The following is a 288,358-nucleotide window of genomic DNA, read 5'->3' as shown; positions in this document are numbered from 1 at the left end:
TCACATGAACTTTCCAATATCTGATAAAGAAAAGCCCTTACTTGTTTTTTTTTGATGTATATTTAGGAGCCGATGTTGAAGAACCATGGCCTGCAGGTCAAATCAAGATCATAAACTGTTTTGTGAATGAGACTTTTATTGGAACACCCTCATTTGTGTGCATATTTTCTATGCCTTCTTTCATTCTTCAAAAGCAGAATTAAATAGTTTTGCACAATTTTGCAACAGAGTTGGAATGCTTACTTGTCTGGCCTTGAATAGAGAAACAGACATGCTAAACTGTTTAAGAAACATTCTAAAAGTAGTTAAACTACAGGAGTTTTAGGAAGATACTTAAGCATACAGTAAATATTAGGGTTCCAATGGCAAGGCCATCTAAAATTTTGAGAGATATATCAGACATCAACTATGGTCTATAATCACTAAATATTCAAATAAAATATTCTTGTCCTTAGTTCATGCCTTGTCAAGTCATCTTGTGCCAGTGATTTGACCTCTGTAATGTTCCACCTTCCTTTGGACACATATACTCAAATTGCACTTTCAGGAAGACATTTGAGATATAAATGAGGCCAAAACCTTATAATTATCAGTGATTTTATGTTATATTGATTGCCTTATATACATTGAATCATTTCATTTTTTTCCATTGTCTTAAAATTAGCTTTAACCACTGTTCACTGTGTAGCTATGACTATTCCAATCTTGCACAATATTTTTTTCACAATAAAATTCTTAGTAGGCACTTTGATGATTCATTTCTTTAATTCTGAAGAAAACAAAATTCTAATATTATTATTTTGAATGGGTGATTTCCAATAATTATACACAAAATAAATTGAAATTTATTAAGGAATATAAAAGGTATGAAACAAGGCAGTTAATAGTGTTCCCAGGCAGAAAATGTGAACTGATGGGAGAAGGATGGCAGGATGAAGGAAACTCGAATACAAAGATTGTCTGCTTTGTGTCAGGTACTTTTTTTTTTTTTTTTGGTCAGGTACTTTTTAATGTGCATATAATTTATTTGTCACAGTTGCTTAGCAAGGGAAGACAAGTTTCTTTTACTGTCAATAAGAAAGCAGAGACTCATAAATGTTAAGTTACAAGTCTCAGTGGTAAGTATTAAGCCTGGCCATGTGAAAAAAATACTCTACTTTATGATTTGAGAAATACAGTATTCAATTTCCTTCACTGTTGATTTTAAGAGTCTTAGCTATATGTAAGGAAAAAAGAAAAATAAAAGCAAAGAAATTAAGAAAGAAAAAAGTACAGACTGACTTATGTGTTTCTGTTGTCATTGATCAAACATGCAACATCTCTGGAAACTGCTTTTAGATATCATTAGCAGACACATATTTCAATGACATCTAATTTTGCCAAGTAAATGATACACAAGAGTCATTGCTGTTCAAAGAATCAAAAGAAAATGACAATTGCAACAGCATTGTAACAGCTATAACTTTTTAGTAGTTAGTATATATCATTTTTTAGTAATTAAATGTTAGGTTTAGGTACTTGCCTAGTTCAATGTTCTACGAAACTTACAAATTTTTAATCCTATAAATGACAATGAAAAAATGTTCTACTAATATCCTCATTTTACAGACAAGAAAACAGAGGCCGTGACAAATTGAGTATCTTGCTTATGGTATAAAGTGGCTAGTAAGCAGCTAACAAGGGGCTAAACCAAAATATGAAGCCAGTTAGTCTGTGAGACTTTGCTCTTAATCATTGCATTATACTGCTTTATCTGTACTGGATTTTCAGTTCATATAGTCATTTGTTCAAAATATATATTGAATTTCTACCACAGGCTGTGTGGTAGAGATATCAGCAAACGTAAAATATTAAAAATGTCTGCCTTCATTAGGTTGAGTAATATATTTAGAAATTTAATGTGGCAATGTTAGATTTGGTAGTTGGAAGGGAAATTTTCATAGGAAGAATTAAATTTGCTCCTAAAAACTTATATACATATTTATTTTAAATCAATGAGAACAGAAAGGAAGAAAACCACAACTCTAGCAATTTAAATATTCAAGTAAATATTTGTTGCTGTTATAACAATATTGTAACAATATTGGTTGTTGCAATCACTCCCATTGCCTTATTTTTATCTGCTAGCATGAATTTTAAGATGATAATTTCTTTGCTTTACTTATATAGTCATTATATAGATGTGTGTGTGTTATTATTTATTTTGTAGCACATTGTCATTTTCAAAAATTACTATAGCATCATTCTTACTCCTCAGTTTCAGGCAAATTGAACAGTTAGTCAAGGTATCTTAGATTTGCTACCTGATAAGGAGAGTCAAAGAGGACACTTCCTGGTGGACTTTGGTTCTTGGTAAGGACACAAAGAAGAATCTGATGTCTTATCCATGGCAAACACAATTTTGGTGAAGAAAGAACAGGAAGAACACTTCAAGGGAAGGTGGACCAAGCCAACAGAGGCACCAGTATCATAATGATGAGGTTCCGGGATTTTAAAGACAGTACTTTCATCTAAATAGGCATGGGTGACAGTTTTAATTGACAGTTGCAAATTACATAACAGGAGGCAGTATGGCACATGTCTTTCCCATAATTCAGTCTTTTGTAATCAGATGTATTATGCATAGAATATTTATGAGCTCTTAATAGGCTGCTGCTCCCTAAGGTCACTTGAGGACACAGCTCTGCATCAAGGGCACAGGTGGCTGAGTTGAAGTCCCTGTGGTTAGCTGGTTATCCACTATGCTATGAACCTAGGATGTAAGCACCAGAGTTGGAAAAATCTCTGTGGTTATTTGCAGCATATATGTGAACTCTTCTGGGCTGCATTGGGGTGTGTCCAGGGTGGAATTTAGAAATCAGCTTGAATCTTTTTCGGTAGGCCACCACTTGTTTCTCACACCTAACTTCCTACCTAACAGACTCATCCCAACATAGACATCAAAAATGTAACTGAAAAATCCTCTGAATAATTACAGCTGCAATCATTCAAGTCACCCGCAATCTTCAAAACTTCTCAACTGAAGCCTCAGACATAGGGAAGGATAAACAGAAATTATCCTCCCATGACTATTTGAATTAATGATTCACAGAATTAATGATAATAATAAGTCTGTTGCTTTATGCCATTGAGTTGAAGTACCTTTTTATAAACTGTTATGTAAGGAAAATATTATAAACTTCTCATGAACTTTTTATAAACAACATGATTTGTACTTTTTAACTTCATTTCTTTCTAGAACAAATGATAAATTTGAAAATATACACCAGAACAATAGAAAACTTAAGCAAATATATAGCAAAAACCATTGAAACTGCAACAAGAAAAAGACAAATCCACAATTAAAGTTGGAGAATTCAAACCTCTCTTTTAGTAATGATATATCCAATGGAAAAAAAAATCAGGGTTTATAGAGTTGAATTAAACAACACCATCAATAAACTGGAAACAATTAGCATATATTGCTGTTGTTCAGTCTCTCAGTCATGTCCCACCGTTTTCGATTTTATGGACTACAGCATGCCAGGCTTCCCTGTCTTTTCACTATCTCCCGAAGTTTGCTCAAACTCATGTCCATTGAATCAGTGATATCATCCACCTATCTTGTCATCCATCATCCTCTTCTCCTCCTGCCTTCAATCTTTCCCACTATCAGAGTCTTTTCTAATGGGTCAACTCTTCACATTAGGTGGTACAAGTAGTGGAGCCTCAGCTTCAGCAGCAGTCCTTCCAATGAATATTCAGGGTTAATTTACTTTAATTGATTGGTTTGATTTCCTTGCTGTCCAAGGGACTCTCAAGAGTCTTCTCCAACACAACAGCTCAAAAACATCAATTCTTTGGCACTCAGCCTTCTTTATGGTCCATCAATACATAATTACTGGAAAAGTCATAGTTTTGACTAAAGAGACATTTGTCAGAAAAGTGGTATCTCTTCTTTTTAATATGCTATCTAGTTTTGTCAACCACTTTTTTTCTAAGGAGCAGGCATCTTTTAATTTCTTAGCTGTAGTCACCATCTGCAGTTATTTTGGATCCCAAGGAAATAAAGTCTGTCACTGTTTCCACTTTTTCACCATCTATTTGCCATGAAGTGATGAGAATGGATGTCATGATCTTAATTCTTTTAATGTTGGTCTTTAAGCCAGCTTTTTTCACTCTCCTCTTTCACTCTCCTCTTTCACACTCATTAAGAGTTTCTTTAGTTCCTCTTCATTTTCTGCCAGAAGAGTAGTGTCATCTGCATATCTGAGTTTATTGATATTTCTCTGGGCAATCTTGATCTAGCATGAGCTTCACCCAGCCCAGAATTTCACATGATGTACTCTGCATGGAAGTTAAATAAGCAGGGTGACAATATGCAGCTAAAAATACTTCTTTCCCAATTTTGAACCAGTCTGTTGTTCTATCTTCAGTTCTAACTATTGCTTCGTGACCTGCATATAGTTTCTCAGAAGGCAGACAAGGTGTCTCTTTAATTTTTTTTTTTTTTTTTTATATTTATTTTTTTTTTTATTTTTATTTTTTTTTAATTTTTAGTTTTTTATTTTTTAAATTTTAAAATCTTTAATTCTTACATGCATTCCCAAACATGAACCCCCCTCCCACCTCCCTCCCCAGAACATCTTTCTGGGTCATCCCCATGCACCAGCCCCAAGCATGCTGCATCCTGCGTCAGACATAGACTGGCGATTTAATTCACATGATAGTATACATGTTAGAATGCCATTCTCCCAAATCATCCCACCCTCTCCCTCTCCCTCTGAGTCCAAAAGTCCGTTATACACATCTGTGTCTCTTTCCCTGTCTTGCATACAGGGTCGTCATTGCCATCTTCCTAAATTCCATATATATGTGTTAGTATACTGTATTGGTGTTTTTCTTTCTGGCTTACTTCACTCTGTATAATCGGCTCCAGTTTCATCCATCTCATCAGAACTGATTCAAATGAATTCTTTTTAACGGCTGAGTAATACTCCATTGTGTATATGTACCACAGCTTTCTTATCCATTCGTCTGCTGATGGACATCTAGGTTGTTTCCATGTCCTGGCTATTATAAACAGTGCTGCAATGAACATTGGGGTACATGTGTCTCTTTCAATTCTGGTTTCCTCGGTGTGTATGCCCAGAAGTGGGATTGCAAAGCAATTTACAAATTCAATGCAATCCCTATCAAGCTACCAGCCACATTTTTCACAGAACTAGAACAAATAATTTCAAGCTTTGTATGGAAATACAAAAAACCTCGAATAGCCAAAGCAATCTTGAGAAAGAAGAATGGAACTGGAGGAATCAACTTGCCTGACTTCAGGCTCTACTACAAAGCCACAGTCATCAAGACAGTATGGTACTGGCACAAAGACAGACATATAGATCAATGGAACAAAATAGAAAGCCCAGAGATAAATCCACACACATATGGACACCTTATCTTTGACAAAGGAGGCAAGAATATACAATGGAGTAAAGACAATCTCTTTAACAAGTGGTGCTGGGAAAACTGGTCAACCACTTGTAAAAGAATGAAACTAGATCACTTTCTAACACCGCACACAAAAATAAACTCAAAATGGATTAAAGATCTAAATGTAAGATCAGAAACTATAAAACTCCTAGAGGAGAACATAGGCAAAACACTCTCAGACATAAATCACAGCAGGATCCTCTATGATCCACCTCCCAGAATGCTGGAAATAAAAGCAAAAATAAACAAATGGGATCTAATTAAAATTAAAAGCTTCTGCACAACAAAGGAAAATATAAGCAAGGTGAAAAGACAGCCATCTGAATGGGAGAAAATAATCGCAAATGAAGCAACTGACAAACAACTAATCTCAAAAATATACAAGCAACTTCTGCAGCTCAACTCCAGAAAAATAAACGACCCAATCAAAAAATGGGCCAAAGAACTAAATAGACATTTCTCCAAAGAAGACATACGGATGGCTAACAAACACATGAAAAGATGCTCAACATCACTCATTATTAGAGAAATGCAAATCAAAACCACAATGAGGTACCACTTCACACCAGTCAGAATGGCTGCGATCCAAAAATCTGCAAGCAATAAATGCTGGAGAGGGTGTGGAGAAAAGGGAACCCTCCTACACTGTTGGTGGGAATGCAAACTAGTACAGCCACTATGGAGAACAGTGTGGAGATTCCTTAAAAAATTGCAAATAGAAGGTGTCTCTTTAAGACTTTTCCACAGTCAAAGGCTTTAGAATAGTCAATGAAGCAGAAGTACATGTTTTTTCTGGATTTCCTTTGCTTTTTCTATGATCCAACACATGTTGGCAACTTGATAGCTGGTTCCTCAGTCTCTTTTAGATCCACATTGTACATCTGGAAGCTCTCTATTCACATTCTTTTGAAGCCTAGCTTGAAGGGTTTTGGGCATAATCTTGCTAGCATGTGAAATGAGAGCAATTGTGTGGCAGTTTGAACATTCTTTGGTATTGCCCTTCTTTGGGATCGGAATGAAAGCTGACCTTTTCCAGTTCTGTGGCTACTGTTGTATTTTCTAATGTGCTGGCATATTGAGTGCAGTACTTTAACAGGATCATCTTTTAAGATTTGAAATAAATCAGCTGGAATTTCATCACCTCCACTAGCTTTGCTTGTAATTCTTCCTAAGGCCCACTTGACTTCATACTCTAGGATGTCTAGCTCTAGGTGAGTGATTACATCATTGCTGTTATCCAGGTCATTAAGAACTCTTTTGTATAGCTCTGCTATGTATCCTTGTCACTCTTCTTAATATCTTCTGCTTCTGTTAGGTCTATACTAACTACCATTTATTGTGCCCATCTTTGCATGAAATCTTCCCTTGGTATATCTAATTGTCTTGAAGAGATCTCTAGTCTTTTTCATTTTTTTCTCCCCTCTATTTCTTTGCATTATTCACTTAAGAAGGCTTTCTTTTCTCTCCTTGCTATTGTTTGGAACTGTGCATTCAGATGGGCATATCTTTCCTTTTCTCCTTTCCTTTTACTTCTCAGCTATTTGTGAGGGGGGTTCTCATATAACCATTTTACCTTGCTGAGTTTCTTTTTCTTGTAGGTCTCTAGAGACCTACAAGATTGTCTAGCAGTAACACCAAAAAAGATGTCCTTTTCATCATAAGGAATGGAATGCAAAAGTATGAAGTCAAGAGATACCTGGAGTAACAGGAAAGTCTAGTTTTGGAATAGTAGCATATATAGACTACTCTACTTAATAACAGTGGGCTTGTGGTAACGAATGCGCCTGTCATTGCAGGAGACAGAAACTTATCTTCGATCCCTGGGTCAGGAAGATCCCCTGAGAGAGGGCATGGCAACCTATTCCAGTATTGTGGCCTGGAGAGTCCCTTGGACAAAAGAGTCTGGCAGGCTATGATCCATAAAGTTGCAGAGTTGGACATGACTGAAGTGACAGCACGCATTCAACAATGTAAAAGACCACACATTGTATCAAAAATCTCAAAAAAATGTAGAGGAATAGATATCATACAAAATATGTTCTTCCACATTAGAGCTAAACCAGATTAATTACAGAAAGATAACTGGAAAAACTCTCCAATATTTGGATATTAAATAACACATGGACTTAACACATAGCTTTAAATAGCACATCGATCAAAGATGATGTATCAGAAAGTTAAAATTATTTAATTAAATATAAATTTACAACAAAATAATATTTCTGAGGTGGAAGAAAAGTAGTGTTTCAATGAGAATCTATAGAATTAAATGTATCCATATAAAATACATGAGACCTAAAATGAAAATACTATTTCCAACATTGTACACTGCAGAACTAACTTGAAGCAGTCTGAAGCTAGCAGATGAGAATAAAACGTAAAGCAGAAATTTATGAACTTAAACTAATAAATCAAAGGAGAAATTGGCAAAACTGAAAGCTATTTTTTTGGAAAAGGGGAATAAAATTGACAACCTTGCACCAGGCTAAACAAGAAAAAGATAAAAATTACCAATATAGGATTTGTTTCAGTAATCATCACTGCTGATTCATTGGACACAGATTTTACTGAAGGAATACTATAAATAATTCTAAAGCCATTAATTTTATAATTTAGATGAAATGCATCAATTATTTTTGGACATGAATTTGAAAAAACTCTGTTAGATAGTAGAGGACAGAAGAGCCTGGTGTGTTACAGTCCATTGGATTGCAAAAAGTTGAACATGACTTAGTCACTGAGCAATGACAATCAATTTAATTTTCAGATACAAACTGTCAAATCTCACATGAAGAAAAGTAGATTACTAATGTACTGTGCTGTGCATAGCCACTCAGTGGTGTTCAAATCCTTGTGACCACACGGGCTGTAGCCCACCAAGCACCTCTGTCCATGGGGATTCTCCAGGCAAGAAACCTGGAATGGGTTGTCATTCCCTCCTCCAGGAGAACTTTCAGTTCAGTTCAGTTCAGTAGCTCAGTCATGTCCAACTCATTGCGACTCCATGAATCACAGTACGCCAGGCCTCCCTATTCATCACCAACTCCCGGAGTTCACTCAAGCTCATGTCTATCGAGTCGGTGATGCCATCCAGCCATCTCATCCTCTGTCATCCCCTTCTCCTCCTGCCCCCAATCCCTCCCAGAATCAAAGTCTTTTCCAATGAGTCAGCTCTTCACATGAGGTGGCCAAAGTACTGCAGTTTCAGCTTTAGCATCAGTCCTTCCAAAGAAATCCCAGGGCTGATCTCTTTCAGAATGGACTGGTTGGATCTCCTTGCAGTCCAAGTCACTCTCAGGAGTCTTCTCCAACACCACAGTTCAAAAGCATCAATTCTTCGGCACTCAGCCTTCTTCACAGTCCAACTCTCACATCCATACATGACCACAGGAAAAACCATAGCCTTGACTAGATGGACCTTAGTCGGCAAAGTAATGTCTCTGATTTTGAATATGCTATCTAAGTTGGTCATAACTTTTCTTCCAAGGAGTAAGCGTCTTTTAAGTTCATGGCTGCAGTCACCATCTGCAGTGATTTTGGAGCCCCCAAAAATAAAGTCTGACACTGTTTCCACTGTTTCCCCATGTATTTCCCATGAAGTGATGGGACCGGATGCCATGATCTTCGTTTTCTGAATGATGAGCTTTAAGCCAACTTTTTCACTCTTCACTTTCACTTTCATCAAGAGGCTTTTTAGCTTCTATTCACTTTCTGCCATAAGGGTGGTGTCATCTGAGGTTATTGATATTTCTCCCGGCAATCTTGATTCCAACTTGTGTTTCTTCCAGTCCAGCGTTTCTCATGATGTTCTCTGCATCAAAGGTAAATAAGCTGGCTGACAATGTACTTGATGTACTCCTTTTCCTATTTGGAACCAGTCTGTTGTTCCATGTCCAGTTCTAACTATTGCTCCTGGCCTGCATATAGATTTCTCAAGAGGCAAGTCAAGTGATCTGGTATTCCCATCTCTCTCAGAATTTTCCACAGTTTATTGTGATCCACACAGTCAAAGGCTTTGGCATAGTCAATAAAGCAAAAATAGATGTTTTTCTGGAACTCTCTTGCTTTTTCCATGATCCAGCGGATGTTGGCAGTTTGATCTCTGGTTCCTCTGACTCTTCTAAAACCAGCTTGAACATCTGGAAGTTCACGGTTCACATATTGCTGAAGCCTGGCTTGGAGAATTTTGAGCATTACTTTACTAGCATGTGAGATGAGTGCAATTGTACTGTAGTTTGAGCATTCTTTGGCATTGCCTTTCTTTGGGACTGGAATGAAAACTGACCTTTTCCAGTCCTATGGCCACTGCTGAGTTTTCCAAATTTGCTGGCATATTGAATGCAGCACTTTTACAGCAAACCCAGGTCTCCCACATTGCAGGTGGATTCTTTACCATCTGAGGTACCAGAGAAGCCCAAGAATATTGGAGGTATCCTATCCCTTCTCCAGGGTATCTTCCATACCAGCAATCAAATCAGGGTCTCCTGCATTGCAAGTTTTACCAGTTGCTATATATATATATTATATATATATATAATATATGTATATATATGTAAACTAAATCAATAATGAATAACCTTCCAAATGGGAGACCATCAGAGCAGATAATGTTTACCATTACACTCTGTCAATTGTTTAAGCTAGAGGTAACACCAATTTTCCACATTCTCTTCTAGAATTAGGAAACAGAGGAAAAGTTCCCAATTTGTTTAAAAAATCTTGAATTAGCCTATTTTTAAAATCAGATGAATATATTAGAAGAAAAAAAAAACAGGCCAAGATCACTCATGAATACAAATGAAAATATCCTCCCTTAAGAATTAGCAAATCAAAACCCCAAATTAAAAATAATAATGATACATAATGGAAAATGAGATTTAGTCTACTTTGCAAGGGTATTTCATCATTTAAAAATCAAGTCAAGTATATATATATATATATATATATATATATATATACTGCTATATCATTTGGGCAGAAAAAAAATATTTGACAACTTTCATTACCTATTGATAACCAAATAATCTCAGCAATCTATGAATAGAGAAAACCTTTCATAAGTATAAAAACAACTTCCATAAGATATTAATTACCAAGGTTATACATAAATTGTGATAAAATGGACATTTTACTCATAAATTGAAGAACAAGGCAAGATTGTCCTCTCTCACATTATGTTGCAATTGCTAACTGAAGCAATCACACAAGACAAAGAAAGGAAAAACATGCATGTTGGTAATAAATAAATACACTGATTTATTCACAGAAGACAATATTGCTTATATAAAAAATTGCAAGAATCAACATGAGCATCTGAAAACCTCCTAGTATAGCATTGTGACAGGATGCAAGCCTAACAGAAAAGTCAATTGCTTTCATATATACCAGTCATGAAATAATTTTATTTTATTTATTTTTATTGAGATATTTGAATTACAATATTACCTTAGTTTCAAATTTACAATACAGTAATTTTATAGAATGTATGTTACACAAAGTTATTATAAAGTTATTGTAAAGATATTGGCTATATCCCTTGTACAGTATATTACATCCTTGCACCTTATTAATTTTACACCTGGTAGTTCATGCCTCTTAATCTTCTTCATTTATTTGGGCCCTAACCCAATTAACTTCCCTCTGGAGAGTACTAGTTAGTTCTCTGTATCTATGAGTCTATTTCTGTTTCATTGTATTTGTTTCTTTGTTTTACACCTTACATTCCACATAAAGATGAAAATATATTGCATTTGTTTTTCTCTGTCTGACATTTCACTAAGCATAATACTCTCTAAGTGCACTCACATTGCTGCAAATGGTAGAATTTCATTCTCTTTTATAGCTGCAAAATATATATGTTCATATATATATATATATATATATATATACACACACACGCAATCCATTTGTCTGTTGATGGACAGTTACACTTAGATTGTTTCTATATCTTGGTACTAACAGTAATGATACTCTGAACAGTGAGACGTGGATACCTTTTTGAATTAGTATATATGTTTTCTTTGAATAAATAAACAAAAGTGGGTTTGTAGGATTATATACTAGTCCTATTTTAAGCTGTTTAATTTTTTTTAAGGAACATCCATATGTTTCACTTTAGTGGCTATACCAATCTTCATTTCCCCAACAGCACGCAAAGGTTACCTTGTGTCACCAACACTCCTTATTTCTTGTCTTTTTAAAGATTATCATTCTGTCAGGTATGGGATAACATTTCATGGTTGTTTTGATTTGCATTTTCCTGATGATTGGAGCACTTTTTCATCTGTCAGTTGCCTATCTGTATGTCTGCTTTGGAAAAATGTCTATTCAGGTCTTTTGCCCATATTTTTTTTTTTTAAATTTTAAAATCTTTAATTCTTACATGCATTCCCAAACATGAACCCCCCTCCCACCTCCCTCCCCATCACATCTTTCTGGGTCATCCCCATGCACCAGCCCCAAGCATGCTGCATTCTGCGTCAGAAATAGACTGGCGATTCAATTCACATGATAGTATACATGTTAGAATGTCATTCTCCCAAATCATCCCACCCTCTCCCTCTCCCTCTGGGTCCAAAAGTCCATTATACACATCTGTGTCTCTTTCCCTGTCTTGCATACAGGGTCGTCATTGCCATCTTCCTAAATTCCATATATATGTGTTAGTATACTGTATTGGTGTTTTTCTTTCTGGCTTACTTCACTCTGTATAATTGGCTCCAGTTTCATCCATCTCATCAGAACTGATTCAAATGAATTCTTTTTAACGGCTGAGTAATACTCCATTGTGTATATGTACCACAGCTTGCTTATCCATTCATCTGCTGATGGACATCTAGGTTGTTTCCATGTCCTGGCTATTATAAACAGTGCTGCGATGAACATTGGGGTACATGTGTCTCTTTCAATTCTGGTTTCCTCGGTGTGTATGCCCAGCAGTGGGATTGCTGGGTCATAAGGTAGTTCTATTTGCAATTTTTTAAGGAATCTCCACACTGTTCTCCATAGTGGCTGTACTAGTTTGCATTCCCACCAACAGTGTAGGAGGGTTCCCTTTTCTCCACACCCTCTCCAGCATTTATTGCTTGCAGATTTTTGGATCGCAGCCATTCTGACTGGTGTGAAGTGGTACCTCATTGTGGTTTTGATTTGCATTTCTCTAATAATGAGTGATGTTGAGCATCTTTTCATGTGTTTGTTAGCCATCCGTATGTCTTCTTTGGAGAAATGTCTATTTAGTTCTTTGGCCCATTTTTTGATTGGGTCGTTTATTTTTCTGGAGTTGAGCTGCATAAGTTGCTAGTATATTTTTGAGATTAGTTGTTTGTCAGTTGCTTCATTTGCTATTATTTTCTCCCATTCAGAAGGCTGTCTTTTCACCTTGCTTATATTTTCCTTTGTTGTGCAGAAGCTTTTAATTTTGCCCATATTTTAATCATTTTTTATAATACTGAATTGTATGAGATATTTGTATATTTTGAATATTAACCCCTTATGAGAATATAATTTGTAAACATATTGTCCCATTGAATAAGCTGTCTTTTAATTGTGTTGATTATTTCTGTGCTAAAGCATTTTATTTTGATTCAGTTCAGTTCAGTCACTCAGTCATGTGCGACTCTTTGCAACCCCATGAACCGCAGCATGCCAGGCCTCCCTGTCCATCACCAACTCCCAGAGTCCCCGCAAACCCATGTTCATTGAGTCGGTGATGCCATCCAACCATCTCATCCTCTGCCATGCCCTTCTCCTCCTGCCCTCAATCTTTCCTACCATCAGCATTTTTCCAAATGAGTCAGCTCTTTGCATCAAGTGGACAAAGTATTGGAGTTTCAGCTTCAAAATCAGTCCTTTCAATGAACACCCAGGACTGATTTCCTTTAGGATGGACTGGTTGGATCTCCTTGAAGTCCAAGGGACTCTCAAGAGTCTTCTCCAATACCACAGTTCAAAAGCATCAGTTCTTCAGCATTCAGCTTTCTTTATAGCCCAACTCTCACATCCATGCATAACCACTGGAAAAACCATAGCCTTAACTAGATGGACCTTTGTGGGCAAGGTAATGTCTCTGCTTTTAAATATGAGGTCTAAGTTGGTCATAACTTTCCTTCCAAAGAGTAAGTTTCTTTTAATTTCATGGCTGCAGTCACCATCTGCAGTGATTTTGGAGCCCAGAAAAATAAAGTCAGCCACTGTTTCCACTCATTCTCCATCTATTTCCCATGCAGTGATGGGACCGGATGCCATGATCTTCGTTTTCTGAATGTTGAGCTTTAAGCCAACTTTTTCACTCTCCTCTTTCACTTTCATCAAGAGGCTCTTTAGTTCTTCTTCACTTTCTGCCCTAAGGGTGCTGTCATCTGCATATCTGAAGTTATTGATATTTTTCCAGCAATCTTGATTCCAGCTTGTGCTTCATCCAGCCCAGCATTTCTTATGATATACTTACTCTGCATATTAGTTAAATAAGCAGGGTGGCAATATACAGCCTAGATGTACTCTTTTTCCTACTTGGAACCAGTCTGTTGATCCATGTCCAGTTCTAACTGTTGCTTCCTGACCTGCATACAGGTTTCTCAAGAGGCAGGTCAGGTGGTCTAGTATTCCCATCTCTTTCAGAATTTTCCACAGTTGATTGTGATCCACACAGTCAATGGCTTTGGCATAGTCAATAAAGCAGAAATAAATGTTTTTCTGGAACTCTCTTGCTTTGTCCGTGATCCAGTGGATGTTGGCAATTTGGTCTCTGGCTCCTCGGCCTTTTCTAAAATCACCTTCATTATCTGAAATTTCACGGTTCATGTATTGCTGAAACCTGGCTTTGATTATGTCCCATTTATTTATTTTTCCTATTAGTTCCCTTGCTTGAGGATGTAGTTACAAATAAGAATTATACAATAAGACCAATGTCAGAGACTGCACTGCTTATAGTTTCTTCTAGCAATTTTATGACTTCAGGGCATATATTCAGGATTTTAATTTCTTTGGGTGATATGAGAAGATTTTTTAATTTATTTCTTTTACATGTAGCTGTCCAGTTTTCCTAACACCACTTGTTGCAGAGACTATTATTTCTCCATTGTATATTTTTGCTGTGTCTGTCATAGATGAATTCATTGCATATGTGTGAGTTTATTTCTGGAATTCATCTCCATTTTGTGCCATTGACCTTTTCTTTTTTGTGCCAGTACCATGTTTTGACTACTGTAGCTTTGCAGTATTTCTTGAAGTCAAGGAGTTTGATACTTCCAGAATTGTTCTTTTTTTTTTTCCCAATCAAATCATTTTGGTAATTCAGGGAGTTTTGTAACTCCTTACAAATTTTAGGATTATTTATTCCAGTCCTGTGGAAAATGACATGCATATTTTCATAAGAATAACATTAAGTTTATAGATTGTTTTGAGTAGTATAGGAGTTTTAACAATATTATTTTTTTCAATCCAGGAACAGTGAATATCTTTCCATTTATTTTCACCTACTACTTCAGTTTCCTTCATCAATGTTTTACAGTTTTCTGAGGACTACCTTTTCACTACCTTGGTTAAATTTATTCCTAAGTATTTTTCCTGTTGATTTTAATTTAAATGGGGTGTTTTCTTTATTTCTTTTAATGATCTTTCACACTCATTGTATAGAAATGCAACAAATTTCGTATATTAATCTTGGCTCTTGCAATTTCACTAGTAGTTTATTTAATTTTAGTACTTTCTTTTTTGGTGAAATCTTTAGGAGTATGATATTGTCTTCAAATAGTCACAATTTACACTGTTTCTCTCCAAATTGGGATAACTTTTCTTTCTTTCTTTCTTTTTTTCTATCTTTCTTTTTTTTTTTTTTTTCTGGTCTGATTTCTGCAGCCAGAACTCCAGATACTATGTTAAATATAAATGACAAGAGTGAGTATCCTTGTCTTGTTCTTTATATTAAAGGGAAAACTTCCTGTGCTTCACTATTGAGTATGAAGTTAGTTGTGGGTTTGTCATGAATGGCCTTTATAATATTGAGGTATTTTCCACTATACCAAATTTGTTGAGAATGTTTATTATGAATAGATGATCAATTTTATCAAATGATTTTTCTGCATCTATTGAGATGATAAGGCAATTTTTATCTTTTCCTATATGTTTACATTTTGTTTTGATACTTTTCCTTAAAATATTTTCTTATTTTTTGGTATAATCATTTCTCTTTTTTTGCATGGGGAGGAAGGTGGGAGGTAGGTTCAGGACCAGGGGGCACATGTACACCAGTGGCTGATCCATGTCAATACATGGCAAAAACCACTACTATATTATAAAGTAGTTAGCTTCCAATTAAAACAAATTAATTTAAAAAATGAATAAATAGAATCATCTCAAAAAAAAGAAAGGCATTAACATTTCTTTGAAGACAGGTTTAGGGGTGATAAACTCTTTTAGCTTTTGCTTCTTTGGAAAACTTTCTCCAATAAATCAGAACCATTTGCTCTGTAGAGTGTCCTTTATTTTAAGTTTCTTCCTTTAAGTACTTTAGTGTTATTAATATATTGTGTATTAATGGGTTATTAATATTATTAATAATAAAATTAATTATAATTTAATAATATTGAATATTATTAATATTTAACTTCAATATTAAAGCTATTGATATTGAAAAATAAGCTAATGGACTTATAAGAAATCCCATGTTTGTGACTCTTTGTTTTTCTCTTATTGCCTCTAAAATTCTGTCTTTAACATTTGCTTTTTAATTATATGTCTCTGTGTGGATATTTTTTTATTGATCTTGACTGAGTCTCTGTGCTTCTTGAACCTAGATATTTTTGCCTTTTTCAGGTTAGGAATGTTTCAGCCATAATTTCATCAAATATTATTTCTTCCTCTTTCTCTCTTTCTTCACCTTTAAGGCCCTTATAATGATAAGACTGATATTCTTGATGTTGTCACAGAGATTCCTTAAACTACTTTCATTTGTAAATTTGCTTTTTCTTTTCTTATTGGATGACTTCTAATATCCTGTCTTCCATGTTGCTTATGCATTCTGCTGTGTTATCTAATCTGTTGTTAATTTCTTCTTATGCATTTTTTATTTCAGTTAGTATATTCTTTAGCTCAGATTGGTTCTTTTTATGTTTTCTGGTTCTTGGTTGAAGTTCTCTTTGACTTCTTATATTCTTTTCCCAAAGTCAGTATGATTTTTTTTAATCATTATTCCTTTGAACTCTTTTAAATAAGTTACTTATCTCTGTTTCCTTAGTTTTTATTTTCTAGGGTTTTTTCTTGTTCTTCTCTTGGAACATATTCCTGTGTATTCTCAATTTGTTTGACTCTGTTTGTTTCTCTCTATGAAATGAGATGAAAGAGCTTCTGATTCCAAGAAACTTGTGTGCAAAGTTTCTATGTGTTCAAAACATCCCTCTGCAGTTTGTTAGTGCCTAATGGTTTTGGTGAGAGAGGTATATATGAAGTGATCACTGGCAGCATTTTTTCCAGGGGTGCTCTGTCAGTCCCCATCTTCATGAGGTATAGGGCTGGAGTTAGACAAGCCAGAAGTGGAGCCATGATTTAGCCAGGGCTCTTCCCAGGTTTAGTGGCCAGTGCAACACTGATGAGGGATGGGACCAGGATCCAAGGGACTGGAGAGGAGCCCTGAGGGAGCTTATATTCTCAATAGCATGAGCAGTCTTTCCATACTTTGGGAAGATTTAGAACCCAAGTGGCTGGAGCAGCAACTCTGAGCTACTTAGTGCCATGGTGATCTCCATCTTGGTCAGGGGTAAGTCTGGGCCCCATGAAGCAAGATCCACAATTCTAAGGCAGCTCCATTTCTCTTGTTTTCCAGGCATTTTCTGTTCTGGTTGGAATAGGAAAGACTGGAACAGGAGTCTAGTGTGGGCTGGGGAGCATCCTGAGATTGTCATAGCAGGCTAACCAGAGCACCTGGAGCTTTTCAATCTTCTGTTTCTGTGTTTGAAATAGGAGCAAGCTTATTTGGGCACATTCTAGGAGAGGAGTCTTTGTTTCCTATAGCCATCCAGTAAGCCTCACTGCTTTTCAAACCAGGCAAGAGAACTCATTTTCCCAGTGCCGGACTTCACTGCTTGTTGCCCAACCTGATATCTGAACTCCTTGCTCCTTAGAGGTGATGCCCAAGATTATGATATCTTCCCCCTCTTCTAGGTCATCTGCCAGGAATGTGGTAGAGTAAATTGCTTCTCTCCTGCTACCAGACTATGTGTTTGTTCCTCTGCAACCTTGGTTGTAGAACACCAACTCTGCTAGTCTTCAGGTCATTTTCAAAGAGAATGTTGATGTTTATGTAAGAAGGTGAGAGAGCTCAGTGTTTTCCTAGTCTGTCATCTTGATCCCACTTCCATATTCCAACAATTAAAGGGTTAATTCTAAATAAGAAAAGAAACATAATACTGTTTACAATGACCGCAAAAAAGATATAATTATCTGTGAATCTATCAATATATGCAGAGAAAAAAAAACACAAAAAATTACAAAATGGTGACTCAAAAACAAAACTTAGCAAGCTTTTCTTTTTTCAGTAACAGAATTCATTTTTTAGAGCAAGTGTTAGTAAAAATACCCTCAAATTCACAGATTTTGCATTTTAACATATTTCAATAATGTAATATATTTGCTATAATTGAACCTGTATCAACATACTGTTATTAATTAATTTCCATAGCTTACATTAGGATTCATCTTTTGTGTTGTACATTTATGTATTTTGATGAATCTTAATGACATACATTCATCAGTAGAGCATTATAAAGAATAGTTTCACTGCCTTAAAAATAACCCTTTACTCTACCTATTTAATCCTTTCTACCTTCTCCAACCTTCATCATGACTGATATGTTTACTAATATGTCTCTTTTTATAGTTTTGCCTTTTCCAGAATGGCATATAGTTGGAATGATACAATATGCAACTTTTGCATAGTGGCTTCTTCCACTTAGCAATATGCATATAAGATATTATTGAATATGCAGAGTATATCATGTGAAATGCCAAGCTGGATGAAGCACAAGCTGGAATCAAGATTGCTGGGAGAAACATCAATAACCTCTAACATGCAGATGACATCACCCTTACAATAGAAATTGAAGAGGAATTGAAAAGCCTCTTGATGAAAGTGAAAGAGGAGAGTGAAAAAGCTAGCTTAAAAATCAACTTAAAAAAAAAAAAAAGAAGATGATGGAATCTGGTCCCACCACTTCATGGCAAATAGAAGGGTAAACAATGGAAATAGTGACAGAATTTATTTGGGGTGGGGGGGGCTCCAAAATCACTGCAGACGGTGACTGAAGACTTTAAATTAAAAGACACTTGCTCCTTGGAAGAAAAGCTATGACAAACCTAGACAGCAGATTAAAAAACAGAGACATTACTTTATCAATTCAGTTCCATCTAGTCAAAGCTATGTTTTTTCTAGTAGTCACGGATGGATGTGAGAGTTGGGACATAAAGAAAGCTGAGCACTGAAGAATTGATGGTTTTGAATTGTGGTGTTGGAGAAGACTCTTGAGAGTCCCTGGACTGCAAAGAGATCAAACCAGTGAATCCTAAAGGAAATCAATCTTGAATAATCATTGGAAGGACTGATGCTGAAGCTGAAATTCCAATACTTTAGCTACCTAATGTGAAGAGCTGGCTTATTAGTAAAGACCCTGATGCTGGAGAAGATTGAAGGCAGGAGGCAAAGCTGACAGCAGAGGACTAGACCATTGGATGGCATCACTGACTCAATGGACATGAGTTTGGTGAAGGACAGAGAAGCCTGGCATGCTGCAGCCCAAGGCGTCACAAAGAGTCAGACACGACTGAGCAACTGAACAACAACAACAAAGACAGCAGATATTATTTGCAAAGATTTCTCCCATTCTATGAGTTTCACATTCTTAATTGTACTCTTTGTTGCTTAAAGGTTTTAATTTTGAGGAAGTCCATTATATATGTTTTTCCCCCCTTGCTGTTTGCATTTTAGGTGCCATATCTATAAAACCACTGCTTAATTCAAGGTCATAAACATTTATATGCATGTTATAAAATCCTATAGGATTTTTATAATTTTAATGCTTATATTTGATTTATTTTGACTAATTTTTGACTATTATTTAAAGTAGGTGTTCAGCTTAACTCTTGAATGTGGATATGTATTCGGTCAAGCACCATTTGTTGAAAAGACTGTTTTTTTTTTTTTGTTTGCTTGTTTGTTTTTACATTGAATTGTCTTAGTGCTCTTAGTCAAACACCAAATGCCCAAACATGTTTAGGTTTATTTAGGTATCCTCAATTCATTAATTTATGAAATGAATCTTATCTTAATCTATATGTCAGTATTGATTATCACAGTTTAATATAGCATAGTTTAAATTTGGGAAGTGTGGGTAAGCCAGCTATTTTCTTTCTTTATTTCTTAGTGCTCTTCCTGGTCACTTGTATTTCTTATGAAGTTTAGAATCAGTTTATTTATTTCTGCCAAAAAAAAATTTAGATTAAAATAATAAATACAAAGCAATCTACAGATTTAATGCAATCCCTATCAAGCTTCCAGCGTTATTTTTCACAAAACTAGAACAAATAATTTCAAGATTTGTATGGAAATACAAAAAACCTCGAATAGCCAAAGCAGTCTTGAGAAAGAAGAATGGAACTGGAGGAATCAACTTGCCAGACTTCAGGCTCTACTACAAAGCCACAGTCATTAAGACAATATGGTACTGGCACAAAGACAGAAATATAGATCAATGGAACAAAATAGAAAGCCCAGAGATAAATCCACACACCTATGGACACCTTATCTTTGACAAAGGAGGCAAGAATATACAATGGAGTAAAGACAATCTTTAACAAGTGGTGCTGGGAAAACTGGTCGACCACTTGTAAAAGAATGAAACTAGATCACTTTCTAACACCGCACACAAAAACAAACTCAAAATGGATTAAAGATCTAAACGTAAGACCAGAAACTATAAAACTCCTAGAGGAGAACATAGGCAAAACACTCTCCGACATAAATCACAGCAGGATCCTCTATGATCCACCTCCCAGAATACTGGAAATAAAAGCAAAAATAAACAAATGGGATCTAATTAAAATTAAAAGCTTCTGCACAACAAAAGAAACTATAAGTAAGGTGAAAAGACAGCCTTCTGAATGGGAGAAAACAATAGCAAATGAAGCAACTGACAAACAACTAATCTCAAAAATATGCAAGCAACTTATGCAGCTCAACTCCAGAAAAATAAATGACCCAATCAAAAAATGGGCCAAGGAACTAAGGCATTTCTCCAAAGAAGACATACGGATGGCTAAGAAACACATGAAAAGATGCTCAACATCACTCATTATTAGAGAAATGCAAATCAAAACCACAATGAGGTACCATTTCACACCAGTAGAATGGCTGCGATCCAAAAGTCTACAAGCAATAAATACTGGAGAGAGTATGGAGAAAAGGGAACCCTCTTACACTGTTGGTGGGAATGCAAACTAGTATAGCCACTATGGAGAACAGTGTGGAGATTCCTTAAAAAATTGCAAATAGAACTGCCTTATGACCCAGCAATCCCACTGCTGGGCATACACACCAAGGAAACCAGAATTGAAAGAGACACGTGTACCCCAATGTTCATTGCAGCACTGTTTATAACAGCCAGGACATGGAAACAACCTAGATGTCCATCAGCTGATGAATGGATAAGAAAGCTGTGGTACATATACACAATGGAGTATTACTCAGCCATTAAAAAGAATACATTTGAATCAGTTCTAATGAGATGGATGAAACTGGAGCCGATTATACAGAGTGAAGTAAGCCAGAAAGAAAAACACCAATACAGTATACTGACACATATATATGGAATTTAGAAAGATTGTAATGATGACCCTGTATGCGAGACAGCAAAAGAGACACAGATGTATAGAATGGACTTTTGGACTCTGAGGGAGAGGGAGAGGGTGGGATGATTTGGGAGAATGGCATTGAAACATGTATACTATCATGTAAGAAATGAAGTGGCAGTCTATGTTCGATACAGGATACAGGATGCTTGGGGCTGGTGCATGGGGATGATCCAGAGGGATGATATGGGGTGGGAGGTGGGAGGGGGATCCATGATTGGGAGCTCCTGTATACCCATGGTGGATTCATGTCAATGTATGACAAAACCAATGCAGTATTGTAAATTAAAATAAAGTAAAAATTAAAATAAAAAAATTAACAAAAAATAAAAATTATCTGATTTTTTTTAAAAAGTTGAAATATAAGTCACTTTAGAGGGTACTGATATCTTAGTAATGACAAGCTTTCTATTTTTTTTTTAAATTTAATGTCTTCCCATTAGTTTGGACTTATAATTTTTTTTACAATATTTATGGGTTTAATGTCTAAATTGAATTATTTTTCAAATTCATCTACACGTTCTTTGCTTTTTAATCTCTTTGATTTTTTACTCTAATTTTCATACCGTTTATTGTCAGTGTGTAAAAATAAAACAGATTTTTGAAGTCATTCATTAGTTGTAATTGTTTGTTGTTATTCTTCAGGATATACTATAAACAAGATCATATCAAGTGCAAATAGTTTTAATACTTCTTTTCCAATTTGGATGCCTTCTATTTTTTCTTTTTTTTATATAGTTTTATTTATTTACTTTATAATGTTGTATTGGTTTCCTCTAGTACAATGTTGTGGAGAAGGCAATGGCACCCCACTCCGGTACTCTTGCCTGGAAAATCCCATGGACAGAAGAGCCTGGTAGGCTGCAGTCCATGGAGTTGATGAGAGTTGGACACGACTCAGTGACTTCACTTTCACTTTTCACTTTCATGCATTGGAGAAGGAAATGGCAACTCACTCCAGTGTTCTTGCCTGGAGAATCCCAGGGACAGGGAGCCTGATGGGCTGCCATCTCTGGGGTCTCACAGAGTCGGACACAACTGAAGCGACTTAGCAGCAGCAGTACAATTTTGAACAGTAATAATAAGAGCAGATATCTTTGTCTTTTTCCTGATCCTCCACTCTCTTACTATTTCTCTGTGAAGTTTAATTTTAGCTGTGAATTTTTCAGATGAGTTTTGTGAGATTGAAGTAGTTATCTTCAAAATATTTTTATTTTGCTGATTGTTTTTTTATCACAAAAAGATGTGTCAATTGCTTTTTCTGCCTGTAAAGAGATTCTCAAGCTTTACACATTCACACTCAGTCATATCCGACTCTTTGTGATCCCATGGACTGTAGCCTGCCAGGCTCCTCTTTCCATTGGATTTTTCAGGCAAGAATACTGGACTGGGTTACATTTCCTCTTCCAGGGGATCTTCCTGACTCAGGATGGAACCCAACTCTGCTGCATTTCTTTCATTGCAGGTGGATCTTTTACCAGTGAGCCATTGGGGGAGACTATCATGTGGCCTTTACCCTTTATTCCATAGATATAGTGCAGTATGTTAATTTATTTTTCACATTGATTCAGTCTGGAATTTCTGAGACAAATTCCATTTTTTCATGGAATGTAATCTTTTTACTATGTTGGTGAATTCAGTAATTACAGAAGTCTGGGTTTCTTTGGAATTTCTGTCAGTCATTTTTGTGTTTTCAATGAGTCATTCTTTCAAGTTCCTTTGAATGGTTTGTAATATTTTTGTAAAGAACTGAACATTCTGTGTTATAATGTGGTAAATTTGGAAGTATGATGTTCACAGTCCTCAGGGATTGTTCCTTTTGCCTGTGTAGGCTTCGGAATGTCCATTTGTGTTTGTTTTTCCAAAGTGTGTACTCCTTTTTTACATTGAAATTTTTGGCCCATTTTCTCTATCCCCAGTGGCTCCAGAGGTAAAGAATCCACTGCAATACAGGAGATGCAGAAGATGTAGGTTTGATCCCTGGGTCAGGAAGATCCCCTGGAGGAGGAAATGGCAACCCACTCCAGTATTCTTGCCTGGGAAATCCCATGGACAGAGGAGTCTGGTGAGCTAGAGTCCACAGGGTTGCAAAGAGTCAAACATGACTGAGCATGCACACCAAGATTTTCTCTATCTTCAGACAGTGATCTGACAAAGATATTGTTAAATGTGTGATTCCAAAAGGGGATGAAGAAGGATTATTCTTTACCTGTCCTGATAGATGCCACCAGGGGAGATCACTGTGGCCAAAAAGACTAAAACCAAAGAAGGTGTCTCTGCCAGTTCTTCAGAGTTCTGCCACACCAACCCAAATGCACATCCTCTAGTTTTTGGAGCACAAGGTCTCCTGTGCCTGCCATAGAATTAGCTATACAACCAAGAAATGAAGACCACTGTCCCCAAGGTGATAAAGGGGCTGAGGAATGGGGCATGGAAAATGGTTTGTGGATTCTACTTTCTTACCAAAAATGGCTTCATCAAGCACTCCCCTTTCTGTTATAAGTGACCAATCATATTTCTGTGTTCCAAAATAGTTGATTTAATTCTTTTCCAGTTCAATGGTTGCTTAGATGGAGGGACCAACCCTTGGATCTTCCTACTCTGGCATTTTGCATGCATGTTAGCTTTATTGGATATTCAGGGTCCTTAAAAATTTTACTGCTGTCATTTCTGTCTTGCCAAAAGTCTGATTAAAGTTTTTGTTCTTCTTTCAGAAAATCTTCCATGTTTCAAAGTACTTAAAATATGTCATAATTTTCTGAGGCATTTAAATTTTGGCTTAAACATAGATATTAAATCAACCAGTTACAAGCACCTTTTTATTAAAAAAGACAAAATTTCCCACTCTGGATTACCTTCTCATTCATATGTCAATAGTTCCTATATATACTTGTATCTGCATCTAGTTTCTTCATTCCATTGCATTGATCTATTTATACAACTTTGTTTTTACTACAGCATTTCATTTTTAAGACTTTTGAAGTCAAATTTTTGTGCAATTAGCATGATAGTGTATTGGCTTTTCTTGGCTCCAGGCATTTCCAAATCAACTTACTAAGCTGTGTAAAATATCAACATAAAGCACTTTGGATTGCAAATATAAAAATTGTATATATAAATCGATTTAATAACAATTTTGAGGACGTGCGTTAAAATGTAATTTCTAATGCATTACATGTATTCGTTTATCAAGCCTTCTTTAAAGATTATCAATAAAAGCATAAAATTTTATGCAAATAGACCTTGTATTTCTTTGTTACATATTTTCCAAAGCAATTTCTATTTTTCATTTTATTGTAAACTATTCCTGTCAGTTGATAGTATGTAGAGGTACAACTGATTTTGGTATATTGATTAGATATACAGAACCTTGCCAAATACACTAATACATTTTTAACAAGAGTTTTAAATTTTCTCTACTCACAGTGATATCAAATAAATTACATTATAAAATTAGTTTTAATACATATATAACATTGACTATTATCTCAGTTACAATGCTGAATATTAGTAGATACTCTAGTTTTCACTGTTAATTTTTCCTTTTAAATTTCAAAAGGAGAGAATTCAAATTTTTACCTTTGAGCAAAATAGTCATTGTAAGAGTTTAAGAATTACTTATATGAAATTTAAAAACACTGTTTCTCACCTAGTAAGATATTTACTCACAAATAAATGTTGAATCTTTTGAGAAATTTTCTGCAGCAGTATAAATTATCAAATATATTCTCCCTCTTTTTTATCAATGTGTTGTTATATTGATTTATTTTCTAATATTAAATGGCCTACATTGCTGGGATAAACCCAAATTTCCATTATGTATTATTTATTTTGTATAATGCTATAATGAAATTTCCTTTCACTTTTGTTCCAAGTATGCTCTTAACCTGTGATTTTCCTTTCTTTTAATTTCAGCTTCAGACTTTGGTATCAAGGCTTTGCGTTCTGTTCGAAGAAGGCAATGGCACCCCACTCCAGTACTCTTGCCTGGAAAATCCCATGGATGGAGGAGCCTGGTGGGCTACAGTCCATGGGGTCGCTGAGTTGGACAGGACTGAGCGACTTCACATTCACTTTTCATGTTCACGCATAGGAGAAAGAAATGGCAACCCACTCCAGTGTTCTTGCCTAGAGAATCCCTGGGACAGGGGAGCCTGGTGGGCTGCCATCTATGGGGTCGCACAGAGTCGGACATAACTGAAGCGACAGCAGCAGTAGCAGCAGATGCATAAACTGGGAACATTTTTGCATATTCTCAGCATAAATTGGGAAATATTGCTTCTCTTTCTGTATTCTGCTAAATTTCGTGTAAGATTGAATTTATTTCTTTATTAAAATTTTGGTATTTAAAAAAGCCTAGCATGCATTGTATATGTTATGTGTGTCTGTATGTGTTGTTTTGTTTTAAGGGAAAGATCTTTTTTTAATATAAATTTATTTATTTTAATTGGAGGTTAATTACTTTACAATATTGTATTGGTTTGGAAAGATCTTTTTAAAAGTTAATTAAACATTTAAAATTTTCTTATTGTCTTTAATGGTTGCAGAGTTATTGAGTGTAGCAAACTATTTACATTTTATCTAAATAATATTTAGATAAATATTTTTTCTAATATTTAGAAAATATTTCCATTTTATCTAAAGTCTCAATGTTGATGTAAAACTTTTCATAATGTTTCAATATAATCTTATTTAAATTTGCACACTTATTCTGAAATATTTTTTAAAAATTTTCTAATATTTATTGTCTACCTTTTCTTCTTTCTTCATTTGTTTTTTACTTTTTATAGTCAGTTATTTTTAAATAGTTTGTATTTGGTTCTGTTCAGTTTCCCTCTATTAAAGATTGTTTTCTAATTTCTTAGTTTCTGCTTTAGCCATTATTTTCCCCTTCTTTTACATTATTTAGGTTATTTTAGGCATTTTTCTAAACATTTAAAAATATAAACATGCAGACTATTTTATCATTTTCAGGAAAATAATTTTTTTTTAATCATAAGTGTATGTCAGTTGTTTACATGGTGTCCTTTATATTTGAATAATTTACTGTGTAATCCCTACAAAGATTTTATTCTATATAACATCAGTATAGATATCAAAAACAATAAAATTGCAATGACGTAATAAGTTCATGTAATGTACAGTTGTTCGAGTTTCAAAATTTGTCCCAATAATGCCCACCATCGCAAAGCCTTCCAATTTGCAGTCATTTGTAGCAACCTCTTTGCTTTCTTTTAGTCCAATGTAATTCCTCAGTCTTTCCTTTACATGATGCTGCTGAAGATTCCAATTCAATTAATACTCATTCTCAGTTTATCATCAAGATCATATTGTTATTTACGTAGGTATATCCCAAAACTGAGAGTGTATCCTTTCACTGCATTCAATCATGTGTCACAAAAGCTTTGAGTTATTCTATTATTGCTGAGAAATGGAATAAATCATTAACTTTGTTAATCTTATTTACAAGTGGTCTCCCATGAATTCCTCTCTAAAAATATTCATTTCTTTCTCTCTCTCTCTTTCTCTCCCCTTTTCCTTCATCACCTTCTTCTTGAAGAACTGAATGTTCTTTCAATCTTTTTTGTTTCTTGGTTTTTGTCTACCTTTTTGGAAGCTATACTCTCTATTTTATTCTTCTGGTATTAATCCTAAAAATTAAACATAACTTTAAATCATAAAAGTTAAAAAAGTAAATCGAAATTAACAAATAGATTTAATTTGCTTCAATATAATAAAATTAGAATACTTTAGCTCCATACTCCTAGTATACTTTTAATATTTTAATTCTAATTTCTTAATGCAATCAAATGTTAGCATTTTGCTGTATTATATATATGTCCATTCAGTTTTACCCACATAGTTACTACTTTGCTTTACATATCTTCTTATATTGCAGAACTTCAGTCTATAATCACATTCCTTCTACTTGAAGTATATAACTCAGAAATTCACTTAGTAAGAATTGGCTGTGATAAACTCAGAAGCACTGGTAAAGGACAATTCCACGTCTATCCATTAGCACCAGATCCATGTGAATACTTAGCATTGTACATTTGCCATTTGTTTTCTGCATTATAGAGCATTAAGACGTAAAGGTAATTATTTTGACTGGGGTTTAGCTAAGCTTTCAACAGTTTATTCCTATATTCCTTAAGACATTGCTTCTAGAAGATGGAATATGACACAATAGCAGTGAATCACAGTTACAAGCCTATTATGTCACTACTTTTTTTTCGGTAAAATATTTTTCTTAGTCTGTGTACATGCTCAATTGCTTCAGTCATGTCTGACTCTTTGCAACACCAGGGACTGTAGCCCACCAGGTTCTTCTGTCCATGAGAGGAATTTCCAGGCAAGAATACTGGAGTATGTTGCCATGGCCTCCTCCAGGGGATCTTCCTGACCCAGCAATGAACCTGTGTCTCCTGTTCCTGCATTGCAGGTGGATTCTTTATCCACTGAACCAGCTTAGAAGCCCTCCCACAGTCTGAGGCAATTTAAATGGAAACTCCCTGTCAATAGGCTATCGTTACCCTTGGATGATGGTATCAGTGGTATGTATCAATTGAAGTTAACACATCTCCAGAATAGACCCTACCAAGTGGGAGGAAATTTGATGTGATCAAGCTGTTTGCAAGTAGATGGTTAATTAACTAATGAAGGGGATGCATGACACTCAGCATAGGTTTTTGTGATATAGGATTAGATATTCAGTCATGCTATGTGCTCAAGTGGCATATACATTCTTCCAATCGTGTCTAGCTTGGCCATGAGGAAGATGCTAGATAAGTATTAACATGAAACACAGAGAAAAACATCTGCATATTTTTTGCACACATCATCATCCAATTCATATTTCTTCTCAAGGATAACTTGTTTCCTTATCCTAATGCCTTATTTCCAAGGCCATGACCAACTAGCCAAAATAGTTCCATTTTCCTGGGGTACACATTGTTATTGCAGACCACTTTTCCAGTTATAAAAAGGAAACAGTCAATCATATTGCTCTTTGATTAAGCCAATGGAAGAATTTTCCTTCATACCCGGCCTTTCAAGTGGGTCTATAAACAAAAAGAGTATATTTTTGCTGAGAATCAGGGTATCATGGCAATCCATCTATGAAACAGAATGGAATTCTTACTGCTGTCATCAGTTGGTCATTCTGAAGCCCATTGAGGTTAAGGTGTGAATCATTGGAGATGCTTTTGTGGGACTGCTAGCTTAGTCACTTAATTGTGTCTGACTCTCTGTGACCCTATGGTCTGTAGCCCAACCATGGTCTGTAGCCCAACCATGGTCTATAGCCCAACCATGGTCTGTAGCCCAACCATGGTCTGTCCATGGGGATTCTCCAGAAAAGAACACTGGGGTGTGTGTGTCATGCCCTTCCCAGGGGAATAGTCTCACCCCAGGGATTGAACCTAGGTTTCCCACATTGCAGGCACATTCGTTACCATCTGAGCCACCAAGGAAGCCCAAGAAAACTGGAGTGGGTTTCCTATCCCTTCTCCACGGGCTCTTCCTGACCCAGAAATCAAAGCTGAGTCTCCTGCTTTGCAGGTAGATTCTTTACCAGCCAAGATACCATGGAAGCCATGTGTAGATACTACTTCAAAATAAATCTTATGGAGTTAAAAGCTTTTTATTTGAATTAATAACCACTGTGTTGATGCATCAGCTTGTATTAATTCCTGCAGTAGCCTCATTTCATTTTTTAAATATAAATTTATTTATTTTAATTGGAGGTTAATTACTTTATAATATTGTATTGGTTTTGCCATACATCAACATGAATCTGCCATTTTTTATCTTTTTTCTTTTTTTCTCTTTTAATGCTCTGGGATTGTTTTCCCTAAAAGTAAGATCAATTTTTCCTCAGTCCACTATGAAACCTAAAAATATATGTGGAGGAAAAAGTTTAGAAAACTAGTCCAGTAGCAAATATATTTTAATATTATAACACACTATGGGAAAATATCATCATTTGTAAAATGGATAGTACGAGGAAATATTTACAATGAGGATTTGACAAAAATAGAACAAAGCAAGGTAAATATCACTGAGAAAACTCAGGAAGTAAGCAAATATCAAATGACAATTTATTTTAAGTTTTAAGAAATAAGTTACAATAACAAATTTACTTTCATTATGTTACAAATTAAAAGCAATGATATTTTTACACACTCAAGGTCTATCAATTGTCTCAGGAAGATTTTTCCACTGTGTCTGGATAATTTTTAGCTCTATGTTGTTTTACAAATTATATCATCAATTTTAAAGTAACTTCTTAGTATATATTTTTTTTCATGCTTTGTGATTACTTTCTAAGAGTGTGTGTGCACAGTATCTATCTAACTTGTACTTTAAACGACTCAGATTTTTCCTGATTTGTGAGCGCTCTTCATTGTCATCATGATCGTGTTATCTCAGTTCAGCCACTCAGTCATGTCTGACTCTTTGCGACCCCATGAATTGCAGGACGCCAGGCCTCCCTATTCATCACCAACTCCCGGGGTTCACTCAGACTCACGTCCATCGAGTCTGTGATGCCATCCAGCCATCTCATCCTCGGTCGTCCCCTTCTCCTCTTGCCCCCAATCTCTCCCAGCATCAGAGTCTTTTCCAATGAGTCAACTCTTCGCATGAGGTGGCCAAAGTACTGGAGCTTCAGCTTTAGCATCATTCCTTCCAAAGAAATCCCAGGGTTGATCTCCTTCGGAATGGACTTGTTGGATCTCCTTGAGATCTGAGGGACCTTCAAGAGTCTTCTCCAACACCACAATTCAAAAGCATCAATTCTTCAGTGCTCAGCCTTCTTCACAGTACAACTCTCACATCCATACATAACCACAGGTAAAACCATAGCCTCAACTAGACGGACCTTAGTCGGCAAGGTAATGTCTCTGATTTTGAATATACTATCTAGATTGGTCATAACTTTTCTTCCAAGGAGTAAGCGTCTTTTCATTTCATGGCTGCAGTCACCATCTGCAGTGATTTTGGAGCCCCCCCAAAAAAGTCTGACACTGTTTCCACTGTTTCCCAATCTATTTCCCATGAAGTGATGGAACCAGATGCCATGATCTTCATTTTCTGAATGTTGAGCTTTAAGCCAACTTTTTCACTCTCCTCTTTCACTTTCATCAAGGGGCTTTTTAGCTCCTCTTCACTTTCTGCCATAAGGGTGGTGTCATTTGCATATCTGAGGTTATTAATATTTCTCCCACCAGTCTTGATTCCAGCTTGTGTTTCTTCCAATCCAGCGTTTCTGAAGATTTACTCTGCATATAAGTTAAATAAGCAGGGTGACAATATACAGCCTTGATGTACTCCTTTTCCTATTTGGAACCAGTCTGTTGTTCCATGTCCAGTTCTAACTGTTGCTTCCTGGCCTACATACAGATTTCTCAAGAGGCAGGTTAGGTGGTCTGGTATTCCCATCTCTTTCAGAATTTTCCACAGTTTATTGTGATCCACACAGTCAAAGGCTTTGGCATAGTCAATAAAGTAGAAATAGATGTTTTTCTGGAACTCTCTTGCTTTTTCCAGGATCCAGCGGACGTTGGCAATTTGATCTCTGGTTCCTCTGTCTTTTCTAAAACCAGCTTGAACATCAGGGAGTTCATGGTTCATGTATTGCTGAAGCCTGGCTTGGGGAATTTTGAGCATTACTTTACTAGCATGTGAGATGAGTGCAATTGTGCGGTAGTTTGAGCATTCTTTGGCATTGCCTTTCTTTGGAACTGGAATGAAAACTGACCTTTTCCTGTCCTGTGGCCACTGCTGAGTTTTCCAAACTTGCTGGCATATTGAGTGCAGCACTTTCACAGCATCATCTTTCATGATTTGAAACAGCTCAACTGGAATTCCATCACCTCCTCTAGCTTTGTTCATAGTGATGCTTTCTAAGGCCCACTTGACTTCACATTCCAAGATGTCTGGCTCTAGATTGGTGATCACATCATCATGATTATCTGGGTCATGAAGATCTTTTTTGTACAGTTCTTCCATGTATTCTTGCCACCTCTTCTTAATATCTTCTGCTTCTGTTAGGTCCAGACCATTTCTGTCCTTTATCGAGCCCATCTTTGCATGAAATGTTCCCTTGATATCTCTAATTTTCTTGAAGAGATTTCTAGTCTTTCCCATTCTGTTTTCCTCTATTTCTTTGCATTGATCACTGAAGAAGGCTTTCTTATCTCTTCTTGCTATTCTTTGGAACTCTGCATTCAGATGCTTAAATCTTTCCTTTTCTCCTTTGCTTTTTGCCTCTCTTCTCTTCAGAGCTATTTGTAAGGCCTCCTCAGACAGCCATTTTGCTTTTTTGCATTTCTTTTCCATGGGGATGGTCTTGATCACTGTCTCCTGTACAATGTCTCGAAACTCCATAACAGGATTTTTTACACCCAAGGAAAATAATGGCTTTTGATAAAGAGAGTGGCAGAAGTCTTTGCTCCATAATCCATTTTTTTTCTGTTTTCCATCTTAATGTTTTTGTCATTGAATGTAATAGTCATAGTGGACTAGAATGTATTACCATAGCAATACCTATCTCAGAGGATTCTTGAAACAGAAGATTCCTTATCACCCTATAGTCACCCTGGCTGATGGAATCTTCTTATTGCCCTTTGTTAAAATAACTTTGCCAAGATGAAGACAAAAGAGGGAATTATGTACTGGCTCAAAATATTGTTCCTGAAAGTGAAGTGCCATCTCTACTTACATTTCACTGGCCAAAGACAGTTACACAGCCTTATCTAACTTAGAACCATGCATAAGTGTAATCTTTACAAGTACAGGTGGAAGTTACTTTAGACAACTGTGATATTTGGAAAGAATCCTAGTGATCTCTGCAGTGACAAAACTTTGTAAAGCAGTGAAAAATAAATAAATGGACATTTACAACTAAAGGTTTCAATTATTATAGATGAAATTGAACAAGATAATCTTGAAGTTGTCAACATAAAATTCCGATTATGTAGAACTTTGAGTTTTTCTTTATATGATATAAATTAATGCATTAAGCAGTTTATAAACTCATTCCCTCAAGACACTTCCACATATGTGGTTATTATTATTAAAAAAAACTAAGATCCTAGATTGAATATTAGCTGAAACCCTGAACTATCCTTTATATGAAGAACATCTGAAAATAAAAAAAAAGTATATCTTTTGACTTTATAACTTGTAGTATAATATTATTCCATGATTCTCAAACTCATGGCCATAAAAATCACATGAGATGCTATTGAGAATAGCATTTATGGTCACCAGCCACGAAGAATTTTATTTGCTAAGTTTAAAAGAAATTTTGGAATCTGAACTTGTAAAGCACCCAAATGAAATTTTGCACCAATGGCACATAAAAACTGTGCTAGTAGATAATATTATTTTTGGAGAAAGTCAACTTCCCTTCAAATTTAGCTTTACTGCTTATCAGCCTCTTGGACTTAGGGAAACTGTATATTCTCAGGACATCACTATACTCATTTCTTAAAAAAAATGAAATGGATTTATTTTATTTTGATCCATAGATGCTACCTCTTAGAGTGATATACAGTTAATGATAGAAGAGTAAATTTCATTTTATTCTCTAATAATATCTATTTCATTGGCTTATGCCTGCTTGCCTGCCTGCTAAGTCGCTTCAGTCGTGTCCGACTCTGTGTGACCCCAGAGACGGCAGCCCACCAGGCTCCCCCGTCCCTGGGATTCTCCAGGCAAGAACACTGGAGTCGGTTGCCATTTCCTTCTCCAATGCATGAAAGTGAAAAGTGAAAGTGAAAAGTGAACGTGAAATCACTCAGTCCTGTGAGACTCTTAGCGACCCCATGGACTGCAGCCCACCAGGCTCCTCCGTCAATGGGATTTTCCAGGCAAGAGTACTGGAGTGGGGTGCCATTGCCTTCTCTGTCATTGGCTTATACTGAGGATTAAATAAAATAATAAAAGTGTAGAACTCAGCACAGCATTTTTGCTATTCAAATGTTCCACTAAATAATGGCTATTGCTCTTGCAGTTATGAATAGCAATAGTATTAGCAGTAATGATACTAGTAGGAGAAACACCATCACCTAAAATGTATGATATGATAAACCAAGTGAGCCTCCTCTATAGATAAATGACTGTTCCATAGGTAAATGACTGCTCCATTGTAGGCAGTCAGGCCATGCAAGTAAGAATGCTGCACATTATTCAGCACTTAGAAAACAGTTCTTTACTTTGTTAGTGATCATTTGCTTCATCAGTTGCTTTCACTAGCCCAAGAATGCTGAAGTGGGTAACCCATCCCTTCTCTAAGGGATCTCCCAGACCCAGGAATCTAACTGGGAATCTAATTGCAAGTGTATTCTTTACCAACTGAGCTACCAGGGAAGCCCTTGGTACTTTCAACTGAACTTTAAAAAAAAAAAAAAAAAAACCAATGCCTCCTGAATATCTATGCATTGCTCTTCAGCTCTAGTTTTAGTATTTGGTAGAAATTGAGATTATGGCAAGTTAATGCTTTTCAAGAACAGAATGTCTCCATATTGAACTTATAGATATTTTGATAGTTGTAAGGTGTCTGTAAGTGGCTTCCCTGGTGGTTCAGAGTTTAAAGTGTCTGCCTGCAATGCAGGAGACCTGGGTTCAACCTCTGGATCAGGAAGATCCCCTGGAGAAGGAAATGGCAACCCACTCAAGTACTCTTGCCTGAAGAATCCCATGGATGGAGGAGCCTGGTAGGCTACAGTCCATGGGGTCGCAAAGAGTTGAACAAGACTGAGCAACTTCACTTTCACTTTCACTTTCAAGGTGTCTGTCTGTGTATTGTGCTAAGTCACTTCAATCACATCCAACTCTTTGTGACCCCGTGGATTGTAGCCCGCCAGACTCGCTGTCCATGGGATTTTCCAGGCAAGAATACTGGAATGGATAATGTTTCCTTCTCCAGAGAATCTTCCAGAACTAGGGATCAAAGCTGCATCTCCCATGTCTCCTGCATTAGCAGGCAGATTCTTTATGACTGAGCCACCAGGGAAGCCCATCTTATGTATTATGGAATACTTTTTAACATCCCTGGCATTAAATACTAGATGCCATAGAAGTTCCTGAGTGTGACAAATAGAAATATCTGCAGAGCAGACATTGACAGAAGCCTTTTGGAAGTCAAAAGTGTCCCTAGTTAAATTTATCTCCAAAGAAAAATAATTAATCCTTTTAGCAATTCTTTGGGTTTACAAGGTATCTTTTAATTACATTATATATGAAATCACAGATATGGAAATATTATTCAATATGAACTACCTAAGATATACAATAGTACAAACCTTTAATTTCATGCAAATGATGTACCTAAGTTCCAATGTTATTAAGCACGGACTCAGAACAGTTAAAGGAAAATTAGTTGGAGATAATGTGCCAGTCATAATTACAGTGATGCATTTTATTTCAATAAGGAGAAGACTGAACATTATTATATCTGAAAATTTTAAGCAGTTTTTCTATTTGATGTTTAAATTTAACATTGAAACATTCACATGTTTAAATGGGAGATATGAAACAGAAAAAAATATGTATCATCATTGCAATAATAGAGATATAACCAAAATCCTAAAACCTGAGGACTTTTTGTATCATGTGGTTCTGATAAATTTTAGTAAAGGCTGATTACACAGAACTCAGTACAGATAAAGGAAAGCTCCACAGAGGGAAGTTAAGAAGCTCATATCTGGATTCTACCATCATCATAAAATAAAGACTTTAGGATATTGTAGTTGAAAGCAAATTATGGGTCAGTTGTTTGAGTGAAATTATTTATTTCAAGAAGGATTAGTTGATAGGTAACTAACATTCCAAGGGAAATCGCTTATATATAAGCTTGGTGCTACTGCTAATCTCTGATGAAGACACAACTATTTCAACTGATGACAAGCTACAGCAGCAGAATTAATAAAATGGTTGTTTCATCCAGTGAATTATGAACATGTGACTTATTTTATCATCTAATATGTTTTGTCATCTAGCATAATACTCCATATTCACTTTAGAAGAATGAGCACTATGCTCTCTTTAGGCAAAGTGTTACATACTTGCTGGTTCTAGTTGATTTATAACAATGTTCAAGTTATCTATTCCTCTGCCCAGTTGTTCTATACATTATTGAATATAGGGTAGAGAATCATCCAATGATTATATAATTTCCTATTTATCCCTCTAAGTCTTTTAGTTTTTCATATATTTTGGAGCTTTGTTGCTAGCTATGTATATGTTTACAGTTGTTACTGTTTTGTGATGGATTAAGACTTTTAACAGTATGTAATGTGATCATGCAAAGAGTTGACTCATTGGAAATGACTCTGATGCTGGGAGGGATTGGGGGCAGAAGGAAAAGGGGACGGCAGAGGATGAGATGGCTGCATGGCATCACCGACTCTATGGACGTGAATTTGAGTGAACTCCGGGAGTTGGTGACGGACAGGGAGGCCTGGTGAGCATAGTGCTCATTCTTCTAAGAGTCGGACACGACAGAGCGACTGAACTAAACTTAACTGAATGTTGATCTTTGTTTCTTGTAACAGTTTTTGACTTGAATTCTGTTTTGTCTGATATCGTTATAGCCACTAACAATTCCCTTATGTTTAATACTTGCATGAACTATCTTTCCACCCTTTCACTTGCAACTTCTTATGTCTTTGGATCTAAATAAATCTCTTGTAGACAACATAGAGTGTGTCATTTTTTTTAAATCTATTCTTCCAAACTATGTCTTTCACTTAAAGTTTAATCAATTTGCATTTAATGCTATTACTGATAAAAAGAAAATTTACTTCTGACATTTTGGAACTTCCATCTTGTATGATTTGTGCTCCTCAATTCCTCTATTATTGTATTCTTTCATTTATAATTTATGTTTTCTAGTTTGCCATTTTGATTCTATTTCTATATAATTTACTATATATATTTTAAATTATTTTCCTAGGGGCTAACCAGGGGATTACACTTAATATCTTAATTTATATAATTAATTTAAATTAATATTAACAGTTAAAACGGTGTAAAAACTTGCTTTATAAATCACAGCTTCCTTATATTGTCATAAATTGCATCTGTATATTTGTATGTACTTTAACATAGATGCATAGGTACTGTGTTATGCATTTGTGTTTTGAATCATGTAAAAAAGGATAAAAAGCAGATAATAACACTAGATGTACATTTAGTTATGTAATCTTATAATGGGCTTCCCTGGTGGCTCAGAGGTTAAAACGTCTGCCTGAAATGCTGGAGACCTGGGTTCAATCCCTGGGTAGGGAAGATCCCCTGGAGAAGGAAATGGCAACCCACTCCAGTATTCTTGCTTGGAGAATCCCATGGAGGGAGGAGCCTGGTAGGCTTCAGTCCATGGGGTTGCAAAGAGTCGGACAAGACTGAGCGACTTCACTTTCACTTTCACGTAATCTTATAATTATTAAAATAATATTTGATTTATATTAGATACATAAATTAAGTATTATTGTCTTTGATTTTTATCTTTTTGTACATGATTCAAAAGACAGGTGCATAACCTGGTGGTTCAGATGGTAAAGAATCCACCTGCAGTGCAGGAGACCTGGGCTTGATCCCTGGATTAGGAAGATCCTTTGTAGAAAGGAATGGCAACCTACTCCAGTATCTTGCCTGGGAAATACCATGGACAGAGGAGATTGCAAAGAGCGGGACACCACTGAAAGACTAAGTCCACACAGTACAATTCTTCTAATGGTATTGTTTACCTCATTTTATGTCTTTGAATTAGACACTAGTGCCTTTTCATTTCCAGAGAAGGCAATGGCACCCCACTCCAGTACTCTTGCCTGGAAAATCCCATGGACGGAGGAGCCTGGTAGGCTGCAGTCCATGGGGTCGCTGAGGGTTGGACATGACTGAACGATTTCACTTTCACCTTTCACTTTCATGCATTGGAGAAGGAAATGGCAACTCACTCCAGTGTTCTTGCCTGGAGAATCCCAGGGATGAGGGAGCCTGGTGGGCTGCCGTCTCTGGGGTCGCACAGAGTTGGACATGACTGAAGAGACTTAGCAGCAGGAGTCCTTTCATTTCAACCTGAAGCACTCCCTTTAACATTTCTTTGTCTATGGGTCTGCTAGCAATGGGCCCCCTTCTCAGCCTCAATTAAACTCTCTTCTCAGTCTCTGGAGCCTTCTCTGGGGTGTGGAGCTGCATCACAGGGTAGGAGGGGCCCCATGTACACTCTTGCGTTGGTTGGAGCACAGTCTGCAGTGGTCCCATTGCAAACAGCAATCAGGGCTGCTTCTCATGTGCTCCTGTGTAAATGTCAGTAGTGGTTACCTTCCATGTTGTTAAAATTCCACTTCTTGTCTGAGCCCCCTTTGTCCCTCACAGATGGGCTTTCCCCTCATCCTCTGCTACCCTTGCCCTTATTGTCAGGTTGCTTCATGAAGAAAGTATGGCTGGAACTTTTGCTAAGGTCAGTCTGAGATGTATGTAGTTGTGTTTGCAGGAAACTCAGCAACCACTCACAGTTTCCCACACTCTCCATCCTGCTTTAGGTACAAGCTCCTCACAAGTGGAGTTCATGTTCCCTCTACCCTCTTTTAGTCCTGCCACCTATCCAGTTGTCTGAGAGGATTCATCTTCTCTGTTAATCTGCCTTCTCCTCTGAGTCACCTCTCAGGGACACTAGTCCTAGGGTAATCACTTTACTTCCTTGCCTACCTGGTTACCTGTGCATCTTTCTTACAAATGTGTTTGTACAGAAGTCTTTCTCCTGTTAGTTTTTCCAACAATTATTCCACATGTACTTGTATTTTTGATGTGTTCATGGGCAGAGTTGTGTTCTTGCTCTCCTAGCCTGCTATCTTGGTAAAGTACAGAACAACTCTTCTCTTATCAATAACATGTAATTTATAATGGACCTTATTTCTGTATTCCGACCTAGCAGTCACAAAAGTAACACAAATAATTAAAAATTTTGAATGATAAAAATGACAGTTTCATGTGGTCTAAACTAACAGTTTATTCCTTTGGAACTATAAAATATTTCTAATATTTCTTTGAAAAATACTTTCAAGCTGATTGTAGCAAAAGTGAAAGTCGCTCAGTCGTGTCCGACTCTTTGCAATGCCCTGGACTACACAGTCCATGGAATTCTCCAGGCCAGAATACTGGAGTGGGTAGCCTTTCCCCTCTTCAGGGGCTCTTCCCAACCCAGAGATCGAACCCAGGTCTCCCACACTGCAGGCTCATTGTTTACCAATTGAGCCACAAGGGAAACCCAAGAATACTGGAGTGGGTAGCCTATCCCTTCTCCAGCAGATCTTCCTAATCCAGGAATTGAACCAGGGTGTCCTGCATTGCAGGCAGATTCTTTATCAACTGAGCTATCAAGGAAGCTAGTTGCAGCTAAAGTCCTATCTGTTTTTACCACTTCTCTGTTATATTCTTACCAAATGGTTATTCACTCTAGGCTTGAATACAAGGAGGGTGTTATGGACTCAACTGTGCCACCCTCTCAAAATTCTTATGTTGAAACTCACATATCTGAATCCTTAAAAAATAGCTGTGATTTGAAGATGGGGCCTTTTACCAACATAATTAAGATAATATGAGGCTATTAGAATGTACACTTATCCCAGTTGCCTTTTGTCCTTATAAGAAGAGGAAATTTTAGTATATAATAATATGCCAAGGATCAGTCAGTTCAGTTCAGTCTCTCAGTCATATACGATTCTTTGTGACCCCATGAATAGCAGCATGCTAGGCCTCCCTGTCCATCACCAACTCCCGGAGTTTACCCAAACTCATGTCCATCGAGTCGGTGATGCCATCCAGCCATCTCATCCTCTGTCATCCCCTTCTCCTCCTGCCTCCAGTCCCTCCTGGCATCAGGGTCTTTTCCAATGAATCAACTCTTCACATGAGGTGGCCACAGTATTGGAGTTTCAGCTTCAGCATCAGTCCTTCCAATGAACACTCAGGACTGATCTCCTTTAGGAAGGATTGGTTGGATCTCCTTGCAGTCCAAGGGACTCTCAAGAGTCTTCTCCAACACCACAGTTCAAAGGCATCGATTCTTCAGCACTCAGCTTTCTTCACAGTCCAACTCTCACATCCATACATGACCACTGGAAAAACCATAGCCTTGACTAGACGGACCTTTGTTGGCAAAGTAATGTCTTTGGATTACTTGGATTATGCCAAGGATACCTCTTCACAAAGGAGAGACCTTGTGAAAGCAGTCATCTGTAAACCAAGGAGAGAGGCATAAGAAGAAATTAAACATGTTATCACCTTGGTGTTGAATTTCTAGGCTTCATGACTATGAGATAGTGTACTTCCGTTTTTTTAAGCCACCCTATCTTTGGTATTTTGCTATGGTTCCCTTAGCAAACTAATAGAGTGTCACAAAGTCATAGTGGAGGGAATAAAATATGTTTATTAAAAGTCTCTCTGGTTTTATGTACACAAATTCATAAATCTTAAGGCTTTATTTGCATTTTAAAACCATTTTTTAAGCTCTGGCATGTTGCTTATCCATGTTATACCAACATTTGAATAAGCTCTTCATTTACTTTGCAATTGCTATGGGTCAGAAAACCCAATCAGATTTATAAGATACATGTAAGCTTCAGCCTGATGCTGCATTGATTTTATGGAAGCAAAAGGACTGAAGAAGCAGCAGATAGATTTCAGTCTCATTTGGATGACCAATGGCTCTACAGTTCCAAACTTCTTTTGTCCCTTAGCCCTATGATTGTGTAGGACTGTCAGAGACATGGTGCCTAAGAACCAAAGTAGGTCACCTTGACACTAAGAGCCTACAGACTCAAATTATCACCAGCTATCCAGGCCCACAGTCTTGAGAAAATTCAGTTTGGTCAGTTCAAGTGAATTTTTACCAATGACAAGTTTATAAAGCGGAATAGAGACACAATTCCACATTTACTTTAAATGTAGTTTTCCAGAAAACAAACACTGAGATCATTTACCAGCAGGCCAGTATCAGCCCAGGCCAGGTGTTAATCCTCTGCTCACAGGTCTGTTAGAAAAGAGTTTGAAGATAATGCATAATGAAATGAGCCCATGTGATGATCTTGGAAAGTCTCTGAGACTCTGAAGTGTATCATTTATTCCAAACCTGAACTCATCCTTTCTTATGGTCTTATACGCTCAGAAATTCAATTTTTGCTTGTTTCCTGAATTTGGTAAGACAATGTTAAATCAGGGTAAAGAAGTATTTATGACACATGCTCCCAAAGCAGAATTCATTAGAATGTACTGACCAGTAAACTCTTAGCAGGACAAAAGCCATAGTAAATGGGCCAGTGTATTTTCTTCATGTGAAACAATCAACAACTTATAAGACAATATCCTTTAGAGAAGTTTAAAAAGTATGGAAAGAGATGAAATCTGATACAGAAATCATCCATTTATTGACATAAGTCACTGATACCTTTCTGCTTACCCCAGGGCATCTTTTTCTCTACATCTGTGAGATATGCTAAAAGTTTATGTTGTGGCTTAGCTGATAAAGAATTTGCCTGCAGTGTGGGGGACCTGGTTTCAATCCCTGAGTTGTGACGAGCCCCTGGAAAAGGGAAAGTCTACCCACTCCAGTATTCTGGCCTGGAGATCTCCGCGGGCTGTATAGTCCATGAGGTGACAAAGAGTCAGACACAACTGAGAGTTTCACTAAGTGGTCCTTATTCCAGTTCTCTGGGGGGAGAGAACTGGAGTCAAATGTATGTATGTGTGTGTGTGTGTGTGTGTGTGTGTATATATGTATATGATTTATTAAAATTGGTTGCATGCCAATCCCTACCCCTACCAGCCTAAACAATGTTCTATATACACTATGAAATATGAAGATTGTCATTATAAAACTACAAGATAAGCTGAGTTTTAACTTTTATTTCTAAAGAAATATCCTCAGATCATCTTTATGTGGGAATTTGCTTTCTCTGGGCTTCCATTCACTTCTTTTCTAGAAATCGCTCAACTCTCAGCTCTTCATTTAACTTTAATTTTGTTCATTGCCACATGCAAAAATGCAATGTCTGATTCTGTTTCAAACCATTATACCAGAGAGGAAGGCCGCTATAGACTCACATAGCAGGTAAGATCTGCTGTTAGAGATGAAGTTGTCAAGGGAAGAATACTTTGGTAAACGTGTAGTCACTCTATTGATATTCAGTAGCAGGTGCTAAAAATAAATTTATTTTTAAACTTTAGCACAACATTCTTGCCTCTCAAATTCATTTTTGGATCATAATTAAATCATTGAATTTTTTTAGCACTTGTTACAACAAAATGTCACCTATAAATTTGAAAAATCATGTATTTTTCTTTACAAACTGAAAGACTGTCAAAACTTCTTTAAGAAAAGGATTCTTCAGTTTGTCGTTAGAGATTTCTGTCTATGTAGTCATGGCTTAGCTGATTCTGTTGAAATTGTAGAATTAGGGGTTGCCATCACAAAGAAGTAGGTGCACATTTTTCTTGAGTTAGCAATATTCATTCTTGGTCTTCATGATGTCTTTTTTTAATATAAATTTATTTATTTCAATTGGAGGTTAATTACTTTACAATATTGTATTGGTTTTGCCATACATCAACATGAATCCACCACAGTCATGCATGTGTTCCCCATCCTGAACCCCCTCCCTCCTCCCTCCCCGTATGTTTTATAAATTGTCTAAATATCTCGTCTGAATTTTGTTTAAAATGATATTTGAGTTTATCTCTTGTCTCAAGGTATATGTGGTTTTCTAATAAAAAAATTAGTAGACTTGAAGCATAATATATTTAGTGTTTAAAATAGTCTAGAAATATTATGTCGATGTGTTTATTCTTGATTGTTATATAATATCAATGAATTTGCTTGCTTTTGACCACCACAAACTGGTCAAGTACTTTTCTATTTATCTATATATGATATTTATATACAAGTTTGCTTAACAAGTGGTAAATTCTTTAAAACTGAAATAGAAATCCATTTGTTTTGCAGTCTGATTTGTATTACCCAATAATTGAATTTCTTTATTCTATTGCTCTCCAGAAGAATACACACAATTCCATCACACTTTAAAAATAGCTTAAAAACAGCTTTAACTTCATTGTGTTATTAACTTAAACACATTTGATCTTATGAAAGAACTATATCCTGCTACCATGTGTGAGGATTAAAGTGTGAAATTATTTTGCAAATTGCTTACAACTGACCCTTATACATTTTGTTAAACTTGATACCAAAGATTAATATATTCATCATTTGCCTCTTAGAGACTATTGGAATACTTCACAGGCAACTCAATGTCATCGTATCCAATTGCTCTCACATCACTGCCACTAACCATCCTTGCCTCAAAATATACAAGCAAACAGAAGAACTGTAACTTTGTTGGCCATTCATTTACCAATTTAGAAGTAGTTCTTTTTAGAAGTAAATTTTAGCTGATGGCAAAGAGAACCTTAGACAGTAGGAACATTTTGCGACCCCATGGACTGTAGCCTGCCTGGCTCCTCTGTTGATGAAATTTCCCAGGCAAGAATACTGAAGTGGGGAGCTAATCCCTTCTCCAGGGGATCTTCCCTACCTAAGAATATATATAAATTTGAAGGTATTTTTCACTCTTCTCTAATTCAATTTTTACTTCTTAAATGTAAATATACAGATATAAAATAAAAGTTTACATAATTGTGGAACTATTTCTTTTAACTATACATTAAGATGTTCACTTTTTTTTTAATAACTTGCTGACATGCATAGAGATATGTGACCCCCTTTGTTAAATAGTGCAGATCATTTCTTTCTACCTTGCCAGGAACACGCAGGGAACAATGTGATGATTTATATGCAAAACACTGCGCATTCGCTTGGGGCAGTCCCACAAGTGCTAGATGTTTACTAAGAGGATACTGTGTTCCCGAATCTTGATAGAAAACAAAATCATGTAATGCGGCTATGCCTGGGACCGTTTGGCTACTGAAGCTGTTGAAGCTCCTTTGCTATTTCCTTATATGCTTATGGTATGCAAATATAGGGTCTTGAAGAATTTAATGTGTTCTGGTAACATTCCTAAATTTAGACATTTTCAGTAAACAAAATCTGTGGATTTTTCCCAACATATAGCTTTTGCAAGTCAAATGGATTACTCTTGACATGTTTGTGCATGCATGTTTGTGTATGTATAACATTCAGCCTATTTAGTGTTGCAGAAACAAGTCATTCAAAAGTAATGCAATAAATTCCAGGGAAATAATCACAGACTACTTGATGTCAACATACCAAAGAATAAAAGTGCTTTTTTATTTTATGAACACAATTAATAAAAATAATCCAAATATATGAACCTTGAAAAGTAACGATAAGGAAGAAAATAAAAGGAAAAAAAAACCCACAAACTATTGTGCTCAGTATGAAGCAGTGGGCCTTAGTTTTAAAAATCTGTGATGGGGGAAGAAGAAATCCAATCTATGTCTGATTCATATTCCGAAGCCAAAATTCACAGTAGTGTTGGGAGGAGGATGTGGCACATTTATAGTTAAGAAGACTTCCATAAAAACAAAATTTAACACCATATTAAAATCATATGTCAGTTATCAACAGAATGTTTTTTTTTCAGGATAGTAAGAATGAACCAATTCTATTAGCACAACCTGCCTGATAATATATATATTTTGCCTGTATACTGAATTGGATTTTTCTAGTGTTATTGAGGTATAATCGACAAATGAAAATTGATTAAAACATAATGTTATGATATACGTATACCTCGTTAAATGATTACCACAATCAAGCTAATTAAATGATCCATCACCTCAGATGGTATGTTTAATTTTTTTTTTTTTTTGGTAAGAATACTGAAGATGTATTCTCTTAACAAATTTCAAGTATACAATACAATATTATTAACTATAATCCCCAAGATGCACATTAAATCTCCACAACTTTTTCATTCTACATAGTTGAAATTTTCTAAACTCTGACCAGTACCTCCCTATTTTCCCTACTCTCTATTTCCTGGCATCCACCATTCTACTCTGCTTAGATTTTATCTTTCTAGATTCCACACATAAGTGATATCCTGCAGTATCTCTCTTTCTGTTCTTGGATAATGCCACTTAGCATAATGTCTAGCACATTCATCCATGTTGTTACAAATGGCAGGGTTTTCTTTTTTGAAGCTGAAAAATATCCCAGTATGTGTGCATCACATTTTATAATCTGTTTATTGATGGACACTTAGGTTATGCTCATATCCTATCTATTGTGAATAATGCTGCAATGTGGCTACAAGTCCAGAGAGCTCCTCAAGATAATAATTAAATATACTTTGTATCTAGGAGTAGGATTGTTATATCATATGATAGCTCTATTTTTAATTTTTAAAGAGATCTGCATAATGATTTCCATAGTGACTGTGGCAATTTACATTTCCTTGGACAGTGTACAAAACTTCCCTTTTCTCTACATTCTTTCCACTTGTTATCCTTTTCTTTTAATAATAACCACTCTAAAGTAAAGTGATATCTCATTGTGGTCTTGATATACATTTCTCTGATGATTAGTAATATTGAGCGTCTTTTCATGTAAATTGGACATTTGTATCACTTTTTTGAGTCTGTTAAAGTTCTTGCCCATTTTAAGATCAAGTTGCTTTTTTGATATTGAATTGTTTGAGTTTTAAATATTTTGGATACTAACTTCTTATCAGATGCATGCTTTCTACATATTTTCTCCTGTTCCATTGGCTTTCTCTCCACTCTGTTGATCATTTCATTTTCTGTACAGAAGCCTTTCAGCTTGATGCAATCTCATTTATCTATTTTTACTTTTGCAATTTGTGATTTTGTATTGCATCCAAGAAAACCATTGCCAAGAACAATGTCAAGAAGATCTTCTGCTATTCTATAATCTATTTTGAGTTGATTTTTGTTTATAGTGTGATTCTTCTACATGTGTATATTCAGTTTCCACAACACCATTTATTAAAAAGATTATCCTTTCCCCATGGTGTGTTTTTGCTACCTTTGTCAAAGATCAATTAAATACATGGATTTATATCTGAACTCTCAGTTCTGGTCCATATGCCTATTTTGATGATACTATCAGATTTTTTTGATCACTATACTATAGCCTTGCAATAATTTGAAACACAGCATTGTGTTGCCTCCAGCTTTGTTGTTTATGCTCAAATTTGCTTTGGCTATTTGAGCTCTTTTAAGGTTTTACATTAATTTTAGAATTGCTCTCCGATTTCTGTGAAAAATCCCAGTGGAATAGTAATAGACAAAGAATTGAATATGTAGGTTGTTTTGGATAATATGGATATTTCAACAGTATTAAAAATTAAAACTCATAATCATGAGATATATTTCCTATATTTGTGTACTATTCATTTTGTTTTATCAATGATTTACACTTGTCATGGTGAAAATCTTTCATTTACTTGATTAAATGTATTACTAAATATTTTATTGTTCTAGATGCTACTGTAAATGGGATTATTTTCTGTCTCTTTCTCCTCTTTGCATCCACTTTCTCTTCCTACTTCTTTCATTAATTTGTATCTACTGGAAGAATAGATTTTAATGACATGTTGAGCAAATTTCCTGGACATGTCAGGGGTATTTTCAGTTCAGTTATTGTCTTTTTCAGCTCCACTATTTTTGTTTGGCTCTTTAAAATTGTTTCTGTTTACTAATATTCTCATTTTGTTCATTTATTCTTTCCTAGATTTAGTTATCTGCCATGCTTTTCATAACTCACCAAATGATTATTTAAAAATCTTACTTAGCAGATCTTTAATTCTTTCAGGATTTTACAGATGCAGAGACTCCGCATCAGTTGTGTCCAACTTTTTGCGACCCAAAGGACTGTAGCCCGCCAAGCTCCTCTGTTCGTGGGATTCTCCAGGCAAGCGATTGAACCTGTGACTCCCGCAACTACTCCTGCCTTGCAGGGGGATTCAGGTTTTTACTGGACATTTTTTTTTTTTTCCTTTGTATAAAATTTTTTTAGATTTTCCGTGTTCCTTGTGTGTTTACTTTGTGTCCACACTTTTGAAAATGTAGATTTTTATTCTGCAACTTTTCACAATCTTGAAGATCAGTGCTAGCTCGAAGAGGATGCTGATCCATTTTCCTTTATCCCAAGCTGCCCCAAGACCCAGACTCTGCAGGTTTCTCAGTAGTCAGTATGAAGCAAGACAGAGACTGGATCCACTCTGAAATGCTGGGGGTAAGACCCTTTTCACACATCTCTTGTGGAGGCAAAAGCCTCAGTCATGTGCATCCTCTAGTCTTATAGAGCAGCACTGGTTGTAAGAGAATGTCTTACCCTTTGTTCTTTGCTGTTCCAGAGGACCGGGCTCTGCACACTGTTCAGTGTTTGGTATGAGGTGAGATAGAAACCAACTCAGTGGAATGTGTCCTGAGAGGGCAGGAGGCCAGGCAACCAGATACAGGTGCCAATCTCACTTTTCTTCCCATGAAAGAAATCACAGGTTGTCCATGAAATCAAAGTGTCCGACTCTTTGCGACCCCATGGAATGTAGCCCACAAAGCTCCTCTGTCCATGGGAGTTCCCAGGCAAGAATACTAGACTGTGTTGCCATTTTATTATCCCAGAGATTGTCCCAACCTAGGAATTGAACCTGTGTCTCCTGCCTTGCAGTGGGATTTTTCACTTCTAAGCCACCAGGAGAGCCTATGGTCTTCTTGATGCTAAGCTAAGCTGGTTTGAGGGAGGGACTGATATAGGTACTGCACTCAGTTTGTGCTCTTTTTCTTTGACTTTTTATCTGCATTCTAAAATTCTTTTTAAGGTATTTTGCTTTCAAAATTTTTATTGTATCAGTGGTTCTGTGAAGAAACAAGAGCCAGGGTTTCCTAACCCACATTCTTGATGATGTCACTGTCTCCAATCATGTATTATCTCAAATGTAAAAATTCATATTTTGGTAGGGCTGTAAAATCTAGCAGTAATTTTTGCACTGTTTTCTTCAGCTTCTGAAATTATATTAATGTAGAGGCCATCCACTATTTTATTACTTGCGTTTATTTATAGGAATGCCTTGTTTTATTACACTTTGCTTTTTTGAGCTTTGCAGATGTTGAATTTTTTACAAATTGAAGATCTATGGCAACCTGGTGTTGAACAAATGTGTTGGCAGCTTTTTTTTTTTTTTTTCCAATAGCATTTGCTTACTTCATGTTCACATATTACATTTTGGCAATTCTTACAATATTTCAACTTTTTCATTATAATTGTATTTATTATAGTGATCTACAATGCGGGGGACCTGGGTTCGATCCCTGGGTCTAGAAGATCCCCTGGAGGAGGGAATGGCAACCTGCTTCAGTATTCTTATCTGGAGAATTCCATGGATAGAAAATCTGGAGGGCTACAGTGCATGGGGGTGGCAAAGAGTTGAACAGGACTGAGAGACTAACACTTTCACTTTCATGGTGATTTGTGATCAGTGATCAGAGATCTTGATATTACAAAAAGATTTTTGCATATTCTTGTTGTAGAAAGATTATGACTAGCCAAAATGTCAGTTGATTTTTAGAATTTTCACGTTTTAGTTAAGGTATTTACATTATATTTTTAGACACAAAGCTACTGCACACTTAATAGATTACCATATAGTTTAAATATAACTTTTACATGCACTGGAAAACTAAAAAAAAAAAAAAATCTTATAACTTGCTTTATGATGCATTGACTTTATTCTAGTGGTCCTGAACTGAACCTACAATATCTTTGAGGTATGTCTATCTTTTTTTAACATTGGTTACCATCCAGGAGTTCACTGACTTTTCTCCATTTCAAGATTTTCAGGCTGGTCAAAGGTAGAATTGGTGTCACATGATTCATTATATAGGTGTTTCTTTCATCCATAGAAGCAAAGGGTGCAGGCAATCATTGAGCTCTAGGGAAATACGTATCCCTGTCCAAGACCCATACAGAGTTTTAGATTATCTCTTAGGCATCAAACACCCTTAAATGATTTTTTTTTTTAGTCCTGCTTCAGATGACTGCCTTTATAGTAATCTCATTTATAGAGATTATACAATGATAATTTATATGTGAAGCTTAACCAGGACTACATAGGAAGTCAGGACATTTTGCATACATAAAATTCATTGTCTTACAGTCAATATAAAGGAACTATTCTTAACATTCTTTTAATGTGTCACTAAAACTTCAAAACATCCATTATCAATACTGATACCAAACTTCTGTAAATATGCATTAAAAATAACACCAGTACTATCCATTCATAGATGGTAAGAATATATGCGACACTTAAGTGCAGATTCAGCCTTGATCAGTACAATAATACAAAAAATGATACAGAATATTTGAATATAAATATGCACAGAAGAATCCTATATTTTTACATGAATACCTACACATGAATCAATTTTAAATATGAAACAGTAAAAATCACTGATATAATAAAAATGAAGGAAATATGCTCATCTTTTCCATTAATATTTAGCATCATTCTAAGGATTAAAATACAACTTGACAAGAAGAGTGAGTAGTGTATTCATTAGAAAAGTGGAAATAACTTGCTTACAAGAATAAAATCACAAATATTAAAAAATTAAAGGTAAATGTTACCATAGTGTAAAAATCTTATTGCATCATTAAAATGGATGCTTATTCTTCAGAAAAAAATTCATAAAGTACAATTAAAAATATACCCCATATACAACAGTAGTAAAATTATAAACTTCTGACAAACTTCACACTATATAAAATGGCCTTAAGTCAAAAGCATTTATGCTTCTCTTGTGATATGGGCATAAATCTATTTTAAAGACATTTGAATTTTTAAGGATTTTGTTTTTTGGTTGACTAGAATTTGTATCACTTAAAGGCAAATATGTAATCTAGGTAGTAATCAGGAAATGGTGGTATGTTTTCACATTATATTCCCTTGTGGCTGGATTTTTTAAGTGTAGACAATTTAGACCTTGACTTTCTTCTGCCTTTATAATCTACATTCAATTTATTGTAATATAGATTTTTGCTATTGTTATTCAGTCGCCAAATCATGTCCAACTCTTTGTGACCCCATAGACTGTAGCACACCAGGTTTCCCTATCCATCACCAACTCCTGGAACCTACTCAAACTCATGTCCATCACATCCATAATGCCATCCAACCATCTCATTCTCTGTCGTCCCCTTCTCCTCCCACCTTCAAACTTTCCCAGTTATCAGGATCTTTTCCAATGAGTCAGTTCTTCACATCAGGTGCCCAAAGTTTCAGCTTCAGCATCGTTCCTTTCAATGAACACTCAGGACTGACTTCCTTTAGGATTGACTGGTTGGATCTCCTTGCAGTCCATGGGACTCTCAAGAATCTTCTCAAATGCCAAATTTCAAAAGCATCAATTCTTCAGCGCTCAGCTTTCTTTGTAGTCCAACTCTCACATCCATACATGACTACTGGAAAAACCATAGCTTTGACTAGATTGAACTTTGTTGGCAAAGTAATGTCTCTGCTTTTTAATATGCTGTTTAGGTGGGAAACCTGGATTAGTTCAATCCTTGGATTAGGATGATACCCTGTAGAAGGAAAAGGTTACTCATTCCAGTATTCTGGCCTGAAGAATTCCTTGGACTGTATAGTCTGGAGGGTCGCAAGGCGTCAGACATGACTGAGTGACTTTCAAAAGAAAAAAGAGGTTGATCATAGCTTTTCTACCAAGGAGCAAGTGTCTTTTAATTTCCTGGCTGCAGTCAACATCTGCAGTGATTTGGGGGCCTGAAAAAATAAAATCTCTCACCATTTCCACTGTTTCTCCACCTATGTAACATGATGTGATAGGACTAGATGCCACGATCTTAGTTTTCTGTATGCTGTGTTTTATGCAAACATTTTCACTCTCCTCTTTCACTTTATCAAGGGGCTTTTTAGTTCTTTGCTTTCTGCCATAAGGATGGTGTCATCTGCATCTCTGAGGTAATTGATATTCCTCTCGGCTACCTTGATTCCAGCTTGTGCTTATTCTAGCCTGGCATGTGCATGATGTACTCTGCATGGTAGTTAAATAAACAGGGTGACAATATACAGCCTTGAAGTACTGCTTTCTCGATTTGGAGCCAGTCTGTTCTTCCATGTCCAGTTCTAAATGTTGCTTCTTGACCTGCATACAGATTTCTCAGGAGGCAAGTCATGTGGTCTGTATACTTAAACTAGTGTAAACACTGGGAAGCCTTTTGGTTTTATGTTCAGTACAGTTTCTACATCAATACCAAATTTTGTCTGAAAGGCACAAACAAGAAGCAGTCTTAGAATTAAGGTTCCAAGACATTTGCACAGTGCTCCACTTTGTCCAGTTTCTCTATACATGTAGAATTGATCTTCCGCCAAATTTCTTCCTCAAATTTCAAACTATCCTTCTGTTGGTAAGTGTTTTTCTTTTATTTTTTTCTGCTGATAAGACTCATCACAACAACAAAAAATAATAATAAAGAAATCAAGCACATATATTGAATGCGTAAGGCAGGACAGATTTTATTCTGAATACAATAGTTTAATAACTCATTCAATTGTCCAAAAAAACACATTGAAGTCTACAAAATAATTCTTTTTTTTTTCTTTCTCCTCATGATTTCACTGAAGAGAAATACTAGATACAAAGAAGCTATGTAAGTTCTGCAATCATAGAGTTGGTTAATGATGGAGAAGGATTTTATCACAAGCACTCTAATACTAGAACTTACATTTCTACTGATGATAGTATGCTGCTTAATCAAGGATAAACTAGAAGAAATAAGTATGGGAAGATATTTCAAATTAGTATGTCAATTAAATTATGTACTATATATTAAGTGATGCAGCTTTACTGTCTTACTAAACACATATAATAACAACATGCTTTAAAACATAAGCATCAATTAATTAATGGATATAGGATTATGAATTAAAAGCATTGTTAACTATTTGTAAGCATTTATTGTGCTCTAATAATTTTTTAAATCATTAAGACCAATAAAAGCTTTGATATATTAAACTGTCTTAAGACATGCATTTTCTTATCTTTATATTTGCAAATGAGAACACTGAGGAAAATGATGATTAAATGGCATTTCTTTTTCTCCAAGAGATGCTTCTATCAATTCTTTCTTAAAGATTTAGCACCTCTTAACTAAACTCACCGCACATTTACTTTTAACCCTTTCTAACAGGAAACAAAGATTAAAATAATTTACAAATACTGCTGATGCTGCTACGTCACTTCAGTCACGTCCGACTCTGTGTGACCCGAGATGGCAACCCACCAGGCTCCCCCATCTCTGGGATTCTCCAGGCAAGAACACTGGAGTGAGTTGCCATTTCCTTCTCCAATGCATGAAAGTGAAAAGTGACAGTGAAGTCTCTCAGTCGTGTCCAACCCTTAGCGACCCCATAGACTGCGTGTGGCCTTCCAGGCTCCTCCGTCCATGGGATTTTCCAGGCAAGAGTACTGGAGTGGGATGCCATTGCCTTCTCCATTGCAAATACTAACTGTCCTCAAATAAGTCTCAGTTAGCTACTGCGTGTTTTTCTCAGTAAAAACAAGCTGAATTTCACATGAAAAAAATAACTAAAACTGTGGCAATGCTAGTTGTAAAGAACCCACTTGCCCATGCAAGAAATGTAACAGATGTGAGTTCAATTCCTGGAAAGGGAAGATCCCCTGGAGGAGTGCATGACAATTCCAGTATTCTTGCCTGGAGAATCCCATGGACAGAGGAGCCTAGCAAGCTACAGTTTACAGGGCCACAAAGAGTCAGACATGACTGAGAGACTAAAACTTTCACATATTACACTAAATACTTAAAATTGGTGTTGTAATAGCATTTTTAATTAGAAATAATTCTTAGTAAGACAATACAGTCACCCAATCCTGGAAGTCCTCTGACTTGATAAACACAGAAGGCATAGTTAATGTGTCTGAGTTATTTCTAAAACTCAGAATGACACATTACAAGTAAATATGTACTCTTAAAGTAACTCACTGCATACTGTACTATGAACAAGTTAGTTTTCTTTGGGCTTCATTTACTTGTAAAATTTAGAATATGGATTGGGTGCTATTTTAGTAGTATTAAGTGGGACTTCCCTGGTGGCTCAACTGTTAAAGAACTTGCCTTCAGTGTGGGTAACCTGGGTTTGATCCTTGGGGCTGGGATGATCCCCTGGGGAGGGGAATGGCTACCCACTTCAGTATTCTGGCCTGGATAATTCCAAGGACTCTATAGTCCATGGAGTCACAAAGAGTTGGACATGACTGAGCAACTTTCACTTAAAACTTAAATTTAAGTAGTATAACATTTCTTTAATTTTGCAGATGAAAGTCATGTGTCCTCTTCAAGAATTTAACTCCCAATTTATATTCCTGACATAGTCCATCAAAGCTGTTTATACTAAAAATCAGCATAGCAATCCCCTTATACACAAATACTGCAAAAGTATATTTTAGTCCTGTTGTCATAAGATCTGAATTAATGAATTCCAAATGCCTTGTGCTGTATAGTTTTTATTTTTGTTCAAAAGCGATTTTCTGAGTTAACTTCACACTCTGCCTGAGGTGCATGCTAAATCACTTCAGTCATGTCTGATGACCCTGTGGACTTAAGCCCACCAGGGTCCTCTGTCCATTGGGTCTCCCAGTCAGGAATACTGAAGTGGGTTGCCATGTCCTCCTCCAGTGGATCTTCCCTCCACGGATTGAACCCATGTCTCTTAAGTCTCATGCATTTGCAGGCAGGTTCTTTACCACTAGCGCCACCTGCCTGATGTAACACATCTCTGTTAAAGTAGGAGTTTTTAACTTGACTGGGTTAAAATGGGTGCATTTCTCTTGCAATTTTCTTTGTGAAAATTTAAAATGAACATTATTTAAAATGTATAGTTCTCTCATTATGTTTTAAATAACCTTGTCCATGTATTTGAAGGAACTTTGATAGTATTTGGTAAATATTTGTGACTCCAGTATCAACAGACTGACTGATGGTTGGTCAAAATATAATAATCTGGGAAATAAAAAGATGAAATTTGCTATGCTCCTTGTACACAACTCAAGAGTGACTGTTGGAAAGCCTCAGCAATCCATGTCACCCAGCTGTCCGTCTGCCTAGTCTGTCACCACTTCCTTCCACTTCTCTTTGAGTGGTGTGTGTCTGCTGGAGAAACAGACTTAGTGACTCTCTGAGAATATTTTCTGTATGTAACTGAAGCAGGATGACTCTTAACTATTGACAGTAATATATCTTTTTTCTTCCTTCATCTTTCCTTTCATGGAATGTTTGAAGGAAGTTTTATAGGTTGGAGGTAATTGATATTTACAATATTTGACAATTTGTGAAGAATGAGTACATGCAAATCAGAACTGAAGCTGCATGTATTGCTGAAGAAAAACCTGTTGGATTAGTCTTGATGGTTGGGGCATTTCTGGGAAGGGGAGAACACAGGTAGCACCAGAGTAGGTAAGAATTTGGACACAAGATAGTTACAACTTGTATGGAAGCATTTAAATACTTAAGCAACATGTAGGGTGGCATTTGTCAGCTTTGGAAATTAGAAGGTTGAAATTGTTAATAATTTGATGAAATTACAAAACGGAAAAAGACTAACAGACACAGAATGAACTTATGGTTGCCAGGGGGGAGAATGGTTGTAAAGGATGGACATGTAGACATTGTATTTAAAATGTAAACCAACAAGGACTCACTGTAAAGTACAAGGATCTCTGCTCAATATATGTGGCAGCTTGAATGGAAGGGGAGTTTGGGGGAGAATGGATACCTGTATATGTTGCCTGAATTTCTTCACTGTTTACATGAAAGTATCACAACATTGTTAATCAGTAATACCTCAATGCAAATAAAAAGTTAAAAAAATTCTTAATAATTTGTAGTTTTGTTGCCTGAGTTTTTACTCAAACTACAAAATTTAAAATCTAGTTAATTAAGCAATGGTAATTTAGAAGACCATGTAAATGACTCAGACTAAGACTGAGGAGTCTTAAAGTCACCAAAGACTCTTCAGGCAGAAGCTAGAGGAGAACACGGAAATGCTTTTTGATCAAATTTTGTTATCAAAGAGACTCTGCCTTTGATTAAAACTGAAGTTACATTTAGTAACAGCTTTCTCTTTAAAATTTAGTGAAAATATTCTCCATGAGTTGAATAATATTGAAAATATATTTTTGAATAGTTCAGCCAAGTCTATTTAATACAAATAATGGTACCTATAAGCTAAGAGAATTATGATGTAAGGACACATTTCATAGCTATAAATTTACCTTTGTATCAAAAAAAACACTATGAATCCTTGTCTGCTACAGTGTATACTAGTATGAAAGGTGCTTTTGCAAGCTATCTTAAAATACATTATTCTCAATGAAACATTTGACAAATAAATTATAATTAAATATTTTATAGTTTAAAAGCATACATCCAGAGAATTATGGGAAAAATTGAATAATAGCATCATCATCACACACAAGTAATTGTACCTCAGAGAAACAAGTCATTGTTAGCACACATGATTTCTCAGAAAGCAAGGAAAAAGTAAAAGTTGCTGATGCTCTGTCTGAAACATGCTTAGATGCTAGTTGAACAATGGTCTGATACCTGTATTGTTTTTCTTTTTCTTTTTCTGAGTCTAAATGCGTTCGATACTAGCTAATCACATAAAGGGATAAAAAGGGATGATTTTAGCAGAACTTATGATACTAATGTGTAAACCTGAATACAAATGATAATTTATCTGTTTGCCATTGCAGGATTTAACAGAGGACAAGCAGTATAACCAAACCCTTCATAAACACTGTTTTGAACCATTTGCTTAGTAGAAGCTATAAAGTGAATTTTGCATCTAGTCTGAATAATTAGTGAAACTGTATTCATTAACTGAATAAATGACATTGCCATTCCTTTACATTCTTTAAAATATTTTAATATTGTTAAATATTGATTTTTTTATCCCTTAATTTTTTTCTCCCTTATATGCTTCTAATATAAATCCTTATCTAGGATATTCAACGTAGACTTTCTTTTTTACTGTTTGAAAGCTGTCTATAAATTACAATCTTAATTTAAATCACTTTGCTTTCCTATTTTTTCTCTTTTTCAATAGTTCAGTTCAATTCAATAGTGCAGTCGTATCTGACTCTTTGTGACCCCATAAATCGCAGCTGAAATACTGCTAAAATAATTTCACCAAATTTTCTGAATGTTTCTGTTTCAAAGAGCTCTTTGTAATTCTGAAATATCCTTACACCACTTAGCATTCTTGCATATGTTTGCAAGTATAAGTGTATGTTTATATACATGCATATGGATTATTTACTGTGCAAATAATGCATGCATACATATATATCAAAATATGTATAACATATTTTATAAACACATATATAGTAAATAGACAATATGCACATGTATGAACATATACATATATTAAATATTGATATAAACATTTTAAGCTTTTTCATGTACTTCTTATAAAATATATGAGTTTAAGCATAATTTATTGAACATATAGCAGCATAGAATTTTACTAATATTTTGCTTTTATTATTAATATAAATAATGAAGTGAGGTGAAAGTCACTCAGTTGTGTCTGAATCTTTGCAAACCCACAGACTATCCAGTCCATGGAATTCTCCAGGCCACAGTATCGGAGTGGATAGCCATTCCCTTCTCCAAGGGACCTTCCCAACCCAGGGATCAAAGCCAGGTCTCCCACATTGCAGGAGGATTCTTTATCAACTGAGTGACAACAGAAGCTGATTATTTTCCTTATATATCAATACTGTCATTCTCCTCTATACAACTTTACCCCTAAGATTCTCATATAAAAAAATCAATATTCTTATCATCTCTTTTCAGTTCAGTCATGTCCAACTCTATGTGGCCCCATGGACTGCAGCGCGCCAGGCCCCCCTGTCCATCAGTAACTTCCAGAGCTTGCTCAAACTCATGTCCATCGAGTTGATGATGCCATCCAGCCATTTCATTCTCTGTCATCTCCTTATCCGCCTGCTTCAATCTTTCCCAGCATGAAGGTCTTTTCCAAGGAGTCAGGTCTTCACATCAGGTGGCCAAAGGATTGGAGTTTCAGCTTCAGCATCAGTCCTTCAAATGAATATTCAGGACTGATTTCCTTTAGCATGGACTGGTTGCATCCCCTTGCAGTCCAAGGGACTCTCAAGAGTCTTCTCCAACAACACGGTTCAAAAGCATCAATTATTCGGTGTTCAGTTTTCTTTAGTCCAACTCTCACATCCATACATGACTACTGGAGAAACCATAACTTTGACTAGATGGATCTTTGTTGGCAATTAAAAAGCAATATCTCTGATTTTTAATATGTTCTTTAAGTTGGTCATAGCTTTTCTTCTAAGGAGTAAGCGTCATTTAATTTCATGGCTGTAGTCATTATCTGCAGTGATTTTGGAGCCCAAAAAAGTAGAGTCTGTCACTGTTCCCATTGTTTCCTCATCTATTTGCCTTTAAGTGATGGGACCAGGTGCCATGATCTTCGTTTTTCAAATGTTGAGTTTTAACTCACCTTTTTTCACTCTCTTCTTTGACTTTCATCAAGAAGTGCTTTAGTTCTTTTTCACTTTCTGCCTTAAGGGTGGTGTCATCTGCAAATCTGAGGTTATTGATATTTCTCCTGGTAATCTTCATTCTAGCTTATGCTTCATTCAGTCCAGCATGTCACATGATGTACTCTGCATATAAGTTAAATAAGCTGGGTGATAATATACAGTCTTGATGTACACCATTCTTAATTTGGAACCAGCCTGTTGTTCAATGTCCAGTTGTAACTGTTGCATCTTGACCTGCATACAGATTTCTCAAGAGGCAGGTCAGGTGGTCTGGTACTCCTATCTCTTGAAGAATTTTCCACAGCTTGTGATCCACACAGTCAAAGGCTTTGGCATAGCCAATAAAGCAGATGTAGATATTTTTCTGGAACTCTCTTGCTTTTTCGGTGATCCAGTGGATGTTGGCAATTTGATCTCTGGATTCCTCTGCCTTTTTTAAATCCAGCTTGACCATCTGAAATTTCACAGTTCACTTACTGTTGAAGCCTGACTTGGAGAATTTTGAGCATTACTTTACTAGTATGCAAGCATTACTTTACTACTTTACAATTGTGTGGTAGTTTGAACATTCTTTGGCATTGCTTTACTTTGAGATTGGAATAAAAGCTGACATTTTCCAGTCCTGTGGTCACTGCTGAATTTCCCAAATTTGTTGGTATATTGAGTGCAGCACTTTAACAGCATAATCTTTTAGGATGTGAATTAACATCCCTTTTGGATGTACATATAAGAAAATATATTCACTTTGCTATAGTCAAACAGAAAGCCTAAGCTCTAAACTAGAAGAAACTCTATTGAGGTCCAACATCAATATCTACTAAAACTTCACACAAAACTCTATGAACAGAAATTTTCATAATTATGTGAACTTGCAGATCATTCCCATGACTGAATATAAGAACAGTTTTATACACCTGCCATGGGCAATTTTTAGAGCACTTGTCATGAACTGAAAATTCAGTTTTGATTTAAATGTGTTTGCTCTCATTTCATCAGTTTAAACTGGATAGTCTTAATAAGTAAGTAATTCTAGATGAATACTAGAAAACAAAATGTCTTTTATTTTTTTTTTTACTTTAGATTTTTATTTTATTTATTTATTTATTTAAGTTTTTTAATTTTTTTAATTTTAAAATCTTTAATTCTTACATGTGTTCCCAAACATGAACCCCCCTCCCACTTCCCTCCCCATAACATCTCTGTGGGTCATCCCCATGCACCAGCCCCAAGCATGCTGTATCCTGCATCAGACATAGACTGGCGATTCAATTCTTACATGATAGTATACATGTTAGAATGCCATTCTCCCAAATCATCCCACCCTCTCCCTCTCCCTCTGAGTCCAAAAGTCCGTTATACACAGCTGTGTCTTTTTTCCTGTCTTGCATACAGGGTCGTCATTGCCATCTTTCTAAATTCCATATATATGTGTCAGTATACTGTATTGGTGTTTTTCTTTCTGGCTTACTTCACTCTGTATAATCGGCTCCAGTTTCATCCATCTCATCAGAACTGATTCAAATGAATTCTTTTTAAAGCTATTTTAATAGAAAAAATGGGCCTCATGTTTAAAAACCAAAATTCACCAAACCAAGCATATTTATTATTTAAAGTACAACTAAAAACAATGAAGTATTCATGAACATACGCTCTTATGCTCACTGTTTTTGTAAGGAATTTAAATAGGAATGACTCTCTGCATCCACTGGGAGTCAGTGAAAGAATCTGACTTTATGATCTTAAAGGCATTTCTTTCAACAAAAGATAGAAGTCAAGCTTCTATATTATAGGTCAGAAAAAGTTTCAATGCCCACAACAGGGTGAGTTTAATTCACCAGACAACTAGGAGTTTATATGAAATTATTTGTTGACATTAACTTTATTGAAAATATTCTAAATTTTTTGAGCCTACTTTGTAGTTATAGGTCAATTAGCACTAACAGATGTGAAAGCTTTTGAAAATGAGTATCTTATTCCCAAATAGATACTGAGTATCTTCACTGAAGTCAGAGTCATATCTAAAGAACAAATTCACTCTGTGATCTTGAGACTAGTTACCCCTGTAGTTATGCATTTTACCAACAAATAAAAGATCAGTGAACCAGATAACTCTTAGAGTTTTTACTAGAACTAGCATATATGATAGGCACTGCCATTGTTTGGTCATTAAGTAGTGTTTGACTCTTTATGACCCCATGGAACACTCAGGTTCCATTCGGTTTTCTAGACAAGAATACTGGAGTGGTTTACCATTTCATCCTCCAGGGGATTTTCCTGGCCCAGGGGTCGAACCCATGTCTTCTGCACTGACAGGCGAATTCTTTACCACTGGAGTCACTCAGGAAGCCCCAAATACATGACTATTTGCTTCTTTATTATATGAAAAGGGAAAGTGACTTTGAGCAATTTAAGAAGGGAAAATAATATCATAGTAGATATTGTTTACTAAAAATCTCGACTGAGAAAGTCTCATATAGAAACTGACATCACTGGATTACTGTAATTCCATGGGTAATTTAATCTGCTAACTCACAAACTCAGGCCCATTGAAAATGCTGAAATGAACAAAATGAGTTTTTTACCACAATTATTAAATTATTGTGAATAACTAAAACTAGCAAGAATAATGTAAAGAAAATTTAAAGCCCTCTTCTACCCTCAGCTCTGCTACAAAAAATGAAAAAGAAATGAAATTAGAGGATCTGATATGTGATTGCTGAATGTGCAATTATTTCTCAGAATAATAGACTCATTCAGAGAAAATGACAATGGCATTGTCTGTGATGGTCTTTGGGGTTTCCCTTGTGGCTCAGCTGGTAAAGAGTCCTTCTGCAATGCAAGAGACCTGGGTTCAACCTCCAGGTTGGAAGATCCCCTGGAGGAGGAAATGACAAATCACTCCAGTATTCTGACCTAAATATAAGAAAATCATACTTTAGAATATGTGGATGCTATTCTTTAGAAAGAGAAGTATATGCCAAGAAACTCACCATTCATGTGCTTAATATTATTCTAAATATTATTAATTATTTAATTTAAATAATTTGCTTATTACTATAGTAAGATTATATCATTTGTTTGCTATTGATTTATAATGTGATAAAATATTTCTGAAACAGAATTTGTTTGGTTTACAAATCTGACAATAAAAATTTCCACACTCTTTGCCTGGCATCTAAGAACAACCAGGTGATTTTTGAGTTTAAGAAACTGACAACATTCCATTTCAGGCATCTGAAGGAAGATGATATAGAAATGGTTACTTCCTTTTTTTAATAATTACTACTAATGAAAATCTTTAAGGCAGGAATGAGATACAATTAGAATATACAATGAAGTGGGACGAGATAAATGCATATTGTTCTTGGCAAATACTAGATCATTATCTTTTAAAGAAAGGCTAAGAACACCTTGGGCTCCCCACTTGTTAGTAAACTTTATTTGCAGAGAGAAGTGATTTGTCTAAACTTCAATAGTGAGTTGATAACAGACCAGAGATTCAAATGAAAACCAACTTCCTTGGACTCCAACCTAAGTCCTCACTCTTTATATCACAAAACTTTATAACAAAATTTCAGTTGAAATTGTATACAACCATGTTTTCAAGTGGTGGTAGATTGCCTGCTCTGTGCTGAGCTGTGCTTAGTTGCTTCAGTCTTGTCCAACTCTGCAACCCCATAGACCTCAGCATGCCAGCCTCCTCCGTTCATAGAATTCTCCAGGCAAGAATACTGGAGTGGGTTGCCATGCCCTTCTCCAGGGGATCTTCCCAAACCAGAGATCGAACCTGTGTGTCCTGCATCTCCTGCCTTGTAGATGAATTCTTTAATGCTGAGTCACTCTCGAAGCTCATAGTAGATTTCCTATTAAGAGTCAATACTAGTAATATGTTCTTTCCTTAATAATGCCAAATCAATTGATTTGAGTCACTCATGTGTAGATAGTTCGATGCAGGATACAGGATGCTTGGGGCTGGTGCACGGGGATGATCCAGAGAGATGATATGGGGTGGAAGGTGGGAGGGGGGTTCATGTTTGGGAACTCATGTACACCTGTGGTGGATTCATGTCTATATATGGCAAAACCAATACAGTATTGTAAAGTAAAATAAAGTAAAAATAAAAATTTTTGAAAAAGGTTAATTAGCATAAAAAAAGAAAAAGAAAATATTGACATCTAGGTAATATGATTTTAAAAGGGTCGAATGTTTGCACTCACCAAATGCACTCACTTCATGACTTACATAAAATCTGATTTTACGAGACTTTTTACACCAGTATTTGTGTAAGAGTAATAATTTTTATGGGTACAAAATTAATTTGTAAATAATATTAACAGAAGTGTATTCAGACTGATTAGCTTTAGAGAGAGGAACCTTAGGGAATGATGCTAGATAAGATGAATAATAAGATTACCGCTAGGAACTACCTGCTATACTATACTTTTCTGCATGCATCTTTTATGAATTTATAATAGAAATAACATGAACCTAGAAATTAAACTGAGATAAAACTGAAATGTAATTTCTCATATGCTACTCACTCACACTAAATATTTACAAGTTGCCTGAATTCTTTGAAAATGTTTTCTATTGTATGTAATGAGAAAGATATAATGCCTTACTTATTTAGCTGTTAAGAGTAAATGTGATGATGCATATAAAGCACCTAATTATTAAACAATATTGCCAGATGATGTGCATGGATCTCCTCTAGTTAGTTTTAGATAAGCACAATTGTAATTTCTGTTTCACAAATCCATAAATTGAGGGTAAATAATATTTTTTACATCATACAGCTAATAAATGACAAAATGTAGAAATAGAACCAGATTCATTTGACTCCAAAGTTTTTATGCATTTAATCTTTCTGTTATATTCCTTCTCAAGCAGCATAATGGGTAACATATGTGTCAACTTTACTGGACTAGGGCATGCACGGATGGTTGGTCAAAATTTTCTAGGAACTTCTGTGAAGGTATCTCCAAAAGAGATAACCATTTTGAATCTGGAGACTTAATAAAGACAATTCTTCTCTCCAAGGAGGGTGGGCATCACCCTTACTGTTGAAGATATGAATAGAAGAAAAATGTGGCATGTTTGCATGCTCAATCTTATCTGACTCTTTTTGATCCCATGAACTGTAGCCCTCTAGTGTCCTCTGTCTATTGGATTATCCTGGTAAGAATACTTGAGTGAGTCACAATTTCCTCCTCCAGGGGATCTTTCCAATCCAGGGATAGAACCCATATCTCCTGCAGCTCCATTATTGATGGATGGATTATTTAGCACTGAGCCACCTGGAAAGACCAACAAATGTAGATGAAGGGCAAATTCACTCTCTTTTCTTCATCTGTGATATCTCTCTTTTGCCCTTTGATATTGGTGATGCTCCTGGATCTTGGGCTTTCAGATTAGACTGGGGCCCTGATTCTCAGACCTTACCTTTTGGGCTTAAGTACATTACTCATTCTCCAGCTTACTGACAACAGACCATGGAACTGCTTGTCTTCCATAACCACGGGAACCAATTCCTATAATTCCTATATAATTCCAATTCCTGAGTTATATATCTAGCCTACTAACTTGAGAAGGCAATGGCACCCCACTCCAGTACTCTTGCCTGGAAAACCCTATGGGCAGAGGGAGCCTGGTAGGCTGCAGTCCATGGGGTCGTGAAGAGTCGGACACAACTGAGCGACTTCACTTTCACTTTTCACTTTCATGTATTGGAGAAGGAAATGGCAACCCACTCCAGTGTTCTTGCCTGGAGAATCACAGGGACAGAAGAGCCTGGTGGGCTGCCGTCTATGGGGTCGCACAGAGTCGAACACGACTGAAGTGGCTTATCAGCAGCAGCATGTATATATATATATATATATATATATATATATATATATATATATATATATATGTATAATACATATGATATATTCTTTGGAGAACCCTGACCAACACACAAAGCTGACAAGCTGACAAAATTTAGGTGTTCACAAGGAGAGCAGAAGAAAGATGTGGAAATTTAAAACATCCTTTGAATTAGAAGTCTCCTTTAAGAGCAGAAAGTCTTGTAAAGAATTCCTTGCCCTGGCATGAATGACTTTCCTTTATAATTATTAAATAGAGAAAGAGGGCTAATTCTTATTGACTAGGAAGAACACTTTAGCAATGTTCAAACTTTGCAAAGTAAATTTAAGAAAGGTAATGTGCTATCACCATTCATAACATTTTTTTAAACTGGATTTAATTCAGATAACTATTTAGGCTTCAGAACAATAGACTTCCAAATATTTTAAACAGATTCGCATAGACCTTATCCTACCATAAGGGATTTAGCTCCAAGAGGATGGTAAGTGCTACAGCTGTGAAGATGACTACAGAAATGTAAATAAATGACATATGGGAAATAATGGAGAAAAACTACAAACCCAAGTGGATAGGCTAAAAATTCCTCTGCCAACTTGGTAATTAAACTGAGAAGTTTATAAGGGAAGCTGAGAATCACATATTTGTGGAGAAAGGCAAAATTGTATGAATATCTCGGGACTCTGACTGGAAAACCTAAACTGAGAATAGGATAAGGCCTGTGAAAACTGATGAAGGAAAAAAGGAAACCTTTGAAAGAAGGTAAATCAACACAAATGAGATATAGGAACACTATTTGAAGCATATAGTATGATATTATCATATGCCAAAATTTTATTTGAGTGATTTGGATACAGGAAATAAACAAATGAAAGACACATGGAAAGGGATTAATCATTAGGGATCAGATACTGTACAACAAGTATTTTATATTATGTATATTGAATACCTATAATTTAATATATATTATATGTACACATAATCTATGCTCTGTGTGTGTGTGTGTGTGTGTGTGTGTGTATTTTTTGTGTGTTTTTTTTCTCATAACAGCCTTGGAGGATATTATTATTTTCATCTAGGAGACAGGAATTCAAGTCACTTAATTTTCCAGGTCACACAGTTTGGAGAATTGACCCTGAACTCATTTTCATTTTGTTTTATTTTTTTAACAGAATAAAGGATTTAATTATTTTTTTAAGTTAATTTTTACTGAAATATAGTTGATTTACAATTCTGTGTTAGTTTATGTTGTTCATCAAGTGAATCATTTTTACTTATACATATAACCACTTTCTAGATTCTTTTTCCATATAGGTCACTATAGAGTATTGAGTAGAGTTCCCTGTGCTATATGGTAGGTCTTCATTAGTTACCTATTTTATATATAGTAGTGAGTATATGTCAATCAGAGTTTCCCAGTTTATTTCTCCTCCTTTTTTCCCCTTGGAAACCATAAGTTTGTTCTATATCTGTTATTCTATTTCTGTTTTGTAAATAAGTTCATTTGTACCTTTTTTTTTTTTAGTTTCCACATATAAATGATATCATATGATACTTGTCTTCCTTAATCTGACTAACTTCACTCAGTATGATAAATCATTTCAACTTTCAGTCTTAGACATGGAACAAATCTGTCCCACAGTGGATTGAAAGTATCTTTAAAATAAAGAAGAATTATAATAGGCTGAAACTTATAAAAATTTTTATTTCCCTTATATCATTGCATGCAGATGTGGTTTGAAGTATCAGAAAGTGGAGGAGTTAATTCTGTGCTAGGGTGAGCATAAGAGAAGCCTATACAGATAAGACAGTATCAGCCTGCAAACTCAGAATGACTGTTCTTTGTCTTATCCCATATTTTATACCTTGGGCTGTATTTGTCAAGTATTTGGTAACTGCTCAATAAATGTTTGTTGGGTAAACTAATTTGGGACCAGTTTGCAAATAATGAAGTCACTAGATTATAAATAATACATGGTTGTATTCTTTTTAAGTCTCCAACTGTATCAGACCCACTTTTATCTACTTAGTTATTACCTTCTCAGTATCCTTTTTTTTTTGCCATTTCTAAATAATAAATGTTCTCATTTTGCTTCCTGAAAGTATGTTCTGATTATATTCAGAGCTGTGATATTATACCCAATTCAAAATTATTTTTATCTGTTTCCCACAGTACAAAGTAGACTAAGGGTGTTTGGTGGGGCAAAACAAGGGAAAGGGCAAAAGAAGTAGACAGAGTTATTTTGCTTGAATGTTAGGTTACACTTCTCCCCTTGGAGGTGACTAACACACTCTATTCAATGTAACTTTGGTACTTCATGAGCATTTGACAAAGGAGTAGGGGAAATTCTTTACCATCTGAGCCACCAAGAAAAGAGTTAGACATGACTGAAGTGACATAGCACACACTAATGCAGGGGAAATTCAGAGTCCTAAAGACAAAGGGCTTACTCCTGAGCAAGATGCCATGGCTAGTCATATCCTGGTGCCCTACTTACAGCCCTAAAGACCTCTAATTGTTATTTCTCTTTGGGTTCTTTATTTCCTGTTCTAAAAAGTACGAGTACGAATCAACAGATTTTCTGGCTGAGCATAGTTCAGTTGAGTCATAAAATGATGGCCCTCTGATTTTCAAGATGCTCTTTAGTCTTTATGTGGGATTCTGTTTGGATTCCCTTAGTCTCCAGGAGGATGGGCCCCATTATCTCTGAAGAAAGGGATATGAAGAAAGAGCATAACTGACCATAATATTACTACTGTAAGATAATCCTGCAAAAGACAGATCTTCTCTCCTTAGTAAATGGATGTGGAATTGAATATAAGAGCTGGTGCCTGAATTTTCAAACTCCTATATACCTTGGAGAGAGAGACTGACTCTATCTGCTCTTGATTAGTGTGTGTTTTGCATGGTAAGTTGCTCAGTCATGTCTGACGCTTTACGACACTATGGACTGTAGCCCAACAGGCTTTTTTTGTCCACAGGATTCTCCAGGCAAGAATACAGGAGTGGGTTGCCATGCCCTCCTCCAGGGGATCTTGCCAACCCAGGGATAAAACCTGTGTTTCTTATATCTCCTTATTGGCAGTTGGATTCTTTATCACTAATGCCCTGTTTTATTTTGCTTCAAATTTAAGGCAAATAAATTACATATTGTCAGTTGCAGCACTCCATCATAATGTAATAATTCTTTTTAAAATGGCTGTTACAAATGACAAACACAATATTCAAATTAATTAGTGTAGTACTTTTAATTGTGTCAAAAAGTAAACTTGGCTTTGTAGTACTACACAGAGTGAGGAAGAATATTCCAAGCAAGGAGAAAAGCAATAATTCAATGATACTAGACTATGGGTCCTTAGAGTAAGATTCTATGAATGGACTGGGTTTTAAGAAACAACTCTAGAGAATGGACTTTATTTTGGACTTTATTCAGCAGCCCTTGAGAAGGCACTGAACCATGTGTAAGTTTTAGAGACATTTTATTGTGTTTGTAATAAAAATATAACCCTTATATAAGCATCCAAGTTAGGAAGGAAGGAGGGAGCAATTTATATAGGAAGATAGTGCAATATTTCATTAAAGAACTGAAGAGCTTGATGGGAGAATTTGATGGAACCACAAAGTAAGTGGAAATTAAAAAAATAAAAATAAAACCAAGAGAATACATTATAGAGTTATATCAGATGTGGAGAATTTATTCTTTGTTACATGTTGCTGAGCTGAAAGAAAAGTTTGTGTCCAGGATTCCTCTCAGAAAAGAACTGGAGCAGGAAATTGTAACTAAATAGGTCAGCAAAAAACAGGTTTTTTTCCAAATACATGTGAATATGGAGTTGTTTATTTTTATTACACTAATATTTATGAATATGTAATGTCTTACAGGAAGGAACCTCGCTTAGTCGTGTCCGACTCTTTGCGACCCCATGGACTGTAGCCTACCAGGCTCCTCTGTCCATGGGATTTTCCAGGTACTGGAGTGGATTGCCTTTTCCTTCTCCAGCGGATCTTCCTGACCGAGGGATCGAAACCGGGTCTTCCGCATTGTAGACAGACTCTTTACCGTCTGAGCCACCAGGGAAGTCCTATGTAATGTCTTAACTCTGGTGAAAGGTAGCTTTATGCAAGTTATCTCATGTTTATGGAAGCCTTCCTATACATATTTTGAGATACAGTTTCTATAAAACATGAAAGATGCATAGTTTGCCTCTATCTACTTTGAAAATGTAGTGGATGAATCTCATATGAGTCCTTGACAAAAATTTATTTCTTTAGCTCTGATCCAAGAAGTCAAAAGTCAAAGGAGATGAGTCACAACAATTAATGCAGGTACAAATATCTACCTTTATAAACCACCTTTGGTAAAGCTGTTTATGTAAATTGAAGTCTGAATGTTGAATTTTAAGCCAGGTTTTCACTCTCTGTTTTCACCTTTATCAACATGATCTTAGTTCTTCTTTGCTTTCTGCCGTAAGGGTGGTGTCATCTTCCTATCTGAGGTTTTTAAAATTCCCCCCGGCAATCTTGATTCCAACTTGTGCTTCATCCAGCCTGACACTCAGCATGATGTACTCTCCATAATCACGCTGACAATATGCAGCCTTGGCATACTCCTTTCTCTATCTGGAGCCAGTCTATTGTTCCATGTCTAGTTCTAACTGTTGCTTCTTGACTTGCATACATATTTATCAGGAAGCAGGTCAGGTGGTCTGGTATTCCCATATCTTTAAAATTTCAACAGTTTGCTATGATCCACACAGTCAAAGTGCTTGGCGTAGTCATAAATCAGAAGTAGATTTTTTCAGGAGACAGGTAAAGTGGTCTGGTATTCCCCATCTGTTTAAGAATTTTCCACAGTTTGTTATGATCCACACAAAGACTTTAGGAAAGTGAAGGAAGCAGAAGTAGAGAATTACTGAAGTGTGTGTTAATCGTTCAGTCATGTCTGACTCTTTGTGACCCCATGAACTGTTGCCCTCAGGCTTCTTTGTCTATGGAATTCTCTAAGCAAGAATACTGGAGTGGATTATCTTTTCCTTCTCTAGAGGATCTTCCCAAACCAAGGATCGAATCCAGGTCTTTGCAGAGAATTACTGAAACAGTTGATAATTTCTGGCTTGTTTAATGAGAAAACACTGTATAATTCTTGAAATGTTTCTGCCAATAATATATGTTGTGTCACAACCTTAATAATATATTGTTACACTTAATTCTAGTCACAAAGGCTTCTCTTGTTGCTCAGATGATAAAGATTTCTTCTGCAATTCAGTAGATCCAGGTTCAATCACACTTTTGAGAAGATCCCCTGGAGAAAGAAATGGCAACCCACTCCATCTTGCCTGGAGAATTCCATGAACAGAAGATCTTGGCAGGCTATAGTCCATGGGATCACAAAGAGTTGGGCATGACTGAACAACTAATACTTTTACTTTGTGTGTATATATATATATATATATATATATATATACACACACACTATCAGAGTTTTAATTTGCATTTCTTTGATTTCAAATAATATTAAACATCTTTCAAAAGTCATTTTACACTTTTTTGAATTATCTTAAAATATTTTATTTTTAATAAAAAATTATATTGAAACTAGTGTGAATATAAATCCTGTGTAAACTCTATCCAGTTTCATCAATTTTAAAGTTTGTGAAAACTATAGTACAATATCAAATTGAGTTTGCTATAATTGATAAAGCCCGCAAATCTTGTTTAGATTTCACCAGCTTTACTTGTACTAAACTGTGTGTGCATGCATTTAGTGTTTTTTTTAAATTCATTTTTTATTGAAAGATAATTTCTTTTACAGAAGTTTGCTGTTTTCTGTCAATCCTCCACGTGAATCAGTCATAGGTATACATATATTCCCCTCCCTTTTGAAACTCGTTTCCATCTCCCTCCCCATCCCACCCCTCTAGGTTGATCCAAAGCCTCTGTTTGAGTTTCCTGAACCATAAGGCAAATTCCCATTGGCCACCTATTGTACATATGGTAACGTAAGTTTTAAACCGTTTTACAACGGATGTAAATTTGTATATGCACCCTCACAGTCAACACACTAAACGATCCCATCAGCACTGTTGCCTTCCTGTCTCCTACACCATTTTCCAAAATCGTGGAAATCACTAATCTCTTTACTCAAGTTTTCTCATCTTAAAAACGTCTTACAAATGAAACCATACAATATGAAAATTTGAGTGGCTGTCTTTTCTTATTTAGCATAATTGTCTAGAGATCCATCTGCTTCCTCTGTATCAATATTTCACTCTTTTTTATATTGCTAAGTAGTATTCCATTGTATGTTTTGCCAGCTTATTTTATCATTCACCTGTTGAAAGACATTGCACTTTTTTTTTTTTTAACCACTTTGGGTTATAAATAAACTTGCAATGAGTGTTCATGTATAGATTGTTGTGTGAACGTTTTCATTTTCTGGGATAAATGCCCATGGACACAATTGCTTGTTAATATGGTAATTGCAAGTTTAACTTTACAAGAAACTGCCAAAGTTTTCCAGACTGTTTTCACCATTTTGCAATCCCATCAGCAGTGTACGGGTGATTCATTTTTTTTACATCCTTATAATCACTTAGTGTTGTCAATATTCACGTTTTATTTCAGCCACTCTGATGGTTACATAGTGATATTCCATTGTGGTGTATATATATATGTGTGTGTGTGTGTGTATGTATATACATGTATGTGTATATATTTTGTATACATATAGATGTATATATATATAATATATAAAACCACAGGGTTTGTATGCCTGTGTTTTCAGATTCCATAAGCAATATGCATATATAATCTGACAGGTAATGATATTGCAATCTGTCCATGTGCTTATTCATCATCCAATAAGGTGTGTCCTCTTCACTTCAATGTCTGTTTATGTTTTAGCCCAATTTCTTATTGAATTGCTTGCTTTTTTACTGTTATCTTTTGCAAAACATTTATTACATTAGAGTTCTTCAGAGAAACAGAACAAACAGCAGTATATTTATGTGTTTCTATATACATAGATAGATATGTACATATATATTATTTAAAATTTTTTAAAGGATATCAAATGTAAATTGCTCACTATTATTCAGGTCAAACCACACAGTCTATTCAAGTCACTTCAATTTATTATTTGTTCTCACCTTAACTTTTTTCTCTTTGCCCTTCAACTCTACTACATTCACTCTGCCCCACCCCAACCCTTGTCATAGGCTAGTACCCTTGTATATTTGCAACCTTGAAAAATTGAGTTGTGTTTGCGATTCCATAAACATGCTGTAATATTATATGCAAATATGTATGAATATTTATTTAAATAAATTTATGATAAAGATCAGCTCACAGAATTATGGCGGCTGAGAAATTCTGTGATCTGTAGTCTACAAGATGGAAGCCCAGGGAAGTCAGTGGTACAGTCCCAACTCAAAATTGAAGGTGTTAGAACCAGAGGAGCCACAGGTGTAAATCATCTGGGAATTAGGAGTAATTATTTCTCAGGGCATGTGAACATGGATACCCAACTCCCCAAATCTGTCTTTCACTTTTTTGTTCTATTCAGCCAGCATTGATGGGGATTATCTTCTTTACTCAGTCCCTGGATTTAAAGACTAACTGTGCTGGGAACACCCTCACAGACACACCCTGAAGTACTAGTTTACCAGCTACCAGGGCTTCCCTCAGCTCAGCCAAGTTAACACATAAAATTACCCATCATGTTTAAATACTCTAGATACTAATTCTTTGTCAGATATATGATATGAAGATATTTCCCCCCACCTATATTTTGCTCTACAGCCTCTGAAGGAGGTCTTTTTTAAGGCAAAATTTTTCTTTGTTTTGACAAATTCATTGTCAAATAGGACTATCATGATAAAGTATCACAAATGCAGTGGCTTAATCCAACAGAAATTGAGTCTGTCAGAGTTCTGGAGTCCAGAAGTTCAAAATCAAAGTGCTGGCAAAGCTATGTACCCTCTGAGGGCTGTAAGGGAGAATCCGTTCTTGTCTCTTTCTTGCCTATAGGTCTAGTAGCTCAGGCCTTCCTTTTGGGTAGCTCGCAACTTTAGTCATGGCCTCTGTCTTCATATGGGCTTTTCTCTTACTTCCAGTGTCTATCCTCTTGCCTCTTTTAAGAACCACTGTCATATTTAAGACCCATTTATATAACTGAAGATGGCCTTATCTCAGTATTCTTAACTATATCTGCAAATATGTGTATATAAATACTGGAGTGGGTAGCCATTGCCTTTTCCAGGTTTATTCCTGACCCAGGAATTAAACCTGGGTCTCCTGCATTGCAAGCAGATTCTTCACTGTGCCACCAGGAAAGCCCCCCCCCCTCCCCCAACAACAAAACAACACTTCCATTCAACCAGCTACAAATGAAGTCCAAGTTGTCATTTTTTCTCCATTTCATTGATATTCAATTTCCTTTAATTTTCTGAAACTTTCTGCTTTTATTTCAAAAGAATTTTAATTGCTTGTTAAAACATTTTTATGATGACTGCTGTAAATAACATCTGAATCATCTCTGTCTTAGTATCATTTGATTAACTTTTCTCATTCAGATTATTATTTTATTTGTTCTTAGTAGGGTGGATAATTTTTTTTAAGGACCCCAGATATTTCATTTGTTTTGTTAGTTGATACTAGGTTCAATTTAAATTACTTATTCTAACAAACACTCAACTTAGCTAGATTTAGCATGTAGGTTTGGCCTATATTTATGGGCTGTGAATCCAATGGCAGTTTAATTTTCTGAACCTTTGTGTAATGGTCTGCTTGGCTTATGTGGTGCTGCTGGGGCTCCTACTTCTGATGTTGCTGCCTGAGGATAAGAAAGAGGTCCCCAGGATGGACTCTGGGTGTTTTACAGTCAGGGAGAGATGTCTTTGATCTGAGGGGATAAAGAGCCTTCTTCAGCTAGACAGATTTTTTGTTAGTATCTCCTTGCCCATGACACTGAAATGTACCAACATCTCTGGCAAGGTAAGAAAAGTTTCAAACGCTTGGAACAAAAAGATTCACAATATCCCAAGACCAAGACCAAGCAGGTTGCTGTGGCTGAGTTCTTCCTTCAGGTTTCACTGTACCTCAGTATCTCTCTTGAAGGAATCTCAGGCATGGAGGGGAAGGAGAACACTTCCTCTGGCCACTTACTGATGGCAAGTCTACTGAGAGATCCCTTTTGCAGGTGGATGTCTGGTTCAACTGATGTTGAGAGATACTTGTTTGGCCTAAAGGAAGAGTAAAACCTATCTGTGTTGCCTTCGGTTATTAAACTATGAATCAGAAACACTAGGTCTGGATTGTCTGTTTGGTTGTTATTTTAGTTGCTCAGTCATGTCCAACTTTTCTGTGAGCCCATAAACTATAGCCCACCAGGCTTCTCTGTCCATGGGATTTCCTAGGCAAGAATACTGGAGGAGGTTGATTCTCCAAGTGGCTGCATTCTCCACGGGATCTTCACAACCCAGGGATCAAACCCGTGTCTTCTGTATTGGCAGATGGATTCATTACCACTGAGCCACCTGGGAAAACTATCTGTTTCATTGGAGGTATATATAGCATCTTGTTACTATAGTTGTCACTCCAATCCTAAGGTCTATAGCAAGTTTGTCTTTGTCTTATGCCTTTCACATTTCTTCATTTGTTGTCTCTTGTGTTTTTTCTAGGGTTTTTAGTTGTTCTTAGTGGAGATGAGTAGGGAGAAAAAGGTCTGCATTGTATTGTCTGAACGTAAAATTCCAGCTATATTTTAGAGCAATTAAAACCAAAAAATAAATTTTATTTTATACTTACTCTGCTTTCAAAGGTCTATTATTTATATCAGGCAGAACTTCTTTCTATTCAAAAAAATCTTAAATATTTCTTACAGAGTTGGCCTACTGGAAGCAAACTCTCACAGTTTTTATGTGAGAATTTTAAATTGGTCTCCTTTTTATAGAATATTTCACTGAGTATAGAATTCACAGTTGAGAGTGTTTTATTTATTTGTATTTAGTTTACTCTTATAAAGAGTATTTAGGTCACTCTTTTCTTTTTCCATTCTAAAAAAGTCACTATTTCTTTACTTATTGCATGGTTTCCCAAAATAAATTTCCAATTCTTATCATTGTACTTCTGTATATTATATGTTTGTTTTATCACATTTTTTATCACATTAAATATGACATATTTGGATGTTTTGTTTGTGTTTTAGTTTACTCTCATATGTTTTGAAAAAATAGTCATTATTTCTTCAGATATTTATTTTGTTCGTTCTTCTTTTCAGATTCTGCTTACTTATGAAAATGTAAAGTGTTAGTCATTCAGTCATGTCTGACTCTTTGTGACCCTGTGCATTGTAGCCTGCCAGGCTCCTCTGTCTATGGGATTCTCCAAGGAAGAATACTGGAGTGGATAGCCTTTTCCTTCTCCAGGGGATCTTCCCAACCCATCGAATCCAAGTCTCCTTCATTGCAGGCAGATTCTTTACTGTTCAAGCCACTAGGGAAGCCCATTTATATGTTAGCCCAATAGATATTGTTAGCCCAATAGATATTGCCCCACAGTTCTTCTCCCAAAGCTCTCTAGAGGTAACATTCTTTTAGTTTCTTTACACTTTAAATTTTTCTGTTTATATTTTGTTAATTATTATTGCTCTGTTTTCAGAGTCACATACTCTTTCATTGATTGTTGAGTCAACTGATGAGTTTATCAAAGTAGTCTTCACCTGTGTTACTTTTTAAAATATTTTATGTACCTCATTTTATGTATTGTCTACCCATTCAGTTTGGGCCCCAAACATATTTAAAATACATTTTTAAAATTTTCTGTCATGTATTTTCAGCATCTTTGTCATATAAGTAGGATCTAATAGTTGTTTTGTTTTTCTGAAGTTAATATCTTCTTGCTTTTTCTTATGTACCCTAACTTTTAGTCAGAAGATAAACATGCTGTGTAAAATGGTAGAGGCTGAGATATATGCATGGTGATTAGAGTTGCTTTATTTCTGCTATTATTTTAGTGTTAGGGTTTAAAGTGAAAATGAAAGTGAAGTCATTCAGTCCTGTCTGACTCTTTGCGACCCCATGGACTGAAGGCTACCAGGCTCCTCCCTCCATGGGATTCTCCATGGACTGAAGCCTACCAGGCTCCTACCTCCATGGGATTCTCCAGGCAAGAGTACTGGAGTGGGTTGCCATTTCCTTCTCCAGGGGATCTTCCCTACCCAGGGATTGAACCCAGGTCCCCAGCATTCCAGGCAGACCCTTTAACCTCTGAGCCACCAGGGAAGCCCAGTGTTAGGGCTTATGTAAATCTAATTCAAAATTGGGCTGGCCTGTTGTTGCAAATGTACCACAGGTTTCAAATTTTTCTTGATGTTTAAGGTGTAGATTGGCCAGAAGTTAGTTCTCAATATTTGTTCACTTTTATTTATTTTTTGTTTTTCATTTCACCTGAAAAGAATATATTTCCTGATGCTCTCTTAATTATGCTCTACAGTTTTATCAAATTCTTATTATTTTGGAAGTGGAAATCAACAAAAGAAACTCTCCTCTGATGTTCTAACAGCCTCCATCCTATGCAGGCAGAGTGTCCAAAGTTCACAGGAACATGGTGGATTAATTACTTTTCCCCTTCTCCACTTGTAATGATAGTGTTATAACTATTTCTGGCTCTCCTCTGAGACAGAAAATTTATTTTTTGCTCCTTTACTCTCTCTCTAGTATCCAGGGTTACACAGTTTCCTAAAAAGCCACTAGTTATTATCCTTTTACCTGGCGTGCAAGATATTCATTCCATAGAGGAGAAATATGAGGTAGGTCTCAGCAAAATGTCAGCACTTTAAGCTACCCCAGTCCTGTAGCCAGGATCACAAGGAAAGATTTCTCAGGATTCTCCCCAGCTTTCCTTGTAAGAACCTCATCAAACTCATGGAAAAGTCTATAACTGGTGCAAATATTTTCTAAATCTGTAATCCCAGAGGGATTTACACTTTCACATAGTCCGTCAGTTTAGTTCAGTTCAGTCGCTCAGTCGTGTCCAACTCTTTGAGACCCCATGAATCGCAACACGCCAGGCCTCCCTGTCCAACACCAACTCCTGGAGTTCACTCAGACTCGCATCCATCGAGTCAGTGATGCCATCCAGCCATCTCATTCTCGGTTGTCCCCTTCTCCTCCTGCCCCCAATCCCTCCCAGTATCAGAGTCTTTTCCAATGAGTCAACTCTTCGCATGAGGTGGCCAAAGTACTGGAGTTTCAGCTTTAGCATCATTCCTTCCAAAGAAATCCCAGGGTTGATCTCCTTCAGAATGGACTGGTTGGATCTCCTTGCAGTCCAAGGGGCTCTCAAGAGTCTTCTCCAACACCACAGTTCAAAAGCATCAATTTTTTGGTGCTCAGCCTTCTTCACAGTCCAACTCTCACATCCATACATGACTACTGGAACTTGGCCTTTAACAACAACAAAAAAGACATTTCAGCTCAATTCTTATTGAGTTCAGTTCAGTTCAGTCACTCAGTCATGTCTGATGCTTTGCAACCGCATGGACTGCAGCACTCCAGGCCTTCCTGTCCATCACCAACTCCTAGAGTTTACTCAAACTCATGTCCACTGAGTCAGTGATGCCCTCCAACCATCTCATCTTCTGTCATCCCCTTCTCTTCTTGCCCTCAATCTTTCCCAGCATCAGGGTCTTTTCCAATTAGTCAGCTCTTCGCATCAGGTGGCCAAAGTATTGGGGTTTCAGCTTCAACATCAGTCCTTCCAATGAGCACTCAAGACTGATCTCCTTTAGGATGGACTGGTTGGATCTCCTTGCAGTCCAAGGAACTCTCAAGAGTCTTCTCTAACACCACAGTTTAAAAGCATCAATTATTTGGCACTCAGCTTTCTTTATAGTCCAATTCTCACATCCATACATGACTACTGGAAATACCATAGCCTTGACTAGATGGAACTTTGTTGACAAAGTAATGTCTCTGGTTTTTAATATGCTGTCTAAGTTGGTCATAACTTTACTTCCAAGGAAAAAGCATCTTTTTATTTCATGGCTGAAATCACCATCTGCAGTGATTCTAGAGCCCAAGAAAATAAAGTCTGCCACTGTTTCCACGGTTTCCCCATCTATTTGCCATGCAGTGATGGGACCAGATACTATAATCTTTGTTTTCTGAATGTTGAGCTTTAGGTAAACTTTTTCAATCTTCCTCTTTCACTTTCATTAAGAGGCTCTTTAGTTCTTCACTTTCTGCCATAAGGATGGTGTCATCTGTAGTTATTGATATTTCTCTCAGCAATCTTGATTCCAGCTTGTGCTTCATCCAGCCCAGAATTTCTCATGATGTATTCTGCATATAAATTAAATAAGCAGGGTGACAATATTCAGCCTTGACATACTCCTTTCCTTATTTAGAACCAGTCTGTTGTTCCACATCCAGTTCTAACTGTTGCTTCCTGAACTGCCTACAGATTTCTCAAGAGACAGGTCAGGTGGTCTGGTATTCCCATCTCTTTCAGAATTTTCCATAGTTTATTGTAATTCACACAGTCAAAGGCTTTGGCATAGTCAATAAGGCAGAACAATTCCTACTAGCTTATTCCATGTCCAACAGCAACGCTTGCTCAATTCAAGGTGTTCCTATTCCAGATCTTGGTTTAGGAAAGACACGGGAGGTCAGTTCTCTAATGTATTCCAGAAAGTCATTAACTTGTATTCCAGCAAGCTTCTTCCTTGTTATAAGGGTTAGCACAAAGTTTTTACTGTTGTTGTTTTTATCTTCTTATATGAGGTAAGAATCAAAAGCTTTTCTTAATTTAATAATTTAATGAATTTTAGTGAACGAACCACTCAATTTATGAACCACTCAACCTACTAACCTAGTTCATTACAAGTAACATGTGTCTAATAATGTGCACTTCTCTATTATATTTGTCCCCTTTAAATGAAAACACTATTTAAATCATGTATTTACTATTTTGTTGCCTTTTCATTTTTAGTTTTAGTTACACAAATAGACTATTTGTATTTCAAATATATTTAGGATTTGACAAAATTTTGCTTTTCTTAATCCCATTCTTTATTCTCTTAGGCATACATTGGCTTCTTGTTTATTCATATAAGATGGCTATGTTTGGTGGCTTGAAAACCTTTATTCTCTCTTTTAGCATCAATATTGGTTTTGTGTATAAATATAAAAAAATAAAATTATTTTCAAAGTAAGTCATTCAACTAATTTCCTGGTGCAATGATGAAAAGATATGTCTTATTTCACCTTGATGTGTCTCAGATATTAAGCTTCTTAGACTAACACATTCAAAATTTCATCAAAACTAATTTTTCTTACTATATTTAATCATAATAAAATATTAATGATTAATCAAATCATACTTATAAAAAATAACTTCTAAAATGCAGACTTACATCACAGTGCCAGACTGGACTTCTGCTAAGCTAGAGGAGTGGGATGAGGGGAAGGAAGGGAGGCTCAAGAAGGAGGAGATATATATTATGGTTGTTTTATGGCAGAAAACAGTACAGCATTTTAAAGCAATTTTCCTCAAATAGAATTAAAGATCTAAATGTAAGATCAGAAACTATAAAACTCCTAGAGGAGAATATAGGCAAAACACTCTCAGACATAAATCACAGCAGGATCCTCTATGATCCACCTCCCAGAATTCTGGAAATAAAAGCAAAAATAAACAAATGGGATCTAATTAAAATTAAAAGCTTCTGCACAACAAAGGAAAATATAAGCAAGGTGAAAAGACAGCCTTCTGAATGGGAGAAAATAATAGCAAATGAAGTAACTGACAAACAACTAATCTCAAAAATATACAAGCAACTTACGCAGATCAACTCCAGAAAAATAAACGACCCAATCAAAAAATGGGCCAAAGAACTAAATAGACATTTCTCCAAAGAAGACATACAGATGGCTAACAAACACATGAAAAGATGCTCAACATCACTCATTATTAGAGAAATGCAAATCAAAACCACAATGAGGTACCACTTCACACCAGTCAGAATGGCTGCGATCCAAAAATCTGCAAGCAATAAATGCTGGAGAGGGTGTGGAGAAAAGGGAACCCTCCTACACTGTTGGTGGGAATGCAAACTAGTACAGCCACTATGGAGAACAGTGTGGAGATTCCTTAAAAAATTGCAAATAGAACTACCTTATGATCCAGCAATCCCACTTCTGGGCATACACACAGAGGAAACCAGAATTGAAAGAGACACATGTACCCCAATGTTCATCGCAGCACTGTTTATAATAGCCAGGACATGGAAACAACCTAGATGTCCATCAGCAGATGAATGGATAAGAAAGCTGTGGTACATATACACAATGGAGTATTACTCAGCCGTTAAAAAGAATTCATTTGAATCAGTTCTGATGAGATGGATGAAACTGGAGCCGATTATACAGAGTGAAGTAAGCCAGAAAGAAAAACACCAATACAGTATGCTAACACATATATATGGAATTTAGGAAGATGGCAATGACGACCCTGTATGCAAGACATGAAAAAAGACACAGATGTGTATAACGGACTTTTGGACTCAGAGGGAGAGGGAGAGGGTGGGATGATTTGGGAGAATGGCATTCTAACATGTATACTATCATGTAAGAATTGAATCGCCAGTCCATGTCTGACGTAGGGTGCAGCATGCTTGGGGCTGGTGCATGGGGATGACCCAGAGAGATGTTGTGGGGAGGGAGGTGGGAGGGGGGGGTCATGTTTGGGAACGCACGTAAAAAAAAATAAATAAATAAAGGAAGAGACTGAGCAAAAAAAATAAATAAATAAATAAAAAGAAAATAAACAAAATAAAACAAAGATGATCTCAGTGATCATAGAAACAGGAAAAAAAATGAAACTTACAGATGGTTACAATAAAATTTAAGCTATTTTCACTTGAAAATTTAATCTGCAAGAGAGTGCAGTTGTTGACATCTGCTTTATATATATATATATAAATTTATTTATTTTAATTGGAGGTTAATTACTTTACAATATTGTATTGGTATTGCCATACATCAACATGAATCCACCACGGGTATACACGTGTCCCCATCCTGAACCCCCCTCCCTCCTCCCTCCCCATACCATCCCTCTGGGTTGTCCCAGTGCACCAGCCCCAAGCATCCAGTATCATGCATTGAACCTGGACTTGTGATAAGTTTCATATATGATATTATACATGTTTCAATGCCATTCTCCCAAATCATCCCACCCTCTCCCTCTCCCTCTGAGTCCAAAAGACTGTTCTATACATCTATGTCTCTTTTGCTGTCTTGCATACGAGGTTATTGTTACCATCTTTCTAAATTCCATATATATGTGTTAGTATACTGTATTGGTGTTTTTCTTTCTGGCTTCCTTCACTCTGTATACTAGGCTCCAGTTTCATCCACCTCATTAGAACTGATTCAAATATATTATTTTTAATGGCTGAGTAATACTCCATTGTATATATGTACCACAGCTTTCTTATTATTCATCTGCTGATGGACATCTAGGTTGCTTCCATGTCCTGGCTATTATAAACAGTGCTGCAATGAACATTGGGGTACACGTGTCTTTCAATTCTGGTTTCCTCGGTGTGTATGCCCAGCAGTGACATCTGCTTTTTAAAAAAACTTGAAACAAGAATATTTTAATACATAAATTGACTGTGAAAAGATATTTCCCAATATTTACATATAAGCTAAATCAGTTTTTGAAATAATTTTGCTGTTGAGATATTTGGAAATAGATTTAAATTATAGTTGAGTACTCAAAGTTAAAACCCAAATGTCATCTGAGAATTTTAATATTCACCTTCCTCTAGCCTTGGGATCTTAGACCGCTAAGGTTGCTCATCTAAAAGTATTGCTTTATGTTTAATTAAATCAACTAAAATTAAAAATAATAAAATTAGCAAGGCATAAGGCATTCACTCTTTAGCAAACACTAAGCTATGCAATGGAGAAGGACATGGCACCTCACTCTAGTATTCTTGCCTGGGAAATACCATGGATACAGGAGTTTGGTGGGCTACAGTCCATGGAGTTTCAGTGGGCCAGCAACAACTTAGCAACTGAACCAAAACCAGGCAATGCAAACAACCTAAATCTGGGAACCACAATAAGGGGGCAGCTGGGTGTTCTTTGGAAGGAATGATGCTAAAGCTGAAACTCCAGTACTTTGGCCACCTCGTGCGAAGAGTTGACTCATTGGAAAAGACTCTGATGCTTGGAGGGATGAGGGCAGGAGGAAAAGGGGACGACAGGATGAGACGGCTAGATGGCATCAGCAACTCAATGGATGTGAGTTTGAGTGAACTTCGGGAGTTGGTGATGGACAGGGAGGCCTGGCTGCAATTTGTGGAGTTGCAAAGAGTCGGACATGACTGAGTGACTGAACTGAACTGAACTGAACTGAGGCTCTTCACATCAGGTCAGAATATTGTAGGTTCAGCTTCAGCATCAGTTCTTCCAGTGAATATTCAGGGTTGATTTCTTTTAGGATTGACTGGTTGGATCTCCTTTCAGTCCAAGGGATTCTCAAGAGTCTTCTCCTCTTATTTATTTATTTATCATTATTACTATTATTATTATTTTACTTTACAATATTGTATTTGTTTTGGCACACATCAAAATGAATCTGCCACGGGTGTACACATGTTCCCAATCCCGAACCCCCTCCCACCTGCCCCCCCCCCCGACCACCATCCCTCTGGGTCATGCCAGTGCACCAGCCCCAAGCATCTTGCACCCTTATAGCTTAAGTGAGCTACTTTCATTCCTCAATATACCATACTGTTTCTCATGTTTTCTTTCATTTTGCTTCTTTTGCCTTAAAGATCCATACTTCCCTCTGTACCTGAATACTCCTTTCTCACACCTTATTAAATCCTGAGATGAGCCCCTTATGAGAAGTTAGAATTCCTAGTGCTTAACACAGTGCTTGACACAAAATAACCAAGGTGTACAAGCTTGCTGATATTATGAATGTTTTGGAAAATGCCTAAGCTTCAGTTCCTACAATCTATAGGAAGGATTATTTGAAATCAGCCTTTCCAAATTGAATCTCCAACTCCTTTATGTATTAACTGTGGAGGCTTAAACAGTCACATATTCCTTAAGTCTCAGTTTCCTCATCTATACAATAGACATAATAGAAATCCTAATTTATTGAGTTAATGTGAGGACTTAATAAGTTCACAGTAAGTGCTACTTGGTAGCATTATAGTTTATTTTTCAGGGACAATAAATTATTTTAGGAAATGATAGGTTTTTCTAACATGAATTTCAGTATATTTTTCATTATCTAAAAGGTACACAGTATATAAAAGTCATATATAGCAAATGCATTTTATGAATAAAACTTAAATTCTTTTATCAGTTATTCACACCTGAAAGCCTATGAAATAGATTCAAGAATGAAAATCATCACTTTCTATTTTTAAAATCATGATTGAGCAGACTCACTTTCTATAAAATTAAGTGTTTTCTACTTCTTAAGAACTCTTCCTCATGTTTTAGCATGCTGCCACACACACACTTCACATTATACAGTATTTTGTACAGTCTATAAACATAATTGATTCTCAATGATATTAACACATGGGCAAATGTTCTGTTTTTACCCCATTTTCAAATAGCTTTGTAACTAATTCAGTGAACAAAAATAGATTGACCCACTCAAGTGGACATTGCAGAAACTTTCTTATCATTTTAAATAAACTCATCCTAGTCACACAAAAGTACCATATAAAGATAATTAGAAACCAGTAACATAAACTAATCTGCTAAATCTATATTTCACTTGGTCCTTGTCTGGAATTTCCTTCCATAAAAACTTTTTCTAGTATTCATTCTGCTGCTTAGGTTTACATGACATTTTGCTCCCATCTTTTTCAATAAGTAAAGGTGAAGGTGAAGGTGAATTCGCTCAGTCGTGTCCGACTCTTTGTGACCCCGTGGACTGTAACCTACAAGGCTTCTCCATCCATGGGATTCTCCAGGCAAGAATACTGGAGTGGATTGCCATTTCCTTCTCCAGGGGATCTTCTCGACCCAGGGATCAAACCCGGGTCTCCCACATGGGAGGCAGATGCTTTAACTTCTGAGCCACCAGGGAAGCCAATGAGTAGTGGTGATAAAGAGAAATGTTAGGGTGAGCATATTATTTTCTTTATGACAGTAGCCCCAACTCTAATACTTTACTCAATTAAATATATGTATTCATTCATTTATCCATCAAGTACTGTGCAATATATTACTGAGAAGTTTTTTAGTTCAACACCCATGAACTTTATTTGGCATTGGAAACACAAGACTGTTCAAAAGAGACATGGTTCTTGTACTCAAATTATTTCAATATTATAGAAGAATAAAATAAAATATTCATTTGGTGTATTTAGAAATAAAAAATATAAATGATTAATTGGATGAGATATGAGCTTTTATTACCCTAATCAATATGAGAAAATTAGAGAGTGCTTTCCTGATGACATAAAATTTCTATGCAAATCTGAAGAATGAGTAGAAGTTCACTGAGTAAAAGAGGGAGGGAAAATGTTAACTGAAAAGACAACAACAGGTAAAGTAGTCATGAGTAGTGAAGGAGTCTGGTACATTAAGAGGCTTAAAATCATTTCATGTATTTATTAGCCATCTGTTTGTCTTCTTTGGAAAAATGCCTGTTTGGTTCTTCTGTGTATTAGAGAAGTGTGAAAAAACCTACAATGAAGTATCACCTCACACTGGTAAGAATGGCCATCAAAAAAAGAAAAAAAAAATCTAAAAGCAATAAAAAAATGGTGGAGAGGATGAGGAGAAAAGGAAACCCTCTTGCACTGTTGGTAGAAATGTAAATTGATACAGCAACCATGGAGAACATAGTTTTCCTTAAAAAAATAAAAATAAAAATAAAACTACCACATGATCCAATCATATGGGTCAATCCCACTACTAGGCATACACCCTGAAGAAGCCTTAATTAAAAGACTCATGTACCCCAAAGTTCATCATAACATGATTTGCAATGGCTAGGACATGGAAGCAACCTAGATGTCCATTAACAGATGAATGGGTAATGAAGTTGTAGTACATATTTACAATGAAATATTACTCAGTTATAAAAAGGAATGAATTTGAGTCAGTTCTAATGAGGTGGATGAACCTAGAAACTATTATACAGAGTAAAGTAAGTCAGAAATAGAAAAACAAACATCATATATTAACACGTATATATGGAATTTAGAAAGATAATACTGATAAACCTATTTGCAGGGCAACAAAATAGATGCAAAGATAATAATAAACTTGTGGACACAGTGGAGGAGGGAGAAGTTGGAGTGAATTGAGAGAGTAGCATTGAAACACATAATTACCATATGTAACATTAGGTAGCCAGTAGAAATTTTCTGTGTAATGCAGGGAGCTCAAATCTTGTGCTCTGTGACAACCTAGAGGGGTGGAATGGAGTTGAGGGTGAGAGAGAGGTTCAAGAAGGCATAATATATGTACACCTATGGCTGATTCATATTGATATATGACAGAAACCCACACAATATTATAAAGTAATTATCCTCTAATTAAAAATAAATAAATTTATTTTTAAAAAAAGGCTTAAGATCTTCCAGTGTTTCATCTTCTTGTGGGACTGCATGGCAGATGAAATGTGTGGGAATGAAACTCCAGTAGCAGTCTAGTCATGCTTATATACAGCATATTAATGATTTGAGCTTTTCTTTTTTTAATTTTTGTGATTGGAGGTTGAGGATGAGGCCAGAGGGAGCATGATCAAGTATCACCTACCTCATATCTATTCTAAAATATATTAAAGACTTTGACTGAGCAAACCAAGTATAAGTTATTAATACTTCTCCTAGAGCGTCAGCTGTGCTGGTCCTTTATACAGTGGCCCTAGTGTATACATGTATATATTAACTGGACACCTTTTATGGAAATTAACTTAAAGTTATTTCCTTTTGTCCTTAAATGCCAAAATGTTATCGAATGCATATCCCTGCCCTCTATTTTCACTTCAGTCACCACAACTGAATTACACATGAAGCACTTTTTAAGTTCAATAATATACAAGACAATGAAAGCATGATGGAAACTGTAAAACAGTCAGTTTCTAATATTGTCTTTATGAGTCTAGGGATTATGTAAAAGAAGGTCAGATCAAAATATGCTACTGATTTTAAAAGCAGCAATTATTGAGGATATATTATTCCAGGCATCACACTGATACCTGACCTACATTATCTACTTTAGTATTTCTCAAAATAAGCTTCATAGACCATTATCACTATAACATATTTAGCTAAAATATATATAAAAGCCAAATAATTTTGGAAGCTCATACTAAAAAGTCAAATATTAAAAGTTCAAACAATTCCTGAGTGGTTATTTAAAATTAATTTAACATTACTTAGGCTACTAAACATTTCTTTTTCACAGCACTTACTAACAACCCACCTAACTGGTATTACACATAATAAGCTAGGGGAATGCTAATTCTATTAAAATTTCACAATCATGAACTTCTCTGTTCAGCCTTGTTGACACTCCTTGTATTCTAGTGAAAATGTCCAACATTCCAGTAAGGCATATATCATTTTCTATTGTTTGTATTCTTTGAATTCATCCAGACCTCCATACTGACAATGTGCTATTTTATTTCAACCTCACTACCCAAGTCGTTGATCATCTCCTTTTTTTTGCAGGGGCGGGGGGATAAATTAGTTTATTTTTTTATTGAAGGATAATTGCTTTACTGCCTTTTCTAGTTCAAGCTACTGACCCTTCTGAGGGTAGCACATACATAGAAAAAAAAATTACATAGGAGATGTCAGTAGCAAATGGTTGTATACAGTGATTAGTATATTATCTATTTGTTTCTAGTCATTGTATATTTCCATTGCCAAGGGTAAGATTTGAGGCCTTCACCACTTTCCCATATGCTGTATCTAAATATTTTTGTTTTCCATGAAGCCTTCAAAAGTTCTTTTACTTTACTATTTGTTGATGATTTAAATGTCTTTGAGATCATCATTCACTAAATGAATATACTTGCCCAGTTCACCTTCTTTTGCCTGTGCTTCTGTTTACTGCAACCCCCAACCTGGTTATTCCACTAACATATTTGATTGAATGTGTCTCCTCCTCCATCCCCTAAGATATTTATCTTCTGCGTTATCTCCAATATTGGAGAAAGTCTACTCCCATTTGTTGTCAGTATCTTCCTTGGTCATTCTCAAAATTTTTGTACTCCGTTTTCTATACAACTAATTCAACAATATCCCTTTTCTAAATTACTGCAAAATTTCCCACAAATCTCCAATCTTTCCTTCCTGGAATTCCCTATTCCCTGTAACACAGCAAGAACAAACTTTCAAAAAAAAAAAAATGGTTTAACATACCTTCATCGGAAGGACTGATGTTGAAGCTGAAGCTCTAATACTTTGGCCACCTCATGCGAAGAGCCAACTCACTGGAAGACTCTGACACTGGGAAAGATTGAGGGCAAGAGAAGAAGGGAGTGACAGAGGATGAAATGGTTGGATGACATAACTGTCTCAATGGGCATGAGTTCGAGCAAACTTCAGGAGATAATGAAGGACAGGGAAGCCTGACAGCCTGCAGCCTGCAGTCCACAGGGTTACAGTTCATAAGGTCACAAGTTAGACACAACTTTGCGGCTGAACAACAACATACCTAGTTCAAAATGTTTCAGTATTTTAAACCATTCAAAATCAAATGCAAACTCCTAAGCTGACACAGACATCTCTCTTTTGTTTTCAAGTATGGCTTGTCCTTCCCTATTATTACCCTTCTCCACAGAATACTCTTCCCATTTTTCATTTAGCTAATATCTTCAGATAATTCAACACAAAATGGAATCCTAGCTTCTAACAGGAGAAGGCAACGGCACCCCACTCCAGTACTCTTGGCTGGAAAATCCCATGGACGGAGGAGCCTGCTAGGCTGCAGTCCATGGGGTTCGCAAAGAGTCAGACAAGACTGAGCGACTTCACTTTCACTTTTCACTTTTATGCATTGGAGAAGGAAATGGCAACCCACTCCAGTGTTCTTGCCTGGCGAATCCCAGGGATGGGGGAGCCTGGTGGGCTCTCGTCTGTGGGGTCGCACAGGGTAGGACACGACTGAAGCCACTTAGCAACAGCAGCAGCAGCTTCTAACAAAATTTCTCTGCCCTTAAAACTTCATTCAGTGGCCCCTTTTTGAAATTCCATTGTATCGCACATCATATTATAATTGTAGTTTTACTTAACTGTTATGAAAATTTAAGTTTCTTAAGGGCAGGGATTTTATTTAACATTTTATACATAGTTCTGATGATTCCATGTTGCAAATAGTGGGAGACTAGTTAATATTTTCATACCAATTTGTAGTTATTACATGCTATTCATAGAGATATTAATTACTTGTATTAATATTTCCTAGAAAATCTCTAATGGGAAATGTTTTTATCCTCAGTTATTAAGAACAAAAATGAAGTAGTTGTAACTTGCCGTTGAATTTCCTGACTCAAAATTTGATGCAATTTCCATTAAATTTTATCATATATAATCAGTCAAAGGCTAGATTCCCATATAAATAAGTTCCATTCCAATGTCACGGCTTTGGCAGGTGAGTAACTTCAACAAGCCTCTATTATTCAAATTTTAACTCAAATATATTATGAAAATATATATTGCAAAGGAATCAGAAAAGAGTACCTAAGGATAAACAGATCTATGCAAAATCTTTTATCATGAGTTGCAGTAGTATCTCAATTTTTTATATCAAATGTCTTCCAACTGAAAATTATGTTGTGCTGCTTGAATAATTTAAATGCATTTTAAAGTGACTTGGGATGTGCATCCCCAATATTATTCTGCTACTTTACTTGCTTTTCCATTCTCTAAATTTTGTTTTGCTATGATCACAACACTTTAGAAGCTCAGTCATTATGCTGATTTTGAAAGTTCTCATACAAGTATGAGGCACTCTAATAAAAGGTCATCCCAACGTTAGTGATTTAATGAAAATAAAGTGAAGAAACTGTAGTCTTCAAAGATCTGACAGACATGTCCTTCTATTTTCATTGCATTTCTCATGCTCAGTATAGAACTTAGATTTGCCTTCTTAAAGTCTATCAGAGAAATGCTAAACTTTGACCATAGGTTTGAAGCAATTACTGTGTACATTTTGTACATTTGAACTGCTGGACATTGGACTATATTATCTAGACATCTTATTTATCTCTAAATTGATTTGGCTTTAATATATTATTTTTAAGGCTACTTGAAGCTCTAACACTAGGTTACTTTAAATTGGGGTATTGAATTTCATATACAGAAATAAATATCTGGTACTACAAAACTTGAGTCCAGTCGTTGCTGTTTAAAAATCAATATCTGTGTGTAAGAGAGAAATGTTGGTAGAGGTGAAAATTGTTTTTAATCAGAATGCTAGCAATCTGGGAAGATGGTGGACTAAGTAACCCCCAAAACCGTCTCTGAAGATTCTGTTCAGTCATGGAAATTTTTAAAAGGAAAAAGGGGAGTGATTTCTGTTAATCATTGGGATAAAGGGTCACAGTCTTCACTGTCTCCCATGGTGTGCAAGCTTGTGTGCAGATGTCAACTTCTTGTGTTTTTTCTTTAGATATTATCCTGTTCACACAGTTTGTGAAATGGTCTGTGTTTTAGTCTCTAAGTCATGTCCCTCTCTTTTGTGAACACATGGACTGTAGTCAGTCAATTTTCTCTGTCCATGATTTCCTAGGCAAGAATACTGCAGTGGGTTGTCATTTCCTTCAGCAAGGGAACTTCCCAATCAAGGGATTGAACTAGGGTCTCCTGCATGGGCAAGCATGTTCTCTACCTCTGAACCAACGGGGAAGCTCCCTGGGCTATATTCAATTAAAAAAAAAAAAAAAGTTGTTCAATTGCTTAGTCATGTCCAACACTTTGCAACCCCTTAGACTGCAGCACATGAGACTTCCCTGTCCTTCACCTTCTCCCAGAGTTTGTTCAAATTCATGTCCATTGAGTCAGTGATGCCATCCTCCTCTGTCATCCCCTTCTCCCCCTGCTTTTAATCTTTCCCAGCATCAGGGCCTTTTCTAATGAGTCAGTTCTTTGCAATAGGTAGCCAAAATATTGGAGCTTCAGCATCAGTCCTTCCAATGAATATTCAGGACTGATTTCCTTTAGGATGGATTAGTTTGATTTCCTTGCAGTGCAAGGGACTCTCAAGAGTCTTCTCCAACACCACAGTTCAAAAGCATCAATTCCTCAGTGCTCAGCTTTCTTTATAGTCCAACTCTCACATCCATACATCACTACTGGAAAAACCATAGCACTGACTAGATAGACCTTTGCCAGCAAAGTAATATCTCTGCTTTTTAATATGCTATCTATATTGGTCATAGCTTTTCTTCCAAGGAGCAAGCATCTTTTAATTTCATAGCTACAGTAACCATCTGGAGTGATTTTAGACCCCAAGAAAATAAGGTGTGTCACTGTTTCCATTCTTTCCCATCTATTTGCCATGAAGTGATGGGTCAGGATACCAACATCTTTATTTCTTGAATTTTGAGTTTTAAGCCAGCTTTTTTCACTCTCCTATTTAAGGAGGATTTTTTAGTTCCTCTTCACTTTCTGGCATAAGGGTGATGTCATCTGCATATCTGAGGTTATCGATATATGTCACAGCAATCTTGAGTCCAGCTTTTGCTTCATCTGGCCCAGCCTTTCGCATAATGTACTCTGCATAAGAGCTAAATAAGCAAGGTGACAATATACAGCCTTGACATACTTCTTTCCCAATTTGAAACCAATTCTTTGTTTCATGCCCACTTCTAACTGTTGCTTCTTGATCTGCATAAAAATTTCTCAGGAGGTAGGTAAGACGGTCTGATATTCCCATTTTTTGAAGAATTTTCCACAGTTTGTTGTGATCCACACAGTCAAAGGCTTTAGCATAGTCAATGAAGCAGAAGTAGATGTTTTCTAGAAATCTCTTGCTTTTTCTATGATCCAACCGGTGTTGGTAATTTGATCTCTGGTTCCTCTGCCTTTTCTAAATCCAGCTTGAACATCTGGGTATTCTCAGTTCATTTACTATTGAAGCCTAACTTGGAGAATTGTGAGCATTACTTTGCTAGCATGTGATATAAGTGCAATCATGTAATAGTTGAACATTCTTTGGCACTGCCTTTCTTTGGGATTGGAATGAAAACTGATCTTTTCCAGTTCTGTGGCCACTGCTTAGTTTTCCAAATTTGCTGTCATATTGAGCACAGCACTTTTATAAAATCATCGTCCGAGATTTGAAATAGCTCAACTGGAATTCCATAACCTCCACTAGCTTTGTTCACAGTGATGCATCCTAAGGCCCATTTGACTTCACACGCCAAGATGTCTGGCTCTAGAGGAGTGAGCACACATTTGTGGTCATCTGGGTCATTATGATCTTTGTTTTGTATAGTTCTGTGTATTCTTGCCACTTCCTCTTAATATCTACTGCTTCTGTTAGGTTCATACCATTTTTGTCCTTTTTTGTGCCCACCTTTGCATGAAATGTTCTCTTGCTATTTCTAATTTTCTAGAAGAGGTCTCAAGTCTTTCCCATTATATTGTTCTCTGTGTTTCTTTGTATTGTTCACTTAGGAAGGCTTCCTTATCTCTCCTTGCTATTCTTTGGAATTCTGCAGTCAGATGAGTATATCTTTCCTTTTCTCCTTTGCCTTTTGCTTCTCTTCTTTTCTCCGCTATTTATAGGTCCTCCTCAAACAACTATTTCCCTTTTTGCATTTTTATTGAGAATGGTTTTGATCACTGACTCCTGTATAATGTATGAACTTTCATCCATAGTTCTATTGTAAGGGATTTGATTTATGTCATTCCTCAATGGCCTAGTGTTTTTCTGTACTTTTTTCAATTTAATTCTGAACTTTAAAATAAGGAGTTATAGTAATAAATTCTGGAGACGGTGCAGAGAAAAGGGAACCCTCTTACACTGTTGGTGGGAATGCAAACTAGTACAACCACTATGGAAAACAGTGTGGAGATTCCTTAAAAAATTGCAAATAGAACTGCCTTATGACCCAGCAATCCCACTGCTGGGCATACACACCGAGGAAACCAGAATTGAAAGAGACACATGTACCCCAATGTTCATTGCAGCACTGTTTATAATAGCCAGGACATGGAAACAACCTCGATGTCCATCAGCAGATGAATGGATAAGAAAGCTGTGGTATATATACACAATGGAGTATTACTCGGCCATTAAAAAGAATATATTTGAATCAGTTCTGATGAGATGGATAAAACTGGAGCCGATTATACAGAATGAAGTAAGCCAGAAAGAAAAACACCAATACAGTATACTAACACATATATATGGAATTTAAAAAGATGGCAATGATGACCCTGTATGCAAGACAGCAAAAAAGACACGGATGTGTATAGTGGACTTCTGGACTCAGAGGGAGAGGGAGAGGGTGGGATGATTTGGGAGAATGGCATTGAAACATGTACACTATCATGTAAGAATCAAATCACCAGTCTATGTCCAATGCAGGATATAGCATGCTTGGGGCTGGTGCACAGGGATGACCCAGAGGGATGTTATGGGGAGGGAGGTGGGAGGGGGTTCATGTTTTGGATCGCATGTACACCCGTGGTGGATTCATGTCAATGTATGGCAAAACCAATACAGTATTGTAAAGTAAAATAAAGTAAAAATAAAAATTTAAAAAATAAAATAAAATAAGGAGTTAATGATCTGAGCCACAGTCAGATCCCAGTGTTCTTTGTGCTGACTATATACAGCTTCTCCATCTTTGGCTGCAAAAATGTAATCAATCTGATCATGGTATTGACCATCTGGTGATGCTCATATAGAGAGTTTGTCTCTTCTTCTCTTGTGTTGTTGAAAAGGGTGTTTGCTATGACCAGTGTGTTCTCTTGGCAAAACTCTGTTAACATTTGCCCTGTTTTATTTTGTACTCCAAGGTCCAACTTGCCTGTTACTCCAGGTGTCTCTTAACTTTCTACTTTTGCATGCCAGTCCCCTATGAAGAAAAGGACATTTTTTTGGGGCATTAGCTCTAAAAGGTCTTGTAGATCATAGAACTGTTCAACTTCAGCTTCTTCAGCATTAGTCATTGGGACATAGACTTGGATTACTGTGATATTGAATGGTTTGCTTTGGAAATGGACCGAGATCATTCTTTTCTTTCTTTTTTTTTTTTTTTTTTTGAAACTGCACCCAAGTGATGCATTTCAGGCTCTTTTGTACTATGATGGTTACTTGATTTCTTCTAAGGAATTCTTACCCACAGTAGTAGATGTAGTGGTCATCTGTATTAAATTAACCCATTCTGGTCCATTTTAGTTCTCTGATTCCTAAAATGTCAATGTTCACTCTTGCTATCTCCTGTTTGGCCACTTCCAATTTACCTTGATTCATGGACCTAACATTCAGGTTCTTAGGCCAGATTCTTAGCAGCTTCGGACTTTACTTTCACCACCAGACAGATACACAACTGGGCAAAGTTTCTGCTTTGGCTCAGTCTCTTCATTACTTCTGGAGCTATTTCTCTGCTCTACTCCAGTAGCATATTTGTCACCTACCAATCTGAGGGGTTCATCTTTCAGTGTCATATATTTTTTGCCTTTTCATACTGTTCATGGGGTTCTCAAGGTAAGAATGCTGAAGTGCTTTGTCATTCCTTTCTCTAGTGAGCATGTTTTGTCAGAACTCTTTACCATGACCCATCCACCTTGGATGGCTCTACACGGCATGGCTCATAGTTTCATTGAATTAGACAAGGCTGTGATTCATGTGGTCAGTTTGGTTAGTTTCCTGTGATTGTGGTTTTCATTCCATCTGCCCTCTGATGGATAAAGATAAGAGGCTCGTGGAAGCTTCCTAATGTTAAATACTTGTTGTAGGGAAAACTGGGTCTTGCTCTGGTGGGCAGGCCATGCTCAGTAATTCTTTAACCCAGTTTTACTCTGATGGGCATGGCTGTGTTCCCTCCATGTAGTTTAGCTTAAGGTAGGGGTAAGCCAGCAGACTTCAGCTTCCAGGACTGCTAGAGTCAGTACCCCTAACCCAGAGCAGGCCACTGTTGACCCTTGCCTCTGCCAGAGACTCCTGGACACTTACAGACAAGTCTGCTCCATCTCTTGTGGGGTCACTGTTTCTTTCTCCTGGATCCTGGTGTGCAGAAGGTTTTGTTGTGCCCTTCAAGAGTCTGTTTAAAGGTTATTCAGCTCTGTGGACTATGACTGGTGTTGAGTCAGTGTTTGTTTCTATGCTTCAAATTAAATCACCTCTCCTCCTTCTGCTTCCAATTGAATAACTCATATAACAAGAGGACTCCCAGTGCTCTTCTACTGAATGTCAGATAAGTTTTACCAAAGTTAATATTCAGTTCCCTGACTCCCATTTGGATTTCCAGTTTCCTTGCCTTGTAGCTTATATGTCAAATATGGGTTTATACTAGATCGTCGTTTTTGTATAGCATACTAATAGCTCACCTTGTATGATTTAGATTTCTGACTCACAGTTGGGGCACCCATTTTGTGTTCCTTCTTCATTTTTTCCCTCTCTGTTTCAGTCAGTCTATTGTGTTTCCAATATCGTCACAGTCCTTCTCTGTTCAGTATCCTGTGTCCATAAGGGACATTTTTTCCGCTTTTCAGTAGTTTTTCCCAAGACATAGGCAATTTTAACTGCCTCATCTATTTTATCTTCTCTTCAGGTCTTTAATTCCTAGAGTTTCTGCTTGCTCTGCTCCATTTCATATATATTAGGGTCATAATTATTATTTCTCATCCTCTCTGGTTTCTAAATAAGAAAATAAAAATATCCACAGGGTAGCCACAAGTAGAAAAAAGAGATCAAGGTATTTCCTTTATTAAGTGATACCCAATAATTGCCAAAGTACAGAATTTGTGTAAGGTAAAATAGATTGAAGAAAAAAAAATGTGTTACTTTAAATCCAAGTTGAACTTTCCTATACTTTCTACAAAGTCAAGATATTTAGATCCACTTGAAAGATATATGAACTTTCAGAGAACTACTGATTCATATTCATCAAGATTTCTGTAGTCCAAAAGATTTCACTTCTAAGAATTATCCTTGGTAGCAGAAAAACTACAACATAGAGAAAGTTAGTTAGTGCTTTCTCAACATAATATGTTTTTGCCTTATTAAAGATGTCCATATGGAAGCAACCTAGATGTCCATCAGCAGATGAATGGATAAGAAAGCTGTGGTACATATACACAATGGAGTATTACTCAGCCATTTAAAATAATATATTTGTATCAGTTCTAATGAGGTGCATGAAACTAGAGCTGATTATACAGAGTGAAGTAAGCCAGAAAGAAAAACACCAATACAGTATACTAACACTGGAATATATATATGGAATTTAGAAAGATAAATGATAACCCTGAAAGGTAATGATAACCCTGTATGTGAGACAGCAAAAGAGACATAGATGTAAAGAACAGGCTTTTGGACTCTGTGGGAGAGGGAGACTGTGGGATGATTTGGGAGAATGGCATTGAAACATGTATACTATCATGTAAGAAATGAATCACTAGTCTAGGTTCGATACAGAATATAGGATGCTTGGGGCTGGTGCACTGGGATGACCCAGAGAGATGATATGGAGAGGGAGGTGGTAGGGGATTCATGGTTGGGAACTCATGTACACCTGTGGTGGATTCATGTCAATGTATGGCAAAACCAATACAGTATTGTAAAGTAAAAAATAAAAAATTAAGATTAAAAAAAAGATGTTCATAAAAGTCAGATTTACCAAAACACAAAAGTAAATATTGACCAAACCATCCTTGATATTCCCTTTAGCTTGACTAAATTTTAGATAGATTTCTTCCTGACCATGGACCCATGGTATCTTTTGTCTTAAACTATTTAACATATAATTATATATTTTCTGTTACTTGGAGATATAAATGTTATCCCAGATTCTTAATCATTTTAAAATGTAGAATGACCTTCTCAAATATCTGAGAAGTATCTTTTTGAAATATAGCCACGGAGAATGATATTGCTATATTCCATTATCCATAGGTAGGTTAGTAGGAGTCTAGCTAATTAGCAAACATAGATGACATGATCATATTGAACAATCTCCCCTTTAATGTCAGGAAATACTTTCCCGCTAACTCATCCCAACCCCGAGTACCTAAAAATTCTGCCTTTTTATTTCAGTGGAGTGGAGTTCACTCTACACTATTAAAAGAGTTAAGAAACGAAATATTTCTTTCCATATCAGTAAACAGCAGATATCATAATCATCAAGGGTTGCAACCCTCCAACATGAGTCAGTGAGCCTCAGAAACTCAGGGCTGAAAAGAATATCTGTCATCTAATAGTCACTGGACTACAGCCACTCCTTAAGGTGAGCCCTGAGTGTACTCAGGATGTGAAAACACAGTATATTGGCCCCAGAAAGCTGTGGGTGCATATTAAAGGATTGATTTTCGGTGAGCCCAGACTCTTGCATCTTCCCATACATAGGAAAGCACTAAATTCTTTAACTTGGTACATCTATTTTTTTTCTTCTTCTTTTTTTTTAAATTTAATAATAATCTTTTGATGCTCCCAATTATCTCCACCTTGTTGCAAAATTCCTATATACTCTTCCCTTACCTCCTCAGTCTCATTCTCTCCTTATCTCCTCAGTCTCCTCCTCTGGGAGCTCAGTTGGTAAAGAATCTTCCTGCAGTGCAGGAGACCCATGTTTGATCCCTGGGCTGGGATTATTCCCTGGAGAACAAAATGACAAACCACTCCAGTATTTTTGCCTGGAAAATCCCGTGAATAGAGGAGCCTGGCAGGCTACAGTCCATGGGGCTGCAAGCGCGAGACACAACTTAGCTGCTAAACCACCACAACTACCTCCTCAGAGCAGTTTTTCAGAGCTATTGGAAGCAATGTCTCTCAGGCTGCAGTCTTTATTTTGCCCCCAATAAAACTTAACTTGCAACTCTCACATTATGCATTTATTTAAGTTGACATAGTCCAGGATAATATCTCTTGGACAGAATTAATATTACTTAGAAAAGAAGCCAGTAAATGAATAGTGGGGAAAACTGGAAAGATTCCTATGTGAGAAAGAAGCAGCATATACATGTTTGGTAAAAACAGGAGGAGCAGAATGATCTTTCCTCCCTTCCACTCACAACTGTATTTATACTATATTTTCCTGGAATGGATAACATCTAAATGCACCTATATATGTGTGTGTGTGGGGGTATGTAGCCTTCCCTGATGGCTCAGTTGGTTATAAATCTGCCTGCAATGCAGGAGACCGTGTGTAATGCAGGAGACTTGGGTTCAATCTCTGGGTCAGGAAGATCCCCTGGAGAAGGAAATGGCAACCTACTCCAATATTCCTGCCTAGGAATTGCCATGGACAGAAGATAGAGGAGCCTAGAGGCCTACAGTCCATGGGATCTCAAGAGTCAGCCAAGACTTAGTGATTAAACCAAATCAAATGAAGGAGAACACAATGAAAAAATTAACAGCAGTGACTCTTGGAGAATGTGTTGATCATTATTGGACTTGGGTTGAAAATTCAATAGTATACATACTTACAAACATGAAACTTTTGAAGGATTTGGAAAGATAAACATCATGTGGAAAAGTGATCTAGACATGTTTTACGTGTCCCCAGAGAATGGTATGAAGATGAATGCACACAAGTTAAAATGGAGAATGTTTCAGTTCAGTTAAAAAAGAATCTTCCAATATCCCAAATGTTCAAAAATGGAATATCCTCCATGTTCTTGGAAGGTAGTGAGTGCAGTGTCAAGGGATATAAAGGCACCATAGTTTAGGAAGTCTTAATTGAAGTGTTGAAGAGAAATTTCAAACATCACAAGACTAGGTGAGAGGCAGGTGTGATTTTCTGTCTAGCGTTATTTTTTTCTCCTTTTGTTATTTATAATATGGAGAGGAGATTAATATGAAATTAACAGCAGGGACACAGTACAAAATATCTTTTGTATCAAATAAAAATATTAAATAGTTTTAATACAGACAGGGCCACACAGACATACACACACACACATACACACACACACATACACACAATAAAGTTAATTTCCACCATTGAAAAGTTTTTCTGAAAAGATTTGAGAAATAGAAAAGAAAAACAGATATACTATTAACATAAAACTAAAGAACTATACTTCATTAATTCTCTGTTAGAAATCTATAGTCCTTGAAAGAATGAAAAGGAACACTCTTGTTGTTGCTGCATCTTTTATGGTCATTCATAGCCTTTTAAACTGAAAGTTCTGCATCTCAAAGTTCTTTTATTCACTTTGTCTTCTTAACTGCATTTTTCACCTCCAAGCTAAATTAGTCTATATATCACAGGAAACATAAAGTAGACCAATGACCTTAAGAAATTCAGAAATGGTGGGATCTTTGATTTTCAAAATAGATTAAAAATAGGATGACTTCAGATGGCCCTGTTGAATGACTCCTCTGGGAAAATCAGCCTGAGACTATTAGCGTGATTTGTCCAGTGTGCTGGACTATAAGGAGATTGTCAATTGCCATGCAGAATATGCTTTGCAGAAACTTTCTTTGAAATGTATAATAGCTTCAGCCACTGAATAGAAACTTACCAGATATTTCCTCGTCACCAAATAAATGAAGTTAGAGACTATAGTGATATAAAATGATGGCCCAGGGCAAGGTTAAAAATCCAAACCAAAAAAATTTTAACATTTATAAGATGTCCTAATATTCACAGGTATACACCTACCCCCATGCATTCCAGGACATCCACTGGCCACGAGGTACTGGATAAAACTGACTCACTGAAATTTCAAATGTCAGATGAAAGCACATGTATTACTGATGGGAGATTGTCAATGACATCTTCATCAAGTAACAATTTTCAATTCACTTATTCTCTATATGAACTACAAGAATATATAGTTATAAAAGAAAGGGCTCAGAGGATTTTAACATTTCTAATTTTTTGTTGCATTCTATATGGACAGGACTATCACTGTGAAATCAAGAACATAATTTTAGTATAACATATGCACGTCCTAAAACTTTGTTTTGATGTAAATAGGATGGTTGTCCATTTAAATATCTATTCAGTTGATCAAACAAAAGTCTGATATTTCAAAAAATAGGTGCCGTTTTCTTACTTCAGGGTCTTACCCTAAATGTTTTCTCACTTGCTTTCCACCAAGATAAAAGTGAATGTACCTCACGCTTCCTGTTATACACATCATCAATTTATACTTAAAACAGAAAGGAATTCTAAAACCTACAGAATGCTTTAAAAATAGTAAAATAACATATAGCATTTGTTGGAGATTACGCGTGAAATTACACAAAACAAGACACACACAAAAGACAGACGACACACACTCTCCGGCCGGAGGAACAGAACTGCACAAAAACTAATTGCGGTTTATTATAAAAGCCCCCTAGGCAGAATTCCAGACTGCATGAATAAGCCTTTTCAGCACAGTGCAGGTGCATACATGTTATCGTACAGCAAAGGGGAGTGAAATCCCAGTCTGCTGCAGAGTCTGTCCAAAGCCCTCTTCTCCTTCTTATCACAAGAAGGGAATGCTCCCTCGTATGCAAGGGACCATTAATCTCAAGGCTGTGTCCGTCTCCTTGGCAGAACATCTTGTTTGCAAGCAGCACATCTCCACTTTCCCTATAATGGCTGCATTAACCCTTCAAACATTGATATTACTATGAGGTACTTTTGTCAGATTTCACAAAATTTCAAGGCATGTGTCTCTTTTTGTGTTCTACATAGTCATTACTTCCTTAAGTAAACAATTCAGATCATTGAGCATGTCAGCTTATAATTTCCACTTTTCTGCTGGTTCCAATTGTCTCTATCACTGGAACTTCTCAGTGAAATTATGGTGACAATCTGAATGCACTTCGGATTACAGACCTTGCTCTCTATAACCTTAAAGAGAATTTTCTCTGATTACTTTGTGTTACAACTAAGGAAGTATTGAAATTTTCAGCATCAGATCTCTAGCATTTAGGGATTTTTTTTTTTTTAATGCAGAAGCAGAAGCAAGGGGGGGAAATAATATAGAATACATAACCAATGAATAATCCCATATTTTTTCTTAAGGTGTATAATTTTCTTTACTTTAGCAATTAGACATAATAGTTTTCATTTTATGATCTCCTGTATTGTGTTAGTTGCTCAGTAGTGTCCAACTCTTTGCGATCCCATGGACTATAGCCTTATGGGCTCCTCTGTCCATGGAAATGTCCAGGGAAGAATACTGAAGTGGGTAGCCATTCCCTTCTCCAGGAAATCTTCTTGATCCAGGGATCAAACCTGGGTTTCCTGCATAAATCTCCTGGGAGATTCTTTATGGTCTGAGCCACCAAGGAAGGTCATGGTTGTTTGGTCGCTCATTGGTGTCTGACTCTTTGCAACCCCCATGGATTGCAGTATGCCAGGCCTCCCTGTTCTTCACCATCTACTGGAACTTGCTCAAACTCATGTCCATTGAGGCAGCAATGCCATCCAACTATTTCATCCTCTGTCGCCCCCTTCCCTTACTGCCTTCAGTTTTTCCCAGCATCAGGGTCTTTTCCAATGAATCTGCTCTTCACCTCAGGTGGCCAAATATTGGAGCTTAAGCATCAGTCCTTTCAAGGGATAGTCAGGTTTTATTTCCTTTAAGATTGACTGGTTTGATCTCCTTGCAGTCCAAGGGACTCTCAAGAGTCTTCTCCAATACCACAGTTCAAAAGCATCAATTCTTTGCTGCTCAGCCTTCTTTATGCTCCAACTCTCATATCTGCACATGACTAGTGGAAAAACCATAGGTTTGACTAGACAGACCTTTGTCAGTAAAGTAATGTCTCTTTTTAATATGCTGTCTAGTTTTGTCACAGCTTTTCTTCCAAGGAGCTAGTGTCTTTTAATTTCCTGGCTGCAGTCACCATCCACAGTGATTTTGAAGCCCAATAAATTAATGTTTGTCACTGTTTTCATTGTTTCCCCATTTATTTGACAGGAAGTGTTGGGACCAGATACCATAATCTTCATTTTTGGAATGTTAAGTTTTAAGCCAATTTTTTCACTCTCCTCTTTCAGCTCATCAAGAGTCTAATTCCTCTTCACTTTCAGTCATAAGGGTGGTGCCATGTGCAAATCTGAAGTTTAAAAAAACTCAGAATGGATTTTAAAACTCTATTTTATTTTTTCTTTACTTTTTTTAAACTTTTATTTAAAATCCCTAAATGCTAGGGATTTTAAATTTTATTTTATATTAACACATACATATGGAATTTAGAAAGATGATAATGATAAAACTCTATTTTCTACAGCTTTGGATTTTCAAAGGTGCTCCAAATTTTTTCAATGCAATGTCTAGCATGTAAAGCTCTTACCAACACTGTCATAACAATGAAGATTTTATTTTTTCTAATAAGAAGGCTATTGTCTTGGTCTATTAATTGAATTAAGTTTTGCATTAAATAGACCAGTATTAATTTTTTTCACAATGGTTTCTGCATGCATTTTCATCTTAAAAAAAAAGTGAGTGTCTTGAAAGCAAATCTCCCCACCTTGTATTTACAATAGAACTTCCTTGCATTAATTGTAATAGAATTTCAGAGGTGGGAAGAGAGTGTGAGCACTGTTTGTTAACATATTGGCTAGTGAAACTAGACTCTAAAGTTACTCTAATGAGCAGGTAGGATGTTCAGGAAAAATGATGAGATATTGAAAGATGGTAAATTTTATTTACAGAAAGTAAAAGTATACAAAACCTGGGGAAACCTTTTAGAGAGACTACTATTGTCTTTTGTGTAGTTCTGAAGGTTTAAGGATAATATGAAGTGAGAAGTGAAGTTGCTCTATAGTGTGCAATTCTTTGCTATCTCATGGACTGTAGCCTACCAGGCTCCTCCATCTGTGGAATTTTGCAGGCAAGAGTACTGGAGTAGGTTGCCATGCCCTCCTCCAGAGGGACTTCCCAACCCTAGGATGTATCCCAGGGCTCCCAAATTGCAGGCAGACGCTTTAACCTCTGAGCCACCAGGGAAGCCCCCAGGCTAATAGAGACCTTACTGTGCTGTCCAATAAGTAGTCATATATGGTTGCATGCTCAGTCACTCAGTCGTGTCCAATAGACTGTAGCCCACTAGTCTAATCTCTTCTGTCCATGGGATTCTTCAGGCAAGAATATTGGACTGAATTGCCATTTCCTCTTCCAGGGACTCTTCTTGACCCAAAGATCAAAACTTCATCTATGGCATCTCCTTCCTTGGCAGGCAAAGTTTTTACCACAGACCACTGGGGAAGCTGTGTATATGGTTATTGAAGTTTAAATTTGAAATAATTAACATTTAGCTTACTTAACATTTAAGTTTATGAATTGCAATAGCAATGTTTAACTGTTCAGTAGCCTTATGTGGCTAAGGTTACATTATACAGTGCTTATAAAGAAAATTTCTGCTATAACAGAAAGCTCTTCTGGACAATGGTGACATAGATGCAGTTGATTCTATTTTTAAGCCAGGGATTTCTTCGTCAATATCCTCACACATAATACAATTTACATGTATTTCTTTATCCCACATATGAATATCTAGAGGTCCATAGGAGGATTCTTGCACAAAAAGTGTTTTTATTTTTCTCTTTCTTCTGATAAAGATAAATCTCATTCTCTGTCAAACAGTCCAAAACTCCTTTTCCTGGTGCATACCCAACCTGGCTTTAGGAAAAAAATACTTTCAAGTCCTTTAAAACTTAAGGTGAATCTCTTCTTTTTTTGACTCATTGAAACATATCTCGCTGCTTCTTTTATTTGGGAAATATTAGTCAACACATTCTACTAGGACATCATTTAGAGAAAAGAGATTTTTCTCACAGCTTTATTTAAAGAAGATATTTACTTATTTGTATATACAGTACATATTGTAATGCCTTAGCTTGACAGACAATACTGGAAATATATCTACCAGTTAGTTCCTGTCTACACATTTATATCATGTACAATACACAACACCAACTGCAAACTAAGTGAACTATCTATTCATATCATTTATTTCTTTTATTTGTTGTTGTTCAGTCTCTCAGTCGTGTCTGATTCTTTGCAACTCCATGGACTGCAGCACATCAGACTTCCCTGCCCTTCACCATCTCCCTGAGCTTGAATAAACACATATTCAGTGAGTCAGTGATGCCATCCAACCACTCTGATGACAGATGCCATCCTCTGTCATCCCCTTCTCCTCCTGCCTTTAATCTTTCCCAGCATCAGGGCCTTTTCTAATAAGTCAGCTCTTTCCATCAGGTGGCCAAAATATTGGAAACTTCGGTTTCAGCCTCAGGACTTCCCATGAATATTCAGGATTGGTTTCCAGTAGGATTGATTAGTTTGATGTTTAATCCTTTAATAAAGGGATATTTTTATTTACTCTATGGCAGGCATTTAACAAATTATTTCTGAAATTCAGGAGTTTACAATCTAGGATAAAAAAAAAAACAAAACAAAACAAAAACTTCCCTAGATATCAATGAAACAATAATGACATGTCATTTTTCTCTTTAGCTACATGTAGTGGCTTCCCAGGTGGTGTTGGTGATAAAAAAAAAAAAACCTGCCTGCCAAATGCAGAAGACATAAGAGATGTGGGTTCAATCCTTGGATGAAAGAACTCCTGAAGGAGGAAATGGCAACCTACTCCATTATTCTTTGCTGGGAAATCCCATGGACAGAGGACCCCGACAGTCCATGGTGTTGCAAAGATTCAAACACAAGCAACTTCACATGTATGCATTGGATACACACAGTTTAATAAATGATTACAGCTATCTCATTGACTGTTTACTATGTTGAAAATATACAAATGCAGATAGACACATGAAAGGCTGTTCAACATCACTAATCATTAGAGAAACGCAAATCAAAACAACAGCAATATATCATCTCATAACTATCAAATAGACCACCACTAAAAAGTCTACAGAAAACAAATGTTGGTGAGAAAATAAAGAAAATGGGAACCTGTATACACTGTTGTTGGGAATGTAAACCAGTACATAGAAAACAGTATAAACTTTACTTAGAAGCATTAAAAATAGAACTATAGCATGATCCAGCATTCTCATTTGTTTATATATATTTAAAGAACACAAAATCATTGTATTAAGGAGATATGTAGGCCCATGATCATTGCTGAATTATACACATTAGCCAGCACATTGGAAGTAACCTAAAAGTTTATAAATGGATAAAAATGATGTAAATAAAAAAAAAAATCTTACTCAATCTTAAAAATTAAGAGAATTCTGATATATATGACAATTTGTGTGAGTGAATTTGTAGGTCACTCTTCTAAATGAAATAAGCAAGAGAAAGACAAATACTACATGATATCAATTATATATTGAATTAAACAAATAAATAATGTTGAACCCATAACTTGCAAAAATAGTAAATTTGTGGTTTCAAGGAATTAGGGGCTGAAAACAACATAATGAGAGTCTGCTAAAAGGACAGATGCTTTCAGTTATTAGATGATCTTCATTAGGTCTAAGATTCTGAAGCATAACATGATGACTGATAATTGTGCTGTGTAAATTAGAATTACTTAAATAATATAATTTGTGTTTTCATAAAGCTTTGAATTTTAAATATGTGAAGTAATGGATGTTTAAATTCGCCAGTTCTATAACTGAGAATCCTGTTATAATGTAAACATAAATACACATATGCATATTTATATGTGTATATATATGTAAATTCATCACGTTGTATTCTTTAAATATATTAAAGTTTTGTTTGTAAATTTGTCAATAACACTGAAAAAGATGACACATATTTTATATTTGTCAAACAATTTGCTGTGGGAAAGAACTGTAAATCAAACAATAAATATTATTGACAGGCCAGACATATTGCCACTGATCAGATATTATTGTGAATGTCAGAGCTTGGGTAAAACTGTTCTTTACTGTGTATGACTTTTTTTCATACCAGAGGTAGTTATTCAACAGTCAGTAAAAATTGTATTCAAGGACAATCAAATTAAAGCTATAGCAGCAAATTATTTTTACCAAGCACCTTATCAAATTGAAAATATTAAATACAGTTTTTAAACTTTTAAGATTACTTAATTTGTGAATGAAGCAGCCACTTTCATACACTGTTGGTGGAAACATAATCATTAAGACACAATTTCTCCCTCAGTCAGTCTCTCCCATAGGAGAGCTTCCATAAGCCTCTTATCCTTCTCCATCAGAGGCAGACAGACTGAAAACAACACAGGAAGCTAACCAATCTGATCACATGGGCCACAGCCTTGTCTAACTAATGAAACTCTGAGTCATGCCGTGTAGGGCCACCGAAGACGGACAGATTAGGGTGGAGAGTTCTGGCAAAAGGTGGTTCACTGGAGAACGGAATGCAAAGCACTTCAGTATTCTTGTCTTGAGAATCCCATGAACGGGATGAAAAAGCAAAAGGATAGCACACTGAAAGATGAACTTCCCAGGTCGGTAGGTGCCCAATATACTACTGGAGATCAGTGGAGAAATAACTCCAGAAAGAACAAAGAGACAGAGCCAAAGCAAAAACAACAACCAGCTGTGGATGTGACTGGTGATGGAAGTACAGTCCAATGCTGTAAAGAGCAATATTGCATAGGAACCTGGAATGTTAGGTCCATAAATAAAGGCAATTTGAAAGTGGTCAAACAGGAGATGGCAAGAGTGGAGGTCAACATTCTAGGAATCAGTGAACTAAAATGGACTGGAATGGGTGAATTTAACTCTGATGTCCATTATATCTACTATTGCGGGCAAGAATCTCTTAGAAGCAATGGATGGAGTAGCTATCATAGTCAACAAAAGAGTCCAAAATGCAGTACTTGGATGCAATCTCAAAAATGATAGAAGAATGCTGAAGAAGCTGAAGTTGAGGTTCTATGAAGATCTACAAGACCTTTTATTTTTTTAAATATATTTTTAAAAGAATTGAATCACCAGTCTATGTCTGACACAGGATGCAGCATGCTTGGGGCTGGTGCATGGGGATGACCCAGAGAGATGTTATGGGGAGGGAGGGGGGAGGGGGGTTCATGTTTGGGAATGCGTGTAAGAATTAAAGATTTTAAAATTTAAAAAAAAAAAGAGTTAATGATATTTATTAGCCTCTCAATCCTTGGATTGATCAGAAGAATATTTTCTGTGGAAAACAACAATATGTCAGAGATACTGCATCATTAATATTCAATTTGCTTCTTTCATAAAATGAAAGAAACCTAACCTTGGGAAATCATTCTTTTTTTTTTTAAACTTTATTTTAGTTTACAATACTGTATTGGTTTTGCCATACATCAACATGAATCTGCCATGGGTGTACATGTGTTCCCAATCCTGAACCCCCCTCTCACCTCCCTCCCCATACCATCTCTCTAGGTCATCCCAGTGCACCAGCTCAAAGCATCCTGTATCCTGCATCAAACCTAGATTGGCAATTCGTTTACAAGACCTTTTAGAATTAACATCCAAAAAAGATGTCCTTTTCATTATAGGGGACTGGAATGCAAAAGTAGAGAGTCAAGAAACACCTGGAGTAACAGGCAAATTTGGCCTTGGAGTACAGAATGAAGCAGGGCAAAGGCTAAGAGTTCTGCCAAGAGAACATACTGGTCATAGCAAACACTGTTTTCCAACAACACAAGAGACAACTCTACACATGGACATCACCAGATGGTCAATATCAAAATCACACTAATTATACTCTTTGCAGTCAAAGATAGAGAAGTTCTATAAAGTTAGCAAAAACAAGACTGGGAGCTGACTGTGGCACAGGCCATGAACTCATTGTTGCCAAATTCACACTTAAACTGAAGAAAGCAGAGAAAACCACTAGACCACTTAGGTATAACCTAAATAAAATCCCTTAGGATTATACAGTGGAAGTGACACATAGATTCAAGGGATTAGATATGAGAGACAGAGTGCCTGAAAAACTGTGTATGGAGGTTCAGGACATTGTACAGGAGGCAGTGATCCAGACCATCCCTAAGGAAAAGAAATGCAAAAAGGCAAAATGGTTCTCTGAGGAGGCCTTACAAATAGCTGTGAATAGAAGAAAAGTAAAAGGTAAAGAAGAAAAGGAAAGATATACCCATGTGAATGCACAGTTTCCAAGAATAGCAAGGACAGATAAGAAAGCCTTCCTCAGTGATCAATGGAGAGAAATAGAGGGGAATAATAGAATGGGAAAGTTTAGAAATCTCATCAAGAAAATTAGAGATACTAAAGATGGACTCAATGAAGGACAGAAATGGTATGGACCTAACAGAAGCAGAAGATATTAAGAAGAGGTGGCAAGAATACACAGAGGAACTATACAAATAGACCTTCATCGCCCAGAGAATCACGATGGTATGATCACCAACATAGAGCCAGATATCCTGGAATGGGAAGTCAAGTGGGCCTTAGGAAGCATCACTATGAACAAATCTAGTGGAGGTGATGGAATTCCAGTTGAGCTATTTCATATCCTGAAAGATGATGCTGGGAAAGTGTGCACTCAGCATGCCAGGAAATTTGGAAAACTCAGCAGTGGCCACAGAACTGGAAAAGGTCAGTTTTCATTCCAGTCCCTAAGAAAGGCAATGCCAAAGAATGCTCAAACTACCGCACAATTGCACTCATCTCACACTCTAATAAAACAATGCTCAAATTTCTCCAATCCAGGCTTCAACTGTACATGAACCATGACCCTCTAGATGTTCAAGCTGAATTTAGAAAAGGCAGAGGAACCAGAGATCTAATTGCCAAAATCCACTGGATCATCAAAAAAAGCAAGAAAGCTCCAGAAAAATATCTACTTCTGCTTTACTGAATATGCCAAAGGCTTTGACTGTGTGAACCACAAAAAACTGGAAAATTCTTCAAGAGATGGGAGTACCAGACCACCTGACCTGCCTCTTGAGGAATCTGTATGCAGGTCAAGAAGCAACAGTTAGAACTGGACATGGAACAACAGACTGATTCAAAATTGGGAAAGGAGTATGGCAAGGCTGTTTAACTTATACGCAGAGTACATTATGAGAAACACTGAGCTGTATGAAACACAAGCTAGAATCAAGATTGCTGGAAGAAATATCAATAACCTCAGATATGCAGATGACATCACCCTTATGGCAGAAAGCAAAGAAGAACTAAAAAGCCTCTTGATGAAAGTTAAAGAAGAGAGTGGAAAAGTTGGCTTAAAACTCAACATTCAAAAACTAAGATCATGGCATCTGGTTCCATCACTTCTTGTCAAATAGATGGGAAGATAATGGAAACAGTGACAGACTTTATTTTTGGGGGCTCCAAAATAACTGCAGATGGTGACTGCAGCCACCAAATATGGGGAGGGAGGTGGGAGGGGGGTTCATGTTTGGGAACGCATTTAAGAATTAAAGATTTTAAAATTTAAAAAATAAATAAATAAATAAATAAAAAGACACTTGCTACTTCGAAGAAAAGTTATGATCAACCTAGACAGAATATTAAAAAGCAGATACATTACTTTGCCAGCAAAGGTCTGTGTAGTCAAAGCCATGGTTTTTCCAGTAGTCATGTATGGATGTGAGAGTTGGGCTATAAAGAAAGCTGAGCTCTGAAGAATCGATGCCTTTGAACTGTTGTGCTTGAGAAGATTCTCGAGAGTCCCTTGGACTGCAAGGAGATCTAACAAGTCAATCCTAAAGGAAATCAGTCCTGAACATTCATTGGAAGGACTGATGCTGAAGCTGAAGCTCCAATACCTTGGCCACCTGATGTGAGGAACTGACTCATTGGAAAAAATACTGATGCTGGGAATCATTGAATGCAGGAGAAGAAGGGGATGACAAAGAATGAGATGGCTGAATGGCATCACTGACTCATGACCCGGAGTTTGAGTAAATCCAGGCATTGGCAATGGACAGGCAGGCCTTGCATCCTCTGTCCATGGGGTCTCAAAGAATCGGACACAACTAAGTGACTGAATTGAACTAAACTGAAGACATTTTCTTAATGACAAACATGTATCTATACATGATGCAAAATGAAGAAAATCAGAAAATACATATTCATGACCTTAGATTTAATGAGACTTTTTCCTAAAAATTTTCTACAGAAATAGTCACACAAATTTGGAAAGGGTTGAAGCAACAGTTAGAACTGGACGTGGAACAAGAGAGTGGTTCCAAATAGGAAAAAGGAGTATGTCAAGGCTGTATATTGTCACCGTGCTTATTTAACTTCTATGCAGAGTACATCATGAGAAACGCTGGGCTGGAAGAAGCACAAACTGGAACCAAGATTGCCAGGAGAAATATCAATAACCTCAGATGTGCAGATGACACCACCCTTATGGCAGAAATTGAAGAGGAACTAAAAAGCCTCTTGATGAAAGTGCAAGAGGAGAGTGGAAAAGTTGGCTTAAAGCTCAACATTCAGAAAACGAAGATCATGGCATCTGGTCCCATCACATCATGGGAAATACATGGGGAAACAGCGGAAACAGTGTCAGACTTTATTTTTGGGGGCTCCAAAATCACTGCAGATGGTGATTGCAGCCATGAAATTAAAAGACGCTTATTCCTTTGAAGGAAAGTTATGACCAACCTAGATAGCATGTTGAAAAGCAGAGACATTATTTTGCCAACAAATTTCCATCTAGCCAAGAGTATGGTTTTTCCAGTGGTCATGTGTGGATGTGAGAGTTGGACTGTGAAGAAAGCTGAGCGCCAAAGAATTGATACTTTTGGACTGTGATGTTGGAGAAGACTCTTGAGAGTACCATGGACTGAACGGAGATCCAACCAGTTCATCTTAAAAGAGATCAGGCCTGGGTGTTCATTGGAAGTACCAATGTTAAAGCTGAAACTCCAATACTTTGGGCCCCTCATGTGAAGAGGTGTCTCGTTTGAAAAGACTCTGATGCTGGGAGGGACTGGGAGCAGGAGGATAAGGGGATGACAGAGGATGGAATGGCTGGATGACATCTCTGACTCGATGGACATAAGTTTGGGTAAACTCTGGGAGTTGGTGATGGACAGGGAGGCCTGGTGTGCTGCAGTTCATGGGGTTGCAGAGTCGGACACGACTGAGCGACTGAACTGAACTGAACTGAATTGATATACAATAACCATTTAAATTACATAACATATCTTAACTAATCATTGAGAACAAGTTAAAAGCTCATTAATATGGAACTTTGACTCATAATTAAAATCCTTATGTTTTTTTGTTTAGTCACTGTTTCACGTCTGACTCTTTTTGGGTCCCCATGGACTGTAGTCCATCAGATTACTTTGTTCATGGACTTTCCCAGGAAAGAATATTGAAATGGGTTGCCATTTCCTTCTCTAGGGGATCTTCCTGACTCAGGAATTGAACTTGCAACTCCTGCATTGTCAGGAGGATTCTTTACTACTGAGCTGACAGAGAAGACTTCATGTCCTGATATAAAGAAATGCCCATGATAAAATTCTAAAAGAAAAGTAATATCTGAAAATGTATATAATAATGTACATAATATACACAAGTTTTATTCAAGAAAAGAAAGAAGGCTACATAATATATGTCACTATATTTACTAGGTTATTGAAAGAAAATTCATCTAAAAAGGGTTATCTTCAAGTGAGAAAGTAGACTTCAGATTGTCAATTTTTCATATTATATACTTCTATATTATGTGAATATTAACTTTAAAATTTGATTAATTTTAAACAAAGAGCAATGTTCTCCACGCTTTAGATTCCATTCTTTGTGTAATGTAATGGTAATAAGTTCTGTTCTGCCAAATTCACAGAACTGTTACCAGCTGAAATACAGCATAGATAAGATAACATATGAAAGTCCTTTGGCAAGCATAAAGTGCTGTGCTAATAAGTAGACTCCTTCAAAGAAGTCCATAGCACTTTTGCTCTTTGGAATTAATGAAAAATCTATGCCAAGCAACAATCTTTTTATGCTTGGGGAAAATAAAAACTTAGTCCCTGATTTGATGCATGTGTACATATAAGTAGCTTCAGTCATGTCAGACTCTTCGCAACTCTGTGGACTGTTGGCTGCCAGGCTCTTCTGTGCATGGTACTCTCCTGAAAAGTATATTAGAGTGGGTTTCCGTGTCCTACTCAGGGGGATCTTCCCAACCCAGAGATTGAACTCAAGTGTTTTATGCTTCCTGCATTGGCAGATGGGTTCCTTTACCACTAGTTCCACTTGGGAAGCACACCAAAATTCATACTACCTATTGAAAGTATTTGCTGTTAAGAATGATTTTAAAAATTGTGAAGAATTGATGGTTTCCAGGGAAATTTTTAATTCTTCCAATAAATTTCTGGCCACATTTATATTTTATAAATTTCCCTAGTAAAGGGCTTCATAGCTACTTTATAAATTTAGGATCCAATTAATATTTAATAATTTCATTTATTTGCCATGAACCTTTTTATCTTCATTAATCTAGGGGACTTTTTACTTATTCATTATTTATTTTTTCTCTTTTATTACACTGACATTTTAAAATAAGTCAAGTCAATTTGTTCTTAGAAATCACTCAGTTTGGATTTGCCTATGTTTTCTCCATGACTATATATAAATTGAATACTTTGGTAGTTATAGTGTATATTGGTGCTTTTTTCCTCTCAGTGACCTTAATCAAAATATTCATATTGTGTATTTTGCACATAATAACTAACATTGAATTAAATTTCTTGATTAAGAATGATGGCCATCTGATTTTTCTAATGTGAAGAAACAATTGCTCTGTGTATATATATATATATATATATATGTATATATATATATGTATATATATATATATATATAATGTTCCATAGAACATTTTTTATGAAAATATCATAGTAAAAACATGAATCAATGTACACCTCTCATAATTAAAAATAAACACACAGAGAAATAGATAAAACAGGTTAATTAAAAAAAAAATGGATAGATAGCCTAGGATCTTTCTGTGGAAGAATCTTGAATCTTAGGATAGACATTTGTTTTACCTTTTGTGCTGAATGTGTATGTTGAAGTATTAGAAATAGATCAGTTGTACTATAGCATAGGATAATGAGAATAGTTTCCACTATTTATTAATAAAATAAGCATGTGATAACAGAAGATGATGTGAGAAAGATCTGCAGGTGATTGTGATGAAATCAGATTTTAGGACTTCATATAGGTAAACAGAAGGTAAGAAGGCAAAGTGATTGTCTGAGGAGGCTTTACAAATATCTGAAGAAGGAAGAGAAGCAAAAGACATCTAAGAAAGGAAAGATATACTCAAATAAATGCAGAGTTCCTGAGAACAGTGAAGAGAGATAAGGTCCTCTTAAATGGAAAATTCTGAAAGAGATAGGAATACCAGATTACTGACCTGCCTCTTGAGAAACCTATATGTTGGTCAGGAAGCAACAGTTAGAACTGGACATGGAACAACAAACTGGCTCCAAATAGGAAAAGAAGTGTATCAAGGCTGTATATTGTCACCCAGCTTATTTAACTTATATGCAGAGTGCATCATGAGAACGCTGGACTGGAAGAAACACAAGTTGGAATCAAGATTGTCGGGAGAAATATCAATAATCTCAGACGTGTATATGACACCATCCTTACAGCAGAAAGTGAAGAGGAATTAAAAAGCCTCTTGAGGAAAGTGAAAGAAGAGAGTGGAAAAGTTGGCTTAAAGCTCAACATTCAGAAAACGAAGATCATGATATCTGGTCGCATCACTTCATGGGAAATACATGGGGAAACAGTGGAAACAGTGTCAGACTCTATTTTGTTGAGCTCCAAAATCACTGCAGATGGTGATTGCAGCCATGAAATTAAAATACGCTTACTCGTGGATGGAAAGTTAAAACCAACCTAGATAGCATATTAAAAAGCAGAGACATTACTTTGCCGAAAAACGTCCATCTAGTCAAGGCTATGGTTTTTCCAGTAGTTATGTATCGATGTGAGAGTTGGACTGTGAAGAAAGCTGAGTGCTGAAGCATTGATGCTTTTGAAATGTGATGTTGGAGAAGACTCTTGAGAGTCCCATGGACTGCAAGGAGATACAACCAGTCCATTCTGAAGGAGATCAGCCCTGGGATTTCTTTGGAAGGATTGATGCTAAAGCTGAAACTCCGGTACTTTGGCCACTTCATGCAAAGAGTTGACTCATTGGAAAAGACTCTGATGCTGGGAGGGATTGGGGGCAGGTAGAGAAGGGGACGACAGAGGATGAGATGGCTGGATGGCATCACCGACTTGATGGACATGAGTTTGAGTGAACTCCAGGAATTGGTGATGGACAGGGAGGCCTGGCGTGCTGCAGTTCATGAGGTAGCAAAGAGTGGGACATGACTGAGCAAATGAACTGAACTGAACTGAAATGAAATGAAATGAAATTTACAATGCAAAGAAATAGAGGAGGAAAATAATAGACTGAGTAAGACTAGAGATCTCTTCAAGAAGACTGGATATATCAAGGGAACTTTTCGTACAAGGATGGGCGTAAAAAAGGACAGAAAGAGCAAGGTTCAAACAGAAGCAGAATAGATTAAGAAGATATGGAAAGAAAACACAGAAGAACTATATAGAAAATGTCGATGGTGTTGTCACTCATCTAGAGCTGGACATCCTGAAATGTGAAGTCAAGTGGGGCTTAGGAAGAATGACTATGAACAAAGCTATTGGAGGTGATGGAGTTCCAGTTGAGCTACTTAAAAATCCTGAAATGTGATGCTGTTAAAGTGTTGCACTCAATATGTCAGCAAATTTGGAAAACTCAGTGGTGGCCACAACAGGAAAAGCTAAGTTTTCATTCCAATCACAATGAAGGGCAATGCTATAGAATGTAAAAACTACTATACAACTGCACTTATTTCACGTCTAGTAAAGGTTATGTTCAAAACCCTTCAAACTAGGCTTCAGCATTATGTGAAATGAGAACTTCAAGATGTAGAAGCTGGGTTTCAAAGAGGCAGAGGAACAAGAGACCAAATTGCTAACATTTTCTGGATCATGGGAAAAGCAAGGTAATTCCAGAAAAATCATCTACTTCTGCTTCATTGACTACCTAAAGCATTTGACCATATGGATGACAACAAACTGAAATATTCTTAAAGAGATGGAAGTACCAGACCACCTTACTTGTCTCTTGAGAAATCTGTGTTCAGGGTCAGGAAAAAAGTTAGAAGTTGGCATGGAACAACTGGCTGGTTCCAAATTGGAAAAGGAGTACAAAAAAGCTATACATTGTCATCCTGTTTATTTAATGTCTATGTAGAATACATCATTCAAATTGCAGGGTGGGATGAATCACAAGCTGGAATCAAGATTTCCAGGAGAAATATCAGCAACCTCGTATATGCAGATAATACCACTTTAATGGCAGAAAGTAAAGAAGAACTAAAGAGAATCTTGATGAAGGTGAAAGAAGAGAGTGAAGAAAACTGGTTTGAAACTCAACATTAAAAAATCTAAGGTCATTGCATATGGTTCCATCCTTCATGGCAAATAGAAGGAAAAAGTGTAAGCAGTGACAGATTTTATGTTCTCAGGCTCCAAATTCACTGTGGACAGTTAATTTAACTTCGGAACACAAGAAAATAAAAGACACTTGCTCCTCGGTAGGAAAGCTTTGACAAACCTAGAGAGCATATTAAAAAATAAAGACATTACTTTGCTCAGAAAAGTCCACACAACCAAGGTATGGTTTTTCCATTAGCCATCTACAGATGTGAGGGTTGGACTATAAAGAAGGCTGAGCACTGAAGAATTGATGGTTTTGAATTGTGGTGTAGGAGAAGACTCTTAAGAGTCCCCTGGACTGCAAGGAGATCAAACCAGTCAGTCCTAAAGTAAATCAACCTTGAATATTCTTTGGAAAGACGGTTACCTAAGCTGAAGCAAGAGAGTTCCAGAAAAACATCTATTTCTGCTTCATTGACTATGCCAAAGCCTTTGACAGTGTGGATCACAGTAAACTGTGGAAAATTCAGAAAGAGATGGGAATACCAGACCACCTGATCTGCCTCTTGAGAAAGCTGTATGCAGGTCAGGAAGCAACAGTTAGAACTGAACATGAAACAACAGACTGGTTCCAAATAGGAAAAGGAGTACGTCAAGGCTGTATATTGTCACCCTGCTTATTTAACTTCTATGCAGAGTACATCATGAGAAACCCTGGACTGGAAGAAACACAAGCTGGAATCAAGATTGCTTGGAGAAATAGCCATCACCTCAGATATGCAGAGGACACCACCCTTATGGCAGAAAGTGAAGAGGAACTAAAAAGCCTCTTGATGAAAGTGAAAGAGGAGAGTGAAAAAGTTGGCTTAAAGCTCAACATTCAGAAAACGAAGATCATGGCATCCGGTCCTATCACTTCATGGGAAATAGATGGGGAAACAGTGGAAACAGTGTCAGATTTTATTTTGGGGGGCTCCAAAATCACTGCAGATGGTGATTGCAGCCATGAAATTAAAAGACACTTACTCCTTGGAAGGAAAGTTATGACCAACCTAGATAGCATATTCAAAAGCAGAGACATTACTTTGCCAACAAAGGTCCATCTAGTCAAGGGTATGGTTTTTCCAGTGGTCATGTGTGGATGTGAGAGTTGGATTATGAAGAAGGCTGAGCACCGAAGAATTGATGCTTTTGAACTATGGTGTTGGAGAAGACTCTTGAGAGTCCCTTGAACTGCAAGGAGATCCAATCAGTCCATTCTGAAGGAAATCAGCCCTGGGATTTCTTTGGAAGGACTTATGCTAAAGCTGAAACCCCAGTACTTTGGCTACGTCATGTGAAGAGTTGACTCATTGGAAAAGACTCTGATGCTGGGAGGGGTTGGGGGCAGGTAGAGAAGGGGACGACAGAGGATGAGATGGCTGGATGGCATTACTGACTCGATGAACGTGAGTCTGAGTGAACTCCAGGAGTTGGTGATGGACAGGGAGGCCTTTCGTGCTGCGATTCTTGGGGTCGCAAAGAGTTGGACACGACTGAGCGACTGAACTGAACTGATGTGAAAAGCAGATGCATTGGTGAAGTCCCTGATACAGGGAAAGATTGAAGGCAAAACAGGGGAAAACAGAGGCTGAGATGGTTAGATATCATCACCAATTCAATGGACATGAATTTGAGTAATGTTCAGGAGATAGTAGAGGACAGAGGAGGTTGTCTTGCTGCAGTCCATGAGGCTGCAAAAAGTCAGACACAATTTAGCAAAGGAACAACAACAATGAATAAACAGTGAAAATTAGATTTACAGTATTAAGTCTGTATAATGCAAAAACTGAAGGCACAGTTAACACTGTTTTTCAATTAGTTGTTGTTCAGTTGCTCAATCATATCTGAGTCTTTATGACTTCATGGACTGCAGCATGTCAGGCTTCTCTGTCTTTCACCATCTCCTGGAGTTTACTCAAATTCACATCCATTGAGTCAATTATATCATCCAATTATCTCATTATCTCTAATGCCTCCTTTTCTTCCTGCCCTCAATCTTTCCCAGTTTCAGGGTCCTTTTGAATGAGTCAGCTGTTTGTATAAGGTGGCCAAAATATTTTTAATTAGTAAAAATGGAATTTAAGAGGAAGATAGTTATTATGTAGGTTTAGTTCACGTGCATAACAGATGACCACATGATATTTTGTTGAAGATATGAAAAGTAAATGATTACTCATAACTAGAACAATAGGATGCAAAGCCATAATTTTTTTTTTTTTTGCTACCACTTGAGGAAAGAGAAATTGTGTAACCATGGATGTGTTTATGTGCTTTGAAACAAGAATGATGAAGAGGAGAATGGAGGTTAGTACATTGGTCCTTGGGCCCTCTCCTTAGTATTTAAAAGAGAAAGAATGGATACAAGGAAAGCAGAAAAGGAAAGGGTGCTTAAAGGAAGAGGAGATATTCAATTATATAGTAATTCTATGGAAATATAATTAAGAAAGTTGGGAATTTCAACAAGTATGAGGATGATGGATCAATATATTAAATGATGAGAAAACCTAATAAGAAGTTATTATGGAGAAAATTTAGACAATTGGGAGATATTATTGAGTTATGAGAGATTATTTCTATAAGGGGGTGAATGAAAGAAAAAGCCAGACTCAGAGATAATGAGATAATCAGTAGTGCCCAAAAGCACTAATAGTAGAAAGTAGTATCTATGCTGAAAGAAAATTTTAATCATCAGTCCCATTTATATTAAAATTTTATGACTGTTAAAGTGTTCAAAACACTTTGAAAATACATCTTGCTAATTTATTTTATAAAGTTTTATTAATCCACTCTATATCACAGTATAGAAAAAAATTAATATGTTGGCATATGTTCAAAGTCAGAGATGTAGCCCTTAATACCTTTAACTCAAAATATTTGGGCTGATTCTCTTTCCTCTTCATTGTCTGGAGAAGACCAAGTCTTCCCACTTGCTCCTCCGCCTTGCACATCTACTATAGTTACCCTAAATGATTATTAAGCCCCTCACATAATATTTATAATTAGCAATTTTAGGGTACAGAATGAGATTCCAAGAAAGAAACATGAATTGTTAATCATGTTTATAGAACATGAGATTTGGCTGGCAGTCTTTGTCTGTGTATGAATTAGGTCTCTTCAAGTTCAGCATTTAATATAGGAATAATGAGGCTCTCTAATTCTCAGGAGCTCTCTGCAAACTTTATCTTCACAGCTTTGAATTTTTAATAACCATTTTCTGTTCTTAAATTATCATATTCTTAACCAAGTTTTATTCCCAATTTATCCACTTTCTTTTTTTGAAAAATTCTGAACATCATTTGAGCATATTTTCAATAATGAAAGCTTGTGAACATTACTGTGGTTATACATAGAAGGTTATTTTGGGATTTTTTCCCCTCATATCCAGTGCCAGAATATTTAGCTCCTTAAAAATTCTGTACTAGAAGGCAGAAACCTGTTTCAAAGTTGTACAAACAATTACTAAGAATGATTGTTGAAAACACTAAAAAAGACTCCAGGAAGGTCTAATTAATTTAATTAGAAAGAGTGAGAGGGCTATTTTCTCAAGTTGAGAAATGTTGAGACAGCATCCAAATAAGGGGAAAAATATAAAGAAAAGGATCAATGACATAGGACTCTATTCACACATCACTTTCAGTCTTGTAATTATTGACCTTTTCTTTTACACTGAAAACAGCTTATGGATGTGAAACTGGAAGACATATTCTGGACTTGAAATCTGTAATCTGTGACTGTAAACTCTAGTTCTAATAAGTGTCATGAATCAAGAAGCAAATGTAGCTTTATGCAACTTTGTGCTATTTGGCCTTTTAAGAACCCAGTTTTTTGATGGTGTTAGAGGCAACTTATCTTCCTGAATTAATATGTTGCAGAGGGAGAGATGCTCACATTGGATTTTTGGTCAGCCTTGATTGTCAAAGATGGTAAAGACATTTTAGTCACCTGGCAACTTAGCAACCTTGTTCCTCACATCACATACAGAAATGGTATTTTCAAGAGATGACACCTGAAAAGAAGAGATCCAATTATAAAACATAACAGGATGAATAACAAGTGTATGTATTTTCTGAGTTTTGAAATCATATTATCCAAAAACTGGTTAAAAATTAAAATAACTATCAGTATTGTTATTAATACATTCAGTCACCAGTATTTATGCACATCCATCCAATATTTGATTAAATTGCTTAGACATTCTTTCCTATGCTTAAAGATCTTCAGTACATAAGCAGAGTAGAAACCATTAGCTGTAGAGATACCAGTTGAAAACATATTGATTGAAACAAAATACTTCAAAACAAATATATATTTCAGGTGAATTTTTCTCAGATATTCATCACTTTGGTAGTCCATTAAGCCTTATCTTTTAACATATATTTTTGTGTTTTTTTGAGTGTGAATTTTCACAATTTATATTCATCTCTTTACTTTTCCACATTTGACAAACATTTATCAAGTATTTTCCATTTTCTAGGTGGCTCTACAGGAGCACCTTTGAGTTTATTGACACTTGGAACAGGTTACAAACTTTAATCTAAAATCATATAAATGTAAATGTCCAAATGTGACAATTGCTGTAAAGATAAAGAATTTCACTGAGAGCTTTACCAAAAAAGGATAGTCATATATATATATATATATATATATATATATATATATATATATAACAAACTCCCAAATTAGATGAAAAGTAGGAGCTAATTAACAAAATATACTTGAAAATTTAAAAAATATCATGAAGAAACATGGTAATAGAGAAGTTACTGAATAATTATTAACAAAGTTCACTCCAAAACAGGAAGAAAAAAATAGAGATAAGCTAACAAAATAAGATAAGACGATCTGAGACTCTGATACATAATTTATACTTTTTAACTCACTATGTTACTATATTATTTTGTTCTTGCGTGTATAATTAAGTATACATGTGTATAATTAAGTATATGTGTGTATAATCATGTGTGGATACATACATGTGAATGTATAAATGCATCTCACATATACAAACACACACACAAATATATATATGCATACATATATATATTCTTAAACTTTTAGGAAGCCTTTATAGAATATAATTAATAGTCCTGAATGATTTTTGTATTAAAAACATTTTATGACATGTCACATTCAAAAATGAAAGTACAGTGAATAAAATTTGTGACTTCCATTTGGATTCAGTTTAAACCTTGTTTTAATAATGTAATAGTTTATAGGAGGATTAATTGCAAAATTAAATTTGACAATAGCATTAGGTACTTTATTACAGTATAATAAGAAAACGCTAAAGATTTCAAATGTATTTTTTATATTTTGTCTATGACCACATAACTGTACCACTGCCACCTCAATTTCTATAAAACTGGAAAATAAGTTTGAAAATTGAAATCTCTTTCAGTAGCTAGATGCTTTCTCTTTTCACGGTCTTGGCTTTGTGTAGAATTATTGGATGTAATTAATGGCAGATATATGGATTGTAATTTATTTTATGCTCCAGGCAAACTTGAACAGTCAAATAATTTTGGTCATTCTACAAATTTTCAAAAACTTATTTTTCTCCTTGTAAATGTATGTGCTATTTATATTTTTGATATTTGAGGGATTACAGCCATTTTGAGTTCTCTGTAAACATTTCTATCTTTCATAACTCCAAAGTCTGATGTTACCTAGACCATGAAGTCCTATTCAAACTCTACAGTTGGAAATAATCTCTCTTTCTTTTAAGCTGTACTATATTTTTAATACCTTTCATGGTACTTCCTTTACTTCATTTTGTAATCTCTGTGTTTATTATTTAAAACCTCATCAAATATATATATATAATATATATATATATATATACATTAATATATATATATATGTATATATATATTTTGTAATTGTCAAATTGAATGTTGAAATTCCCAAATAATGTTTTGGACCAAGTGTTGAAATCACATTAACTGAAACATATTAAAGTGCAGTCTAAAATCCAGCACAGTATGCTTTTTAGTAAGCTTACTCAGTTTCACACAATAGAATTATAACATGACATTAGCATAAATAACATCTTTAGAACATAGGGTCTAATGCAAACTGCTACTGTGAAAAAAGCCTTTAGTAAAGAGTAAAGAATATCACAACCTTTTCTAGCTCAATTAGACTATGAGCCATACTGTGTAGGGCCAAGCAAGGTGGACAGACATGGTGGGGAGTTCTCACAAAAATGTGCTCCACTGGAGAAGGGAATGGCAAACTACTTCAGCATTCTTGCTTTGAGAACCCCATGAACAGTATGAAAAGGCAAAAAATATATGACACCGAAATATGCACTCCCAGGTCAGTAGGTGCCCAATATGCTACTGGAGGAGAGCAGAGAAATAGCTCCAGAAAAAATGAAGAGGCTGAGCCAAAGCAGAAACAAGGCCCAGTTTTGGAGATGTCTGGTGGTGAAAGTATGCTGTAAAGAACAATCTTGAATAGGAACCTGAAATGTTAGGTCCATGAATCAAGGTAACTTGGAAGTGGTCAAACAGGAGCAGGCAAGAATGAACATCAACATTTTAGGAATCAGTGAACTAATTTTACTGGAATGGAAAAATTTAATTTAGATGACCACTATATCTATTACTGTGGGCAAGAATCCCTTAGAGGAAATGGAGTAGCCCTCATAGTCAACAAAAAGTGTCTGAAATGCAGTACTTGGGTACAATCTCAAAAATTATACAATGATCTCTGTTGGTTTCCAAGGCGAACCACTCAATATCACAACATTCCAAGTCTGTGCCCAACCACTAATGCTTAAGAAGCTGAAGTTGACCAGTTCTATGAAGCCCTCTAAGACCTTCTAGAACTAACACTTAAGAAAGAATTCCTTTCATCATAGGGGTCTGGAGTGCAAAAGAAGGAAGTCAAGAATTACCTTAAGAAACAGGCAATTTTGGCCTTGGAGTAAAAAAAAAAAAAAAATAAGCAGGGCAAAAACTAGCAAGAGTTTTGCCAAGGGAAGACACTTGTCACAGCAATTACCCTCTTCCAACACACAACAGATGACTTGACACATGGCAATTACCAGATGGCAAATACTGAAATCAGATTGATTATATTCTTTGTAGTTAAAGATGAAGACTATACAGTCAGCAAAAATAAGACTGGGAGCTGACTGTGGCTCTGATCATGAACTCCTTATAGCAAAATTCAGACTTAAATTGAATAAAGTAGGTAAAACCACTAGACCATTCAGGTATGACATAAATCAAATCCCTTACGATTATACAGTGGACGTGACAGACAGATTAAAGGAATTAGATTTGATAGAGTGTCTGAAGAACTATGGATGGAGGTTCATGACATTGTATAGGAGGCAGTAATCAAAATCATCCCCGAGAAAAAGAAATTCAGTAAGGCAAAGTGTTTGTCTGAGGCAGGATCACAAATAACTAAGAAAGAATAAAAGCAAAAGGCAAGGGAGAAAAGGAAAGCTATACCTATCTGAATGTAAAGTTCCAAAGAATACCAAGGAGACATAAGAAAGCCTTCCTCAGTGATTAATGCAAAGAAATAGCGGAAAACAATAGAATGGGGGAAGACTAGAGATCTCTTCAAGAAAATGAAAGGTACCAAGGGAATATTTCATGCAAAGATAGGCATAATAAAGGATAGAATGATATGGACCTAACAGAAGCGGAAGATATGAAGAAGAGATGGCAAGAATATGCAGAAGAAGTATACAGAAAACAGCTTAATAACCCAGACAACCACAATTGTGTGATAACTCACCTAGAGCCAGACATCTTGGAGTGTGAAGTCAAGTGAGCCTCAGAAAGCATCACTACGAACAAAGCTAGTGGAGGTGATGGAATTCCAGCTGAGCTATTTCAAATCCTAAAAGATGATGCTGTGAAAGTGCTACACTCAATATACCAAAAAATTTGGGAAACTCAGTGGTGTCCATTGGCCTGGAAAACTGGCCACGATTTTCATTCCCATCCCAATGAAGGCAATTCCAAAGCATGTTCTAAGTATCAAACTACCACACTGCTGCTGCTGCTGCTGCTAAGTTGCTTCAGTCATGTTCAACTCTATGCAGCCCCATAGACGGCAGCCCACCAGGCTCCCCTGTCCCTGGGATTCTCCAGGCAACAACACTGGAGTGGGTTGCCATTTCCTTCTCCAATGCATGAAAGTGAAAAGTGAAAATCAAGTCACTGAGTCATGTCCGATTCTTCGCGACCCCATGGACTGAAGCCTACCAGGCTCCTCCGTCCATGGGATTTTCTAGGCAAGAGTACTGAGTGGGGTGCCATTGCCTTCTACCACACAATTGCACTAATTTCACATACTAGCAAATTAATGCTCAAAATTCCTCATGCCATGCTTCAACAGTGCATGAATTGAGTACTTCCATATGCACACATTGGATTTACAAAATGCAGAGGCACCAGAGATCAAATTGCCAACATCTGTTGAATCATAGAAAAGCAAGAAAATTCCAGATCATACTTCTGCTTCATTGACTATGCTGAATCCTTTGACAGTGTGGATCCCAAAAGACTGTGGAAAATTCGTCAAGAGATGGGAATACCACACCACCTTACCTGCCTCTTCAGAAACATGAATGAAGGTCTAGAAGCAACATTTAGAACTGGACATGGAACAAAAGACTGTTTCCATATTAGGAAAGGGATACGTCAAGGCTGTATGTTGTCACTCTGCTTATTTAACTTACATGCGAAGTACATCATGCAAAATGCAGGGCTGTTAAACTACAAGCTGGAATCTAGTTTGCTGGGAGAAATATCAGTAACCTCAGATATGCAGATTGACATCACCCTTATGGTAGAAAGTAAGAAGAAATAAAGGGCATCTTGATGAAGGGTAAAGAGGACAGTGAAAAACCTGACATAAAACTCAACATTCAAAAAACGAAGATCATGACATCTGGTCCTTCAGTTCAGTTCAGTTCAGTTCCATCCCTCAGTCGTGTCCGACTCTTTGGGACCCCATGAATTGCAGCACGCCAGGCCTCTGTTTCCATCACCATCCCCCAGAGTTCACTCATATTCACTTCCATCGAGTCCATGATGCATTCCAGCCATCTCATCCTGGGTCGTCCCCTTCTCCTCCTGCCCCCAATCCCTCCCAGCACCAGAGTCTTTTCCAATGAGTCAACTATTCGCATGAGGTGGCCAAAGTACTGGAGCTTCAGCTTTAGCATCATTCCTTCCAAAGATATCCCAGGGCTGATCTCCTTCAGAATGGACTGGTTGGATCTCCTTGAGATCCAAGGGACCCTCAAGAGTCTTCTCCAACACCACAGTTCAAACGCATCAATTCTTTGGTGCTCAACCTTCTTCACAGTCCAACTCTCACATCCATAAATGACCACAGGAAAAACCATAGCATTGACTAGACGGACCTTAGTCGGCAAAGTAATGTCTCTGCTTTTGAATACACTATCGATGTTGGTCATAACTTTTCTTCCAAGGAGTAAGCGTCTTTTAATTTCATGACTGCAGTCACCATCTGCAGTGATTTTGGAGCCCAGAAAAATAAAGTCTGTCACTGTTTCCACTGTTTCCCCATCTATTTCCCATGAAGTGATGGGACCAGATGCCATGATCTTCATTTTCTGAATGTTGAGCTTTAAGCCAGCTTTTTCATTCTCCTCTTTCACTTTCATCAAGAGGCTTTTTAGCTCCTCTTCACTTTCTGCCATAAGGGTGGTGTCATCTGCATATCTGAGGTTATTGATATTTCTCCCGGAAATCTTGATTCCAGCTTGTATTTCTTCCAGTCCAGCATACTTCATGGCAAATAGATGGGGAAACAATGGAAACAGTGACACGCTTTATTTTCTTTGGCTCCAAAATCACTGCCAATATTGACTGCAGCCATGAAATTAAAAACACTTGCTCCTTGGAAGAAAAGGCTTGACAAAACTAGACAGCAAATTAAAAAGCAGAGACATTACTTTTCTGTCAATTGTCCATCTAGTCAAAGCTATGCTTTTTCCAGTATTCATATATGGCTGTGAGATTTGACTATAAAGAAGGGTAAGCATAGAACTGATGCTTTTGAACCGTGGTGTTGGAGAAGACTCTTGAGAGTCCTGTGGACTGCAAGGAGATCCAACCAGTCAATCTTAAAGTAATTTAACCCTGAATATTCCTTAGAAGTACTGGTGCTAAGGCTGAAGCCCCAATACTTTGGCCACCTGATGTGAAGAGCTGACTCATCAGAAAAGACCCTGATGCTGGGAAAGATGAAAGGCAGGAGCAGAGGATGAGATGGTTGGAGGACATCACTAACTCATTGGACAAGAGTTTGAACAAGATCTGGGAGATGGTGGACAAGAAAGTTTGGTCTGCTACAGTCCATGGGGTTGCAAATAGTCAGACAACACTGAGCTACTGAACAGTAAAAACAACAAAGTATTTCTAAGAAATATTAAATTATCTGGGCTAAAAGGCATAAAAATTCAACCCACTAGATTGTCTCAAGGAATCGTGCCTCTTTGTCCTTCCTGTAACTCAACTCACTTTGAATAGAACTAACATTTGTGACCAATAAGATATTGTAAATATTACAGAGCATGAAGTCATAAAAAGAAAAGTTAGAAAAAACAAAAAGGCTTTATGGATTCTTTTCTCCCTTTGGGTTATTTGTTCTGGTGGAAGCAACCCTATAGGGAGTGCCAAGCAGAGAGGGACAAAGTCTTGTTCCAGTAGTTAGAAAACACAGTCAAACCCTCCTGCCATGGACACATGAGCGTATCATATTGGAATCTGATCCTCTGGGCCAATCAGTACAGATAACTGAAACCCTGGCCAGTATCTTAACCATGACTCCTGAGAGATCTTGAAATAAAATCACTTAGCTAAGCCATCTCTAATCCCGATCCTCAACAACTATGTGACATAAATATTTGTTTTTTTTTTAAATGCTAAAATGTGGGCTAATTTGTTATAATGCCATAGATAACTATTATGACATGTGATCAATCAATCAATACATCTAAATACTGGGTATTTATGATATGGGTTATATGCTGAGCTAAGCACTTCCTTTGTCTTATATCATTTATCCTTCATAAAATATCTATCTGGTATTAACCAATTTTACAGATAAAAGTTATAAATACTTAAAAACTTGTCTGAATATTGTATCCACAAAAAGCTGCTAAATGATGGAGATAAAGTTCAAACACATTTAATTCTTGCTCTAAGCTCTAACTGTAGGAAATATATTTTCTTTGGGGTAGAGGATGATGAAAATATTTATATGATGTGATCTCTGATTTAAATATATAGTACATAGGAAGATAATAGACTTATTTATGAACATTTAGTAAAATGTAAATCCCCAAATAAACATTTGAGTTCTATATGATTTCAGAAATGTGAGAAATATATGCTGGAAATGTTAGTGAAATTTCATTAGAAAGAAGAATTTTTGCTGAGAAATATTTATCAGTGACAAGTGATAAGAGAATCCCATGCCTGGAGAATCCCATGGACAGAAGAGCCTGGCAGGCTACAGTCCATGGGGTTATAAAAGTTGGGCAAGACTTAGCGACTAAACCACCACCATCAGGAATAATAATTGCTTGTATGAGAGAAAGAGGATTTCATGTGTGTTCAAAAGTATTGGAGAGACAAGGTGTAAAAGGAAATTTCAAGTAAGGATCAATAAAATATTAAATGATAGTTTTAAGTGTTTTATCTTATTAACAGTTGATAATTTATCATCATTAGAGTTATTTGACAAAAGAAATTTTAAGGAGATCCGTGTAGATGTTCATATGAATACACAGAGAAAATTAAATTTTAGAAAATAAGAATAAATGTTGATGTCAAGCATACTTTACCTGTTATATATAAAGAACTGATCTGAGAAAGAAAGAAGAGGAAAGTGAAAGATGACTAAAGAATGAATTAGTAATTCGGGGACAGAAGAGTCTGGCAGGCTACAGTTCAAAGGGCTGCAGAAAGCCAGACAAGACTGACTGACTAAGCAGAAAGCAAATAAAAAAAAGAAAGAAAAAGCAGAAATGATTAAATGGCTTAATAAATAAATAAGCAAGTTGGGGTATAATGAATTATTTGTACATGAAAGAGATATATATCTTCACCACTTAAATACTACAAAACAGGTAAGATTCAATCTTAAAATCGTATGATGCAATTGATTTAAATCTTCCAATGTAGAAACAAAAAATCAAAATAATTACATGTGTCTATAATACATAATTTGTCCTCTAAAGGCAAAGCTACTAGTTTAATCATATATAAAGATTTTCCCCATTAGTTTAAGTATTCTATCACAACCATAAGGGTATCCGCAATGGAAAATTCAAATGTTTCTACAATGGGAAATGTCTTTTTGTGTGATGGTATCACAAGTATGTTACAAATTATCTGTTTACTAATTGGAAATTAATGACTCTAGAACATCAGGTTTAATCTTCAGTTCATTTCAGTAACTCAGTTGTGTCCGACTCCTTGCGATCCCAAGAATTGCAGCACGCCAGGACTCCCTGTCCATCACCAACTCTGGAGTCTACCCAAACTCATGTCTATTGAGTCGGTGATGCCATCCAACCACCTCATTCTCTGTTGTCCCCTTCTCCTCCTGCCCTCAATCTTTCCCAGCATCAGGGTCTTTTCCAGTGAGTCAACTCTTTGCATCAGGTGGCCAAAATACTGAAGTTTCATCTTCAACATCTGTCCTTCCAATGAACACCGAGGACTGATTTCCTTTAGGATGGACTGGTTGGATTTCCTTGCAGTCCGAGGGACTCCCAAGAATCTTTTCCAACACAACGGTTCAAAAGCATCAGCTTCCTTTATAGTCCAAGTCTCACATCCATACATGACTACTGGAAAAACCATAGCCTTGACTAGATGGACAGTTCTAGACAAAGTAATGTCTCTGCTTTAAAATATGCTGTTTAGGTTGGTCATAACTTTCCTTCCAAGGAGTAAGTGTCTTTTAATTTCATGGCTGCAATCACCATCTGCAGTGATTTTGGAGCCCAAAAAGGTAAAGTCAGCCACTATTTCCACCTTTTCTCCATCTATTTGCCATGAAGTGATGGGACCAGATGCCATGATCTTAGTTTTCTGAATGCTGAGCTTTAAACCAAATTTTTCACTCTCTTCTTTCACTTTCATCAAGAGGTGATGAAAATTCACTTTCATCAATTTCATCAAAATTCTTCATTTTCTGCCATAGGATGGTATCATTTGCATATCTGAGGTTATTAATATTTCTCCTGGCAATCTTGATTCCAGCTTGTGCTTCATCCAGCCCAGGATTTCTCATTATGTACTCTGCCTATAAGTTAAATAAGCAGGGTGGCAAGATACAGCCTTGACATACTCCTTTTCCTATTTGGAACCAGTCTGTTTTTCCATGCCCAGTTCTAACTGTTGCTTCTTGACCTGCATATAGGTTTCTCAAGAGGCAGGTCAGCTGGGCTGGTATTCCCATCTCTTTCAGAATTTTCCACAGTTTATTGTGATCCATACAGTCAAAGGCTTTGGCATAGTCAATAAAGCAGAAATAGATGTTTTTCTGGAACTCTCTTGCTTTTTCCGTGATCCAACAGATGTTGACAATTAGATCTCTGGTTCCTCTGCCTCTTCTAAAAGCAGCTTGAACATCTGGAAGTTCACGGTTCACGTATTGCTGATGCCTGGCTTGAAGAGGAACTAAAAAGCCTCTTGATGAAAGTGAAAATGGAGTGAAAAAGTTGGCTTAAAGCTCATCATTGAGAAAACAAAGATCATGGCATCTAGTCCCATCACTTCATGGGAAATAGATGGGGAAACAGTGGAAACAGTGTCAGACTTTATTTTTTTGGGTTACAAAATCACTGCAGATGGTGACTGCAGCCATGAAATTGAAAGACGCTTACTCCTTGGAAGAAAAGTTATGACCAAATAAATCACAGCAGGATCCTCTATGATCCACCTCCCAGAATTCTGGAAATAAAAGCAAAAATAAACAAATGGGATCTAATTAAAATTAAAAGCTTCTGCACAACAAAGGAAAATATAAGCAAGGTGAAAAGACAGCCTTCTGAATGGGAGAAAATAATAGCAAATGAAGCAACTGACAAACAACTAATCTCAAAAATATACAACCAACTTATGCAGCTCAACTCCAGAAAAATAAACGACCCAATCAAAAAATGGGCCAAAGAACTAAATAGACATTTCTCCAAAGAAGACATACGGATGGCTAACAAACACATGAAAAGATGCTCAACATCACTCATTATTAGAGAAATGCAAATCAAAACCACAATGAGGTACCACTTCACACCAGTCAGAATGGCTGCGATCCAAAAATCTGCAAGCAATAAATGCTGGAGAGGGTGTGGAGAAAAGGGAACCCTCCTACACTGTTGGTGGGAATGCAAACTAGTACAGCCACTATGGAGAACAGTGTGGAGATTCCTTAAAAAATTGCAAATAGAACTCCCTTATGACCCAGCAATCCCACTTCTGGGCATACACACCGAGGAAACCAGAATTGAAAGAGACACATGTACCCCAATGTTCATCGCAGCACTGTTTATAATAGCCAGGACATGGAAACAACCTAGATGTCCATCAGCAGATGAATGGATAAGAAAGCTGTGGTACATATACACAATGGAGTATTACTCAGCCGTTAAAAAGAATTCATTTGAATCAGTTCTGATGAGATGGATGAAACTGGAGCCGATTATACAGAGTGAAGTAAGCCAGAAAGAAAAACACCAATACAGTATACTAACACATATATATGGAATTTAGGAAGATGGCAATGACGACCCTGTATGCAAGTCAGGAAAAAAGACACAGATGGGTATAACGGACTTTTGGTCTCAGAGGGAGAGGGAGAGGGTGGGATGATTTGGGAGAATGGGAATTCTAACACGTATACTATCATGTAAGAATTGAATCGCCAGTCCATGTCTGACGTAGGGTGCAGCATGCTTGGGGCTGGTACATGGGGATGACCCAGAGAGATGTTGTGGGGAGGGAGGTGGGAGGGGGGGTCATGTTTGGGAACGCATGTAAGAATTAAAGATTTTAAAATTAAAAAAAAAAAAATTAAATTAAAAAAAAAAAAAAGAAAAAAAAAAGAAAAGTTATGACCAACATAGATGGCATATTCAAAAGCAGAGACATTACTTTGCCAACAAAGGTCTGTCTAGTCAAGGCTATGGTTTTTCCTGCGGTCATGTATGAATGTGAAAGTTGGACTGTGAAGAAAGCTGAGTGCCGAAGAATTGATGCTTTTTAACTATGGTGTTGGAGAAGACTCCTGAGAGTCCCTTGGACTGTAAGGAGATCCAACCAGTCCATTCTAAAGGAGATTAGCCCTGATTTTTTTGGAAGGAATGATGCTAAAGCTGAAACTGCAGTACATTGGCCACCTCACGCGAAGATTTGACTCATTGGAAAAGACTCTGATGCTGGGAGGGATTGGAGGCAGGAGGAGAAGGGGACGACAGAGGATGAGATGGCTGGATGGCATCACTGACGTGAGTCTTAGTGAACTCCGGGAGTTGATGATGGACTGGGAGGCCTCGTGTGCTGCCATTCATGGGATCACAAAGAGTCGGACATGACTAGGCAACTGAACTGAACTGAACTGAAATCTATTTCTTACTTACACTGTATAATGATAAGGGATTTGTTTTAAGACATACCTGAATAGTCTAGCAGTTTTCCCCACTTTCTTCAGTTTAAGTCTGAATTTGGCAATATGGAGTTCATGATCTCAGCCACAGTTAGCTCACTGTCTTTTTTTTGCTGACTATATAGAGCTTCTATATCTTCGGCTGCAAAGAATATATCAGTCTGATTTCTGTCTTGACCATCTGTTGATGTCCATGTATAAAGTCCTCTCTTGTGTTATTGAAAGAGGGTGTTTGCTATGACAAGTGGGTCCTCCTGGGAAAACTTTATTATTCTTAACCCTACTTCATTCTGTACTCCGAGACCAAATTTGCCTGATATTCCAGGTGTTTCTTGACTCCCTACTTTTACATTGCAGTCCCCTATAATGAAAAGTACATCTTTTGGGGGTGTTAGTTCTAAAAGGTCTTGTATGTCTTCATAAAACCTTTCAACTTCAGCTTCTTCAGCATTACTGGTTAGGGCATAGACTTAGATTACCGTGATATTGAATGATTTGCCTTGTAAATGAACAGAGTTTATACTGTCATTTTTGAGACTGCATCCAATTACTGCATTTTGGACTTTTGTTGACTACAATAGCTACTCCATCCATTTCTTCCAAGGGATTCTTGCCCACAATAGTAGATATAATGAACATCTGAGTTAAATTCATCCATTCCAGTCAATTTTAGTTCACTGATTCCTAGACTGTTGACCTCCACTTTTGCCATTTCCTGTGACCAGTTCCAATTTGCTTGATTCATGGACATAACATTGCAGGTTCCTATGCAATATTGCTCTTTAAAGCACCATAACAATGTTTAAAGATGTTGTGACAGTGCTATAAAATTTAATCTTACATAGCCATTTATTTAATCTTGCTATTGTTTCCTTTAATCTTGCTATCAGTATGTGTAAACCTACAAAATGATAAAATAATTTGCTCTTAATCATTGTAATGATCAATTTATTTCAGTGAACAAAAGAAATGGAAAATCTAAGATCTTTTTTTCTAAGATATTTATGTTTTTTGAATCAAGATTGCTGGGAGAAATATCAATAACCTCAGATATGCAGATGGCACCACCCTTATGGCAGAAAGTGAAGAGGAACTAAAAAGCCTCTTGATAAAAGTAAAAGAGGAGAGTCAAAAAGTTGGCTTAAAGCTCGATGTTTAGAAAACAAAGATCATGGCATCTGGTCCCATCACTCCATGGGAAATAGATGGAGAAATAGTGGAAACAGCGTCAGACTTTATTTTGGGGGGCTCCAAAATCACTGCAGATGGTGACTGCAGTCATGAAATTAAAAGACGCTTACTCCTTGGAAGAAAAGTTATGACCAACCTAGATAGCATATTCAAAAGCCAAGACATTTCTTTGCCGACTAACATCCATCTAGTCAAGGCTGTGGTTTTTCCTGTGATCATGTATGGATGTGAGAGTTGGACTGTGAAAAAGGCTGAGCACCGAAGAATTGATGCTTTTGAACTGTGGTGTTGGAGAAGACTCTTGAGAGTCCCTTGGACTGCAAGGAGATCCAACCAGTCCATTTTGAAGGAGATCAGCCCTGGGATTTCTTTGGAAGAAATAATGTTAAAGCTGAAGCTCCAGTACTTTGGCCACCTCATGCGAATAGTTGACTCATTAGAAAAGACTCTGGTGCTGGGAGGGATTGGGGGCAGGAGGAGAGGATGAGATGGCTGGATGGCATCACTGACTCGATGGCCGTGAGTGTTAGTGAACTCCGGGAGTTGGTGATGGACAGGGAGGCCTGGTGTGCTGCGATCCATGGGGTCGCAAAAAGTGGGACACAGCTGAGCAACTGAACTGATCTGAATATTATTCCTAATAAAATGAAAGTGCTTAGCAGTTTTTTTCAGATATTATTCATGTTGGAATTTTAAATTTCACTTTACCAATCTTATTAATTCAAAATTAATTTTGAATATGAAAAAGTTTGATCCACCAGGGACTGTCTATGATGTTTCTTTGCTTTTATAGTTTTCCCATGTTGGATATATATATAATCAACTCTGAAATTAGTACAAAGAGTCTGGGCTAATATTACTAATGTTATGCAAACGTTCCCAGAGATTTCTTTGGACCAGGTGACCCAAAGATGTGCAACGAAGGGGATATGATTGTTATGGAGGGTTTTTTTTTTTTTTTGATAGTTAATAGACTATTCTGGTCACAGCTGGCAATATCCTGAACTGAAATGTTCTGGAACTTCAAATGAAATGCCTCCCATAAATACTTAGTTAAATAAATGATTTTTTACCATTTCAGTGAGTTAGGCCTCAGATTCCTTAATGAAATAAATGGAAATTTGAAATGTAAACAGGATGGTTTATTTTTCTTTACCATTTACCAAATATATTAACTTATACAACAATTATCATTTTCTCTGACTTTCAGAACTGACCCACAAATGATGTACAACACTTTATTCCCATGTATATCTACTCTGTAAGAAAAAATATAAAAGTAAAAAAAATAAAAAAGAGAAGTATAAAACATGAACAGATTAAAGAAAGTGTATGTTTACTGATGTTTCCAAATTCTACATTTATCTCAGTCAGAATATTCTTCATAAAATTCTACAAAGAAAAATATATATTTTAAAATTTTATTGGAGTACAGTTGACTTACAGTGTTGTATTAGTTTCAGCAAAATGATTCAGTTATACACATATACATATCCATTATTCTTTAGATTATTTTCCCATATAGGTCATTATAGAATATTGAGTAGGTTTCCTTGTGCTATACAGTAGGTCCTTATTAGTTATCTATCTTATACATAGCAGTACATATATGTTAATCCCAATCTCCCATTTTAGCCTTCTTCCCTCTTTCTCACTTGGTAACCATAAGTTTTATAAGTTTGTTTTCTACATCTGTGACTCTATTTATGTTTTGTAGATAAGTTCATTTGCATCCTTTTTTTAGATATTGCCTTTAAGTAATATCATGTATTTGTCTTTCTCTGTTTTTGGCTCACTACACTCAGAATAGCAGTCTCTGTGTCCATCCATGTTGCTGCAAATTGCATGATGTTGCTTTTTTTTTATGATTGAGTAATATTTCCTTGTATATATTAATATGTATCACATCTTCTTCATTCATTCCTCTGTTGATGGACATTTAGGTTGCCTCCATGCCTTGGATGCTATAAAGAGTGCTGTAAATGTAAGGCTGGACACTATCAAACTCTTAGAGGAAAACATAGGAAGAACACTCTCTGACATAAATTACAGTAAGATATTTTTTGATCCACCTTCTAAGGTAATGTATATAAAGACAAAAATAAAGAGATGAACTCTAATTAAATTTAAAAGCTTTCACACACAAAGGAAACCGTAAGCAAAGCAAAAAGCCAACCATCAGAATGGGAAACTATTGCAAATGAAACAGTTGACACAGCATTAATCTCCAAAATATGCAAACAGCTCATGTAGCTCAATATCTAAAAATGCAAGTGACCCAATAAAAAAATGTATAGAAGAGCTAAATAGACATTTCTCCAAAGAAGACATACAGGTGGCCAAAAGCACATGAAAAGATGTTCAGCATCACTAATTAGTAAAGAGATACAAACCAAAACTACAATGACTATCACCTCCTACCAGTCAGAATGGAATAAATCCTGGGGAGGATGTGAAGAAAATGGAACCCTCTTACACTGTTGATGGAAAGGTAAAATAGTCATTAGGGAGAACAATATGCAAGTTCCTTTTAAAAAAAGCTAAAGTAGAGCTCCCATATCATCCAGCAATCCCACTCCTGGGTGTATACTCAGAGACAACCATAACTTGAAAATATACATGCACTCCAATAGTCATTACAACATTATTTACAAACAGTATGATATTTAATTAATATGAAGAGCTATGCAGCTTCAAACCATTACTCTTCTCTACCTCTACTATTATTTACATTTATCAAAAGATACTTAATATTATTTGCAAAGACACAGCAACTTGTCATTCCTAGTAGTTTAGCTCATTTTCAAGACAGTTTCTTTCTCTATGGACTTAATATATGCTTTTCTTCTAAACGTACATTTGCTTATGGCTCATTACTTCCATTTCTGCTAGTATATGCTTCTGATATGGAAAAGTACATCTTCATGAAAGTTTATCAGAACTTTCTTGTTTGTGTCATGAAGAACTTAAGACAAACTAGGTCATTGGTACAAAAATGAATAAATAAAGTGTGGCAGGTGTATGCCATGGAATGCCATGTAGGACTTAGAAGCAAAGAAAAAGATGTGTGAAAAGCAGTTTGTAGTAATCTCCATCTCCTGATATTTTTTCTGCTTGTATAATCTCTTCCTCCTCAGTGTGGGGTGAATCTCCTAAATGACTTCTACAATTTCTAATGAATAGAACATGGTAGAGGTGGTGGTACATCACATTTGGTTACAAAAGATCATGGCTTCTGTCTCTCACTCACTCTGGGGGATGCAATTGCAATGTTGTAACTGACAATATGGAGAGGATTATTTAGCAAGGAACTGATATCTCTCTCTAGAAGCCAGGAGAACTTGAGAACTGTCAACAGCCCAATGTGAGTTTGAAACTGGATCTTCTGAAGCCTAGCAAGAGCCATGTTAATGAGTTCAGGATAGAAATTCCCCCAGTATGACTTTGCAATGGTCTGTTACCTAGGATATCATCTTGACTGCAGCCTTTTGTGAGCTGTAAGACATACCTTGATTCTCAACTCACAGACATGTAAGGTACTTTAAGTTGGGAGTGGGTAATTTGCACATGCTTCCCATGTGGCTCAGTGGTAAAGAATCTACCTGCAATGCAGGAGATGCAGGTTTGATCCCTGGGTTGGAAAGATCCCCTGGAAAAGGACATGGCAACCCGCTCAAGTATTCTTGCCTGGAAAATCCATGAACAGAAGAGCCTGCTGGTCTACAGTGCATGGTGTTACAAAAGAGCCAAACAACAAGGGAATAAACAAGAATAACAAATTTGTTACAGTGTAGTTGATAGCTGTGTAGATACACTGTAAAATTTACCAAATTGAAGGAACTTGTATACTTTGTGGGTGTTGGTAATAATTTTTTTTGTCTATTACTTCACAACCATCACATATGTGACAATTGGGGAAAATAATTGATTCTCATTTAAATTTAAATAACAAAAGATACCTCAGTGTCTTCTGAGAGAAACTGAAGCTTAAATTGAACATGGTTTATTTGTTCAACAAATATCTGAGAGACTAAATATATTCATATATATTTTTCTTGGTGGAGATAGACAAAAAATGTACTTCACATTCTACCACAAGGACTTACTAATCAAGAATGGGAAAAGAGATACAAACAACTATTAAGATACAGGGAAAATTTAGTGTTAAATAGAAGTGCACACGTTCAAGACACAAAGAATTTCTGGGAATTGATACCAAAAACCCCAGTTTTTATATGTTATAAAATATTTTATATCTAAAAATGGTGTAAGAAAACATAAAGATGAAACAATAAAATCATAATAAAGGGAATGAGAAATTAGAACTGCCTAGATAAAATCGGGATATGGATATTAAAGAACAATGAAAGACAGCTGGTATTAGAAGGGTGTTTCTTCTTTCCTATGTGCTAAGTTCATTTTACTGATTCTAGAACAGCACTATCAAGAAAAAAAGAAAGAAAGAAAGAAAGAAACAGCATGGCTTGGGTTACTTTATTAGCTCTGCATAGCATGATCTCAAATGAAAGATCTTTTAAGAACTAGAAAATATTTTGCTAAAAATTATTATATGTATAGTAAAGTGAAGCCTCATCATTTATGTAACTGAAAGAGCTGCCAGAAACCTCATTTTGTTTGGGGGGTAAGTCTATGGGTGCCTGTATATGTGTATTTGTAGTCAGATGGGTTAATTTACCAAAAAAAAAAAAAAAAAAAAGGGCATGAAAAATCACAAAATGCAGAAACAGTCTGTTCTTGTATTTAACTCTTTTACGGATTACCTTAGAACACAAAAAAGCGAAATAAAAGCATGTTAAGGCATCGCCATTTTTCACTGGTTATGTTACATCATTATACTAATATTCCTCTTTTCCTCGATAATATTTTGATGAAAAAAAATACCAGTGAAATTTTAATAAAACACATGTTTAGTCAAAAATACGGTTAAAGGTTTTAACTATTGCTGGAGGGCGTTAATGTCATCAACATAAATATTTTCTGATAATGTTAAGAGACCAAATATTATCAAATACCATAAAAAGCCCCACAGACAGAGAAGTCTATTGAGTAACAGTCAATGGGGTTGCAAAAAGTAAGACACAACTGAGCAGCTAACACTTTTACTTTTGCCATAAAAAGACCAAGTAGAAGTGATGAATCCATACCTTCTAACCATATGTCAGATAATTTATTTGGTTAAAAATAAGAAGATTGGAAACCACTTCAGTTCAGTTCAGTTCAGTTCAGTTCAGTCGCTCAGTCGTGTCCGACTCTCTGTGACCCCATGAATCGCAGCACACCAGGCCTCCCTGTCCATCACCAACTCCCGGAGTTCACGAAGACTCACGTCCATCGAGTCAGTGATGCCATCCAGCCATCTCATCCTCTGTCATTCCCTTCTCCTCCTGCCCCCAATCCCTCCCAGCATCAGAGTCTTTTCCAATGAGTCAACTCTTCCCATGAGGTGGCCAAAGTACTGGAGTTTCAGCTTTAGCATCATTCCTTCCAAAGAAATCCCAGGGTTGATCTCCTTCAGAATGGACTGGTTGGATCTCCTTGCAGTCCAAGGGACTCTCAAGAGTCTTCTCCAACACCACAGTTCAAAAACATCAATTTTTTGGTGCTCAGTCTTCTTCACAGTCCAACTCTCACATCCGTACATGACCACAGGAAAAACCATAGCCTTGACTAGATGGACCTTAGTCGGCATAGTAATGTCTCTGCTTTTGAATATACTATCTAGGTTGGTTATAACTTTTCTTCCAAGGAGTAAGTGTCTTTTAATTTCATGGCTACCGCTTCAACAACATCAAAAGTTATCACTAGGGCAAGTGATTGTGAAGCTTAGGTAAGTCAGTTGATCAATAATGAATAGTGAGATGCCAACAAATCAGAAGTTACTATGGTTCAATCAGGTCCTACTTGAGACCATCAAAAACTAGTTCAGTGGAACTAGCTCAAAGCACTGCTAAAACTAGGATAGTACTTTATTGTGTAATCTGGCCTGTTAGTTCACTTGATTATAAAGGAAGTCCATACCTGTAAAATGGATAAAATCTACTTAAACAACTGGTGAATGGCTACTGAACATCTTAAAAACAAAACCTTAATCCAGCATGTCTTAGAATAAGATATAAGGATCTCTGGTGGCTGAGAGATAAGTAACTGCCTAAAGCAAATTCTAAGAATTAAATTGGGAATTTGAATTTTAATAACAATTTGACCATGTTAAAAATAATGTGTTACTATATTTTACATACATAGGACTGTCCTTGCATTGATTCTATTTGCTTTTACATTTTATGATCAATTTGGCCATAGTCATTTATAGGGAAATTCTTAAATTGTTAATGAAATGTTATTCACATTGATGTTCATACAGCTCTGGAAGTCTATAAATATCATCCCAGGAGTTTATAATTCCTCAAGATTAAAAGACTCTCAGTTAAACCTATTAAACATAAAGAATCTGGCTGTACTTTAGGAACAGTCATTAAATCTGTCTGTGAGTTTCTTCTCTGAAAGAAAGTGAAGTCACTCAGTCGTGTCCGACTCTTTGCAACCCCATGGACTATAGCATACCACGCTCCTCCATCCATGGGATTTTCCAGGCAAGAGTACTGGAGTGGGTTGCCATTTCCTTCTCCAGGGGATCTTCCCGACCCAGGGATCAAACCCAGGTCTCCTGCATTGTAGGCAGATGCTTTACTAACATGCCCCAAATTATCTGATTGAATTAAGGATTGTCAAGTGTGAGGAGGTTTCTCTATTAACATTAGCAAAAAGGCTGTGCGCAGAGGAATAGAAAATTATTTAGACATTTTCAGAATCCCAGCCTTCAAACTTTGTTTCTATCTGAGAAACACTTCCAGCTATCTCATATTTATATATCTTCAAAAATTCCTCTTCTTCCGTGAAATATACCCTAAAAAAAAAATTATCACCTCAGAGCAATTGTTTTCTCTTTTCAATTTAAAACAACTGTAACCCGTGTTGTTTTGGAAATTGTAATCTTAGTTTTCTGACTTAGAAATAAGACTAGTTATGATTTCTGTGTCCACCCAAAGCAAACTCTGAAGCAAGGAGGTGATTGCAAGTGGTATATTTGGCAGCAATCCTATGAAGTACATGATCATAATGGGGTAAAGAGAGGCAGAATATAATAAAATGTGCATTTTCTAAAAGGTTACTCTGAAGGAATATAGACCTTAGTTACCAAGGGGATAATGAGAGAGAAGAGAGAGAACCCAGACCTGTCTGTGAAACATGATTCAGAGTTGAGTTACATCATCAAAGGCAACAGAACCCTTTTGTTATTAATAGACAGCTTCTTCTGGGGACAAATGTTTTTCACTATTTTAGGTTTGTTCTACTAGAGGAAAAACCTTGCAGCTTCATGAAAAGATTAGCCCTCAAGCAGAGTCCAGGTTGTAATTAGAAGCAACCCTGGGAAAAGAGTTGTCTAGAAGATATGAACATGCCACACATTGTGTCTGGTACAATAACTGACATTGATAAGGATACGCAGTAGATTACTACCTATAGATCTTGACTAATGTTATATCAGACAAAAATTTCAAAGCAAAAAAAATGTATTTGTGATAAAGAGGCATGCTTTATAATGACAAAATGGTCCAATTATCAGAAAGATATAACAATCATAAAGACATAAAGTTGCAAAGAGAACATCAAAATACATGAAGCAAAAACTGTTGAAATGAAAGCAAAAATAGATAATTCATCAATAGTAGTTACAGGCTTAAATACCTCACTATCAATTATGGTCAAAAAAACTAGACAAAACATCATCAAGGAAATAGAATATGATAGGGAAACCAATGAAAGCAGAGTATAAGTTATTCTCAATTGCACATATGCCATTATTCAGGATAGAACAATACTAGGACATAAAACAGAGGATGTTCTCTGATCACAATGAAATGACATTAGAAATCTAACAAAAACAACATGAGACATCCAAAACCATGTGAAAATAAAATGACACATTTTTCAGTTCATTTCAGTCACTCAGTTGTGTCCAACTCTTTGAGACCCCATGAACTACAGCACGCCAGGCCTCCCTGTCCATCACCAACTCCCAGAGTTTACCCAAACCTATGTCCATTGAGTCAGTGATGCCATCCAACCACCTCATCCTCTGTCATCCCCTTCTCCTCCTGCCCTTAATTTTTCCCAGCATCAGGGTCTTTTCAAACGAGTCAGCTCTTCACATCAGGTGGCCAAATTATTGGAGTTTCAGCTTCTACATCAGTCTTTCCAATGAACACTCAGGACTGATCTCCTTTAGGATGGACCGGTTGGATCTCTTTGCAGTCCAAGGGACTCTCAAGAGTCTTATCCAACACTACAGTTCAAAAGCATCAATTCTTTGGCTCTCAGCTTTCTTTATACTCCAAATCTCACATCCATTCATGACCACTGGAAAAACCATAGCCTTGACTAGATGGACCTTTGTTGACAAAGTAATGTCTCTGCTTTTTAATATTCTGTCTAGGTTGGTCATAACTTTCCTTCCAAGGAGTAAACATCTTTAAATTTCATGGCTGCAATTACCATCTGCAGTAATTTCGGAGCCCAGAAAAATAAAGTCAGCCACTGTTTCCACTGTTTCCCCATCTACTTCCCATGAAATGATGGGAACAGATGCCATGATCTTCATTTTCTGAATGTTGAGCTTTAAGCCAACTTTTTCACTCTCTTCTTTCACTTTCATCAAGAGGCTTTTTAGCTCCCTTTCACTTTCTGCCATAAGGGCGGTGTCATCTGCATATCTGAATTTATTGATATTTCTACCGGCAATCTTGATTCCAGTTTGTGCTTCCTCCAGCCCAGCTTTTCTCATGATGTATTCTGCATTCTTAAAATAACTAAATTATAAAAATATCACGAGGAATAATAAAATACTCAGAGATGGAAGAAAATAAAAATACAATACACCAAAACTTATGGGAAGCAGAAAAGGCAATGCTTACATGGAAATGTATAGCTAAAAACACCTCTATTAACAGAAAGGAGGCATCTGAAATTAATAACTTAGCTTCCCAACTTATCAAACTTGAAACAAAAGAGCAAAATATAACACAATCATACAAAGGGATTATGGGCTTCCTAGTTTGTTTTTGTGGTAAAGAACCTGCATGCCAAGTCAGGAAACATAAGAAATTTGGGTTGAATCACTGGGTAGAAAAGATACCCTGGAGAGAGCATAGCAACCCACTCCAGTATTCTTGCCTGAAAAATCCCATAGACAGAAGAGTCAGGCAGGCTACAGTCTATAGAGTCAGTCTGAAAAGAGTCAGACACAACTGAATCAGCTTAACAAGCAAGCACAGAAAGATTAAAATAATATGATATAAGGAAGAAATATAATAGAATTTTTCAAGAATAGAAAAAAGAAGTAGAAAAATAAGTACAGCCAGAAGTTGTTTTTTGAAAATAGCATCAAAATTGACAATTTTTTATCTATACTGACAAGAAAGGAGAGAGAGGAAAAGTTAAACCTATTAAAATCAGTAATAAAATAAGAAATACTTCTCATAAACTGACAGAAATATATATAAATATACATATATGGCAGTGATTCTATGCATACTTTGAAGCTTAGGTTATACAATGAACAATTGGACAATTTTGATGAAATAGGCAAATTTCTAGAAAGATAAAAAATACTGAAACCAACTTAAGAACAAATATAAGATCTAAAGGTACCCATTAAAAACAAAACAAAAAAAAAACCTAAAGAGGGAATTTTCAAAAACAACAAAGAAAATACTTCTAACAAAACTACTCATAAAAAGAAAAACCCAGGAATGTATGGCTTTAGCAGTAAATTCTACTAATTGTTGAAAGAAGAAATAATAACAATTCTCAAAATCTTCCACAAAGTAGTAGAGGAAAGATTGCTTCACATCTCAAAGAAGCTAGTGTTACTTTGATATTGAAATCAGAATCCACAAGAAAATAAACCACAGGCCAATATCTGCATGAATATATACATGGAAAATACACATAAAAATATTATTGAGTCAAATCCGGAAATGTATTAAAAATTATGCCATCAGCAAATGAGATTTATTAACCTAAGAATACAAGGTTGGTTTAGCATACAACAATCGCATAGTCTAATACACCATATCAGTAAGAAAACCCTCCAAAATATTTTAATAATAATAACTAAGAATAAAAAAAAAATGATGAAATCCAGCACCCTTTCCTGACAAAAGCTCTCAACAAACATAGATCAAGGACATCTATGCAGACCTGCCATTAGCATAGTTAACAGGGAAAGACTGAGAATTCCCTGGTAGGATAGTGGTTAAGATGAAGTATTGTCACTGCTGTGACCTGCGTTCAATCCTTGGGCAGGGAACTGAGATCCAACAAACTGTGCACACTCAAAAAAAAAAAAAAAAAAAAAAAAGGAAAAGAAAAACCAGAAGTCTTGCCAGTGATTCTATGCCTACTCTCAAATTAATATCCAAGAGTCAAAGTTTGGGTAAATTACATTTAAAGCAAAAAAAATTTTAAAGCAGTTTTACTAAGAGCAGATCAATATTTTTTTAATGTGATTTTTTTTAACAGAGAAAATTAAACTTTAGTTTTTCAGTACACTACAAAGTTCGCATTAAATAACCATTAAAAATCAGTTTATTCAATTTCATTCAGCTTTGACTTCACAATATAAGCTTTCTTTTCCAGAAAACTGAAATTTTCTGTATTCATTTATTATGTCTTATTCATTTTCATCTCTTATTCTGGAATAACCATTCATCTTATTTTTACAAAACATTACTCTCTCTTTCCTTAACAAAAATACATTTTATATTCCTTGATTATTCTTCATAAAAAATCACTTCCAATTTTCTTTCAATACTTTGTATATAAAACTCTGCTTTTATTTTTAATCTCACTTTGCTCTTATTTCTAGTGGCTCTATTTTTACATATTGTTTATACATTTTAATTGTAGGAATTTTTACTTTCCACTGAAAACTAGAAAGCAAGCAATTGTGAACTGTCTATATGTTACCATCCTGTAGTAGATCAACAAATTTATAGCTATATAATCACTTTCATGCATTGGAGAAGGAGATGGCAACCCACTCCAGTGTTCTTGCCTGGAAAATCCCAGGGACTGGAGCCTGATGGGCTGCCGTCTACGGGGTCACACAGAGTCAGACACAACTGACGTGGCTTAGCAGCAGCAGTAGCAGCAAGCATAAAAAGGTAAATTTTTTAGAAACATGCTTTCTATAATATAATTATTACTATGTCAAATGACATTAATAGAATTAACTATATTTTGTCTCTCTGTAAAAAATTAAGCCAAAAGTACATAGATTATTATTATTATAGTAGATAGATCTATTACACTTATGTCTATAGTTATTATGTTTCAATTTATTGTCAATTTGGAAATGACTCAGATATTTAATGATTATCCATTATTCAGTTTAACTTATTATTAACTTTTATGCTATATACTATTTAAATTATTAGATTTTAATGATTATTCTAACATTAAGCAGCCAACCAGCATTACTTGTTGACTAATTTTTAACATAGAGATAATTGGATTCCCAGGCAAGAAAAGTTGTATGTCTTCATTACAAATAGAGTAGATAATTCTGAAGACACGCCTATTCTTATTAAACTAAAAATGTTAAATTAGCTTTTATTTAGCAATGTTTATCCCACATCATGTGAAACTAAAAAGTATTTAGTTTAGTTTCTATGTTTCAGAGAGAGTTAGAAATAATTTTTATGTTATTTGACTGACTGCAGGAGGAGAAAGCGACAACAGAGGATAAGATGGAAGAATGGCATCACTGACTCAGTGGACATCAGTTCAGTTCAGTTGCTCAATCAAGTCCGATTCTTTGCAACCCCATGAACTGCAGCATGCCAAGCTTCCCTGTCCATCACCAATTCCAGGAGTCCAACCAAGCCCATGTCCATAGAGTCGGTGATGCCATCCAAACGTCTCATCCTCTGTCGTTCCCTTCTCTTTCTGCCCTCAATCTTTCCCACCATCAGGGTCTTTCAAATGACTCAGCTCTTCCCATCAGGTGGCCAAAGTATTCGAGTTTCAGCTTCAACATCAGTCCTTACAATGAACACTCAGGACTGGTCTCCTATAGGATGGACTGGCTAGATCTGCTTGCAGTCCAAAGGACTCTCAAGAGTTTTATTCAACACCACAGTTCAAAGCATCAATTCTTCAGCACTCAGCTTTCTTTATAGGCCAACTCTCACATGCATACATGACTTCTGGAAAAACCATAGCCTTGACTAGATAGACCTTTGTTGACAAAGAAATGTCTCTTTTTTTATTTTATTTTTATTTATTTATTTATTTTAGTTTTTTATTTTTTTTTAATTTTAAAATCTTTAATTCTTACATGCGTTCCCAAACATGAACCCCCCTCCCACCTCCCTCCCCATAACATGTCTCTGGGTCAAAAATATGCTGTCTAGACTGGTCATAACTTTCCTTCTAAGGAGCAAGTGTCTTTTAATTTTGTGGATGCAATCACTATCTACAGTAATTTTGGAGCCAGAAAAATAAAGTCAGCCACTGTTTCCACTGTTTTCCCATTTATGTGGCATGAAGTTATGGGACTGGATGCCATGATCTTAGTTTTCTGAATGTTGAGCTTTAAGCCAGCTTTTCCACTCTCCTCTTTCACTTTCATCAAGAGGCTCTTTAATTCTTCTTCACTCTCTCCCATAAGGGTGGTGTCATCTGCATATCTGAGGTTATTGATATTTCTCCCAGCAATCTTGATTCCAGCTTGTACTTCCTCCAGCGCAGTGTTTCTCATGATGTACTCTGCATATAAGTTAAATATGAGTTCAAGCACACTCCAGAAGATAGCAGAGACCAGAGAAAACTGGAGTTGCAAAGGAATTAAACACGACTGAGTGACTGAACAAAAACAAGAGCATGCACTTAGTTTTTTTTTTAAGTTGGTGAAATACAATATATTGTTCACTTGTTCATCTTGCCTGACTCTTTACAACCCCATGGGCTGCAGCATGCCAGGCTTCCCTGTCCTTCACCATCTTCCATAGTTTTCTCAAAGTCATGTTCACTTAGTTGGTGATGTCATCCAACCATCTCATCTTCTGTGGTCCAATTCTCCTCCTGCCCTCAATCTTTCCCAGCATCAGGGTCTTTTCTAATGATTTAGCTCTTCACATCAGGTGGCCCAAGTATTGGAGCTTCAGTTTCAGCATCAGTCCTTCCAATGAATATTCAGGACTGATTTCCTTTAGGATTGACTGGTTTGATCTCCTTGCACTCCAAGGGACTCTCAAGAGTCTTCTCCAGCACCACAACCCAAAACTCACATTCATACATAATTACTGGAAAAACCATAATTCTGACTCTATGGACATTTTTCAGCAAAGTGATGTCTCTGCTTTTTAATTTGCTGTCCAAGTTTATCATAACTTTTTTTCCAAGGAGCAAATGTTATTTATTTTCATGGCTTCATTCACTGTCCACAGTGATTTTGGAGCCTAAGAAAATAAAATCTGTCACTGTTTACACTTTTTCCTTCCATTAGCCATGAATTGATGGGTCCTGGTCCCATGATCTTAGTTTTTTGAGTGTTGAATTATAGGCCAGCTTTTTCAGTCTCCTCTTTCATCCTAATCAAGAGGCTCTTTAGTTTCTTTTTGCTTTCTGCCATTAGAATAGTATCATATGCATATCTGAAGTTGTTGATATTTCAAAGTGGTTATTACAGTTTCAAGTTATGCAAAACCTCACCTATTTTCCAGAAAGACATAAGACCATGGCTCATAGTGTTTATACATACAGGAAGCAAGAGATTTTTAAGGAGACGTTGGAAGTGTTTTAGACAAGGTAGAACCATCTCTGCTTTTAGATTCCTTAAGATGTCTTAACTCTGAGGGGTCCTGTTTCTTAACAGCTACTTCAAAACACAGGAAATCACATGTTTTCTCCTCTTTCAAACAGAATCTCATGACTTGTCAAGGTGCTTCAACAAACAAGATACAAGTATGCACAATAAAGTTGGAGAACTCCAAAGACAAAGATAATAGAAGTTGGAACCAAGACAGACTTATCCATGAACTCTGTTTTTTAGGGGGGAAAGCAGTGAGTCTCAGGTTCATTGGAGGTCTTCTTTTGAATCCCAGTTCTGATGCCAGAAACAATAAGAGAATTCTCCAAACAGCAAAATTAAAATCATCAAATTAAAAATTAGCATTTAGTAAAAGTTTATTGTGAGTATAAGGACACTCTGGAAATGGGAGTATTAAAATTCAAAGACAGAGTTGAAGCTCAGGGCATAATATTATAGGATCAATTACAAAGAGAAAGTTGTTTAACTTAAACAATGATGCGTTATCACAACGCTGGCTTTTGTAGGTCAACGGATTGGTTAAAAGCAGTTATCTTACACAATTTTTGAAAGGTGAGTTGTCTATTTTATGATTTCCACAGGCATTTACAAGAAGTAGATGAAGTTAAATTTCTCTTGTTTGGCAGAATAAGCTAAATTAAATTTCACTTATGTGGTTTTATCTACACGGAGACTTTTTAATAATCTTTCCATTTTGCAGTTAATTTTAACATTACCCTAGGCTCAACATCTTGAGCACTGCTCTGAAGAAAGAATAAAACCCTTTATCAGATTATTGAACTTCACACAGTAGGTAGAGGGAAAAAAAAAAGAAAAAGAAAAAGAAAACAAAATACAGGCACATACACACATGCACACAGGCACTCACACAAATCTTGGTGGCCCAGTTGCTCCTCCCAGTAGCTGGGAGGTGTCTAGAATTCATACCAGAAGACTACCACTGCCTGTTTTTCCTGATTTTCCAATGGAGAATAATATCGGGGCATCACTGTCTCTTTTTGACCCAACCCAAATGCCAGTACCCTGTGATGGGGGAGCTGGCACCTTCATTCAGGACCATCAGGAGAAATCCTCCTTTGAACATCACTGACACCAGTGGATGGAGTGTGAGTTTTCATAAGAATGCAATCAGGGTACATTTGGAACTTACAGGGTGAGCTATGGAACTTTGGGTGTGTGGGGTGCAGGTCCTGATGGAGGGGCAGATAGAAGATGAGCTGGAAAGCATTAAAGGAGGTTCAGAGAATGATGAGATTTGAAAGCACTACAAACATGACTACTCTTTCCAGAGAAGCACAACACTCACAGAAATTCTCTGGGGACCAGGAGGAGAATCTTGAGATGAGAAAAAAACCTGAGTGCCCCTACACATAAAGCCTCTCTTCCCAGACTCCTTCTTAAAAGGTCAGGCTCAATCCACCCATCAAACTAGTCCCAAACTTCTTGAACACTATCTCACCATTTTCATAGTCACAGGGATGAAACATCTAACCATATGGCCATAGCAAAGTGTGGGGGAGGTGAAAAGGTTCTAGCCTAAAGGCCAAACAGAGTATAACTATATATACTCTGGCCACACATCTATATCCTTCTGGAAACCAGGACAAAAACATAGGCTTCTGGTGTGGAACCAAGGCTTCAATCCATTGTCTGGCAAAACACGAGCAAGACAAGGATATTCATTCTTGCCACTTCTATCCCATATTGTACTGGAGATTTTAGCCCAGACAATCAGGCAATAAAGTGAAATAAAAGACTGGAAACCAATCTGGATCTCTGTTCACATGTAGATAACATGATATAATATACAGAAAAGTTCAGCAAGGTTACTGGCAGTGAAATAAATGTATTTAAATCAATTGTATTATATACATGTGCAATGAAGCAATCTGAAAATGAATTTAAGAGAACAACTTTTAAATAACCACAAAAATACAATTATTAGGAACAAGTTGAATAAAATATATACACAACTCATGCCTATAAAATACAAACCACTGTTAAATAAGAACAAATAAGTGGAAATAAATTCTATGTTTTTAAATTGGAAGATTTAATATTGTTAAGATGGATATACTACAAGAACTGGTCTATGGTCTATCTAATCACTATTAAAATCACAGTTGGCTTCTTGGGCAGTTCATTCCTAAAATTCAAATGGAAACTCAAGGGATTCAAAGAATAATAATAATAATAAGTCTTCTAATAGAATAAATCTGGAGAACTCACAATTCCCAATTTCAAAATTTGCTGTGAATTCACAATACTCAAAACAGTATGATACTGGCTTAAGAATGATTATATAAATCAACAGAATCAAATTGAACATGCAAAAATAAACCCACATATCATTGTCAACTCATTTTTGACAATTGTGACAAGGTCACTCAGCGAGTAAAGAAAGAACTTGAAAATATATTATTGGGATAACTGAAGAACCACATTGTAACAAAAAATAATTTGCATTTCTGCTTCATACTGTAAACAAAATTTAAATCAAAATGAATCTAAGACCTAAGTATAGAAACATTTGAAAACAAACAAACAAAAAACACATATGAATTAATTTTAAAAACTTTATGACCTAGGATTTGAAAATATTTTCTTAGATCAGCACAAAAATCATTATTTACCAAGATTTACATACATATATATATATATATATATTCAGTTCGGTTCAATAGCTCAGTCATGTCCGACTCTTTGTGACCCCATGAATCGCAGCACGAAAGGCCTCCTTGTCCATGACCGACTCCCGGAGTTCACTCAGACTCACGTCCATTGAGTCCATGATGCCATCCAGCCATCTCATCCTCTGTCGTCCCCTTCTCCTCCTGCCCTCAATTCCTCCCAGCATCAGAGTCTTTTCCAATGAGTCAACTGTTCGCATGAGGTGGCCAAAGTACTGGAGTTTTGGCTTTAGCATCATTCCTTCCAAAGAACCCCCAGGGCTGATCTCCTTCAGAATGGACTGGTTGGATCTCCTACCAATCCAAGGGACTCTCAGGAGTCTTCTCCAACACCACAGTTCAAAAGCAGCTTTCTTTACGGTCCAACTCTCACATCCATACATGACCACAGGAAAAACCATACCCTTGACTAGATGGAACTTTGTTGGCAAAATAATGTCTCTGCTTTTCAATATGCTGTCTAGGTTGGTCATAACTTTTCTTCCAAGGAGTGTCTTTTAATTTCATGGCTGCAATCACCATCTGCAGTAATTTTGGAGCCCCCGAAAATAAAGTCTGACACTGTTTCCCCATCTATTTCCCATGAAGTGATGGGACCGGATGCCACGATCTTCGTTTTCTGAATGTTGAGCTTTAAGCCAACTTTTTCACTCTCCTCTTTCACTTTCATCAAGAGGCTTTTCAGTTCCTCTTCACTTTCTGCCATAAGGGTGGTGACATCTGCATATCTGAGATTATTGATATTTTTCCCGACAATCTTGATTCTAGTTTGTGCACAGTCAAAGGCTTTGGCATAGTCAATGAAGCAGAAATAGATGTTTTTCTGGAGCTCTCTTGTTTTTTTAATAATCCAGCGGATGTTGGCAATTTGATATCTGGTTCCTCTGCCTTTTCTAAAATCAGCTTGAACATCTGGGAGTTCACGGTTCATGCATTGCATATCATATATTATATATAATGTTGTGTGTGTGTGTATATATATATATATATATATATATATATATATATATATATATATAATGCCCATCATCAAATTAAGAACTTTTCTGGTTGAAAGTACATTCTGAGAGAAGACATTAAAAGATCTTGTTTGTTTCAGAAGACTCTTTCAAGAGTGTTATATTGCAAAAATGCTGGAAGGTTATGATTATATTTACCTTTGGTGTAGAGGGCTAATATGTTTTCTGTGAAGTACAATACTGCTAATATCCTCTTTGCAAAGCATAGTGGTTTCCTAAGCTTGAGATTTCTGTACTGTGAGTCAGATCCACAGTGAACATTGCATCACGTGTGTTACTCCACAACATTTCTATGAAACATGGAAGGAAGGGGAAATATAGGCGAACATGAAGTTCATGTAGTTTGTTGTGCTGTAATTAATCCCTTTTTTCTCTGAACCAGACTTTTTAAAATTAATTTTTATTGGGTTGAAAGTTGATTTACAGTATTTTGTTAATTTCTGCTGTACACTGAAGTGAATCTATTATACATATACGTATATCTTCTTTTTTAGATTCTATTCCATATAGGTCCTTACAGAGTTAAGTAGAAGTCCCTGTTCTATAAAGTATGTTCTTATTATCTATTTTATCTTGTTATCTATTTTAAAGTCATGTGTATCTGTCAATCCCATTCTCCCAGTGTATTCTTCCCCACCAATGAACCAGATATCTTGTACCTTCCACCAGCATCCAATAAACTGGAGGGGCTATTTTGTTAACACGTTTGATTGCAAACGGAGTACAATCCTTTTGTGGTCCTTAACAAGGAAAAGACAAACCTTATGGGTAAATGAAAAGTAACTTGATAGAGCCCAGAATGGTGACATCAATAGTCATGAAATTGGAAAAACCAGAACGTTAAAAAGAAACAAGGCAAGAAAGAAGATCCCCAGTAGAAGCTATTGCAAAGACATGTCAGTGAATGATTGAAAAAGACCTAAGGGGATTATAATATGGTTATAGTACTCTGTCAGTTAAAAACTAGTTCAAACGTGGTTCTGATTTTGCAAGCTGGAAACGAGTCTCATTGGGGAAAAAAAAGTAATAAACTAATAAATCATTGTCTCCATACCCAACAAAATATATCACACTGATATTTGAAATATTATCCTTAATTCTGCCATCCCAGGCAATTATAAAAAGAAATTCCTTAAGTGCTAGATTTTGGCTAATATTGATAACAACAGCCAGTGTTGAGTAACCTGATGCCTAATTACTTTCTCTCTATAGAAGATATTAAGATACTGCTGGTGCTAAGTCACTTCAGTCTTGTCCGACTCTGTGCAACCCCATAGACGGCAGCCTACCAGGCTCCTCCATCCTTCGCATTCTCTAGGCAAGAACACTGGAGTGAGTTGCCATTTCCTTCTTCAATGAATCAAAATGAAAAGTGAAAGTAAAGTTGCTCAGTCCTGTCCAACTCTTCATGATGCCACGGACTGCAGCCTACCAGGCTCCTCCGTCCATGGGATTTTCCAGGCAAGAGTACTGGAGTGGGTTGCCATTGCCTTCTCTGATATTAAGATGAGTTGTGGCAAAATTTACAATTTTTTTTCTTTTTAACTGCCTTCTATTTTCCCCTAGAACTTTCCTGGTTCTCACCTCTACCTAGTTTAAATATCTTTTTCTATTTAATATTGTTCATCTGCCAACCAATAAAGCTCTTTTGTTGAAGATGAAATCCTTACCTAACTCACGAAAACCAAAAGATGGTGAAATTGCAAGTCCCTAAGTTTAAAATGTTGAATAAGGTTTTTTCCCCATGTCCTTCAAAGTACTCCAGTTAGATCACTTCCCACATAGCCATGTCTTCAACAAATTAAGACATATGGCTTGCAAGCATCAATCATTGTTTTGAATAGACATTCTCTTCTTTGTTTTTATTTTTCCTTTTTAAAACTTCAAAGCTTATAAGAACAACATATTTATTTATCATGTTATTTCAGCCTGGGAAACCATTTTAAGAACTGGAAATAGGTACATAAATGATATGTTAAATTTTCATCAAGTCAGTGAAGTGTTTTCCTGCTTGACACATCTTAGTGTGTAATGAAACATAATGGTGTGAAACTGCTAAGATGAAAGCAACTGCATGTGGCCTGCCCGGAATGTGAAAAAAGTCACCTTTATAATATATGACTCAGAGTTTAAAGGATAGTGATATGTGTGGGATTTTTTTTTAATAGAAAGATTCATATGGCTTTTTCTACCTTTGATACTTTTGATTTTTTAAGTATGCATTCTTACATATTCTGGATAAAAGTCCTATTTTAATTGTAAATTATGGAGGAAAATAGGCGGTTTACCGATGAGAAGCTGAATTTAATTAAATAATGTTTTTCAGCAATTCTTAGTTGAAATTATTACAAACGTAACACTGAATATCTACTACCTCAGAAAATCTACTATTTGTTTTATGTATATTGTATCATTTAATTTCTAAAAATATGTGACCTACACACCATTTTTACCCTCATTTTCCAAATAAAGAAACTGAGGCTTTAAAGAAAGTAACTGATTTACTAGGGATACATACGGGTTAGTTACTGGGTGGGGGTTCAACATGCCAGTCTATCTCCAGAGACCACAATCCTCACCCCAAATGACTGAGTGATTGTGTGAGTTCCTTAAATATTTTTACAAATAGCAGAAAATTAAATTGCCACAGAACAATACAACACAGTTTTTAAGGTTTCAGCAAACAAATATTTTGTATACTTGTAGAGGATGTCATTTCAGGAGAGAGTTGAAAAACAGATATAATTTGGATAAGGAGTAGTGAGTAAAAAAGAAATGAGTAAGCACCCTAGAATGGTGAGCAAATGGTATGGCTGCAGTTCAGGGGTATCTTGAAATCATCTAATTAATTACAAGATGAATGCCATTTGATTTTTGTAGACTGATAATGTCAATGAGGTTTGGGGGTATTTTTATTTTTTGTTTTCACTAAATGTTTTATTTTGTATTGGAGTATAGCTGATTAACAATGCTGTGATAGTTTCAGGTGGATAGCATGGGAACTCCGTCACACATATACATATCTCTATTCTCCCCCAAACTTCCTCCCAGCCAGGCTTCTACATAATATTGAGCAGAGTTCCATGTGCCATACAGTAGGCCCTTGTTGATTATCCATTTTAAATAGTTGTCCATCCCAAACTCCCTAAATATCCTTTCTCTTCATCCTTCCCCCTGGCAGCCATGGAATTTACTACACCGCCTGAATTAGGCATTATCCATTTCATACATCTTGAGTATCAAAGTAGGTGCTCTTTCAGATTCAGTTCAGTTTAGTTCAGTCGCTCAGTCGTGTCCAACTCTTTGGGACCCCATGAATCGCAGCACGCCAGGCCTCCCTGTCCATCACCATCTCCTGGAGTTTACTCAGACTCACGTCCATCGAGTCAGTGATGCCATCCAGCCATCTCATCTTCGGTCATCCCCTTCTCCTCCTGCCCTCAATCCCTCCCAGCATCAGAGTCTTTTCCAATGAGTCAACTGTTCGCATGAGGTGGCCAAAGTACTGGAGTTTCAGCTTTAGCATCATTCCCTCCAAAGAAATTCCAGGGTTGATCTCCTTCAGAATGGACTGGTTGGATCTCCTTGCAGTCCAAGGGACTCTCAAGAGTCTTCTCCAACACCACAGTTCAAAAGCATCACTTCTTTAGTGCTCAGCCTTCTTCACAGTCCAACTCTCACATCCATACATGACCACAGGAAAAACCATAGCCTTGACTAGACGGACCTTAGTCAGCAAAGAAATGTCTCTGTTTTTGAATATACTATCTAGGTTGGTCATAACTTTTCTAAAATCCCTTTTATTTCAACAATGAATGCAGAGTTCGCAACATTTCCCCATCAATATTTTTGCATGAGTGCTGGGGTAATTAATCCTCTCTGGAGTCAATAGAGTTAGCCTCTTGAGTATTGGCTCCCACTCCTTAGAATGCATTGGTTTTTGCCACTTGACTATATTCAGAGCATTGGTGGGGATACTTTATAGCATAGCATTAGGTCAAACCAGGAACATTGTTGACTTGCTTCTGGTTTTGAGCTCAATTTTCCAGCACTGAAGTATAATAGACTCTGGAAAACAGGAGAATGTACTGCCTAGAATCATGTTATCTTAAAAGGAATTTCAAAGGGTGTTCCAAAAGTGATTGCTGATGACAGCCTTATTCTAGCCAATCCTGAAAGCTGAAAGCAGGGAGTTCTAGTCTGAGTCCAATACTCAGTGAAAACTCCCAGTAAATCCATGCTCCTCTCCTAGTTGAAGAAGGATCTAAATTTAGAGGAGGAGAGAATAAATATAGTTATTTATTCTGACAATGGTATCCAATGAGATGTGTTTTCATTCTTCCAAGGAAAAATTTTAGAAAGGAGGAAGACAGTCCCCTTTATTAACATAAGTGATCTTCCACAATAGATTGATTATGAACAGCAGAGTGTATAATTATAAAAACTGGCCAGCAGAACAGCACTTCTCTGACCAGGCTGTATAGAAAGAAACACATAGAATCTCATAGAAGAGAAAGAGAAGTAATGTAGTCAGGATCCACACACCTAGTATGTGATCCAGAAGACAAGAGCCATAGCACCAGCTTGGAAATCCTCCCCAAGGAACAAGAGGTTGAGTCCCATATTAGACAATCCCACTCTAGAGTCCAGCACTGGGAAGATGAACCTTCATCTGGTGTGAAAATGAGCAAGTCTTTTTTGAAGGGCTGTGCAAAACTGAGACTCCACACTTGAAGAACACACTAATGAACTTATTTGTTCCCAGTCCCAGCACAGGCACAGCAGATTGAAACTTTCCTGGTGGGCAAGTGAGTGCCCCCTGCTCACACTAAATACCTGCTCTAGCCCTTCTTACTGTCCCTCTGACTCTAGCCCTACATTCCACCAAGGCAGTGGTGACTAGTTAAGCCAGAGAGAAGACATAGGCTCTGCATATTTCAGATTCAGCAGTCCCACCAAAGCCATTGAATACGCACACACTGGGTTTTTCCTGGTGGCTCAGATGTTAAAGAAGACACCTGCAATGCAGAAGACCTGGGTTGGATCCTTGAATTGGGAAGATCCCCTGAATAGGGGAATGGCTACCACTTCTACCAGGGACCAGCCCCGGTTGGACCCAGGGTATCCGAAATGTGGATGGCATTGTCTATGAGAGATTTATTTATTTAGAGATATAGAAGGAGATAAGGATTTATTTAAAGATACAGAGAGAGATAAAGAAAGAATGTTGCAGTCAAGATAATAGAGGAGAGAAAGAGGCCAATATTCGTTGGTTTATGCAGAAAGCCAATAAAGTCCCAAGACAAGGGACTTACACTGTTCATGAAGGCCACAGGAGCCCGCTTGAATAGTGGAGGGTGCCCCACATTGGGCTCCCTCATGTGGGTCTTAGAAGCCCAGGCAGATAAGTGAACACATCGAGCCCCTGCACTCCAGGGGATCAGCCTGAAAAGCAGATACAGGAAGAAACAAAGCAAGACACAGGGGAGCCAAGTAATGATGAGGTGAGGCCCAAAACTTTATTTTTCCAGGCAGCTTATATACCTTAAGCTGTACATAGAGAATAATGAAAAATACAAAGTCATGCGGGGTCAGCAGCCCTGACCCTTATCGAGATCAGGCTTTCTCTCTGCATACCTATCTGTATTCACAAGTCTTAGGTGAATTACATCATCTTCTGGCCAGGAGGCCTGTTAGCATTTTATGACCCTTTTCTGATAAGGGTCCATCAACCAGAAAACTTATTTGCCCTAAAAGTGTTGTTCTTTCCAAAGTCTGGTGCCACTCTCAGAAAGTACTAAATAAAGTTGCATTCTTACATAGCAAGGATACAATGATTTATAACAAAGAAAGAGGAGTACAGTGATTTATAACAAAGAAAATTCATTAACTCAAAAGTCTAGTATTGCTAACATCAAAAATACTATATTCCTATTTCTGCATCCCGATTACATTGATTAATCTCCTCCCAGGTACCTAAAAGATACAGGATATGGAGGCCTGGCGGCAGTCATTAACTCAACAATGAAACCCTTCACCAATATAATGCTTAGCTCTTTAAAAGGCTCTATATCTTTAAGATGTTTTAAGCTTCCCGCCTCTTGCAGCTGGGAGGCTGTAAACAATCACATGGGTAGTTGTAAAAGTCCGGGGAAATCTGTCAGGCAAGTTAGAGAGCCATAAGAGGGGTTTGAGCTGAGACACTCTTTTCATATGCAGAAGACTATTAACTGGAGCTCTAAGTTAACTTTTCCCAGAGAAAGGTGTTTGGGGATAGCCCCCTGCTAATGTCAGAAGAGTTGGTGAAAGTCATAAAATAGCAACACAGTCAGATTCTTGTTTTGGGGTAGATGCTCAAGAAGGTCCAGGGGTGTCCCTCGAGGCTTGATCTCAACTTTGCCCATCAGGTCTCTTCCTCATGACCTTTGCCATGGGTGGGATCTCCTGTGTTGGCTCCAAGCACACTTCAGTACTTTTTCTTGGAGAATTCCATGGGCAGAGGAGCCTGGTGGGCTACAGTCCATGGGGTTACAAAGTCAGAAAGGACTGAGTGACTAACACTTTCACACAGAGACTACATAGGGAAGCTCCCACACGAAGACACTCTTTAAAGACTGGGATAGATAACTGTTTCACATAATTTCACAGAGACAAGCAGAGAAATTAAAAAAAACAAAAACAACAAAAAAGAAGAATCTGTTTCAAAGTAAAGAACAAATTAAAACCCTGGGGTGAATGGAATTTAAGGCAATGGAAATAAATAATTTGCCTTATTTATAAAATAAAATAAATAATAAAAATAAATATGTAATAAATAATAAAATAAATAAATAAAATAATAAATGAAGAAGATATAAGCAATTTTGATAAAAATGCTCACTAACTCAAGAAGATAATAGAAGAATACAGATATAAAAAATATATTAACCTGTATCCAATATACAGAGTGAAAATACTATAAGCATATTTTTTTGTTTCTTATCCAGGTTTACTCATCTCCTCTAATGATTTCACATAGTATTAGATTTAAACCACTCAGTCCAGATATTAAACAGCACACTATAATCCAAGTTTCTTCACATTTGTTTCTGCCCATTTCTCAGATTCCCCATGGCTTCTTACAAAGAATACCTCCATAGATTGAAAAAAGGAATTATAGAATGGCATTTCAGTCCTGGTCTATCTTTTCAGCAAAATGGTTAAGTTTGATTCCCTCTGCCAATAGTTTCCTAATTTTGGTTGAAAACAAAACTACAAACTGAAACAGCAAAGTAAATACCTGGAAAAAAAAAAAAGGCAGTATGAGAAAGTTGCTTCAGACCCTGAAAATGTGGCTGACATCTGGAGTGCTGTCTCTTGCTTGGATGAGCAACCCACAATAGACTGGAATTGGGGAGAAAAAAATAAAACTGGGGTTTATTGTTAAGACAAAGGGTCATTCTGAAAGGTTAATAATCACTATCGGCTAGGGCTGGGAACATACTTTGTGAGATTGAGTAAAAATAAAAATGCCAGGATCCTTTATTTATTTAGTTAGGAAATAAGATTATTTTCCACTCATGTACTTTTAAACTGTCCATTAATGTATCAGGCACATTATTAATTATTTTTTGAAGGAGATGAACTTTCTTTTTCTCTTTTTTTATGTCTGTTGTTTTTATAATTTTAGGTAAACAGCAAGGATCTACTGTACGGCATAGGGAACTATACTTAATATTTTATATAACTTATATGAGAAAACAATCTGATAAATAATAGATATATGTATAATTAAATAACTTTGCTTTATACCTGAATCTAACACAATATTGTAAATCAACTATACTTCATTAAAAATTTAATGTACAAAACGAATTATAGATAGCCTGTGGAAGTTCAATGTATTACACAGGGTAAAAAAGCTAGTGTTCTGTGACAACCTAGAGGTGTGGGATGGGAAAGAAGGTGGGAGGAGGGGTTCAAGAGGGAGGGAACCTAATGCCAATTCATGTTGATGTATGGCAAAAACCATCACAATACTGCAAATTATTTATCCTCAAATTAAAAATAAAATATAAAAAAAGAATTATAGAAAAAAAAAGACTTCAAAAATTAAAAATAGAAATTAAACCAACATTGTAATCATCAATTAAAATAAATATAACTATAAAAGACAAATAAACATAAATTATTAATGGACTTAATATATTAATAAATAACTTAAAGATGCATGAGTAGGAAAATAGTTATAATGTTTTAAAAACATAATAATGCCATTTACAGCAACGTGGATGGACCTAGAGAGTACCACATAGTGAAGTGTGTCAGACACAGAAAGATAAATATCATATTATATCACTTTTATGTGGAATCAAAAAGATGATACAAATGAACTTATTTACAAAAGAGAAACAGACTCACAGACATAGAAAACAAACATGGATACTGAAGGGTAAAGGTGAGGGGAGTGATAAATTAGGAATTTGGGAGCAACATATACATACTGCTGTATATAATATAGATAAGCAATAAGGATTTACTGCATAGCACAGGGAACTATAATCAATAGCTATAACAATCTATATATGAAAAAGTGTGTCCCGGATGGCTCAACGGTGAATCTGTCTGCAGTGTAGGAGATGAGAGTTCGATTCCTGGGTCAGGTTGATCCCTTGGAGAGGGAAATGGCAACCCACTCTTGTGGGTTGTACTCTTACCTGGGAAATCACATGGACAGAGGAGCCTGGTGGGCTACAGTCCATGGAGTTGAAAAAGAGTTGAACATGACTTAGTGATTAAACACAACAATATTTTAAAAGAATCTGAAAATGAACATTTATATATTTATATACATGCATGTTTATATATGTATAACTGAATCATTTTGCTATATATCAGAAACTAACATAACACTGTAAGTCAACTACACCTCGATTAAAATTAAAAACAATAATAATTATGAAAAGGGACTCTTTAAATGGAAACAAAAGTGTTTTCTTTTTTGAGCTCTCCTGATGTTTTGTATTTGCTATTCAATCTTGCATTTCCCTGGCAATGAGAATAATCATGGCAATTGTAGGTCCTCAAAGGCATCCTGAGTCCCAGTCTGCAGGTAAGCGGATGCTCAGAGCCTGCACCTTAATGTTCCTGCACTGAGCCCAAGACCCCAGGTTGCACATGCTCTAGTGCTGGGTAGAGCCAGGAAACAGATAGCTAAGAGTCTATTGTTCCACTGAACTTCACTTAAAGTAAAAAAGGAAATTATTAAGAATTTCAAACTGGCAGTTACAGAGCATCTGACCTCAAGTGTAGGCCTTCCTGTGTGGCTCTGATCTCATTTAATGAAACCAGTCCTGCTGAAAATATTTATTAGTAAAGATATAATTCCAAATAGTATTTATTTCCTCGTAAAATAACTGAATTTGCTGATTGTCTTTTATATTTTTTTGATCTTTTATTCTCATTATATGGTCCTTTTATACATATTTTACCATGTCTTACCCTACAGCTAATTTGTCACTATTGTGTTCTGCCTGAAAATAGTTTATTAATACTTAAATAATCTTTATAGTTGATCATCTCTGTAGATATAATATTTATATAAATATATATGTGCTGTGCTGTGCTTAGTGGCTCAGTCATGACCAACTCTTTGCGATCCCATAGACTATAGCCCACCAGGCTCCTCTATCCATGGGATTCTCCAGGCAAGAATACTGGAGTGGATTGCTATTTCCTTCTCCAGGAGATATGTTCCTGTCTGTATCTATTATATAGGACCACACACAGAGATCCACATAATATGTAATTTTATCATTTTTTTGATAACTATGAGAAATTATGTAATGAAACTCAACACATCAGAAATTGTATAAACCTTGTTTCTACTATAAGACTCTTTTCAAATCATGTTATATTTTATGATATCTCTCTATATGTCATCTTTGAGGAAAATAATGTTTTGCAGGGAAAATGCTATCCAGAAAACTTTCCTGTATAAATCATTCACCTTTTTTTTGTAGTTTTCCTTACTGTGCAAGCATGCATGCTAAATTATTTCAATTGTGCCCAAGTCATTGTGACTCCATGGGCTGTAACCAGCCAGATTCCCCTGTCCATTGGATTCTCCAGGCAAGAATACTGAGTAGGTTGCCATTTCCTCCTCCAGGAGATCTTCCTAACCCAGGAATTGAACCAAGGTCTTTGCATCTCCTGCATTGGCAGGCTGGTTCTTTACCACTGGCGCCATCTGGGAATTCCTATTTTCCTTACTATCTTCTTTAAATGCCAGTCTTCCTCTCCTCTCTCTTATGTTTCCCCACTTCCTAGTTTATGGAGAAGTTAAGACATTCCCTTGAACTACAAGTTATCCCCCCTAAATGATGCTGAGTAAATCATAAGTAATTGAAGTTTTTCTGTACACTCTGAGTGCATTGTAGAGGCCATGGTATATTATTTTCCTCCCTATCTGAACAATAATAAAACAGCCCTGATACTGAGAGGGAACTCAAGAAAATCATATAAAAGTGAATAAATCATTTAAATATTCACTTCAATATTCAGTATTCATTGTGCATAGCTAGTCATTCTATTTCTCTCTTTTTCTTTCCATAACTTAGAGTTAGTTCATTAAAAATAGCTATAAAATCCATTGACGTAGTGATTCCTGTGAAATGCTTGTATTTTAGTCAAATTCAGAATGGACTTTTATTAATTGGTTTATCCACTTAGTATTTTAATCTCTATGTCTGTTGTATGTTACTAGAAGAATTTATAGAAAACTTTTCCTCAAATTATTTATTTTTCTCTAATGTCAAATGCATACAGAGACTTCTGTCCCCAAACTTAGGAAAAATGTCTTTTCCATCCCTGCCTCAAATCCCTTATCTTTTCCAAGCAAATGCATTTCTTATTGCCAAACCTGTCAGACTACATTTTCAGCTTCCTATTTTTGTTTATTTTAAATACGGAAAAGTAGTTGAAAATATCATTCTTATTAAATGCCAGCTAATGAAGTTAATTTGACCCATGTGAAAAATGGTATTAACATTCAAATGTGCAACCTGGAAGTTAAACAAATCTTGTTGAAATTGATTATATATAGTCCCTCTTAACTGTGTAGGATATCACACTTCAGATTTTTTTTTGTTCTTGTTAGAACTTGAACTTAAACACAGATTCTTATTTTAACAGATTTTTCTTCCTACACATACACTCATGGCTGATTCATGTCAAATGTATGGCAAAAACCAAAGCAGTATGGTGTAATAATTAGCCTTCAATTAAAATGAATAAATAAAATTTTATCTTTCTGCTTGTGAAATTTTTAACATATGTAAGCCAAATATATGATATCTCTCTTGTTATACTAGTAATTTTCATCCTCCTGCCATTTTCTCATATTTCTCTCTGTTGCCTAACAGTGACTTTTAAACCATTTGATATTCTTGATACGTTACTTCTAATAGAACATATTACCTTGTTCCTCAAGTCTTATTCTGAACTGTGACCACGTTCACTCAAAATCAGAAGCAAGATAAATTTCAGATTTGCCCCTTCATTGTAGTTCTGCTGTAATTAGAGTAACTCAAGCTCTCTTTATCTGTCAGTTACAAGACTATCATAGACTTCAAATTCGTGTTTGACTTTGCCCTTTACATTTTATATAGCATAATAAAAATTCAGGGCAAGGTAGTCAAGTCTCTCTTATACATCACTGTCCTTTACAAATTTAAAGACTGCTTTCTAGAGTCTCCACAGTGGTTGCATAAATAATGTAATCGTATTTCCCCCCACCCTACAGCATTTTGTATAATAATGTTCTTTTTTATTTCTTAAAAACCTTGCTTATTTGACAGTGGATGCTATATGCATGTGCATATAGATGGATAGATATAGATATATATGTGGGTGTGCTCAGTCACTTCAGTCATATCCGACTCTTTAAGACCCTATGGACTGCAGCCTTCCCAGCTCCTCTGTCCATGGGATTCTCCAGCAAGAATACTGGTGTGAGTTGCCATGCTCTCCTCCAGGGGATCTTCCCAACCCAGGGGTTAACCAGTGTCTCTTATGTCTCCTGCATGTACAAGAGTGTTCTTTACCACCACTGCTGCTTTTATATATATATATAATCAAGCATCTCTTTTTTTCACAGTAATTGTTCTCAGTGTTAGTTTTCTCATTTTTATAACGATCAGCTGACATGTAATCAAGATGGGATTTTTGTTCCTATCTTGGGACTTTGGGGATTCAAAAGTCTAAGTCTTTAAAGTCACTGCTTACACGTAAATGCCAAAGAAACGTTTGTCTTTCTATTTTTAAGACATTTGTGTAGCTTTCATTTCAGGTACGTTTCCTTTCAAATTTGTTGAGAGTCTTATCTGTTAGTTTTTGGATGATGGATGTATATAGTCCTTGCATGCACTCTTCTTTCCAAAAGTTTTGAGGATTTCTTTGACAATATCTGTTATAGAGCTTGTATTCTACTTTTAGTAGCCCTGTTTCAACTAGTGTAATCTCCACTAAAACACATTTAATTCTTAAAACAATACATGACATTTCAATGAACACCAATATGATGTGTATATTCCTGAAGCTTTACAGATTTTTTTTGACTTAAAACAAATTTTCCAACATTGTCAAATCTGCCATGATTACTTTTCCTTTACCATGGGCCTTTTGTGATGAAATGATAAGCTTGTAATGCATTAACTATTTATGTGTATAATGGTGAGTTGGGGAGGGAAAGGGGATGGCTTATTCCATCAGGAAGGAGAATTTTATGACTAGTACTACTAGTGCATAATGATAATAAAAATATAAGCTTTTACTTAGCTTCATTATTATTTTTAAATTCTTTACACTGCACTCATTCTTGCCTATACCCAGGATGGACTTCACCTACTCTCTTCTTAAATTGCAGATTGGCTATGGCATTTGACTTGGTATGAGTATTTTAGGGCTTCTAAGATGGTCTAGGGGTAAAGAACCCTCCTGACATTGCGGGAGACATAAGACTTTGATCAGTTGGTTGGGAAGATCCTATGGAGGGCATTGTAACCCACTCCAGTACAGTTGCATGGAGAATCCCATGGACAGAGGAGCCAGGCATGCTGCAGTCCATAGGGTCACAAAAGGTTGGACATGACTGAGGCAACTTAGAACATATGAGCATTTTAATCTCTTTCTTTTCAACCTGTAAGTTAGGGAAGGACAGCCCAACAGATTATACTTGACACTGGAAAAAAGAAATTGACAATAGTTTAATTCATCACACTCACAGCCTGGGGAGGAGAAGACTGCAGACCACACACATCCCCATCAGGACTGCATTTAGGGACAGAGTCAACAAGCTTTGGGAGGTGCCTTCTGACTGCTACGGAAGGATGTGATTGGCTGGTTTGGATAATTTCACAAACCTGCAGGGAACAGAAGGCTGCTTCTTAGGAATAATCTGCTACTATTCCTAGTTACTTTGTTAAAAGGTGGTTTGGCTAGAAAGCTTATCCATGAGAGCAGAGTGGAGATGAGAGGCCTTGGCTCAGACATTTGAAGCCCTCTTGATTTTATTAGGTTTCAAGGCAAGTCACATATGAATATGAGAGTTGGACCATAAAGAATGCTGAGAGCCAAACAATTGAGGCTTTTGAATTGTGGGGTTGGAGAAGACTCTTGAGAGACCCCTGGACTGCAAGGAGATCAAACCAGTCAATCTTCAAGGAAATCAACCCTGAATATTCATTGGAATGATTGATACTGAAGCTGAAGCTCCAATATTTTGGTCATCTGATGTGAAGAGCAGACTCACTTATAAGACCCTGAAACTGAAGGCAAAAGAAAAAGGTGGCAGCAGAGAATATGGTTAGATAGCATCACTGACTTAATGGATATACATGTGAGAAAATTTTGGGAGGTAGTGAAGGAAAGGAAAGCCTGGTATGGTATAGCCCATGGGGTTGCAAAGAGTTGGACTTGACTTAGTGACTGAACAAAAACAATAAGATACGACATACTATATAGCTTTAAATTTAGGCTTTATATCACACTGAGTTAGCAAATGTTTCTGAAGCTTAAATTCTTTGAGATTTATATCACACTTGGGCAACAGCTTGTGTAATTATATCTTCTGTTCACGTTTTTGGTATTGGGAATTAATTGATACATAGGCATTAACCAAATTTTATCAAAACAATTAATATTACAATCATGGGCTTCTTTGAACAACTATCTAAAAATATGTGTATAATCTTATTATAAATTTGTAAGTTTAAAAAAAATCTTAACAGGAAAAAAAAGTACCAACTAATCTCTGATCAACCTTGCTGTATACAGTGTGACACACACCACTGTATTGGACAAAGTTCCATTTCCTTTGAGTTATAAACAACTAGACAGGGATATTAAATAAATATATTGAATCCAATATGATGGCTATTTAAGAGCTTTACAAAAATTACCATAGAATGTTAAAAAAAAAGTTTTGCCTCATCAGTTCAGTTCAGTTCAGTTGCTCAGTTGTGTCCAACTCTTTGCAACCCCATGAATCGTGGCACACCAGGCCTCCCTGTCTGTGACCAACTCCCGGAGTTCACTCAGACTCACATCCATCGAGTCAGTGATGCCATCCAGCCATCTCATCCTCTGTCGTCCCCTTCTTCTCCTGCCCTCAATCCCACCCAGCATCAAAGTATTTTCCAATGAGTCAACTCTTTGCATGAGGTGGCCAAAGTACTGGAGTTTCAGCTTTAGCATCATTCCTTCCAAAGAAACCCCAGGGTTGATCTCCTTCAGAATGGACTGGTTGGATCTCCTTGCAGTCCAGGGGACTCTCAAAAGTGCTCTCCAATACCACAGTTCAAAAGCATCACTTCTTCGGTGCTCAGCCTTCTTCACAGTCCAACTCTCACATCCATACATGACTACTGGAAAAACCATAGCCTTGACTAGACATATGAGGGCACAAATCTTTCAAACTCTTTATCTTCTTCAAATACAGAATATTATCAGTAACTTTATATTTACTTTCTTTGTGATTAAAGGTCAGTGTAGACTAGGGTCTTCCTGAGTATATATTACTTTTACCATATTGTTGTTGTTCAGTCATTAAGTCATGTCCAACTCATTGGAACCCCATGGACTGCAGCGTGCCAGGCTTCCTGTCCATCACCAACACACAGAGCTTGTTCAGATTCATGTACATTAAGTCAGTGATGCTATCTAACCATCACATCCTCTACCATCCCCTTGTTTTGCCTTCAATCTTTCCCAGCATCAGGGTCTTTTCCCACAAGTCAGCTTTGTGCATCAGGTGGCCAAAGTATTGGAGTTTCAGCTTTAGCATCAGTCCTTCCAATAAATATTCAGGGATGATTTTCTTTAGGATTTACTGGTTTGATTTTCTTGCTGTAAAGAGACTCTCAAAAGGCTTCTCCAGCACCACAGTTCAAAAGAATCAATTATTCAGCCCTCAGCCTTCTTTTTGGTCCTACTCTCACATCCAAACAGGACTACTAGAGAAAATCATAGCTTTGACTAGATGGACCTTTGTTGGCAAAATGATATCTCTTCTTTTTGATATGCTGTCTAGTTTTGTCTTAGCTTTCCTTTCAAGGAGCAAGCATCTTTTAATCTCAAGGCTGCAGTCATCATCCACAGTGATTTTGGAGCCCGGGAAAATGAAATCTGTCACTGTTTCAATTTCTTCCCCATCTATTTGCCATGAAGTGATGGGACCAGATGCCATGATCATAGTTTTTGAATATTGAGGTTTAAGCCAGCTTTTTTCAGTTTCCTCTTTCACTTTCATCAAGAGGCTTTTTAGTTCCTTCTTTCACTCTCATGTAGAGGTTCTTTAGTTCCTCTTCAATTTCTTGCATTAAGATGGTGTCATCTGCATACCCAAGATTATGGATATTTCTCCTGGCAACCTTGATTCCAGCTTGAGCTTCATCCAGCCTAGCATTTCATATGATGTATTCTGCATTTAAGTTAAACAAGCAAGGTGAAAATATACAGCCTTGACATACTCCTTTACCAATTTTGAACCAGTCCATTTTTTCATGGAGGAAAAAAGAAGAGGAGGAAGGAGGGGGAAAAGAAGAAAAAGGAAGAAGGAAGGAAAAGAAACAGAGAAGGGAAGAAAAATGGAAGAAATAGATGGGGTGAGAAAAATAAGAAAAAGATAAACCAGATGAAGAAAAAAAATGGAGAGAAGAGAAAATGAAAGAGAAGGAAAAACAGAAAAGGACTAAGACAAATGTTCAGTTCAGTTCAGTTCAATCACTGAGTCATGTCCGAATCTTTCCAATGACACAGACTGCAGCACACCTGGCTTCTCTGTCCATCACCAACTCCAGGAGCTTACTGAAATTCATGTCCATGATGATCATGTGATGCCATCACATAATCAGAAATGGTGAGGCCATCCAACCATCTCATTCTCTGTCATCTCCTCCTCCTGCATTCAATCTTTCCCAGCAGCAGGGTCTTTTCAAATGAGTCAGCTGTTCACATCTGGTGGCCAAAGTATCGGAGTTTCAGCTTCAACATCAGTCCTTCCAATGAACACCCAGGACTGATCTTTAGGATGGACTGGTTGGATCTCGTTGCAGTCCAAGGAACTCTCAAGAGTCTTTTCCAACACTACAGTTCAAAAGCTCCAATTCTTTAGTGCTCAGCTTTCTTTATAGTCTAGCTCTCACATCCATACCTGACTACTGGAAAAACTATAGCTTTGACTAGACTGACTTTCATTGACAAAGTAATGTCTCTGCTTTTTAATATGCTTTTTAGGTTTGTCATAGCTTTTCTTCCAAGGAGCAAAAATCTTTTAGTTTCATGGCTGCAGTCACCATCTGCAGTGGTTTTGGAGCCCAAGAGAACAAAGTCAACCACAGTTTCCACTGTTTTTCCATCTATTTGCCATGAAGTGATGGAACCAGATGCCATGATCTTAGTTTTATGAATGTTGAGTTTTAAGGCAACATTAAGAGTTGGTAAGTTTAGACAGAGAGTTTAAATAAGGAAAAGAAAGAAAAGCAGGAAACTACAACATCCATTCAATGATTTGTTCATTACTCTCTTATCTCTCAGTTACTTGTCAAGAAAAATATCTTCTACACCAACTGCTTGATACCTATTAACATATGTATTATAGCAGGTAGAAATGACATATTATTTCCCTCTGTCTATTTTGTATTGTTACTGTTTTCCAGAAGTTCAGTGATATTGGAAATGTGACATTTGTGAATTGACAGTCCAAAGGGTAAAATATAAATGCTTGGTTGTGAAACCATATATGTCCCAGTGGAAATGTTCTGAAAGAGAACATTTCACAAGAATGGTCTTTTGAGACACAATTTACACAAGTGAACCCTGGAGATTTTGTGATGTCAGTACTCAGCAGACTGGGGTTATGGTATTCTAATACTTTGGTTTATGGCATTTTGTGATTCTGTGTTAGCTTCTTTCACTCAGTTGTTTACCAAACATAAAAGAAATATTTCGAAACAATGATTACTCATATGGCAATTAATTTGAGTCATCAAATTAGTGATAATTTTAAATATATATAGATTGATATTGCACACATACATAAGCAGCACACACACACACACACACACACATGCATACACTAAACAAACACATCTCTGAATTAGTGCAAACTGGCCTATTTTATAAAGCCTGGAGAAAGAAAGTAAAATTTCCACAGTCATTCTACAGCTTTGATAAGATTCTGGCCAGTGAAAACTTATAGCTATTGTCTGAAACATTTTTTAAAAATTGATTTTTACATTTATATCTTTAATGATAACTAAAATACGTGGCTTATAATGTCAGCCTTATGATTAAAATGAGAAGGCAGTTTCTTGCATGTTCAGATAAAACTTGTCCTGATTATAGCGTTGTTTCTCCCCTAACACACAAAATCATCACCAATGACAACAATATTCTGGCCACATGTAATGCCTGTAAGTTCTTAATTAAACCCACCCTTTGAGTTTCTTTCTGCCTACATTGTAATAATGATTAACTGGATTTGAAATGTATCTATGAGAAGAGGAGCAGGATAAGCATTTCAGGGCACCCCTAGAAGATGGAAGAGGTCTGGGGCTCATATCAGAATATGATGTATAAGGTTAATTGTAAGTCATCCCACATTATTTCTGATATTTTAAAACTTCAGTGGAGTCAGTGTCTTGGGTAAGCTGAGTTCTTGTGGGTTAATGGCAAGGACTTTAAGAAAGAGATCTGAGAACTTGACACATCTTATATTCAGGCCTGGAAAATCCCATGGACGGAGGAGCCTGGTAAGCTGCAGTCCATGGGGTCGCTAGGAATCAGACACGACTGAGTGACTTCACTTTCACTTTTCACTTTCGTGCATTGGAGAAGGAAATGGCAACCCACTCCAGCGTTCTTGCCTGGAGAATCCCAGGATGGAGGAGCCCGGTGGGCTGCTGTGTATGGGGTCACACAGAGTTGGACAGGACTGAAGCAACTCAGCAGCAGCAGCAGCAGCAGCAGGAGAGGAAAGGGAAACATGCTAATACTAAGGAGGCTACATATTCAGACACAGATCCTGGAACTTTGACTTCAGCCTTATTGAGGACCTAAGTTATAGCTCAGAGTGTGCCCTCAGTGGAGGCAAGGAAGCACAGTTTCCATCCTCCTTTGTTGTTGTTTAGTCACTAAATCATATCCGACTCTAGTGACCCCATGGACTGTAGCCTGGCAGTCTCCTCTCTCCCTGAGATTTACCAGCCATGAATACTGGAGTGGGTCACCATTTCTTTCTCCAGGAGATCTTCCTGACCCAGGGATTGAACTCGCATCTTCTGCATTGGCAAGCAGGTTTTCTTTACCACTGAGCCACCAGAGTAGACCCCATTTCCTTTGTGCATGCTCAGTTGCTCAGTCACGTCTGACTCTTTGCTACGCCATGGACTTTAACCCACAAGACTCATCTGTCTGTGCACCCTCCTTTATCAGTCAGTGATTGGCTAATGTCTTCCATGAGAACTGTAGCACTCCAGGCTCCTGCCAGGTGGTTCCATTAGCCCAGGGCAATCTTCCAGAGAAAGCCTCGGATACAAACTGTTAAAGCAAAGGCCTGGACAAGCTGTGAAGAGACAAATAGAAACAAATCAAAAGATTTAAGAGAATCCATGAAGAATGATGACATGGTTTTCTTCACAGATAAACACAAGTTAAACTATTACCTGGAATTACATCACACCTAATGGAAAAGTCAGGCCACATTGAACATTTTTTAAAAACATCTTTATTGGAGTATAATGTGGGGCTTCCCCAGTAGCTCAGCTAGTGAAAATTCTGATTGCAATGCAGGACACCTGGGTTTGATCCCTGATTAAGGGAGAACCCCTGGAGAAGGAAATGGCTATTCACTCCTATATTCTTGCTTGGGGAATTCCATGGGCAGATTTACATACCATAAAATCACTTATTTTAAAAGTACAGTTCAATTTTTTTTAGTAAATTTAGTGAGTTGTACAATCTCCTCCATAATCCCATTTTAGAACATTTTCATTCTTCCAGCAAAATTCCTCATTTCAGTTTATATTAATAGTTAATCCCCATTTCCACTCTTAACCCTAAGAAACCACTAACCTATTTTCTCTATATAGATTTGGCTTTTCTGAATATTTCATAAATAGAATTGAGAAACATGTGGTGGGGTTTTTTTGTATTAAATTTAATATAATCTATTCAACTAATTTTACTGAGGAATTATATTACCAGACATTATTATAAACACCAAAGACCAAGAAGAATCATGTGCATGTTATATTGTAGTGAGCAAAATGGACAGTAATTAATCATACAAAATAAATAAAATTTCAATTAAGTTTTATGATGCTCTGAAAATGTGAATGGGAGCTAAGGGAAGACTTTCCTGAGGAAATAACATTTGGATGAGATTAAAGAATAGAAGCTAATGAGTCAAAGAGCAAAAGGGATCAGAGAGAAGGAACAAAGTATGCCCTGAGAAAGAGGGAGAGTGTTGACGATAAGTGATTGAGAAAATGTGGGGGGTTTTGAAAGGAGAAGGGCAAGAAATGACACTGGAGAGAAAGGCAAGGTCAGATTATGTTGAGAGTTATTAAACCTCATAAAAATGTCTGGTCTATTTTAAGAGCAACAGAAAGATATTGAAATGTTTTAAGTTGGGTTGTAGTAGGGAGGTGATTGACATTACAGTCTTTTTGCTTGCTTTTAGAAAGACCCACACTTGATGCTGGATTTCTTTTTTTTAATATTATCTAAATATAACCTGTAAGTATAGGAAGAAACATATCTTTTTTTCCCTGTTAGATGATTATTTCATGACAAGTAGGTTATTTTAAATGTCACTGAATTTAACATTCAAATGATAAAACAATCTACTAATGTATATTTCTGGACAATTTATAGTTCACTATAGCTGTTTCATTCTGGCTGAATAATAGGATAAGCACATCTCATGTGTGTCTAAGCATTGTTCCACAACCGTCTATTCCAACTAAACACTGAATCTTCATCTCATTCTTCATTTAAAATATGTTAAATATTAGATTAGAGATTAGATTAGATTAGATTAGATTAGATTCTTTGGGCTTCCCAGGTGGTACAGCGGTAAAAAATCTGCCTGCCAGTGAAGGAGACACAGGTTCAATCTCTGGGTCAGGAAGATCCCTAGGAGAAGGAAATGACAACCCACTCCAGTATTCTTGCCTGAAAAATACCATTAATAGAGGAGCATAGTGGAATACAGGCCATAAAGTCACAAAGAATCAGACACAACTGAGAGACTGAGCATACCTATTCATTGGTCCACTGTATTGAATAAACTGTGGATGACTATATTGTTTCTCCACATATTTGCAATTTTTGTGGGGCATATGACTAAAAGTAAGAAATCAAAAAGACTTTACTTTGCTATGAAGCACATAATATATTTACATGCAAAAATAAAATAGTTAAGGCAATTATATGATCTTTTGAGCAAAATGCTTACCTTATTGACCTGAATGATCCTGATGAGTTATTTATATGGATCCAATTTACCAGATACTGACTTTGCAACACCTTCCAATATTCCTGAGTAGATAAAAACTGGATGATTTACCTAAGACATAGAGTAAGATGGAAAAAGTGTTATGCTAAAAATGGAAAACTCATGCTCAGTAAATAAGAGATAATATGTCCGGTGATTATGAAAGAGGTCATTATGTTGTCTGGTTTCCAATAATCTTTATAATGAATTTGAGAAAAAAATAACATAAATGAAGTAGGGACAGTGGAACTTAAATAGATATGTTAGAAATTGGGGGCCTAACATATGTACTTGCTTAGACAAACACACACACACACACACACACACACACACAGACTCACACAAGCCAGGTTCTGAAAAGCCATACCCAAATAATCACTTCTAAGATGTGCAACTGAAAATCTTTATGGAAATACAACGGACACATTTTATTTATTGGAATTATTCTGACTTTGTGATGAGAATCAACAATAATCATCAGTACTTTTGTTTATACATTGTTTAGAACACTCTGGAAAAGGAAATTTAAAAAAAAATTAGTATATATATTAAAATTCCTTCTTGCTGTGGCAGTCTGGCTGTGGGTTGGAAAAGAACTTCCAGACATTTACTTTCAGAAGGGAGTGAGTTTATTGAAGACAAGAAGCAGAGATAATGAAGGCACCACAAATGTAGCAGGCTGACCTCCTGACAGGCCAAGGAGAGCTGACACTTTTTATGGGTTAGTAACCATTTTTTTTTAATATACATTTTTTTAATTGGTAGAAAATTGCTTTACAAATTTCTGTTGGTTTCTGCCATACAGCAAAGTGAATCAGTCATAATTGTATATGCATCATTTCCCCCTGAGCCTCCCTTCCCTCCCCACATTCAACCCCTCTAGGTGATCTCAGAGCACTAGGCTGGACCCTGGGTTATTTAGCAGCTTCCCACTATCTATTTTACACATGATAGTGTATGTATATCAATGTTATTTTCTCAGTAAGTCCCGCCTCCATCTTCTCCTACTGAATGCACAATCCGTTCTCTAGTAAGTTGGTTAGTAACATTTTTCTAGATTCCATATGTGTGTGTTAATATACAATGCTTGCTTTTCTTTTTTCTAACCTAACTCTCTCTTTATATGAGGCTCTGAGCTCATCTACCTCAGCACAACTGATTCAAATTCATTTCTTTATGCATTTGTTCATTCTAAGTCACTTCAGTCATGTCCAGTGCTTTGCAACCCTATGGACTGTAGCCCACCAGGTTCCTCTGTCCATAGATTTCTCCAGGCAAGAATACTGCCCTCCTTCAGGGGATCTTCCCAACCCAGGGACTGAACCCGTATCTCTTAAGTCTCCTGCATTGTCAGGCAAGTTATTTACCACTAGCTCCACCTAGTTATATGTCTGTATAATATTCCATTGTATAAATGTATTACAACTTCTTTATCCATTAAGCTGTTGATGGATCCTGGCTGATGGATCTACATCCTGGCTATTGTAAGTATTGCAGTGAAAATTGGAATACATGTGTCTTTAAAACTGTGATATTCTCAAGACTTATGCTCACTAGTGTGATTGCTGGGTCACATGGTAGATTTATGCCTAATTTTTAAAAGAATCTTCACACTGTTTTCTGCAGTGACTCTATCAGTTTACAGTCCCACTAACAGTGCAGGAGTGTTCCCTTTTCTCCACATCCCCTCCAACATTAACTTTTTGTACGTTTTTTATTGATGGCCATTCTGACAGGTGTGAGATGATAGTCACTGTAGTTTTAATTTGCATTTATCTAATAATGAATAATGTTGAGCATCTTTTCTCAACATCATTTGACCATCTGTATGTCTTCTTTGGAGAAATGTCTGTTTAGGTTTCCTTTACAGTTTTGATTAAAGGTTCAATCCAAGAAGAAGAAATACCAATTATAAATATATACAAACCCAACATTGGAGCACCTGAATACATACAGCAAATGTTAACACTATAAAAGGCAAATGAACAATAACAAAATAATAGTGGGGATCTTTAATACCTTACTCATTGGATGAGATTGACCTAATTGCTATCTATAGGATATTCTATCCAAAAATGGCAGAATACACTTTTTTCTCAAGTGCACATGAAACATTCACTGGAATAGATCACTTCTTGCATCACAAATCAAGCCTTGGTAAATTTAGGAAAATTGAAATTATATCATATATATTTCTTTACAGACCTCAACATTTTTACAGGAAACAAACAAACAAACAAAACTAAACCAAAAAGACACAAACACAAAGAGGTTAAACCATGTTGCTAAGTAGCCAAGAGGTCACTGAAGAAATCAAAGAAGAAAAACAAACAAACAAACAAACAAACAAACAAAAAACGTAAAAATAAGTGACAGCAAAATCACAACTCAGAAACTATAGGATGTAGTAAAAGCAGTGCTATGAGGAAAATTTGACCACTTTGCTTGATTCATGGGCCTAACATTCCAGGTTCCTATGAAATATTGCACTTTACAGCATCGAACCCTGCTTCCATCACCAGTCCCATTCACAACTGAGTGTTGTTTTTGCTTTGGCTCTATCCTTTCATTCTTTCTGGAGTTATTTCTCCACTGATCTCCAGTAGCATATTGGGCATCTACAGACTTGGGGAGTTCATCTTTCAGTGTCCTATCTTTGCCTTTTCATACTGTTCATGGGGTTCTCAAGGCAAGAATAATGAAGCAGTTTGCCATTCCCTTCTCCAGTGGACCACAATCTGTCAGACCTCTCCACAATGATCCATCCATCTTGGGTGGCCCCACATGGTATGGCTTAGTTTCATTGAGTTAGACAAGGCTGTGGTCCTTGTGATCAGATTGACTAGTTGTCTGTGATTGTAGTTTCAGTCTGTCTGCCCTCTGATCCCCTCTCTCAGTGCCTACCATGTTAATTGGATTTCTTTTACCTTGGACGTGGGGTCTCTCTTTATGGCTACTCCAGCAAAGCACAGCCGCTGCTTCTTACCTCAGATGTGGGGTAGCTACTCTTGGCTGCTGCCCCTGACCTCAGGCTCAGGGTAGCTTCTGTTGGCTGAGCTAGTGTGCCATCAGAGCTGCCGCACTCCTGCACAGTCGAAACTCCATGCTCAACGGAGAAAACCACTAGAACATTCAGTGATTTAAATCAAATCCCTTATGACTATACAGTGGAAGTGAGAAATAGATTTAAGGGACTAGATCTGCTTGACAGAGTGCCTGATGAACTATGGACGGAGGTTCATGACATTGTACAGGAGACAGGGATCAAGTCCATCCCCGTGGAAAAGAAATGCAAAAAAGCAAAATGGCTGTCTGAGGAGGCCTTACAAATAGCTGTGAAAAGAAGAAACGTGAAAAACAAAGGAGAAAAGGAAAGATATAAGCATCTGAATGCAGAGATCCAAATAATAGCAAGGAGGGATAAGAAAGCCTTCCTCAGGGATCAATGCAAAGCAATAGAGGAAAACAATAAAATGGAAAACACTAGAGATCTCCTCAAGAAAATTAGAGATACCAAGGGAATATTTAATGCAAAGATGGGTTCAATAAAGGACAGAAATGGTATAGACCTAACAGAAGCAGAAGATATTAAGAAGAGGTGGCAAGAATACACATAAGAACTGTACAAAAAAGATCTTCATGATGCAGATAATCATGATGGTGTGATCACTCACCTAGAGCCAGACATCCTGGAATGTGAAGTCAAGTGGGCCTTAGGAAGCATCACTATGAACAAAGCTGTTGGAGGAGACAGAATTCCAGTTGAGATATTTCAAATCCTGAATGAAGATACTGTGATAGTGCTGCACTCAATATGCCAGCAAATGTGGAAAATGCAGCAGCAGTCACAGGACTAGAAAAGGTCAGTTTTCAATCAAATCCCAAAGAAAGGTAATGCCAAAAAATGCTCAAATAATGGCACAATTGCACTCATCTCACATGCTAGTAAAGTAATGCCTAAAATTCTCCAAGCCAGGCTTCAGCAATACATGAACCGTGAACTTCCAGATATCCAAGCTGGTTTTAGAAAAGGCAGAGGAACCAGAGATCAAATTGCCAACATCCGCTGGATCATCGAGAAAGAAAGAGAGTTCCAGAAAAACATCCATTTCTGCTTTAATGACTACGCCAAAACCTTTGACTGTGTGGATCACAATAAACTGTGGAAAATTCTGAAAGATATGGGAATACCAGACCACCTGACCTGCCTCTTGAGAAACCTGTATGCAGGTTAGGAAGCAATATTAGAATGAGACATGGAACAACAGACTGGTTCCAAACAGGAAAAGGAGTACATCAAGGCTATATACTGTTACCTTGCTTATTTAACTTCTATGCAGAGTACATCATGAGAAAGGCTGGGCTGGAAGAAGCACAAGCTGGAATCAAGATTGCTGGGAGAAATATCAATAACCTCAAATATGTAGATGACACCACTCTTATGGCAGAAAGTGAAGAGGAACTAAAGAGTCTCTTGAGGAAAGTGAAAGAGGAGAGTGGAAAAGTTGGATTAAAGCTCAACATTTAGAAAACTAAGATCATGGCATCTGGTCCCATCACGTCATGGGAAATAGATGGGGAAACAGTGGAAACAGTGGCTGACTTTATTTTGGGGGGCTCTACAATCACAGCAGATGGTGATTGCAGCCATGAAATTAAAAGATGCTTACCCCTTGGAAGGAAAGTTATGACCAGCCTAGAAAGCAGAGACATTACTTTGCCATAAAAGGTCTGTCTAGTCAAGGCAATGGTTTTTCCAGTAGTCATGTATGGATGTGAGAGTTGGACTATAAAGAAAGCTGAGTGCTGAAAAATTGGTGCTTTTGAATTGTGGTGTTGGAGATGACTCTTGAGAGTCCCTTAGACTGCCAAGAGATACAACCAGTCCATCCTAAATGAAATCAGTCTTGGGTGTTCATTGGAAGGACTGATGTTGAAGCTGAAACTCCAATACTTTGGCCACCTGATGCAAAGAGCTGACTCATTGGAAAAGACTCTGATGCTGGGAAAGACTGACAGCAGTTGGGGAAGGGGATGATAAAGGATGAGATGGTTAGATGGCATTACTTACTCAATGAACATGGGTTTCAGTAGACTCCAGGAGTTGGTGATGGACAGGTAGGCCTGGCGTGCTATGGTTCATGGATTCACAAAGAGTCAGACATGACTGAACGACTGAACTGAGGACTGAAGAGGAAAGTTTATAGCAATACAAGCCTATCTCAAAAAACAAGAAAAATATCAGTTAGACAACCTAATTTTACATCAAAAGCAACTAAAAAAGAACAACAACAACAAAAACCCAAAGTTAGTAAAAGAAAAGAAAAAAAATAAAGATTACAGTAGAAAAAAATGGAAAAGAAATGAAGGAAGCAATGGCAATGATTAATAAACCTAGAAGTTAGTTCTTTCAGAAGATAAAATGTACAAGCCATTAGCTTGACTCATCTAATAAACAGTTTTCATAGCCTCAAATCAAAGAAAATACCTGCTGAAAGTGTGGCAATTTTCAACTGGTTAGGGTGATATAGGGTGAGAATAGGGTGGGCATTTTTTTGCCTAATTTGGTGTCAGGATGACTTCCAGTTATGATCAAGTGGATTTCAGCAATAGCTAGAAAGGAGCTCAATCAGACTCAGAGGTGACCTTGGTTCTGGGTTCCACTTCTGTGGCCTTCATGCAAGGCTCCCAATTTCTGTTCTAAGATCCCTGTGATGAAAGTACATTATTTCTACTACTTTATAGAAGAAGAAACTTCGAATGAGAAAAAAAAAAAAAATTTACTCAAAGGCACATAATCATCAAAATAATAAACCCAGAAATTAAATCTCAGTTTTTTATGATTCCAGAGTTTCTATAATTTTCCCCTTTCTCTGTAAAGTACTTTCAATTCATATTTCTATGCTAGTTTTACCTGAAATACATTTTCTTCCTTAAAATATCATATTACATTTACTTATACACTAGATAGATGTGTTTATATTATAAAAACCGTGGTGTGAAGAATTGAAGATTTATTTATTTTGAGATATTGTTACTTTTTAGTAATACAAACTCTTGAAAATGATTGTAATATAGGCAGATTTGTGTATCAGATAAAATATTTCAATTTGAATGACTGGAACCTGCAGGTAATAAAGAGACTGACACATTTTGCAGTATATATTTCTCAACTGGTAATGGAGTTATGTTACAATAGCTACATCATAAGTAAAACATATCATAAATTAAAAATGTATTTAATAAATTCCTAAACATCACAACTTAGGTGAGCCTACCTTAAATGTCTTCAGAACATTTACAGTAGCCTACCTCATCTCACATGCTAGTAAAGTAATGCTCAAAATTCTCCAAGCCAAGCTTCAGCGATACGTGAACCTTGAACTTCCAGATGTACAAGCTGGTTTTAGAAAAGGCAGAGGAACCAGAGATCAAATAGCCAACACCCACTGGATCATGGAAAAAGGAAGAGAGTTCCAGAAAAATATCTATTTCTGCTTTATTGACTATGCCAAAGCCCCTGACTGTGTGGATCACAATAAACTGTGGAAAATTCTGAAAGAGAGGGGAACAACAAACCACCTAACCTGTCTCTTGAAAAACAGGTGAGGATGCAACAGTTAGAACTGGACATGGAACCACAGACTTGTTCCAAATAGGAAAAGGAATATGTCAAGGCTGTATATTGTCACCCTGTTTATTCAACTTATATGCAGAGTACATCATGAGAAACGCTGGGCTGGAAGAAGCACAAGCTGGAATCAAGATTGCTGGGAGAAATATCAATAACCTCAGATATGCAGATGATACCACCCTTATGGCAGAAAGTGAAGAGGAACTAAAAAGCCTCTTGAGGAAAGTGAAAGAGGAGAGTAAAAAAGTTGGCTTAAAGCTCAACATTCAGAAAACGAAGATCATGGCATCCGGTCCCATCACTTCATGGGAAATAGATGGGGAAACAGTGGAAACAGTGTCAGACTTTATTTTGGGGGCTCCAAAATCACTGCAGATGGTGACTGCAGCCATGAAATTAAATGATGCTTACTCCTTGGAAGAGAATTTGTGAGCCACCTAGACAACATGTTAAAAAGCAGAGACACTACTTTGCCAACAAAGGTCTATCTAGTCAAGGCTATGGTTTTTCCAGTGGTCATGTATGGATGTGAGAGTTGGACTGTGATGAAAGCTGAGCGCCGAAGAATTGTTGCTTTTGAACTGTGGTGTTGGAGAAGACTCTGGAGAGTCCCTTGGACTGCAAGGAGATCCAACCAGTCCATTCTGAAGGAGATCACCCCTGGGATTTCTTTGGAAGGAATGATGCTAAAGCTGAAACTCCAGTACTTTGGCCACCTGATGCAAAGAGTTGACTCATTGGAAAAGACTGATGCTAGGAGGGATTGGGGGCAGGAGTAGAAGGAGACGACAGAGGATGAGATAGCTGGATGGCATCACTGACTCAATGGATGTGAGTCTAAATGAACTCTGGGAGTTGGTGATGGACAGGGAGGCCTGGCATGCTGCAATTCATGGCATCGCAGAGTCAGACACGACTGAGCGACTGACTGAACTTAACTGAACATATATTTGAATATCATTTAACACAAAGCCTATTTTATTATAAAGTGATGACTATCCCATGTACTTTATTGAATATGGTACTGAAAGCAAAAATTAAAAAAAAAATAGTTGTCTCAGTACAAAATGCTTTTAAGTGTAGCAATTGTTTACCTGCAGAATGTGTGACTGACAGAGAACTCTGGTTCACAGATGTTGCCTCATATCACAAAAGAATATGTATCTCTGGGGAAAGATCAAAAATCAAAACTGAAGTACAGTTTCTACTGCATTGGTATTACTTTCACATATTGTAAAGTCAAAAATAAATAAGTGAAAATATCTTAAATCAGTGACCATGAATGTTCCCAGTTATAAGTAAGAGTTTGAAAAATGCCGGGGTCCAGCCCCGGTGGATCCAGGGTGATTCAAAGGGGAGACGGAGTAAGCAAGGAAAAAACTTATTTATTTATTTATTTATTTATTTATTTAATTAGAAGTATAAGATTAGATTAGGAAGAAATAGTGCAGTATGAAAATTTAGTGGAGAAAAGAGGCTGAATAACTTGTTTTACTTGGAAAGCCAATAAAGTTCCAGACAAGGAGCTTGCACCATCTACGTTAGGCCACCGGCGTCCTCTTGAATAGCGGGGGGTGACCCACTTTGTGCTCCCTCTCTCATGGATCTTAGAAGCTGGGGCTAGTAAGTAGACATGGCACGCCTCCACGCCCCAGATGGGAATTCAGCCTGAAATTAGAGTAAAGAGGAGACACGGGGGAAACCAGTCCTTCCAATGACTGGCCCAGCCTCTATTGTCTAGAAAGACATTTTATACCTTGTTGATTGTACATAGAGATCAATGGGTAATACAAAATTAGGCAGCATTAGCAGCCCAGACTCTTATCAAAACCAGGCTTTTCTCTCTGCATACCTAGTTGTATACACAAGTCTTAGGTGATTTACATCATCTTCCGGCCAAAAGGGCCAATTAACATTTTACAGCCCTTTTCTGATAAGGGTTTGTCAGCCAGAAGACTCATTTGTGTTGTTCTTCCCAAAGTCTGGTGCCATTCTCAGAAAACACTAAATAAAGTTACATTCTTACACAGCAAAGATACAGCAATGTATAACAAGTAAAAGGAGCACAGTGATTTATAACAAAAGAAAAGTAATTAACTCAAAAGTCTAGTGTTGCTAACATCAAAACTATTATATATCTTTTTCCATATCCCATTTACATTGATTAACATCCTCCCAGGTGCCTAAAAGATAAAGAATATGGAGGCCTGGCAGCAATCATTGAGTTAACAGTGAAATCCTGTCACCAATATGATTTTTAGCTCTTTAGAAAAGGCTCTGTATCTTTAAGATGTTTTTAAGCTTTGTACCTCTTATGGTTGGGGGGCTGCAAGCAATTCACAAGCTGTAAAAAGTCCGGGGGAACCTGTTAGGCAAGCTAGAGAGTTATCAGAGGGGGTTTTAAGCCGAGACATACTTTTGCAGGAGACTGAAGCCCTGAATTAACTTTTTCTAGAGAGTGTCAGAAGAGTGGAAAAGTACAATACAATAAGGCAGCCAGATTCTTATTTGGGGGAGGTGGGTACATGCTCAGGAAATACCAGGGGGAAAACCTGAGGCCTGATTTGCCTTGCCCATCAGGCCTCTGCCACATGACCTTGTCACGGGTGGGATTCCTCACACTGGCTCCCGGCAGAAAAAAAATTAGGTATCTGGATATTTGGCTTGTTTGTATCATGATGTTCTTCCTATGTTGTTATCGTTGTTCTGTTCTTACGTGGGAATTGAGAGTGTTCTACCTACTCTTGAGATCCTGTCCTAAGCCTGTGTCTATACAGTATAGTAGTAGTGTTAGTCGCTCAGTCATGTCTGACTCTTTGCAATCCCACAGACTGTAGCCTGCCAGGCTCTTCTGTCCATGGGCTTCTCCAGGCAAAAACACTGGAGTGGACTTCCAGTCTCTTCTCCAGAGGATCTTCCTGGCCCCAGGGATCGAACCCGGGTCTTCTGCATTACAGCCAGATTCTTTATTGTTTGAGCTACAGAGAAGACCTCAGTGTCTACATAATGACCAAATAATTGGTCGAATCATTCAAATGACAATTTGGCTTTGTAAAAACTAGGAAAATAAACCATTAATTATATGGCTGAAATGAGTAGTCTGAAGAGTTGTTTTCAGAGCTCTTTAATACAGTATACCAAAGGTTTCCTGGAGAAGGGCAGGAATTCTTGCTTGGAGAATCCCATGGATTGAGGAGCTTGTCAGGCTATAGTCTATAGGGTCACAAAGAATCAGATATGACTGAAGTGACTTAGCGCTCACACTGTTTGACTGTTCTACATTCTCTTATATAAAGATCCATATATAGCAATTTTATGTGATTCTGAAAGACAGTGAAACTGATTTCTAGTAGGTTAATTAACAGCCTGTGTAATCAGTATATTATATGGACATGCACTGAATTCTAGAAAGTAACTTTTACTTTGAAATGAAAGGGGTTATTAGTGGAGGAGAAGTAGTAAGAGAGGTTTGTCTGCAGAAATCCAGGATTTCTCTGGATATTTTTCAAAGCATACCTCTCTGCTCTTCCACTCTGCTATACCTTTCCCCCAAATCATATGCACACAAATGTCAAGTGTTACCATTAGTGTTATTAGCAGAGCATATTACATACTTTCTGAGTTTTAAAAGTGTAAGGAAGTATGAGAATAAATAAGGTGGTAGAGATAATGGCAGAATGGTGTGGGGTGGAGAGAGATTACCAGATCATGGCCATCTACTATCTACATGAACTGGGGCACATTACTCACACATCTTGCCTTTTTGTTTCTTACCTAAAGGATGAAGAATTAGATCTTAGTGAATTGCAATATTTCTTTCAAACTCCCTTATCTTCTATTACTATGTTCTTTATAATTGACCCAAGACCTAGCAGTCTATAATTTTAATACAACTCAACAAACTAAAGTTATAAATAAATAGCTCTATTGAAGCTCTATTGTTGTTTAATATCCAATCAGCTAGAAAAAAAAAAAAAAAAAAACTTCTTTTATCTTTCTTAATTCTACCTCATTTCTTCCCTATTCTAAACCGTCTAATTGAAAAACATTTCACTTTAAATAGAATTTATACTCAATTCCTCATTGACATGTCAGTCATATTCCAGGTGTTATTGTCAGATGTTTGTCTTATTTTTAAATGTGTGCTTTTCCAGGTTTTAGTCTATTTACTTTGTTCCCCCCACACCCAATGTGAACTGCAGCTTTTATTTCTTTGTATTCAGTGATATTTTTTTTTCCTCCTTAGGAACATTCTTTCTTAAGCACTCCAAAGATAAAGGCATTTTGTATATACTCTAGGCAGAGATCTAGATCCAGCTTTGGAGAAAATAATGGTGTACTTCCAACTAGTTTGAGCAGTGTGAGAAGAGTACTTTTATGGTGTAAGCAATGTTTAGCACATCAAGACAAGTGTTTTGTTCTGGTAGTGTCAAAACATTCATAACACTGGGAGTGCTTTTACTATTTTTTTTTCAAATTAATTCTCCATACAGTTATCCTAAGTAATGAGTGATAAATTTAAAATCATGATTGAATAAAATCCCTTACTTTATTCCTGTTGTCATAACATTAGGAATGCAGCAGAGCTTCTGGATTGAGATTTCAAATGAATGTGTCAGCAAGGCTTATTATTGTCCAATAAACTACATTGTACTGGCACTGCACCATGCAAATGGACTTTGATTCTTAACAGTGGCTGCTGCTTTAAAAGAAAGAAACAATTTTCAGGAAAGTAAGTGCATGCAGAGTAAAATGGCCTGCCTGCAGACAGTGCACTAGGCTCACAAAAGTAGCTGGGACTTGAGCATAGAAAAAGGCTTTAAAATGATTTTGGTAATTTCATATTCAGGACACATCTGCCCTTCAGACTTTCCCTGAAATATACCATGTTTCAGACCCCACAGATTCTCAGCATGTCTCCTTTTGCTATGCTCTCAGCACACAGAGCTGCTGGAAGAGTTGAGATCCCAGCCTTGTAATGGTAGTCTGCCCTTGGGACACTGTGGGAACAAGGAGATAATAAGATCATAGGGTCTTAGTGTTTGAGGAAGCCTCTGAGAGACTCTGGTCTATTTATCCACCCAAAGGAAGAATCCATACTCAAATATCTCTAGCAAATGACCATGCAGTCTCCTCTTGATACTTTCTGTCGTGGAGAGATAATTTGAATTCTGGGACTCTCAGTCATTCTTCCTGATTTTACCCCAAATATGTCTTCCAGATCAACCTGCTGGTTGTGTTTTCATTGTCTATGGCAAACCACAATCTTTTCACAACTGATTATATTTAAACTGTTGAAGAATACAAACATGACCCTATTTATTTTATTGAATTTTGTGCTTAAAAACCAATTTTCTTTCTATTTCTTCTCATAAAATTTCATACTCAGAGCTTGTGAAATGATAATTAGTTTACATACGGTATGGTGAGAAGCTGACTCAAAAATACATGTTGAGACTATAATAAGAAAAAGAGAAACAACAGATTCCTTACTGATCTCTCTAACATTTCAACTGCAGGCCGTCTGTTCTGTGGTTATTAGTGTTACTACAGGCTGTCGTCTTTTCAACTTATCTTTACCTACAGAAGAAACAGACTACCGATTAGACTTCCCTCTTCAACAATTAGCTGCCATTTTAGATGCCTTCATGTGTAAACCATGCTGAGAACTATAAATAAATAAATGCATCCATAAAACCAAATAGAACTAATTTGTGAAGCTTGCCTTCAAGTTTATCCTAATTTAAAATATCTGTTAAGGTAATACCTAAGATTACTGGATGTATGTACTAGTTTTCTGCCAAGTGAACACCTCTATAACTTCTGTTTCATGAAGGAAATACTGATTGTAATAGATAGAAAAATTTAAAGATTTAAATTGATGCATTTTATTTCTATAAAAATCTCTATCAAAATCAATTAATGTGTTTTTTCCACCAAAATAATGTATTATCATGACAAAAATAAAGTGTATATTTAAAAACAAAATACGATACACAAACAGACTCAGATCTGTGTACAAGCACTGCCACTTTGTTTCATTCCATTATTTTATTGAAGTATAGTTTATTACAAAATTGTTTGAATTCCTACTATGCAACAAAATGATTCAGTTACACATACACATATATTTTTTAATATTTTTTCCATTATGGTTTATTATAGGATATCAAATATAATCCCCTATGATATATAGTAGGACCTTGTTGTTTATCCATTCTATATATAATAGTTTGCATCTGCTAATCCCCAAATCTCAATCCATCCTCCCACTCCAGCACTGCCACTTTCTAGTTATATATTCATGGGAATTTTATTTTTGCCTTCCTGCCTTATTTTTCTCAAGTGTAATGTAGCTGTAATAACTATCTGTACCTTATTGTGTTTTTCTGAGTTTCCAATATGAATCATACAGCATAGTTTATGATAAACAGTAAGCTTAAACTACTTTGTTCTAGCTGTGTTGGATAGTTAATAATGTGAAAATGATGAATGAATCCAAAGATGGTAATTGTTATAATCATGGTAATATTGGCATGTCTAATTAACAGATCAAGAATAGCAAAACTAAACAAACAAACAAAAAAACAATTTGAGATCAGGTGACATTCTTTAAGCTGGGACTGTAACACATACACACACACAGACATACACACACACATCCATATATGGGGGTAGGGTAGAGTGAGAGAGAGAGTGTCAGACTGATCACTGCATGCATTATATTTCTTTCCCATGCCAGAAAGAGTTTACTGATTTAGGGTGAAAAAGATTACTGACTTAGGGTGAAAAAATGTGCAAGTTCAGGGGGTAGCTGCACAATGACAAGTTAAACACAGTAAAATAGCTACTTGCATTCACTTCCTTATGGAATCAGGAGAGATAAAGTGGAACAAAATAAATTCCTCATCCCCCCCACCCCCCATTAAAAACAAACATGAAACAAAAACAAATAAAAACAGGAAATAGTAATGAACATGAGATCAAACTTAAAAAAAAAAGCAAATAGAGCAATAGTAACTGCCTTTGTGAACGAAAGCACATTTTAAGGTGCCTATAGAATGAGGTGGACAATTGTGGACTCAGAAAAGTCTTCAATATCAGGCACTATGAAACATGGTGCTGTAATAGAGAACAAACCTGAGTCTATATTGGATAAATTCCTTTAATTTTAACCCTTCTGCTCTATTGCCTGTGGTTAGTCATGCTGGTTCTCCACTTTTGCTTAGGAATGTTGCCTATAGCCTGAAACATTAAAAGCAACATATTCTCAAAGTTCTGACTTTTACAGTTTGAAAACTTTTCCATTCATGTAGAGATTAAAAATTTTGGAACAGAGAATAGCATTTGTCTTGTTGGGGTTTTATAGGACCATAACAGACCTACTTGGACAAATTCAAGAACAAAAGATTTCTGCACCAAGAAGTTTGCAACAACCAGCCACTCCCCTCTTTCTTCCTTTTTAGTTACACAATGCCTGAGTTCTAACTTGGGTAAAATGGTTATTTGGGATATTAGTCCACCATCTTCAAGGTCTGCTGAGTTTCCAAAGAAAGTTACTATTCCTTGCCACAACAACTTGTCTCTTGATTTATTGGTCTGTCATACTGTGAACAGTGGTAGTTTGGACTGGTAATCACACCAACATGATAACAGAGTTAAAGAGTCTATATACAAACGTTAGATTCCACTTTCCCACAATAATCCTAATGAAACAAGTTACTACAGAAAAAGGAGATTTGATCTCATGAAAATGAACCTTCACTTCAGTCAGTTCAGTTCAGACCTTCAGTCGTGTCCAACTTTTTGTGACCCCATGAATCGCAGCACGCCAGGCCTCCCTGTCCATCACCAACACCCGGAGTTCACTCAGACTCACTTCCATCGAGTCTGTGATGCCATCCAGCCATCTCATCCTCTGTCATCCCTTTCTCCTCCTGTCCCCAATCCCTTCCAGCATCAGAATCTTTTCTAATGAGTCAACTCTTCCCATGAGGTGGCCAAAGTACTGGAGTTTCAGCTTTAGCATCATTCCTTCCAAAGAAATCCCAGGGCTGATCTCCTTCAGAATGGACTGGTTGGCTCTCCTTGCAGTCCAAGGGACTCTCCAGAGTCTTCTACAACACTACAGCTCAAATGCATCAATTCTTCGGTGCTCAGCATTCTTCACAGTCCAACTTTCACATCCATACTTGACTACTGGAAAAACCATAGCTTGGTTAGACAGACCTTAGTTGGCAAAGTGATATCTCTGCTTTTGAATATGCTATCTAGGTTGGTCATAACCTTTCTTCCAAGGAGTAAACGTCTTTTAATTTCATGGCTGCAGTCACCATCTGCAGTGATTTTGGAGCCCCCCAAAATAAAGTCTGACACTGTTTCCACTGTTTCCCTATCTATTTCCCATGAAGTGATGGGACCAGATGCCATGATCTTCATTTTCTAAATGTTGAGCTTTAAGCCAACTTTTTCACTCTCCTCTTTCACTTTCCTCAAGAGGCTTTTTAGTTCCTCTTCACTTTCTGCCATAAGGGTGGCATCATCTGCATATCTGATGTTATTGATATTTCTCCCAGCAACCTTGATTCCAGCTTGTGTTTCTTCCAGTCCAGGGTTTCTCATGATGTTTTCTACATATAAGTTAAATAAGCAGGGTGACAATATACAGCTTTGACATATTCCTTTTCCTCTTTGGAACCAGTCTGTTGGTCCATGTCCAGTTCTAACTGTTGCTTCCTGTCCTGCATACAGATTTCTCAAGAGGCAGGTCAGGTGGTCTGGTATTCCCATCTCTCTCAGAATTTTCCACAGTTTATTGTGATCCACACAGTCAAAGGCTTTGACATAGTCAATAAAACAGAAATAGATGTTTTTCTGGAATTCTCTTCCTTTTTCTTTGATCCAGCAGATGTTGGCAATTTGATCTCTGGTTCCTGTGCCTTTTCTAAAACCAGCTTGAATATCAGGAAGTTCACGGTTCACATATTCCTGAAGCCTGGCTTGGAGAATTTTAGGCATTACTTTACTAGCATGTGAGATGAGTGCAATTGTGCAGCAGTTTGAGCATTCTTTGGCACTGCCTTTCTTATTGGCCCCCAAATGGAGTTGTTGGGGGGATAAATGGCTGGGAACAGGAAGATGAAGGTAAATACCTGTGTATAATAGATACTGAAGTTTAAAAATGACAGTAACAATAAGAGCAGCAGCAAACATAGTAAAAGGTATATAGAAACAAAGCAAGTAAAGAGTAAGGATATGTTGACCGGAGATTAAACCTAGAAATAGAAAGACTGACAATGAATACAAGGCAGATTTTTAACACCTAATCTCCTTGTGAACCCTTTTCTGGCTAATTATTAGATAAAAGTTTAACTTCCCAAATCTGGATCTCCTTCCTAACCATTGGCCTTACATGATAGCAAAGGCACAGACACTGACTTTTAAACATGTACTGTCCTGGGGCAATTAACTAAATGGTTGTGAAAATGAAAGGGACTGAGTGGTATCCAACTCTTTGTGACTCCATGGACTATGTGGTCTGCAAAATTCTCCATGCTGGAATCCTGGAGTGGGTAGCCTATCTCCTCCCCAGTGGATCTTCGTGACACTGGAATTGAACAAGGTAGGCAGATTCTTCATCAGCTAAGCTACCAGAGAAGCCCCAAATGGTTGTATATTGTTTTTATTCATGCTGCTATTTGGACTGTACCTAAAAAGTTATAATTTGACTTATTTTTTCTTCCCAGATAAAAATGATGCTTTCAAGAAAAAAAAAAAAAAGCACAACTCCTTTTAAGAGCTAATGCCAAGCAATTTCTGAGTTAATAAATGATATTTTATAAGAATCCCAATGAGCAAATTTGTCCCTTGGGACATCATTTATTCTGCAAAATGAAAGAGAATGTGCAAAGACCAAAATTCAGTTTCTCCCAATGGCTCCTTAGTCGTGATGAAGTTCTTGGTGACCTCATTGGTGTTCCTTTCAAATCACATAAGCTATTCAGGTTCAATTACTTTGACCTAATATGCCAATTTTTAAAAAAGAAAATCTTCTTTAATTTGTGTCTACTTGTTAAAAAACTATCCTAGGTATATGACTTTCCATTATAAGGTAGCACATTACTAAATTCTATGAAGTAAATACACATACATATACATACACACACATCTACACACACACACATCCTCAATGCAAAAATTGGCTACATAGTTTGTGGGGCCCAGTGAAAAATGAAAATATTAGCCTTATTGGGAATAAGCTAATTTGTGAAGAGATTGCACGGCATTAATTCAGTGTCCTACTGTGTTCTCTTCATCTAACATCAAGTTGTTAAACTAAACACTTAAAAAAGAGTAAATATGGAGATGAACAGAAATGCATTATAATAAGAAATGGTCAGTCCTCATGGACTTGATCTCCTTGCATTATCTCAGACACAGACACACTTGAAGCTATGAAACTATTAACGTCTCCATTCATCAACCCTTTCCAATCCTGGTTTCAATAACACTGTCAATGTTTTCTGTATTACTCATAGAAACATCACATTCCTTATACATAAAACCAAATTTAAATTCTGTTCAAATCTGTGTTTTCCTTATTTACCAAATACCTCAATCCAAAAACCTGGGGCTCATACTTAGCTTGTTTTTGTCCCTCATTTATTATATTTAATTAAATTCCACTTCATGTTGATTATACTACTTTAGTGTTTTGTTTAATCTTGTTTCTTTCCCTACTCACTGTCTTAGCATGGGGGTGGTTTAGTTTTTAAGTCGTGTCCAGCACTTTGTGACTCCATGGACTGTAGTCTATCAAGCTTCTCTGTCCATGGGATTTCCCAGGCAAGAATAGTGGAGTGGGTTGCAATTTCCTTCTCTGCTACTTTAGCATGGTGTTCTATAAATTCTTCACTTGTGTTAGTCCGAAAGTTTTATAGCTGGTATCTTTTTGTCTTTCAAAAACCTACTTCCTCTCACATTCAATTGATAATTATCTTGGCTCAAAGAGAAATCTTCATAGAATATGAATTTAGTTTTGTCTGTTCCTCCCTAGATTTTACACTACACTTCCTTTCCTCTAAGATTAACTTTCTAAGATTTTCTTAACTACAAAGGTTATCAATAATTAGACCTTCCTACAATATCAGCTTCATGGTTACCATTCATCATTATGCTTAATCATAGAGAATTAGAATGGCTGAAGTTAAGGAGGTCAAAGGCAGCAATAAATTCTTCATAAGGGAATAATAACTTCAAATTTTAAGAATGAGATTATGTGATTATTCATTAGTCATGGTGGTAACAGAGAGGAGTTGGGCCATAGCATAGTAAGGATCACACAGTAGTAACTCCAGGAGATAGTGAAGGATAGGGGAGCCTGGCATGCTGCAGTCCATGGGGTTACAAAGAGTTGGCCACGACTTCATGACTGAATAACAACAACAACAATAACTTTGGCTAAAATCATTTCCTGAAGGCCTATCTTGCCTTTGTAAGCCTGCTGGGACTTGTTCTGTAGTAGCTCCCATAAGATTCCATGTGCCAAGGACAAGTAGACAAGATAGCATTGGGCAAAAATTATTCAGAAGATGTATGAACGATTGGTAGTTCTGACTTTTTTTTTCCATAAATTAGTTTTATCACATCTTGGTAAAAGATAGTTTCTATTGCAAGTTTATTCATCTGAATCCCCAGCATAATGAAAGAAAATTGCTGTTGTTCAGTCACTGAGTCCTGCCTGACTCTTTGAAACCCCGTGGATTGCAGCATGTCAGCCTTCCCTGTCCTTTACTATCTCCCAGAGTTTTCTCAAATTGATATTCATTGAGTCAGTGATGCCATCCAACTATCTCATCTTCTGTTGCCCCCTTCTCTTGTCCTTAATCATTTCAAGCATCAGGGTCTTTTCCAACAAGTTCAGCTCTCCGCATCAGATGGTCAAAGTATTGGAGCTTCAGCTTTAGCATCAATCCTTCCAATAAATATTCAGGATTGATTTCCTTTAGGATTAACCTGTTTGATCTTGCTGTCCAAGGGACTCTCAAGAGTCTTCTCCAGTACCACAGTTCAAAACCATCAATTTTTTGGTGCTCAACCTTCTTCATGGTCCAACTCTCACATCCATACATGACTACTGGAAAAACCATAGCTTTGACTAGACAGACCTTTGTCAGCCAAGTGATGTCTCTGCTTTTAATATGCTGTCTAGATTTGTCATAGCTTTTATTCCAAGAAGGAAGCATCTTTTAATTTCATGGCTGCAGGCAGTGTCACAGTGATTTTGGATCCCAGGAAAATAAAGTCTGTCACTTTTTCCATTGTTTCCCAATCTACTTTCTATGAAGTGATGGAACAAAATTAAAAGTACTTAAATCTAGGAAAAGTGTAAAAGAGCAAGCCAGGAAGACTATGAGATTGTCAAAATGGAGTTTCTAGAAATATAAAATTAAGAAGATTAACGCCAGGTGTAAAAAGTAAGTCAAAGTTTTATTTATTGAAAGGTTTTCAAAACAGTATCCTAATGCCTTCTATAGCAGTTGGTTCAATTTTTAATAGAATCAAAACATCTTAACAAATCTAAATAACTTTTCCATGTTGATTCAGCAAGAAATTCAGAGAAGATTCACACTCATATCTGCTTTTCTTCAAATTCATTTCTCTGCTTTTCCAAATGTGGTATGCTATCTCTAGGAACTTTCAAAGAGTTATAGAATTGAGAGTCAACTATTTCAGTACTCTGCTGTAATTTATATAACATTACATTTCCATTTTTCATGTGAGAAAATGAGAGATAAAGAGCGCTAGTGACTTGTCCAAAGTCATAAACCTATTATATAATAGTTATAGAATTACTATGAGCAGCAGCACGAAGATATTTACACTTTCTACCTCTTCCTTTTCTTCTTTCTTCCTTGTAACCTTTATTATTTCTTTATGTTTTTCTTTCCCAAAAATCAGTGGAGCAGCCCAAGGAGTGATGCCTCACACATCCTCTCTAAGTCCAGCTATCTCTTCCCTAGATAGATAAAACATTTGTAAAGCCTACTGATTTTGCTTTCCTATGAGCAACTTGTACACCTGTAAAACTTTGGCTGCTCCCATTAGATCTCTCCTACTCAGCAGACTCATTAATGAATCACAATCTTCTTTTGAAGTCTGGGTATGCATATGTGACTATATCTTAACTGATAAAAATAATACAACCTCATTTATTAGATGCTGATAAACTATTGTTATCTATTTTATAGATAACTATTGTTATCTATTTTATAGATAATGAATTTGCAAAGCAAAGGTCCAAAAATAAAATGACATGAAAATTAAAAAAAAAAATACCAAGAGAGAGAAATGGTATTTCCATAACATAAACATAATAACAAAAAATTGTTCTTTGATGGAAAACACTTTCCAAGACAAGTATTCTTCCACTCCAACAATAAATCAAAATAAGTAAAAAAATAACACAGTAAGTGAACTTTTAATCAAATAATGGCTTTACCAGAAGTTTCTTTTTCTTCCCCTTCCATTTATTTCCCCTCGGTTTAATTCTATCATTGTCCTTCTACACTTACCCCAGCTCCATTTTTTCTGAATCATTGCCTCTGACTCTTGTTATTTATACATTTATTTATTCAAGCATTGACAATTTTGAGACTTTCTCAGCTCAACAATCTACAGATCATTCATCAGCATGTAAATATCTTTTCAGCAGTGACCTTGGCATTCCCAGAACAACATACTAGTCCATTAGGTCAATATTTATGTTATAGAGCAAAATTAAATCTAGGGAGAAACTTATTTAAAAGGTTAGATAATCTTTCTGGGTTACATTTTTGTACATTCTCTTACATTATAAGAAAAATGAAAGTAAACACTGAGCAAAAGTTTATGAAATCAGCAGGTGGTTGTAAGCCATTCCTTATTCTATATTTATTATTTATTGCCAAAATTGGGATTCACTGCTCAATTTAGATGCATTTTATTTTCCCTGAAAGATGTTGCTTGTTGTGGAATGATCTGTTGAATTGCTCAAGTTGCAAGCAGAGTTGGAAAAGAAATCTTCAGCCTTATGATTTAAGCACTTGGGTTGTGATACGTAATATATGTCGTTTAGCTAGTATTGTATTATTCTCTCCGAAGGGAAAGTCTTTTTTTTTTTTTTTCCCTTTATGAACTCCTTAACTACACAAGGCTACATATTTATGGAAGTCTACTCCAATCTCTTAAACACTGGGCTGAAAAAACATAGTCTGTGAGAAAAGAAAACCACGGTTTTGAATCTTCTTTTATCAACATTAGCTGCAAGACCTTGTCAGGTTCTTTTCACCTGAACTGCACTTTCCTAAAATGTCTAATGTGAACAATATTTCTCTTGCAAGGTCATTTGAAAAGTTACAAGCTCTAGGCCTAAAATAGTCATCACTCAATAATTGATCATCTTTTCATTACTAGTTAGTTTTCCCACTTGCTAATTTTTTTTCCTATTTTTATAGTAATTATTTAGCCCAGTTGATCCGTTTGCTTCTATGTTTGTACAGTACCTCATGCTCATTAGAAATAAAATAAGAAAGAAGGATTAAATAATACCTGAGAGGTGCAAGTCCAGGATGATGAAATTGAGGAAAAAGGAGTAGTGAAGAACAGAAGAGATAATGCAATCAATGCAAGCAATTCCTTCTTGTTCTGATTATCATTTCATATTGTGTAAGGATGAGATACAGCAGATGGATCAAAGTTCAAGACTTAGGATGGATTGAGAAAAGCACTACTTGAGGTAGTCTTTTACCAAGATATTTATGTACCTGGATCCTTCCTGAACCCCCTCTCTATTTGTCTTGGTTGAAACATTGGGTGAATCATCTGGCTCTTTGGTAACACTGTATAAGTGGTGGTCACACACTGCAGGGGTGTGTTGTTTATGAAAATCTGAAAGAACAATGCTCCACTTGGTGAAGGTGGATTCCAATAGAACAAGAAGATGAGAAGTGATTGGAATCTCAAAGATCCATGAGGATTATAATCTAGTACAATATTTCTCCCATTATGCTGGGTAAAACTTGAAACATTTTCTTCTGTTGTTTACTATGTCCAATACTTAATATATCGCCTGAGAGTGAATATTCACCTATAAGATAAATAAATGAAGTAATTAAAGAATAGAAGCAACATCATGGTACCCTGATTATTTCATTCTCTAGAAGATAAAATAAAACAATTAATGAATGGCATGTTGAGCATAAGTGACTGAGTTAGAAAGCTAATTCAAATTATTACTTGTATTAGTATTGCAAAATAATTGCAATGGATAAATCACCTCTTTGACTACCAGAATCAAAGAACCAAAGCAAGGCAATCTAGTCATATGAATACATCAATTGCACTTTGCATCATTAGAAAGATTGTCTCTCTCCCCTTTGCCTGTCTTTCTCTATTTGTGACCTCCTGTAATGTTCTTAGAGTTTTCTTCTCTTATTTTAAACATTACTGTCAAATAATTTTCACCATAGAAGCCTGAAAAAAACCAAAATACTATATAAAACACATATTCCTTAGCTCTAGATATATTTCCTTCATTGCCTTCATGTTTTAAAATATTTTAATTTGTTTCATTTTGAATATTTATATGTGTGTTTGTGTGTGTGTCACAAATCACTAGGAAACAATTCCAATACCTTACAAAAGCAACTTAAATACCACCCTTATTAATTTTTTAAGAAAAAAACATGTCTGTAATTCTACAAGGTAGCATGAAAAACATCTAAATTAAAAGTGAGGGGACAAAACCCATAGGAACAATCAAGTGTTACTGAGCACTTATTGGCTCAAAGAAGTGTCAACTTTGTTTGTATAACATATATGTGTGCTTAGTCATTCAGTTGTTTCTAACTTTTTTCCACCATTTGGACTGTAGCCCACCATGCTCCTCTGTCCATGGGATTTTTCAGGCAAGAATACTGAAGTGGGTTGCTAGTTCCTTCTCCATAGGATCTTCTTGACACAGGAATCGAATCTGCATCTCCCGTGTCTCCTTCATGACAAGCAGTTTCTTTACCTGCCTGAACCATTGGAGATTTATGGATAACATTTAAACGAATGCCTACTTCAGGAAAAAACAGTGTGTCAGTATCCCTTAAGGTGGGGCTTATGGTTGGTGGTTCCTTTAGAGAAGATCTTTGGTAGGTCGACAACTATGTGGCACACGAGCCACTGCTAGCTGCCTACCTACTCCACCCTACCTTTCAGTAACAGTCATAGCAAGACCTGACCATTGATTTACATTCCATTTTTTAGCTTTCAAATAAGGGTCCTAATGTTAATCTTTGATTCCGGTAGCTAAGCTTACTTTTAAAGCTTCATTCGCAAGTAGGGCTTTACCTACCCCAAACTAATGTCTTAGATTTAATTACTGCTGTTCAGAGGGACTTGAGTAAGGGTTTAAATAATTCATTGCAATATTTTTAATCTCTTTACCTAGTTGTTGTGTACCAGAAATGCCGTCTTCAAATGCTCTCTCCCCAAAAATCATGAATTCAAAGTCCTTTGCTATGTAACCAAATTTTCCAGAAGCAAAGGTGTAGACGAGCATTTTCTAAACTGAAAAATTACGTTGTGCCATTCAATTTTATCAGGATATCACTTTAGGGAACTATATTTTTTTAATGGTGAAATTTTGGAAACCTGCACACTTTCTCTTCCAGCCTTGTTTTCCACCACCACACACATTTCTAGTCCCCAAATGCAAATTTAAGTCTCAAAGACCTGCTAAGAAGATATGTGTTTTGTGTTATTTATTTCAGTGCTATCCAACTTCTGTGTTCAAAGAAGACTTGAAGCATATAAGTAGATAAATATTTATCTGTAAATAGATACTGGAAAAGTAGTGGTTCACAAAACTCATTTTGGGAAACACTGGGCTAGATGAAGTTACAACAGAAAGGTGGTAACTACTTTAGAACATTCTTCATATCTTTTCTCAAAGACCTTGTACCAAAGAAGTCATCTCAACAACCTTTGCTTGTTTATATATTTATACCATGCTGAAATTCTATAGTATGCCTTGCCTACAGTTATTCATGGTACCTTTATAACACATTATTTAGTAGCAGTACTTCACTTGGAGTTCATCAGATTTTCATAACAATCTCTTTTCTGAAAAATATTAACTTATGTCGGAGGAGGATTGATTGTTATATTAATTTCAGGTGTACAGTCATATATATTGTACATCAAAGTGATTCACTTATACATATACATGTCTCTATTTTTATTCCATTTATTTTCCTATTTAGGTTATTACAGAGTATTAAGTGGAGGTCCATGTACTATAAAGTAGGTCCCTGTTGGTTATCTATTTTAACTATAGCATGCTGTACCAGTAATTTTTTTTTTTTTTTTTTTTTTGCTACTCAGTCTGTGGGATCTCAGTTCCCTGACAAGCGGTTGAACCCAGGCCACGACAGTGAAACCAGGAATCCTAACCACCAGACAACCAAGGGATTTTCCATAATAAAGTGGCTATTAATATCCTTAATATCAAAATAGGTATTAATTAATATTTATAGATAACGACAGTATAATTCAACTAGCCAAAAAGAAATTCCCTCAGTTTATTTAAGTGATCTCACATTTTTCTCATCAAGTTATGGTACCTCCTTTTTGTGTAACCCTCTTTAAGAAGACTCTGAGCTTCTAATAGTCATAGATCATCTCAAATTAACATTTGTTTCACCTTCTTCCTCATTAATTGCAAGAATTGCCTTGATAATCTCCTAGAATTATTTCTTGATGTTTATATTTTTGTGTATATATGTATAAATATGTATGTGCACATGTTAATTTCTTATACATGAATTTATTACCAGAAATGTTAGTAAAGAAAAAGTTTGGAGAAATGTTATCCAAATGGTTATCTAAGTGCTATATAAATGTAATTTAAACAGAGAAAGCAAGAAAATTCCATAAAAGCATCTACTTTCTCTTTTTTACTATGAGAAAGCATTTGACTTTGTGGATCACAACAAGCTGTAGAAAATTCTTAAAGAAATGGGAATACCAGATCAAGTAACCTATCTTCTGAGAAACCTGTCTCCTGTTAAAACTTGACATGAAACAGCAGATTAATTCAAAATTTGGAAAGAATGACAAGGCTGTATATTGTCACCTTGTTTGTTTAACTTATATGCAGAATGTGTCATGCGAAATGCCAGGCTGGATGAAGCACAAGCTGGAATCAAGATTGCTGGGAGAAATATCAATAACCTCAGATATGCAGATGATACCACCCTAATAGCAGAAAGTGAAGAGGAACTAAAGACCCTTTTGATGGGAGTGAAAGAGGAGAGTGAAAAATCTGGTTTAAAACTCAACATTCAAAAAACTAAGATCATGGCACCTGGTCCCATCACTCCATAGCTAATAGAAGAAAAAATGAAAACAGTGACATATTTTCTTTTCTTGGGTTCCAAAATCACTGTAGATAATGACACAGCCATAAAATTAGAAAATTCTTGTTTCTTGGAAGGAAAGCTATAACAAACCTGGACAGAATATTAAAAAGCAAATATATCACTTTGCCAACAAATGTCCATATAGTCAAATCTATGGTTTTTCCAGCAGTCATGTAGAGATGTGAGATTTGGTCAATAAAAAAGGCTGAGTGCTGAAGAATTGATGCTTTCAAGTTGTGGTGCTGGATAATACTCTTGAGAATCCCTTAGACAGTAAGGAGATCAAGCCAGCCAATCTTAAAGAAAATCAACACTGAATATTCATTTGGAAGGACTAATGCTGAAGCTGAAGCTTTAACACTTTGACCACCTGACGTGAAGAGTCAACTCATCGGAAAAGACTCATAATTCTGGAAAAAAATTGAGGGCAGAAGAAGATTACAGCAGAAGATGAGATGGTTAGATAGCATCACCAACTCAATGGACATAAATTTGAGCAAACTCTGGGAAATGGTGGAAGACAGGGAAGCCTTACGAGCTACAGAACACGGAGGTCATTGAGTCAGACACAATGACTGAACAACAATGAAATCTAAATGGTGGATTATTTAGTTCCAGTAGTTAAACTTACCATGGGCTAAGGGTACATCACTAGAACAAATCTCATATGACCTGGAAATAGGAAACTAGAATATTCAGTAGTCATTCTTATGTTATGACCAGACATTTTAAATTATGCTCTTGATTCTAATTTTTCTTTTTTATCCATTTTCTCTGTTTTTAAGTTTGTTTGTTTGTTTTTCTCCCAAAATAAGTCATACTTTGACCATTGGCAGTTTCTAAAATTAAGACAACCAACAATGTTTGACGCTATATTTATATATATAACTTTGTACGTGGTAACAAAATTACCATAGTTTACATTAGCATTATTCAATAAAACACCAAAGTAATTTCTATTGACATGTATGTGATTTTCTTTTTTTTTTTAATTGACATGTATGTGATTTTCAACTCAGTATCTCAGGTTTAATAAACCGAGGGAGAGGCTTAAGTTTCACTGTGTATATCATCAAAGTTCTTCAGCCTCCCATTAATTCTCAGGTGGCCTGATCTCTTCAGACCTACACAGTATGTTTGTTTGAACAGAATATTTTCTCTGAAACCTTATAAAAAATGTCCTTTAAGGTATTTAATCTGAGATTTATTCACAGAGGCTTTTGAATTTTGATTGAGGAATTTTCAAGAAGTTTAATACTACAAATAATAAACAATAGGAAGAGAAGAGATTATTTGCAAGAAATGTACCTTCTGAGAGTTCTTTAGAACACAGTGTATGAACATTTACTGCTATTAATTGGAGGAACTGGCCATGAGGTGCATTAGAGCGCAGATGCTAGTCTTTCATCTAGAGCTATACTCTGGTGGAGAAATTAATTATTTCATACATGATTCCTAAACCAAGAGACATGTATTACCCAGTAGAGTTGGGAGAAAAGATTGTAACAAGAGGAGTTCTGTGAGAAGAGAGGCAGGTAACAAGGGAAAGGATAATTGAGATTTCAAAGATAACTTCTTTCACCTAATATGAGTTCTTCACATTTTTGAAATGACTGTCACCACTTTTGGTTGCAATGCATATCTGGAGGGCACATCTTAAAGTGAATTAATATGAACTGCAATATTAACTGTGAATGTACTTTATCCAGAATGACTGGTTGAGAGTAGAAAAAGTAATATAAAAGTCTTTAGTAGCAGAATTGAATTAATGGAGTGATGAAACAGGAAATAGTTAACATGTAAAATTATGAAAAGGTAGTGCCTGAAACATGAGTATGACTTCAATCATTTTTTTTTAGTATGACTCCAATCATTTTTTCCTATTTATATCTTAGCTGTTTAGAAAAGTGACACCTTTTCCCCGGCATATGCGTTCCAAGAAAAATGTGCTAGGTATGAAACAACTTTTCTTGAAGGACTTCCCCAGATATACTGTCTATGTTAGTAGCTAGTATAAGCCATTGAAGAAATAAGCCATTAAGTAGAAATTACTTGCTGCCTAAATTATTCCTTATTGCTGAAAGTAAAAATATACCTCTTATAAACATCCATACTCAAGCAAAAGACTACTTCTATCTGCAGATAGACTATTGACTAAAATATGCTAAATATCCAGGTGATTTGGCCTCATGGTGATCATTTTGATGTGTGGAAAAGAACAAATGACTGAAGTACACACATGCATTTCCCAAGAAGTATTGTATTTTCAAGGTGTTTCTTGCAATATCAACCAAAATGAGCATGGCAGTATATAAAAAGCAATTTTCAGGAAGGATCATGCTATCAGCATTTTATATTTGTTTTTCAAATTAATGTATTTTTTATTGAAGGATAATTGCTTTACAGAATTTTGCTGTTTTCTGTCAAATCTCAACATGAATCAAACATAAGTATACATATATCCCCTCCCTTTTGAACCTTCCTCTCATCGCCCTCCCCATCCCAGCCCTCCAGCAATTTATATTTGTGATACTAGTTAATTTGTCCATTATTCTGAAATCTGTAACCTTAGATACATCATATATCCTTATGCTGTGGATGAAGCACAGTGAGAGAGAGAATTATGTTCATTTTATTATTATTTTTTGCTTGAAGTCTCTTATCTATTGGCAATGAATTACAGGTGACAAAAGGTGGTGAAACAGATGGAGTCAGAGAAGGAGTGGGATTTTTCTAACAAGGGAGCAGAATACAATTGAATACACTGTGTGGGCTCACGTTGTGTAACCATCAAAGAACCAGAATTCTGAAAGAGAAACTTTGAGCCAGAATAGCTGAATAAGTTAATTAAGTAGCAAAACTGAATAATGTCAGTGTTTTCAGAAGAGCTGTCTCACAGATATATGCAGATACAGTATAGCATATGAGAGTCACTTCACTGGGAAGGGAAGAAACCTACACAAAGAAGTGAATGTGATTAAGACCTCATTTCTAGAAAACTCCCTCATGTTTCTGAATATGAAACATGGGATATTTAAACCAAGATTTCTGAGAAAATTAACCTAAGTAGACTTACTCATACTATCACTTATCAGTCATTAAAAATTTTGATAAGTATTCTATACTTTTTAAGGAGGTATATGGGGCACCAGAGGGCTTCCCAGGTGACTCAGTAGTAAAGAATCTGCCCGCCAATGGAGGAGATATAGAAGTCTCAGGTTCAATCCCTGAGTCAGGAAGATTCCCCTGGACCAGAGAATGGTAACCCACCCTAGTATTCTTGCCTGAATAATTCCATGGAAAGAGGATCCTGGAAGGTTGCAGTCCACAGGGTCACAAAGAGTCAGACATGGCTGAGTGACCAAGCATTATACCTGGGGCACTAGACAATTTGTCCCAAATTATGTCAACGTCATGCCAAAGGATTCTAGAAGTGTCTATTGACATTTCTTGCAGGAGGTCAATCTATAATTTAATTTCTAATTATTTCTCATTTGTGTCATACTCTTCCAGTTTTCCAACTTTGACCAAGTTTTTCTTTTTGCCTAACTTACCTTACCCATTCTGCTGTTTAGAAATTTAAATCATTTGTATGAAGTCTTTAGAAGACCAAGTTTAAAATTTTTCTCTTCTGTGATCCCTTCACTGATGATCCATTTTATGTAGTGACAAAAATCGTTATCCTTATCTTATCTTTTTAGAATACTTAAACAACTTTTCTTTTAAAATTTGTTTGCATGTGTCCCTTTTTTAATATATGTCTTATTGCATCTAATATAGAGATTGTGTCCTTTTCATCATTGTGTCCTCAGAGAAGTGAGCCGAATACATAGTATGATACATAATATTAAATAAATATGTATAGTGTAAATGCAAGAATAAATTAATCTCATTCCCAGTCCTAATTTTGTATGAATAGTTGAGGAATTCCCTCTCACTTCTTATATTGCATCCTTCTGGAATATGAAAGGTCGGATTGCATAGTAGAAAGCAAAGTGTTTAGGTAGACAAGCTGCCTCATGAGTTCTGATTGAAAGGTAGTTATTAGATACTATGCAACCTGAAGAAAATCACAATGCTTCTAGTCCCAAAGGGAGCTCAACCTTTTAAGACCTCTCCAGTTAGAAGCCTTTACATTCTTTTGAATATGTGATCCATTTAACTTGAGTCACCAATTTTAGGCTCACAGATAGTTTGTGAGTATATTAATAATAGATATTTGAAAATCTTTTAGACAAACTCACAATATATAAACTATATAACTAGACACCATGGAAAGTTACTCTAAGTTGTAGTTATAAAAAAGATGTCTTTAGGTGGGAGAATTATTAGTTTTTGATTCTTAGCTATAAAATTCAAGTGATACTGTTCTGAAACAGAACAAAATGAAATTTATTAGTTTGAACACCAAACTGCAAAAAGATATGGAGGAAATTATTCTATATACCAAAGAATATATGCCTACATACACACACACACACATACACACACACTTAAACACACACACATATATCAGATACTTAGGTTATGTAGCACAAGAGCCAAATGCTCATTGACTGGTACTCAAAAAATTTGAGCAATCCTATCACCAAGAAGTTAATCATACTCTGAAGTAGCAGATAATTTCCCCTTCATGCTACTTTTCTATAAACAGGTAAAATGAGAACAGTGGACCAAATTATCCTTTAACTCCTTTAGAGATTCTGTGTGTTCAGTTGCATCATTGGGTTCTACACATTGCAACCCCATGGACTGTAGCCCACCAGTTTCCTCTGCCCATGGAATTTTCCAAACAAGAATACTGCAGTAGGTTGCCATTCCCTTCTCCAGGGGATCTTCCAGAACTAGAGATTAAACCTGGGTCTCCTGCATCTCTTGTATTGGCAAGCAGATTCTTTACCATTGAGCCACCTTTATAACTTATGGTTTTGGTTATTCCATATTTTCTGAAGTGAAATCTAAACACAGATCTGTGAATTCCTGATAGTCTCATTAACATATACTTTCTGTTGGTTAGAAAGTGTGTTGATGTTGCTTAACACATGATGATTGCAAGCTTTTCTATTACTTACATAGTGTGCTTAATTTGCTAGTTCTGATCGTTTTTAGCATGAATACAGGCTGAAACAAATGTCGTTGTCACATATTATTTGGCCATGGAGAAATAAGTTTATGAGTTTTTGTGCAGATCTGCAAAAAATCATGATCATACTTTCGATAAATGATCAATGCAGTTAAGGAAGACTGGCTCTCAATCTATGGAATTCATTTGCAAATAATGTCAACATTTTTAATTCAAATCCTCTAAACGTATTCCATTATTGATAGCTATCTATCCTGCCATGCTAATGAAAAATAAACATGCCACAGACTCTAGCAAATGACTCTGTTGATAACGTCCAAACTAATATATTCACCAATACTGGGTAGAGGGGCTGAGTGTGTTGCATAATCAATTTGAATAAAGAGACACAAAATGAAATTGTCTCTATACAAATAACCTTTAAAACCAATACAATATTGTAAAGTAAAAAAAAAAAAAAACTAATAATAATAAAATAAATAATAAAAAAAGAAAAGAGCAGTTTTCCAAAGAGTCTCCGAGTTGAATAAATGGCTTGAATAATTGCAGAACATTAATTCACTTACCCTTATTTCTTGTGTCCCTGTTTTGTCTGTGATTCTTGTTCAATCTAGTTTCAACTTGAGGTTAAATTGTCTGCTTCACTTTCTTCATTATTAAACTTTATTTTAACACATTTCTAAGGTCTACTTTCAGCAAAAGTTTAAAGCCCCCATAACATAAAGAATGGATATTTAATCCAATTTGCTTGAAAACTGCTTAAATCTGAATAATATTATTTCTGTCTAAGAAATAGAATCAGTTTTTATAAATACACTATCATAGTAACAGATTATGAAACATATGAAAAGATAGTGAAAAGTCAGTAAATCTTCTTTAACCTTCTCTTATGTGTTTCACTTGAGTAAGATTATTTGATACTATTGAGAAAGTACTAAAAGTAAGATAAAAGATAATTTATATGCTTATTATTCAGTGATTTCCATGGTGTATTTCTTTCAGTCTTTCTTCATATCTATAGCTTTAATTTCTTATTTACAAAATTATTATAGGGCTACTCAGCTGGCACTAGTGGTTAAAAAAAAAAAAAATCTGCCTGCCGGTGCAGGAGGTATAAAAAACTTGGTTTCCACCCTTGAGTAGGGAAGATATCCTGGAGAAGGAAATGGCCACTCACTCCAATATTCTTTCCTGGAGAATTCTATGGTAAGTGGAGCCTGGCAGGCTACAGTTCATAAGGTTGCAAAGAGTCGGACACAACTGAAGCAAATTAGAACATGCACAATTATTATAACATATATATATATATATATATATATATACACACATATATATATGTAATTTTTAACAAGCATTTTCACTTAACATAGATTAATACTTCTCTTTGGAATCATGTGGATGTATTTAATCAAGTTTAGATGAGCTACTAACAGCTGTTTTTTTTTTTTTTTTTTAGTTTTTATTTTTACTCTATTTTACTTTACAATACTGTATTGGTTTTGCCATACATTGACATGAATCCACCACGGGTGTACATGCATTCCCAAACATGAACCCCCCTCCCACCTCCCTCCCCATAACATCTCTCTGGGTCATCCCAGTGCACCAGCCCCAAGTATGCTTTAATGAAGTATAGTTGATTTACAATTTTGTGTTTATTTTTGGTATACAGCAAAGTGATTCAGTTTTTCTTTTTCATATTTTCCTCATTATAGTTTGTTATAATATATAGAATATAGTTCCCTGTGATATACAGTAGGAACTCCTTTATGTTATCTATAATAATATCTCTTTTATATGTAGTAATTTATTTATTTTATATATAGTAATTCATATTTTCTAATTTTAAACTCCTAATTTATCCCTCTGCCACCTCCTTTCTGCTTTGATAATCATGAGCTTGTTTTCTATGTCTGTGAATCTGTTTCTGTTTTGTAAATGAGTTCTTTCATGTTGTATTTTAGATTTCACATAGACGTGGTATCATATGATATTTGTTTTTCTCTTTCTGACTCTCTTCATTTACTATGATAATCTCTAGGTCCATGCATATTGCTGAAAATGGCATTATTTCACTATTTTTTATGGTTAAGTAGTAATGCAATATGTGTGTGTGTATATGTGCACATATAGGTTTCAAAGGTGGCACTAGTAAAACTGTATTGATGGCCTGCCAATACAAGAGACATAAGTGACGTGAGTTTAATCCCAACATTTTTCATATGAGAGTAAAGCAAATACAAAAATAACAATTTTAGATCAATGAAAATTATTCATTACCTTAGAAGATATTTGAAGCTTACAGGCTCAAAAGTAATTATTCTGAAAATATTTATTTGATGAAAAATAAGAATTTTTTTCAAAAATATTTATATAATATATTGAATAAAAGTAAAAGCCTATTATCAAAACAAAACCTCTATTAGAATAATTGAAAAAGTTAAAGCTAGAGACTCTTATTAGCAAAACAGAGCATCACCTTGACATTATTTTGACACAGTAGAAACATTTTTTAAAAGAATGAGAAAAAAATATATAATGGAAAATGAGTATCAAGTGTATAAAACATGAATTAAACTGTTAAATAATACGGAATAAATGGCTCTGAAACAATACATGAAGCAATTTTCTTAGATATAAATTTAGATTAGAGGCTTCACAGTAAGAAGGTCCATGCCATTCGAAACAATGGTAGTGATCAGAGATTAATGTCAAGATACTGAATAAAGTATTATTTAAACTATTAAGAATATTTCTTAAAATTTTGTAAGTATGACAAATTTTTCACAGAAGCTTTCAGTTCAATTTACTCTACAAATTTCCTTTTTGTACCAATACATTCATTTACCAAAACAATAAATGCAAAATCATAAGGTTACACTGTATAAACTCCAGATTTTATACTACTACTAATCTGTAAGTTATATGAAAAGTCAGTGGAAAGTCAGTTCTCCAAAGTGAGAAGATAGAAAATATAACATGCTATTACTTTGCTATCAGTTCAGTTCAGTTCATTTCAGTGGCTCAGTCATGTCTGACTCTCTGTGATCCCATGAATCACAGCATGCCAGGCCTCCCTGTCCATCAGCAACTCCCAGAGTTCATTCAAACTCATGTCCATCGAGTCAATGATGGCATCCAACCATCTCATCCTCTGTCGTCCCCTTCTCCTCCTGCCCCCAATCCCTCCCAGCATCAGAATCTTTTCCAATTACTTTGTCATAAAATTATCTAAAATATTCCTAACAATACTGAGTAATAATCACAAAAAATAATTAATGAATGGAGAAGTTGCATTTAAAAATAGCTAGAGGCATTTTCTTCAAGTAGCATTTACATTTTTCTTTCAGTCTATTTTATGATTCTTCATATAGATCATACATATTCATTATTAAACATATTTAGTCATGGATTCCTTTTCACCATGTCTGCATTCAGGTAGCTCAAAAATCATCTCAAGGTTACAATTTAATTCTGTGTATTCCTAATCTCATGGAATCTCTTCCTACTATTTCAAACTTTGGTCAAGAACTCATGCAAATATGTAGTTATTTAAGCCAGGGGCTTAAATAGGCTTAATATTTCAAACTTCCATATCGCTAATCCATCAAGAAGTATCAATTATATTAGACCCAAATTATTACTCAAACTATCAACCTTCTAACCATCTATTGCCAAACTTAATCCAATACTCCACAATTGTGTACCTTGAATATTACAACACATTCCTGAGCATCTCATAAAATGTTCAACTGATTCCTCTCCCCAATACATATCCATCCTTCCACATTGATTCATCTTTTAAATAGTGGCAGGAGTGATTTTTTCAAATCAGATTATTATATCTGCTTTGTGTGTGTGTGTATATATATATGCTCAGTCACTCAGTCAAACTCCCTTTATCTTATCTGTCTGGGTTCATTGTTTTAGATTAAATTTCCTCCCTCATTGTCAACCTTTGACTCTCAAATCGATATTAACTAGTCTTCAAAATATATCTCTTGTTATAATATGGTTTATTTTGGAGTCTTCATCATAATTTGTAGTCATATACATTTTTTCACAGTATTTATCACAATATGTACCTATTAATTTCACGACCTTCCTTTCTGCTACTTTGTAAAGTCCTTGACAGAAAAGTCCATATGGGTTTAGGTTAATTAGTATATATCCATGCTCAGTGTAAGTACTCACTGCTATAGGATTAACTAAAGATTGGCAATTATTTTATTTTATGTTGCCACTAAAGAATGTTTCAAGTCATATCAATAGACATATAAAACATACTGCACTAATTCAGAGGAAAGATATCATCAATTTAACTGTTTAAATGTTAACCATTTACTGTAGATTGATTGTAAATTGCTGATAGTATTGAATTAAGCTAAGATCATGAGCCCTTCAGTCAGGGCCTGTGGGATTCATTGCAGGGACACTTAGATAGCCATGTTTATGGGAAAAAAATAACAAATGCTTTCTCAATAAATCATATTAGGATAGACACTTGAAATGAGAAAGAATGGGATGAGCTTAGGGGTGCTGAGACCCATAGTTACTGAAGACATTTTTTCCTCCCTCAAAAAATTTTGAATGGTAGGAGTTTAGAACTTCTATATTGTGTGCATATTTTACATTCTAACATCTACTGAATTAATGTCATGGAAAATTTTTATTTGAAAGAAGTATGTGGGCACAGGGAGAGAAGTTTGTGCAGTGCCACCTGAAATTACTCTCAGCAGCAAGAAAGCACATTTAAGGGCACTGAACACACTTGACATGACAAAGTTGTCACCACTATTTGGGAATGAATCAAGTGATTAAACCCCAGTTGCCCACCATTTACAAGAAAGCAGTGCTGTTTCTATCCACTAATTTTTAAAATCAGTAATTTATGTGATAAATACTTTTAATCACTTTCTGTGTGACAATAAGGTAAAAGTGAGAATTTTCTATCTTGTGCTTCATCTTTTGAGTAAATTTGAAGAAACAGTTTATCTAGCAACATAATCATGGCATTTCATTGTTGTCTAGGTAAACAGAAATTTTAATATTAATGTTACTTCCTCCACTATCAAGAGCATCATCTTTATATCCCTATACCAAGTATCCAAGTATATTGCAAATGACAGAATTTGTAACTTTTTTTTTTTCATGTTCTACTGCATGGAGATCCAGTCCCTTGGACTGCAAGGAGATCCAGCCAGTCCATCCTAAAGGAGATCAGTCCTGAGTGGTTATTGGAAGGACTGATGGTGAAGCTGAAACTCCAATATTTTGGTCACCTGATGCGAAGAGCTGACCCATTTGAAAAGACTCTGATGCTGAGAAAGGCTAAAGGCAGGAGGAAAAGAGGACCACATAGGATGAGATGGTTGGATGGCATGACCAACTCAATGGACATGAGTTTGAGTAGGTTCTGGGAGTTGGTGATGGACAGGCTGGCCTGATGTGATGTAGTCCATGGGGTCACAAAGAGTTGGACACAACTGAGTGAACTGAATGGAAATGATCCATGCTTGACACAGTTTATGGTATTTTTAGTCTTTGAGAATATTGACTAATGTCAACTGTATGTGTGTGTGTGTGTGTGTGTGTTTTCCTCCAGATTAAACTCCAGCTGCCCATCAAAAAACAGCTGCAGAATTTCTAAAAGAGTGAATGGTGTGAGAGGGAGAGGGTGGGATGATTTGGGAGAATGGCATCGAAGCATGTATAATATCATATATGAAATGAATCACCAGTCCAGGATGCTTGGTGCTGGTGCACTGGGATGACTCAGAGAGATGGTATGGGGAGGGAGTTGGGAGGGGAGTTCAGGATGGGGAACACTTGTATACCTGTGGCGGATTCATGTTGATGTATGGCAAAACCAATACAATATTGTAAAGTAATTAGCCTCCAATTAAAATAAATAAATTTATATTTTTTTAAAAAAAGAGTGAATGATGGGACACAGTTGCACAGTTTTGCCCGTTATTCTGTTTTTCAGTAGTACCAACTGTCTCCCTGACTTCTGGTTTTCTGTTATTAACATACATTGTGGAAGATAGGGAACCCCTGCATTTCTCAAAAGGAAAAAGAGAAGGTCTGTTTGTTAATGTTTTCTGTATTAGAACAATTACCATGACCCCCACACACCACCCCCAGATTTGAACATTATTTCTCGGAGTTATCAATCCCATTAGCCAGGGCACTTTCTATAGTGGAGACTTGAGATACCATTATCACAGACAGCTAAATATTCATGCTTTAAGGAAAGTTATGTCTTAACTTTGTTATATAACAAAAGGAGCATAATTGGAACTGCGTTCGTTACAGAAATTTAACACTCTGTAAATAATGGTACTACTTTTTCTTTAGGGACACCATTGCATTACAGTTTTGCTTCATTAAATTAAAAATGCCATCAACTTGGTATTAAATTCTGAAGTTTGTTACTGAGGAAACTCTAAAGGCCATTTGGAGGCCCGGAGCTCATATATATCAACAGAACCAAATTAGACACAAAATTTAAAAGTATGCTTTTATTACAGGAAACTTTGAAAGCATATCAACATTATGTCAATTTTCTTTTGTTGTTGTTGCTAATGCTCTATTACAATGTCTCAACAGATGACTGCACTGATGTTTAGCTTGTGAAGGAGGTAAATTTAATAATGCTGAGTATTTGCCAGTTCAAGAATATTTTGACTGTGGACTTCTCTATAATAACTGAAAAATATTCCAAAACAGTTTTTCTATGACCATTTTTTAATTGAGCACTTAAAATAATCTAATAAATAGTCCCAATGGAAAACTTTTCAGAATCGATCAAATGACCAGCCATTCTTTATTTCCTGGAAGTTCAATGCTTGTGCTCTAAGATAATTTGAAAGCTTGTAAATATGAGGGAGGAAGAAAATGCTAAACTGAGAAGGATGGCTGAAACATCCAAGAAGTTTCCTGTCCTAGTTTTATTTTTGTAAGTGATATCAATTAATCAAAATATCACAAGCATTAAGGGTTGCTGGGGCTGAGAATGAACAAAGCAGAAGGGTTAACAGAACTGAATGCCATCATGTTGCCAGAAGTGTTCCTGCCCCAGAAGTAAACATTCACAAGCCAGACACTATGAGGAAATGTGGATGCCTGAAGGTATTTAAGCACAAAATAAATATGAAATATAAGACTCATTTTAGTGAAAGAGGGGTATATGGAATTACAAATCTGGATGATGGTTTAAGTGGGATGATGATAGTTAAAGTGGGAAACATCTTTCTAATTTTGGAGATCTAGAAAAATGAAAAACAAATCTGTTGCCTTCTTCAGTTCAGTTCAGTCACTCAATCGTGTCCGACTCTTTGCGACCCCATGAATGGCAGCATGCCAGGCCTCCCTGTCTATCACCAACTCCCAGAGTTCACTCAGACTCATGTTCATCGAGTCAGTGATGCCATCCAGCCATCTCATCCTCTGTCGTCTCCTTCTCCTCCTGCCCCCAATCCCTCCCAGCATCAGAGTCTTTTACACTGAGTCAACTCTTCGTATGAGGTGGCCAAAGTACTGGAGTTTCAGCTTTAGCATCATTCCCTCCAAAGAAATCCCAGGGCTGATTTCCTTCAGAATGGACTGGTTGGCTCTCCTTGCAGTCCAAGGGACTCTCAAGAGTCTTCTCCAACACCACAGTTCAAAAGCATCAATCCTTCTGCACTCGGCCCTCTTCACAGTCCAACTCTCACATCCATACATGACCACTGGAAAAATCATAGCCTTGACTAGATGGACCTTTGTTGGCAAAGTAATGTCTCTGCTTCTCAATATGCTATCTAGGTTGGTCATAACTTTTATTCCATCTTTTAATTTCATGGCTGCAATCACCTTCTGCAGTGATTTTGGAGCCCCCCAAAATAAAGTCTGACCCTGTTTCCACTGTTTCCCCATCTATTTCCCATGGAGTGATGGGACCGGATGCCATGATCTTCATTTTCTGAATGTTGAGCTTTAAGCCAACTTTTTCACTCTCCACTTTCACTTTCATCAAGAAGCTTTTTAGTTCCTCTTCACTTTCTGTCATAAAGGTGGTGTCATCTACATATCCGAGGTTATTGATATTTCTCCCAGAAATCTTGATTCTTACCTTGTTGCCTTCTTACCTAAAACTATTTTTGGATAATTTTCAAAATATTTTGCAGTTCTTCAATGCAAGACTTTCTACATAGTCATTTGTGGATGAACGTACTTTTAATACAGAGAAGGCAATAGCACCCAACTCCAGTCCTCTTGCCTGGAAAATCCCACAGATGGAGGAGCCTGGTGGGCTGCTGTCAATGGGGTGGCACAGAGTTGGACATCACTGAAGTGACTTAGCAGCAGCAGCAGCAGTACTTTTAATAAAAATGTAAGTTTAATTATTAATAAAATAATTGAAATATTTTATTAATTTAAGAACAATTAAAAACGACTCATTTTATGAAAATTTTAATCCTCTCATCACTTTATATGTGTCGCAATTTCATCAAATTGTGAAACTATGTTTTCTTTAACAAGCTAAATTGTAATGTCTGCAGAATTCTGCTGTTTTACACAGAAAAGTAAATTTTGTTTTCTTCCAAAATTTTTTAAATTCTTGGGTAGATTCTCATTGGTGCCTTTGAATATCTGTTTGCACTCATCTGATTTCTGCTCTTTTCTTTATTCTGTTTTTCCAAATACTGTCACTGACTTTTCCCTTAAGTCACTACGGTGATGGCTATTTTTCACTAGAAACATCAAAATACAGCACTGAGAGTAAATATGTGGCTATTCTATTGCTCAAAAACCCAGGTTTATCTTTAATTTGGGGTCCTTTATTCTGCTAATATGCTTCCACTAGTTGCAAAGACCCTGTATCCCCATAAAAACAACGTTTAGCTCTTTCCCGTTCTTCAGACTGCATCTTGAGAATGAAATCCCAGAGGAAAGTTTCAACTTCTCATTAATTTAAGCCCTACTTCCACAGTATTCTTTATTGATTGTTCATTAAGATTTCAAGAATTATAGTAATTATGACCCAAGATAAAGAAATTCCTTCAAGAAAATCCTACCACCATCTTAAGGAAAGTATTCATGTCCAATATATTCCAATAGAACATTGACTTCAGAAAACGATAATGCAATCTAAGGCCACTCAGTGAAAAGTGAAAGTGTCAGTCATATTCGATTGTTTGAAATCCCATGGACTATATAGCCCACAAGACCCCTCTATCTGTGAAATTCTCCAGGTAAGAATACTGGAGTGAAGAGCTATTCTTTTCTCCAGGGATCTTCCTAACCCAGGTATTGAACCTGGATCTCCTGCATTTTAGGCAGATTCTTTACCATCTGGGCCACCAGGGAAGCCCACTCTAATTCTTTCTTATATACAACACAAAAGAGTATTTCTGTTCCTTACACTATAACAAAGCCAGTCCATTTTCTTTTCACAATTACTGCTGAGTTTAAGCTTGGTACTACTTGCTGCCCAACAGATCAATAAATTGAGTGACAAGGTGTTGAGACAAGGAATACCAACTTTATTAGGAAAGCCAGCAGACTGAGAAAAAAGTGGAGTAGTAATCCAAGAACCACGAAGGCAACACCAAAATAGAGATTACCTTAAATATACAATTAAATATTTTTGAGACTTGATAAAAAAACAGTGTTGCTTATGTATTGCAAAACATTAAAGGATCCCAGAGGAAGAATGAACTCCAAACAGATTGTAAAAAATTGAGACCATTTAGCTTTTGTTTTGTTTAATTTTTATTTTTTAAGTAATTGGAATGATTTCTTCAGAGAAAATATGATTTAGAGAATTCTTATTAGTTTACAAATAGGAAAGCAATACTAAAATGATAGTAGGACATTTATTTTGAATCAGTAGAATACCTAAAAAAGAATTAGACATAAATTATTTAGATATTTAAAGGAAATATTTAAAAAATAATTTTGAAGTGCCAATTATTGTAGTTAAAAAACAGATATAAAATCTACTCTAAAAGAAGAGATGCCAGAAAATGTACAAAATTAGAACTCTAAGAGAATCAGACAATGAGTGAACCTCCCAGAAATTGAAGACTGACTAGTTGAAAAATAGACCACAATAGTTAAACGTTGAACTGATGTCATGATAACTCCTGGACAGAATCACTGTCTTCAGAAGTCTGACTTCGGAGTTAGTTTTTGCCTAAATGGATTTTTCAGATCAACCCAGACTGGTCCACTTAATGGTACAACTGAGTGTCTCACTAGGCTGAATGTGAGGAACAACTCAGGAACCTAAAATGAGGGTGGTTTTTCAATGCTCAAAGTTAATATTAAGATGAAAATGACACAGTCACAAGAAGAGAAGATAGAAGTAATGCAAATGAGGAACCAATTATTTGAACAATGACAGGTAACAGAAGAACAAATGGGATTGCAAGAATTTAAAGATCAAGATAAATCATACTCAAACTCAACTTACCTCTGCACAGCAATGAAGACTGAAAAATATTGATTATTCCCCAGTTTTAGGAGAAGACAGCTGTGCAGTATGGCAATGGATATACCAGAGAGGGGAGAGATACAATATATGATATAGTGAAAATTCATTGACAATGCTAAAGCTTTTGATTGTATTAATCACAACAAAATGTGGAGGATTCTTAAAGGGATATGTGTACCAGGTCACCTAAATTATCTCTGGGAGATAGTGAAGGACAAAGGAACTTGACAGGCTGCAGTCTGTGGGGTCACAAAGAGTCAGACATGACTTAGCAATAGAACAACAACCATAAATCATGAAAATAGGGCAAACTTGTTTTCTAAGAGGTTTTCTCCACAGAAACTCTGAGACTTATATATTGATATTGCAATATCAAGTAACTGAGACTGATACCGTCTGAACTCAAAATTTTAGAAGAAATGCTCAGCATTGTTTATGAAAGTATTAAGAGAAATCAATTGAAGTCTTGAAATTACTAAGTTGTTTCTCCCTGTTTTTACTGTTTCTGTCAATGTTTTACTAACTTTATATTTAGAAGATACCTTATTTTAAGAGGAAATTTCATGAGAGTTCTCCACTCTTGATGTTATAGTTTGTGTCATAGAACGATCCTCTTTTTCACATTAAATTTTCTCCAAGGTGGTCGGATAGTGCTATTACAAACCCCAATCACTTTCTCTTTCTATTGCTAGGTATATTATATTATTTTATTTTGAACCCCTTAGAGACTCTTTGGGAGAAGGCAATGGCACCCCACTCCAGTACTCTTTTTTTTTTAGTTTTTTATTTTTTAAATTTTAAAATCTTTAATTCTTACATGCATTCCCAAACGTGAACCCCCCTCCCACCTCCCTCCCCACAACGTCTCAGCCCCAAGCATGCTGCACCCTGCGTCAGACATAGACTGGCGATTCAATTCTTACATGATAGTATACATGTTAGAATGCCATTCTCCCGAATCATCCCACCTTCTCCCTCTCCCTCTGAGTCCAAAAGTCTGTTATACACATCTGTGTCTCTTTTCCTGTCTTGCATACAGGGTCGTCATTGCCATCTTACTAAATTCCATATATATGTGTTAGTATACTGTATTGGTGTTTTTCTTTCTGGCTTACTTCACTCTGTATAATTGGCTCCAGTTTCATCCATCTCATCAGAACTGATTCAAATGAATTCTTTTTAACGGCTGAGTAATATACACTCCAGTACTCTTGCCTGGAAAATCCCATGAACGGAGGAGCCTGGTAGGCTGTAGTCCATGGGGTTGCCAAGAGTCGAACTCGACTGGGCGACTTCACTTTCACTTTTCAGTTTCATGCATTGGAGGAGGAAATGGCAACCCACTCCAGTGTTTTTGCCTGGAGAATCCCAGGGATGGGAGAACCTGGTGGGAGGCCATCTAATGGGTTGCACAGAGTTGGACATGACTGAAATGACTTAGCAGCAGCAGCAGCAGCAGCAGCAGCAACAGCAGCAGAGACTCTTTGTATTAAAGACATCATCTCACTTACAGAAAATTTTTAAGTTCTTCCACACACTTTCCATTTCCCCTCTAAATAGTTCTAATCAACCCAATAGATGTTAAGAGGAATGGATATATGTTCTATGTCCTCTTTTGATGGCTTTACATTTATAGCACATATGTGTATATTTATTGTTTAGTCTCTAAGTCGTGTCTGAGTCTTTCGTGACCCATGGACTTTAGCTCACCAGGCTCCTCTGTCCATGGGATTTCCCAAGCAAAAGCACTGGAGTGAATTGCCATTTCCTTCTCCAAGGAATCTTCCAAACCCATGGATCTAATCTGCATCTTCTGCATTGGCAGGCGGATCCTTTACCACTAAGCCAGTTTGTATGAATGCGTACATATGTGCACATAGTTAACAACAAAATATTTTGTTTGATAAGACATGTCAGATCACAATCTACACACTATTCTGTTATTAGTTTATAATTAACAATAGTTTTGGATTTTTCCTGTGTTAGAGTTTTTAATTTTTAAACCCTTCTATTTAATATTTGTAGAAGAGGGCATAGTTTGGTTGTTACTCGATTTATATAACTGGTTTACATAAATCAACATCTAGGGTATTTCAATTTCTACTTTTGAAATATTTGTCAATTCTACCTTTTTCCAGTCCTTATTTTCAACTTTTTCAAGTTAGCTTTTAATAGGTATCTGTGCATTAAACAACATACACCAAGAATGAAATTTTTAACAATTTTCAAATGTCTGATTTTTCATAAGAAAAGACAGTCCATTAAAATTTCTTATGATAAGTCAGGTGTTTCTAAAATTTTCTTGTGTTGTTATTTTTTTCTGTCATCCTTTAAGTTTGTTACTTTCCATTTTAAATAGTCTTGCTTTTATTAAATTATTATTATTTTCTTCTGCTTCTTCTACCAGAAGTGTACACTTCACATTTTTTTAGTGATCATTTTGATAATTTTTAGACACATAAAATATTACTTTTCAGTTCAGGTCAGCATCATAAAGGATCAGAATTTTAATACCCTTTGTTCTCTTCCTTCATCTACTATATGAGAGAAATAGATCACCCTGATTCATAGTCACAGAAAAATGTAAATGCACACATATGTGCACATACACACACATACAGTCAAATTAATTAAATATTTAGGTTTTTTTTTAAACCACTTTAGTTTTTCCTATGTCATCCTCTTCCTTGGAAAATTTCACACTTAGCTGTAGTAACTACTCAGTTAATTCTGAGTGATCTTTGGATGGTACAACTTCCAAATCATTTCCTGTACAAAGACATTTTTTTATTTTTCTCTTCATTTAAATATTATCTTGGGAGATACAGATCTAGAGAATGGCCTGGTGGACTCAAGAGGAGAAGAAGAGAGTATGACAAATTGAGAAAGTAACATTGACACATATATACTGTCCTGTGTGAAATAGATAACTAGAGAGAAGCTGCTGTATAACATAGAGATCCCAGCTTGGAGCTCTGGGATGACCTAGATGGGTGGAATTAGAGGGAAGGGAGGCTCAAGGGAGTTGTGGTAAGATCCCCCAGAGAGGGGAAAGGCTACCCAGTCCAGTATTCTTGCCTGGATAATTTCATGGACAGAGGAGCCTGACAGACTACAGTTCATAAGACTGCAAAGAGTTGTACATGACTGAGTGACTTTCACCAATATATATTATACATATTATGATGTTATAATAATAGTAACATGTTACTATTTATACATATATATATCATTATTTTTATTATTGTGACTGATTCATGTTAATGTGTGACAGAGAACACCATAGCATTGTACAACAATTAACCTCCAATTTAAAAAATTCCACTTAAAAAAAAAGGAAATGAGAAAATATATATAAACTTTTTATTGAATAGGATATAGATGGCAAAAAAGCACATGAAAAGATGCCAATGTTATTAGACATTAGGGAAATGCAAACTAAAACCACACTAAGATAGAACTATATACCAAAAAAATGGCTTTAAAAAGTGGCAATGCCAGCTGCTGGCAAGGTAATGAGAAACATGATAATTCTTACATTTCTGTAGTAAATGTAAATGCTATGGCTACTCTGGAAAACAGTTGGGCAGTTAAAAAAAAAATTAACACAAAAATGTGCAACTTACATGGCCCAACAGTTATACTCCTAGGCACTTATTCCAAGAAAAGAAACTTATGGTCACACAAAAACATGTAGATAGATATTTATAGCAAGGGTCCTTGTGATGGAATGCTCTCTTGACTGTATTACTGTCAATATCCTGACTGTGATATTGAACAAAATGTTTGGTAAGATGCTACCACTGGGGAAAACTAGGTGAAGAGTATGTGGCATCTCCCCATGTTGCTTCTTACAGATGCATGCGAATCAATAGTTGTCTCAAAATATAAAGTTTATTCTAGAAAAATAAATGAATAAATATTAACCTGGTTGGCTATTTATTTTTAGGTTGAAATTCATCAAGCACAAATATATGGCAGTATCAAATTTAAGAAAAAAATCCTTCTCTTCAGCAGGAATGCAATTTAAGTTTTTTGCCTACTCAAATACAGTTTTACTCATGGAAACAAAAAGGATAATGCATACTTATAATGTTAAAGTCAACAATTTTGTAACAAACACCTTAAACAATATATTACAAAAATTATATTTTAGTTTAAAATTCTGATTTCTTACACTCTTGTTTTCTTAAAAAGTTTGGCTTTCCATTTTTCTAAGGTAGCTTTAGTGTAGATGTTTGCCTTTACAAGAGATTCTCTTTGAGTTAGATCGTTTCATATTCATGTATACTCTGTTGTTTACAATACAGAAGTTTCTTTGTCCACATTTGAAATTCACATTGGAAGTTCACCACAAGTCTCAAACGTAATATATTTCATTCATTCATAGGTGCATATTTCTAATATCCATAGTATAATAATTTGTTATATACTTGATCTTTAATTATTTTAAAGACAATTATATCACAACTACAGGAGTCAGTATTAAAATTTGGAATTTGTTTTGAGTCTAATTTATTTTTATTGAGTATGGATAGATTCTTCTGTATGCTTCTAAAGTAATCTTAATCGAAGATTTTTCCAAACTAATTTCTCTTTCAGTTCAGTTCAGTTCAGTCTCTCAGTCGTGTCCGACTCTCTGCAACCACATGAGTTGCAGCATGCCAGGCCTCCCTGTCCATCACCAACTCCTGGAGTTCACTCAAACCCATGTCCATTGAGTCAGCGATGCCATCCAGCCATCTCATCGTCTGTTGTCCTCTTCTCCTCCTGCCCTCAATCCCTCCCAGCATCAGAGTCTTTTCCAATGAGTCAACTCTTCGCATGACGTGGCCAAAGTACTGGAGTTTCAGCTTTAGCATCATTCCTTCCAAAGAACATTGAGGGCTGATCTCCTTCAGAATGGACTGATTATATCTCCCTGAAATCCAAGGAACTCTCAAGAGTCTTCTCCAACACCACAGTTCAAAAGCATCAATTTTTTGGTTATCAGCTTTCTTCACAGTCCAACTTTCACATCCATACATGACCACTGGAAAAATCATAGTTCTGGCTAAACGGACCTTTGTTGGCAAAGTAATGTCTTTGCTTTTGAGTTTCTCTTTAACAACCATTATTTAGCTGTTAAAGTTGAAGCAGTTAAAGAGAGTGCCCCATAATATTTAAACTATTTTAGCTAATAACTAATAGTTAGTAAGTACTTTGTTCATTCTCTTTGGTGTATTTTTATGTTTACTTGCTGCAACATTAATTATGCAAGTATGATTTTTTCCTTCATTTTGCTCAATTTTGAATTTCTTCCCAAAGAAAGACTTTTCTTTCTTTATTTTTTCAGGTCTAACTTTTTTTTTTTTGGTTACCCACTCCTTCCATTAGCCCTGAAATTAAAAGTCACTTGCTCCTTGAAAGGAAAGATATGACACACCTAAATAGCATATTAAAAAGCAGAGACATTACTTTGCCGACAAAGGTCTGTATAGTCAAAACTGTGGTTTTCCTAGTAGTCCTGTATGGATATGAGAGTTAGACCATAAAGAAAGCTGAACGCTGGAGAATTGATGCTTTTGAACTGTGGTGTTGGAAAAGACTCTTGAGAGTCCCTTGGACTTCAAGGAAATCAAACCAGTCCATCCTAAAGGAAATCAGTCCTGAATATTCTTTGGAAGGACTGACGCTGAAGCTAAAGTTTCAATACCTTGGTCACCTGATACGAAGAACTGACTCATTGGAAAAGACTCTGATGCTGGGAAAGATTGAAGTCAAGAGGAGAAGGGGATGACAGAGATGAGGTCATTGGATGTCATAAGAGACAAAGGTTCAATCCCTGGGTCAAGAAGACCCCTGGATAGGGGCATGACAATCTACTCTAGTACTCTTCTATGTCGAAGTCCCATGGACAAAGGAGCCTGGTGGGCTATAGTCCACGGGGTCACAAAGAGTCAGACACAACTGAAGTAACTGAGCATACACATACACAAGAAAGAAAAATTTAACAGAAAACATCATGTGAGATGACCCCCTCAATACAACCTCATGGCAGGGCCTCACAGAAGGTGATTAACTGCAGTCTCTAAGGAGATGCAACAAGTGTGAGACCTCAGACTAGAGAAAGTAAAGTAACTCAGGCTGACAGTGTGAGGGGAAATACACAAGCAATGTGCCTGAGAATAGCAATCAGTTCAGTTCGGTTCAGTCGCTCAGTCGTGTCCGACTCTTTGCAACACCATGAATCGCAGCACGCCAGGCCTCCCTGTCCATCACCAAATGCCAGAGTTCATTCAGACTCGCATCCATTGAGTCAGTGATGCCATTCAGCCATCTCATCCTCTGTCGTCCCCTTCTCCTCCTGCCCCCTAATCCCTCCCAGCATCAAAATCTTTTCCAATGAGTCAAATCTTCACATGAGGTGGCCAAAATACTGGAGTTTCAGCTTTAGCATCATTCCCTCCAAAGAAATCCCAGAGTTGATCTCCTTCAGAATGGACTGGTTGGATTTCCTTGCAGTCCAAGGGACCCTCAAGAGTCTTCTCCAACACCACAGTTCAAACGCATCAATTCTTTGGTGCTCAACCTTCTTCACAGTCCAACTTTCACATTCATACATGACTACTGGAAAAACCATAGCCTTGACTAGACGGACCTTAGTCAGCAAAGTAATGTCTCTGCTTTTGAATATACTGTCTAGGTTGGTCATAACTTTTCTTCCAAAGAGTAGCGTCTTTTAATTTCATGGCTGCAATCACCATCTACAGTGATTTTGGAGCCCCCCAAAATAAAGTCTGACACTATTTCCACTGTTTCCCCATCTATTTCCCATGAAGTGATGGGACTGGATGCTATGATCTTCGTTTTCTGAATGTTGAGCTTTAAGCCAACTTTTTCACTCTCCTCTTTTGCTTTCATCAAGAGAGTAGCAATAAGACTCCACAAAATAGTGGCGAGACTGTCACTGCATTAAAATGTTTCAGCATATAAGCACAATCAAAAACAAACATAATGAATAGTATCAGTACTATGAAAAAGCAATTAAATCAGCAAATATTAAACAAACACATACACACATACGCAATGAAAGAAATACACTTAAAGGTACCTCAGAAAAATTATTTTCTGTGAAATGTTCATTTTGGTAAGTTTGGAAATCACAAATAATGAACAATGAATAATACATTTAGATGAACAGTTAATAAGAAACCTTGGCAACAAACAAGCAGAAGATAATTATGAAAATAATTATGTCAACCATACAGGACAGAACACATGTGAAACAAAAACAAAATAGCTGCTGGAAGATGGTGACTAAAATTTATCTGAGAATGCAGCTCTCATTTCAGTGACAGTTATTAAATAAAAATATATTAAATGACATAAAGAACAGATCAAGAGTCTCAAAATTTTTCCCTGAAGACTTCCACTAGTTTTACAGCAAAAGAGACACAGATGTATAGAACAGTCTTTTGGACTCTGTGGGAGAGGGGAAGGGTGGGATGATTTGACAGAATGTCATTGAAACATGTATATTATCATATGTGAAACTAATCACCAGTCCAGGCTCAATGCATGGTACAGGATGCTCAAGGCTGGTGCACTGGGCTGACCCACAGGGATGGTATAGGAAGGGAGGTGGGAGTGGGGTTCAGGATGGGGAACACATGTACACCTGTGGTGAATTCATGTCAATGTATGGCAAAACCAATACAATATTGTAAAGTAATTAGTCTCCAATTAAAATAAATACAGTTATATTAAAAAAAGAAATTAAAGAAAGAATATAGAATAGAGGCATTATTTAATAAAATAGTAGCCAACATACCTCCTCAAATTAGAGATCTAGCATATAGTCATCAGAATTTTTAAAAGGCAAAACCAGTTAAAAAGAGTTATAGTAACAATAAATTAAACAAAATTAAACAATATACTATTAGAGGCAGGGCCAGAAATAGAAGTCATTTCTCTGCTTCTTGGATTAATTCTCTGTTCCACTTTACTAGTTCTCAATTCAACAAAAATATATTTAACAATTTTATGTGCTCATTATCATATTGGCCTTCCCTAGTTACTCAGCTGGTAAAAAGTCTGCTCGCAATACAGACTATCTATCCCTGGGTCAGGAAGATCCCCTGGAGATGAGAATGTCTACCCACTCTAGCATTCTTGCCCGAAGAATTCCATGGACAGAGGAGACTAGTGAGTTATTGTCCATGGGGTTGCACAGAGTATAAGTCAGTTCTTTGCCTCTTGGATTAGTTCTCTGTTCCACTTTATGAGATTTTTAATTCAATTTAACAAAAATATATTTAATGCTTTTTATGTGTTCATTGCCATATTAATTACTATGCAAAATAATATGAATAAGATTGAATTTAGAACAACTAGAAAGACAAGTAAATAAAATATACTTAAGTAAAAGTTGAGTATAAACAATGTTTTTATGAATAATCAGAGAGAATTTTACATGATCTCCATTTGATGGTTTGAAAGAAAAATCAGAGCTCGCATGTCTTTTTTTTTTTATTTTATTTATTTATTTATTTATTTTTTATTTTTTATTTTTTGGTTACTTTTTTTTTAATAATTTTAAAATCTTTAATTCTTACATGCGTTCCCAAACATGAACCCCCCTCCTACCTCCTTCCCCATAACATCTCTCTGGGTCATCCCCATGCACCAGCCCCAAGCATGCTGTATCCTGCGTCAGACATAGACTGGCGATTCAATTCTTACATGATAGCATACATGTTAGAATGCCATTCTCCCAAATCATCCCACCCTCTCCTCTCCCTCTGAGTCCAAAAGTCCTTATACACATCTTCAGGGATAATTTCTATAGTTCGCATGTCTTTTAACTCATTTATTTTGTCCTGCTGTCACTATGTAATTTTAAATTTTTATGTCAGCATAAAAAGAAAGAAGGGCAGGAACTTCCTTGGTGGTCCAGTGATTGGGAATTCATCTTGCAATTCAGGAGACATGCGTTCAATCCCTGACTGAAGAACTACTAAGATCCTACATGCCTAGGAGCAGCTGAGTCTGTGCACTGTGACTACTGAGCCTGTGCACTTTGGAACCTATGGGCCCCAGTTAGAGAGTTCACATGCTACAATGAAAGATCCCGCATGACACAATGAAAATCTTACATGCCACAACTAAAACTTGATTGGGCCAAATAAATGCATGCTAAGAAAAAGAAAATAAAAGAAACAAGGGCTAATTTCAGTAGGAATCATCTCTGGATAGAAAGATAGGATACTTGGAAGGGTACAGAAAAAATTTCTTCCTAACATATTACTGATTATTAGTGAATGTGAGTTAACCAAATTTTCTTTAATAAAAATCTTCAGTGTTCATTCTTAAATATGGTTACATTCAACATTAAAATATTTAATTCTAAAATAAAACAATTCAATGACCTCAAACTTTTCTTCAACGCAAACACAATCAACTCACCTATATGAAAAGAAATTACTATATGTGTATAACTCACGAAAAAAAGAAATATTCAGTGTCAATTCTTAACCTGAAATAAATTACATGAAATATTTTCAAGCACTGAGGTTAGATAAGCAATTTAATTTTTGAGTTCAAGGTTTCCCCTGGTCCTGGGTGGGGGCGGGGGGGGGCGGGGAGTCTTAGAGCAGTTTATATAAATATGGGAAACAGACTTCCAGAATGGTTAACAAACTGGCTAACAGAATTTTGGCCAGAGAACACACTGGCCATACCAAACAACCTCTTCCAACAACAAAAGAGATGACTCTACACAAGGACATCACAAGATGGTCAATACCCAAAATAGATTCATTATAGTATATGCAATTAAAGATGGAGAAGCTCTATACAGTCAGCGAAAAAAAAAAACAAAAACAAAAACAATAAAACACCTGGAGCTGACTGTGGCTCAGATCATGAGCTCCTTATTGCAAAATTCAGATTCAAATTGAAGAAATAGGAAAAACCACTAGGCCATTCAGGTATAATCTAAATCAAATACCTTATTATTATACATTAAAGGTAAGAGATAGATTCAAAGAATTAGATCTGGTAGATAGAGTCACTGAAGAACTATGAATAGAGGTTCAGAACACTGTATGGGAAGTGGTGACCAAAATCATCCCCAAGAAAAATAAATGCAAGAAGGCAAAGCAGCTGTCTGAGCAGGCCTTAAATATAGCTAAGAAAAGGAGAGAAGGGAAAGGCAAAGAAGAAAGGGAAAGATATACCAAACTGAATGCAGAGGTACAGAGAAGAGCAAGGAGAGACAAGAAAGCCTTCTTAAGTGAACAATGCAAAGAAATAGAAGAAAACAGAATGGGAAAGACTAGGTATCTCTTCAAGAAAATCGGAGATATAAAGGGAACATTCCATGCAAAGACAGGCACAACATTGGACAGAAACCATAACAACCAAACAAAGGCAAAAAAGGATTAAGAGGTGGCAAGAAAACACAGAAGAATTATACAAAAGAGGTCTTAATAACCCACCAGGGAACCATATATAATACCAAACAGCACACCAATTCCTGAATCATAGGAGCCATCCACCCTACATAATGCAGTAATCAGCTCCTGAACATTGTTGTATTAAAAAAAAATCCATTATGTATGTAAATATACATATCAATCATTAAAAAAAAAAAGCCCAGCATTTTTTGCATCTCAACTAGTTGTTTGTCCATAAGACAGTGACAAAGAGAGAGATGGAGAGAAAGAAAATAAAGATAGCAATTAAAATAATCAACTTTAGAGCCAGGTTTTCTGGTTATAAATCTTTGTACTTAAAGCAAATTATTTACCTCCATATGCCTAGATTTTCTTACCTATAAAGTAAGGAATTAATATAAATGATACCTACTTCAAGTAAGTGGAAGTAATATAAAGTATTTAGAAAATGTTTGGCACATAGTAAGGACACTCTCATCACATTCCTTCCAAGAAGCAATCATCTTCTGATTTCATGGCTGCAGTCACTGACCAAAATAAACTTTTTGGAGCCCTAAAAGGCACCACTTTCACCATTTTTTTCACCACTTTAATTTTTCCTGTGTCATCCTATTCCTTGGAAACATTTCACATTTAGCTGTAGTAACTATTCAGTTAATTCTAAGTAATCTTTGGATGGTACAACTTCCAAATCATTTCATGTACAAAGACATTTTTACTTTTCATTTAAATATTATCTTGAGAGACACAAATGTAGAGAATGGTCTGGTAGAATCAAGGGGAAAAGAAGAGGGTGTGACAAATTGAGAAAGTAACGCTCACATATATATGCTGTCCTGTGTAAAATAGATAACCAGAGAGAAGCTGCTGTATAACATAGGGAGCCCAACCTGAATCTCTGGGATGACCTAGATGAGTGGAATTGGTGGTCTTAATCATCCAGATAACCATGATGGTGTCGTGACTCACCTAGAACCATATATCTTGGAATGTGAATTCAAGAGGATTATGGGAAGTATTACAAGGAACAAAGCTAGTGGAAGTTATGGAATTCCAGATCTATTAAAAAAAAAAAAAACCTGATTGCTAAAAATTCTTCAAGGTAGGCTTCAGCAGTATGTAAACTGACAACTTCCAGATGTTCAAGCTGTACTTAGCTAAGGCAGAAGAACCAAAGATCAAACTGCAAATATCCATTGGATCAAAAATAAAGCAAGAGAATTCCAAGAAAACATCTACATCCGCTTCATTGCTTACGCTAAAGCCTTTGCCTGTGTAGATCACAAGCTGCTGAAAATTCTCAAAGGGATGGGAATACCAGACCACCTTACCTGTCTCCTGAGAAACCTGAATGCAAGTCTGGAAGCAACAGTTAGAACCGGACATAGAACAACTAATTGGCTCAAAATTGGAAAAGAAGCATGCCAAGGCTGTATATTGTCACCCTGCTCATTTAACTTTTGTGCAGAATACATCATGTGAAATGCCAGGCTGGATGAATCACAAAGTTGTAATCAAGTTTACTGACAGAAATATCAACCAACTTAGATATGCAGATGATACCACTCTAATGTCAGAAAGTAAAGAGGAACTGAAGGGTGAAAGGGGAGAGTCAAAAATCTAGCTTAAATCTCAACATTCTAAAAACTAAGATCATGGCATCCAGTCCCATTGCTTCATGACAAATAGATGGGAGAAAAAGTGGAAACAGTGACAGATTTATTTTCTTGGGATCCAAAATCACTGTGGACAGTGACTGCAGCCATGGAATTAAGAGACACTTGCTCTTTGGAAGAAAAACTATGACAAATGTAGACAGCAAATTAAAAACTGAGACATATTTTTGCCAACAAATGCCCATATAGTCAATGCTATGGTTTTTCCAGTCATGTACTGATGTAAGAGTTAGACCATAAAGAAGGCTGAGTGCTGAAGAATTGATGCTTTTGAACTGTGGTGCTGGATAGGACTTTTGAGAGTTCTTTGGGCTGCAAGGAGATAAAATCAGTCAATCCTAAAGAAAGGACTGATGCTGAATATCCAATACTTTGGCCAGCTGATGTGAAGAACTGACTCATTGGGAAAGACCCTGAGGCTGGGAAAGATTGAAGGAAGGAGGAAAATGGGGTAACAGAGGATGAGATGGTTGTATGGCATCAACAACTCAATGGACATGAATTTAAGCAATCTCTGGGAGATAATGAAGGACAATGCAGCATGGTGTGCTGCAGTCCATGCGGTCACAGACACAACTTAGCGACTAAATAACAATGAAGTCTTTCAAAGTTCCCATGAGAACATATATCTAGTTTTACTAGTATCTGATATGAGTTATCCTAGAAGGGGCATTTAAGCTGCCAGAATCAACAACTTTAATATCACTATCTTTCACTGCTAACAAGAGTGTAATGTTTAGTGGGGTTAATATGCTCACTTTCATTGACTAGATTATATAATAATCTACCCATTTAATAAATATATGGTCTAATCTTTATATCTCAAACCCTAGATCTCAAGGGGCTTTAGAGAAAGGAAGTAGAGCTTGCTTTCAGGACTGAACTAATAGCTAGAAGAATGACACATTTATATTTGTAGTTGCACTGTGTTGTAACTGACATCTGCTGACAAAATGCTTTGACATTTTCAGTGAAATGATTAGCCCATCATCTTCCTAGAATTGGGCTGGAGGCCCTAAATAATACATTTATTCTCCTTGCTTAAGGATCTATAGTTCAAACTGGAGCATTAAAAATGGTCGTTATGTAGCACAAAGCCTCAAACCATATTCTAATTTTCTACCTCAAAGCTAGGGAGTTAATGATATCACTGTTAATTGCTTCTTAAGTTTCTGTTTAAAATGTAGGATGAAATGTTTTAAAAGAAAAGGATTTGATCTTCAATTCAAATAGTACAATCATATATAATATACATGTATAAAGTCATATATTAAATAATAACAATAATGCATTTATCTTCACTTCCAAATGAACAGTATATGCAATTCATAGCTCTTATTTTAGAAGAATCAGTTCAGTTCAGTCACTCAGTCGTGTCCTCCTCTTTGCGACCCCATGATCCAGAGCACGCCAGGTCTTCCTGTCCATCACCAACTCCTGGAGTCTACCCAAACCCATGTCCATCAAGTCAGTGATGCCATCCAACCATCTCATCCAATATTGTCCCCTTCTCCTCCTGCCCTCAATCTTTCCCAGCATCAGAGTCTTTTCAAATGAGTCAGCTCTTCTCATCAGGTGGCCAAAGCATTGCAGTTTCAGCTTCAACATCAGTCCCTCCAATGAACACCTAGGACTTCGAAGAATAAGATTCTGTTATTTTTTCAATGAAGAGAAAAAGCACTTTGAAGTGATTTTTAAAGGTAGATTTATTTTTATCTTTTTGCCTCCAAAATTTCCTCCTGTCCTCTTTTCTCTAGTGAAAAAAAAAAAAAAAACTTCATATCTATCTACTTGTCTATCTCATTTTTTGAGGAAAAATCTTACTATTTGATTGAAAAATGTGTGTTTTTAAAGACATGGAAATGTAGCCACTCTTCTACTTCCCTTTTTCTTTAATTCTTTTAATCTTAATACAGATTTGTTTTTATGATATTTTATTCTGTTGAACAATATTATGTCAAGCCAACATTACGTAATGACTGCTTTAAAAAGCAATTTATTAACTATTGAATTATAGGTATCATTAATTCAAGTGTAGATCATGATGAAACTATGAGTTTTAGTTCATGTAGGCAACATTTGTAGCTTGCATTCAAGTCTACATTACATAAAATTGACAAAAATATTTTAAAATTATCAATATCAAGTGTGCTGTCAAATGTAGTTTAAATATTCTTTTTCATATAAATCATTGCATCAGTTAGGATACTTGGCTGCAAGTAATAAAATATCTTGTTAACAGTGGAACACAATAAGACATACAATCATTTCACTGACACTATAACTGAAGGTAGGCATTTCCAGTTTTATTTCAATTCCATCCTCAACATATCAAAAAATGTCCAACTTTTGCAACCCCATGGACAGTATCCCACCAGACACTTTACCCATGGAATTCTCTAGGCAAGAATACTAGAATGGGTCTCCATTTCCCTCTCCAGAGAATCTTCCTGACCCAGGGATTGAACCTGGGTCTCCCTTATTGCAGATAGATTCTTTACTGTCTGAGCCATCAGGGAAACATACGTACCAGCAGCACACCAATTCAGAATCATAGAAGTCATCCACCCTACATAATGCAATAATCAGCTCCTGAACATTGCTGTATTAAAAAAACAAAAACATTCAATTATGTATGTAAATATGCATTTTCTATCATTAAAAACTCCAGAATTTTTTTTACATATCAACTAGTTGTTTGTCCCTAAGACAATGACAAAGAGAAAGATGGAGATAAAGAAAATAAAGATAGTGATTAAAATCATCAACTTTAGAGCCAGATTTTCTGGATATAAATCTTTGTATTTTGAGCAAATTATTTATCTCCATATGCCTTGATTTCCTACCTATAAAGTAAGGAATTAATGTTAGTAATACCTACTTAAGATAGATAATCAGGATCGTGTGATCACTAACCTAGAGCAAGACATCCTAGAATGTGAAGTCAAGTGGGCCTTAGGAAACATAACCACAAACTAAGCTAGTGGAGGTGATGGAATTCCAGGTGAGCTATTTTAAATCTTGAAAGATGATATTATGAAAGTGCTGCACTCAATATGCCAGCAAATTTGGAAAACTCAGCAGTGGCCACCAGAATAGAAAGGGTCAGTTTTCATTCTAATCCCAAAGAAAATCAATGCCAAAGAATGCTCAAACTACTGCAGAATTGCACTCATCTCACACACTAGTAAAATTAAGCTTAAAATTCTCGAATCCAGGCTTCAGCAATATGTGAACCATGAATTTCCAGATGTTCAAGTTAGAACTAGAAAATGCAGAGGAACAAGAGATCAAATTGCTAACATTCACTGGATCATCGAAAAAGCAAGGGAATTCCAGAAAAAATCTATTTCTGCTTTATTGACTATGCCAAAGCCTTTGACTGTGTGGGTCACAATAAATACTGAAAAATTCTGAAAGCGATGGGAATATCAGACCACCAGACCTGCCTCTTGAGAAATCTATATGCAGGTCAGGAAGCAACAGTTTGAACTGCACATGAAACAATAGACTGGTTCCAAATAGGAAAAGGAGAACATCAAGTGTGTCAAGTATTGTCACCCCACTTATTTAACTTACATGCAGTGCACATCATGAGAAATGCTGGGCTGGAGGAAGCACAGGCTGGAATCAAGTTTGCCAGGAGAAATATCAATAAACTAAGTTATGCAGATAACACCATCCTAATGGCAGAAAAGAAGAAGAACTAAAGAGCTTCTTGATGAAAGTGAAAGAGGAGAGTGGGAAAGTTGGCTTAAAGTTCAACATTCAGAAAACTAAGATCATGGCATTCGGTCCTATCACTTCATGGCAAATAGATGGGGAAATAGTGGAAACAGTGGCTGACTTTATTTTTCTGCACTCCAAAAATCACTGCAGATGGTGACTGCAGCCATGAAATTAAAAGATGCTTACTCTTTGGAAGGAAAGTTATGACCAACCTAGATAGCATATTAAAAACCAGAGACATTACTTTACCAACAAAGGTTCATCTAGTCAAGACTATGGTTTTTCCAGTGGTCAAGTATGGACATCAGAGTTGAACTATAAAGAAAACTGAGTGCAGAAGAATTGATGCTTTTGAATTGTGGTGTCGGAGAAGACTCTTGAAAGTTCCTTGGACTGCAAAGAAATTCAAGCAGTCCATCCTAATGGAGATCAGTCCTGGGTGTTCATTGGAAGGACTGATGTTGAAGCTGAAACTCCAATACTTTGGCCAGCTGATGCAAAGAACTGACTCATTTGGAAAGACCCTGATGCTGAGAAAGATTGAGGGCAAGAGGAGAAGGGGACAACAAAGGATGAGATGGTTGGATGGCATCACCGACTCAATGGAGACAGATTTGGGTGGACTCCAGGAGCTGGTAATAGACAGGGAGGCCTGGTGTACTGTGGTTCAAGGGGTCACAAAGAGTTGAACACGACTGAGCAACTGAACTGAACTGAACTGAACTGAACTGAACTGAATACCTAGTTCAAGTGAGTGAAAGTAATATAAAGTATTTAGAAAATGTTTGGCACATAGCAAGGACACTGTCATCAATTTCCTCCCACGATGCAAACATCTTCTGATTTCATGGCTTCAGTCACTGACCGCAGTAACTTTGGGACCCAAAACCAGGAAATCTGTCATTACTTCCACCTCCCTGCTTATATTTGCCATGCAGTAATGAGGCCAGCACTCTGCATTCAGATGCTTATTTCTTTCCTTTTCTCCTTTGTTTTTCACTTCTCTTCTTTTCACAGCTATTTGTAAGGCCTTCCCAGACAGCCATTTTGCTTTTTTACATTTCTTTCCCATGGGAATGGTCTTGATTCCTGTCTCCTGTACAATGTCACGAATCTCCATCCGTAGTTCATCAGGCACTCTATCAGATCTAGTTCCTTAATTCTACTTCTCACTTCCACTGTATAAGGGACTGGATTTAGGTCATACCTGAATGGTCTAGTAGTTTTCCATACTCTCTTCAATTTAAGTCTGAATTTGGCGATAAGGGGTTCATGATCTGAGCCACAGTCAGCTCCCGGTCTTGTTTTGCTGACTGTATAGAGCTTCTCCATCTTTGGCTGCAAAGAATATAATAAATCTGATTTTGGTGTTGACCTTCTGGTGATGTCCATGTGTAAAGTCTTCTCTTGTGTTGTTGGAAGAGGGTGTTTGCTATGACCAATGTGTTCTCTTAGAAAAACTCTATTAGCCTTTGTCCTGCTTCATTCTGTATTCCAAGGCCAAATTTGCCTATTACTCCAGGTGCTTCTTGACTTCCTTCTTTTGCATTCCAGTCCCCTATATTGAGAGTCCCTTGGACTGCAAGGAGATCCAACCAGTCCATTCTTAAGGAAATCAGCCCTGGGATTTCTTTGGAAGGAATGATGCTAAAGCTGAAACTGCTGTACTTTGGCCACCTCATGCAAAGTGTTGACTCATTGGAAAAGACTCTGATGCTGGGAGGGATTGGGGGCAGGAGAAGGGGACGATAGAGGATGAGATGGCTGGATGGCATCACCTAGTCGATGGACATGAGTTTGAGTGAATTCCGAGCATTGGTGATGGACAGGGAGGCCTGGCGTGCTGCACCTCATGGGGTTGCTGAGTCGGACACGACTGAGCAACTGAACTGAACTGAACTGAACTGAACTGAATGAAGCTGGATGCCATGATCTTAGGCTTTTTTTTTTTTAATATTTAGCTTTAAGCTGGCTTTTCACTCTCCTCCTTAACCCTCATCAAGAGGTTCTTTATTTCCTCTTTTCTTTCTGTCCTTAGAGTGGAACCATCTGTGTATCTGAGGTTGTTAATGTTTCTCCTGCCTATCTTGGTTCTAGCTTGCAATCCATCCAGCCAAGCATTTCTCACGATGTGTTCAGCATATAGGTTAAACAAACAGGATGACAGCAGACAGCCCTGGCATACTCCTTTCTTGATATTGAACCAATCAGTTGTTCCATGTAGGGTTATAACTGTTGCTTCTTGACCCTCATACAGGTTTCTTGGAAGATGGGAAGATGATCTGGTATTCTTGTCTCTCTAAGAGCTTTCCAAAGTTTGTCATGAACTACACAAAGAATATTCAAACTACCGCACAGTTGTATTCATCTCACATGCTAGCAGAGTAATACTCAAAATTCTTCAAGCCACGATTCAACAGTACATGAACCCAAAATTCCAGATGTTCAAGAAGGATTTAGAAAAGACAGAGGAACCAGAGATCAAATTGCCAACATCTGTTGGGTCATCAAAAAAGCAAGAGAGTTGCATAAAATATCTACTTCTATTTTATCAACTACACTGAAGCTTTTGACTGTATCACAACAAACTGGAAAATTCTGAAAGAGATGGGAATACCAGACCACCTTACCTGCCTCCTATGAAACTTTTGTGCAAGTCAAGAAGCAACAGTTAGAACTGGATATGGAACAATGGACTGGTACCAATTGGGAGAGGAGTACCTCAAGGCTGTATAATGCCACCCTGCTTATTTAAGTTATATGTAGAATACATCATGCAAAACGCTGGGCTGGATGAAGCACAAGCTGGAATTAAGATTTCAGGGATATGTCAATAACCTCAGATATGCAGATGACACCACCCTTATGGAAGAAAATGAAGAGGAACTAAGCCTTTTGATGAAAGTGAAAGATGAGAGTGAAAAAGCTGGCTTAAAACTAAACATTTACAAAACTAAGATCATGGCATCCAGTTCCATCACTTCATGGCAAATAGATGAGAAAACAATGGAAACAGTGAGAGACTTTACTTTCTTGGGCTCCAAAATCACTGAAGATTGTGACTGAAGTCATGAAATTAAAAGATGCTTGCTCCTTGGAAGAAATGCTATGACAAACCAAGACAGCATATTACAAAGCAGAATCATTACTTGCTGACCAAGATCCATCTACTCAAAGCTATGGTTTTTCCAGTATTCATGTATGGATGTGAGAGTTGGACTATAAAGAAAGCTGAGCACTTAAGAATCAATGCTTTTAAACTATGGTGTTGGAGAAGACTCTTAAAAGAGTCCCTTGGACTGCAAGGAGATCCAACCAGTCAATCCTAAAAGAAATCAACGCTGAATATTCATTGGAATGACTGATACTGAAGCTGAAGTTCCAGTACTTTGGCTACCTGTTGTGAAGAACTACCTCATTAGAAAAGACCCTAATGATGAGAAAGATTGAAGGCAGCAGGAAAAGGGGATGATAGAGGATGAGGTAATTGGATGGCATCAGTGACTCTATAGACATGAGTTTGAGCAAGTTCTGAGAGCTGGTGATGGACAGAGACACCTGGCTTACTGCAGTCCATATGGTCACAAAGAATCAGATATGACTGAGCAACTGAACTGAACTGAACACAGTCTCAATAGAATAGTGAATGAAACAGATAGAGATTTTTTTTTTTCCCTGACATCCCCTTACTTTTTCTACAATCCAGTGAATGTTGGCAATTTGATCTTTAGTTCCTCTTCCTTTTCTAAACCCAGTTTGTACATCTGGGTGTTCTTTGTTCACATAATACTGAAGCCTAGTAAGAGAGATTTTAAGTTTATCTTACTAGCATGGGAGATGAATGTGATTGTTAGATGGTTAGCATATTCTTTGATACTACCCTTCTTGGAAATTGGGATGAGGATTGACAGTTTCCATCATGTGGGCACTGCTGGATCTTCTAGATTTGCTGACGTAATGAATGCAAAACCTTGATGGCATCCTTCTTTAGGGATTTGAATAGTTGTGTTGGAATTTCATTGCATCCATTAGCTTTATTAACAGTGCTGCTTCTTAAGGCCCCTTTGACTTAGCACTCCATCATGTCTGGCTCTGAGTGATTAACCACACAATGTAAATGATCCAGTTCACTAAGAGCTTTTTTATACAGTTCTTCAGTATATTCTTTCCCTCTCTTCTTACCTCTTCAGCATCTACTGGGTTTCTAGCATTTTCACCCTTTATTTTGCCAATCTTTGGGCAGAAATCTCCCTTGATGTTTCCAAATTTCCTGAAAAGATCTCTAATCTTTCCCCTTTGTTGTTTTCTTCTTTTATGAAACACTTCTTCATTGAGGAAGGTTTTCTTTTCCCTTTTAGCTATTTTTGAAATTCTGCATTTAATTGAATGTACCTTTCCCTCTCTCCCTTGCTTTTCACTTTTCTTCATTCTTCTGATATTCATAAAACCTCCACAGATAGCCACTTTGCCTTCTTGCTTTTTCTTGGGATAGTTTTGTTTGGGCCTCTTGTACAATATTACGGACCTCTGTCCATAGTTTTTCAGGCACACTGTTATCTAGATCTAGACCCTTGAATCAACTTGTTACCTCTGCAGCAAATTCAAACAGAATTTGGTTTAAGTCATACCTGGTTGGCCTAGTGTTTTTCTCAGATTTCTTATTTTAAGCTTGAATTTTGTTATAAGAACCTGATGATCTGAACCAGAGTCAGCCCCAGGCCTTGTTTTTGATTACTGTATGCATCCCCATCTTTGACAACAAAGAATGTAATCTATTTATTTTCAGTATTGATCATTTAGTGACGTTCATGTGTAAAGTCGTCTCTTGTGTTGTTGAAAAATACTATTTGCTGTGACTAGCGCAATCTCTTGGCAGAATTCAGTTAGCCTTTGCACCGCTTTATTTTGTTCTCTAAGGCCAAATTTGCCTGTTACTCCAGGTATATCTTGACCTCCAACTTTTGCATTCCATTCCCTGATAATGAATAGAGCATCTTTTTTTATGTGTTAGCTCTTGGAGGACTTCTAGGTCTTAATAGAACTGATCAAATTCAGCTTCTTCAGCAATGGTGGTAGAGACATAGGCTTGGATTACTGTGAGGTTGAATGACTTCTCTTGAAAACAAGCCAAGTTCCTTCTTTCATTTTTGAGGTTGCACCCAAGTACTGTATTTCTGACTCTCACTGATTATGAGGGTTATTCCATTTCTTTTATATATAATGGTCATAGGAATTAAGTTCTCCCATTCTTGTTCATTTTACTTCACTGATTCCTAGGATATTGATGTCTATTCTTATCATCTCCTGCTTGACCACATCCAATTTCCTTGATTTATGGACCTAAAATTCCAGGTTCCTATACGATACTGTTCTTTGTAGCAACAGAGTTTACTTTCATCACAAGACACATCAACAACTGAGCATTGTATCTGCTTTGGCCCAACTGCTTCCTTCTTTGTGGGATTATTGGTAATTTTCCTCTGCTTCTCCCCTGTAGCATACTGGACACCTTCAGACCTGGGGTACTCATCTTTGGTGTCTGACCTTTTTGGCCTTTTATACAATACATTAGGTTCTCACAAAAAGTATACTGGGGTGATTTGCCATTCCCTCCTCCAGTGGATTATGTTTTATCAGAACTCTCTGCCATGACCCATCCATCCTGGGTGGTCCTGCAAATCATGGCTCATAACTTCACTGAGTTATGCAAGCACCTTCACCATAATAAGGCAATGATTCATGAAGGGGTGACAAAACTAGAGTATGTTGAAAAGCAGAGACATCATTCTGCAGACAACGGTCTATACAGTAAAGGATATGATCTTCTCAGTGGCCATGTATGGTTATGAGAGCTGGACTATAAAGAATGCAGAATGCCAAAGAATTGATGCCTTTGAAATGTTGTGCTGGAGAAGACTCCTGAGAGTCCCTTGGACAGGAAGGCGATCAAATAAGTCAATCTTAAAGGAGATAAACCCTGAATATTCACTAGAAGGACTGATGCTGAAGCTGAAGCTTCAATATTTTGGTCATCTGATGTGAACAGACAACTTATTGGAAAAGTCCTTCATGCTCAGAAAGATGGAGAGCAGAAGGAGAAGAGGGCATCAAAGGATGAGATGGCTGAATGGCATCACTGATGCAATGAACATGAACTTGGGCAAACTCCCAGGTGAGGGAAAGGGAGGCCTGGTGTGCTACAGTCCAAGGTGTCCCAGAGTCAGATATGACTGGGAGACTGAACAACAGCAACAAGAACACTTCAAAAGTTAGCTTTTATATTTTTGACCATTTTCCAGATCTGTAAATTGAAAATCTATTTTGTTGTTGCTGTACCCGATACTCATGCATTCCTTTGGTAATAATACTCCCTCTTTTACAATGACATAAGGTAGTATCAATCACAGTAGTTGCTTTTCTAGATCACCAACTATGCTATTTTACTTCCCTTTAATATTTGATAATGACTAATATAGTTTCAATTTCTAAAATTGAAGTCCTAACAGCAGTGGCTTAAACAGAAGCAGACTATATTTTATGTCCATAAAAGTCCAAGACGTGAAGTTCAGGACTGATATGACCTATCCATCGTGCTACTGTCTTGGATTCTTTCTATCTTAATATTTTGAGACTTCCATCTCATATCTTAAAAGATCTACTTCAGCTTCTGTTATCTTATTTTCAGTGAATTGCTCTTTTTAAATATGCTATAATAATACAATCTTCTAAAAATAATTCTCCAGCTCCTTGCACTATTCTTATATGGTACTATCAATCCTATCTCTGTCTATTCCTAGCTTTAACACTTTCTATCAAGTTTAAGGGGTATGGAGGGTTATTCTGTAGGTGAAAAGAAAGATTGCTGTTTTTATTCTAAATATCCTTCTTTTATTTTCTTATTGACTTTGCTTTATCAATTATATTATCTTTTAACTTCAAAGATATTTATTGATTTGTCCCCAAAAGCAAATGAAGGAGCTTCTATTAATATTTATCCCCTTTGTTTCTAGCTGCCTCTGCTTCAACGTTTCATGTCTCCTTAGTAACTCTCCTTGAATGAGGAGAATATATTCTTCCTCGGTGTCTTCCAATGTCAGTCACCTGATAACTGTTTCTTCCATCACACATTACAAATTTTCTTTCCAAGAAAGTCTCAAGAAGACTCTAAAATGCAAAAATAAATTGTATTTTTATTCCTTAGTGTTTTTTTTTTTTAATTGCTTTAAATTCTAGTATATTGACTTTGTTCTTGAAAGTCTGTCATAATTTCAGGCATAACTTTTTGTTTTCTAAACATTAACCAAGCTCAGCATTGCTTTTCCTTTTGAGAACTATCTCTTTCACTGCTATTTCTGCTTTATTGACTATGCCAAAGCCTTTGACTATCATGATAAACTCTGGAAAATTCTGAAAAAGTTGGGAATACCAGACCTCCTGACCTACTCTTGAGAAATCGGTATGCAGGTCAGGAAGCAACCGTTAGAACTGGACATGGAACAACAGACTGGTTCCAAATAGGAAAAGGAGTAAGTCAAGTTGGTATATTGTCACCATTTATTGTGCTTATTAAACTTATATGAAGAAAGTAGGGAAAACCATTAGACCATTCAGGAATGACCTAAATCAAATCCCTTATGAATATACAGTAGAAGTGAAAAATAAATTTAAGGGACTAGATCTGATAGAGTACCTGATGAACTATGAATAGAGGTTCATGACATTGAACAGAAGACAGGGATCAAGACCATCCTCATGGAAAAGAAAAGTAAAAAAACCAAAATGTCTGTCTGAGGAGGCCTTACTAATAGCTGTGAAAAGAAGAGAAGTGAAAAGCAAAGGAGAAAAGGAAAGATATTCCCATTTGAATGCAGAGTTCCAAAGAATAGCAAGAAGAGATAGAAAGCTTTCTTCAGCAATCAATGCAAAGAAATGGAGGAAAACAACAGAATGGGAAAGACTAGAGATCTCTGTCGGGAGCCGCGTTAGGCATTACTGACAAAAGGGAGGCATGGCCCCAACCCCCTTTTCTCATCTCCCAGGCACGGTCCCAGGATGAAGGAGTTAGGCCTTGTGATTCTGACTTGTTCTTTCCTTTCTTCCATTGAGTTGTCTGGAAAGAATATTAAGGTGCTTGAAAGAAGCATGAGAAAGCACAAAGCCTTCTGCAGTTGTGCCCAGAAAATAATGTATAAAATAACCATTGACATTTGTTCAAGGATCTTCACAAAGAATGTCCCAGAATGAGCATGTAGGCTGCAGCTTGAGGCCATGGGAAGGATTGTTTTCTGAGACCTGTTTGTGAGGGAAATATTTATGGCAAAAGTAGTTTGCTGAGTTTAGGGTTTAGGAATAATTAAAAATAGCTAGAAGCCTTTTTAGGAGATAGTGATCTTAAGATACTAGGCGCAAACAGTATTTAGAAAAATAAGAAATAAACTGAGGAATGTGGCATGAGTTACAGTGTAATCACAAGTTAAGTATAAGACACATAAGAGAAAGTAGATAATAGATAGTAAAGCCAATTCTGAGAGAATCACAGAGGCAGGAACTCTGTTTGAAAGAAAACAATGATTTCTGGAGACAATAAATCTGAGTGGAGAAAATGAAAAATGTCAAACCTCTGACCTAATGCTTTTGTCAAAGTATAAAAGAGAACCTGAAGCTTCAATAAACATGTAGTTTTGTACTATGAGTCAGAGGCTACATCATCGTCCAGCGACACCACTCACCCCTTTAGGCTGATTCCCTGGCTGCTGGAGCTTGACTCTGGCAGATCCCTTCAAGAAAATTAGAGATACCAAGAGAACATTTCATGCAAATATGGGCTCAGTAAAGGACATAAATGGTATGGACCCAACAGAAGCAGAAGATATTAAGAAGAGGTGGCAAGAACACAAAGAACTGTACAAAAAATATCTTCATGACAAAGATAATGACGATGGTGTGATCACTCACCTAGAGCCAGACGTCCTAGACTGTGAAGTAAAGTGGGCCTTATAAAGCATTGGGGCAAGTACACTGGGATGACCCAGAGGGATGGTATAGGGAGGGAGGCAGGAGAGGGGTTCAGGATGGGGAACACATGTAAACCCGTGGTGGTTTCATATTGTTGTATGGAAAAACCAATACAATATTGCAAAATAATTAGCTTCCAGCTAAAATAAATGAATTTATATTAAAAATAAAATATTCCAACACTTGGGCAATATAGAACAAATAAATAAATAAATAATTTTTTTTTTTTTTTTTTAAAGAAAGAAAGCCTCACTACTAACAAAGCTAGTGAACGTGATGGAATTCCAGTTGAGCTATTTCAAATGCTGAAAGATGATGCTGTGAAAGTGCTGCACTCAATATGCCAGCAAATGTGGAAAACTCAGCAGTGGCCACAGGACTAGAAAAAGTCAATTTTCATTCCAATCTCAAAGAAAGGCGATGCCAAAGAATGCTCAAACTACTGCACAATTTAACTTTTCTCCCACACTAGTAAAGTAATGCTCAAAATTCTCCAAGCCAGGCTTCAGCAATACGTGAACCATGAACTTCCAGATGCTCAAGCTGGTTTTATAAAAGGCAGAGGAATCAGAGATCAAATTGCCAACATCTGCTGTATCATAGAAAAAGCAAGAGAGTTCCAGAAAAAATCTATTTCTGCTTCACTGACTATGCCAAATCCTTTGGCATAGTCAAATCCTTTGCCAAATCTTTTGACTGTGTGGATCAAAATAAACTGTGGAAAATTCAGGAAGAGATAGGAATACCAGACCACCTGATCTGCCTCTTGAGAAACCTATATGCAGGTCAGGAAACGACAGTTAGAACTGGACTTGGAACAACAGACTGGTTCCAAATAGGAAAAGGAGTATGTCAAGGCTGCATATTGTCACCCTGCTTATTTAACTTATATGCAGAGTACATCATGAGAAACGCTGGTCTGGAAGAAGCACAAGCTGGAATCAAGATTGCCAGGAGAAATATCAATAACCTCAGATATGCAGGTGACACCACCCTTATGGCAGAAAGTGAAGAGGAACTAAAAAGCTTCTTGATGAAAGTGAAAGAGGAGAGTGAAAAAGTTAGCTTAAAGCTCAACATTCAGAAAATGAAGATCGTGGCATCTGGTCTCATCACTTCATGGGAAATAGATGGGGAAACAGTGGAAATAGTGTCAAACTTTATATTTTTGGACTCCAAATCACTGTGGATGATGATTTCAGCCATGAAATTAAAACACGCTTATCCTGTGGAAGGAAAGTTATGACCAACCTAGACAGCATATTTAAAAGCAGAGACATCACTTTGTCAACAAAGGTCCGTCTAATCAAGGCTATGGTTTTCCCAGTGGTCATGTATGGATGTGAGAGTTGGACTATAAATAAAGCTGAGTGCTGAGAAATTGATGCTTTTGAACTGTGGTGTTGGAGAAGACTCTTGTGAGTCCCTTGGACTGCAAGGAGATCCAACCAGTCCATCCTATAGGAGATGAGTCCTGGGTGTTCATTGGAAGGGGTGATGCTGAGGCTGAAACTCCAATAATTTGGCCACCTCATTTGAAGATTTTACTCATTGGAAAAGGCCCTAATACTGAGAGGGATTGGGGGCAGGAAGAGTAGGAGAAGACAGAGGATGAGATGTCTGGATGGCATCACCGACTCGAAGCACATGAGTTTGGGTATACTCCAGGAGTTGGTGATGGACAGGGAGGCCTGGCGTGCTGTGATCCATGGTGTTGCAAAGAGTCGGACACGACTGAGTGGCTGAATTGAACTGAACTTATATGCAGGGTACATCATGAGAAACACTGGGCTGGAGGAAGCACAAGCTGGAATCAAGATTGCTGAGAGAAATATCAATAACCTCAGATCCGCAGATGACAGCACTCTTATGGCAGAAAGTGGAGAACTAAAGAGCCTCTTGATGAAAGTGAAAGACGAGAGTGAAAAAGTTGGCTTAACGCTCAACATTCTGAAAACGAAGATCATGGCCTCTGGTCCTTTCACTTCATGGCAAATAGATGGGGAAACAGTGGAAACAGTGACAGACTTTATTTTGGGGGGCTGCAAAAACCACTGCATATGGTGACTACAGCCATGAAATTAAAAGACACTTTCTCCTTGGAAGAAAATTTATGACCAACCTAGATAGCATATTAAAAAGCAGAGACATTACTTTGCCAGCAAAAGTCTGTCTAGTCAGGGCTATGATTTTTTCCAGTAGTCCTGTATGGATGTGAGAGTTGGACTGTAAAGAAAGCTGAGCACCAAAGTATTTGATGCTTTTGAACGTGTTGTTGTAGAAGACTCTTGCGAGTCCCTTGGACTGCAAGGACTTCCAACCAGTTCATCCTAAAGGACATCAGTCCTGAATGTTCATTGGAAAGACTAATATTGAAGCTGAGACTCTAATTCTTTGGCCACCTAATGCCAAGAGTTGACTCACTGGAAAAGACCCTGATGCTGGGAAAGATTGAAGATGAGAGGAGAAGGGGACAATAGAGGATGAGATGGTTGGATGGTCCATTGAGTTGGATCACCAACTCAATGGACGCGTGTTTGAGTAGATTCCGGTAGTTGTTGTTGGACAGGGATGCCTGGTGTGCACATGTCCATAGGGTCACAAAGAATTGGACACGAATGAGTGACTGAACTGAACTGACCTGATGCTGTGTGCACATGCTAAGTCACTTCAGTTGTGTCCGACTGAGTGAGATCCTATGTACTGTAGCCTGCCAAGCTCCTCTGTGCATGGGATTCTCCAGGCAAGAATACTGGATATGGTTGCTATGTCCTTCTCCAGCTTATATGGGAAGAGTGATATTTTTTAAATTCAGCCTTATGCCTTTTTCTCAAGTCTTACTGTATTTTTGCCATAGTTTCTCAATAAATATCAAGATCCTTAAGATAAAACCTTCTCTTTCAGTATCTCCGCAGAGTGCTTGGCAAGAAGTTATCTACTGAGATATTTTTTCACTGAACAGACCCATGAATCAGTCAATCAACCAATTTTAAGGCAGAAGGCATTTTGATTAAGTGAGAAATGGTATTAATATTAGACCAGAGTTCTTCAAATTCTTTCAAAAACTAAACAAATGTGTTCAAAGAGAAAAGTAGACTCAGCATACAGCAAGTGTAAGGAACTTGCAACTGAAGTAAATGGAGGATTCATACCCAGTTTAAAAAGCGTATGTACTTAATGCCAAAATTTAATTTCATGAGGAATATTGAGCCTATTTTCAAATGCTAAGATTTTTATTTTTTCAAAAATGTTAAAATTTCAATTTTGGAATGTGAACAGGCCTAATATTCATATAACTTCAAAATTTATTTAACAAGCCATAAAATCATGCCATCTAGACAGAGGAAGCCTATGAATGACCAACTATATATTAATTTATAGTATAGAAAGTATTAAAGTGTGTTCTAAAACTAAATTGCATGAAATTCTTAGAAATGAAGAAAATAATTTTAAAATCTAAACTGGGATTTTTAAATTGAATTAGAGTTAATTGAGCATATTACTACAAATCTATACAGATAAAATAGATTAATACTTTTACTGATGAAAAGATCAATTTGATAGACATAAAGACATAGATGATAGACAGAAAGTGATTCTAAATTAATTAATCCCCATTCCTTGTTATTATTTCAGTCACATTATTGTTGCTACATACATAATATATATATCCTAGGTCCAGTTATCAAATAAAATCTCTGCACTTCTCCAGTAAGATACCAGTACTAAACATTATATTTTGGTTCAATGATTTGGCAAAAAAGAGAAGGAAGGGAAATAGTCAATAAATATCAAGAAACCTGGTTTTATTCTAACTTAAATTTTATTTTTTGATCTATGTTGGAATCTCCTTTATTAAATTTTATTTTTAATTTCACTATTATTTTATTTCACCTCTTTTATCAGACTAGAAAATGAAAGCTTGGTCTTCATAACATATAGGTAGAGAAGTTAAGATGGAACTTTCAGGATATTTTTTTAAATGATGAAGCGGTATGACTTGAAGGAAATATAATTGAATCTTCACCTGAAAATTATTATTAAAATGTGTTGAGCAACTATGAGAATCTAGTTAAGAGATATGCAGTACAAAAGCATCACAATCTATTTTGAAAATTATTTTTAATTGAAAGATAATTGTTTTGCAATATTGTGTTAGTTTCTGCCAACATCAACATGAATCAACCATAGATATACATATGTCTCCTTCCTCTTGAAACTTCCTCCCACCTCCCACCCAATCCTAACCCTCTTGGTTGTCACAGAGCATTGGTTTGAGCATTCTTAAAAAAATATGTCACAAAATAATACATTGAATTGAGGCTTTTCAGGCCTGAAGTTAAATGAAACTGAGAGGGACAGCTTACATGATAGATGACTAAATGAAGATTTAAAATAGGCTTGACAATTTCATACCAAAATGAAATAAACAAGATGGATTGTACAGAAATATGTGTAAATATTCGAATTGAAAATCAACTTTAATTATGGCAGCACTGGGAGAAAGAGAATAGGATGGCTCAGGTGACAAACATCTGTGGATGCTCTGACACTGAAATGTGACAAGGCATGAAATGACTTCTTAATATGCAAACCCAAACCAAAGCTACGTTAATAAAAATGGTGTTGCTTTTATGATAGACAAAAATTTAATTTTATGATTATTTTGTTTAATAGTTGTCAAGAATAACTGAAGGTTTTGTTTTTAAATTAATTGATCCCTGTTTATGATGGGCTAAGAGATATTTTACCAGATAAACTAGACCATCATGGTAAAGAGCTATAGAAATGTTTAAAGAAATCTGAAATACTCAAATATGTTTCTTCATATTTAAGGAACTGTTATTGTGGCTAAGAAAGCTATTCTTTCTAGAATTTCTACATGAGGTACAGTAGGACTAGAAAGTTGAAATCCTCTGGCAATCAGATTAATTTCTTTTTAATTTAAATATTTTTGAGGGAGTTTTTTTTTCAAGGGTTATAGCTGTCCTAGATAAAAATGATTTACTTCAAGAATAATATTTTTGCATCACTGCTGTTCTTCAGTTATTTTAAAACCAGGATGCCAAAATATAAATAATGCTGTGGTTGTTTCAATTTTATTTGTAGATTATCAAATCATGTGAGCATCCCTTATATGAGTAATAACTGTTTGTCACACAGATAAGAAAAAATATGCATAACATTTTTATCATATAAATTCCAGGGAAGGCAGAGCCTGTTAATGATCTATCAATGTGAGGACTACTTTCGCATTTCTAAACTCTTGTTATTATACAATCAATATGTGCCTTGTTTCTATGATGTTTCCATACAAATCAACATGTTAGAACAGATTCATTTTACACTGGTATGGCAAAATTGGTCATCAAATTAAGAAATAATTTATAAAACTTTGCAATGATTGTTGAGAAGATATACTCCAAAGCAAGGTTTTATCGGGGTAAAAGGAAATAACATATGACCAGCATTTCCTAGAAAACAATTGGCTTATTAAAACTATCTTAATCTCATCAAGATAGGTAAGATTCAGATCAATTCAGTTAAGTTCAGTGGCTCAGTCGTGTTCGACTCTGCAACCCCATGAACTGCAGCAAGCCAGGCCTCCCTGTCTATCACCAATTCCCGGAGTTCACTCAAACTCACATCCATTGAGTCGATGATAACACCCAGCCATCTCATCCTCTGTGGCCTCCTTCGCCTCCTGCCCCCAATTCCTCCCAGCATCAGAGCCTTTACCAATCAGTCAACTTTTTACATGAGGTGGCCAAAGTACTGGAGTTTCAGCTTTAGAATCATTCCTTTCAAAGAACACCCAGGACTAATCTCCTTTAGAATGTACTGGTTGGGTCTCCTTGCAGTCCATGGGACTCTCAAGAGTCTTCTCCAACATCACAGTTCAAAAGCATCAATTCTTCGGTGCTCAGCCTTCTTCACAGTCCAACTCTCACATCCATACATGACTACTGAAAAAACCATAGCCTTGACTAGACGGACACTTGTTGGCAAAGGAATGTCTCTGTTTTTCAATATTCTATCTAGGTTGGTCATAACTTTCCTTCCAAGGACTACGTGTCTTTTAATTTCATGGCTGCAGTCACCATCTGCAGTGATTTTGGAGCCCCCAAAAATACAGTCTGACACTGTTTCCACTGCATCCCCATCTATTTCCCATGAAGTGATGGGACCAGATGCCATGATCTTCGTTTTCTGAATGTTGAGCTTTAAGCCAACTTTTTCACTCTCCTCTATCACTTTCATCAAGAGGCTTTTTAGTTCCTCTTCACTTTCTGCCATAAGGGTGGTGTCATATGCATATCTAAGATTATTGATATTTTTCCTGGCAACCTTGATTCCAGCTTGTGCTTATTCCAGGCCAGTGTTTCTCATGATGTACTGTGCATATAAGTTAAATAAGTAGGGTGGCAATACGAAGCCCTGATATACTCCTTTTCCTATTTGGAAATAGTCTGCTGTTCCATGTCCAGTTCTAACTGTTGCTTCCTGACATGCATATAGGTTTCTCAAGAGGCACATCAGGTGGTCTGGTATTCCCATCTCTTTCAGAATTTTCCAGAGTTTATTTTGATCCACACAGTAAAAGCCATTGGCATAGTCAATAAACAGAAATATATGTTTTTCTGGAACTCTCTTGCTTTCTCCATGATCCAGCAGATGTTGGCAATTTGATCTCTGGTTCCTCTGCCTTTTGAAAAATCAGCTTGAACAACTGGAAGTTCAGTTTCAGGTATAGCTTAAGCCTGGCTTGGAGAATTTTGAGCATTACTTTACTAGTGTGTGAGATGAGTGCAATTGTGTGGTAGTTTGAGCACTCGTTGGCATTGCCTTTCTTTGGGATTGGAATGAAAACTGACCTTTGCCAGTCCGGTGGCCACTGTTGAGTTTTCCACATTTGCTGGCATATTGAGTGCAGTACTTTCACAGCAGCATCTTTCAGAATTTGAAACAGCTTAACTGGAATTCCATCACCTCCACTAGCTTCGTTCGTAGTGATGCTTTCCAAATCCCACTTAACTCCACATTCCAGGATTTCTGGCTCTAGGTGACTGATCATACCACTGTGATTATCTTGGTCATGAACATCTTGTTTGTACAGCTCTTCTGTGTATTCTTGCCACCTCTTCTTAATATCTTCTGCTTCTGTTAGGTCCATACCATTTCTGTCCTTTATCGAGCCCATCTTTGCATGAAATATTCCCTTGGTATCTCTAATTTTCTTAAAGTGATCTCTAGTCTTTCTCATTCTGTTATTTTCTTCTATTTCTTTGCATTGATCACTGAAGAAGGCTTTCTTATCTCTTCTTGCTATTCTTTGGAACACTGCATTCAGATGCTTATATCTTTCCTTTTCTCCTTTGTTTTTCACCTCTCTTCTTTTCACAGCTGTTTGTAAGGCCTCCTCAGACAGCCATTTAGCTTTTTTTTTTTTTAATTTTTCCTGGGGATGGTCTTGATCCCTGTCTCCTGTATAATGTCATGAACCTCCATTCATAGTTCATCAGGCATTCTATCAGATCTAGTCCCTTAAATATATTTCTCACTTTCACTGTATAATCATAAGGGATTGGATTTAAGTCATACCTGAATGGTCTAGTGGTTTTCCCTACTTTCTTCAATTTCAGTCTGAATTTGGTAATAAGGAGTTCATGATCTGAGCCACACTCAGCTCCCGGTCTTGTTTTTTCTGACTGTATAGAGCTTCTCCATCTCTGGCTGCAAAGAATATAATCAGTCTGATTTTGGTGTTGACTATCTGGTGATGTCCATGTGTAGAGTCTTCTCTTGTGTTGTTGGAAGAGGGTGTTTGCTATGACCAGTGTGTTCTCTTGGCAAAACTCTATTAGGCTTCCCCGTTTCATTCTGTATTTCAAGCCCAAATTTGCCTGTTACTCCAGGTGTTTCTTGACTTCCTTCTTTTGCATTCCAGTTCCCTATAATGAAAAGGACATCTTTTTTGGGTGTTAGTTCTAAAAGGTCTTGTAGGTCTTCATAGAACTGTTCAACTTCAGCTTCTTCAGTGTTACTGGTTGGGGCATAGACTTGGATTACCATGATATTGAAAGGTTTGCCTTGGAAACGAACAGAGATCATTCTGTAATTTTTGAGATTGCATCCAAGTACTGCATTTTGGACTCTTTTTTTGACCATGATGGCTACTCCATTTCTTCTGAGGGATTCCTGCCTGCGGTAGTATATACAATGGTCATCTGAGTTAAATTCACCCATTCCAGTCCATTTTAGTTCACTGATTCCTGGAATGTCAACGTTTACTCTTGCCATCTCCTGTTTGGCCACTTTCAATTTGCCTTGATTCATGGACCTAACATTTCAGGTTCCTATGCAATATTGCTCTTTACAGCATTGGACATTGCTTCTACCATGAGTCACATCCACAACTGGGTATTGTTTTTGCTTTGCCTCCATCCGTTCATTCTTTCTGGAGTTATTTCTCCACTGATCTCCAGTAGCATATTGGGCACCTACCGAACCAGGGAGTTCCCCTTTCAGTATCCTACCATTTTGCCTTTTCATACTGTTCATCGGGTTCTCAAGGCAAAAAATACTGAAGTAATTTGCCATTCCCTTCTCCAGTGGACCACATTCTGTCAGACCTCTCCACCATGACCCGCCTATCTTGGGTTGCCCCTCATGGCATGGCTTAGTTCCATTGAGTTAGACAAGGCTGTGGTCCTAGTGTGATTAGATTGACTAGTTTTCTTTATGGTTTCAGTGTGTCTGCCCTCTGATGCCCTCTTGCAACACCTACCTTCTTACTTGGATTTTTCTTACCTTGAACGTGGGGTACCTCTTCACTGCTGCTCCAGTAAAGCGCAGCCACTGCTCCTTACCTTGGACGAGGGGTATCTCCTCACTGCCGCCCCTCCTGACCTCGAATGTGGAGTAGCTCCTCTTCTCCCTCCTTCACCTGTGCAGCCACTGCTCCTTGGACCTGGGGTTGCTCAACACTATCTTAATCTCTTAAATTGAGAAGATCCCCTGGAGCAAGAAATGGCAACCTACTCCAGTATTCTTGCCTACAAAATTCCATGGATGAAAGAGCCTGGCAAGCTAAAGTTCATGGAGTCACAAAAAGTTGGACATGATTGCAGGACTGAGCAAGTACATAAGCAATTTCTTCAATATGAAGAGTTTAAATTAAAATCCTAAATATAAATGTAATATACTATTCCCTGGGGTATTTGGAATATAAAGAAAATTAACATGAACAGCCTTTTGAATTAATTTTATAGTATAAAGTATGCAAATATATAATGATACTACTTATATTAACAAACATTATATTAGGAATGCTTAAACAACTTTTACAAATAAATAACTAGAATCTTAGTAAATTAGAAGAGGAAATAATCATTCTCTGGTATTTTAATAGTTCTTAACAATTCCATATATAAAATCATGAGCTTCCTCAGTTGTTTCAATCCGCATTTGTTTTCTGGATGGCTTTTGAATTTATAAGCCATCTATCTTACATAACTCAAAAGGAGAATTTTCAGCTCTCTGAAGGAATGTGTGGTATCTTATTTTTCTTTTATAGTTTTCACAGTCTCAAACAGCATGCAGAAAATAGTGGATTTTTTTTTTTTTAGTTTTTTAGTTTTTAAATTTTAAAATATTTAATTCTTACATGCGTTCCCAAACATGAACCCCCCTCCTCCCTCCCTCCCCACAACATCTCTCTAGGTCATCCCCATGCACCAGCCCCAAGCATGCTGCACCCTGCGTTAGACATAGACTGGCGATTCAATTCTTACATGATAGTATACATGTTAGAATTCCCATTCTCCCAAATCATCCCACCCTCTCCCTCTCCCTCTGAGTCCAAAAGTCCGTTATACACATCTGTGTCTTTTTTCCTGTCTTGCATACAGGGTCATCATTGCCATCTTCCTAAATTCCATATATATGTGTTAGTATACTGTATTGGTGTTTTTCTTTCTGGCTTACTTCACTCTGTATAATCGGCTCCAGTTTCATCCATCTCATCAGAACTGATTCAAATGAATTCTTTTTAACGGCTGAGTAATACTCCATTGTGTATATGTACCACAGCTTTCTTATCCATCCATCTGCTGATGGACATCTAGGTTGTTTCCATGTCCTGGCTATTATAAACAGTGCTGCAATGAACATTGGGGTACATGTGTCTCTTTCAATTCTGGTTTCCTCGGTGTGTATGCCCAGCAGTGGGATTGCTGGGTCATAAGGTAGTTTTATTTGCAATTTTTTAAGGAATCTCCACACCGTTCTCCACAAAACACTGATGAAAGAAATCAAAGAGGACACTAATAGATGGAGAAATATACCATGTTCATGGATCGGAAGAATCAATATAGTGAAAATGAGTATACTACCCAAAGCAATTTACAAATTCAATGCAATCCCTATCAAGCTACCAGCCACATTTTTCACAGAACTAGAACAAATAATTTCAAGATTTGTATGGAAATACAAAAAACCTCGAATAGCCAAAGCAATCTTGAGAAAGAAGAATGGAACTGGAGGAATCAACTTGCCTGACTTCAGGCTCTACTACAAAGCCACAGTCATAGTGGATGTTTAATGGTTGTGTAACAATTAATTGATTCTTCACATCTAAGTGTAAAGATTTCTATTTTTCCCTAGAAATTGTCTTCTCATATTGCTATGCCCTGGAGAAGAAAATGGCAATCCACTCCAGTATTCTTCTCTGGAGAATCCCATGGACAGAGGAGCCTGGTGGGCTACAGTCCGTGGGATCAAGAGTTGGACAGGACTGAGCAACTGAGAACAGACATTGTTGTACCCAAAGCTAAACATAGTTTAAGGTGAATACCAGAGCACAAGTAGGGACAAAAACAGTCAGTTTAGAAGTAGAAGGTAAGTTTCATTGCCATTGAGTTGGATGAAATTCTAAAATTATTTCACTGAAATTTTCCACACCTGTTAGGAACTCTGTGTCTCAATATGTTAGACCTTGGGAGAATTTCATCCTGGTAAAAAGCAAATGCCCTGTTTGTTTTGATATCTTATCTTTGGCATATCTCTCTGTGTGAGACATTATGAAGAGGGGGCCAAAAGAAAATTGTCATAGTCCACCTGTCCATTAGTGAGTCCTCATGCCCAGAAGATGGAGAAGGCAATGACAACCCACTCCAGTACTCTTGCCAGGCAAATCCCATGGACAGAGAAGCCTGGTAGGCTGCAGTCCATGGGATCGCTAGGAGTCAGACACAACTGAGCGACTTCACTTTCACTTTTCACTTTTATGCACTGAAGAAGGAAATGACAGCCCATTCCAATATTCTTGCCTGTAGAATCCCAGGGATGGGGGAGCCTGGTGGGCTGTAGTCAATGGAGTCGCACAGAATCAGACACAACTGAAGCGACTTAGCAGCAGCAGCATGCCCAGAAGAAACTTTCTGGCACCATCTGGTTATAATCATCCTCTGAAGCATGAGAATTGATGGACCTTTTAGTTTTTGTCTCACCTGGTATAATTGTGATGCTATTCTTATTAAAAATGGGCCGCATTTCACTCATGGCTGAGAGGATGCAGTTCCCATTGACTTTAATATGGGGACAGGCACGAGAAAATTACAAGAGAATTCAGTCTAATGCTTATAATTGTTTTATAAATCTCAATAAGCCTGTTTAACTTAATCATACTCAATTGTGAAGATGTTCACAGGTTACTTATTCATTGCCCATAAAAAGCATTTCCTTGAACCCTTTCTGAAAGTTTGTGTTTTCATTACAGAGCAGATTCTTTGCTTTCTGTGGCCAAAAAGCATGGTGGTGAATCATGGATTTATGCAAGCAAAAGCTATTTGATAAGGACTGAAAATGTTAGTTGCAATGTTCCAGCAGACATAGAAAGTGCATGCCCCCAAAAGGAGAAAAAAGGCTTAAGAGAATTTATGCAGTGCATTTTTTTTTTTTTTTACACAAAGACAAGAGCAGATTGTCACAATATGGAGAATCATAACTAATTACACTGTTTTTAAATCTAATGCTTTATGGAACTATCACTGCTGCAAAGGGAAAATACAAATTGTAAAATATACAGAGAAGCTGACTATAGAGAACTAAGTAAAATAAATTGAGGCAACATTACCAATAGGAAAGAGTCAGCATAGAGTCAGAATGAAGTTCATATTTCTAAAAGAAAATAAAGGAGGAATAAACTTTCAAACTTAAAGGTAGCCTAATTTCTTATCTCTACTTCAAATTATCAAATATAGACATATATGTCTGGGTGTACCTATTCTCAGATACAAAAATAAAATGCCTCCTTTGAGTATGAAGTTATGTTCCCCTTACACATATGGAACACTGACCATTGAAGGGAGATAACAAGAGCAAGTCATGATGTGAAGGGTTAAGAGGAGCTGACCTATTCTATTCATATTGAATAGCAATAACATCAACAAGAGTCGACATTAAAATACTTACACACACACAATCACACATACACACACATAGAGAATAAAAACATATATATTAGGGAAAGCGATTCTCCCAACCTTGGCAGACAAGCACCATATTTAATGATTAAAAATAATATCATTTCTCTCATTTATGAGCAATCATTTCTTAACCTCCAGCATATTTTTGTGGCAAAAGGTTAATAAATTTTCCAGTTTGTATATTCCTTAGTGAATACAATACTGATGTTAAACATAGTGCTGCTGTAAATCTGTGTTCAAATGTAACAAATCCTATTTTTGTGTGTTATTAAGAATCTGCATCTTCGATGGGAACTCTAAAGTCTTCAGTTCAAAGAGGAGGGAAAGAGGGAGAGGTCTGGGCTCATAAACCGCTGGGTTGATGATCTCCATTATATCATGGAGGGAAAGTCTACAGTTTTTGATACAGACAAGGGTGTGTGTCAGCCTAGTACTACACAGATTTGCATTTCTCATATGAGCGTCATTTCTCAAAGTCCAAAAGTGGTCATCCTACTCCATTTATCTTTTCTTAAGATGCCAGAGAATGTCTGGAGGTTCTTACTGAGTCACATATGGTCCTTATAGATGTTGATATGGTGTAGGTGGGTGACTGGATATAAAATGACAGTGAATGGGAAAATGTGACTGCTACATTGCTTTATTAAAGGTACATTTAAGAGTAAACTGAAAAAGATCTGCATAACCAAGATAATTATAATGGTGTGATCACTCACCTAGAGACAGACATCCTGGAATGTGAAGTCAAGTGGACCTGAGAAACCATCACTATGAACAAAGCTAGTGGAGGTGATGGAATTCCAGTTGAGCTATTTCAAATCCTGGAAGATGATGCTGTGAAAGTGCTGCACTCAATATGCCAGCAAATGTGGAAAAGTCAGCAGTGGCCACAGGACTGGCAAAGGTCAGTTTTCATTCTAATTCCAAAGAAAGGCAATGCCAAAGGATGCTCAAAGTATTGCATAATTGCACTCATCTCACACACTGGTAAAGTAATGCTCAAAATTCTCCAAGCCAGGCTTTAGCAATACCTGAACCATGAACTTCCAGTTGTTCAAGCTGGTTTTAGAAAAGGCAGAGGAACCAGAGATCAAATTGTCAACATCTGCTGGATCATGGACAAAGCAAGACAGTTCCAGAAAAACATCTGCTTTCTTCAATATGCCAAAGCCTTTGGCTATGTGAATCACAATAAACTATGGAAAGTTCTGAAAGAGATGGGAATACCACATCACCTGATCTGCTTCTTGAGAAACCTATATGCACATCAGGAAGCAACAGTTAGAACTGTACATGGAACAACAGACTGGTTCCAAATAGGAAAAGGAGTAAATCAAGGCTGTATATTGTCACCCTGCTTATTTAACTTATATGCACAATACATCATGAGAAATGCTGGGGTGGAAGAAGCACAAGCTGGAATCAAGACTGCCAGGAAAAATATTAATAACCTCAGATATGCAGATGACACCACCTTATGGCAGAAAGTGAAGAGGAAGTAAAAAGCCTCTTGTGGAAAATGAAAGAGGAGAGTGAAAAAGTTGGCTTAAAGCTCAACATTCAGAAAATGAAGATCATGGCATCTGGTCCCATCACTTCATGGCAAATACATGGGGAAACAGTGGAAGTAGTGTCAGACTCTATTTTTTGGGTGTCCAAAATCACTGAGATGGTGATTGCAGCCATGAAATTAAAAAACACTTAGCCCTTGGAAGAAAAGTTATGACCAATCTAGATAGCATCTTCAAGAGCAGAAACATTACTTTGCCAACAAAGGTCTGTCTAGTCAAGGCTATGGTTTTTCCAATGATCATGTATGGATGTGAGAGTTAAACTGTGAAGAAAGCTGAGCACCAAAGAATTGATGCTTTTGAACTGTGGTGTTGGAGAAGACCTTGTGAGTCCCTTGGCCTGCAAGGAGATCCAACCATCCCATTCTAAAGGAGGTCAGCCCTGGGTGTTCTTTGGAAATACTAATGCTAAAGCTGAAACTCCAATACTTTGGCCACCTCATGCAAAGAGTTGACTCATTGGAAAATTCTCTGATGTTGGGAGGGATTGGAGGCCGGAGGAGAAGGGGACGACAGAGAATGAGATGGCTGGATGGCATCACTGACTCGATGGACATGAGTTTGGATGAACTCAGGGAGTTGATGATGGACAGGGAGGCCTGGCATGCTGCAATTCATGGGGTCGCAAAGGATCTGACATGACTGAGAGACTGAACTGAAATAGAGTCAACTAAAAACAAAGTTCCATTATGCAAACAATAATTGACATTTGAAATCTTTTAATAAGTACATTGAAACTATGTATATTAATCATATAACAGATACTCGAACACACACACGTACATACACATGCATATATATACAGTATTTGATGAGTAACACTCCGAATTTTACATATGAAGAAAATATATCTTAAGTTAGTTGTTCACTGTCATGTATCTGTTTTCTAAGATTTATTCTGGACATACAATGTTAATGCCTGCAGCAAATTTCTGAATCTCTAAGAGCAGCATGCAAGTTCAGTTGAGAAGTCTATGCATTGATATTATTAAATGTGATGTTTATACATGTTCTGGGGTCTTAAAGCCAAGTAGATATTCCTAAAAAGAGTATCTATTAATGCTTAAGATAGAAGCCTTCTGCAGAAGATTGGTGCATATGAACTTAGTTAATAACCAGATCTTACTGAAATGATCAAATTATTAAAAATATCAGATAGAATTTAAATAGATCTAGGAAGTTAGGGAAAAGTATGTTCCATGTTCTGCAACCTTAGCCTATAAGTTGATCTTCCTCAACTTACAATAAGCTTACATCCTAACAATGCATAATGTTATAAATGTTGTTAAGTTGAAAATCCATTTAATGCATCTTTCCTACTAACATAATAGGCATTCCTTGTGGCTCAGGAGGTAAAAATCCACTTTCAGTGCAGGACACCAGAGTTCGATCCCTGGGCTGGGAAGATCCCCTGGAGAAGGGAATGGTAACTCACTCCAGTATTCTTGCCTGGAGAATCTGTGGACAGAGGAGCCTGATGGGCTACTGTCCATGGGGTCACAGAGAGTTAGATACAATTGAGTGATGAAGCACATACACAATCACCAACATTGTATCTTAGTCTAGACCCCTTAAATGTGCTCAGAACACTTTGCACTAACCTAGAGTTGGGCAAAATCATCTAACATAAAGCCTACTTTGTAACAAAATGTTGAAAATCTCATGTAATTTATTAAATACTGTACTGAAAGTGAAAAGCAGAATGGTTGTAAGTGTATGTTAGTGTTGATCAACAATCAATGATGTTGATTGTTTACATGCGAAATCTTGTGGGTCACTGGGAGATCACAGCTTCTGTCCAGCATCTGAATAGAGTATGGTACCTCACATTGCTATCCTGGGAAAAGATCAAAATTCAAAATCTGAAGTACAATTTTTACTGTATGTTATATCTCTTTCACACCACTGTGAATTTGGAAAATCGTTAGTCATTAGTTGAGCCATTGTAAGTCAGGGACTGTCTGTGCTCTAATCTTCTACATTTGGGATAAAATAATAGAATGACTCTAAATACACACAAGTGCTATGCTGTTCTTACTCATTAAGTCCTGTGTGACTCTTTCTGACCCCATGGGCTGTCATCCACCAGGCTCCTCTGTCCATGGGGATTCTCTAGGTAAGAATACTGGAGTGGGTTGCCATGCCCTCCTACAGAAATAGACACATATGCAGACACAAAATTTTATTTAAAATATGTATTTTTTCACTAAAATTGGTACAAGAACCTAGAACAGAACACACTAAAGTAAATGTGGATAGATACTGGAAGCATAGGTAGATCTCAGAACCAAAGAACACTGAAATCACAATGTATAACTGCAAATCAACAATGTTTGTTAGCAGGTATACTTGAAAATGTGGTTTTAAGTATAATTTTCTAAAACCAAGAAATAAAATTAGAAGTGCAAATATGAGAATAACCAAGATCAACTAATACAGATGTCTACATAACTATCATAAAGCTGCTTAAAAACTGAATGGAAATGTCAAATATTATTCTAGAAAGAAAATACATGCCACGATAAATAATACTATTATTTTCATTTAAATATCATTATAACATTACCAAAGTAGAGAGAACAATAAAGTGGAAAATATGTTACTTTTAAATTCTCTCAAATAACATCAGATAAAATATTCTATTTCTCATTAAAACAATATATATATATATGTGTGTATTAGAAATGATTTTGAAATACTGTATTTTGTTAACCAACAGCAGAATTATATAGTAAAATATATAATACTTTCCATACGGTGGATGGTGTGAATGGAGCACATACAGCATTTACACCCAATGCTAGTGGAAATGTATACTCCTATAAAAGAGAAATTTGGGTAATTATGTGTTTATGCTTCAATAGGACAATCACATTCTTGGAATTTATTATATTTAAGCAAGCTACATATGTTTCTTCTGTAAAAATAAAAAAGTTATTCTAAAATTCACATGTCATGGCATAGGACCAACAATCACCAAGACGACTTTGAAAAAGAAAACAAAGTTTGATAAATAACACTACCTAATTTCAGGAATCATGGTAAAGCTGTAGCAATCAGGATAGTATGGTACTGTTAAAACAGACAAACAAATCAATACTCAAAGTAGAGTCCAGAAAAAAAAAAAAAAGTCCACATTGATTTTAACATGAATTGAAAATAATTCAGTAGAGAAAAGATAGTCTTTTTAATAACTTAGATATTCAACTATAATAAAACTTTAATCCATATGTGCCATGCCAAGTAACATCAGTGGTGTCTGACTCTTTCCAACCATATGGATCATAGCCCGCCAGGCTCCTCTGTCTATGGATTCTCCAGTCAAGAATACTGGAGTGGGTTGCCATTCTCCAGGGGATCTTCCCAACCCCAGGGATCAATCCCGCATCTCTTAGTCTCCTGCATTGGCAAGTGGGTTCTTTACCACTAGTGCCACCTGGGAAGCCCTCAATCCATACTTTATACCATATAAAAAAATTAACTCACAAAGGATCATAGACACAAATGTAAAACTTTACACTATAAAAATTATAGAAGAGATTGTAAGAGAAAATATTTATAACAGAATTATGTAAGATTAAGAAATATAAGAAACAAAATGCATGACCTGTGAAAATATGCAAATATCTATTTTCATATCCATTGCATACAAAATTGTCCTCAGTACTTAGAACCATCCAGAAAGGATACTCAGAGGCAAGGGTTTCTAAACTTGGCTTGTATTAAATAGTGAACAGTAATGAGATTCCATTGATCACTGTTAGTATATGTGTAGGAGGTGCAGTGGGGGTGGGGTGCATATTAAATGCCACTCCAATAAGATATGTTGAGACAGTCAGTTATCGAAACACTTTTATGACTTTTATTTGCCTCTAGGTACTTAGTATAAAGGCAAAGCTAATCTCTTTATCTCCCATGGTGCACTGTTACATGCCAACTTTACAATAAACAATGATTTATTTGAAGCAGTTATGTAAGATCTTGGGTGAGGAGAGGAGAAAACTGCATCTGAGACTTAACTTTGATTATTAGTCTTTGAAGCTGCCTCCTGTAATTACTCATAGTTTTATTTCAAAACACTGCTCTATCATTCTTCCTCCACAGTCTTAGAATTAAAAAATCAGGGCAGTCGGATTTTATCAGCTATTAGTATAGTCACCCACATTCCACTTTACCTTAAATTTATTTTCCCACTTCCCCCAAAGAAATAAGTTGGCTCAAATATTCCCCTGATATTTTTATCTTCTCTATTAGTAGAACATCTGTCTTGGACCAAAGAGGATTGTCTCTGAATATTGTCACTTTTCCCAAGTACAGCCTTAGAGGTATGTGTCATGGCATTTCATTCCTTCTTAGAAGGAGCATATGAAATCTCAAATGCAAAATGTACAGTCTTTTCCAATAAAATAATAATAATCATAAAACATTTTGAAATATGCTTTGTTTTGTGAACATCGTAAAATGTTGAATGGATACATATATATGTATGGCTCAGTTACTTCTAGAGAAGGCAATGGCACCCCACTCCAGTACACCTGCCTGGAAAATTCCATGGACGGAGGAGCCTGGTAGGCTGCAGTCCATGGGGTTGCAAAGAGTCAGACACGACTGAGGAGCTTCAATTTCACTTTTCACTTTCATGCATTGGATAAGGAAATGGCAACCCACTCCAGTGTTCTTGCCTGGAAAATCCCAGGGATGGGGGAGCCTGGTGGGCTGCTGTCTGTGGGGTCGCACAGAGTAGGACACGACTGAAGCGACTTTGCAGCAGCTGCACCAGTTACTTCACTGTTCACTTGTAACTATCAATATTGTTAATCAGCTATACTCCAGTAGAAAATAAAACGTTTAAATAAAAATATGCTTGGTGGAAAAAAAAAGAGATAAAATCTACGTGCACTAGTATTGTGGTAAGATACAAAAGAGAAAAGTCACGTTGATTGACGATTGCAGTCTACAATGTGCAAATTAAATGCATTGAATCCTCCCATCAATCATCCAGAGAATCTGCAAACATCCAAAATATCCACTGAGTGTTTTTACCTTGTGTCTGGCACACTGCTAGAAATGAGGCATGAGATATTAATCAGGCATAAGTCTAGTTTTAAGTAGTTCCTAGTTCACAATGTCAAAGATTTCACTCATACTGCCACTCCCAGTGAGTTCTCATTTTCTAACTTGCAAAGTGACCTCTTCATCCCCTCTGCTGTAACCTCTGATACAGATTCACAGTCTTCCGTACAACTTTCAGAAAGTCACAGCTAAACAGTTTTTAAAGGAAGAATACAACTCTTTGCAATTCCACTTTGGTTTTAAATTAGGGCATTTATTTTTCTCTTCAGTATTTTAACCTTCCTTCTTTTTCAGATCTACAGAATCAGCAACATCTATATAAAGCCTTTTAAAATTTGTTAACAAAGTGAAGCAAACTCATTGTTGAAACATAGGATAATATTCTTGGTATAAGAGTAGATTTGATTTCTTAGAAGTGAATAGATAAAAATAAGAGATGGGACTAATTTTTTCTCTAAAGAATTTTCTATTTTGACAATATCTATTTTGCTGCTGCTGCTGCTAAGTCACTCCAGTCGTGTTCGACTCTGTACGACCCCATAGACAGCAGCCCAACAGGTTCCCCTGTCCCTGGGATTCTCCAGGCGGTAACACTGGAGTGGGTTGCCCGTTTCCTTCTCCAATTCATGAAAGTGAAAAGTGAAAGTGAAGTCACTTAGTCATGTCCGACTCCTAGCAACCTCATGGGCTGCAGCCTACCAGGCTCCTCCATCCATGGGATTTGCCAGGCAAGAGTACTGGAGTGGCGTGCCATTGCCTTCTCTAAATATCTATTTTAATCCCTTTTTAATACTTCAATATAGATGGCATATAAAAATTTATCTTCATATGCTCTACATTCATTACTGGTTTTATATTGGAAAGCATCCCAGAAAATCAGAAGAAGGATATTCTTGGAATTAACTGAAACAGAACAAAAAGGATGCATTTATTTTCATAGTGTCATCATTTATCATTTATCTAGAGGTTAAGCTTGAAAGTGCAATGATAATTGTCTTTTTTTGAAATCTCTTAGAAATAAATATAATATTTATAAACTGATGGTAGATAATGATAGATTGAACATGAAGTTCTTGTTTATAATTTAAATATTTTATATTTGTTGTTTTTCCTTAGTTTGTTTCTCAGATAGTTTACTCAAACTAGAGTTAACCACATTTTTTTACTACTGGGTCACATTTGTGGCAGGGAATCATTTGAGACTGCAGCCATGAAATTAAAACATTCTTACTCTTTGGAAGGAAAGTTATGACCAATCTAGACAGCATATTAAAAAGCAGAGACATTACTTTGCCAACAAAGGTCCATCCAATCAAGGCTATGGTTTTTCCAGTAGTCATGTATGGATGTGAGAATTGGACTACAAGGAAAGCTGAGTGCCAAAGAATTGATGGTTTTGAACTGTAGTGCTGGAGAAGACTCTTGCGAGTCCCTTGGCCTGCAAGGAGATCCAACCAGTCCATTCTAAAGGAGATCACTCCTGGGTGTTCATTGGAGGGACTGATGTTGAAGTTGAAACTCCAATATTTTGGCCACGTGATGTGAAGAGCTAACTCATTGGAAAAGACCCTGATGCTGGGAAAGATTGAGGACAAGAGGAGAAGGGGACTACAGAGGATGAGATGGTTGAATGGCATCACTGACTCAATGGACATGAGTTTGGGTAAACTCTGAGAGTTGGTAATGGACAGGGAGGCCTGGTGTGCTACAGTTCATGGGGTCGCAAAGAGCTGGACACAAGTGAGCAACTGAACTGACTGATGGGATTATATATCCATAGCTGATTATCTATTTTCCCTTCTCTTTTCTGGAAAAGAAATTGTGTGTGCATGCTGTTGCTTCACTCATTTCTGACTCTGGGACACTAGGGACTGTCGCTCAACAAACTCCTCTGTTCATGGGATTCTCCAAGCAAGAATACTGGAGTGCATTGCTATGCCCTTCTCCAGGGGGTCTTCTCAACCCAGGGTTCAGATCCATTCACATCTGTTATGTTTTCTGCACTGGCAGGTGGGATTTTTTTGCCACTAGTGCCACATGGGACATTCAGAAAAGAAACCAAATCCTCATTAAAAGAGCAAAACAGCAATAAATGTACCCTTTAACTTAAACTCAAAGTGTTTTAAAGGAAGTATTAAAAGGGAGAAAAAAGCTATCACCAAGAAATTGCAGTCTCAAATGATGCCCTGCCACAAATGTGACCCAGTATATCCAAAGTCTGTGTCAGCAGTGGATGTGCAACCTTTGAAAAAATATACATATATTTTTGAGATAAAATTATTTAGTTAGCAATTTTCTATCTAGGTCAGTGACCACCAGTGAAAGTGAAAGTCACTAAGTTGTGTCCGAATCTTTGCAAACCCATGGAGAGTCCATGGAATTCTCCAGGCCAGAATACTGGAATGGGTAGCCTTTCCCTTCTCCAGGGGATCTTCTCAACCCAGGGATGGAACCCAGGTCTTCCACATTGCAGGTGGATTCTTTACCAGCTGTGCCACAAGAGAAGTCCAAGAATCCTGGAGTGAGTAGCCTAGCCCTTTTCCAGAGGGTCTTCCCAACCCAGGACTCAAACAGAGGTCTCCTGCACTGCAGGTGGATTCTTTACCAACTGAGCTATCAAGGAAGCCTCAGTGACCACCAAGTATCAGTATTTACCAGGATTATGGTGAATGATATGAAAACTTATGATTGAGAATAAGTAGAAACAGACTGATGAAAACTTCACGTTAGAATTAAGAGAGATTTTAGAGCAAATGTGCTTACCATGTTTAAAGCACCAAATGACAAAACATAGAATTTATTGTATCATAGAATATATTTTATATATATATATATATATGTATATAAAGTGGTCAATTGATATAAAGGAAAACAAAAGACAACTTCTATAATTTAAGTATTTAATGACAAAATTGACAACCTTAAAGGTCATATTTGGAAGTGTATTATGTAGTATATTGGACTCAGAATAGAAATAAATAGTTGGCTAGAAGATTATATTTAAATTACTCAGAATGCAGCAAAGAGTGAGAAAAAAAAAAAAGACTGACAATAGAAAAAAGAAAATGAAAGGCAGGAACTATAGAAGGAGGATCCAGTATATTTTTGAAATGGGTTCTATAAGTAAAAATAAGAAAAGGATAGATGGCAAAGACTAATTTTGAGGTGATAACTGAGGACATGTACATGTCAGTAAACTATACCAAGCTGGAATTAATACTTAAAAGATTCTTTTTGATAATGCTGTTTAATCCAGCCTTCATCCCATTTTCAGAAATTTGTATTCCTACAGCATCCTATGCTTTACCGTTTTGTTGTTGTTCAGTCATTAAGTCAGGAAATGGCAACCCACTCCAGTACTCTTCACTGGAAAATTCCATGGACAGAGAAGCCTTGTAAACTACAGTCCACGGGGTCACAATGAGTCGGGCACGACTGAGCGACATCACTTCACTTCTCACTATTCTTTGCCACCCTATGGACTGCAGCACGCAAGCCTCTGTTCTCCACTATCACCCAGAGTTTGCTAAATTTCATAACCATAGAGTCAGTGATGCTATCTAACCATCTCATCCTCTGCCACCCACATCTCCTTTTGCCTTCCATCTTTCTTTCTCAGGGTCTTTTCCAATGAGAATACTTACTGTTAACACAATGCTTACTACAAACTTTTATAATTACCTCTTGCCTTTTCTTTCTTCTGATTAGATCTTCAGTTGAGTAAAGGTAAGTCACTGGTTTCTATTTCTTAAATTCTTGGCCAAATTTAAGTCATGAAAAAGCATTTAGTCTTTATTTACATTTTGAATGAATTGACTCCATCTTGGAATCAATAGCTCTTTTTTAGTACAGTGGTATTATATTCAGTTCAATGTTAATATTAATTTTTTTGATCTAATTTCTCAAAAGCACATCTCTGGTACTGTTGTGTTCTCTCTAGGTTATTTTTTTTTTTAATGCGCAATTTCATTGAACATTATTTAGTGGATACCTACTATGTAATGCATTGTTATAGATACTGAGACAATATTTATGACCAACAGAACAATTTAATTCTTATATGTTATTAAAGCTTCAGTGAATTGTGGCTGATAATAAAAATGTAAGTGAACAAATAAAATGATTTCAGGGAATAAGAGGCTCTATAAAGGAAATAAGTAGGGCAACATGATATTTGAGGCTTGGGTACCCTAAAAGAAAAATTCATGTGCTAAGTTCAAAATATATGTTATAAGAAAAACAAAGAAAGAACAGAACTTTTCCCCTTGAATTATTCCATAAAAACTGGTCATTATTAAGAGTCATGAAAGGATATCCCTCTGATGTAGGTAATCTCTACAAGACATTTTTGTAGGGTACTATGCAAATCTAAATGGGTTATAAATGTTAAAAGTTTCAAAATAATATATTTATTAATGAAAAATATCAAATACTAGGCATAGTAGTTTTACTCTGTTTACCAATGTTCTTAATTCTGGTTGAGAACTTTACAGTTCAGGAGACATGCATTTATAAAAATGAAAAATTTGTTATCAATACAGAGCAGAGAAGACATAGTATTTAGCTGTATGTGGGTTGACTACTTATGTGCCTTTGTTTTGTAGTCTTTGTGGTCTTAACTATAATTTATTTCTATTCAGGAGTAAAGTTCTCTTTCCTTTGACCTCATTTTTGCCAAATTTCAGAGAAATAACGGGGAAAACACTCCATTTGCAATCACTATTATGAAGGCATGACTGCATTTTCATTCAATTAAATTACTTTGAGAACTAGACTTCAATTTCTGAAAGGTATAATAGGGTTAGGATGACTGCATCTTTCTTATAATGTTTCCTTAGAGAGGAAGATTGTCAAGTCTTCAGGGACGCTCATTCACCTTTCAACTTCTGGAGACTTGCTTTTCTTTTCTTTTCACTTTTTATTGATTGGGAGGAAGGAGTCACTATTAACAAAGTTCTCCTAGTATGTTGCAGCTCTGATAAATATTTTGATAAAAAAGAAACTGTTGGTATGAGGGAGATTTGTAAATTTGTATAATGTGTGACTTTTAAATTATCTTTGAATTTTAAACAAATATGTTTAAAGTTCTTCTTGTCATCTATCATAAGATAAAATGAGGTTGATTCATTTGAATAGAACCTGGTAAGCATGAAAATAAAACTAGCTTACTGTTGACACAGAACATATAAGAAAGTTAAAAGGAACTGGTAAAAATATTTTTTCATGTTGACAGGAAAATTTAGATAACATTCTAAGTACACTGTTTGCAATAATTGTGTTTAATATTACAACGGTAGAAAGAAGGTTGTCTGCAATTCTTAAATTTCTAAAACACTCTATCTCAATTCTGCTTAAATAGAAGACATTGATTTGAAAAGCAAATGTAATATGCCTGAAACTAAACTATTCGCATTTCCAGAGTACGAAAATTACAGCACTATGCCAAATATCTTTGACAGAATACTTGGGCAGAGTAGAGCTCATAATGCCATTTATACAAACTTTAAAGCCCTTTCTGTACATTTTTGCTTCATAGGGAAAAAAAAAGACACTTTGAATCAAAGGAAAAAAAAATGAAGACGAGGAAGTGATATTATTAAAGATGAAAAAGCAGGAAATAAACTAAATGCATGTAAATCCACATTTTTTTCCCCTCAAGTATAGCAAAAGTATAAGTTAATAGAAGATTGTGTAATTTAGAGTTTCTAGATTTTGGAAAGCATAATTAATTTTATCATAGTGGTATAAATTGATGGTGCATCCACTTCTCCTTAAAGAGATGGATACTTCTCCTTAAACAGATGGCTAATTCTAGGGATGGGGGAGAAAATATATACAAGTTGAGTTTGAAGGGCTGAAAATTAAGGAAATATTCTTAAAAAAAAAACAAAAACGGCATGCCCAAGGATTCAGGAGAAAATAGCATGACCAAAGTATTTTGTGCAGGAGAATTTCAAATAATTTATGTAGATACTCTACTTTTGAAATGTGGTGCTAGAGAAGATGCTTGAGAGCCCCTTGGTAAGCAAAGAGAACAAACCAGTCAGTCTTAAAGGAAATCAACCATAAATACTCATTGGAAAGACTGATGCTGAAGCTGACACTCCAATACATTGGCCACCTGATGTGAAGAGCTGACTCATTGGAAAAGACCCTGATTCTGGGAAAATTTGAAGGCAAAATGAGCAGAGGGCAATAGAGGATGAGATGGTTGGATGGCATCACTGACACAATGGACATGAACATGGACAAACTCCAGGAGATGGTGAGGGACAGGGAAGCCTAGTGTACTGCAGTCTATGGGGTTGTGAAGATTGGGACACGACTTGGCTACTGAACAGCAGTTCTGCTTTCAACTCACTCTATACATATCAGCTGCACATTGTGACTTCTTTCCAAAGTGTACTGTATCGAAAGTGAGTAAAGAAAAGTAATTTGATGATAAAAACTTAAAAATACTTCAGACAGGTGACCAAAATTAACATTGACAGTGTTAAGTTTTATTGATAGTATATACCCTTGAAGTGATCTAATAAAAATTTCATTTCATCTCTGTGGTCTTCTTTTCGAAAACCCATATACCCTGAGAAAAATATTAGGCAAATTGCACCATAGGATCAGCCTACAAAATACTTTACCAATATTTTTTAAAACTGTCAATGTCACCACAAACAAAGTAAACTTAAGGATCTATAACAGTCCAAGTGAGCCTAAGGAACAAGAACTGACAATCTGACACCGGAAAAGAAAAAAAAAATGATGTGAAATCTAAGGGAAATATAAATTAGAAACACCAATAATAGTGTATCAATAAGGTTTATCAATTATGACAAATGCACCATAGAAATGCAAGATGTTAATAATAGAGGGATATAAGTGTGAGGTACACAGGGATCCTCTGTGCTAGTTTTGCAAATTTTATGTAAACCTAAAACTACTCTGTAATAAAAAGTTCATGTAAATACATGCTTTTAAAAATATGGACCTTGGAAGATTTCTACTGGTTTAACCCTAGAGAAAATGATTGCACTATATTTTTCATTAGAAACAACTTCTCAAATTGTTCAGCATACCCTTAAACTTCTTTAAAACATGCCTTATTCTGCATTAAGGATAATGTCATGTAACACTCATTTTCCTAAGGCCGTATAAAGAATTAATTTTTATTAGAATAATATTTAGATGAAAAATGAGAATAAAGTTACTTTGAATCAACTATATACCTAAGGATATACTAACTGATAAAAAAGATATTTCAGAAGTGCTCTTTATTCATAATATAGGTAATATAAATGGAGTGGTAAAACTAATAAAATCAAAGACCTCATAAATGTCAGTTGTTGCTGTTGCTTAGTTGCTCACTTGTGTCTGACTCTTTGCAACCCCATGGATGGCAGCTGGCCAGGCTTACCTGTCCATTATCAACTCCTGAAGCTTGCTCAAACTCATGTCCATCAAGTCAGTGATACCATCCAACCATCTCATTCTCTGTCGTCCCTTTCTCCTCCTGCCTTCATTCTTTCCCAGCATCAGAATCTTTTCTAATGAGTCAGTTCTTTGCATCAGGAGGGCAAAGTATTGGAGCTTCAGCTTCAACATCAGTCCTTCCAATGAATATTCAGGGCTGTTTTCCTTTGGGCTTTCCTTGTGGCTCAGCTGGTAAAGAATCCTCCTGCAATGCTGGCGACCCAGTTCCCCTGGAGAAGGGAAGGCTACTCACTCCAGTATTCTGGCCTGGAGAATTCCATATACTGTATAGTCTATGGGGTCACAAAGAGTTGGACTGAGCCACTTTCACTTTCAGTTCCTCAAATGGTTTCTTTTAAGATTGACTAGTTTGATCTCCTTGCAGTCCAAGGGACTCTCAAGCATCTTCTCCAACAGCACAGTCAAAAACATCAGTCATTAAGCACTCAACCTTCTTTATGGACCAACTCTAACATCAGTACATGAATACTGGAAAAACCATAGCTTTGACTATACAGACATTTTTTGGCAAAGTAATGTTTCTGCTTTTTAATATGCTGTCTTGGTTTGTCATAGCTTTTTTTCTAAGGAGAAAGTGTCTTTTAATTTCATGGGTGCAGTCACCATGACTGAGCCCAAGAAAATAAAGTCTCTCAGTGTCTCCATTGTTTCCCTATGTATTTGCCATTCCCCACAGGATGCCATGATCGTAGTTTTTGAATGTTGAGTTTTAAGCCAGCTTTTTCACTCTCCTCTTTCACTTTCATCAAGAGGTTCTTCATTTCCTCTTTGCTTTCTGCAATAAGGACGTTGTCACCTGCATATCTGAGGTTATTTATAAATGTCAGTAAAGAAAACAAAACCCTAATTGAACAATAACAGATAGTACAATCCATATACCTGCTTGACAACTGACACAAATTATGATAAGTATTCAGAGGCAGAAGAGATCAGGTCAGCAGGGTAAAAAGATATGGCATTCACTTCCCACATGAACAGAGCAAAAATACATCCATATGTGGAAAAATTCTCACTGAAAACTAACTGAAATCTAGCAGAAGCATAACCTAACAATCTTGGTTTTAAGAAAAATACATGCATAATTATAGAGGGAGGGAAGAACAGTGTTTGGGTCAGAACCTACACCTCTGTGAGGGAACTCAGAAGAAAAAGGCATTTACGGAGGTGGACACTCATCCTGGGAAGTAACCAAGTCAAGTCACTGACCGTATGTCCCAGTCATGTAGTTGTAAGCAGAAAAGACCAAAACCAAAGGATTAAAGATAAATTAAATAAACAAGCATGTAGAAAAAAAAGGTTAAAAAGTATGATAAGGATTATAACTGTAATATGCAGTCAAGAGATAAGCATGAAAATGTAAAATATGACATAAAAAAAAAGCTATGTCCAGTGGTCATATAGGGATGTCAGAGTTGGACTGTGAAGAAAGCTGAGCACCAAAGTATTGATGCTTTTGAACTGTGGTGTTGGAGAAGACTCTTGAGAGTTCCTTGGACTGCAAGGAGATCCAACCAGTGCATTCTAAAGGAAATCATCCCTGGGCATTCTTTGGAAGGAAAGATGCTAAAGCTGAAACTCCAGTACTTTGGCCACCTCATGCGAAGAGTTAACTCATTGGAAAAGACTCTGATGCTGGGAGGGATTGGGGGCAGGAGGAGAAGGGGACAACAGAGGATGAGATGGCTGGATGGCATCACCGACTCGATGGACATGAGTTTGTGTGAACTCCGGAAGTTGGTGATGGACAGGGAGGCCTGGTGTGCTGCAATTCATGGGCTTGCAAAGAGTCGGACACAATTAGCGACTGAACTGAACTGAACTGATAAGGGAGTAAAAAAATGCAAATCATTAGAATGTATTTGAACTTAAAGGATCAGTTTAAAACAAGTAGATATAATTTAGGATCAACATGTATGGACACAATGATAACACTGAATAAAAAAATAATGAAGATGATACGAATAAATAAGCAGATATCCCATGCTCTTGGTTTGGAAGAACTGTTAAAGTGTCCATACTATCCAAAGAAATCTATAGATTTTATGTAATCCTTTCAATAAACAAATGGCATTTTTCACAGACCTAGAACAAATAACCCTAAAATTCATAAGGAATCAAAAAAGACCCTGAATTGCCAAAACAATCTTGGGTAAAAGACATAGCTGAGGTATCACCCTTCTATACCTCAAACTATACTAATAACTACAGTACCCAAAGCAGTAGAGTTACTGGCACAAGAACAGACACAATAGAAATGGAGAGAGATCGAGAGAGAAAGGACATTTCTTAACCTAGCTGTTTCTGCTGTTTAATCATAAGTTGTGTACCATTCTTTGCAACCCCATGAACCTACCAGGCTCCTCGGTGCATGGGTTGTAAAAATCCCGTAGTAATGGAAATGGCAACCCACCTCAATATTCTTGCCTGGGATATCCCATGGACACTGAAGACCATGCCAAGGAGCATTCAATTCAGTTCAGTTCAGTCATTCAGTCATATCCGACTCTGCGACCCCAAGAATCGCAGCACACCAGGCCTCCCTGTCCATCACCAACTCTTGGCATTCACTCAAACTCACATCCATCGAGTTGGTGATGCCATCCAGCCATCTCATCCTCTGTCGTCCCTTTTTACTTCTGCCCCCAATCCCTCCCAGCATCAGAGTCTTTTCCAATGAGTCAACTCTTTGCATGAGGTGGCCAAAGTACTGGAGTTTCAGCTTTAGCATCATTCCTTCCAAAGAATACCCTGGACTGATCTCCTTTAGAATGGACTGGTTGGATCTCCTTGCAGGCCAAGGGACTCGCAAGAGTCTTCTCCAATGCCACAGTTCTAAAGCATCAATTTTTTGGTGCTCAGCTTTCTTCACAGTCCAACTCTCCCATCCATACATGACCACTGGAAAAACCATAGCCTTGAATAGATGGGCCTTTGTTGGCAAGGTAATGTCTCTACTTTTCAATATGCTATCTAGGTTGGTCATAACATTACTACTCCATTAAAAAAAAAAAAAAAAGAAAAGAATGTAACTCTGCCCTTTGCAGCAGTGTGGATAGACCTAGGTAATATCATGCTTACTAAAATAAGCCGATAAGTACTGTATGATATCACTTATACATGGAATATAAAAAATAATACAAATGAGTGTATGTGCAGAACAACACAATCACAGATTTAGAAAACAAATAGTGACTATTAAGGGGGAAGAGGGAAAATTTTGGTTAGGGATTAAAAGATAGCAACTACTATATATAAAATAGATAAGCTACAAGGACATATTGTATAACACAAGGAATTATAGTCATTATTTAAAAATAATTTTAATAGAATATAGTCTGTAAAGCTACTGAATACCATTGATATACACGTGAAACTAATATAACATGGCAAATCAACTACATTTCCATTTATTAAGAAAAAAAAAAAGCCCTTCAATGAAAAATGAAAAAGAAGTATTAGAGGAGGAAGTGATGAAAGCTTGAGATTTTCATAGGAAGCATTATCATGATTAGGTCTTATTTGTAGAATAAATCGAATGCAGTGACTATAAAAAATACAAGAAAATAAAGAAAGAAGCAAAACCAAACTAGAGAACTGTTTAGACTATGGAAGCAAAGATTACAAACTTTTGTAAGGTAAAGTGTGGACAGAAGAGCCTGGAGGACTACAGCCCATGCGTCTGTCCAAGCAAGAATATTGGAGTGCTCTGCCATTGCCTTCTCCCAGGGATCTTCCTGACCCACAGATAGAACCCATGTCTACCATGTCTTCTGCATTCCAGATAGATTATTTACCTGCTGAGACATCTGGGAAACCCAAACAAAAGCAAAAACCTTTCCAAAAAGGCACTAATTAAACTGAACAAAAAGAGGGGTTGGTTTGTTAGAGTGTGTGGGTAGAGGCAGTATATCTTAATGGTGGGTACATCTTGATACCTGGTTTATAGAAGACCTGAGTGCTACAAATAAAAGTATATAAATGTGGGAAAACTTGACTTATTTTCTAATTACCCATAATCAGGTCTACCTTAAATTTTTTAACCACTTTTCACTATTTTAATATATACTGCAAATAGTATATACATAGGTATGTAATTATACTTTGAGATAATTTCACACCTGAATTTATATATATTTGTGTGAAAACATCTTTAACTATAGCATTGAAATTATATATATGGGCAACGAGGATACCAACATTAATAGGCCTTTGATAGGCACATAAATACGACACTGATAGGCTTAGATTAAAACCTCTTGTTTGAAAGTATATTTATAAATTTTTGAAAAATGATCTCCACATTTCAAATCACTCAATATTATTTTCTAACATCTATATACAGTTCCCATGCATTTCCTAAATATGAAAGATATCTTATTTCTTTAGAATTTCCTGGGTGAAGAAAATTTAGAAATATAAACAGATTATTAAACTTATTGAGGTAGGAGATAGAAGGACTCCAGGTTGGACATTTACAACCAGCTAGCCTCCTTTTTATATTTCCTAAAATGAGAGATAGGTGGGCTCCAGTTAAGGAATTTACAGTCAGCCCTCTGCTTGCCCTCTAAAATGGAAGTAACAACAGAAGCAGAATAAATAGCCAGTCTTTGTCTCTTGCAAACATTTCAAGGAAATAATCATGGCAAGGACAAAGAGAGGCAAAACTCTGTCTGAGTAAAGAATTAAGGAATTTTCCACCCTCCATCCCTCACCCCCCTTTTAGGATGAGGGAGACTGTGCAGTCAGGCTCCTGGAAGTCAAAAGTCAGGGGATAATTCCAGGTCATGATGAGTCTTGCTCTTCCAAAATGCCCTCACTTAAGAGATCCACCTTGGCTAGCTGGTGGTTGCACACCCAAGGGAAGGGTACTGAGACAAATTAATCAGTGGAGGACAAAGCAAGAGATTGGCCTGCGGGAAGACGAAGACCCAGAAAACTGCTCCACTGCAACAATCTGGAATGGAAATTTTCTTTATGGGAAAAATTTTAGCTATTAATTCCATTTTTATATACTACACAGGTCAGATTTATATAAATATTTCTTTGAAAGCCAGGTTTAGCAGTTTGTCTCTCAAGAAATATATCCATTTTAAACTGTTAAAATCATTTTATAATTTTAATATCTTTTTTCAATTAAAATCTATTAAAAAGGTAACATAAATATATTTAAACTATATGTAATATAAAATATAAAAGAATACAGTATTTGTAAATATAAAAATACTTATAAAGTAATATCTACAAAATATCACTGTCTATACTGACACTGGCACACATATACCTATCTATTTCTCTTGATCAATCAGCTTTATGTTTATCAACTTTGTTGTTCTTCAGAAAGAATTAGATTTTGATTTCATTAACATTTTTATCATGTTTTTTACTTTATTGATTTCTGATCTGATTTTTATTTTTTCCCTTTGTTTATTGACTTGACAAATAATTTCTTTTGGAATCTCCTATTGCAAGATTATGAAATAACACAAATTTGAGATTTTTATTCCTCATATAGACAACTAGTACTATAAATTTTCTTGTATCTACAGTAGTAGTCCACATATTTTAATTAATTATGTTTGAAATTTTATTTGTTACCAAATGGCTTAAATATCTGTATCAAATTATCATTTAATGTATAACTTTAATTATCTTATTTACAAACTATCCAATATTGGGGTATTTTCCAGAGATTTTTCAGTTATTGACATCTAATTTAATTTCCTTATGTTTATAGAACATACTTTAAGGTTTTTTAAGGTAAGTTTATAACCAAATGTTGCCTATCTTGGTGAAATGCTTCATATGCACTTGAATAGTGTTGGCTTTTAGCTAGAGTGTTTCTTACATATTAATTACATAAAGTTGATAATACCATTATACTGATGATAAGTGGTTTATCTAATACAGAGCTGAAAATAACATTCCTACAAATGTTTATCACGGTCAGGAAAGCAATGCATGAAGGAAGTGAGAACTCCAACAAAGAGAAAATATTAAGAAGCAACAGAAATCACAAAATTGAAGACTGTAATAATGGAACTGAAGTTTTAAATATAAGGATTCAACAATAGATCAGATCACACAGAAGAAAGGACCAGAACCTCAAAGACAGGCCAGTAGTGTCTATTCAATGAGGAGCAAAATGAAAAATATACTGAAAAAGAGTGAAGGTAGCTTAAGAGACGTTATCAAGAAGATCAACGTGGTATTGTAGATTCCCAGAAGGGCAAGACATAAAGGTCAAAAATTGTGCTCAAAAAAAAATGATGGCTGAAAACTTCCCTAACTTCAGGAATGCAACATATATCGAGATACAGAATACAACAAAGTTCTAAAAAAGATAAATATAGAGAGACCCACTCCAAGACACACTATAATTGTTAAATGTTAAAGACAATTAGATAATCTTAAAAACAGGAAGAGAACAACTTGTTACTTACAAGGAAACCCCCATAAGAGAGTAAGCATAATTATTAGCAGAAACTTTCCCTAATGGCTCAGATGGTAAAGAATCTGCCTGCAATGCTGAAGACTAAGGTTCTATCCCTAAATTGGGACAATCCCTTGGAGAAGGAAATGCGAACACACTCTAGTATTCTTGCCTGGAAAATTCCATGGACAGAGAAGCCTGGAGGGCTACAGTCCATGGGGTCACAAAGAATCAGACATGACTGAGCTACTAACACTTGAAGTCCAGAAGGAAGCAATGTAATATATTCATAGCACTCAAAGAAAAGAAACTGTCAAACAGGAATAATCCACAAAGCAAACTTGTCCATCAGAATTGAAGGAGAGGTAAAGAAATTTCCCAGCAAGCAAAAATTGAAGTAGTTCATCACCAATAGATTAGTCTTACAAGAAATGTTATTGTGAATTCTTCAAGATGAAATGTAATTATGTTAATTAGTAATTGAAAAAAAATCATATTGAAGTTTAATACTTCTTACCAAAAAATTTGGTAAAAATGAATATACTATGGTCAAATTAGGACTACCCGAATATTGTAATCATGGTGGCTCCAATGTTATAACTCTAGTATGAATATTAACAAAACAAAAGCATTTAAAAATAACTACAACCACATTAAGTTGTTAATGGATACAAAATGTAATATGTAAGTTATGACATTAAAAAAAAAAAAAACATAAAACAGGGAAATAAAAGAGTAGTAGAGGTTTGTGTTCAAAGTTAAATTTTCCTCAGTTTGTTGTTGTTTAGTTACTCAGTCATGTCCAATTCTTTGCAACACCATGGACTATAGGCCACCAGGCTCCTCTGCCCATGAAATTTTCCAGGCAAGAGTACTGGGGTGGGTTGCTATTTTTTTCTCCAGTGGAATCTTCCTGACCCAGGGATTGAACCTGCATCTCCTTCATTGGCAGATGTATTCTTTACCAATGAGGTACCTGAGAAGAATAGATATTCATTATTTTTATATTAGTCAGAGGTAAATTTTAAAAAATCTAGATATCCAGGAACGCATGCTTTTTTCTCCTCATTTTTTACATTTGTCTCTTTCTTTTTTTTTTTTTTTTTTTTTTTTTTTTAAATTTTAGTTTTTTATTTTTTAAATTTGAAAATCTTTAATTCTTACATGCATTCCCAAACATGAACCCCCCTCCCACCTCCCTCCCCATAACAACTTTCTGGGTCATCCCCACGCACCAGCCCCAAGCATGCTGCATCCTGCGTCAGACATAGACTGGTGATTCAATTCACATGATAGTATACATGTTAGAATGTCATTCTCCCAAATCATCCCACCCTCTCCCTCTCCCTCTGAGTCCAAAAGTCCGTTATACACATCTGTGTCTCTTTCATTATGATTAGGACTTGTTAAGAGTCTGTATCCATCCACTGGATCATCGAAAAAGCAAGAGAGTTCCAGAAAAATATCTACTGCTTGATTGACTATGCAAAAGCCTTTGACCCTGTGGATCACAATAAACTGGAAAATTGTGAAAGAGAAGGGAATATCAGACCACCTGACCTGCCTTTTGAGAAATCTGTATGCAGGTCAGGAAGCAAGAGTTAGAACTGGACATGGAACAGACTGGTTCCAAATAGGAAAAGGAGTACATCAAGGCTGTATATTGTCACCCTGCTTATTTAACTTCTATGCAGAGTACATCATGTGAAATGCTGGGCTGGATGAAGCACAAGCTGGAATCAAGATTTCTGGGAGAATTATCAGTAACCTCAGACATACAGATGACACCACCCTTTATGGCAGACAGTGAAGAAAACTAAATAGCCTCATGATGAAAGGGAATGAGGAGACTGTAAAAGTTGGCTAAATGTTCAATATTCAGAAAACTAAGAACATGGCATCTAGTCCCATCACTCCATGGCAAATAGATGGAGAAACAGTGGAAACAGTGGCTGAATTTATTTTGAGGGCTTCAAAGTCACTGCAAATGGTACTTGCAGCCATGAAGTTAAAAGACACTTACTCCTTGGAAGGAAAGTTATGACTAATCTAGACAACATATTAAAAAGCAGAGACAACAAATGTCCATCTAGTCAAGGCTATGGTTTTTCCTGTAGGCATGTATGGATGTGAGAGTTGGACTATAAAGAAAGCTGAGCACTGAAGAATTGATGCTTTTGAACTGTGGTGTTGGAGAAGACTCTTGAGACCCCCTTGGACTGCAGGAGATCCAATTAGTGCATCCTAAAGGAGGTCAGTCCTCAGTGTTCATTGAAGGGAGTGACGAAGCTGAAACTCCAATATTTGGCCACCTAATGTGACGAACTGATTCACTGTAAAAAAGAGCCTGATGCTGAGGAAGATTGAAGGCAGGAGGAGAAGGGGACGACAGAGGATGAGATTGTTGTATGCAATCACTGACTCAACCGACATGAGTTTGGGTGTACACCAGGAGTTGGTGATGGACAGGGAGGCCTGGCATGCTGCAGTTCATGGGATCACAAAGAGTCTCATGTGACTGAGGACTGAACTGAACTGCAGAGTCTGTCTTCCCACAGAATGCCTATGTGCATTTGATTTCATTGAAACAATACACCTAAAGCGAAGATGGGCTCGATAAATGACAGATATGGTATGGACCCAACAGAAGCAAAAGATATTAAGAAGAGGTGGCAAGAATACGTAGAAGAACTGTACAAAAAAGATCTTCATGACCAAGATAATAATGATGGTATGATCACTAACCTAGAGCCAGACATCCTGGAATGTGAAGTCAAGCGGGCCTTAGAAAGCATCACTATGAACAAAGCTAGTGGAGGTGATGGAATTCCAGTGGAGCTGTTTCAAATCCTGGAAGATGATGCTGTGAAAGTGATGCACTCAATATGCCAGCAAATTTAAAAAACTCAGCAGAGGCCACAGGATGGGAAAGGTCAGTTTTCATTCCAATCCCAAAGAAAAGCAGTGCCAAAGAATGCTGGGGTCTAGCCCCGGTGGATCCAGGGTAATTCAAAGCGGGGATGGAGTCAGCATCCTAGGAATTAATTGTTTAGTTAAAGATATAGAGGGAGACTAGAAAGGAATAGTGTAGTAGGAAAATTAGTGGAGAAAAATAGTCTGGATAACTTGGTTTACGTGGGATACCATTAAAGCTTTGAGACAAGAAGTTGCACCACCTACGTAGGCCACCGGTGCCCACTTGAATATCGGAGGGGGCCCCGCCTTGGGCTCCCTCTCATGTGGAACTTAAAAGCCAGGGCAAAATTAGCAGGCTTGGTGAGCACCCACGCTCCAGATGGGAATTCAGCCAGAAAGACGAAGAACAAAAAAGAACGACACGGGGGAATCAGTCTTCCCAGAAACTGATCCGATTTCTTTATTTTCAGGTTTGCTTATATACCTTTTGTTATGCATAGAGACAAATGGAAATTTTAAAGTTACGCGGGGGTCAGCAGTCCTGACCTTTATCAATATCAGGTGTTTCATATAAATGTATACAAAAAAATCTTAGGAGTTTTACATCATCTTCTGTCCATGAGGTCTGCTTACATTTTATGGCCCTTTCTGATAACAGTCAGTCAACCAGAAAACTTATTTTTTCCAGGGGTGATTTTTCTTAAACCAGGCACTACCCTCCAAAGGTACCAGGTAAAGTTACATTCCTATAGGGTGAGGGTGTAGTGGGTTACAATTAAGAAGGAAATGTACTTAGCCTAAGGTTTAACATGATTAATCTTAAAGGTTAATACTTATTTCTCCTATATGTTAGTTATATTTATTATAAGGGCAGGAAATATGGAGATTAAGCAGCAAATATTGGCTCAACAAATGAAAAACCCTTCACCAATATAATTTCTAATCAACCCAGTAATACTATACTAATAATTTTGTAACTTCTCAAAAGAATCTGTATATAGAAAGTTTAAATCATCTAGTGCCTCTCATGATTGGGAAGCTGTAAACAATCACATGTGGCCGGACGAACCTGCTCAGGCAGGCTAGAGAACCTTCAGAGGAGTTTGTAAGTTGAAACACTCTTGTCACACCCAGGAATTTTTATTAACTGGAGCTGCAAGTTAACTCCTTCTCCAGGAGAGGTGGTGGGGGGTCAGCCCCCCAGAGGTATAGGTGAGAGCATAAAACAGTAAAGTAGGCACTCTGGTTTTGGGGGTAGATGCTCAGGAACAGGGGATCACCTGAGTCTCAATCTCGCCTTTACGTAATGCCGAGCCTCCTTCCTCATGACCTTTGCTATGGGTGGAGTTCCTCACACTGGCTCCCAGCAAAAGAATGCTCAAACTACTGCACAATTTCACTCATCTCACACTCTAGTAATGCTCAAAATTCTCCAAGCCAGGCTTCAGCAATACGTGAACAGTGAACTTCCAGGTGTTCAAGCTGGTTTTAGAAAAGGCAGAGGAACCAGAGATCAAATTGCCAACATCTGCTGGATCATCGAAAAAGCAAGAGAGTTCCAGAAAAACAACTATTTCTGCTTTATTGACTATGCCAAAGCCTTTGACTTTGTGGATCACAAGAAACTGTGGAAAATTCTGAAAGAGATGGGAATACCAGACCACCTGATCTGCCTCTTGAGAAACCTATATGCAGGTCAGGAAGCAACAGTTATAACTGGACATGGAACAACAGACTGGTTCCAATTAGGAAAAGGATTACATTAAGGCTGTATACTGTCACCCTGCTTATTTAACTTATATGCAGAGTACATCATGAGAAACGCTGGGCTGGAAGAAACACAGGCTAGAATCAAGATTGCCAGGAGAAATATCAATCACTTCAGATATGCAGATGACACCACCCTTATGGCAGAAAGTGAAGAGGAACTAAAAAAACTTCTTGATGAAAGTTAAAAAGGAGAGTGAAAAAGTAGGCTTAAATGAAACATTCACAAAACGAAGATCATGGCATCTGGTCCCATCATTTCATGCGAAATAGATGGGGAAACAGTGGAAACAGTCAGACTTTATGTTTTGGCCTCAAAATCACCGCAGATGGTGACTGCAGACATGAAATTAAAAGATGGTCACTCCTTTTTTTTTTTTAGTTTTTTATTTTTTAAAATCTTTAATTCTTACATGCGTTCCCAAACATGAACCCCTCTCCCACCTCCGTCCCCATAACATCTCTCTGGGTCATCCCCATGCACCAGCCCCAAGCATGCTGTATCCTGCGAAAGATGGTCACTCCTTGGAAGGAAAGTTATGACCAACCTAGATAGCATATCCAAAAGCAGAGACATTACTTTGCCAACAAAGATTTGTCTAGTCAAGGCTATGGTTTTTCTAGTAGTCATGTATGGATATGAGAGTTGGACTGTGAAGAAAGCTGAGCACCGAAGAATTGATGCTTTTAAACTGTGGTGTTGGAGAAGACTCTTGAGAGCCCTTTGGACTATGAGGAGTTGCAACCAGTCCATTCTTCAGGGGATCAGCCCTGGGTGTTCTTTGGAAGGAATGATGCTGAAACTCCAGTTATTGGCCACCTCATGTGAAAGGTTGACTCATTAGAAAAGACTCTGTTGCTGGGAGGGATTGGGGGCAGGAGGAAAAGATGACAACAGAGGATGAGATGGCTGGATGATATCACCGATTCCATGGATGTAAGTTTGAGTGAACTACGGAAGTCGTGATGGACAGGGAGGCGTGGCATGCTGCAATTCATGGGGTCATAAAGAGTCGGACACAACTGAGCAACTCAACTGAACTGAACTGATACACCTAAAGATTTGGCACTTGCCATCTTCACAAGCACTATTTAATTTGTAACAGTTATTATCACATGTTCTAGCTTCCTCTTTTTTCTCTTCTTCCATTCTGGTTCTCTCTCTACTAGAAATTAATAGTTGCAGTCTAGCCAGTATTAACTTGTAGTTCAGATAGGGTAGTTTTTTTTTGTTTTGTTTTGTTTTTTTTTTGTTGTTTTTGTTTTTGTTTTTGATAATCCAGATTTAATTGATTCCCTGCTCTAAGGATTACTAGGTGTCTAATTTTGTGAAATTTACATTGCGTTCTGAAACAGGTTTTTTGTTTTGTTTTGCTTTGTTTTGATGTGTAAAAAAATCTGTTTGGGAAGAAAGAAATAAGACAATACATGTGAAACACTTGGCAAAATATATGTCTCATAACAACAGTTGGCTAGATAGTTGTAGTTGTTACTCAAGTTATACTTTATACTCAGTTAAATATTCTTCGAATTTCCTACATTCCATTAGAACTTCTAGGATAATTTTAAGTGGAATTACAGTAATCCCATACATATGTATATACCTATATATCATTAATATAAATTAAATTTCATAACATACTTGCTAACTACTTTAACATTAAAAATTCAGATTTGGTAAATGACCGACAAACATATTCAAATTGCTAGGTGATTCTTTGAAGAGTTATAGACATTTGCAGAGAAAGATGCACCCAAATATCTCAGTTTGACCTTAAGAATTGAAAATTAATCTTGTCTTCCTTCATGATACTTTCTAAAATGTGGAAGATCCAGCCTATAGTATTATAGTCAAGAAATCAAATGTCTAAGACATGAATGTACATTATACTTTGTATTTAAGGAGTTCTCAGGAGTGTCTGAAGAAAACATCACTGTTGTTCTTATGATTTAATTAAGAATCTTTGTCCCTCAGTGAGATAGAAGCTAATTTTGATGATTTTCTTTTTGTTGTAATTTATCCTTTTTTTTTTTTTGGAATGACAGACACATTTGAAATTAATTTGGGAATTAAACCATCTATATTTTTATTGGTAAATTTGTAGATGAACTCTGCTTCTTCTGAGTTCTGGACATTCAAAAACTAAACATATATGTGGAGGAAAATTCATTTATCTTGTTTAGATTTCCAAAATGAAAAAAAAAAAATGGTAACTTAGCTTTCATGTTCTGTTATCATTTAAGCTTGTATAAATCTCCACTCTTCATTTTCATCTAAATAGGTTAGCTCTTTTTAATCTGAATGCATTTGAATAATAAAACCACTGTCTCATTAATCTTGGCTTTAAACTTCGCGGTTAATTAAGTTTCTTCCTCTCTCTTCATCCAATACATCCAGTCAATAGTCAAATCTGTTTATCTTATTTCATAACGCCTCTTAAACTTGTCACTTCATTTTTATTTAATTGTAAAGATCACAGCATTTTCGTTTTAGTGCTTCCAAACTAATTATTCTCACTATAGTTTACTTTGGTCCACTTTATATTTTTCATAAATTTACTTTTCACTATATGTTGTTCCTGCTTCAAAATATTAATAATTCACTCTCCACTTATTTTGATGCTGAAGCTCCAATATTTTGACCACCTGATGAAAAGAACCAAGTCACTGGAAAAGACCCTGATGCTAGGAAAGTTTGAAAGCAGGAGGAAAAGGGGGCGTCAGAGGATGAGATAGTTGGATGGCATCACCAAACTCAATGGACATGAGTTTCAGCAATCCTCAGGAGATAGAGGAGGACAGGGAAGCCTGATGTGCTGCAGTCCATGAAGTCTCAAAGAGTCAGACATGATTTAACAACTGAAAAACAATCCACTTATTCATTAATTATTTATTTGACAATAGCAGTCTTTGAAATGTTAAGAATATTAAAAGAAGATATTTAGAACAAGGAAAATTATAAGCCCAAGATCATTTTATCTTTACTGCCTCTTACTACTCCACAGTTGTTCATTTATTAGAAACATCCTTTAATCCATCTATCCTCTATAACAGCAGAAACTTCCCATCTCATCTTCTTTAGCTTTCACCTTTAAATACCTATGTCAGTACCAACCTTCACTGAGTATTCACTGACAATTTTAGGATAATATACTTTTCCATGTAAATCTTAGACTTTATTCTATTTTATGTACGTATTTTTCAGTTCCTAATATTAACTTCTTTATCTGTGTATATCTTCTCAGTGTATCATAACATTGGATATATTTAATATTTAATGAATGTGATTTTCTCAACTAAAATCAGTGGACTTGTCATTATGAGATGGCTCATTAAACAGCTTTGTTGCAAGGATAACCCCTTTCAGGGCCTGAAAGAGGGCTCTTGTATAACATTCAGGAATGAATTTTATGAGGAGACACGGGTCCTAACAAAGCAAGAGACTTTATAGGGTGGGAAGCAGGAGGGTAAGGAAACCGAGGAGAACTGCTCTGCCATGTGACTCAGTCTCACAGTCTCAGGGAATTAGTGATTGGATTAGTTTCCAGGTTATTTTTGGCCAATTATAAAGAGAGACTAAGGGTCTTTCTGGGTGGTGCACCCATTGCTGAGCCAGCTTGGATGCCAGCGAGGAGGATTCTGGGAAGTGGCAGAACATCACTATGTAGTGTCTCTTTTTGACCTTTCCTGAACTCTTCCCGTTGGTGGTGGCTTGTTAGTTCAGTGTTTCTTACCAGGACCTCTTGTGGTGAAATAACTCACACAAATGGTTATTATGGTGTCTGGCCAGCGTGGGCTGCTTCAGTCAGTGTATTTCCCCTAACAGCTTGAGAAACAAGTCCAGTCTGCTTGATTTTTTTAATAAACCATCATTATCAATGATCAAAGTGAGAAAAGTGCTTTTATTAGTGTATATTGAGATAATAGCATTGTATTTTTCCTTAAATGAGTTACATTTGATTACATTGTTAAATCAGGACTCACATGATCAGTATGGGTGATCACATTTACCTTTAATGCCGTTCAGACTTTTCACCACCAACCTCTCACAATGAATGGAAACTTTTTCAGTCTTCTCATTACCCAGATAAATAATATGTTTCTCTAGAGAGTCATTTTTAAGGTAATGCTTTTCTTTCTTTTCATAAACCCCACATATGAAATTATGAAACTGAGGACAGTATTATCTTTAATGAAACATCCTGTTATCAAGTATAAGTTTGTTCTACTCAGCACACAACAGGCTAATAAGTCAGGAGAAGAGGTGTTTGGGCAAGGAATAATGACATTTTGGAAAGCTGTGACTCCGAGAAGATGGCTGATTAACATCCTAAAGAACTGTTTTACTAAGTCTGGATCCTAGTTTCTTTTATAGAAAGAAGAGCAGGGAGACGGGGAGGTAAACTTGAAAAAAACAAGCAAACAAAAAGATCATAACCTATGGCAAATATCTCCTGTTTTAGGTCAGACTTCAGGAGGGGATATATTAATTTCTTTCCTGCAGTCATTCAAGGTGGGCTGGGTCAGGATGTTTCCCAAGGGGTGAACATAGATATTTTAGTTTTACCTAAAAGTGTGAGGGGCTGGGAGATGGCCATTATATATACTTTATGCGTTTGGGATTCCCTCTTAGCTCAGTCAGTAAAAAAGCTGCCTGCATTGCAGAGGACCAGTGTTCCGTTCCTGGGTGGGAAAGATCTCCTTGAGAAGGAAATGGAAACCCAACTCCAGTATTCTTGCCTGAAGACTCCCATGGACAGAGGAGCCCCGTGGGGTAAGGTCCATATGGTTGCAAGAGTCAGGACATGACCAACCACCACCAAGCTATTGGCAATATCCCTTTAGTGATTAACTTCCAGCAAAAGCAATAGAATACAAGGTTAAATTAAAGAAACAGGTTCAATGTGGAGTCAGATTCTCTTCTCTATTAAAATATTAAAGAAATATTGAGTTAACAGAAAGAGAGGGGGAGAGAAATAGAGAAGTAGATTGAGAATAAGATTCAATGGAAATTACCACCTTGTCCCTCAAAAATTTGATTCTTTCTCACACTGTCAAAAATGTATGAGTCACTTTATTTGTCCTTTGAAAAATCTGTAGGGGATATCTGCCTCGATTGATTTTTCATTATTTGATGGGAAGATGTTTAATCTGCCAAAAAAAAAAAAAAACTTTTCTGAACTCATATTAATTTTGAGAATGCTGCATAAATATATGTAGTTGTTCAATTGTATTTCTTCAGTTCACACAGAAAATTAGTGAATGTCCTCCTCTAAAGTTCAACATTCAGAAAACGAAGATCATGTCATCTGGTCCCATCACTTCATGGGAAATAGATGGGGAAACAGTAGAAACAGTGTCAGACTTTATTTTGGGGGGCTCCAAAATCACTGCAGATGAAATTTCATGGAGCCATGAAATTCAAAGATGCTTACTCCTTGGAAGAAAAGTTATGACCAACCTAGATAGTATATTCAAAAGCAGAGACATTACTTTGACGACTAAGGTCCGTCTAGTCAAGGCTATGGTTTTTCCTGTGGTCATGTATGGATATGAGAGTTGGACTGTGAAGAAGGCTGAGTGCCAAAAAATTGATGCATTTGAACTGTGGTGTTGGAGAAGATTCTTGATGGTCCCTTGGACTGCAAGGAGATCCAACCAGTCCATTCTGAAGGAGACCAACCCTGGGATTTCTTTGGAAGGAATGATGCTAAAGCTGAAACTCCAGTACTTTGGCCATCCCATGCGAAGAGTTGAATCATTGGCAAAGACTCTGATGCTGGGAGAGATTGGGGGCAGGAGGAGAAAGGGACGACTGAGGATGAGATGGCTGGATGGCATCACTGGCTGGATGGCATCACTGCCTCGATGAACATGAGTCTGAGTGAACTCCGGAAGCTGGTGATGGACAGGGAGGCCTGGCGTGCTGCGATTCATGGGGTTGTGAAGAGTCGGACACGACTGAGCGACTGAACTGAACTGAACTGAACTGAACTGATGAAGGAGAGATTTTGTTAGTTTTCATTTCCTCCTTGAATATGTCTCCAAGGTGTTGCTGACAGTTAAGAAAGGCTAAACTCTATTTAACAGCATTGAAGAATGCATGACACAATAAAAGAGGCTTAGTTTCTGAATTTGTTACTGGAAAGGGCCAATTATATTCCAAGTCAGTTCTGTTTCTTTAATTTTAACATTTACTTCCCATTGCTTTTGTTAACTAAAAGGATTCTGTTTTACATAATTGCCTCCCTCAGGGGACCCTGTCCCTCTGCCTGAATATTAAACCAAAGTGCCTCTGTTCAGGACCCTGTCCACCTGTAGGTGGCTACAGGAAGGAAGAAATTAACACATCTCCTTCTGAGGCTTGTTCATCTAGACGATATTTACAAGATTAATGGCTAACTTTACTTGTATTTCCTCCCCCTCCACTCTGTGTTTTATAAAAGAACCCGACATTCAGACACAATTAGATGATTATTTTAAAACATTAGTCTGCCATTTTCTTGGTCAACTGGCTTTCCAAATAAAGTCATGTTCATTGCTTCAGTACTTAATATCTCAGATTTATTGGCCTGTGGTGAGGAGAGCAGAGTGAACTTGGACGTGGTAGTGAATTTCATAAACTGGAATAAATAAATAAATAAATAAATAAATAAATAAAAGAAGATGAATAAAGTAAAAATAAGAAAGTAAAACAGTCATTACAATATCATCTCATTTTCTATAATCTCATTATCTCCCACTCAAATTCAACGATGAAGATTAGGAAACTAACTTGTGTAAAATAATTTTTTAGGGGTGTTTTATCTGGCCTATTTTTGTTTGTATGCATATGTATGCATCTGTTTGAATCTTTTGAAGTGGAGAAAATAAGTAATGAGGAAAAAATATAACACATTTAAAGTGTCTCATTTTTATCAGTGATTCTCTTATATTCACACGGTCACATCTTTGAAATAAAACTATATTATTTTTGCATTAACTGAGAATCCATTCTAGATTCAGGGATTCTAGACTCACAGTAAATTTATTAAAATGCCAAAGCGTTAAATAATATCCATGTTCAAATCCACCTCACTCTCAAGTGTTCAAGCATCCTTTTAGAAATGAGACACAGTATAGATTTAGGAAATATTCATAGGTAGACTGTCTCTAAGATGGAGGTGTGGGGAGGGCATTTACCCCAGACAAGGTATCTGTCTCTTCTCTTCCCACTGTCCTCAGATCTCATCACTCTTTCTTCTTCCCATATACATACCAGTACAATTAGAAATGGGCAAATAATCTAAGGTGCCTATGAAAGAATCATAGTTTAGCCAACCCACAGGCTCACATGTTTCTCAGAAGTGGCAATGAACTTTCTGTTTTGGGGTTCTCTTGGGGATAAGCAAACCCATGAAAAACTAGAACTCTGAAATGACATTGCATTTGACTTTTTACCTGGATAGCCAAGCTTAAATAATCTCACAGGTTCAAATATAGACAGACATTCAGGACAGAAGAAATGCATAACTAGACTGCATAGATTTCCTGAATCCAGAGCACATGAGACATCAACATGACAAAAGGAAAGTAAAGAGATCCTAAGGTAAAAGTAATGATGTACACATACACAGAAACAGTCTAACATGGTCTTATACAATAAAGTAGAATATTAGCATGTCAAAATATCAGCATTGAAATTAGAGAACATGAAATACATTATAAAAGTTGAATATTTAAAGTTATTAAAGGAATAATGATAGATTGGAGGCTATGGAAAAAATGAGGGAAAAAAAGTAAAAAGTTACTTTTTGAAAGAAACATTTAATTACTGAAAAAGATTTAAAGAAAAAATAATTAACGTGATAATTAGCAGGCTAGATGTTATTGAGATAATGTATGAATTTTGAGATAGATCTTAAAATACTACTAAAATTAAACTGGAGAAATATATGTATGGAAAATAGAAAACATAGAAGACATAATAAAAGTATATAAATACAATGTAGGAGATCCAGGTAAAGAAAATAAGTACAATGGGAAACCACCACCCAGCCCCAGTGATAATAGATGATAAATATTTAGCACTGAATAAAGATAAAAGTCCTAAAGGAATGAAAATCAAATTGACCCTTAATCTGTTATTAACAGTAATAACAGCCATAATTACCTAAAATATCTTCATAAAGCAAAGGAAATAACTCTACATATAGAACTATATATTGAGCTAAATGTTTATAAAAGGGTGAAAACAATATGAAGAATTATTTTCAACAAGCAACATAACTATTAATGAAATTTAACCCACAAATATCATCAACAAGAGAAATAACAAAGATATAAATAAAAATTAAATTTTGAAAGAAAAAAATGAGGCATAAGAAGTAAATAGTAATCAAAAAGGCTGGGATATTGTACACTAAATATCTTACAAATATTTTGCCAATTATACCTCAGTAAACCTGAAAATTAATAAAAGCAGTGGGTAACAACAACAAAAACACAGGTAAAATTTTCATAAATCTAGATAACTACAGATTAAAATTATGAAAGAAAGAGGGAATAAAATATTATACCATAAAATAATAATAGCTAATATACACAGTACTTAATGTGTTTTAAATTGCTTTACATGCACTAGTGCACTTAATCTTTATAATGACCAGCTGTAATAGATACTTATCATTTTGCCATATTTTACACATGATAGAACTATAGCATGTCAATTTTGTATTTCTCTAATAAGTAACTGATTTGAGACTTGCTATCTGGCAATCTGTCTTAAGAGACTTCATTTAACTACTAGAATCTATTGCCTCTCCAAAAACATTAAAGATGGAAAGTAGCAAAAGGACTTGAATTCTTACATTCTTAGACTTTTTGGTAAAATAATAGAGATATAGATTAAAATGTACATGTTAAAATATATGAGTAAATGTAATAAAATATATTGAATGTGTAATTTTAAAAAATAATAAAACATGGAAAACTGGCAATTCACTACTACTTAGAAAAAAAGAATAAAACATGGTTACAAAAATAACAATATATGATTGTATATATAGGTCAGAAAATACAACAGGGCAAAACTTTCAATCATAGTAATCTATTCATTTATTTAATGCGTATGTTAGAATCTAACATGTATCGGGAATTTTTCTAGACTGGGAAATAAATCTATGCTAAAAAAGGACAAAAATCCCTTGTTTAACAGAGCATACTTTTAGCAATCACAATAAATGTTAATCATTTCAACTATTTAGCTAAAATTTTTTCACAAATGTTCTAAGAGTAAAAAAAGTCCAGTTACCTGATATATACAAGAAACGCCTAACAGAGAAAAATATAGAAAGATTAAATGTTAAAAAAAAAAAGAGTACATCAAGAAAATGCTAATCAAAAGCAATGAACTTCCCTGGTTGTCCAATGGCTAGGAATCTGTATGTCAATGCAGGAGACATGGATTTGGTACCTGGTGGTCCAGGAAGATCCCACATCCCACAGAGCAACTAAGCCCACATGCTACAACTACTGCAGCTCTCTCTAGAACCCAAGGACCACAGCTGCTGAAGCTAACAAACCTTGAGCACATGCTCCACAAGAGAAGCCACCACAATGAGAAGCCTGAGTAGTATAACTAGAGAGTAGCCCTTGCTCCCTTCAACTAGAGAAAGCACACCTGAGGCAACAAAGACCTAGCACAGCCATAAATAAATAAATTAAATTAAAGAAAAGAAAAGTTATGTAGCAGCGTTAAAACCAAACCAAATACACTAAAGGCCAAAACGCCTTATTTGAAATAACAAAATTGATTTCACAATGTTTTAATGAACAAATTACTACAACAAAAATATAATGATAAAAATTACAGCCCCAAATATATGCTAATAAAATATGAAGCAACATTTTTTAAATAAAGATTGCACAAAAACCTCAAGAGATTCTTATAGAGCTTCATTCAGAAAGGGTTAAAAAAAGAGAGAGTGAGGAAATGAAGGAAAGAAGGAAGGAGTAAAGGGAGAAGGGGGAAAAGAGAAGGAAATATATTGCTGACCCCCCCAAAAAAAATTAACAACAGTTACCAAATTTGATACAGTGCAAGCACTTTATATGTAGACAGTTAACGTACTTTGACTTAGAAGTATAAAATAAAATCAGTTTATTTGGTTTTTCACCTACAATGCAGGAGACTCAGGTGATGTGAGTGTGATCCCTGGGTTGGGAAGATCCCCTGGAGGAAATGGCAACTCCTCCAGTATTCTTGCCTGGAAAATCCTATGACGAGAGAAGCCTGGTGTGCTATAGCCCATAGGTTCACTAAGAGTCAGATACAACTGAGCACACACTTTTTTTTTTTTTTTAATTTTGCAGTTGTTATCATTATTCTAGAGGTTTATTGAGGTCTCTAATGTAGCTGGGGCTGGAATTATCTAATCTTCCTTACTCACATGTTTGGTGGTTGATACTGACTGGAGATGACAAATGGAACAACTGTATATGTTTCTCCTGGGATTCCTCACAGTACAGAGACCAGATTCTTCTATATATAAGAATCTCAAGAGAACAAGACAAAGAGAAGGAATATTTCCTTTCATCACCCAAACTCAGAAGTCATATAGTCACACACAGTCTACTGAGTAGAAATATGTTGTGATATTAACCTATAGTCAAAAAGAGAGCTACTGGAAACTGTATCTTGACAGGGGAAATGTCATAGAATTTCAGACTATGTTTAAAACTCCTGGTAAACAGACTTGTGGTTACTGGAGGCAGACATGAGGAAAGGAGAAACTGGTTTAAGTTGATCAAAAGGTAACAACCTTCAGTTATAAGATAAATAAGAATTATTTATGTGATGTGATGTACAATATGATTAATAAAATTTACACTGCCTAAAGTTCTCTGGGAGTTGTTGATGGACAGGGAGGCCTGGCGTGCTGCAATTCATGGGGTCCCAAAGAGTTGGACATGACTGAGTGACTGAACTGAACTGAAAGATATATATGTTTAGTATTTTTGCCTGGAGAATCCCATGGATGGAGGAGCCTGGGAGGCTACAGTCCATGGGGTGACAAAGAATAAGACATGACTAAAGCAACTTAGCATGCATGTATGTAAGGTTATATATGAAAGTTGTTAAGAGAGCAAATCATAAGATTTCTTATCAGAAGGTAAAAAAAAAAACTTTCTTTTATTTTATATCTTTATGAGATGATGAATGTTTGCTAAAATTTATAGCAGTAATTATTTCATGATGCATGTAAGTGAAATCATTACACTGTGCAATACAGTGCTGTTAGTTAGACATATCTTAATAAAACTGGAAGAAACAAACAAAAAACACCATGACTATAGGTCTCTTCAAACAGAAATTTTTAAAAAAATGTAATTTATAAACATATATTTACTATTCATAAAAATGTACCACATAGTATATCTCAAAGGAATTCTCAAAATCAAGGAAATAATGATACCTGACTATATGAAAATAAAATAAAATGTGCTATCACTAAGAGAAAGATTATCTAAACAATATTGGAAACAATGTAAAATATAGTTCTAAATAATTCATAGATGAAAATATAAATGATGATGAAAATTACACAACATTTTATATGAACTTAATGTGAACACTATAAATACATATTGTGCTTATTATAATTATGTAAGATGTAACCACTGAAGGATCCAACAAAGCAATTTATCAGCACTTAACCTTCTCTAGAAAACAGTGCAAATTAACTCAAAAGACTCAGGACAATTGGATTAAAGTCCTACCCATAGCTTTAATGAGGGCTCGAACTGCTCCATAAAAGGAGGGACTGTCCCCCTTTGAATGTATTTATGGAAGGCCTTTCTTATGCACAGACACTGTTATAGACCCTGAAGCCTTGGAATTAACTAGTTATGTAACTCAGCTCTCAGCTTTTCAACAGGCATCAACAGAACTCTGGGACACAACTCCTGACCCCGCCTCTGAGTCAAGCAAGCCTTTATTTGAGACAGGAAATGAGGTAATCATAAAAACACTGGGATCTTGGGACCCATTCCTCGAGCCCCTCTGGGAAGACTCTTACCAGGTTATTCTTTCTTCTCCCACAGCTGTCAAAGTGCCAGGAATTGATTCGTGGGTACATCACACTTGAGTTAAGAAGCGGCACCCTGACCCGAACTAAGTGACTTCATTTTGTGTCTTTACTTTCTATGCTCTGACTTTGGACCTTTCAGATGGGCCTGATAATCTATGGGCCTGACTCCAAAAATCCTGAGTCTGCCATTTGATCCTCAAGACAATGCCTTCCTGTCCTGGGCTCACTCCTACGCTGCATTCCACAATCGGTCTAACTGCTGGGTCTGTGGAGCACTCCCCTCTTCATCAGTAGAAGGCTTCCTGTGGTGGACATCTCCACTTCAAGGAAAAGACTTTTGCCAAGTCTGTGAATACCTTCAACAACAATCACATGCGATGCCTCTTCTTCATCTGATGACATCTACCAACCCTAAAATGGACTGGTGCAACATGTTGCACTTTAACTATGGACATAATGTGACTTTTAATTTTGATTATACATTGTCTCAGTTCAATGACTATTTTGCTACACATAAGGCAGATCTAATGGTTTTTTACCTGACGTTTATCAATATGGGATGAGGTTACATGGCTAAGTCCTGAAAAAGGATGTGTAATATTTACTGCCCCTATATGCTGGGAACAAACAGAGCCATCCCCAAAAGTTAGCCAACAACTTAATTAAAATGAATGGAAAGAGTTGGGATTTTTGCCTCAGGAAATATGCAACATAATCATTCCCGTGTTTTCCAACCCTACTTCAGGTCCTCCCTTTGTCTGGCCAGGCACTCACTAATTGGGACTGTCTCAGTCATGCTGGCTTGCTCCAAACGGGACTTATTGGATATGTGGCTCTTACCTATGGGCATGGCTTCCCCCTGGTTGGATAGGGAGATGCACCCTGGGTCTAGCCTTTACTCACGGCTTTGTATTTTCAGAACTTCCAGAAAAGCCTGCTAATTTAGCCCACCTTAAAACTCGGTGGACAAGGTCTGTATTTCACTAGTATGATTATTTGGCTACAGTGTTTGTTCCCTCTTTGGGGACTACAGATGTTATGCTATGAGTGGATGCTTTGACTAAATTTACTCAACAGATATTACAAGATTTTCAAAAGGCTATTTCAGCTCTTAATGCTGAACAAGCACAAATTAGAAAGGTGGTTTTACAAAACAGATTGGCTTTAGATATTCTGACAGCTGCACAAGGAGGAATGTGTGCCGTTATTCATACCCAATGCTGTACATATATACCTGATATGAGCACGAATGTTACTCATTTTACTAAACACATGAACAAGATGATTGGGGCCATGAATACTCCTGAAGCCTCAATTGCCTCACTTTGCGAGATGTTAACTAGTTCCCCATGGTGGACAACTATCTTAATTACAATAATTCTGATTGTTTTGTTTTTGCTGTTTGCTCCTTGCTTCTGTAACTGTATAACTGGATTTGTTTCTAGCCACATGAAAGCTTTTAAGTTACAAATGATTGCTCAAACTCCTGCTACTGCTGCGGCTGCCTCCAATTACTATTTGAGGCCCCTGGATCAGGAATCCTCAATATGAGGATTAGGAGAATATGTTGCCTCATCAATTTAGGGACAATGCCCCTTCTCAGCTCAGAAGCAGTTATGGAACCAGAATGACACCCCTTTTCCCTAGGCAACATAATTCTCCTAAAAGGAAAGGGGGGAATGGGAGGGTAACAGTCAGGAAGGTTAAGGGTCTTCAGAGGAAACAGGAAACAGCCTGCAAATGTCAGACATTTTTCTCTCTCTTAAGCGGCAGGAGGAAACAAACTAGCAATATTTTTTCCTTCTCTATACAAATTTAAAAGGATGCTTCTCTTAAACTAGTGCCTTGCCATAATGACATTGGTTTCACCTGAAGTTAACTATTCTCAAACCTGGAGATAACCAATGCCTTTTTCTTATGGAAATGTTTGTCTTAAGCTATGCTAATATACTATGCTTTTACCCCAAACTCTGTCTTCAAGTGGTTCCACCTCTTGGCTCAGAACCTACTTGACAAACCAGTATGTTATACTCAGATATTGTTCCTCTAATCTATATAAATGAAACTATTTGTATGGTGATCTGCCCTTCTTCAAGATTCAAGTTAATCATTTTAGGGCCCAGGATGAACCATTTGGTGCCAAGATTATCCCAAAATGTATCTTATGGGTGAGGGGCATGGTGCCATTCTGAGTTTTAAGACATTCCTTTCTTTCATTAACAGACTGCTAGTGACTATCCAGCTGAAGACTAGCAGGGGGGTACTCTTTCTGCCCCCTTCTGATGCCCATATCAGAAGCTTTCTCCATCTCCTTTATACTTTAATATAACTTTATTATACACACACACACACACACACACACAAAAGAAAAAAATACTGAAGGAAGTTTCTTCAGTCTATGGAAATAATAAGTGATGGACACTTGGAACTAAACAAAGCATCACAGAACACTAAATGCAAATAAGAAGTATGTGGACAAAGATGCTTTTATTCTTGCAATATATTTAACAAATGTTTGTTTAAAACAAATATCATAGCAATTGTAATTTGAGTTTATAATATTAATAAAGTCTATGAAAAGAGAAAAGGAAAAGAAGTATAAATGAATATATATATATATATATATATATATATATATATATATATATATATTCACCCAGTGATGGGAAAGGAACAGCACAGAGACAGCTCCACCAGTCCATCTAATGGCCTCTTCATGGATAACCACCTCCAAGCCGCTCAGTAGCCCCTGTGCCCAATGCATGTGCCACACATGGGGAATGGAACTCCAAACACCAGGACCTACAGCCACCCTGACAGGAATTCCACCCTGAATAAAAACTACAATCACAGAAAACTAATCAAACTGATCACATGGGCCACAGCTTTGTCTAACTCAATGAAATTATGAGACATGCAGTGTAGGGCCACCCAAGATGGACGGGTCATGGTGGAGAGTTCTAACAAAACATGGTCCATTGGAGAAGGGAATAGCAAATCAATTCAATATTCTTGCCTTGAGAACCCCATGATCACTATGGAAAAACAAAAAGATATGACAGTGAAAGATTAACTTCCCAGGTTGGTAGGTGCCCAATATGCTACTGGAGAAGTGTGGAGAAATAACTTCAGAAAGAATGAAGAGATGGAGTTAAAGCAAAAACAACAACCAGTTGTGAATGCGACTGGTGATGGAAGTAAACTTTGATGCTGTAAAGAGCAATATTGCATAGGAACCTGGAATGTTAGGTCCATGCATCAAGGTAAATTAGAAGTGGTCAAGCAGGAGATGGCAAGAGTGAACATTGACATTTCAGTAAACTAAAATGGACTAGAATGGGAAAATTTAATTCAGATGACTATTATATCTCTTACTGTGTGCAAGAATTCCTTAGAAGAAATGGAACAACCCTCATAGTCAACAAAAGAGTCCTAAATGCAGTACTTGGGTGCAATCTCAAAATTGACAGAAATATCTCTATTGGTTTTTAAGGCAAATCATCCAATATCACAGTAATCCAAATCTATGCCCCAACCAGTAATGCTAAAGAAGCAGAGTTGGACGATAAAGAAAGCTGAGTGTGGAAGAATTGATGCTTTTGAACTGTGGTGTTGGAGAAGGCTCTCAAGAGCCCCCTTGGACTTCAAGGAGATCAAACAGTCAATTCTAAAGAAATCAGTCCTGAATAGTCATTGGCAGGACTGGAGCTGAAGCTGAAACTCCAATACTATGGCTTCCTGATGCAAATAACTGAATCATTGGAAAAGACCCTGATGCTGGGAAAGAGTGAAGGCCTGAGGACAAGGGGATGACAGAGGATTAGATAGTTGGATGGCATCACTGACTCAATGGATATAAGTTTGAGTAAACTCCAGGAGTTGATGGTGGACAAGAAGTCCTTTGGTCCCAAAGAGTCAGACATGACTGAATGACAGATCTACTGCATATGAAATGTTATACCACCATTTCAAGGAAGATTGTAGTAATTTGACTAAATATTGCAATCGTTGGTAGAGGAGGTATATGGATTTGGTTTCTCTCTTTACTGGAGAGTAGCCATGAGGAAATAAATAAGATAGATGACTTTTTTCTAATGTCCTTGTTAACTTGAATTACAAGTAAATATATTCTTTAAATTGACGTGACAGAATCTTTATAAAGAGAATATCTTTATCAGTATGTTCCTTGCTAAAGATTACTTAGAGTAAATAACCCCAGGAGCAACAGTTTCCTGAAGCATGGTGTTTTTAAATATGGCAGATCTCATGTTCAGTGTTCTTACCATAATACAAAATAAAGCCTATTTCAAGGTATAAGGACTGAGTTTGACAGACTGCAAATTATCAAGGCCCACATTTAAGTTACTTCCAAGAAATGCACATTAAATAACAAAATAAAACATATGTTAAAAGCACATTGTACAATGTAATTCTAACTGAACAGTAATCATAAGAATTCTTGAATAGCTATGATAATGTCAGCCTAATTTTGAGGTAAAGGAATACTATCAGAGAAAAATATATTATATATATATATATATATATATATATATATATATATATATACTAATGATAGGGATGCTGATATTTCAAGAAATAAAACAGTCTAATAGGGTAGATATGAATTTATCCATAATTTTATTTATTTTGTTCCTAATGAAAATTTAACTATCTTTGTTTGAATAAAGGGCTTCCCTGGTGGCTCACACAGTAAAGAATCCATTTGCATGGTGGTACACTTAGGTTGGATCCCTGTGTTGGGAAGATCCCCAAGAGGAGGGCATGGCAACCCACTCCAGTATTCTTGTCTGGAGAATCTCCATAGACAGAAAAGCCTGGGCATTACAGTCCATGGGGTCACAAAGAGTCAGACACAACGTAACTGAGTGACTAAGCACAAAGAACTTTGTTGTTTAGCATAAAAAGTTTAGAAATACATTCAATTTGTTTAATTTTGTTGCCTTTTCCTATTCAGTCCAGTGTTGCAATGACAGCTGGTTCCCAAGGTTTGGGGAAGGAAACAACCCTCTATATGAAAATATGT

The sequence above is a fragment of the Ovis canadensis genome, chromosome 3 (genome assembly GCF_042477335.2).
Source record: "Ovis canadensis isolate MfBH-ARS-UI-01 breed Bighorn chromosome 3, ARS-UI_OviCan_v2, whole genome shotgun sequence".
NCBI lineage: Eukaryota > Metazoa > Chordata > Mammalia > Artiodactyla > Bovidae > Ovis > Ovis canadensis.
The sequence above is the reverse complement of the archived record's forward strand: the minus strand, read 5'-3'. Positions refer to the sequence as shown.